Below are 288,358 nucleotides of genomic sequence, written 5' to 3'. Positions count from 1 at the left end.
AATTAAGTATAATTAATTAGTCCAAATTAGAATAAAATAATTTATAAGTCTCGAGCGAATAATTTTGGTGTCATTATTCGCGAAATAATTTGACGAAGCTACCGTCAAAGTTTCATGAAATTTGGACGTCGTAATTTTAATCAAGTGGGATTGATTTGGACCTAATAAATCTTCCGAGATTTATTGAAAATAAAATATAAGTCGGATGAGAATAAAAATTATATTTTATTTTATTTTATTGATTTTTGGGTAAATTTTCACGAAATTTGAAAGTCGTTTCCGTTTGAGCTACGGACGACTAATTAAGAAGTTGGTTTAAAGTGTATGATTGAGCTAGTATTAAACGTCACTTTAGCCATTAACTATATATATGTTTCAAATGAGCTAAATGAGTACAGATAACTCATTTGCTCATTTCCTTAGCAAATGAAGAGCTGCTTAGCTCTCTGGGAAGCAGGCGACATTAGGATTTCGGCCGCTTCGTCCGTTTCTCGATTTTAACTCCGTTTCTTCAACGATTACTCGAGTGATCGAGGTATTAATTCCGTATTAAACGTTTATTTTAATATATTTCGATATATATCGAATATATATACGTTTATAAACGGTTACCGTATCGAATCGAACGTATACCTATTATTTTTACGTTCCGAATGTGAATATGGATAGATTGGATTGTGTATATGTGTTAGGAGCGGAAAAACGAGATTTAAAAGAACGTCGGAATGGCCCGGGGATCGATTTCCCCGGGACTGGCCTGCTGTGCGCCTGCACAGCAGTACTTAGCGGGACGTGTGCGTGGGGATTTTTCCGGACTTTTCGGCGGACTTTCGAGGGGCGATTCCGAGATGTTTTCGCCTAGTAACTCGACGTGTATTCCGACCGAATCTAAAATACTTTAAATAAATATTTTTAAACCTAAAGTTAGGTGTTTTAAAATGAGATTTTAAAAGTAAAGTTAAACGTTTAAAAAGGACTTTAAAAGAGTTAAAGTCGACGTTTAACCAGTTTAAAAGATTTAGCAATCGACTTTGCTAAATAATTAGTATACGACTGGGAATTGTTTTGACAATCAAGTCTATACTATTAAATGATTTTAATTATACCTAAAATGACTTATAGAGAGAAGTATAAACGTTTTCTCGAGGTGAAAACGGTTTATATGGTTTTTAAGAAATAAAAGACCATAAGTGTTATGTGTTATATGTTTATATGATTTGTCTGGACCTAGGTTTCAGGACCTAGATGTTTATAGCAGAACAAATATTAATGTGTTGTCTTGTGTGTTTTGTATGTTTGATCCGACTAGCTATCCAGCAGTCAGACAAGGCTCCAAGGAGTCTATCACACATACGGCGGTGCTAAGTAGTAATTTAGCAGTACTGTGAGTTTACGTGTTTACTTTTGAATATCAGTATTCAATTATTTTAAATCCATAAATCGCAGTAGTATAATTTAGCCAAGAAAGGTCCATTGGAACGAGCTACCTATTGGGCAGCAATAGGGTTGTGTGATCACCAACATCAATTTTTAGATGTACTTCTGTCGAGGTATAGAGGTATGTCTGTCGTGTAAGTCATTGGGAAAGTAAATGCCCTGACTTCACGGGTAAACCCTGAGACAGCAGTAATACAGTTACGATCGCGGGATAAACCGCGATGGCAGTTTCATGATTACGGTCCAGGTACCAGAGATACAGAAGTGGACGGCAGTGACTCGGGTCACGGTCCTTATTCTGTTGTCTATAAGCTCGTAAGATAAGTGTGTCTGTTAGGACAATTTTGGACTAGGGTTTCATATGGATCGACATATTGGTAACATATTTTATATATATAACTGTTTTATATATATGATGCGATTTTGGTATTTACTTGTAAACTGTTTACTCACTCGGAAATATTTATATTTCTGACCCCGTTGTTGTTATCCCATTTTTCAGGAAACGAGCTTTGAGGTTAGTCGAGCTTCCACATCCTTTCTTCAGGAAAGCTCTTCTTGGGTAATGTACATAGGATTTTGTACTCTTAGTGTGCTGCAATAGTATAAGTGTGATATGCCAGCAGCCGTGCCACTAGTCCTCTGTTTAAATACTCTGATAGGATCTAGTGCACGTGTCTATACCTTCTGGATGGCTGCTTAGTGGCATATTGTATCTAGTTACCGAGTCGGGCTCGTGTGTTTTAACAGTATGTTTTTATACGCCGGCTATGTGTAACCGGTCCGCTGTGTATTTTAATATGTTTAATACCACCGTTGCGAGACGCAAGATGTCCGCACTATTTTATTAAACATATTAACTGTGGTGTGTGGATTGGAACGGGGCTGCCTGTGTGTTAAGGCAAGCGAAAGATAAGTCCCTGGTTTCCAGTAATCACCACGCCAGGTTTTAAGAAGGAAACAAGGGTTGAGATAACAAGGTTATCTAACCAGTACTTCTGAAACCATATCTCGCTTATAAGTATATTTCAGAAATGTGTTTGCGTTAAACAAGAAAGGTTTTAACGGTGTTCTCTGAAAATGGATCGTACGTGAGATACGATCCACTAATAATATTTGCGAAAAATTTCTAGAGGTTCTAGGCTTGCTACGGGTTTCGGAACAACCATTCCCATTCCCTAGCGCCGGTCATGACTTGGATTAGGGTGGAATTCGGGTCGTGACAAAGGTGGTATCAGAGCAACGTTTTATGTACTCGACCATCCGAAGTACTGTTGCTGATACTGTTAAGTAAGATGTGTTAATAGTTGTGAGGATTTCTAGTAGACTATTGCAGCAACATAGGATTCGAGTCATGTCTTGATCAGTTTTCAGTTGTTGAAAACCTTCAGCTATAAGTAGAAATCCGTAAACCTGTGTAGTGTATATGTGATGTTTGATCAGGAACATATGAAATGTTCTTGTGTTTGAAAGGCGACGCTAACGAGGGAACATGTGAGATGTTCCTATGTTTGAGACGCGCTATTAGAGTAGTACGCAATGGTCAGACCAATTGACCAATATTTAAAGAAGATGATTCTGTTCGAATACAGAACAAGGCGAAGATTTCAGAAGAATCGTTTGTTCGAGAAATTAGTTAGATTTTCTCTGAACTATACGTGTGATTGCTATGTGTTTTATTTTATATGTGTTTATAAGGTGTTATCTGTTATATGAAAACATGTTTTTCAATAACTGTTATATCGACTACTTGCGTTATGGCCACATGTGTTTCACCATGTCTGGGCCTAGTCGAGCTCAGCCGCATGTCGTGCCTGATTGACATGGTTTGCTTAGTCAACCAATTATGCCTGATAATCCATTAGAGGCTGAAGATTTTGCTTCAGTTGATAAGATGGATACAGACGATGATGCTATTGAATTAGAGGATCTGGAGAGATCAATGGGAGACATAGATGTTATTGACGACAGTATTGATTCACTGTCTGAATCTACTGTTATATCAGCCTATATAGAGTTTAGGCTGGGGGAAGGATTTAGAAAAGATAAACAATCTAAGGATAGTTCAACAAAGGATGAGTCATTCCCCAGGTCAAAGGTGGGAGAATGGGTATGCTAATGAGGAACAAGAGAAACAAAGTTTGAATAGATTGAGACGCTATGTGAGAATGTTCATGAGGAAGGTAAAGGGAAACTTATACGCCGATGCGAACGAGGAAAAGGTCTGATGATTCGAGAGGCACTACCGCCTCGACAATCATCATCAGGTATCGTTTAGATATGTGTCTTACATTTAAGTAAGTACGTTTATGTGTTTTAGTAGGAGATACTAAAACTAGAAAACATAAAGTACAGAGATAGAAAATATCCTTAAACAAGAACACACATACTAATGAACAATAACTGTTAATAAACAGCCTGATGATGAATAATAACAAAAAAGATAAATATTAAATAAAGAACTATAAATCCTAATGTGAGGATTAGGAAAACCTTGAAATGGCACAGAGAAGTAGTTTGAAAAGAAACTTGTTAAAGTTTTATTTTACAGTTGAACGTATAATTGTGCTCAGATGCATTAAAGGTGCATGATGCGAAAATCACTATAGAAGAAGCATACCTGAATTTTATATATATGATATATATACATAAAATGATTTTAATTAGGGCATGCATCATATATATATTGATATATCAGTATATCAATGAAAAGTGAATTAAAATAGCAACTCTTTAGGGATGAGAGATGTCATCACCCTGAAGCACAATTGTATGAAAAGGTTTTGAACCGTGAATTTGAGAATTCACAATTTGTTTTAAAAGTGAGATTTAAAGAAAGGCTTGCAAGCAAAACAAATTGATTTGTATTTGTTAAGCGTCAGTGTACGCGAGACAAAACTGTATTTTCTCAAACGAAAACTCTGTGATAGTGACAAGGTAGATGTGAAAAAGGGATAAAGAATAACGGTTTTTATTATAAAGACTAATAATAAAGACCTAAATTCTAATGTTTCATACCGAGACATTAGTTAATGAAAGTACGGGAAGAGTAGAGTGAGTGAGAATCTACATTCTTACTCAGGAATAGACTGATATAAGTCTAGTGATGAACTTTTATGGTAAATAAAAGTTCGAGGGTAGACAATAGAAGATTGTCACGATTAAGATAAGAGAGTAGGATCTAATTAAACACAACTCGGTTAGTTTGACTTCAAGTAACTATATGTGAACAAAGTCATACACACGTGTTTAATTAATCGGATTGGAGATTAGTCTTACAGACAGAGCAGATGTCAGTAATGGACATATCTCTTAAATCCACACGAGTGGTTAGATAAACTAAAATTCATAAGTCTGAGAGGAGTAAACCTCAGCACTTAAATAATAAACAACAACGAAACATCTACAAGAAAGATGGTAAAAGAAAGTATGAGTATTCTCAGAACCGAGTAGGTACGCTACTAGTTCTGAAATGAATAAAGAGGATCAATGAATATGTTAACGACTAACGGAGTTATTAAGTTGTGTTAACAGATATTCATTAATGAAAATGATTATTAAATCATAAAACGAATAAATAATATACTTAAAAGATATATCAAACCTTGAACCAACATAAAATAAAGATGTTATCAAGGTGTAACGGAGATGGAAATAGTGAATTGGACGAGTGAGTTTCAGATGTTGTATGGAAACTAGTAGGGTGTAGTAAAACCCTAATAACGTATGATCAAACCGTTAGATTGGTTTGATATTGGGATATGATAGTCCCAAGACGGTTATCTAAGTTTTAACCGTTGCGATCGTTGAACGGAGCGTTGGAAGATGCTCGATGATGGGAATGTTGTCGTGGAACTTGCGTGAACTTTTGGCAGTGAGCCAAAGGTGCAAGTGACAATGATAAGAAGTGTAAACTTTAATTAACTTGGAATTATCAACATAAGCTCCATATATGTATATAAATGAATTTGAAAACTGTAATGAGACAGTAGTTTCAAAAGATGAAATTCCGAGAACCGAGCCTTATGACTGTGAGGTCTTGGCTGGCTGGTAATGGAATATACATGTAATGTACATGTATTTTCAATGTCGGGCCAGAAATATGTATAGTATGGCCGAGTAAAAATAGAAAAATGTTAATAAACATTTTGTTTTCAAAGTGAAATGTTTGAAAACGGAGCTAAAGTTAATAGTTAGTTAATTAAATGCGATAGTAACAGCTATAGTACAGTTATAGTAACTGTTAGCTGTGAACAAGGAGAATATGTATATAGGAAATAGGTTAAGGGTTATAATTAACCTTGAAAATACCGAAAGCTAGTAACGGGAGTATAGTTTTGTGTGATTGTGGAGTAAGTGAAAAGGTGTTTCACGGTGAGATAATTAGGTTATAACCTACCCTTACACCTGTACGAACACATCATTAATGAGAGGAAACCAGTAATTCAATCTGTAACAGGAAGTTACTATAGATTGATAAGGAATTAGTAGACATTCTATACAAGATATAGAATCATGAGAAGATAAAAGACATTCTATACAAAATATAGAATCATAAGAGAGTGTAAAGGATGTTAAGGAAGAGTAGTCTGTTTATGGAACAGGAGTTCCAACAGATAAAGAGGGTAAGGTTAGAAATTAAAAATACTTAACCAACATTACCCTAAAACGAGTAACAGATATGAAAAAATTTATAATAAGACTAAAAATCTTAATGATAAAAAGGTACAATAAAATGTACAACCAATAATAAACAGCGAACTAGAAAGTTCAAGGAATAAAAAGAAAGTGAATTCAAAGGTGATATCATAAGACTTAGTAACAAGTTTATATCCCAGAAATGAGTTCAAAGTTTGTATTGTTTGTAAAGAAGTACAACAAAAAGGAAAAGTAATAAGATGTATAAATTATACAAGTATGGCTAGTAGCCAACTTTAAGGACGATTTCGGAAACCGAAAAGAGGTCGGATTAAGTTCGACTCTTCATGGAAGTTGTAGATTGGATGTCAAAATATGGGAATTTGAAATAATATTTGGAAAAAGACTGGTTTAAATGCTTGGTTCATTGGCTTCGATAACAGCCATGCCGGCAGTTTTGCAGTCTTTTAAAATTAGCTCAAAGAGCCAACTTTGAGGTCAATTTCTGATACCTTCGAGAAAGAATCTTAACTCGAAGTCTAAACGGAAGTTGTAGAACGCATTTCCGAATATAAGAATACCAAATTTATTTGGTAAACAGACGCTTCAGGATAAACGATCTGGGTAGCCGAAGTAGGCTCGAAGTGAAATAACATAAGGGAATAACACGAGGTTAATAAGTTTAAAGATTTCTGATAACAGAAGTCAAGGTTATAGGTTAGGAACCTATAAGTGAAAGTACAGTGACATGAGATGTAAAGCGATTGAGATATATGAGCTGCAGTTAGAGAAGAACTGCAAGGTTTAGATAACCAGTGTTCGTATACTAGTAAAGTAAAGTATAAGGTCTATAAGGACAAGTAAAGTAGAGATGGAAAAGTGAATAAAAGAAAGGTAGTAAGTTAACAATAGTGCACAGCTGTGCAATTGTGCCATAGACGACATCAACTGTGTCATAGATGGCAGCAATTATGCCACAGACAACAACAGTAATGTTTATGCTGTGAAAAGCATAGAACATGAAATGGAAAAGTATTGTTGGCTATATAAGTAAAAGAAAAAGTGTATGTAAATTCGAGAGCGAATTTATATAAGGGGGAGAGAATGTAATAATCCGTATTTTTATAAGCCACGTATAAAGGTTTTATTAGCCGGGAATATGTAAATTAAATTTAAACGTAAATTTAATTTATAAGTATCCCTAAAAGTATATTATAATAATAGGAGTTTAAAAATTTAAATCGAGGATTTAAATTTTAATAAAGGAATATGATGGGACTAATAGAACATAAAATACGACTGGAATCGTAAGATAAATATATATTGATAATTAATATATCAATATACCACTCTAAGTGGAGAGTTTAATATTTCGGACAAAACTCTGAAATTAAAATGTCGAAACTCGGAAGTCTCGACGTGTAATTAAAGAATATAAGTTTATATATATATATATATATATATATATATATATATATATATATATATATATATATATATATATATATATATATATATTAAAAGAAAAAAAATGATAAGAAGAGAATAAGAAGGAGAGGCGGTGTGAAGTGGTAAGCAAGTTATGGAAAAGGTATTCCTTAGTCCTTGGATTTTTTACTTTAATTAATTTTAGTTATAAACTAATTAAGTATAATTAATTAGTCCAAATTAGAATAAAATAATTTATAAGTCTCGAGCGAATAATTTTGGTGTCATTATTCGCGAAATAATTTGACGAAGCTACCGTCAAAGTTTCATGAAATTTGGACGTCGTAATTTTAATCAAGTGGGATTGATTTGGACCTAATAAATCTTCCGAGATTTATTGAAAATAAAATATAAGTCGGATGAGAATAAAAATTATATTATATTTTATTTTATTGATTTTTGGGTAAATTTTCACGAAATTTGAAAGTCGTTTCCGTTTGAGCTACGGACGACTAATTAAGAAGTTGGTTTAAAGTGTATGATTGAGCTAGTATTAAACGTCACTTTAGCCATTAACTATATATATGTTTCAAATGAGCTAAATGAGTACAGATAACTCATTTGCTCATTTCCTTAGCAAATGAAGAGCTGCTTAGCTCTCTGGGAAGCAGGCGACATTAGGATTTCGACCGCTTCGTCCGTTTCTCGATTTTAACTCCGTTTCTTCAACGATTACTCGAGTAATCGAGGTATTAATTCCGTATTAAACGTTTATTTTAATATATTTCGATATATATCGAATATATATACGTTTATAAACGGTTACCGTATCGAATCGAACGTATACCTATTATTTTAACGTTCCGAATGTGAATATGGATAGATTGGATTGTGTATATGTGTTAGGAGCGGAAAAACGAGATTTAAAAGAACGTCGGAATGGCCCGGGGATCGATTTCCCCGGGACTGGCCTGCTGTGCGCCCGCACAGCAGTACTTAGCGGGATGTGTGCGTGGGGATTTTTCCGGACTTTTCGGCGGACTTTCGAGGGGCGATTCCGAGATGTTTTCGCCTTGTAACTCGACGTGTATTCCGACCGAATCTAAAATACTTTAAATAAATATTTTTAAACCTAAAGTTAGGTGTTTTAAAATGAGATTTTAAAAGTAAAGTTAAACGTTTAAAAAGGACTTTAAAAGAGTTAAAGTCGACGTTTAACCAGTTTAAAAGATTTAGCAATCGGCTTTGCTAAATAATTAGTATACGACTGTGAATTGTTTTGACAATCAAGTCTATACTATTAAATGATTTTAATTATACCTAAGATGACTTATAGAGAGAAGTATAAACGTTTTCTCGAGGTGAAAACGGTTTATATGGTTTTTAAGAAATAAAAGACCATAAGTGTTATGTGTTATATGTTTATATGATTTGTCTGGACCTAGGTTTCAGGACCTAGATGTTTATAGCAGAACAAATATTAATGTGTTGTCTTGTGTGTTTTGTATGTTTGATCCGACTAGCTATCCAGCAGTCAGACAAGGCTCTAGGGAGTCTATCACACATACGGCGGTGCTAAGTAGTAATTTAGCAGTACTGTGAGTTTACGTGTTTACTTTTGAATATCAGTATTCAATTATTTTAAATCCATAAATCGCAGTAGTATAATTTAGCCAAGAAAGGTCCATTGGAACGAGCTACCTATTGGGAAGCAATAGGGTTGTGTGATCACCAACATCGATTTTTTGATGTACTTCTGTCGAGGTATAGAGGTATGTCTGTCGTGTAAGTCATTGGGAAAGTAAATGCCCTGACTTCACGGGTAAATCCTGAGACAGCAGTAATACAGTTACGGTCGCGGGATAAACCGCGATGACAGTTTCATGATTACGGTCCAGGTACCAGAGATACAGAAGTGGATGGCAGTGACTCGGGTCACGGTCCTTATTCTGTTGTCTATAAGCTCGTAAGATAAGTGTGTCTGTTAGGACAATTTTGGACTAGGGTTTCATATGGATCGACATATTGGTAACATATTTTATATATATAACTGTTTTATATATATGATGCGATTTTGGTATTTACTTGTAAACTGTTTACTCACTCAGAAATATTTATATTTCTGACCCCGTTGTTGTTATCCCATTTTTCAGGAAACGAGCTTTGAGGTTAGTCGAGCTTCCTCATCCTTTCTTCAGGAAAGCTCTTCTTGGGTAATGTACATAGGATTTTGTACTCTTAGTGTGCTGCAATAGTATAAGTGTGATATGCCAGCAGCCGTGCCACTAGTCCTCTGTTTAAATACTCTGATAGGATCTAGTGCACGTGTCTATACCTTCTGGATGGCTGCTTAGTGGCATATTGTATCTAGTTACCGAGTCGGTCTCGTGTGTTTTAACAGTATGTTTTTATACGCCGGCTATGTGTAACCGGTCCGCTGTGTATTTTAATATGTTTAATACCACCGTTGCGAGACGCAAGATGTCCGCACTATTTTATTAAACATATTAACTGTTGTGTGTGGATTGGAACGGGGCTGCCTGTTTGTTAAGGCAAGCGAAAGATAAGTCCCTGGTTTCCAGTAATCACCACGCCAGGTTTTAAGAAGAAAACAAGGGTTGAGATAACAAGGTTATCTAACCAGTACTTCTTAAACCATATCTCGCTTATAAGTATATTTCAGAAATGTGTTTGCGTTAAACAAGAAAGGTTTTAACGGTGTTCTCTGAAAATGGATCGTACGTGAGATACGATCCACTAATAATATTTGCGAAAAATTTCTAGAGGTTCTAGGCTTGCTACGGGTTTCAGAACAACCATTCCCATTCCCTAGCGCCGGTCATGACTTGGATTAGGGTGGAATTCGGGTCGTGACATTAAATGAATTTTGGATTTCGTTGTCTCTAGAAGTAGTGCTTATAAGTTTTATGATCATTTGTCTGTCCTTTCTCGGTACATGTGCTGGTCAATAATCATGGCATGCATGCTTGATAAAAGATCTATATTGCTAGCTCATGGAATAACTGTTACAATTGAGATACTTTCTGTTTCAAGGGACCGTACCCCTGCCGTCAATTAGACCTTTTTGGATTTTTGTAATGGACTATTTTTTATGAGCGTCTTACACGGATCTCAAGCATCTAGAGGAGGTCTTGTAGTGTGCTCCTCCTTCCACTCTTTAGATTGTCTCGCTCTCATATATAGATGGTCGCTGCTCTGGTGGTGGACTTCTTTGTTTGTGGTGTCCTATCCGGGCTAGACGTTCGTTTCTAATGTGTGCTTCTACTGCTAAACGCCTTTGAGTCGTGTAAGCCTTCCGGTTTATGGCCAAATCTTTTTGTGCCAAGAGACATGTGAGAGATCTCTTGTGGGTACTACCACGCAAGCCACTATCCCGATAAGATAGTTGTCCGAGTTTTCTCATTATTCAGAGGTATAGTCTCTTGCGACCGAATTATCTCTAGAAGTTTTTCACTTCTTTGTACTGGTTATTTAATGAGCAAAAGACATAACTCGATCTTATTAATGCATGGATATATGGCTATTGAAAATAACATGTCTATCAGGTTAAGACATCTCATAAAAGAGCAAACTTAGATTTCATCATCAACGCTGAGAAGCAAACTGACAAAACGTTCTACACCGCGACAGGTAGCGCAGCGTCAGTATTGTGCACCACGATTGGTAGCGCTCAGGATAAGGCGCTACCACCAGAGACGATTCTCGGGCTGGGGGAGAGTAAACCGGAAACAAGGGAGCACAACATTTGCATTGTGCACCGCGATAGGTAGCGCTCAGGATAGGGCGCTACCACAAGAGACTATTCTCGGGTTGGGGTAGAATAGACCGGATATGAGGGAGCACAGCGTTAGTATTGTGCACTGCAACAGGTAGTGCTCAGGTTAGGGCGCTACCATCGGAAGCCATTCTCGGGTTGTGGGAGGATATACCAAAACAAGGGCGTGTAGAGTCAGCATCACGCACCACAACCGGTAGTGCTTGGGCTCGGGCATTACCAAACCACCCACGAGTTGGTACCTCTACGGTGGGCAGTATCCTGGTCGTTGTCGAACGGTGAGCTACTTTTTAACGTGAATTGACCTACTTCGCCAATTCACGTTAAAGAGGGGGAAAACTGTAGACACCTATTTTTCGGACAGGTAAAAAATGTTATGATATTGAGGCATCCAATGATAATTTCCAGAGAAAATTGTCTAAGCTATCGATCCGTTTGTGCAACATCAAGTAGACATGTCAGTGCGCAACAACAATCTTGAGGCGTTGAATCGCAATTAACCGCGAATAGCCCATAAAATACTAAGAAAATGTAGTCTAAGTCCTAACATGATATACATCTAATTGATGTAGTACATCTTCTATCGGATGGATGAGCATAGAGATGATCCCATTGGCCTAGAAATGTATGTAGAGTCTGTGCATGGTCCTGGAAATGCATCTTTTAATGAACAGGAACAGTCTGAGGATAATGCTCCACCGCAAGATGAAAATCCCTTGCTGCAATAGTTTATTGAAATGTTGCAAAGAATAGCAGCACCTCTGCACCATCGAGCACAGGAACCAGAAATTGATAAAAAACTATGAGAGAGTTAGGAAACAAGGGGCAAAGACATTTGGAGGTACTACAGATCATGCAAAAGCTGAAGAATGGTTGAGAAATACAGAGAGAGTTTTAGACATAATTGAATGCGCTCCTCAACATAAGCTAAAATATGCAATGTCATTATTTGAGAAGGATGCTTTGGATTGGTGGGAAACAAATCCAGGAAGCGGAAATAGGCCATTGACTTTAACTAAGGATGATTTAGAGAATTTGGTGAGAAGTACATGCCACCAGTATATCGTGATAAAAAGAAAATTGAATTCATGGAACTGAAGCAGAATGAGTTATCAGTGGCTGAATATGAACTTCAATTTGTCAAATTATCAAAGTATGCACCTGAAGAGATAACTACTAAGGAAAGGAAAAGAAGTAAATTTGAAATGGATTTGAACCTTGATATTCGAGAGAAAATTACTGTTAAGACTCCTACTTATAGTGCATTGAGGGCTGAAGAAATACCAGTTGAAAGGAGTGAGATAGAGTCTAAAAAGAAGAAAATGATTGGGACTTTTAATGCTCATTCAAGACATGTTAGTTCCTTTTCTTTTTGAGGATCAAGTTCAAGTACTAGTGGGTATAGAGGAAAGGGAAGAGGTCAGTCGAGTAGGCCAGCCTCAATGTCATCTGGCAGAGGTGGATATACATCTACTGGGTTTGATAATAGACAACGACCAACAAGGCCAGTTAGTGTAGGATCGACTCCAGTGTGTGTAAATTGTGGTAGAGTACAGCCAGGATAGTGTTGGGGAAGAAACCCTATTGTGTGTTATAATTGTCGTAAACCTGGCCATATTGTTAGAGATTGTCCACTCAGGAGAGGTTTACTTGAAGATTCTCATGCCATGGGTCAGAGTAGTGTGGGTAAAAATATACACAAAAAGGGTGTTGGCCGTGGAAGAGGGAGAGGTAATAGAGGAGGAGGAGGAACATTTTCAGCTATACAGTCTGGATATACAGGCAAACCTCATACCCGAGCAAGAGTATTTGCAGTGACGAGGCAAGATGCACCTACTGCACCTGATGTGATTACTGGTATATTTTCTATCTGTAACTATGACGCACATATGTTAATTGATCCTGGATCTACATGTTCATTCATATCACATGAGTTTGTATTATGTGTGCATGGCATATTAGAACCATTGGGACATGATATGTATGTTTCTATGCATGCTGGGGGTGTTATTATTGTAAATATTATGATAAAATCTTGTCATATGATTGTGGATGGTATGACCTTACAAGCTGATTTGGTGGTTGTTCATTTGAGAGAGTTTGATGTTATATTGGGTATGGATTGGTTGTCAAAACATCATGCATTTTTGATTGTCAAACTAAAGAAGTAGTTATGGAAATTCAAGGGCAAATTAAAACAATTATTGTTGGGAAAAGGAAAACAGTGCCTAATTGTTTTTTTTTTGACGAGTAGTGCCTAATTGTTTAATCTCTGCTATTACTACATTTCATTTATATAAGAGATGGATGTCAATCATATTTGGCTAGTGTAATAGATATGACTAATGTTAGTCCGGGGGTTTCAGAAATTCTAATAGTGAGAGGCATTCCAGATGTGTTTCTTGATGGTTTGCCTAGTTTGCCACATCATAGGGAGGTTGATTTTGAAATTGAAACTATGCCTGGGTCAGCTACAATTTCTATTGCACCATATAGAATGGCTCCACTAGAATTGAAAGAATTCAAGAAACAGTTAGAAGAACTACTTGATAAGGGGTTCATCAGGCCAAGTATTTCTCCCTGGGGCGCACCTGTGTTATTTGTGAAAAAGGAAGATGGTTGTATGCGATTATGCATTGATTATAAGCAATTGAATAAAATAACTGTGAAGAATAAATATCCAATGCCAAGGATCGATAATTCACTTGATCAATTGAGAGGTGCCACGATATTTTCTAAAATTGATTTGCGGTCAGGATATTGGCAACTTCGAGTTGATGAGAAGTCCATTCCTAAAACTGCATTTAGAACTAGGTATGGTCATTATGAGTTTATTGTGATGTCATTTGGATTGACGAATGCTCCAACTGTTTTTATATCATTAATGAACAAAATGTTTCAGCAGTATTTGGATCAGTTTTTGATTGTGTTTATTGATGATATTTTTATCGGCTTAATTACTTAAAAACCCTCACCTTTAACTTTGTTTTCGTTTATACCCTAACCTAGGAAAACTCATGACCTTGTCTTTATGTTTCACCTCTACCCTCGAAGTATTAAATTTACCTCTTTTCATTTGAAAAGAGGTTTAAAATAGTCCTTCTTTTTTAGTATATATTCTAATTACACATCAAAGTTATTAATTATACAAAAACACCTTCTTCTTTAATAAAATCAATTAATCATAATTATTTAATTATTCCCGACCTACAACCGTACTCCAATTTTAGAACCCACTATCAAAATTAAGAACCATAAAAAACTCTTTCAATAAAATTAAATTAATTTTTTTTTAAAAAAAGAATTCACCCACCGCCACTTTCCTCCTTTCGTGGAAGGAGGAACCGTCGTCCTCCTTCCATGGAGGAACACGTTGTTCCTCCATGGAAAGGAGGAACATATCTGTTCCTCCTTCCCAAGGACCATGGAGGAACAGCGTGTTCCTCCTTCACGTTGTTCCTCCATAGAAGGAGAAGCAGCTCAGCTCCTCCTTTTCCGACATCTGTTTTAAAAATAGAATTCTTTATAAATAATAATATTTAGCGGTTTTTCAAATTAGAGTATAATTGTAGATTATAATTAATAAAAAATATTTTATTTATTTTATTTTATTTAAATTAAAAAAATTAATTTTAGGATTTATTTGAATGTTTTTAAAGATGAAGTACTTGTTTGTATTTTTTTAGTAGAAAAAGGTATAAAATAACCCTCAAATTTAGTTGTTTTTAATAAATCGTATTTTTTTTGAAATTTGGGGTAGAGGTGAAACATAAAGTAAGGTCATGAGTATATGTGACAATTTTTCTAGGTCAGGGTATAAACAAAAACAAAATTAAAGATGAGGGTTTTTTTAAGTAATTAAGCCTATTTTTATCTATTCTCGAAGCCATGAAGAACATGAACAACATTTGAGAATTGTCTTACAAGTTTTGAAAGATTAATAACTTTATGCCAAGTTTAGTAAATGTGAATTCTGGTTGGTAGAAATAGCCTTTTTGGGGCATATAATTTCAAAATATGGTGTACAACCAGATATCCATCAAAGATTAAAGCTAATCTTGAATGGGAGTCACCAAAGAATGTTATCGAAGTTTTCTGGGTTTAGCAGGGTATTACAGAAGATTTGTGAAAGACTTTTGTGTTATTGCAAAACCGTTGACAAATTTACTGATAAAGAATGCAACTTTCAAGTTGATTGACACATGTGAGAAAAGCTTTGAGGAATTAAACAAAAGTCGTACTTCAGCACCAATACTTTCCTTACCATCTGAAAATGGAGGTTATGTAGTTTACACCGATGCATCAAAATAAGGCTTTGGATGTGTATTAATGCAACATGGGAAGGTTATTCCTTATGCTTCTAGAAAACTGTGACCTCATGAAGTGAATTACCAAACTCATGATCTAGAACTAGGTGCCATTGTGCATGCATTAAAGACATGGAGACATAACTTATATGGTGAGACGTTTCAAGTTTTCACAGATCATAAAAGCTTGAAATATATTCCTACATAGAAAGAGTCGAATTTAAGGCAAAGAAGATGGATTGAGTTACTGAAAAATTATGACTGTACTATTGATTATCATCCTGGAAAAGCAAATGTTGTTGCTGATACTTTGAGTCGAAAGGCTGTGGATCGTATGGCATGTATGCTCTGATATGATATTGAATATTTAGTTGCACTTCGAGGAATGAACACTTTGTTAGACACACATGATGATACCTTATTAGCCACCTTGCAAGTGAAGCCTTCTATTAAAGATAAAATTATAGAAACTCAGTTTGAAGATCCTTATTTACAGAAGATGAGAAGAAAGGTTGAACAAGGAAAACATGACCAATTTGTTCTGAGAGATGATGGTCTTTTGTTAAATGGCAGTCGTGTTTGTGTTTCAAATGTGGAAAACTTGAGGGAGGATATATTAGAAGAAGCTCATAATGAACCTTATAGTATGCATCCTGGAAGTACTAAAATGTACAGAAATATGACGCCTTTTTATTTGTGTCCAACAATGAAGAAAGATATGTCAGAATTTGTGGCTAAATGCTTAACATGCCAACAAGTGAAAGTAGAACATCAGGCACCTGCAGGTAAACTTCATTCTTTAGCTATACCAGAGTGGAAATGGGAGAAAATAACTATGGATTTTGTTGTTGGGTTGCCACGTACATTCAGAAAGCATGATTCTATATGGGTTATTGTTGATAGACTCACTAAATCTGCTCATTTCTTACCTGTTCGACAAATTGATTCCCTTGATAAATTGGTTGCATTGTATATTTTTGAGATTGTTAGATTGCATGATGTTCCCATTTTAATTGTATCCTTGATGGAATTTGCCTACAATAATAGTTTTCATTCTAGTATAAGTATGGCTCCATATGAAGCACTGTATGGAAGAAAGTGTCGAAGTCCAATGTGTTGGGATATTGAAGGAATGCGACAAATTGAAGGTCCTGAAACAGTTTAAGAAACTATGGATAAGATACAAACAGTCAAACAGTGCTTAAAAGCTTCACAAGATCGGCAAAAGAGTTACACTGATAGACATCGTAGGGAAATTGAATATGAAGTGGGTGAGAAAGTATGCTTGAAAGTATCTCCACGGAAAGGAGTTTTGAGATTTGGCAAGCAGGGAAAGCTTAGTCCAAAATATATTGGACCGTATGAAATCATTGATAGAATTGGACCATTGGCTTATCGACTAGCATTACCGGGAGAGTTATCACAAATTCATGACGTGTTTCATGCTTCCATATTATGAAGATATAGATCTGATCCTAGTCATGTGATACAAGAAACGGGGGTAGAACTCACAGGAAAATTGGTATACATAGAGGAACCTATAGAAATACTAGGAGTAGAGGTAAAGAAATGAAAGAATAAAGAGATACAGATGGTTAAAGTAAGATGGAATCGTCATTCTCCAAAAGAAGCTACATGGGAGGTGGAAGAACATATGAGAAGGAAATACCTTTATCAATTTTATAATGGTGGTAAGTTCTTATATTTTGAGACGAAATTTTCTAAGGTGGGGAGAGTTGTAACACCCATATTTAAATTGCATATAGTGATGCTCATACATTTCATGCATTTCGATGGTCAAGAGTAAGCGTCGTTCATTTGCATTTACGTGAGCATTTAAAGTAATGATTAATGTTAATTAAATGAAAATTATGGGTGTTTGATTAATGCTATAACTATTCAAAATGAATAATCGGTAGTATAACAAACAACAAATATATCAGAACCAAATTGGAATGAAAGTACGTCGGAAAACTAGGTTGATTTGAGTGGTTTGAAATGAAATTAAATTTTAGGTTAGAATTGAACATATAAAACATTTCAAGGATTATATGAGATATTGGTATTGATAAATGATTCTATGAAACCAAATGTATACTATCATAATAAACCCTAACTACATGTTAAATATCACCTCTTAAGCTTTATCCTTATCAAAACTAAACCTAGAAAAAGAAGAGAGAAGAAGAGGAAATCCTTGCTAATATTCAGAGATTATTCCATCAATTAAACATAAAATCATTTAGGTTTTAAGGTTGAATCAATAATTTGAAGAATTAAGGTATGTGTAATCATTTGAATTAGTTGTTTTAGGTTTTCTGGTTTAACTCTTTTTCTGGCCGAATTTCGGTTCATGTTGTTGGTGCTATAAGTTGCGTTATTCAACTCCAAACTGAACGATTCTTGAGTCTATGTAAACTATAATTGTTATGCTTTGGGTTTTATTATTTGAAATTGTTATGATAGCCTAATAGTCCATACCATGTTGTTGCTCTGTCTGCCAATACAACCAGATAGGGTGTCACCAAAACATGAATATCTCATAGTATTGAGATCTAATTGGGTTGGTTCATTTTGATATATTTTATAGACTCATATACCTATAACTCCACCAAAGGGTTTTGCTAAATTGTGTTTATATTGATGTGTGGATCACTTTGAAGATATGATATATGTTCTGCCTACTTGTAGAACTATAGTTGCATCTTTAACTACTTTTAAAGTTGATACAATGAGTTATACATTTCCATATTATTTAATTATTGTTTCTCTGGATTCTTTAGGATGTTAACTAAAACTGTTTAGTTTCGACAAAAGACTAATTCTGTCATTTGGATGGTGAATAAGGAAGAAACATTTAGTTGTATAATCTGTCTAGACAGTTTAATTTAATGGTGTTGTAATGTGCATAATCTGATTTATGCTAATCCAATTTATGTGCTTCCAATTTGAAATGAAACTATATACTCAAATGTACAGGACTCATATCAATATGTTTCATAAATGATTTTTGAGTTAGGAGTAGTACCTATTTGAAGTCATTACACATAATCTGCCTAGAAAAAGGGGTTATAGTTACTAGTTTATTTCCTTATGAAAATTGAAGAAATAGTTACACCTTTTGAATGAATTGAGATTACATATGTGAATAGGTACTTATAGACCAGAAGGAAATATGACAGACAAGCCTGAAACTTCACGGGTTTGAGACTCGGTGAATTGAGTAAGTGAATAGATAGTGTTATACTTGGTATATACATTTGTTTGCAATTGCAAATGTGTGTTGATTTGAGACGTAAATGCGCTTGTGAATTATCGTTGAATTTTTGGTGTGAGTCATGTTTTAATTTTGAGAATCATGTCATGCTTATGTTTGGATATTCAATGAGAATTGAGATATTCGTTGGTTGCCTAAAATGTCAATTCGAGTCAACATCGTGAGAATGAGTTATTGGTTGCCTAAAGGGCAATTCGGGCCAATAACTTATGTTGGTTGCCTATACGGAGATTTAGGCCAACATGTGAATTACGCGCATGATTGACTATCCTTTTATAAGCTTGATGTTGATTGGAATTGTGAGATTATGTTTGGTTTGAACTGACCATTGGATTGTTCTGTTGGTTATAATTATTGCTTATGTTCAATGGATTATTGCTTGAGATATATATTAGTTACTTGGAATGCTTAGAAATGTGTATATTTAGTATGGAACAAAGGATCACTTTAACCCCTGAACTTGGCACAAAGTATCAAAAACGTCCAAATTAGCAAAACAGGATCACTTTTACCCTGAACTTGTTAAATTTGGTACAAAACCCCCCTCCCCACTTTCAGCTATGAGAGTGAGATACACTGTTCTGTTTTAGTGGTGTTTTGTTTTTCTAGGTTGTTTTTAATGGTAAAAGGTTTAAAATAATCCTAATTCATTTAATATTATATAAATTAGTCCATAATAAATAAAAAAAAGTTAATTTTAAAACTTTACATATCAAAATTATATTAACTGAAAATATAAAGGACCTTTTTGTTCTTTTTACAAAAACTTTTAATATTTTCCGGCAGCTGCTCATCTTCAAACGAACCCATATCTGGAAACCTAGATCTGGGTTTGTGCTTTCGTCTCTCATCTGAGAGATGAAGCTCGTCTCTAATCTGAGAGACGAGTTTGTCTCTCAACAGAGACGAACTCAGTTCGTCTCTGAGTTCATTTCTTGGCGGCGGGTGGTGTTTTGGGCGGTTTTTGATGGTTTTGGGTGGTGGTTGATGGGTTTTTGGTGGTTGTTGATGGAGGAAGAGGAATAGTGGTGGTGGAAGTAGAAGAAGATGGGTTTTAGATTAATAATGGTTAAATATTTAATTAGATGCCACATCAGCGTAGGGGTGTATTTGAATCGGTTTTGCCAAGTTCGGGGTAAAAGTTATTCGGTTTTGCTAATTTAGACGTTTTTGATACTTTGTGCCAAGTCCGGGGTAAAAGTGATACGGTTTTGCTAATTTAGACGTTTTTGATACTTTGAGCCAAGTTCGGGGGGTAACGTAATCCTTCGTTCATTTAGTATGCATATATCTATTTACATATTGAGTTGCAGGCTCACCCCTCTGCGTTATTTTTTTGTGCCAAGTTAGATAAATGAGGTTTTTTGTTATTTGCATAAATATTTATGCAAATAAGATAGATAAATGAAACGTTTGTACTAAGAGTTAGTCTTTTATGTGAGATAGTATGAGTGTATATGGATATGCTTTAAGCTAACACTTTTGTGTCGTAACATGAAATGTATTTAATTGGATTATGTGTTGTTAGTTATAACTTTATGAGTAAATAATATTTTAATTAAGAGGGTGTGACATTTAGTGGTATCAGAGCGGGGATTAGATTGCCTAGCTCTTAGAGTTGTGATGCATATTGGCATAACATGCATAACATGCGTAACATGATATACATCTAATTGATGTAGTACATCTTCTATAGGAAGGATGGGCATGGAGATGATCCCATTGGCCCAGAAATGTTTGTAGAGTCTGTGCATGGTCCTGAAAATGCATCTTTTAATAAACAGGAACAGTCTGAGGATAATGCTCCACCGCAAGATGAAAATCCCTTGATGCGACAGTTTATTGAAATGTTGCAAAGAATAGCAGCACCCTTCTCCCCCCACAAGAACACTTCCAGAATACTCCCAAATATTCCAGACGGCGATTCGGACAAGAAAACGTGTTTTTAAGCTCATTCAAACTCGGAATTTGGCCCGATTCGAAGCCCAGAATCATACTTTTCATTACCTAGCTGTTTCTAGTAGTTAATGTGGCAGACCCAATTGTAACCTGGGCCCCGAAGCTCAAATATTGTAAACTGCAAACAAACCGGGCTTAAAGACGATAGACCGCAAACCCAGCCACTTCCAAAAGCCGTACCGGGATGGTTCGAACTCCAATCAACCTCATTTCAAACCAGTAGAACCGTATCGACGTGACAAACAACTCTCATGTTCGGTGAGTGCAGCCCACTCACAAAGTCAACGAGGTTTAAAAGTATTCCTATCCTTGTATGTATAGCAACTGTAAATGGGTATGCTTGCAATGTATACTGCTTTCAAATTGGCCCAGCCCAGTCCATCATTAACAGGCTAAAGGACTAACCACCTCAAAGAAATCAAATCCATTCCAGCAAATCACCTAAACGACTTAGGTTAATCACATGAATATGTAATTAGAATGTGTATAGGCTTTAAAGATAGCCAATAAAATCAACCTGAGTTAGACATCCTAATAGACTATTATGCATGCAAATTGACCAGACCAGACCTTTACTTGCTTATCTATTAGATTATTCCTAAGTGCTATTGTCCAGTTCAGATCAAGTCATATGCGAGTCAAACTTGTTTAAGACGCATTCATCTCTGATTCCAGCTTTGATATCCTGTGAATTCCACTTGATTGTCGATATGAGATAAGGGTAAATCTGTTAAATAACGAGGAAGGGCCCTTTAAGAGAGTACATGAGAATCGGGATATGTCCACGAACCTGGTCTATGGCTCGGCGTACTGTAATCTCGCCGTAGGCAAGTGAGATTACCTAGTCGATATAACAGGTAGTCTTAGCACGGCTAGGTGGCGACACCGCAATTTTTCAAACTTAAACCAAAACCGAGTCGACCATAAGCCTGGGCGAGTGAAGGGACGATTCGTCCGGAACCCGCTTCGCGCACAAAGCCAAACGTTTACAAACGTTACGAAACAAAACCAAACGTTTCACCTTTTTAACGATTGAAGCCAAACGTTTACAAACGTTATGAAACAAAACCAAACGTTTCACCTTTTTAGCAATTTAAGCCAACGTTTAAAAACATTACGAAACAAATCCAAACGTTTCAACTTTTTAGATATTTAAGCCAAACGTTTACAAACGTTATGAAAGAAATCCAAACGTTTCATATTTATAGCGATATAAGCCAAACGTTCAATACGTTATAAAACCAATCTTAAAACGTTACGAAACAAATACAAACGTTTCACCTTTTTAGCGATTTAAGCCAAACGTTACGAAACAAATCTATATGTTTCATCTTTTTTGCGATTTAAGCCAAAAGTTGAAAACTTTACGAAACAAATCCAAACGTTTCACATTTTTAGTGATTTAAGCCAAACGTTTATAAATGTTACGAAACAAATGCAAACATTTCACCTTTTTAGCGTTTAAGCAAAACGTTTAAAAATGTTACGAAACAAAACCAAACGTTTCATCTTTTTAGCAATTTAAGCAAAACGTTTACAAACGCTATGAAACAAAACCAAATGCTTCACCGTTTTTGCATTTTGAGCCAAACGATTACAAACAAATCCAAACGTTTCACATTTTTAGCGATTTAAGCCAAACATTTACAAAGGTTACGAAACAAATCCAAACGCTTCACATTTTTAGCGATTTAAGCCAAACATTTACAAACGTTAAGAAACAAATCCAAACATTTAAAATGTTACGAAACAAATCTATGCATTTCACATTTTTAGTGTTTTATGCCAAACGTTTACAAATGTTAAGAAACAAATCCAAACGTTTAAGACGTTATGAAACCAATCCAAACGTTTAAAACGTTACGAAACCAATATAAACGTTTCACCTTTTTAGCGATTTCTGCAAAACGTTTACAAACATTACCAAACAAATCCAAATGTTTAACCTTTTTAGCGATTTATGTCAAACGTTTACAAACGTTACGAAACAAAACAAAACGTTTAAAACATTACGAAACAAATCCAAACGTTTCACATTTTTAGCGATTTAAGCCAAAAGTTTATAAACGTTACAAAACAAATCCAAACGTTTCACATTTTTTAGCGATTTAAGCCAAACATTAATAAACGTTACCGATCAAATCCAAATGTTTCACCTTTTTAGCGATTTAAGCCAAACGTTTATAAACGTTACGGAACAAAACCAAACGTTTCACCTTTTTAGCAATTTAAGCCAAACGTTTACAAACGTTACGCAACAAAACCAAACATTTAACCTTTTTAGCGATTTATGCCAAACGTGTACAAACGTTACTAAACCAATCCAAACGTTTAAAACGTTACGAAACAAATCCAAATGTTTCACCTTTTTAGCGATTTAAGCCAAACGTTTACAAACGTTACGAAACAAATCCTAGCGTTTCACCTTTTTAGCGATTTAAGCCAAACGTTTACAAACGTTATGAAACAAATCCAAACGTTTCACCTTTGTAGCAAATAAAGCCAAACATTTACAAATGTTACGAAACAAATCCAAACGTTTCACCTTTTTAGCGATTTAAGCCAAACGTTTACAAACGGTATGAAACAAAACCAAACGTTTCACCTTTTTGGCGGTTTAAGTCAAACGTTTACAAATGTTATGAAACCAATCCAAACGTTTAAAACGTTATGAAACAAATCCAAACGTTTCACCTTTTTAGCGATTTAAGTCAAACATTTACAAACGTTATGAAACAAAACCAAGTGTTTCGCCTTTTTAGAAATTTAAGTCAAACGTATACAAACGTTACAAAAAAACCAAGCGTTTCACCTTTTTAGCGATTTAAGCCAAACGTTTACAAACGTTACGAAACCAATCCAAAAGATTAAGATGTTACAAATCAAATCCAAACGTTTCATCTTTTTAACAATTTAAGCCAAACATTTACAAACTTTACGACATAAATCTAAACGTTTCATCTTTTTAGCGATTTAAGCCAAAAATTTACAAACGTTACGAAACAAATTCTAACGTTTCACATTTTTAGCAATTTAAGCCAAACGTTTACAAACGTTACGAAACAAATCAAAACGTTTAATCTTTTTAGCGATTTAAGCCAAACTTTAAAAACGTTACGAAACAAATCCTAGCGTTTCATCTTTTTAGCGATTTAAGCCAAACGTTTACAAATGTTACGAAACAAATCCAAACGTTTAATCTTTTTAGTGATTTAAGCCAAATATTTACAAACATTACGAAATAAATCCAAACGTTTCACCTTTTTAGCGATTTAAGCCAAACATTTAAAATGTTACGAAACCAATCCAAACGTTTAAAACGTTGCGAAACAAATCCAAACGTTTCACCTTTTTAGAGATTTAAGCCAAACGTTTACAAACGCTATGAAACAAAACCAAACGTTTCACCTTTTTAGCGGTTTAAGCCAAACGTTTACAAGTATTACGAAACCAATCCAAACATTTGAATTGTTATGAATCAATTCCAAATGTTTCACCTTTTTAGCGATTTAAGTCAAACATTTACAAACGTTATGAAAAGAAAACCAAATGTTTCACCTTTTTTAGCAATTTAAGCCAAAAATTTACAAAAGTTACAAAAAAACATGTATTTCACCTTTTTAGCGATTTAAGCCAAACGTTTACAAATGTAACGAAACCAATCTAAACGTTTAAAACGTTACGAAACAAATCCAAATGTTTCACCTTTTTAGCAATTTAAGCCATACGTTTACAAAAGTTACGAAAAAAATCTAAACGTTTCATGTTTTTAGCGATTTAAGCCAAACGTTTACAAACGTTACAAAACAAATTCTAATGTTTCACCTTTTTAGCGATTTAAGCCAAACGTTTACAAATGTTACGAAACAAATACAAACATTTCACCTATTTAGAGATTTAAGCCAAACGTTTACAAAGGTTACGAAACAAATCCAAACGTTTCACTTTTTTTATCGATTTAAGCCAAATATTTAAAACATTAAGTAACAAATCAAAACGTTTAAAACGTTACGAAATAAATCAAAATGTTTAAAACGTTACGAAATAAATCAAAACGTTTAAAACGTTACGAAATACATCCAAACGTTACGAAACAAATCCAAAATTTTTACCTTTTTAGCGATTTAAGCCAAACGTTTGTAAACGTTACCAAACAAATCCTAACGTTTCACCTTCTTAGCGATTAATGACAAACGTTTAAAACGTTACGAAACAAATTCTAAGGTCTCACCTTTTTAATGATTTAATCCAAACGTTTAAAACGTTACGAAACAAATCCAAACGTTTAAATCCAAATGTTTCACCTTTTTAAAATGTTATGAAATAAAACTAAACTTTTCACATTTTTAGCGATGTAAGCCAAACGTTTAAAACGATACAAAACCAATTCAAACGTTTAACCTTTTTAGTGATTTAAGCCAAACGTTTACAAACGTTACGAAACAAATCCAAAAATTTCACCTTTTTAGTGATTTAAGCCAAAAATTTAAAACGTTAGAAAACCAATCGAAACGTTTAAAACTCTACGAAATAAATTCAAACGTTTCACATTTTTAACGATTTAAGCCAAACGTTTACAAAAGTTACAAAACAAATCCAAACATTTCACCTTTTCCAGCGATTTAAGCCAAATGTTTACAAACATTACGAAACAAAATCAAACGTTTCACCTTTTTTAGCGATTTAAGCCAAACGCTGACAAATGTTACAATACAAATCCAAACGCTTCACATTTTTAGCGATTTAAGCAAAATGTTTACAAATGTTACGAAACTCATCCAAACGTTTCACAGTTTTAACGATTTAATCCAAACGTTTACAAACGTTACGAAACAAATCTAAACGTTTAAAATACGAAACAAATACAAACATTTCACCTTTTTAGCAATTTAAGCCAACCATTATAAACGTTTAGAAACAAATCCAAACGTTTAAAACGTCACGAAACCAATCCAAACGTTTAAAACGTTATGAAACAAATCCAAACGTTTCACCTTCTTTGCGATTTTAGCTAAATGTTTACAAATGTTACAAAACAAATCCAAAGGTGTCACCTTTTTAGCAATTTAAGCCAAACATTTAAAACGTTACGACAGAAATCCTTACGTTTCACCTTTTTAGCGATTTAATCTATATTTATAAAACGTTACGAAACAAATCCAAACCTTTCACCTTTTAGAAATGTTACGGAACAAAACAAAACGTTTTACATTTTTAGAGATTTAAGACAAACGTTTAAAACATTACAAAACCAATCCAAACGTTTCACCTTTTTAGAGATTTAAGCCGAACGTTTACAAACGTTTCGAATCAAATCCAAGTATTTCACCTTTTTAGCGATGTAAGCCAAATGTCTAAAACGTTACAAAACCAAGCCTAACGTTTAAAATGTTAGGAAACAAATCCAAACGTTTCACCTTTTTAGCGATTTAAGCCAAACATTTAAAACGTTGTGAGACCAATCCAAACGTTTAAAACATTACGAAACAAATCTAAACGTTTAAAACGTTACGAAAAAAATCGAAACGTTTCCCATTTTTAGGGATTTAAGCCAAACATTTATAAACGTTACAAAATAAATCCAAACGTTTCACCTTTTTAGCGATTTAAACCAAACATTTAAAACGTTATGAAACCAATCCAAACGTTTATAACGTAGCAAAACAAATCCAAATGTTTCACCTTTTTAGAGATTTCATCCAAATGTTTACAAACGCTATGAAACAGAACCAAACGTACCTTTTTAGCGGTTTAAGCCAAACATTTACAAATATTACAAAACCAATCCTAACATTTAGAACGATATAAATCAAATCCAAATGTTTCACCTTTTTAGCGATTTAAGCCAAACATTTACAAACGTTACGAAACAAAACCAAACGTTTCACCTTTTTAGCAATTTAAGCCAAACGTTTGTAAACGTTACGAAACAAATCTTAACGTTTCACACTTTTAGCAATTTAAGCCAAACGTTTAAAACGTTACGAAACAAATCCTAATGTTTCACCTTTTTAGCGATTTAATCCAAACGTTGAAAACGTTACGAAACAAATCCAAGCATTCAATCCAAACGTTTCACCTTTTTAAAATGTTACGAAACAAAACCAAACTTTTCACCATTTTAGCGATTTAAGCCAAACGTTGAAAACGTTACAAAACTAATCCAAATGTTTCACCATTTTAGCGATTTAAGCCAAACGTTTACAAACGTTACAAAAAAATCCAAATGTTTCACCTTTTTAGCAATTTAAGCCAAAAGTTTAAAACGTTACAAAACCGATCCAAATGTCTAAAATGTTACAAAACGAATCCAAATGTTCCACATTTTTAGCGATTTAAGCCAAACGTTACGAAACAAATCCAAACTTTTCATCCTTTTTACCGATTTAAGCCAAACATTTACAAACGTTGCAAAACAAAACCAAACATTTCCCTTTTTCTAGCGATTTAAGCCAAACGTTTATAAACGTTACAAAACAAATCCAAACGTTTCACATTTTTAGGAATTTTAGCCAAAAGTTTACAAACCTTTAGAAATAAATCCAAACGTTTCACATTTTTAGCGATTTAACCAAAACGTTTACAAACGTTACGAAACAAATCCAAACTTTTAAAATATTATGAAACAAATGCAAACTATTCACCTTTTTAGCGATTTAAGACAAACATTTACAAACGTTATGAAAAAAAACGAAACGTTTAAAACGTTATGAAAGAAATCCAAATGTTTCATATTTTTAGCGATTTACGCCAAACGTTTACAAAAATTACGAAACAAATCCAAAAATTTCACCTTTTTAGCGATTTAAGCCAAACGTTTACAAACGCTACTTTAGCGATTTAAGCCAAATATTTAAAACGTCATGAAACAAATCCAAACGTTTAAAACGTTACAAAACAAATCCAAAAGTTTTCAAACATTACAAAACAAATCCAAAGTTTCACCTTTTTAGCGATTTAAGCCAAACGTTTACAAATGTTACAAAACAAAACCGAACGTTTCTCCTTTTTAGCAATTTAAGCCAAACGTTTACAAATGTTACGAAACAAAACCGATCGTTTCACCTTTTTAGCAATTCAAGAAAAATGTTTACAAACATTACGAAACCAATCCAAATGTTTTAAACGTTATGAAACAAATCCAAACGTTTCACCTTTTAGCGATTTAAGCAAAACGTTTACAAACGTTATGAAACAAATCCACACGTTTCATCTTTTTAGCGATTTAAGCCAAATGTTTACAGATGTTACGAAACAAATCCTAACGTTTAAAACGTTAATAAACAAATCCAAACAATTCACCTTTTTAGCGAATTAAGCCAAACGTTTAAAAGGTTACGAAACCAATCCAAATGTTTAAAAAATTACTAAACAAATACAAACGTATCCCCTGTTTAGCGATTTAAGCCATACGTTTACAAACGTTATGAAACAAATCCAAATGTTTCACCTTTTTTGCGATTTAAGCCAAACGTTTACGAACGTTACGAAACAAATAGCGATATAAGCCAAACTCATATAAACGTTAAAAAACAAATCCAAATGTTTCATCTTTTTAGCAATTTAAGCCAAACCTTTACAAATTTTATAAAATAAATCCAAAAGTTTCCCCTTTTTAGCGATTTAAGACAAACATTTACAAAGGTTACGAAACAAAACCAAACGTTTTCCCTTTTTATCGATTTAAGCAAAAGTTTGAAACGTTACGAAACAAATCCAACTGTTTAAAACATTATGAAACAAATCCTAAGGTTTCACTTTTTTAGCAATTTAATCTAGACCTTTAAAACATTATGAAAGAAATCTGAATGTCTAAAACGTTACAAAAGAAATCCAAACGTTTAAAATGTTATGAAAAAAATCCAAACATTTCACCTTTTTAGCGATTTAGGCCAAACGTTTACAAATTTTACGAAACAAATCCAAACGTTTCAGCTTTTTAGTGATTTAAGACAAACGTTTACAAATGTTACAAAACAAATCAAAACTTTTTTACTTTATTAGCAATTAAATCCAAACGTTTACAAATCTTACCAAACAAATCCAAACGTTTCCCTTTTTTAGCGATTTAAGCCAAACGTTTAAAATATTACGAAACCAATCCAAACATTTAAAACGTTATGAAAAAATCCAAACGTTTCACCTTTTTAGCGAATTAAGCCAAATGTTTGAAACGTTACGAAACCAATCCAAATATTTAAAACATTACCAAAAAAATCGAAAGGATTCACCTGTTTAGCGATTTAAGTCAAAAATTTAAAACGTTTCGGGAGCAGTCTAAATTTTTCACGTTTTTAGCGATTTAAGCCAAACATTTATATACGTTACGAAATAAAACCAAATGTTTCGCCTTTTTAGCGATTTAATCCAAACGTTTACAGACTTAACAAAACAAAACCAAACATTTGACCTTTTTAGCGACTTAAGCCAAACATTTACAAACATTACGAAACAAATCCAAACATTTCACCTTTTTAGCGATTTAAGCCAAACGTTTACAAACGTTACGAAACAAAACCAAACGTTTCACCTTAATAGTGATTTAAACAAAACGTTTCGAAACCATTCCTAACGTTTCACCTTTTTAGCGTTTTAAGCCAAACATTTAAAACGATACAAAACCAATCCAAACGTTTCAAACGTTACGAATGAAATCCAAATGTTTCACCTTTTTAGCGATTTAAGCCAAACGTTTACAAACATTATAAAACAAATCCAAATGTTTCACCTTTTTAGCGATTTATACCAAACATTTAAAACGTTACTAAACTAATCCAAACGTTTAAAACGTTACGAAACCAATCCAAACGTTTAAAACGTTACCAAACCGATCGAAACGTTTCATATTTTTATCGATTTAGGCCATATGTTTACAAACCTTACGAAACAAAATCAAATGTTTAATCTTTTTAGTGATTTAAGCAAAACATTTACAAACGTCATGAAACAAATCCAAACGTTTCACCTTTTTAGCGATTTAAGCAAAACGTTTAAAACGTTACGAAACTAATCCTAATGTTTAAAACGTTACAAAACAAAGTCAAACATTTCACCTTTTTAGCGATTAAAGCCAAATATCTAAAACGTTACGAAACCAAGCCAAACGTTTACAAACGTTACGAACCAAATCGAATTATTTCATATTTTTAGCGATTTAAGCTAAATGTTTACAAACATTACGAAAAAAATCAAAATGTTTCACATTTTTATTGATTTAAGCCAAATCAAAACGTTACGAAACCAATTCAAACGTTTAAAATGTTACGAAACAAAACCAAACGTTTTACCGTTTTAGCGATCTAAGGCAAACGTTTACAAACGTTACGAAACAAGTCCAAACGTTTCACCTTTTTAGCGATTGAAGCCAAACGTTTACAAACGTCACGAAATAAATCCAAACGTTTCCCCTTTTTAGCGATTTAAGCCAAACATTTACAAACGTTATGAAACAAATCCAAACATTTACCCTTTTTAGCGATTTAAGGAAAATGTGTAAAACATTACAAAACCAATCCAAACGTTTAAAACGTTACAAAATAAATCCAAACGTTTCAAATTTTTAGCGATTTAAGCCAAACGTTTACAAACGTTACGGAACTAAACCAAATGTTTCACCTTTTTAGTAAAATAAGTCAAACGTTTACAAACGTTAGGAAACCAATCCAAACGTTTCACCTTTTTAGCGATTTATGCCAAACGTTTATAAAGTTACGAAACATATCCAAACGTTTCACCTTTTTAGCGATTTATGGAAAACGTTTACAAACGTTACGAAATAAAACCAAACGTTTCACCTTTTTAGCGATTTAAGCCAAACAGTTAAAAACGTTTCGAAATAAATCCAAACGTTTCACCTTTTTAGCGATTCAAGCCAAACGTTTACAAACGTTACGAAACAAAACCAAAATGTTTCCCCTTTTTAGCGATTTAAGCCAAACGTTTACAAATGTTACGAAACAAAACCAAACGTTTCATCCTTTTTGAGATTGAAGCCAAACGTTTACAAACGTTACAAAACCAATCCAAATATTTCACCTTTTTAGCGATTGAAGCCAACCATTTAAATCTTTACAAAACCAATCCAACCGTTTAAAACGTTAGAAACAAATCCAAACATTTCATATTTTTAGCAATTTAAGCCAAACGTTTACAAACGTTACAAAACAAATCCAAAAGATTCACCTTTTTAACAATTTATGTCAAATGTTTAGAACGTTACGAAACCAATCCAAACGTTTAAAACATTACGAAACAAATCTAAACATTTCATATTTTTAGCGATTTAAGGCAAACGTTTAGAAACGTTACGAAACAAAACCAAACGTTTCATCTTTTTAGTAATTTAAGCCAAACGTTTCACCTTTTAGCCATTTAAGCAAAACGTTTAAAACGTTACGAAACTGATCCAAATGATTAAAATGCTACGAAACAAATCCAAACGTTTCCCCTTTTTAGCGATTTAGGCCAAACGTTTGCAATAGTTCCGAAACAAATCCAAACGTTTCATAATTTTAGCGATTTAAGCCAAATGTTTATAAATGTTAAGAAACAAATGCAAATGTTTCACATTTTTTGTGTTTAAAGCCAAATGTTTTAAACGATGCGAAACCAATCCAAACGTTTAAAACGTTACGAAACAAATCCAAACGCATCACCTTTTTAGAAATTTAAGCCAAACGTTTACAAACGTTGCGAAACAAAACCAAATGTCTCACCTTCTTAGCGATTTAAGCCATACGTTTACAAACGTTGCAAAACAAATCCAAATGTTTCACCTTTTTAGTGATTGAAGCCAAACGTTTACAAACATCATAAAACAAATCCAAACATTTCCCCTTTTTAGCAATTTAAGCGAAATGTTTATAAACGTTACGAAACAAATCTAAACGTTTCGCGTTTTTAGCGATTTAAGCACAATGTTTAAAACATTACAAAACAAATCCAAAAAATTACAACGTTACGAAACAAATATAAACGTTTTACCTTTTTAGCGATTTGAACCAAACGTTTACAAATGTTACGAAACAACTCCAAACGTTTCACATTTTTAGCGATTTAAATCAAACGTTTACAAATGTTAAGAACAAACCCAAAAGTTTCACCTTTTTAACGGTTTGAGCCAAACATTTACAAAAGTTACGATAGAAAACCAAACAATTAGAAACAAATCCAGTCGTTTAAAACGTCACGAAACCAATCCAAACGTTTAAAACGTTACGAAACAAATCCAAACGTTTCACCTTCTTAGCGATTTAGGCCTAATGTTTACAAATATTACAAAACAAATCTAAAGGTTTCACCTTTTTAGCGATTTAAGCCAAACGTTTAAAACGTTACGACACAAATCCTTACGTTTCACTTTTTTAGCGATGTAATCTATACGTTTAAAATGTTACGAAACAAATCCAAACCTTTCACCTTTTTAAAATGTTATGAAACAAAACAAAACGTTTCACATTTTTAGAGATTTAAGCCAAACGTTTAAAACGTTACAAAACCAATCCAAACGTTTCACCTTTTTAGCGATTTAAGCCGAACGTTTACAAACGTTTTGAAACAAATCCTAGAATTTCACCTTTTTAGCGATTTAAGTCAAATGTTTAAAACGTTACAAAACCAATCCTGACATTCAATATGTTAGGAAACAAATCCAAAGGTTTCACCTTTTTAGCGATTTAAGCCAAACATTTAAAACGTTGCGAACCCAATCCAAATGTTTAAAACATTACGAAACAAATCCAAATATTTAAAATGTTACGAAACAAATCCAAACGTTTCCCCTTTTTAGGGATTTAAGCCAAAAATTTACAAACGTTACAAAATAAATCCAAACGTTTCACCTTTTTAGCGATTTAAACAAAACATTTAAAACGTTACGAAACCAATCCAAACGTTTAAAACGTTACGAATCCAATCCAAATGTTTCATTTTTAGAGATTTCAGCCAAACGTTTACAAACGCTATGAAACAAAACCAAACGGTTCACCTTTTTTGCGGCTTAGGCCAAATGTTTACAAATACTACGAAACCAATCCAAACATTTAAAACGTTATGAATGAAATCCAAATGTCTCTCCTTTTTAGCGATTTAAGCCAAATATTTTCAAACGTTACAAAACAAAACCAAACGTTTCACCTTTTTAGAAATTTAAGCATAACGTTTGTAAACGTTATGCAACAAATCCAAACGTTTCACTCTTTTAGCGATTTAAGCCAAACGTTTAAAACGTTAGGAAATAAATCCTAATGTTTCACATTTTTAGCGATTTAATCCAACCGTTCAAAACGTTACAAAACAAATTCAAGCATTCAATCCAAACGTTTCACCTTTTTAAAATGTTACAAAACAAAACCAAACTTTTCACCATTTTAGCAATTTAAGCCAAACGTTTAAAACGTTACAAAATTAATCCAAATTTTTCACCATTTTAGCAATTTAAGCCAAACGTTTACAAACATTACGAAAAAAATCCAAACGTTTCACCTTTTTAGCGATTTAAGCCAAATGTTTAAAACGTTATATAACCAATCCAAACGTCTAAAATGTTACGAAACGAATCCAAATGTTTTGCATTTTTAGCGATTTAAGCCAAACATTATGAAACAAATCCAAACATTTCATCCTTTTTAGCGATTTAAGCCAAACGTTTACAAACCTTACGAAACAAAACCAAACGTTTCACTTTTTCTAGCGATTTATGCCAAACGTTTATAAACGTTACAAAACAAATCTAAACATTTCACATTTTAACGATTTTAGCCAAAAATTTACAAACCTTCTGAAACAAATCCAAACGTTTCACTTTTTTAGCTATTTAACCTAAACTTTTACAAACGTTACGAAACAAATCAAAACTTTTCAAATATTATGAAACAAATCCAAACTTTTCACTTTTTTAGCGATTTAAGCCAAAGATTTACAAACATTATGAAAAAAATGAAACGTTTAAAACGTTATAAAAAATCCAAACGTTTCACATTTTTAGCGATTTAAGCCAAACGTTTACAAAAATTACGAAACAAATCCAAACATTTCACTTTTTTAGCGATTTAAGCCAAACGTTTTCAAACACTAATTTAGGAATTTAAGCCAAACATTTAAAACGTTATATAACAAATCCAAACGTTTAAAACGTTACAAAACAAATCCAAATATTTTCAAACATTACGAAACAAATCCAAAGTTTCACCTTTTTAGCGATTGAAGCCAAGCGTTTACAAATGTTACAAAACAAAACTAAACGTTTCTCCTTTTTAGCAATTCAAGCAAAAGTTTTACAAACGTTACGAAACCAATCCAAATGTTTACAACGTTACGAAACAAATCTAAACGTTTCACCTTTTTAGCGATTTAAGCCAAATGTTTACAAATGTTATGAAACAAATCAAAACGTTTCATCTTTTTAGCGATTTATGCCAAACGTTTACAAATGTTACGAAACAAATCCTAACGTTTAAAATGTTACAAAACAAATCCAAACAATTCACCTTTTTAGCGATTTAAGCCAAACGTTTAAAAGGTTACGAAACTAATCCAAACGTTTAAAAAATTACGAAACAAATACAAACGTTTCCCCTTTTTAGCGATTTAAGCCATATGTTTACAAACGTTACGAAACAAATCCAAACGTTTCACTTTTTTAGCGATTTAAGCCAAACGTTTACAAACGTTACGAAGCAAATCCAAACGTTCTACATTTTTATCGATATAAGCCAAACTCTTATAAACATTATAGAATAAATCGAAACGTTTCATCTTTTTAGCAATTTAGGCCAAACCTTTACAAATGTTACGAAATAAATCCAAACGTTTCCCCTTTTAGCGATTTAAGCCAAACATTTACAAAGGTTACGAAACAAAACCAAATGTTTTCCCTTTTTATCGATTTAAGCAAAAGTTTGAAACGTTACGAAACAAATCCAAATGTTTAAAATATTATGAAACGAATCCTAAGGTTTCACCTTTTTAGCGATTTAATCTAGACTTTTAAAACGTTACAAAAGAAATCCGAACGTTTAAAATGTTACGAAAGAAATCCAAATGTTTAATATGTTATGAAACCAATTCAAACGTTTAAAACACTATCAAACAAATCCAAAAGTTTCACCTTTTTAGCGATTTAGGTCAAATGTTTACAAACTCTGCGAAACAAATCCAAACGTTTCAGTTTTTTAGCGATTTAAGACAAACATTTACAAATGTTACAAAACAAATCAAAACTTTATTACTTTTTTAGCACTTAAATCGAAACATTTACAAATCTTACCAAACAAATCCAAACGTTTTCCCTTTTTAGCGATTTAAGCCAAACGTTTTAAACGTTATGAAAGCAATCCGAACCTTTAAAACGTTATGAAACTAATCCAAACGTTTCTCCTTTTTAGTAATTTAAGCCAAACGTTTTAAACATTGCGAAAGCAATCCGAATGTTTAAAACATTACGAAACAAATCCAAATGGTTCACCTGTTTAGTGATTTAAGCCAAACATTTAAAACGTTTCGAAACCAGTCTCAATTTTTCACATTTTTTGCGATTTAAGCCAAACCTTTACAAACGCAACGAAACAAAACCAAACGTTTGACCTTTTTAGGACTTAAGCCAAACATTTACAAACGTTACAAAACAAATCCAAACGTTTCACCTTTTTAGCGATTTAAGCCAAACGTTTACAAACGTTACGAAACAAAACCAAACATTTCACCTTTTTAGTGATTGAAACAAAACGTTTCGAAACCATTCCTAACGTTTCATCTTCTTAGCGATTTAAGCCAAACATTTAAAATGTTACAAAACCAATCCAAACGTTTCAAACGTTACGAATCAAATCCAAACGTTTCACCTTTTTAGTGACTTAAGCCAAACGCTTACAAACATTACAAAACAATTCCAAATTTTTCATCTTTTTAGTGATTTAAGCCAAACGTTTAAAACGTTACGAAACTAATCCAAACGTTTAAAACGTTATGAAACCAATCCAAATGTTTAAACGTTACAAAACAAATCGAAACGTTTCATATTTTTATCAATTTAAGCCATACGTTTACAAACCTTATGAAACAAAACCAAGCGTTTAACCTTTATAGTGATTTAAGCAACATGTTTAAAACGTTACGGAACTAATCCAAATGTTTAAAACGTTACAAAACAAATCCAAACGTTTCACCTTTTTAGTTATTTAAGCCAAATATTTAAAACGTTACGAAACCAAGCCAAACGTTTACAAACGTTACGAACGAAATCGAAAAGTTTCACATTTTTAGCGATTTAAGCTAAATGTTTATAAACATTACAAAAAAAATCAAAATGTTTCACATTTTTAGCGATTTAAGCCAAACATTCAAAACGTTACGAAACCAATCCAAACGTTAAAAATGTTACGAAACAAAACCAAACGTTTCACCTTTTGAACGATTTAAGCCAAACGTTTACAAACGTTACGAAACAAGAAGCCAAATGTTTACAAATGTTATGAAATAAATCCAAACGTTTCCCCTTTTTAGCGATTTAAGCCAAATGTTTACAAACGTTATGAAACAAATCCAAACGTTTCCCCTTTTTAGCGATTTAAGGAAAATGTTTAAAACATTACAAAACCAATCCAAACGTTTAAAACGTTACGAAATAAATCCAAATATTTCAACTTTTGAGCGATATAAGCCAAACGTTTGCAAACGTTACGAAATTAAACAAAACGTTTCACCTTTTTGGTGAAATAAGTCAAACGTTTACATACGTTAGGAAACAAATCCAAACGTTTCACCTTTTCAGCGATTTAAGCCGAACGTTTATAAATGTTATGAAACAAGTCCAAACGTTTCACCTTTTTAGCAATTTATGTCAAACGTTTACAAACGTTACGAAATAAAACCAAACGTTTCACCTTTATAGCGATTTAAGCCAAACAGTTACAAACGTTTCGAAACAAATCCAAACGTTACGAAATAAAACCAAACGTTTCACCTTTTTCAGCGATTTAAGCCAAACGTTACAAACGTTACGAAAAAAAACCAAAATGTTTGCCCTTTTAAGCGATTTAAGCCAAACGTTACGAAACAAAACCAAACGCTTCCCCTTTTTGAGATTGAAGCCAAACATTTACAAACGTTACAAAACCAAACCGAACGTGTCACCTTTTTAGCGATGTAAGCTAACCATTTAAATCGTTACAAGACCAATCCAAACGTTTAAAACGTTAGAAACAAATCCAAACATTTCACCTTTTTTGCAATTTAAGCCAAACGTTTACAAACGTTACAAAATAAATCCAAAAGTTTACCTTTTTAGCAATTTATGTCAAACGTTTAGAACGTTACGAAACCAATCCAAATTTTTAAAACGTTACAAAAAAATCTAAACGTTTCACATTTGTAGCGATTTAAGCCAAACGTTTACAAACGCTACGAAACAAAACAAAACGTTTCATCTTTTTAGTAATTTAAGCCAAATGTTTACAAACATCATGAAACCAATCCAAACGTTTCAGCTTTTAGCTATTTAAGCCAAACGTTTAAAACGTTACAAAACCAATCCAAACGATTAAAATGCTACGAAACAAATCCAAACGTTTCACCTTTTTAGCGATTTAAGCCAAACGTTTACAAATGTTATGAAACAAATCCAAACATATCACAATTTTAGCGATTTAAGCCAAATATTTACAAACAATAAGAAACAAATCCAAATGTTTCACATTTTTTATGTTTAAAGCCAAACGTTTAAAACGTTATGAAACCAATCCAAACGTATAAAACTTTACGAAATAAATTCAAGCGTATCACCTTTTTAGCAATTTAAACCAAACGTTTACAAACGTTGCGAAACAAAACCAAATGTTTCACCTTTTTAGCGATTTAAGCCATACGTTTACAAACGTTACGAAACAAATCCAAATGTTTCACCTTTTTAGCTATTGAAGCCAAACATTTACAAATATCACAAAACAAATCCAAACGTTTCCCCATTTTAGCGATTTAAGCGAAATGTTTACAAACGTTACGAAACAAATCTAAATGTTTCCCCTTTTTAGCGATTTAAGCAAAATGTTTAAAACATTACAAAACAAATCCAAACAATTACAACGTTACGAAACAAATCCAAACGTTTTACCTTTATAGCGATTTAAACCCAACGTTTATAAACGTTACGAAACAACTCAAAACGTTTAACATTTTTAGCGATTTTAACCAAACGTTTACAAATGTTACGAACAAATCCAAAAGTTTTACCTTTTTAACGGTTTGAGTCAAACGTTTACAAAAGTTATGAAAGAAAACCAAACAATTCACCTTTTTAGCGATTTAAGCCAAACGTTTACAAATGTTACGAAATAAATCCAAACATTTCACCTATTAAGTGATTGAAGCCTAGTGTTTACAGACGTCACGAAACAAATCCAAACGTTTCACCTTTTTAGCTTTTTAAGCCAAATGTTAACAAACGTTACAAAACAAATCCAAATGTTTTCGCTTTTTAGCTATGTTAGCAAAACGTTTAAAACCTTAGAAACCAATACAAATTTTTAAAACTTTACGAAACAAATCAAAACATTTCACCTTTTAAGCGATTTAAGCCAAACATTACGAAACCAATCCAAACGTTTCACCTTTTATGCGATTAAGCCAAAACCTTTACAAACATTACGAAACAAATCCAAAAGTTTCACTTTTTTAGCGATTTAAGCCAAACGTTTACAAACGTTACGAAAACAATCCAAACGTTTCACCTTTTTAGCGATTGAAGCTAAATTTTACAAACGTTACGAAACAAAAATAAACGTTTCACCATTTTAGCTATTTAAGCCGGACGTTTACAAATGTCACGAAACAAATCCAAACGTTTCCCTTTTTTAGTGATTTAAGCCAAACGTTTACATACGTTACGAAAGAAAACAAAATGCTTCACCTTTTTAGCGATTTAAGCCAAACCTTACGAAACAAAAACAAACATTTCACCTTTTTAGCGGTTGAAGCCAAACGTTACAAAACATATCCAAACATTTCACCTTTTTAATGATTTATGCCAAACGTTAAACAATTCCAAACGTTTAAAACGTTACGAAACAAATCTAAACATTTCACATTACTAGCGATTTAAGCCAAACGTTTACAAACGTCACGAAACAAAGCCAAACGTTTCATCTTTTTAGCGATTTAAGCCAAACGTTTACAAACATCACGAAACAAATCCAAACGTTTTTCCTTTTTAGCAATTTAAGCCAAATGTTTACAAACTTTACGAAACAAATCCAAACATTTCACATTTTTAGCGATATAAGCTAAACGTTTACAAAATTAGGAAGCAAATCCAAATATTTCACATTTTTTGCGATTTAAGTCAAACGTTTGAAATGTTGTGAAACTAATCCAAATGTTTAAAACATTACGAAACAAATCCAAATGTTTCCCCTTTTAAGCAATTTAAGCCAAACGTTTACAAACGTTGCGAAACAAAACCAAATGTTTCACCTTTTTAGCGATTGAAGCTAAACGTTTACAAACGTTACGAAAAAAAATCCAAATGTTTCACCTTTTTTGTGATTTAAGCCAAACTTTTACAAACGTTACGAAGAAAAACCAAATGTTTCACCTTTTTTAGTGATTTAAACAAAACGTTTCAAAACCATTCCTAACGTTTCAACTTTTTAGAGATTTAAGTCAAACATTTATAACGTTACAAAAACAATCCAAACGTTTAAATCGTTACGAATCAAATCCAAACAAATTTCACCTTTTTAGCGATTTAAGCCAAACGTTACAAAACAAATCGAAACGTTTCACCTTTTTAGCGATCTAAGCCAAACGTTTAAAACGTAACGAAACAAATCCAAACGTTTAAGACGTTACAAAACAAATCCAAACGTTTCATATTTTTATCGATTTAAGCCAAACGTTTACAAATGTTACAAAACAAAACCAAACGTTTCACCTTTTTTGCGATTTAAGCAAAACATTTACAAACTTCACGAAACAAATACAAACGTTTCACCTTTTTAGCGATTTAAGCCAAACGTTTAAAACGTTAAGAAACCAATAAAAATGTTTAAAATGTTACGAATCAAATCCAAACGGTTCACCTTTTTAGTGATTAAAGCTAAATATTTAAAACATTACGAAACCAAGACAAACGTTTACGAATGTTACGAAACAAATCAAAACGTTTCATATTTTTAGCGATTTAAGCCAAATGTTTACAAACATTACGAAACAAATCAAAATGTTTCACATTTTTAGCGATTTAAGCAATCGTTTAAAATGTTACGAAACCAATCCAAACGTTTAAAACGTTACGAAATAAAACCAAATGTTCCCTTTTTTTAGCTATTTAAGCCAAACGTTAAAAAATATTATGAAACAAATCCAAACATTTTGCCTTTTTAGCGATTGAAGCCAAATGTTTAAAACCGTTACGAAAAAAATTCAAACGTTTCCCCATTTTAGCGATTTAAGAAAAATGTTTAAAACGTTACAAAACCAATCCAAACGTTTAAAACATTACGAAATAAATCCAAACATTTCAACTTTTTAGCGATTTAAGCCAAACGTTTACAAACGTTGCAAAACTAAACCAAACGTGTCACCTTTTTAGCGAAATAAGCCAAACGTTAACAAACATTAGGAAACAAATCCAAATGTTCACCCTTTTTACCGATTTTTGCCAAGCGTATATAAAAGTTACGAAACAAATCCAAACGTTTCTCCTTTTTAGCCATTTAAGCGAAACGTTTAAAAACGTTACGAAATAAAACCAAATGTTTCACATTTTTAGCAATTTAAGCCAAACGTTTACAAACGTTTCGAAACAAATCCAAATATTTCACCTTTTTAGCGATTTAAGCCAAACGTTTACAAACGTTACAAAACAAAACCAAACGTGTCCCCTTTTTAGCAATTTAAGCCAAACGTTTACAAACGTTACGAAACAAAACCAAATGTTTCACCTTTTCGAGATTGAAGCCAAACGTTTACAAACGTTACAAAACAAATCCAAATGTTTCACCTTTTTAGCGATTTAAGCCAAATGTTTACAAACGTCATGAAACAAAACCAAACGTTTCCCCTTTTTAGCGATTTAAACCAAACGTTTACAAACATTACGAAACAAAACAAAATGTTTCACCTTTTCGAGATTGAAGCCAAACATTTAAAACGTTACGAAATCAATCCAAATGTTTAAAAAGTTAGAAACAAATCCAAACATTTAACCTTTTTAGCGATTTAAGCAAAACATTTACAAACGTTACAAAACAAATCCAAAAGTTTCACCTTTTTTCGCAATTTATGTCAAACGTTTAGAACGTTACGAAACCAATCCAAACGTTTAAAATGTTACGAAACAAATCTAAACGTTTCACATTTTTAGCGATTTCAGCCAAACGTTTACAAACGTTATGAAACAAAAAAAACGTTTCATGTTTTTAGTAATTTAAGCCAAACGTTTACTAACGTCACAAAACAAATCCAAACGTTTCACCTATTAGCTATTAAAGCCAAACGTTTTAAACGTTACGAAACAAATCCAAACGTTTAAAATGTTACAGAACAAATCCAAATGTTTCACTTTTTTAGCGATTTAAGCTACACGTTTACAAAAGATACGAAACAAATCCAAACGTTTCACAATTTTAGCGATTTAAGCCAAACGTTCACAAACGTTACGAAACAAATCAAAATGTTTCAAATTTTTTGTGTTTATAGCCAAACGTTTAAAACGTTACGAAACCATTCCAAACGTTTAAAACGTTACGAATCAAATCCTAACGTATCACCTATTTAGAATTTTAAGCCAAACATTTACAAACATTGCGAAACAAAACCAAATGTTTCCCCTATTTACCGATTTAGGCCATACATTTACAAACGTTACGAAACAAATACAAACGTTTCACCTTTTTAGCGATTGAAGCCAAACGTTTACAAACATCACAAAACAAATCCAAATGTTTCAACTTTTTAGCGATTTGAGCAAAATGTTTACAAACGTTACGAAACAAACCCAGACGTTTCCTCTTTTTTGCAATTTTAGCAAAATGTTTAAAACGTTACAAAACCAATCCAAATGTTTTAAACGTTACGCAACAAATTCAAACGTTTTACCTTTTTAGCGATTTAAACCAAACCTTTTTAAACGTCATGGAACAAATCCAAACGTTTCACATTTTTAGCTATTTAAGCAAAATGTTTACAAACGTGACGAAATAAATCCAAATGTTTAAACTTTTTAGCAATTTAAGCCAAACGTTTACAAACGTTACGAAAAAATCCAAACGTTTCACCTTTTTAGCGATTGTAGCCAATCGTTTACAAACGTCACGAAACAAATCCAAACGTTTTACCTTATTAGCTATTTAAGCCAAATGTTCACAAACGTTACGACACAAATCCAAACATATTCCCTTTTTAGCGATTTCAGCAAAACGTTTAAAACGTTACAAAACCAATCAAAATGTTTAAAACTTCACGAAACAAATCCAAACATTTCACCTTTTTAGCGATTTGAGACAAACGTTTACAAACGTTACGAAACAAATTCAAAAGTTTCACCTTTTTAGCGATTTAAGCCAAAACGTTTATAAACGTTACGAAACAAATCCAAAAGTTTCACCTTTTTAGCGATTTAAGCCAAACGTTTACAAACGTTACGAAAAAAATCCAAACGTTTCCCCTTCTTAGCGATTGAAGCCAAACGTTTACAAACGTTACGAAAAAAAACAAAACGTTTCACCATTTTAGCTATTTAAGCCGGACGTTTACAAAAGTTACGAAACAAAACCAAACCTTTCACCTTTTTAGCAATTTAAGCCAAACGTTTACAAAAGTTACAAAAAAAACCAAACGTTTCACCTTTTTGAGATTGAAGCCAAACGTTTACAAACGTTACAAAACCAATCCAAACGTTTCACCTCGTTAGCGATTTAAGTCAAACATTTAAAATGTTACAAAACCAATCCAAACGTTTAAAAAGTTAGATTCAAATCCAAACATTTCACCTTTTTGGCGAGTTAGGCCAAACGTTTACAAATGTTACAAAACAAATCCCAAACTTTCACCTTTTTAGCGATTTATGGTATACGTTTAAAACATTACGAAACCAATCCAAACGTTTAAAATGTTACGAAACAAAACGAAACATTTCATCTTTTTAGTAATTTAAGCCAAACGTTTACTAACGTCATGGAACAAATCCAAACGTTTCACCTATTAGCCATTTAAGCCAAACGTTTAGAAAATTACCAAACCAATCCAAACGTTCAAAACGTTACGAAACAAATCCATTCGTTTCACATTTTTAACGATTTAAGCCAAAGGTTTACAAACGTTACGAAACAAAACCAAACATTTCATCTTTTTAGTAATTTAAGCAAAACGTTTACTAACGTCACGAAATAAATCCAAACATTTCACCTATTATCCATTTAAGACAAACGTTTAAAACGTTACAAAACCAATCCAAACGTTTAAAATGTTACGAAAAAAATCAAAACGTTTCACAATTTTAGCGATTTAAGCCAAACGTTTACAAAAGATACGAAACAAATCCAAACGTTTCATAATTTTAGCGACTTAAGTCAAACGTTTACAAATGTTACGAAACAAATCCAAATGTTTCACATTTTTTGTGTTTAAAGCCAAACGTTTAAAACGTTACGAAACCAATCCAAACGTTTAAAACGTTACGAAACAAATTCTAACGTATCACCTTTTTAGCAATTCATGCCAAACATTTACAAACGTTGGGAAATAAAACCAAACGTTTCACCTTTTTAGCGATTTAGGCCATACGTTTACAAATGTTACGAAACATATCCAAACGTTTCAACTTTTTAGCGATTGAAGCCAAACATTTACAAACATCACAAAAAATCTAAACGTTTCAACTTTTTAGCGATTTAGGCGAAATGTTTACAGACGTTACGAAACAAATCCAAACGTTTTCTCTTTTTAGCAATTAAAGCAAAATGTTTAAAACGTTACAAAACCAATCCAAACGTTTAAAACGTTACGAAACAAATCCAAACATTTTACCTTTATAGCGATTTAAGCAAAACGTTCACAAACATTACGAAACAACTCCAAACGTTTAAAACGTTACGAAATAAATCTAAACATGTCATCTTTTTAGCGAATTAAGCCAAACGTTTACAAACGTTACGAAACCAATCCAAACGTTTCACTTTTTCAGCGATATAAGCCAAAACTTTTACAAACGTTATGAAAGAAATCTAAAAGTTTCACCTTTTTAGCGATTTAAGCCAAACGTTTACAAACGTTAGGAAAACAATTTAAACGTTTCACCTTTTTAGCGATTGAAGCCAAACGTTTACAAACGTTACGAAACAAAACCAAACGTTTCACCATTTTAGCTATTTAAGCCGGACGTTTACAAACGTTACAAAACAAATCCAAACGTTGCACCTTTTTAGCGGTTTAAGACAAACATTTACATACATTACGAAACAAAACCAAACGTTTCACCTTTTTAGCGATTTAAGCCAAACCTTATAAAACAAAACCAAACTTTTCACCTTTTTAGCGATTGAAGCAAAACGTTAAGAAACCAATCCAAACGTTTCACCTTTTTAGCGATTTAAGCCAAACATTTAAACCGTTACAAAAATAATCCAAACGTTTAAAACATTACTTATCAAATCGAAATGTTTCACCTTTTTAGCGATTTAAGCCAAACGTTTAAAAACGTTACAAAACAAATCCAAACGTTTAACCTTTTTAGTGATTTAAGCCAGACATTTAAAACATTACGAAACCAATCCAAACGTTTAAAATGTTACGAAACAAATCCAAATGTTTCACATTTTTATCGATTTAAGCCAAACGTTTGCAGATGTGATAAAACAAAACCAAACGTTTCACCTTTTTGTCGATTTAAGCCAAACGTTTACAAACGTCACGAAACCAATCCAAATGTTTAAAACTTTACGAAACAAATACAAACGTTGCACCTCTTTAGCAAATTAAGCCTAACATTTAAAATGTTACGAAACAACGCCACATGTTTCCCCTTTTTAGAAATTTAAGCAAAATGTTTACAAATGTTACGAAACAAAACCAAACGTTTCACCTTTTTCGCAATTGAAGCCAAACATTTACAAACGTTACGAAACCAACCCAAACATTTTACCTTTTTAGCGATTTAAGCCAAGCATTTAAAATATTACAAAACCAATCCAAATGTTTAAAACGTTTCATTCAAATCCAAACATTTAAGTTTTTTAGCGATTTAAGCCAAGCGTTTACTTTCGTTACGAAACAAATACAGACGTTTCACCTTTTTAGCGATTGAAGCCAAATGTTTACAAACGTAAAAATGTTTCACCTTTTTAGCGATTTAAGTCAAATGTTGACAAACGTTACAAAACAAATCCAAACGTTTTCCGTTTTTTGCTATTTAAACAAACCGTTACAAAACCAATCCAAATGTTTAAAACTTTACGAAACAAATCCAAACATTTCACCTTTTTAGCGATTTAAGCCGAACGTTTATAAACATTACAATACAAAACCAAACGTTTCTCATTTTTAGCGATTTAAGCCAAAATGTTTACAAACGTTATCTTACAAATCAAACAGTTTTACCTTTTTAGCGATTTAAGCCTAACATTTACAAATGTTACAAAAAAATCCACACGTTTCACCTTTTTAGCGAGAGTCAAACGTTTACAAAAGTTACGAAACAAAACCAAACGTTTCACCATTTTAGCGATTTAAGTCGAACGTTTACAAATGTTTCGAAATAAATCAAAAAGTTTCACCTTTTTAGCAATTTAAGCTAAACGTTTACATACGTTATGAAACAAAACCAAAAGTTTCAACTTTTTAGCGATTTAAGCCAAACGTTACGAAACAAAACCAAACATTTCACCTTTTTATTGATTGAAGCCAAACGTTTACAAACGTTACGAAACCAATCGAAATGTTTCGCCTTTTTAGCAATATAAGCCACATAGTTAAAACGTTAAAAAACTAATCCAAACATTTAAAACGTTACGAATCAAATCCAGACGTTTCACATTTTTAGCGATTTAAGCCAAACGTTTAAAAAACGTTACAAAATAAATGTAAATTTTTTACCTTTTTAGCGATTTAAGCCAAAAGTATGATACGTTACGAAACTAATCCAAACTTTTAAAATGTTACGAAACAAATCCAAATGTTTAATATTTTTATCGATTTAGGCCAGACATTTACAAACGTGATGAAATAAAACCACACCTTTCACCTTTTTAGCGATTTAAGCTAAACGTTTGCAATTTTCACGAAATAAATCCAAACACGTCATCTTTTTAGAGATTTCATCCAAATGTTTAAAACGTTACGAAACTAATCATAACGTTTAAAACGTTATGAAACCAATCAAAACATTTAAAATGTTATGAAACAAATCCAAACATTTCACCTTTTTAGCGATTAAGCCAAACATTTAAAACGTTACGAAATAAAACCAAACGTTTCCCCTTTTTAGCAATTTAAGCCAAATGTTAACAAACATTACGAAACAAAACCAAACATTTCACCTTTTTAGCGATTGAAGCAAAACGTTTACAAACGTTACGAAGCTAATCCAAACGTTTCATCTTTTTAGTGATTTAAGCCAAACATTTAATATGTAACAAAACCAATCCAGGCATTTAAAACGTTAAGAAACCAATCCAAACATTTTACCTTTTTTGCGATTTAAGCCAAACGTTTACAAACGTTACAAAACAAATCCAAACGATTTATGCCAAACGTTTAAAACGTTACGAAAAAATTCAAACTTTTAAAACGTTACGAACAAATATAAACGTTTCAGATTATTAGCGATATAGGCCAAACGTTTACAAAATTACGAAACAAATCCAAATGTTTCACATTTTTTGCGATTTAAGCCACACATTTGAAACGTTACGAAACTAATCCAAATGTTTAAAACGTTACGAAACAAATCCAAACGTTTCACCTTTTAAGCAATTTAAGCAAAACGTTCACAAACATAGCGAAACAAAACCAAACGTTTCACGAAACAAATCCAAACGTTTCCCCTATTTCGCGATTTATGAAAAATGTTTAAAACGTTACAAAATCAATCCAAACGTTTAAAACGTTACGATATAAATCCAAACATTTCAAATTTTTAGCGATTTAAGCCAAACGTTTACAAACATTACGAAACAAAACCAAACGTTTCCACTTTTTAGCAATTTAAGCCAAAGGTTTACAAACGTTACGAAACAAAACCAAACGTGTCACCTTTTTAAGATTGAAGCCAAACGTTTACAAACGTCACAAATAAAATCAAATGATTCACCTTTTTAGCGATTTAAGCCAAACATTTATAACTTTACAAAACCAATCCAAATGTTAAAAACGTTGGTAACAAATCCAAACATTTCACCTTTTTAGCGATTTAAGCCAAACGTTTACAGACGTTTCAAAACAAATCCAAAAGTTTCACCTTTTTAGCGATTTATGCCAAACATTTAGAACGTTACGAAACCAATCCAAACGTTTAAAACCTTACGAAACATATCTAAACGTTTCACATTCTTAGCGATTTAAGCCAAAGGTTTACAAACGATATGAAAAAAAACTAAATGTTTCATCTTTTTAGTAATATAAGCCAAACGTTTATTAACGTCACGAAACAAATCCAAACGTATCACCTTTTAGCCATTTAAGCCAAATGTTTAAAACGTTACGAAACCAATCCAAACATTTAAAATATTACGAAACAAATCAAAACGTTTCACCTTTTTAAAGATTTAAGCCAAACGTTTCTAAACGTTACGAAATAAATCCAATCGTTTCACAATTGTAACGATATAAGCCAAAGTTTACAAACATTACGAAACAAATCCAAATGTTTCACATTTTTTTGTGTTTAGAGCCAAACGTTTAAAATGTTACGAAACCAATCCAAACGTTTAAAACGTTACGAAACAAATTCAAATGTATCACCTTTTTAGTAATTTAAGACAAACATTTACAAACGTTTTGAAACAAAACCAAACGTTTCACCTTTTTAGCGATTTAGGACATACGTTTACAAACATTACGAAACAAATCCAAAAGTTTCACCTTTTTATCAATTGAAGCAAAACGTTTACAAATATCACAAAACAAATCCAAATGTTTCACCTTTTTAACGATTTAAGTGAAATGTTTACAAACGTTACGAAACAAATCCAAACTTTTCCCCATTTTAGCAAATTAAGCAAAAAATTTAAAACGTTACAAAACCAATCCAAACGTTTAAAACGTTACGAAACAAATCAAAACGTTTTACCTTTTAGCGATTTAAGCCAAACGTTTACAAACGTTACAAAACAACTAACATTTTTTGCGATTTAAACCAAATGTTTACAAATGTTATCAACAAATCCAAAAGTTTCACCTTTTTAACGGTTTGAGCCAAACGTTTACAAAAATTACGAAAGAAAACCAAAAGTTTCACCTTTTTAGCGATTTAAGGCAAACGTTTGCAAACTTTATGAAACAAATCCAAACGTTTCCCCTTTTTGGCTATTTAAGCAAAATTATTACAAACGTGACGAAACAAAACCAAATGTTTCACCTTTTTAGAGATTGAAGCCAATCGTTTACAAACGTCGCGAAACAAATCCAAACGTTTCACCTTTTTAGCTATTTAAGCCAAATATTCACAAACGTTACCAAACAAATTCAAACATTTCACCTTTTTAGCTATTTAAGCCAAATGTTCACAAACGTTACGAAACAAATCCAAAAGTTTTCCCTTTTTAGCGATTAAAACAAAACGTGTAAAACGTTACAAAACCAATCCAAATGTTTAAAACTTTACGAAACAAATCCAAAAATTTCATCTTTTTAGCGATTTAAGACAAACGTTTACCAATCCATATGTTTCACCTTTTCAGCGATTTAAGCCAAAACATTTAGAAACGTTACGAAACAAATCCAAAAGTTTCACCTTTTTAGCGATCTAAGCCAAATGATTAAAAACGTTACGAAACAACGCCACATGTTTCCCCTTTTTAGAAATTTAAGCTAAACGTTTACAAACGTTACGAAACAAAACCAAACGTTTCACCTTTTTCGCAATTGAAGCCAAACATTTACAAACGTTACGAAACCAACCCAAACATTTTACATTTTTAGCGATTTAAGCCAAACATTTAAAATATTACAAAACCAATCCAAATGTTTAAAACGTTTCATACAAATCCAAACATTTAAGTTTTTTAGCGATTTAAGCCAAGCGTTTACTTTCGTTACGAAACAAATACAGACGTTTTACCTTTTTAGCGATTGAAGCCAAACGTTTACAAACGTAAAAATGTTTCACCTTTTTAGCGATTTAAGTCAAATGTTGACAAACGTTACAAAACAAATCCAAACGTTTTCCGTTTTTAGCTATTTAAACAAACCGTTACAAAACCAATCCAAATGTTTAATACTTTACGAAACAAATCCAAACATTTCACCTTTTTAGCGATTAAAGCCGAACGTTTATAAACATTACAAAACAAAACCAAACGTTTCACATTTTTAGCGATTTAAGCCAAAACGTTTACAAACGTTATCTTACAACTCAAACAGTTTTACCTTTTTAGCGATTTAAGCCAAACATTTACAAATGTTACAAAAAAATCAACACGTTTCACCTTTTTAGCGAGAGTCAAACGTTTACAAAAGTTACGAAACAAAACCAAACGTTTCACCATTTTAGCAATTAAAGTCGAACGTTTACAAATGTTTCGAAATAAATCTAAAAGTTTCACCTTTTTAGCGATTTAAGCTAAACGTTTACATTCGTTATGAAACAAAACCAAAAGTTTCAACTTTTTAGCGATTTAAGCCAAACGTTACGAAACAAAACAAAACATTTCACCTTTTTAGCGATTGAAGCCAAACATTTACAAACGTTACGGAACCAATCGAAATGTTTCACCTTTTTAACAATATAAGCCACATAGTTAAAACGTTAAAAAACTAATCCAAACATTTAAAACGTTACGAATCAAATCCAGACGTTTCACATTTTTAGCGATTTAAGCTAAACGTTTAAAAAACGTTACAAAATAAATGTAAATTTTTCACCTTTTTAGCGATTTAAGCCAAACGTATGATACGTTACGAAACTAATCCAAACTTTAAAAATGTTACGAAACAAATCCAAATGTTTAACATTTTTATCGATTTAGGCCAGACGTTTACAAACGTGATGAAATAAAACCACACCTTTCACCTATTTAGCGATTTTTGAGCTAAACGTTTGCAATTTTCACGAAATAAATCCAAACACGTCACCTTTTTAGAGATTTCATCCAAATGTTTAAAACGTTACGAAACTAATCATAACGTTTAAAACGTTATGAAACCAATCAAAACATTTAAAATGTTATGAAACAAATCCAAACATTTCACCTTTTAAGCGATTAAGCCAAACATTTAAAACGTTACGAAATAAAACCAAACGTTCCCCCTTTTTAGCAATTTAAGCCAAATGTTAACAAACATTACGAAACAAAACCAAACATTTCACCTTTTTAGCGATTGAAGCAAAACGTTTACAAACGTTACAAAGCTAATCCAAACGTTTCACCTTTTTAGTAATTTAAGCCAAACATTTAATATGTAACAAAACCAATCCAGGCATTTAAAACGTTAAGAAACCAATCCAAACATTTTACCTTTTTTACGATTTAAGCCAAACGTTTACAAACTTTACAAAACAAATCCAAACGATTTATGCCAAACGTTTAAAACGTTACGAAAAAATTTCAAACGTTTAAAACGTTACAAAACAAATATAAACGTTTCACATTATTAGCGATTTAAGCCAAATGTTTACAAACTTTACGAAACAAAACTAAACGTTTCATCTTTTTAGCGATTTAAGCCAAATGTTTACAAACGTCACGAAACAAATCCAAACGTTTCCCCTTTTTTGGCAATTTAAGCCAAACGTTTAAAACGTTACGAAACCAATCAAAATGTTTAAAACTTTATGAAACAAATCGAAACGTTTCACCTTTTTAGCAATTTTAGCCAAACGTTTACAAACGTTACGAAAGAAATCCAAACATTTCACATTTTTAGAGATATAGGCCAAACGTTTACAAAATTACGAAACAAATCCAAATGTTTCACATTTTTTGCGATTTAAGCCACACGTTTGAAACGTTATGAAACTAATCCAAATGTTTAAAACGTTACGAAACAAATCCAAACGTTTCACCTTTTTAGCGATTTAAGTTAAACATTTACAAACGTTACGAAATAAATCTAAAAGTTTCACCTTTTTAGCGATTTAAGCCAAACGTTTACAAACTTTAGGAAATAAAATCAAATGTTTCACCTTTTTAGTGATTTAAACAAAACATTTCGAAACCATTCCTAAGTATCACCTTTTTAGAGATTTAAGACAAACATTTATAACGTTACAAAACCAATCCAAACGTTTTAAACGTCACGAATCAAATCCAAACATTGCACCTTTTTAGCGATATAAGCAAAACGTTTACAAACGTTACAAAAAAAAATCCAAACGTTTCACCTTTTTAGCGATCTAAGCCAAAGGTTTAAAATGTAACAAAACCAATCAAAACATTTAAAAAGTTACAAAACATATCCAAACGTTTCATATTTTTATCGATTTAAGCCAAACGTTTACAAATGTTGCGAAACAAAACCAAACGTTTAACCTTTTTGGCGATTTAAGCAAAACATTTACAAACGTCACGAAACAAATCCAAACGTTTCACTTTTTGAGCGATTTAAGCCAAACGTTTAAAACGTTACGAAACCAATCCAAATGTTTAAAACGTTACAAAACAAATCCAAACGGTTCACCTTTTTAGCGATTTAAGCCAAACGTTTACAAACATTACGAAACAAAACCAAACGTTTCCACTTTTTAGCAATTTAAGCCAAAGGTTTACAAACGTTACGAAACAAAACCAAACGTGTCACCTTTTTGAGATTGAAGCCAAACGTTTACAAACGTTACAAAAAAAATCAAATGTTTCACCTTTTTAGCGATTTAAGCCAAACATTTAAAACTTTACAAAACCAATCCAAATGTTAAAAACGTTGGTAACAAATCCAAACATTTCACCTTTTTAGCGATTTAAGCTAAACGTTTACAGACGTTTCAAAACAAATCCAAAAGTTTCACCTTTTTAGCGATTTATGCCAAACATTTAGAACGTTACGAAACCAATCCAAACGTTTAAAACCTTACGAAACATATCTAAACGTTTCACATTCTTAGCGATTTAAGCCAAAGGTTTACAAACGATACGAAAAAAAACTAAATATTTCATCTTTTTAGTAATATAAGCCAAACGTTTATTAACGTCACGAAACAAATCCAAACGTATCACCTTTTAGCCATTTAAGCCAAACGTTTAAAACGTTACGAAACCAATCAAAGCGTTTAAAATGTTACGAAACAAATCAAAACGTTTCACCTTTTTAAAGATTTAAGCCAAACGTTTCTAAATGTTACGAAATAAATCCAATCGTTTCACAATTGTAACGATATAAGCCAAAGTTTACAAACATTACGAAACAAATCCAAATGTTTCACATTTTTTTGTGTTTAGAGCCAAACGTTTAAAATGTTACGAAACCAATACAAACGTTTAAAACGTTACGAAACAAATTCAAATGTATCACCTTTTTAGTAATTTAAGCCAAACATTTACAAACGGTTTGAAACAAAACCAAACGTTTCACCTTTTTAGCGATTTAGGTCATACGTTTACAAACATTACGAAACAAATCCAAAAGTTTCACCTTTTTATCAATTGAAGCAAAACGTTTACAAATATCACAAAACAAATCCAAATGTTTCACCTTTTTAACGATTTAAGTGAAATGTTTACAAACGTTACGAAACAAATTCAAACTTTTCCCCATTTTAGCAATTTAAGCAAAATTTTTAAAACGTTACAAAACCAATCCAAACGTTTAAAACGTTACGAAACAAATCAAAACGTTTTACCTTTTTAGCGATTTAAGCCAAACGTTTACAAACGTTACAAAACAACTAACATTTTTTGCGATTTAAACCAAATGTTTACAAATTTTACCAACAAATCCAAAAGTTTCACCTTTTTAACGGTTTGAGCCAAACGTTTACAAAAATTACGAAAGAAAACCAAAAGTTTCACCTTTTTAGCGATTTAAGCCAAACGTTTGCAAACTTTATAAAACAAATCTAAACGTTTCCCCTTTTTGGCTATTTAAGCAAAATTATTACAAACGTGACGAAACAAAACCAAATGTTTCACCTTTTTAGCGATTGAAGCCAATCGTTTACAAACGTCGCGAAACAAATCGAAACGATTCACCTTTTTAGCTATTTAAGCCAAATTTTCACAGACGTTACGAAACAAATTCAAACATTTCACCTTTTTAGCTATTTAAGCCAAATGTTCACAAACGTTACAAAACAAATCCAAAAGTTTTCCCTTTTTAGCGATTTAAACAAAACGTGTAAAACGTTACAAAACCAATCCAAATGTTTAAAACTTTACGAAACAAATCCAAAAATTTCATCTTTTTAGCGATTTAAGACAAACGTTTACAAAAGCTACGAAACCAATCCTTATGTTTCACCTTTTTAGCGATTTAAGCCAAAACATTTAGAAACGTTACGAAACAAATCCAAAAGTTTCACCTTTTTAGCGATCTAAGCCAAATGATTAAAAACGTTATGAAACAAATCCAAAAGTTTTACCTTTTTAGCGTTTTAAGCGAAATGTTTACAAACGTTGCGAAACCAATCTAAAACATTATTTTTATTGCGAACATCTTCATTTATACAATAAAGCCATTTTGTACATAACCATAACTAACGATTTCATTATTATAGATAATTTTACAAACAACCTTTGTAAATAGAAAATCATATCCTAATCTTGTCATACAAGAAATAGACATGATATTTCTATAAGCTTTTGTTAAGTACAAAACATTGTTCAAATACAAAACATGCCTATACAACAAAATAGAAGACGATCCAATAGCTTTAGCCGCAACACTTGCGTTACTTCAAAACTTCAAGATCACTTCATCCTTGTCCAACTTCCTCTCATTTGCTAGATTCTGTAAGGATGAACAAATGTGAGAACTAGCTCTGGTATCTAATACCCAAGTTTTGGACGAGCTATCGTTATTGGAATTGAAATAACATGAAATAGACATACCCTCACCGGTATTTTCATTCTTCTTGTTCTTGCCCTTAAATTCCTTATACTTGGGGCAATTTTGTTTCCAATGTCCCTCGCCCTTGCAAAAGAAACACTTTCCTTTGTTCTCTGAGGTGCGCTTCCCTTTTGCAATGGCCTTTTAGGCCTTCAAAACATTCTTCTTAGTTTTCTTCTTTTTAGTCTTACTAGAAGAAACAACCACAAGAGAAACTTCCTTTCCCTTAACATTGTTCTTTTGAGTGGTTATCAACATGCTTGATAACTCGGCAAGTGCACATTCTATTCGATTCGTGATGAAATTACCATAAAAAATCCGTAAGGGATTGGAGGATCATATCCGTTTGGAGATTGAAGTCCATGATGAAATCTAGACCCTCTAAATGTCCGATACATCGAATCATCATGTTCACATGTTCACCAACATCCTTTCCCTCGGAGATCTTCGCTCGAAATAATTGCTTAGATATCTCATATCTAGCAGAACAACTTGATTCACCATACAACTCTTGCAAGTGAAACAATATTTTGCGGGCTCCCGGATATTTCTCGTGTTTCTTTTGCAACTCATTATTCATAGATGCCAACATGTAGCACTTGGCTTGTTCGTCATCTAACTTCCACTTTCGCAATGCCTCATGTTCCTTAGGAGGTGTCTCAATCGGAAATGGTCCCGGAGCATTTGCCTCAAGAACATATGCTATGTGTTCACTTGCAAGAACTATTTTGAGATTTATTAACCAATCAACAAAGTTAGGACCCACAAATCAATTATTGTCGAGAATGCTACTTAACGGATTCGATTTCATCTTATCTTATCAACCTACAGATAGCAAAGATCTCTAATTAGTATTATTGTCTTGTATATTTAACCATAAAAAATTGGTCTTTATCAAAATGGCCTCTCTCTATCTTTTTCGAATCCTACACTTCCAAAATAGGAAACATAAATCTTTGTTGGAAAAGATTTCAAACGGGTGATTGATTTCTTATATTCATTTATCTATTCCCCAAGTACTTAAAGCTATTCTTGGGATCAAAATGATATATAAGTGAACAACTACTTGTTCATCATCTCTCATATGAGGTTCAATCAGTTCCGGCTCCTAATGCTTTCACCCTCAAGTACTTAACGCTATTCTTTGGTTTCCACATTAGTTAATTCTAATCCATTGAATCAACTAAGATGTATCGATTTGTCACGACCCAAATTCCACCCTAATAAAAGTCACGACCGGCGCTAGGGAATGGGAATGGTTGTTCCAAAACCCGTAGCAAGCCTAGAACCTCTAGAATTTTTTTGCAAATATAATTAAAAGATCGCACCTCGCATACAATCCGTTCAAAAACTACAGTTAAAATTTTTCTCTTTTAACATAACATGATTTCTGAAAATACACAAATAAGCAAAATCTTGTTTTCAGAAGTACTGGTTGGATAACCTCGTTATCTTAACCCTCGCTTCCTTCTGAAAACCTGGCGTGGTGATCATTGGAAACCAGGGACTTAAGTCTCGCTTGCCTTAACCTATAGGCAGCCCTGTTCCGCGCCACACGCCACTGTTAATCTGTTTAAAAAATAATGCGGACACCTCTGCGTCTCGCAACGGTGATATTAAACATATTAAAATACACAGCGGACTGGCTACACGTAGCCGACATACATATATTATACTGTTTTTTCCCTCATAAAAACAAACGAGGCCGACTCGGTCACTAGATACAATATGCCACTAAGCAGCCATCCAAAGGTACACACATGCACTAGATCCTTTCAGAGTATTTAAAAAACGGATTAGTGGCACGGCTGCTGGCACATTACACTTATACTATTGCAGCATACTAACAGTACAAAATCCTATGTACAATACCAAAGAAAAGCTTTCCTGATGAAGGGATGTGGAAGCTCGACTGACCACAATGCTCGTTTCCTGAAAAATGGGAAACAACAACGGGGTCCGAAATATAAATATATCTGAGTGAGTAGACATTTTACAAATAAATACCAAAATCGCATAAAATATATAAAACAATTATATATATATATATATATATATATATATATATAAAATATTACCAATTTATCGATCCATCTGAAACCCTAGTCCACAATTGTCCTAACAGACACACTCATATCACGAGCTTATAGACAACAGAACAAAGACCGTGAACTGAATCCCTGCCGTCCAATTATGTATCTCTGGTACCTGGACCGTAATCAGAAACTGCCATCGCGGTTTTACCTGCGACCTTAACCGTATTACTGCCGTCTAAGGGTTTTCCCATTAAGTCAGGGCATTCACTTTCCCAATGACTTCACGCGACAGACATACCTCTATACCTTGACCAAAGTACTTCTAGAAATCGGTGTTGGTGATCACGCAATCCTATTTCCGCCCAATAGGTAGCTCGTTCCAATGGATCTCTCTTGGCTAGTTTATACTACTGCAATTATGGATTTAAAATAGTTGAATACTGATATTCAAAAGTAAACACGTAAACTCACAGTAATGCTAAGTTACTACTTAGCCTCGTCGTATGTGTGACAGACTCCCCTGAGTTCTAGTTTGAGTGCTGGACAGCTAGTCGGATCAAACATACAAAACACACAAGCCAAACATCCATACTACAACACTGGATTGGTTTTGTAATGTTTTAAACTTTTGGCTTACATCGCTAAAAAGGTGAAACATTTAAATTTGTTTCGTAACGTTTGTAAACGTTTGACTTAAATCGCTAAAAATGTCAAACGTTTGGATTTGTTTCGTATTTTTTGTAATCGTTTGGCTTAAATTGCTAAAAAGGGAAAACATATGGATTTGTTTCATAATTGTAAACGTTTGGCTTAATTCGCTAAGAAGGTGAAACTAAAGGTGAGCTCGGTTTGGTTCGGTTTGGTGTGCACATGGCCAGAACCAAACAAAACAACCCCTATACAATTAAAAACCACACTTTAAAATTTAGTTTGCAGTTTTTCGGTTCGGTTAACCAAAAAAATCAGTTTTTGCGGTCCGGTTCGGTCGGTTCACCGATTCAAAAATACAAAATAAAGTAATGCATCTAAATCAGAAAAAAAATTAATAAAAACATTCTTATATATATATATATATATTACATTTATAATTAATTATCAAAACAGGAATAAATTAATTAATTTTCACTTTGCTCCTTGTATAAATCTCTACCTGCAAAACATAAAAATAAATAACACTAAATCAGAAATCAAAATGAAAAACAAATAAAAAAACACAAAACATTATTATTTTGAAACAATAAATTTAGGCATAATTGCACTAAAAAACACCAACTTTCGCGTGTTTTTGGTATTTAACATAATCTTTTTTTCTTGGCATAAAAAATCATCAACTTTCATTTTTTGGCATATTCGATGTTGATAAAGAAAGAGAAAGAAGATGGTGAGGCTGTGAGAGTTAGGCGGCAGCACAGATAATCTTTTTAGGGTTTTCGCCCACTTTCAACTAAAGAGCATATATATAGTATTCGTCTAAATTACAAAAATAACCCCTGTTATGATTTCGTTTTTTCGGTTCGGTTCAGTGACCGAACCTCAAACCAAACTAAAACCGAAAACCGCAATTTTTATAAATTTTAAACCAAGCTGAACCATATCAACTATATATTTTTTCGGTTCGGTTCTTTGGGTCAAATTTGGTTCGGTTTTTTCTCACCCCTAGGTGAAACGTTTGGATTTATTTCGTATCTTTTGGAAACGTTTGGCTTAAATCTCTAAACATGTGAAATGTTTGGTTTTGTTTAGTAACGTTTGTAAACGTTTGGCTTGAATAACTAAAAGGGGAAACGTTTGATTTGTTTCGTAACGTTTGTAAACGTTTGGCTTAAATCGCTAAAAAGGTGAAACGTTTGGATTTGTTTCGTAACATTTGTAAACGTTTAGCTTAAATCGCAAAAAAAGAGAAACATTTGGGTTTGTTTCGTAACATTTTAAACGTTTCGATTGGTTTCGTAACGTTTGTAAACGTTTGGGTTTGTTTCGTAATGTTTTAAACGTTTGGATTGGTTTCGTAACGTTTGAAAACGTTTGGCTTAAATTGCTAAAAAGGGAAAACGTTTGGATTTATTTCGTAATGTTTTTAACGTTTGGATTGGTTTCGTAACGTTTTATATTTTTGGCTTAAATCGCTAGAAATGTGAAACATTTGGATTTGTTTCAAAACGTTTTAAACGTCGTTTGGCTTAAATCATTAAAAAGGGGAAACATTTGGATTTGTTTCATAACGTTTGTAAACGTTTGGCTTAAATGGCTAAAAAAGTGAAACGTTTTGATTTGTTTTGTAACTTTTAAAACGTTTGGATTGGTTTCGTAACATTTTTAACGTTTGGATTAAATCTCTAAAAAGGTGAAACTTTTGGATTTATTTCGCAACGTTTTAAATGTTTGGATTGGTTTCGTAACGTTTCAAACGTTTGGCTTAAATCGCTAAAAAGGTGAAACGTTTGGATTTGTTTTGTAACTATTTAAACGTTTGATTTTGTTTCGTAACGTTTGTAAACATTTGGCTTAAATCGCTAAAAAGGTGAAACATTTGGATTTGTTTTGTAAAATTTAAACTTTTGGCTTAAATCGCTAAAAAGGTGAAACGTTGGATTTTTTTCGTAACATTTTAAACGTTTGGCTTAAATCTCTAAAATGATGAAACTTTTGGATTTGTTTTTAAATGTGTTAAATGTTTGGATTGGTTTCATAATGTTTCAAACGTTTGGCTTAAATCGCTAAAAAGGTGAAACGTTTGGATTTGCTTTGTAACTATTTAAACGATTGAATTTGTTTCGTAACGTTTGTAAACATTTGACTAAAATCGCTAAAAAGGTGAAACGTTTGGATTGGTTTTTTAAAGTTTTATACTTTTGGCTTAAATCGCTAGAAAGATGAAACATTTCGATTTGTTTCGTAAAGTTTATAAACGTTTGGCTTAAATTGCTAAAAAGGTGAAACGTTTGGTTTTGTTTCGTAACATTTGTAAACGTTTGGCTTAAATTGCTAAAAGGGTGAAATGTTTCGTTTTGTTTCGTAATGTTTGTAAACGTATGGCTTAAATCGCTAAAAAGGTTAAATGTTTGGATTTGTTCCATAACGTTTGTAAACGTTTTGCTTAAATCGCTAAAAAGGTGAAACGGGAAACGTTTGGATTTGTTTCGTAACATTTGTAACCGTTTGGCTTAAATTGCTAAAAATATGAAACGTTTGGATTTGTTTCGTAACGTTTGTAAACGTTTTGCTTAAATCGATAAAAATGTGAAACGTTTGGATTTGTTTCGTAACGTTTGTAAAGTTTTAATTGTTTGGATTGGTTTCATAACGTTATAAATGTTTGGCTTAAATTGCTAAAAAGGTGAAACGTTTGTATTTCTTTCGTAACATTTGTAAACGTTTGGCTTAAATCGATAAAAAGGTGACACGTTTGGATTTGTTTCTTAACGTTTTTGGTTTCGTAACGGTTCTAAACGTTTGGCTTTAATCGCTAAAAAGGTGAAACATTTAGATTTGTTTCGTAACATTTTAAACGGCTGGATTGGTTTCGTTACATTTTAAGCCAAACGTTTCACCATTATTAGCAATTTATGCAAAAAGTTTGCAAACATTACAAAACAAATCCAAACGTTTCACCTTTTTAGAAATTTAAGCCAAACGTTGAAAAGCGTTACGAAACAAATCCAAACGTTTCACCTATTTAGCGATTTAAGACAAACGTAAAAAATGTTAAGAAACAAATCCGAACGTTTAAAATGTTACGAAACAAATCCAAACGTTTAAAATGTTACGAAACAAATCCGAACGCTTAAAACGTTACGACACAAATGCGAACGTTTAAAACATTACGAAACATTTTTAGCGATTTAAGCCAAATGTTGCGAAACAAAACCAAACGTTTCATCTTTTTAGCAATTTAAGCCAAACATTTACAAACGTTACAAAACAAATCCAAACGTTTCACCTTTTTAGCGATTTAAGCCAAACGTTTCCATACGTTACGAAACAAAACCAAACATTTCGCCTTTTTAGAGATTTAAGCCAAACGCTTATAAACGTTACGAAACCAATCCGAACATTTAATACGTTACGAAACAAATCCAAATGTTTCACCTTCTTAGCGATTTAAGCCAAACGTTTACAAACGTTACGAAACAAATCCATACGTATCCCCTTTTTAGCGATCTACGCCAAACATTTAAAACGTGTCAAAACCAATCCAAACGTTTGAAACGTTACGAAAAAATCCAAATGTTTCACATTTTTAGAGATTAATCTGAAAATTTAAAACATTATAAACAAATCTAAACGTTTCATCTTTTTAGTGATTTAAACCGAACGTGTACAAAAGTTACAAAACAAAACCAAACGTTTCACCTTTTTAGCAATTTAAGCCAAACGTTTACAAACGTTACGAAACAAATCCAAACGTTTCACATTATTAGCGATCTAAGACAAACGTTTATAAAAGTTAAGAAACAAATCCAAACGTTTCCCCTTTTCAGCGGTTGAAGCCAAACGTTTGCAAATGTTACGAAACAAATCCGAACTTTTCACATTTTCAGCGATTTAACCCAAGCGTTTACAAATGTTACGAAACAAATCCAAATGTGTCACCTTTTTAGCGATTTAAGCCAAAGGTTTACAAACGTTACGAAACAAATCCAACCGTTTCATTTTTTTAGCGATTTAAGCCAAACATTTACAAACGCTACGACAAAAATCCAAACGTTTAACCTTTTTACCAATTTAAGCCAACGTTTACAAACATTACTACACAAAACGAAACGTTACGAAACCAAAACAAACGTTTAAAACGTTACGAAACAAATCTAAACGTTTCACCTTTTTAGCAATTTAAGCCAAACGTTTACAAACGTTACGAAATAAATCCAAACATTTCATGTTATTAGCGCTTAAATCCAAATGTTTAAAACGTTACGAAACCAATCCAAACGTTTAAAACGTTACGAAACAAATACAAACGTTTCACCTTTTTTGCGATTTAAGCCAAACGTTTGCAAACTTTTCAAAACAAATCCAAACTTTTAAAACGTTACGAAACAAATCCAAACCCAAACATTTTACCTTTTTAGCGATTTAAGCCAAACGTTTACAAACATTACGAAACAAATCCAAAAGTTTGACCTTTTTTAGCGATTTAAGTCAAAAGTTTACCAATGTTACCAAACAAATCCTAAGGTTTCACCTTCTTAGCGATTTAAGCAAAGCGTTTAAAACGTTACAAAACTAATCAAAACGTTTAAAACGTTACAAAACAAATCGTAATGTTTCACCTTTTTAGCGATTTAAGCCAAACGTTTAAAACGTTATGAAACCAATTCAAACGTTTACAAACATTACGAAACAAAACCAAACGTTTCACCTTTTCAGCGATTTAAGACAAACGTTTAAAACCTTAAAAAACATATCCTAACGTTTACAAACGTAATGAGACCAATTCAAACGTTTAACGTTTTAAGCAATTTAAGCAAAACATTTACAAACGTTACGAAGCAAATCGAAACGTTTCTCCGTCTTTAGTGATTTAAGCCAAATGTTTACAAACGTTAGGAAACAAAACCAAACGTTTCCCCTTTTAAGCAATTTAAAACAAACGTTTACAAACGTTTCGAAACCTTTCACCTTTTTTAGCGATTTAAGCCAAACGTTACGAAACAAATCCAAACATTTCACCTTTGCGATTTAAGAATAAAGTTGAAAACGTTAAAAAACCAATCCAAACGTTTAAAGCGTTACAAAAAAAATCCAAACGTTACTCCTTTTTAGCGATTAAGTCGAACGTTTACAAATGTTAAGAAACAAATCCAAATGTTTCACCTTTTTAGCGATTGAAGCAAACATTTAAAATGTTACGAAACTAATCCAAAAGTTCAAACCGTTACGAAACAAATTCAAATTTTCATATTTTTAACGATTGAAGTCAAACGTTTACAAACGTTACAAAAATAAAACAAAACGTTTCACCTTTTTAGCGATTTAAGCCAAACGTTTACAAACGTTAAGAAATAAGAAACAAAACCAAACGTTTCACCTTTTTAGAAATTTAATCCAAATGGTTACAAACATCACGAAACAAATACAAACGTTTCAAATTATTAGCAATTTAACCCAAACATTTACGAACGTTACGAAGCAAATCCAAACATTTCACCTTTTTATTGATATAAGCCAAACCTTTACAAACTTTACATAGCAAATCCAAACGTTTCCCTTTTTTAGAGATTTAAGCCAAACGTTTATAAACATTACGAAAAAAATCAAAACGTTTCATATTTTTAGCAATTTAAGCCAAATGTTTACAAACGTTGCGAAACAAAACTAAACGTTTCACCATTTTAGCTATTTAAGACAAACATTTGCAAAAGTTACGAAACAAATCCAAACGTTTGGTATTTTTAGCGATTTAAGCCAAACGTTTACAAACGTTACGAAATAAAACAAACGTTTCACCTTTTTAGCGATTTAAGCCTAACGTTTACTAACGTTACGAAACATATCCAAACGTTTCACGTTTTTAGCGATTTAAGCAAAACCTTTACAAACGTTAAAAGATAAATACAAACGTTTCACCTTTTTAGCGATTGAAGCCAAAAGCTTACAAACGTTACAAAACAAATCCAAACGTTTCACCTTTTTAGCGAGTTAAGCCAAATGTTTAAAACATTACGAAACCAAGCCAAATGCTTAAAACATTACGAAACAAATCAAAATGTTTCGCCTTTTTAGCGATTTAAGCCAAATGTTTACAAACGTTACAAAACAAATTCAAACATTTCACCTTTTTAGCGATTTAAGCCAAACATTTACAAACGCTACAAATCAGAACCAAACGTTTAAAACGTTACGAACAAATCTAAACGTTTCACCTATTTAGCGGTTTAAGCTAAACGTTTACAAACATTACCAAACAAATCCAAACACTTCACCTTTTTAGCGATTGAAGCGAAATGTTTACAAACGTTACGAAACAAATCTAAACGATTCACCGTTTTAGCGATTTGAACCAAATGTTTACAAACGTTACAGAACAAATCCAAACGTTTCACATATTTAATGATTTAAGCCAAACATTTAAAACGTTACAAAACCATTCCAAACGTTTCAAAAATTACGAAACAAATCCAAATGTTTCACCTATTTAGTGATTTAAGCCAAACCTTTACATTCGTCATAAAACAAATCCAAACGTTTCAGATTTTTAGCGATTTAAACCAAACCTTTAAAACGTTATGAAACAAAATCAAACGTTTCACCTTTTAAGCGATTGAAACCAAACGTTTACAAACGTTACGGAACAAAACCAAACACTTAATTGTTTTAGAAATTTATGCCAAACATTTACAAACGTTACGAAACAAATCCAAACGTTTCCGCTTTTTAGCGATTTAAGCCAAACGTTTACAAACTTTACGAAACAAATCTAAATGTTTCACATTTTTAGCTATTTAAGCCAAATGTCTAAAATGTTACAAAACCAATCTTTAAAAGTTACGAAACAAATCCAAACATTTCACCTTTTTAGCGATTTAAGCCAAACGTTTACAAATATTATGAAACAAACTAAAATGTTTCACCATTTAAGCGATTTAATCAAAACGTTTAAAACGTTAAGAAACCAATCCAAACGTTGCACATTTTTAGCGATTTAAGCCAAACGTTTACAAACGTTACAAAACAAATCCAAATGTTTCACCGTTTTAGCAATTTAAGCCAAACCTTTACAAACCTCACGAAACAAAACCAAATGTTTCACCTTTTTAGCTCTTTAAGCCAAACGTTTACAAATGTTATAAAAAACTAAACGTTTAAAACGTTACGAAACAAATCCTAACGTTTTACCTTTTTAGCGATTTAAGCCAAACTTTAACAAACGTTACTAGACAAATCCAAACATTTAACCTTTTTAGAGATTGAAGCCAAATGTTTACAAAAATTACAAAACAAATCCAAACGTTTCACCGTTTCAGCGATTTAAACCAAACGTTGCGGGAAAAATCCCAACGTTTCACATTTTTAGCGACTTAAGACAAACGTTTACAAACGTTACGAAATAAATCCAAATGTTTCACCATTTGGCGATATAAGCCAAACGTTTATAACGTTACGAAAAAAATCCAAAAGTTCCACATTTTTAGCAATTGAAGCCAAACGTTTAAAACGTTACGAAACCAATCCAAACGTTTCACCTTTTTAGCTATTTAAGCCAAACGTTTACAAACGTTATAAAAAAATCCAAACGTTTCATATTTTTAGCGATTTAAGCCAAAAATTTAAAACAAAACATTTCATTTTAAAACGTTACAAAACAAAACAAAACATTTCATTTTTTTAGCTATTTAAGCCAAACGTTTACAAACACTACGAAACAAATCCAAACTTTTCACCTTTTTACCGATTTAAGCCAAACGTTTACTAACGTTACGAAACAAATCCAATCGTTTCACATTTTTAGCGGTTTAAGCCAAACGTTTAAAACGTTACAAAACCAATCTTAAAACAATACGAAACATATCCATACGTTTCACCTTTGAAGTGATTTAAGCCAAAGGTCTACAAACGTTACGAAACAAACCCAAATGTTTCACCTTTTCAGCGATTTAAGCCAAACAATTATAACGTTACGAAACAAATCCAAATGTTTCACATGTTTAGAGATTTAAGCCAAAGGTTTATTAACGTTATGAAACAAATCCAAACGTTTCACCAGTTTAGCGATATAAGCAAGACATTGTGAAACAAAACCAAACGTTTCACGTTTTTAGCATTTTGAGCGAAACGATTACAAACGTTACGAAACTAATCTAAACGTTTCACATTTTTAGCGTTTTGAGCCAAACTTTTACAAACCTTATAAAACAAATCCAAACGTTTCCCCTATTTAGCGATATAAGCCAAAGGTTTTCAAAAGTTACGAAACAAAACCAAATGTTTCCCCTATTTAGCGTTTTAAGCCAAACGTTTACAAACGATGCCAAACAAATCCAAATGTTTCACCTTTTTAGCGATTTAAGCTAAACGTTTACAAATGTTACGAAACAAATCCAAACGTTTCACCTTTTTTTAGCAATTTAGGCCAATTGTTTACAAATGTTATGAAACAATTCCAAACATTTCACCTTTTTAGCGATTTAAGCCAAATGTTTACAAACGTTACGAAACAAATCGAAATGTTTCACCTTCTTAGCGATATAAGCCAAACATTTCAAATGTTGCGAGACCAATCCAAGCGTTTAAAACATTACGAAACAAATCCAAACGTGTCACCTTTTTAGCGATTTAAGCCAAACATTTACAAACGTTACGAAACAAATCCAAACGTTTCATCATTTTAGCAATTTAAGCCAAACGTTTAAAACGTTATGAAACAAATCCAAACTTTTCATCTTTTTAGCGATTTAAGCCAAACGTTTAAAACATTACGAAACAAATCCTAATGTTTCACCATTTTGGCGATTTAAGCCAACCGTTTAAAACTTTAGAAAACAAATCCAAATGTTTAAAACGCAACGAAACAAATCCAAACATTTAAAACGTTATGAAACAAATCCTAAAGTTTCATCTTTTTTGTGATTTAAGCCAAACTTTACGAAGCCAATCCAATCCTTTCACCTTTTTAGCAATTGGCTTAAATGCACAAAAAATCACCAACCTCCGCTACCCAGAGACAGAAATCTGATAGCAGGGTGCTTCAAAGTCATCCATTAGAAAAGCAGAAGACTTCCTCAACCAAACAGAAGGAACGGAAAAATTCCTCGCCCAGAGATTCAGGGAATGCAAAGTCCCCACTTGCCCAGAAAATCGGGGACTTAGGTCCCCCATCAGCTAGAAACGACCGGCGCCAGCCTTACATCACCCAGAAACAACGGGCACTAACCTCACAAACAGTAGAGGCACCGGGGGCATCAGGTCCCCACTAGCGGAAGTACCGGGGGCATCAGGTCTCCACCAGTAAGTGAATAGGGGGCATCAGGCTCCCAACATCCAAAGAACTAGGGGGTATCAGGTCTCCACCAGCCAATGAATTAGGGGCGTCAGGTCTCCAACAGCCAAAGAACCAGGGAGCATCAGGTCCCCACTAGCCAGATAACCGGGGGCATCAAGTCTCCACCAGCTAGAGAACCGGAGGCATCAAGTCTCCACCAGCCAGTGAACCAGGGGAATCAGGTCTCCACCAGCCAGAGAACCTGAGGCATTAGGTCTTCACCAGCTAGTGAACCGGGGGCATCAGGTCTCCACCAGCCAGAGAACCGGAGGCATCAAGTCCCCAACTGCCAGAGAAATGGAGCCATCAGGTCTCCACCTGTAGTAAAACAGGGGGCACCAGGTCCCCACCAGTCAAAAACAAGAAGCATAAACAGAGAGGCCAGAAAAGGATAACACAAATATAGCACATAAAATAAAGATATGAAAACGAAGCGTCTAGAACGCTGAATGTAAAACATACACAGTCATCAATAAGAGCAAAGCGTTCAAAACATGACAAACATACAGTACAAGCCTAACTATAAGAGTCCAAAACCTGCACTAAGGTCTTTGAGTATCGGCTCCAAGAAGGCGAGTCATCAGAATAGCGCCCAGTCTGCTCGTCACCAGAAGATGAAGCGAAGTGTCCACCACCTCCCCAGATGTCAGATCATCTACCACGGGCTCCACGTCCACGATCACTAGCACGAAGTCCACCTTCATCGCCAGGGAACCAGCCTTGTCAGACGCACCTGCTCCTCCAGATCGTCAATGCGCAACTTCAGAAGAAACCAGAGAGCATGCAGAGCTATAGGATTGCATACATGCATACATATAGGATATAAATATTACATATTTGTTTTTTTCCCCTCATTTAAGAAGAAACAGTGCACAAGCGATCACGCCAGTAGTAAGCAGCATCGGCCAACTGAGCCACGTCAAATATCAGTACATGAAAACCAGAAGAAGACGCTCAGTGTAACAGGAAAAACGAGCCTTATGAACAAAAGAACAAAAAAGGGAAATACTCACATGGGTACAGTCAGCAGGTGCAAAAGAATGCGTCATGTAGCACAGAGGAATGGAGTCCTGCACAGGCCCACGCACGCCACCGTGACGCGCAGATCTCTCCAGCATCTGACTCGAAGAACCAGAAACCATGTCACCAGCACCAGCTCGCCTACCGGACGGGACTAGATTAGGAGGCCCAGGACTTTCTACCCTAACACGGACAGAGAGAGACCCACGTCTAGAACCTCTTTGAAAGAACACCAAAAAAGAACTCAAGAAGACGGAAAAAAACACAGAAAGAGGAAAAAACCAAAAGAGTGACACATACCTGTGGCCCTGCATCCGCATGCTGAAACTGAACAACGGGTACTTTGTTCAACGAAAGCCTCCTCAGAAGATGATGTCTCGCAAAGTCATCTAGATAGTTCAACTGAGGGACAGATACCAAACCAATAGCAGGATAACCCCTCAGATCCAGTCAAGGAGCAGGCGATACCATGTCCCTACCACGCAGCATCGATGAAGGAGGTCCAACCGGGACCATACGCACACGTGGGCCACCCCACCAATGGAGAACACAATCCCCCAGAAACCAGGACCTACAACTTTGGCCATGCATCAGATAACGCATGCCCGATTTTGCTACGACACCCTGTACCCACTGAGTCCAGCGAACTCCAGGACGAGTGTTCCAAGAAGTATCCACCTGCAATAAGTAGAACGGTGGTCAACAGTGCAAAAGATACCCAGAGTAGTTCAAAAATAGAGTTCGGTACTCACATTTGTCAACGCCAGCTCGTTCAACCAGCCTCTGCACTCGGCTCCCTGACTATGCGTTAAAGTACGAGAAAAGTCCCAGAATCTCAGCAGTGGGTATCCTAACCCCGGAGGAACACCAAAGCCATTAAGACGGCCCATCTACATGGCCTAGATCTGAAAACAGAATAAAACCAGCTAAGATAACAAAATCGAAAGCACGATGTAGTAAAAAGCAATAAAACAACTCGAGTGTACAGTAGGACACATCCCGGAAATACGGGATCCCCCGAGGACCACACGGTCCATACTTGTGTACATATAGCCCAAAGCAGCAGAGTCATACGAACTAACCAGGTCCAAGTCCTCTAAATCCAACAACACGCAAAGTGGCAGAGTCGCACCTGAACTGCAGAACAGAGTAGACCCCAACAGATAACAGATGAAAGCTCTCCTTGTAACGGTCATACAGCTCAGGGTGTCAAAGACTACGACCCTTCATCTCCGGAACAAAACCCAGCATCTCGAAGATGTACGCATCCTTATGAGGATAGAATCCCAAACCACCATCAAAAGGCACAGGCGAGCCTCCTAAAGAAATCCCAGTAATCAGCGAGAAATCCAGAGGAGTCACTGTCAGCTCCCCAACCAGCAAATGAAAACTGTTGGTAGTATCCATCCACCGCTCCATCAGCGCACGCAAAGAAACGCTGTCACAGATCCTCGTCGTAGTGAACTGACCGCTAGTAAGAGGGCCAAAACCCGTAGCCTCTACCCGAGAACGAACAACATTAGGCAAAGCATCGTACCAGATACGCGCATCCACAAAGTTCCCCGACGTACGGAACACATCTCGCTCCTGAAAGCACAAAAGATCAAAATACAGGGTCAGAATCATCAGAAATCGAACCGGAATTGCAAAACAACGCACCAGGAGTCACGTGCGACAGAGGCACTGGTGCTAGAATGATCAAGTCAAACAGTGTTTGACTTAACCGTGACACTAGTCGAGATCGGAATCTTACATGAAGGGAATTTTGAGTGTACGGTAATTATGAACATTGGTTCATAAAGAATGCATCGAAACATCCATATCTATTTGGGGGTCGTGATATGTTGCTAGACGTCACTCACGATCTACGAGAATTAATAATTAATGGGATTTAATTAATTAAAAAAAGGAAGGCGTTTCATATGACTCTCGTTGCCATATGGATGTGAACATAGTTAGTCACACAAAATAGGGTGTGCAACCGATTGAGTTTACGAGAGATTTATTTCATATAGATACTAGCATATCTCGGAAATTAATCTAAGATGAAAAAACAAGTATAAATAAGGGACTAATTTATAAGAGTTATAAATTAGTAGGCACCTAATTGTATTTTATCCAAGTTTATGTGATGATGTCACGATGATGTCATATGATGATGTCACGATGATGTCATGTGATGATGTCACGATGATGTCGTGTGATGATGTCACGATGATGTCGTGTGATGATGTCACGATGATGTCGTGTGATGATGTCACGATGATGTCATGTGATGATGTCACGATGATGTCATGTGATGATGTCACGATGATGTCATGTGATGATGTCACGATGATGTCATGTGATGATGTCATGATGATGTCGTGTGATTATATCACGATGATGTCACGTGATGATGTCACGTGATGATGTCACGTGATGATGTCACATGATGATGTCATGTATCTCTCTGTGTGTAACACCTAGCATCTGACGTGTCAGAAGGTGGCAACACCTATGCTTGGTGTGTGACACCTAGCATCTGATGTATCAGATGGTGGCAACACCTATGCTTGGTGTGTGACACCTAGCATGTGAGGTGTCGAATGGTGGCAACACCTTTGCTTGGTGTGTGACACCTAGAATGTGAGGTGTTGCATTCTTAAGCAAAGCTCTACCCTATAAGTAGAGGTTGCCTTTGCTCATTCTAAACACACCACATTTAAGAGAGCATATTTGAAGGAGTTCAAGTAGTCATCAATCACATAAAAGCTTGGAGAAAATTTTCATACATCCCAGCAAAGACGTAATCGAGGCGTGAGTTTGAGTTAGGGTTGCTCGGCAAGAAAAACTCTTGCAGATTACTTCAAGGCGAGGATTCAATCGGACGCATACTCGTGTGGACGAGCTTGAGGTCGTCGTACTATCGGGACTACAAGAATTGTTGGAGAATCGACATAGGTATTCTTCTTACGGTTTGTAGATGCGTGCTATAATTACTAGATGATACGACGATCAATTTGTTATTGATATGATCAATTTCTGGATCCGAATTGTTGGAATTCCAATTTTGAATTGAAATATATGATTCTGACCCACGTTCCGCTGCACCAACACCTAGCGCCGGTCTCGGCCCATGAGATTGGGTCGTGATAGGTGGGGACCTTAAATCCCTGATTCCTGGATTGATGAGGATCTTCTGCCCCCTGTTTCTGGTTGTAGAAGCTTGGTGCTTATAGTTCTGGACATGGAGGGGACCTCAATTCTCCGATTTCTAGATCGATGGAGATATCATGCCCCGGATTTCTGGCCGTAGAAGCTTGGAGCTCGTGGTTTTCTTCTGTATCTTTTGTTTCTAAAGGTCTTTCGCCTGCTACTTTCTGGGTGTGGAGGCCCGTCGCCTACGCTTCCTATTTAACCTTCTGTTTCTAGAGGTCTCTCGCCTATTTTGTTTCGGGTATGGAGGTCTGTCGTCTCTGCTTGTTGTATAGTCTTCTATTTCTGGAGGTCTTTCGCCTGATTTGTTCCATATATGGAGGTCTATCGCCTCTGCTTGCTGTCTGATGGGTCTTTTCCGCCCCCGAGATCCGATTTGATTTTGAAGATGAAGGCTTGGCACTCGTTGTATTCCGGAGATTTTGTTCTTTTTAGCTGCTCGGGGCGGGTCGATTTTGCAAAAATTGGCCTCATTTTTCATTTGCCATGTTTGTCTTTGTTTGTCAGCCCATTTTGGACTCTGTGTTTCCCCCTCATTAAAGCATTTAGTTTTCTGGTCGGATAATTGGATGATTCAATAAAGAGTCTTGGCTGTTTCATCGGGCTTTGGGCTCTGCTTATGTTGCGTTGGAGTTATGGACCATGTTTGATGCTTTAAGGACCGTATATGCATATTTAACTATTAACGCCGCTGCTGGAAGGTGCATAAGAATGTTTTTGAAAATCGATGTTTAAATAAATTTTTGATTTCGTTGTCTCAAGAAGTTGTGCTTATAAGTTTTATGATCATTTGTCTGTCCTTTCTAGATACATGTGCTGGTCAATAATCATGGCATGCATGCTTGATAAAAGATCTATATTGCTAGCTCATAGAATAAATGTTACAATTGAGATACTTTTTGTTTCAAGGGACCGTACCCCTGTAGTTAATTAGTCCTTTTTGGATTTATGCAATGGACTATTTTTTATGAGCGTCTTACACGGCTCTCGGGCATCTAGAGGAGGTCTTGTAGTGTGCTCCTCCTTCCACTCTTTAGATCGTCCCGCTCTCATAGATAGGTGGCCGCTGCTCTGGTGGTGGACTTCTTTGTTGATGGTGTCCTATCAGGGCTAGACGTCTCTTCTAACGTGTGCTTCTACTGTTAGACGCCTTTGAGTCGTGTAAGCCTTCCGGTTTATGGCCAAATCTTTTTGTGCCAAGAGACTTGTGAGAGATCTCTTGTGGGTACTACCCCGAAAGCCGCTATCCCGATAAGATAGATGTCTGGTTTTTCTCATTATTCAGAGGTATAGTCTCTTGCGACCGAATTATCTCTAGAAATTTTTCACTTCTTTGTACCGGTTATTTAATGAGCTAACGACATAGCTCGATCTTATCAATGCATGCATATATGGCTATTGAAAATAACATGTACATCAGGTTAAGACATCTCATAAAAGAGAAAACTTAGAGTTCATCATCGAAGCTGAGAATCAAACTGACAAAACGTTCCACACCGCGACAGGTAGCGCAACGTCAGTATTGTGCACCGCGACAGGTAGCGCTAAGAATAGGGCGCTACCACTAGAGACTATTCTCGGGCTGTGAGAGAGTAGACCGGAAACGAGGGAGCACAGCGTCAATATTGTGCACCAAGATAGGTAGCGCTCAGCATAGGGCGCTACCACCAGAGACTATTATCGGGTTGGGTTTGAATAGACCAGAAACGAGGGAGCACAGCGTCAGTATTGTGCACCGCAATAGGTAGCGCTTAGGTTACGGCGCTACCATCAGAAGCTATTCTCGGGCTGTGGGAGGATATACCAAAACAAGGGGGAGTCAGCATCATGCACCGCAACCGGTAGTGCTTGGGCTCGGGCAATCCCAAACCACCCATTAGTTGGTACCTCTACGGTGGGCAGTATCCCTGTCGTTGCCGAACGGTGAGCGACTTCTTTAACGTGAATTGACCTACTTCGCCAATTCGCGTTAAAGAGGGGGAAAACTGTAGACACCTATTTTTTGGACAGGTAAAAAACGATATGATATTGAGGCATCCAGTGATGATTTCCAGAGAAATTTTTCTGGGTGATGAGCTATCGATCCGTTTGTACGACATCAAGCAGACAGGTCAGTGCACAACAGCAATCTTGAGGCGTTGAATCGCAATTAGCCGTGAATAGCCCATAAAATCCTAAGAAAATGTAGTCTAAGTCCAGAAATGTGACTAATTGCAGTTTCTTAGAAGTTTATAGGCTAATTTGCAAGTTTGACAGGCTGAAATTGACCATAATCAAATCCATAGGGTCCGAGGAGTCATTTTAGACACTTTTAGGGACTAAATAGTAACTTTAGACACACTTAACTCCTAGGTAAATAATTAATCCGAATTTAATTACTAAAATATTAAAAAAGGTTAACTAATCCTATCTTCTAACAACCTCCATCTCTTAACACTTCTTCTAACTAGACTAGGACTCTAACATAGTTAATTACCTATTTAATCGACTTAAGCCATAAGCTAACCCACAGTAAATTACCAGAATAACCGACTTAACTTCCAAGCTACCCCCACCACTATAAATAGGACCTCTAGGCATCCTAGCCAAAGGGCCCGAAAATTCAAAACCCTGTACGAGCCCTGCACAATCTGACACACGAACAAATAGCCCAAAAAATACCAGTCCCAGCCGAATCAAACAAGGCACACACACATACACACTAGTCAACCAGACAGCTAAGGACGATCCGATTCTTCAAGAACGCTTTGCAGCGCACTGATCTAAGCTAGATTCGACATCCGTGTAACACCTATATTTAAATTGCATATAGTCATGCTAATACATTTCATGCATTTCGATGGTCAAGAGTAAACGTCGTTCATTTGCATTTATGTGAGAATTGAAAGTAATGATTGATGTTAATTAAATGAAAATGATGGGGTTTTGATTAATGCTATAACTATTCAAAATGAATAATAGGTAGTATAACGACCAACAAATATATCAAAACTAAATTGGAATGAAATACGTCGTTAAACAAGGTTGATTTGAGTGGTTCGAAATGAAATTAAGTTTGATGTTAGAATTGAACATATAAAACATTTTAAGGATTATATGAGATATTAGTATTGATAAATGATTCTATGAAACCAAATGTATACTATCATAATAAACCCTAACTACATATTAAATATCACCTCTTAAGCTTTCTCCTTATCAAAACTAAACCTAGAAAAAGAAGATAGAAGAAGAGGAAATCCATTGCTGATATTCAGAGATTATTCCATCAATTAAACATAAAATCATTTAGGTTTTAAGGTAGAATCAAGAATTTGAAGAATTAAGGTATGTGGAATCATTTGAATTAGTTGTTTTAGGTTTTATGTTTTAACCCTGTTTCTGGCCTAATTTTGGTTCATGTCGTTTTTGTTATAAGTCGCGTTATACAACTCCAAATTGAACGATTCTTGAGTCTATGGAAACTATAGCCAGTCTACTACAATTGTTATGCTTTGAGTTTTATCATTTGAAATCGTTATGAAAGCTTAATTTCTTTAGGATGTTAACTAAAATTGTTTAGTTTGGACAAAAGACTAATTCTGTCATTTGGATGGTGAATAAGGAAGAAACATTTAGTTGTACAATTTGTCTAGACTGTTTATCCTAATGGCGTTATAATGTGCAAAATCTCATTTATACTATTCCAATTGATGTGCTTCCAATTAGAAATGAAACTAGACTCAAATGTACAGGACTCACATCAATATTTTGTATAAATGATGTTTGAGTTAGGAGTAGTACCTATTTGAAGTCATTACACATAATCTGCCTAAAAAAAGGGGTTATGGTTACTAGTTTATTTCCTTATGTAAATTGAAGAAATAGTTATACCTTGTGAATGAATTGAGATTATATATGTGAATAGGTATTTATAGACCAGAAGGGAATACGACAAACAAGCCTGGAACATCACGGATTTGAGACTTGGTGAATTGTGTAAGTGAATAGATAGTGTTATACTGGGTATATATGTTTGTTTGCAATTGCATATGTATATTGATTTGAGACGTAAATGTGCTTGTGAATTATGGTCGAATTATTTGTGTGAGTCGTGTTTTGATTTTGGGAATCATGTCATGCTTATGTTTGGATATTCAATGAGAATTAAGATAGTCGTTGTCTGCCTAAAATGGCGATTCGCGCCAACGATGTGAGAATGAGTTATTGGTTGCCTAAAGGGCGATTTGGGCCAATAACGTATGTTTGTTGCCTATATGGCAATTTGGGCCAACATGTGAGTTATGCACATGACTAAATATCCTTTTATAAGCTCGATGTAGATTGGAATTGTGAGATTATGTTTGGTTTGAACTGACCATTGGATTATTCCGTTGGTTATAATTATTGCTAATGTTGAATAGATTATCGCTTGAGTTATATTTTAGTTACTTGGAATGCTTATAAATGTGTATATTTAGTATGCATATATCTATTTACATATTGAGTTGCACGCTCACCCCTCTGCGTTATTTTTCAGGATACAAAGAGTTGCATTGAGTCGACATTTGCATCTGATAGAGGTTTCATGTGGGCCAATTGAGAGTTCATTGCACGTGCATATTTTGAAGTGTTTATGTAAATAAGTTAGGTAAATAAAACGTTTGTACTAAGAGTTAGTCTTTTATGTGAGATAGTATGGATGTATATGGATATGCTTTTAGCTAACACTTTTTTGTCGTAACATGAAATGTATTGAATTGGATTATGTTATCTTAGTTATAACTGTATGAGTAAATAATATTTTAATTAAGAGTGTGGGACATTTAGTGGTATCAGAGCGGGGATTAGATTCCCTAGGGCATAGAGTTGTGATGGATATTGGCATAACATGCATAACATGCGTAACATGATATACATCTAATTGATGTAGTACGTCTTCTATTAGATGGATGAGCATGGAGATGATCCCATTGGCCCAGAAATGTACGTAGAGTCTGTGCATGGTCCTGGAAATGCATCTTTTAATGAATAGGAACAATCTGAGGATAATGCTCCAACGCAAGATGAAAATCCCTTGCTGCGACAGTTTATTGAAATGTTGCAAAGAATAGCAGCACCTCCGCACCATCGAGCACAGGAATCAGAAATTGATAAAATATATGAGAGAGTTAGGAAACAAGGGGCAAAGACATTTGGAGGTACTACAGATCCTGCAAAAGCTGAAGAATGGTTGAGAAATACAGAGAGAGTTTTAGGTAGAAGCTGGAATATGCAATGTCAATATTTGAGAAGGATGCTTTGGATTGGTGGGAAACAAATCCAGGAAGCAGAAATAGGCCATTGATTTTTACTAAGGATGATTTCCTTAGAGAATTTGGTGAGAAGTACATGCCACCAGTATATTGTGATAAAACAAAAATTGAATTCATGGAACTGAAGCAGAATGAGTTATCAATGGCTGAATATGAACTTTGATTTGTCAAATTATCAAAGTATGCACCTGAAGTGATAACTACTGAGGAAAGGAAAAGAAGTAAATTTGAAATGGAATTGAACCTAGATATTCGAGAGAAAATTACTGTTAAGACTCCTACTTATAGTGCATTCAGGGTTGAAGAAATACTAGTTGAAATGAGTGAGATAGAGTCTAAAAAGATGAAAATGATTGTGACTTTTAATGCTCCTTCAGTACATGTTAGTTCCTTTTCTTTTAGAGGATCAAGTTCAAGTACTAATGGCTATAGAGGAAAGGGAAGAGGTCAGTCGAGTAGGCCAGCCTCAATGTCATCTGGCAGAGGTGGATATACATCTACTGGGTTTGATAATAGACAATGAACAACAAGGTCAGTTAGTGTAGGATCCACTCCAGTGTGTGCAAATTATGGTAGAAAACATTCAGGAGAGTGTTGGGGAAGAAACCCTATTGTGTGTTATAATTATCGTCAACCTGGGCATATTATTAGAGATTTTCCACTCAGAAGAGGTTTACTTGAAGATTCTCATGCTATGAGTCAGAGTAGTGTGGGTGCAAATATACACCAAGTGGGTGTAGGCCGGGGAAGAGGGAGAGGTAATAGAGGAGGAGGAACATCTTCAGCTATACAGTCTAGATATATAGGCCAACCTTATACCCGAGCCAGAGTATTTGCAGTGACGAGGTAAGATGCACCTACTGCACCTGATGTGATTATTGGTACATTTTCTATCTGTAACTGTGATGCACATGTGTTAATTGACCCTGGATCTACATGTTCCTCAAGAACAAATTAATTGGAAACTCCATTGTAAAATTAAGACCTAGCCATTAATGGAAAAGCAATGGGAATGACAGAACCTCTTCATATCACATGAGTTTGCATTATGTGTGCATGGCATATAAGAACCATTGGGACATGATATATATGTTTCTATGCATGCCGGGGGTGTTATTATTGTAAATACTATGATAAAATCTTGTCATATGATTGTGGATGGTATGACCTTACAAGCTGTTTTGGTGGTTATTCATTTGAGAGAGTTTGATGTTATATTGGGTATGGATTGGTTGTCAAAATATCATGACATTGTTGATTGTCAAACTAAAGAAGTAGTTATGGAAATTCAAGGGCAAATGAAAACAATTATTGTTGGGAAAAGGAAAACAGTGCCTAATTGTTTTTTTTACGAGCAGTGCCTAATTGTTTAATCTCTGCTGTTACTGCATTTCATTTGATAAAAGATGGATGTCAAGAATATTTGGCTAGTGTAATAGATATGACTAAAGTTAGTCTGGGGGTTTCAGAAATTCAAATAGTGAGCGACTTTCCAGATGTATTTCTTGATGATTTTCCTGGTTTGACACCTCATATGGAGGTTGATTTTGAAATTGAAACTATTCCTGGGTCAGCTCCAATTTCTATTGCACCATATACAATGGATCCACTAGAATTGAAACAATTCAAGAAACAGTTAGAAGAACTACTTGATAAGGGGTTCATCAGGCCTAGTAGTTCTCCCTACAGCGCACCTGTGTTATTTGTGAAAAAGAATGATGGTAGTATGCGATTATGCATTGATTATAGGCAATTGTGCAGAATAAATATCCATTGCCAAGAATCGATAATTTACTTGATCAATTGAGAGGTGCCATGGTATTTTCTAAAATTGATTTGCGGTCAGGATATTGGCAACTTTGAGTTGATGAGAAGTCCATTCCTAAAACTGCATTTAGAACTAGGTATGGTCATTATGAGTTGATTGTGATGCCATTTGGATTGACGAATGCTCGAACTGCTGATATGTCATTAATGAACAAAATGTTTCAGCAGTATTTGGATCAGTTTGTTATTGTGTTTATTGATGATATTCTTATCTATTCTCGAAGCCATGAAGAACATGAACAAAATTTGAGAATTGTCTTACAAGTTTTAAATGATAAATAGCTTTATGCCAAGTTTAGTAAATGTGAATTCTGGTTGGTAGAAATAGCCTTTTGGGGCATATAATTTCAAAACATGGTGTACAACCAGATCCATCAAAGATTAAAGCTATTGTTGAATGGGAGTCACCAAAAAATGTTATAGAAGTTTGAATTTTTCTGGGTTTAGCAGGGTATTACATAAGATTTGTGAAAGACTTTTGTGTTATTGCAAAACCATTGACAAATTTACTGATAAAGAATGCAACTTTCAAGTGGATTGACACATGTGAGAAAAGCTTTGAGGAATTAAAGAAATGTCGTACTTTAGCACCAATACTTTCCTTACCATCTGAAAATGGAGGTTATGTGGTTTACACCGATGCATCAAAATAAGGCTTTGGATGTGTATTAATGCAACATGGGAAGGTTATTGATCATGTGAAATCGTTATGATATTGAATATTTAGTTGCACTTCGAGGAATGAACACTTGGTTGGACACATATGATGATACCTTATTAGCCACCTTGCAAGTGAAGCCTTCTATTGAAGATAAAATTAAAGAAACTCAGTTTGAAGATCCTTATTTACAGAAGATGAGAAGAAAGGTTGAACAAGGAAAACATGACCAATTTGTTCTGAGAGATGATGGTCTTTTGTTAAATGGCAGTCGTGTTTGTGTTTCAAATGTGGAAACTTGAGGGAGGATATATTAGAAGAAGCTCATAATGCACCATATAGTATGCATCCTGGAAGTACTAAAATGTATAGAAATATGACGCCTTTTTATTGGTGGCCAACAATGAAGAAAGATGTGTCAGAATTTGTGGCTAAATACTTAACATGCCAATAAGTGAAAGCATAACATCAGGCACCTGCAGGTAAACTTCATTCTTTAGCTATACCAGAGTGGAAATGGGAGAAAATAACTATGGATTTTGTTGTTGGGTTGCCAAGTACATTCAGATAGCATGATTCTATATGGGTTATTGTTGATAGACTCACTAAATCTGCTCATTTCTTACCTGTTCGACAAACTGATTCCCTTGATAAGTTGGCTGCATTGTATGTTTTTGAGATTGTTAGATTGCATGATGTGCACATTTCAATTGTATCTGACAGAGATCCGCGGTTTACCTCACACTTTTGGAATAGTTTACAAAATGTTATGGGTATTAAGTTACATTTTAGTATGCTTGAAAGTATCTCCATGGAAAGGAGTTTTGAGATTAGGCAAGTAGGGAAAGCTTAGTAAAAGATATATTGGACCGTATGAAATCATTGATGAAATTGGACCATTGGCTTATCGAGTAGCATTACCGGGAGAGTTATGACAAATTCATGACGTGTTTCATGTTTCCATGTTACGAAGATATAGATCTGATCCTAGTCATGTGATACAAGAACCAGAGGTAGAACTCACAGAGAAATTGGTATACACAGAGGAACCTAAAGAAATACTAGGAGTAGAGGTAAAGAAATTAAAGAATAAAGAGATACTGATGGTTAAAGTAAGATGGAGTCGTCATTCTCCAAAGGAAGCTACATGGGAGGTGGAAGAACATATGAGAAGGAAATACCCTTATCTGTTTTATAATGCTGGTAAGTTCTTAAATTTCGAGACAAAAGTTTCTAAGATGGGGAGTTGTAACACCTATATTTAAATTGCATATAGTGATGCTCATACATTTCATGCATTTCGATGGTCAAGAGTAAGCGTCGTTCATTTGCATTTACGTGAGTATTTAAAGTAAGATTGATGTTAATTAAATGAAAATGATGGGGGTTTGATTAATGCTATAACTATTCAAAATGAATAATAGGTAGTATAACGAAAAACAAATATATCAGAACTAAATTTGAATGAAAGTACGTCAATAAACTAGGTTGATTTGAGTGATTCGAAATGAAATTAAATTTTAGGTTAGAATTGAACATATAAGATATTTCAAGGATTATATGAGATATTAATATTGATAAATGATTTTATGAAGCCGAATGTACACTATCATAATAAACCCTAACTACATGTTAAATATCACCTCTTAACCTTTATCCTTATCAAAACTAAACCTAGAAAAAGAAGAGAGAAGAAGAGGAAATCCATTGCTGATATTCAGAGATTATTCCTTCAAATAAATATAAAATCATTTAGGTTTTAAGGTTGAATCAAGAATTTGAAGAATTAAGGTATGTGGAATCATTTGAATTAGTTGTTTTAGGTTTTCTATTTTAACTCCTTTTCTTGCCGAATTTCGGTTCATGTTGTTGGTGCTTTAAGTTGCGTTATTCAACTCCAAATTGAAAGATTTTTGAGTCTATGTAAACTATAATTGTTATGCTTTGAGTTTTATTATTTGAAATCGCTATGATAGCCTGATAGTCCACACCATGTTGTTGCTCTGTCTGCCAATACAGCCTGATAGGGTGTCACTAAAACATCAATATCTCATAGTATTGAGATCTAATTGGGTTTGTTCATTTTGATATGTTTTATAGATGTGTGGATCACTTTGAAAATATGGTATATGTTCTGCCTACTTGTAGAACCATAAATGCATCTTTAACTACTTGTAAAGTTGATACAATGAGTTATACATGTCCAAATTATTCCATTATTGTTCCTCTGGATTCTTTAGGATGTTAACTAAAACTGTTTAATTTTGACAAAAGACTAATTCTGTCATTTGGATGGTGAATAAGGAAGAAATATTTAGTTGTATAATCTGTCTAGACAGTTTAACCTAATGGTGTTGTAATGTACATAATCTGATTTATGCTAATCCAATTTATGTGCTTCCAATTGGAAATGAAACTAGACTCAAATGTACAGGACTCATATCAATATTTTGCATAAATGATGTTTGGTCAGGAGTAGTACCTATTTGAAGTCATTACACATAATCTGCCTAGAAAAAGGGGTTATGGTTACTAGTTTATTTCCTTATGCAAATTGAAGAAATAGTTACACCTTGTGAATGAATTGAGATTACATATGTGAATAGGTACTTATAGACCAGAAGGGAATACGACGGAAAAGCCTGGAACTTCACGGGTTTGAGACTCGGTGAATTGAGTAAGTCAATAGATAGTGTTATACTTGGTATATACATTTGTTCGCAATTGCAAATGTGTGTTGATTTGAGACGTAAATGCGCTTGTGAATTATGGTTGAATTGTTGGTGTGAGTCATGTTTTGATTTTGAGAATCATGTCATGCTTATGTTTGGATATTCAATGAGAATTGAGATAGTCGTTGGTTTCCTAAAATGGCAATTCGGGCCAACGACGTGAGAATGAGTTATTGGTTGCCTAAAGGGAAATTCGGGCCAATAACGTTTGTTGGTTGCCTATACGGAGATTTGGGCCAACATGTGAATTACGCGCATGATTGAATATTCTTTTATAAGATTGATGTTGCTTGGAATTGGGAGATTATGTTTGTTCTGAACTGACCATTGGATTGTTCTGCTGGTTATAATTATTGCTTATGTTGAATGAATTATCGCTTGAGTTATATATTAGTTACTTGGAATGCTTATAAATGTGTATATTTAGTATGCATATATCTATTTACTTATTGAGTTCCAGGCTCACCCCTCTGCGCTATTCTTTTTTCAAGAAACAAAGAGTTCCATTGAGTCGACATTTTCATCTAATAAAGGTTTCAGGTGGGCCAATGGAGAGTTCATTGCACGTGCATATTTTGATATTTATGCAAATAAGTTAGATAAATGAAACGTTTGTACTAAGAGTTAGTCTTTTATGTGAGATAGTATGAATGTATATGGATACGCTTTAAGCTAACACTTTTGTGTCATAACATGAAATGTATTGAATTGGATTATGTTGTGTTAGTTATAACTTTATGAGTAAATAATATTTTAATTAAGAGGGTGTGACATTTAGTGGTATCAGAGCGGGGATTAGATTCTTTACGGCGTAGAGTTGTGATGCATATTGGCATAACATGCATAACATGCATAACATGATATACATCTAATTGATGTAGTACATCTTCTATAGGATGGATGAGCATGGAGATGATCCCATTGGCCCAGAAATGTCTGTAGAGTATGTGCATGGTCCTGAAAATGCATCTTTTAATGAACAGGAACAGTCTGAGGATAATGCTCCACCGCAAGATGGAAAGCCCTTGCTGCGACTGTTTATTGAAATGTTGCAAAGAATAGCAGCACCCTTCTCCCCTGCAAGAACACTTCCAGAATACTCCCAGATCTTCCAGACGGCGATTCAAACCAGAAAACGTGTTTTTGAGCTCATTCAGACTCGGAATTTGGCCTGATTCGAAGCCCATAATCGTACTTTTTATTAATGGGCCAGACCCAATTGTAACCCGGGCCCCGAAGCCCAAATATTGTAAACTGCAAACAAACCGGGCTCAAACACAAATAGACCGCAAACCCAGCCACTTCCAGAAGCCGTACCGGGATGATTCAAACTCCAATCAACCTCAATTTAAACCAGCAAAACCGTAACGAGGAGACGAACAATTATCGTGTTCCGAGCAAAGACCAGTTCAAACCATAAGCACCTCTAAACGGGCCGTGAGTGCAGCTCACTCACAAAGTCAACGAGGTTTAAAAGTATTCATAACCTTGTATATATATCAACTATAAATGGGTAAACGACTAACCACCTCAAAGCTATCTAATGCAGTCCAGCAAATAACGTAAACGACTTAGGTTAATCATATGAATATGTATATAGAATGTGTATAGGCTTTAAAGATGGCCAATAAAATAAACCAGACTTAGACATCCTAATAGACTATTATGCATGCAAATTGAACAGACCAGACCTTTACTTGCTTATCTGTTAAATACCGCCAGGGTTAGATGAATGATTATGCCTAAGTGCTATTTTCTAGTTCAGATCGAGTCATATGCGAGTTAAACTTGTTTAAGATGCTTTCATCCCTGATTCCAGCTTTGATATCATGTGAATTCCACTTGATTGTCGATATGAGACAAGGGTAAATCTGTTAAATAACGAGGAAGGGCCCTTTGAGAGAATACATGACAATCGGGATATGTCCACGAACCCGGTCCTTGGCTCGGCGTACGGTAATCTCGCTGTAGGCGAGTGAGATTACCTAGTCGATATAAAAGGTAGTCCTAGCACGGCAAGGTGGCGACTCCACAATTTATCAAACTTAAACCAAAACCGAGTCGACCATAAGCCTGGGCGAGTGAGGGGACGATCCATCCAGAATCCGCTTCGCGCACAAAGCCAAACGTTTACAAACGTTACGAAACAAAATCAAACGTTTCACCTTTTTAGCGATTGAAGCCAAACGTTTACAAACATTACGAAACAAAACCAAACGTTTCCCCTTTTCAGCAATTTAAGCCAAATGTTTAAATACAATACGAAACAAATCCAAACATTTCACCCTTTTAGATATTTAAGCCAAACGTTTACAAATATTACGAAACAAATCCACACGTTTCATATTATTAGCAATTTAAGCCAAACGTTCAATATGTTATAAAACCAATCTTAAAACGTTACGAAACAAATCCAAACGTTTCACCTTTTTAGCGATTTAAGTCAAACGTTGAAAACGTTACGAAACAAATCCAAACGTTTCACATTTTTAGCGATTTAAGCCAAACGTTTATAAATGCTACGAAACAAATACAAACGTTTGACCTTTTTAGCGTTTAAGCCAAATGTTTACAAATGTTACGAAACAAAACCAAACGTTTCACATTTTTAGCAATTTAAGCAAAACGTTTACAAACCATACTAAACAAAACCAAATGTTTCACCTTTTTAGCATTTTTAGCCAAACGATTACAAACATTACAAACAAATCCAAACGTTTCCCATTTTTAGAGATTTAAGCGAAACATTTTTAGCGATTTAAGCCAAACGTTTACAAACGTTACAAAACAAATCGAAACATTTAAAAACATTACAAAGCAAATCTAAATATTTCATATTTTTAGTGTTTTAAGCCAAACATTATGAAACTAATCCAAATGTTTAAAACGTTACAAAACCAATCTAAACGTTTCACCTTTTTGGTGATTTCTACAAAACGTTTACAAACGTTACCAAACAAATCCAAATGTTTCACTTTTTTAGTGATTTATGTCAAACGTTTACAAACGTTACGAAACAAAACAAAACGTTTAAAACCTTACGAAACAAATCCAAACGTTTCACATTTTTAGCGATTTAAGCCAAACGTTTACAAACGTTACAAAACAAATTCAAACGTTTCACATTTTTAGCGATTTTAGCCAAACATTTATAAACGCTATGAAACAAATCCAAATGTTTCACCTTTTTTAGAGATTTAAGCCAAACGTTTATAAACGTTACGAAATAAAACCAAACGTTTCACCTTTTTAGCAATTTAAGCCAAATGTTTACAAACGTTACGAAACAAAACCAAACGTTTCCCCTTTTTAGCGATTTAAGCCAAACGTGTACAAACGTTACAAAATCAATCCAAACCTTTAAAACGTTACGAAACAAATCCAAATGTTTCACCTTTTTAGCGATTTATGCCAAACTTTTACAAACATTATGAAACAAATCCTAGCGTTTCACCATTTTAGCGATTTAAGCCAAACGTTTACAAATGTTACGAAACAAATCCAAATGTTTCACCTTTTTATCAAATTAAGCTAAACATTTACAAATGTTACAAAACAAATCCAAACGTTTCACCTTTTTAACGATTTAAGCCAAACATTTAGCACGTTACGAAACCAATCCAAACTTTTAAAACGTTGCGAAACAAATCCAAACCTTTCACCTTATTAGCGATTTAAGTCAAACGTTTACAGACGGTATATAACAAAACCAAACGTTTCACCTTTTTAGCGATTTAAGCCAAACATTTACAAATGTTACGAAACCAATCCAAACGTTTAAAACGTTATGAAACAAATCCAAACGTTTCACCTTTTTAGAGATTTAAGCCAAACATTTACAAACGTTACGAAACAAAACCAAATGTTTAACCTTTTTAGCAATTTAAGCCAAATGTTTACAAACGTTACAAAAAAACCAAGCGTTTAACCTTTTAGCAATTTAAGCCAAACATTTACAAATGTTATGAAATCAATCCAAACGTTTAAAACGTTACGAAACAAATCCAAACGTTTCACCTTTTTAGCAATCTAAGCCAAACATTTACAAACGTTACGAAATAAATCCTAGCGTTTCACCTTTTTAGCGATATAAGCCAAACGTTAACAAACGTTACAAAACAAATTCTAACGCTTCATCTTTTTAGCGATTAAAGCAAAACGTTTACAAACGTTACGAAAGAAATCCAAACGTTTCACCTTTTTAGCAATTTAAGCCAAACGTTTACAAACATTACAAACAAATCCAAGCGTTTTACCTTTTTAGCTATTTAAGTCAAACGTTTATAAACGTTACGAAACAAATCCAAACGTTTTGCCTTTTTAGCGATTTAAGCCAAACGTTTACAGACGGTATGAAACAAAACCAAACGTTTAACCTTTTTAGTGGTTTGAGTGAAACGTTTACAAATGTTATGAAACAAATCCAAACGTTTAAAACGTTATGAAACAAATCCAAACGATTCACCTTTTTAGCAATTTAAGCCAAACATTAACAAAAGTTACGAAACAAAACCAAACGTTTAACCTTTTAGCAACTTAAGCCAAACGTTACAAAAAAACCAAGCGTTTCACCTTTTTAGCGATTTAAGCCAAACATTTACAAACGTTACGAAACCAATCCAAACGTTTAAAACGTTACGAAACAAATCCAAACGTTTCACCTTTTTAACAATTTAAGCCAAACATTTACAAACGTTACGAAACAAATCTAAACGTTTCATCTTTTTAGCGATTTGAGTCAAACGTTTACAAACGTTACGAAACAAATTCTAACATTTCACCTTTTTAGCGATTTAAGCCAAACGTTTACAAACTTTGCGAAACATATCCAAACGTTTAAATATTTTAAGCGATTTAAGCCAAACGTTTACAAACATTACGAAACAAATCCTAGCGTTTCACCTTTTTAGCGATATAAGCCAAACGTTTACAAACGTTACGAAACAAATCCAAACGTTTCCCCTTTTAAGTGATTTAAGCCAAACATTGACAAACATTATGAAATAAATCCAAACGTTTCACCTTTTTAGCGATTTAAGCCAAACATTTAAAAGGTTATGAAACCAATCCAAACGTTTAAAACGTTGCGAAACAAATCCAAATGTTTCACCTTTTTAGAGATTTAAGCCAAACGTTTACAAACGCTATGAAACAAAACCAAACGTTTCACCTTTTTAGCGGTTTTAGCCAAACGTTTACAAGTATTACGAAACCAATCCAAACATTTAAAACGTTAGGAATCAAATCCAAATGTTTCACCTTTTTAGCAAATTAAGTCAAACATTTACAAATTTTCGAAACAAAACCAAACGTTTAAAACGTTACGAAACAAATCCAAAAAATTTACCATTTTTGCGATTTAACCAAAACATTTGTAAACTTTACGAAACAAATCCTAACGTTTCACCTTCTTAGTGATTTAAGCCAAACGTTTAAACGTTACGAAACAAATTCTAATTTTTCACCTTTTTAATGATTTAATCCAAACGTTTAAAACGTTACGACACAAATCCAAACGTTCAAATCCAAATGTTTCACCTTTTTAAAACGTTATGAAATAAAACTAAACTTTTCACATTTTTAGCGATGTAAGTCGAACGATTAAAACGTTACAAAACCAATCCAAAGGTTTCACCTTTTTAGCGATTTAAGCCAAACGTTTACAAACGTACGAAACAAATCAAAAAAATTCACCTTTATAGCGATTTATGCCAAATGTTACAAAACAAATCCAAAGGTTTCACCTTTTTAGCGATTTAAGCCAAACGTTTAAAACGTTACGGCACAAATCCTTACGTTTCACCTTTTTAGCGATTTAATCTATACGTTCAAAATGTTGCGAAACAAATCCAAACCTTTCACCTTTTTAAAATGTTACGAAACAAAACAAAACGATTCTCATTTTTAGAGATTTAAGCCAAACATTTAAAACGTTACAAAACCAATCCAAACGTTTCACCTTTTTAGTGATTTAAGTCGAACGTTTACAAATGTTTCTAAACAAATCCAAGGATTTCACCTTTTAAGCGATTTAAGCCAAAAGTTAAAACGTTACAAAACCAATCCTAACGTTAGGAAACAAATCCAAACGTTTCATCTTTTTAGCGATTTAAGCCAAACATTTAAAACGTTGCGAAAACAATCCAAACGTTTAAAACATTACGAAACAAATCCAAATGTTTAAAACGTTACGAAACCAATCCAAATGTTTAAAAAGTTGCGAAACAAATCCAGACGTTTCACCTTTTTAGAGATTTAAGCCAAACGTTTACAAACGCTATGAAACAAAACAAAACGTTTCACCTTTTTAGCGGTTTAAGCCAAACGTTTACAAATATTACAAAACCAATCCAAACATTTAAAATGTTGCGAATCAAATCCAAATGATTAACCTTTTTAGCGATTTAAGCCAAACATTTACAAACGTTACGAGACAAAAAAAACATTTCACCTTTTTAGCAATTTAAGCCAAACGTTTGTAAACTTTACGAAAAAAATCCTAACCTTTCACCTATTTAGCGATTTAAGTCAAACTTTTAAAACGTTACGAAACAAATCCTAATGTTTCACCTTTTTTGGGATTTAATCCAAACGATTAAAATATTACGAAACAAATCCAACCATTCAATCCAAACGTTTCACCTTTTTATAACGTTACGAAACAAAACCAAACTTTTCACCATTTTAGCAATTAAGCCAAACGTTTAAAACGTTACAAAACTAATCCAAATGTTTCAACATTTTAGCGATTTAAGCCAAATATTTACAAACTTTGCGAAACAAATCCAAACGTTTCACCTTTTTAGCGATTTCAACCAAAAGTTTAAAAATGGACAAAACCAATCCAAACGTCTAAAATGTTACGAAACAAATCCAAATGTTTCACATTCTTAGCGATTTAAGCCAAATGTTACAAAACAAATCCAAAAATTTCATCTTTTTTACAGATTTAAGCCAAACGTTTACAAACGTTACGAAATAAAACCAAATGTTTCCCCTTTTCTAGCGATTTAAACCAAACGTTTATAAACGTTACAAAACAAATCCAAACGTTTCACATTGTTAGCGTTTTTAGCCAAATGTTTAAAAACGTTTCGAAACAAAGCCAAACGTTTCACATTTTTAGCGATTTAACTTAAACGTTTACAAACGTTACGAAACAAATCCACACTTTTAAAATATTACAAAACAAATCCAAATTTTTCACCTTTTTAGCGATTTAGGCCAAACATTTACAAATGTTATGAAAAAAAACCAAATGTTTAAAATGTTATGAAACAAATCCAAACGTTTCATATTTTTAGTGATTTAACCTAAACGTTTACAAATGTTACGAAACAAATCCAAACATTTCACATTTTTAGCGATTTAAGCCAAACGTTTACAAACGCTAATTTAGCGATTTAAGCCAAACGTTTAAAACGTTATAAAACAAATCCAAACGTTTAAAACATTACAAAGCAAATCCAAACGTTTACAAACATTACGAAACAAATCCAAAGTTTCAACTTTTTAGCTATTTAAGCCAAACGTTTACAAACGTTACGAAACCAATCCAAACGTTTAAAACGTTACGAAACAAATCCAAACGTTTCACCTTTTTAACAATTTAAGCCAAACATTTACAAACGTTACGAAACAAATCTAAACGTTTCATCTTTTTAGCGATTTGAGCCAAACGTTTACAAACGTTACGAAACAAATTCTAACATTTCACCTTTTTAGTGATTTAAGCCAAACGTTTACAAACGTTGCGAAACATATCCAAACGTTTAAATATTTTAAGCGATTTAAGCCAAACGTTTACAAACATTACAAAACAAATCCTAGCGTTTCACCTTTTAGCGATATAAGCCAAACGTTTACAAACGTTACGAAACAAATCCAAACGTTTCCCCTTTTAAGTGATTTAAGCCAAACATTGACAAACATTATGAAATAAATCCAAACGTTTCACCTTTTTAGCGATTTAAGCCAAACATTTAAAAGGTTATGAAACCAATCCAAACGTTTAAAACGTTGCGAAACAAATCCAAACGTTTCACCTTTTTAGAGATTTAAGCCAAACGTTTACAAACGCTATGAAACAAAACCAAACGTTTCACCTTTTTAGCGGTTTTAGCCAAACGTTTACAAGTATTACGAAACCAATCCAAACATTTAAAACGTTAGGAATCAAATCCAAATGTTTCACCTTTTTAGCAAATTAAGTCAAACATTTACAAATTTTACGAAACAAAACCAAACGTTTAAAACGTTACGAAACAAATCCAAAAATTTTACCATTTTTGCGATTTAACCAAAACATTTGTAAACTTTACGAAACAAATCCTAACGTTTCACCTTCTTAGTGATTTAAGCCAAACGTTTAAACGTTACGAAACAAATTCTAATTTTTCACCTTTTTAATGATTTAATCCAAACGTTTAAAACGTTACGACACAAATCCAAATGTTCAAATCCTAATGTTTCACCTTTTTAAAACGATATGAAATAAAACTAAACTTTTCACATTTTTAGCGATGTAAGCAGAACGATTAAAACGTTACAAAACCAATCCAAAGGTTTCACCTTTTTAGCGATTTAAGCCAAACGTTTACAAACGTACGAAACAAATCAAAAAAATTCACCTTTTTAGCGATTTAAGCTAAATGTTACAAAACAAATCCAAAGGTTTCACCTTTTTAGCGATTTAAGCCAAACGTTTAAAACGTTACGGCACAAATCCTTACGTTTCACCTTTTTAGCGATTTAATCTATACGTTCAAAATGTTGCGAAACAAATCCAAACCTTTCACCTTTTTTAAAATGTTACGAAACAAAACAAAACAATTTTTAGAGATTTAAGCCAAACATTTAAAACGTTACAAAACCAATCCAAACGTTTCACCTTTTTAGTGATTTAAGTCGAACGTTTACAAATGTTTCTAAACAAATCCAAGAATTTCATCTTTTAAGCGATTTAAGCCAAAAGTTAAAACGTTACAAAACCAATCCTAACGTTTAAAACGTTTGGAAACAAATCCAAACGTTTCACCTTTTTAGCGATTTAAGCCAAACATTTAAAACGTTGCGAAAACAATCGAAACGTTTAAAACATTACGAAACAAATCCAAATGTTTAAAACATTACGAAACCAATCCAAACGTTTAAAAAGTTGCGAAACAAATCCAGACGTTTCACCTTTTTAGAGATTTAAGCCAAACGTTTACAAACGCTATGAAACAAAACAAAACGTTTCACCTTTTTAGCGGTTTAAGCCAAACGTTTACAAATATTACGAAACCAATCCAAACATTTAAAATGTTGCGAATCAAATCCAAATGATTAACCTTTTTAGCGATTTAAGCCAAACATTTACAAACGTTACGAGACAAAAAAAACATTTCACCTTTTTAGCAATTTAAGCCAAACGTTTGTAAACGTTACGAAAAAAATCCTAACCTTTCACCTATTTTGCGATTTAAGTCAAACGTTTAAAACGTTACGAAACAAATCCTGATGTTTAACCTTTTTAGGGATTTAATCCAAACGATTAAAATATTACGAAACAAATCCAACCATTCAATCCAAACGTTTCACCTTTTTATAACGTTACGAAACAAAACCAAACTTTTCACCATTTTAGCAATTAAGCCAAACGTTTAAAACGTTACAAAACTAGTCCAAATGTTTCAACATTTTAGCGATTTAAGCCAAATATTTACAAACTTTGCGAAACAAATCCAAAAGTTTCACCTTTTTAGCGATTTCAACCAAAAGTTTAAAACTGGACAAAACCAATCCAAACGTCTAAAATGTTACGAAACAAATCCAAATGTTTCACATTCTTTGCGATTTAAGCCAAACGTTACAAAACAAATCCAAAAATTTCATCTTTTTTTACAGATTTAAGCCAAACGTTTATAAACGTTACGAAATAAAACCAAATGTTTCCCCTTTTCTAGCGATTTAAACCAAACGTTTATAAACGTTACAAAACAAATCCAAACGTTTCACATTGTTAGCGTTTTTAGCCAAAAGTTTAAAAACGTTTCGAAACAAAGCCAAACGTTTCACATTTTTAGCGATTTAACTTAAACGTTTACAAACATTACGAAACAAATCCACACTTTTAAAATATTACAAAACAAATCCAAATTTTTCACCTTTTTAGCGATTTAAGCCAAACATTTACAAACGTTATGAAAAAAAACCAAATGTTTAAAATGTTATGAAACAAATCCAAACGTTTCACATTTTTAGTGATTTAACCTAAACGTTTACAAATGTTACGAAACAAATCCAAACATTTCACATTTTTAGCGATTTAAGCCAAACGTTTACAAACGCTAATTTAGCGATTTAAGCCAAACGTTTAAAACGTTATAAAACAAATCCAAACGTTTAAAACATTACAAAACAAATCCAAACGTTTACAAACATTACAAAACAAATCCAAACGTTTACAAACATTACGAAACAAATCCAAAGTTTCAACTTTTTAGCTATTTAAGCCAAACGTTTACAAACGTTACGAAACCAATCCAAACGTTTAAAACGTTACGAAACAAATCCAAACGTTTCACCTTTTTAACAATTTAAGCCAAACATTTACAAACGTTACGAAACAAATCTAAACGTTTCATCTTTTTAGCGATTTGAGCCAAACGTTTACAAACGTTACGAAACAAATTCTAACATTTCACCTTTTTAGCGATTTAAGCCAAACGTTTACAAACGTTGCGAAACATATCCAAACGTTTAAATATTTTAAGCGATTTAAGCCAAACGTTTACAAACATTACGAAACAAATCCTAGCGTTTCACCTTTTTAGCGATATAAGCCAAACGTTTACAAACGTTACGAAACAAATCCAAACGTTTCCCCTTTTAAGTGATTTAAGCCAAACATTGACAAACATTATGAAATAAATCCAAACGTTTCACCTTTTTAGCGATTTAAGCCAAACATTTAAAAGGTTATGAAACCAATCCAAACATTTAAAACGTTGCGAAACAAATCCAAACGTTTCACCTTTTTAGAGATTTAAGCCAAACGTTTACAAACGCTATGAAACAAAACCAAACGTTTCACCTTTTTAGCGGTTTTAGCCAAATGTTTACAAGTATTACGAAACCAATCCAAACATTAAAAACGTTAGGAATCAAATCCAAATGTTTCACCTTTTTAGCAGATTAAGTCAACCATTTACAAATTTTACTAAACAAAACCAAACATTTAAAACGTTACGAAACAAATCCAAAAAATTTACCATTTTTGCGATTTAACCAAAACATTTGTAAACTTTACGAAACAAATCCTAACGTTTCACCTTCTTAGTGATTTAAGCCAAACGTTTAAACGTTACGAAACAAATTCTAATTTTTCACCTTTTTAATGATTTAATCCAAACGTTTAAAACGTTACGACACAAATCCAAACGTTCAAATCCAAATGTTTCACCTTTTTAAAACGTTATGAAATAAAACTAAACTTTTCACATTTTTAGCGATGTAAGCCAAACGATTAAAACGTTACAAAACCAATCCAAAGGTTTCACCTTTTTAGCGATTTAAACCAAACGTTTAAAAACGTACGAAACAAATAAAAAAAATTCACCTTTTTAGCGATTTAAGCCAAATGTTACAAAACAAATCCAAAGGTTTCACCTTTTTAGCGATTTAAGCCAAACGTTTAAAACGTTACGGCACAAATCCTTACGTTTCACCTTTTTAGCGATTTAATCTATACGTTCAAAATGTTGCGAAACAAATCCAAACCTTTCACCTTTATAAAATGTTACGAAACAAAACAAAACGATTCTCATTTTTAGAGATTTAAGCCAAACATTTAAAACGTTACAAAACCAATCCAAACGTTTCACCTTTTTAGTGATTTAAGTCGAACGTTTACAAATGTTTCTAAACAAATCCAAGAATTTCACCTTTTAAGCGATTTAAGCCAAAAGTTAAAACGTTACAAAACCAATCCTAACGTTTAAAACGTTAGGAAACAAATCCAAACGTTTCACCTTTTTAGCGATTTAAGCCAAACATTTAAAACGTTGCGAAAACAATCCAAACGTTTAAAACATTACGAAACAAATCCAAATGTTTAAAACGTTACGAAACCAATCCAAACATTTAAAAAGTTGCGAAACAAATCCAGACGTTTCACCTTTTTAGAGATTTAAGCCAAACGTTTACAAACGCTATGAAATAGAACAAAACGTTTCATCTTTTTAGCGGTTTAAGCCAAACGTTTACAAATATTACGAAACCAATCCAAACATTTAAAATGTTGCGAATCAAATCCAAATGATTAATCTTTTTAGCGATTTAAGCCAAACATTTACAAACGTTACGAGACAAAAAACAAAATTTCACCTTTTTAGCAATTTAAGCCAAACGTTTGTAAACGTTACGAAAAAAAATCCTAACCTTTCACCTATTTAGCGATTAAAGTTAAACGTTTAAAACGTTACGAAACAAATCCTAATGTTTCACCTTTTTAGGGATTTAATCCAAACGATTAAAATATTACGAAACAAATCCAACCATTCAATCCAAACGTTTCACCTTTTTATAACGTTACGAAACAAAACCAAACTTTTCACCATTTTAGCAATTAAGCCAAACGTTTAAAACGTTACAAAACTAATCCAAATGTTTCAACATTTTAGCGATTTAAGCCAAACATTTACAAACTTTGCGAAACAAATCCAAACGTTTCACCTTTTTAGCGATTTCAACCAAAAGTTTAAAACTGGACAAAACCAATCCAAACGTCTAAAATGTTACGAAACAAATCCAAATGTTTCACATTCTTAGCGATTTAAGCCAAATGTTACAAAACAAATCCAAAAATTTCATCTTTTTTACAAATTTAAGCCAAACGTTTACAAACGTTACGAAATAAAACCAAATGTTTCCCCTTTTCTAGCGATTTAAACCAAACGTTTATAAACGTTACAAAACAAATCCAAAGGTTTCACATTGTTAGTGTTTTTAGCCAAAAGTTTAAAAACGTTTCGAAACAAAGCCAAACGTTTCACATTTTTAGCGATTTAACTTAAACGTTTACAAACGTTACGAAACAAATCCACACTTTTAAAATATTACAAAACAAATCCAAATTTTTCACCTTTTTAGCGATTTAAGCCAAACATTTACAAACTTTATGAAAAAAAACCAAATGTTTAAAACGTTATGAAACAAATCCAAACGTTTCACATTTTTAGTGATTTAACTAAACGTTTACAAATGTTACGAAACAAATCCAAACATTTCACATTTTTAGCGATTTAAGCCAAACGTTTACAAACGCTAATTTAGCGATTTAAGCCAAACGTTTAAAACGCTATAAAACAAATCCAAACGTTTAAAACATTACAAAACAAATCCAAACGTTTACAAACATTACGAAACAAATCCAAAGTTTCAACTTTTTAGCTATTTAAGCCAAACGTTTACAAATGTTACAAAACAAGACCAAACGTTTCTAATTTTTAGCAATTTAAGCCAAACGTTTACAAACGTTGCGAAACAAAACCAATCGTTTCACCTTTTTAGCAATTCATGCCAACGTTTACAAACGTTACGAAACCATCCAAAAGTTTAAAATGTTACGAAACAAATCCAAACTATTCACCTTTTTAGCGATTTAAGCCAAACGTTTAAAACGTTTCGAAACCAATCCAAACGTTTAAAAAGTTACGAAACAAATACAAACGTTTCCCCTTTTTAGCGATTTAAGCCAAACGTTTACAAATGTTATGAAAAAAAAATACAAACGTTTCCCATATAGCGATTTAAGCCAAACATTTACAAAGGTTACGAAACAAAACCAAACGTTTTCCCTTTTTAGCGAATTAAGCAAAAGTTTGAAACGTTACGAAACAAATCCAAATGTTAAAAACATTATGAAACAAACCTTAAGGTTTCACCTTTTTAGTGATTTTATCTAGACCTTTAAAACGTTACGAAAGAAATCCGAACGTTTAAAATGTTACGAAAGAAATCCAAACGTTTAAAATGTTATGCAACCAATCCAAAGGTTTAAAACGTTATGAAACAAATCCAAACGTTTCACCTTTTTAGCGATTTAGGCCAAATGTTTACAAACTTTACGAAACAAATCCACACGTTTCCCCTTTTTAGCAATTTAAGACAAACGTTTACAAACGTTACGAAACAAATCTAAACATTTTTACCTTTATAGCAATTTAATCCAAACATTTACAAATCTTACCAAACTAATCCAAACGTTTCCCCTTCTTAGTGATTTAAGCCAAACGTTTAAAACATTACGAAACCAATCCAAACGTTTAAAACGTTATGAAACAAATTTAAATATTTCACCTTTTTAGCGATTTAAGCCAAACGTTTAAAACGTTACAAAATCAATCCAAATGTTTAAAACATTACGCAACGGATCAAAACGGTTCACCTGTTTAGCGATTTAAGCGAAACATTTAAAACGTTTCGAAAACAATCTAAATGTTTCACATTTTTAGCGATTTAAGCCAAACGTTTATATACTTTACGAAACAAAACCAAATGTTTCGCCTTTTTAGCGATTTAATCCAAACGTTTACAAACGTAACGAAACATAACCAAACGTTTGACCTTTTTAGCGACTTAAGCCAAACATTTACAAACGTTACGAAACAAATTCAAACAACTTTTTTAGCGATTTAAGCCAAACGTTTACAAAAGTTACGAAACAAAATTAAACATTTCGCCTTTTTAGTGATTTAAACAAAACGTTTCGAAACAATTCCTAACATTTCAAAACAAATCCAAATGTTTCAAACGTTACGAATCAAATCCAAACGTTTCACCTTTTTAGCAATTTAAGCGAAACGTTTACAAACATTACAAAACAAATCTCAATGTTTCACCTTTTTAGCGATTTAAGCCAAACGTTTAAAACGTTACGAAACCAATGCAAACGTTTAAAACGTTACAAAACAAATCAAAAAGTTTCATATTTTTATCGATTTAAGCCACATGTTTACAAAGGTTACGAAACAAAACCAAACTTTTCACATTTTTAGTGATTTAAGCAAAACATTTACAATCGTCACGAAATAAATCCAAACGTTTCACCTTTTTAGCGATTTAAGCAAAACGTTTTGAACGTTACGAAACCAAGCCAAATGTTTCACCTTTTTAGCGATTTAAGCCAAATATTCAAAACATTACGAAACCAAGCCAAACGTTTGCAAACATTACGAAAAAAATCAAAATGCTTACATTTTTAGTGATTTAAGCCAAACGTTTAAAACGTTTCGAAACCAATCGAAACGTTTAAAATGTTAAGAAACAAAACCAAATGTTTCACCTTTTTAGCGATTTAAGCCAAACGTTTACAAACGTTACGAAACAAATCCAAACGTTTCACCTTTTTAGGATTGAAGCCAAATGTATACAAACGTCAGGAAATAAAGCCAAACGTTTCCCCGTTTTAACGATTTAAGCCAAATGTTTACAAACGTTATGAAACAAATCCAAACGTTTCTCCTTCTAGTTATTTAAGGAAAATGTTTAAAACGTTACAAAACCATTCCAAACGTTTAAAACGTTACGAAATAAATCCAAACGTTTCAACTTTTTAGCGATTTAAGCCAAACGTTTACAAACGTTACGAAACTTAACCAAATGTTTCACCTTTTTAGTGAAATAAGTCACACGTTTACTAACATTGGGAAACAAATCCAAACGTTTCACCTTTTTAGTGATTTAAGCCAAACATTTATAAATGCTACGAAACAAATCCAAACGTTTCACCTTTTTAGCGATTTAATGCCAAACGTTTACAAACATTACGAATTAAAACCAAACATTTCACCTCTTTAGCGATTTAAGCCAAACAGTTACAAACGTTGTCGTAACAAATCCAAACGTTTCCCGATTTAGCGATTTAAGCCAAAGGTTTACAAACGTTACGAAATAAAACGAAAACGTTTCTCCTTTTTAGTAATTTAAGCCCAACGTTACAAACGTTACGAAACAAAACCAAACGTTTCACCTTTTTGAGATTGAAGCCAAACGTTTACAAACGTTACAAAACAAATCCAAACGTTTCATCTTTTTAGTGATTTAAGCCAAACATTTAAAACGTTACAAAACCAATCCAAACGTTTAAAACGTTAGAAACAAATCCAAACATTTCACCTTTTTAGCAATTATATGCAAACGTTTACAAACGTTACAAAACAAATCTAAAAGTTTCACCTTTATGCCAAACGTTTAGAACGTTACGAAAACAGTCCAAACATTTAAAACGTTACGAAACAAATCTAAATGTTTCACATATTTAGCGATTTAAGCCAAACGTTTACAAATGTTACGAAATAAAACCAAACGTTTCATCTTATTAGTAATTTAAGCCAAACGTTTACAAACGTCATGCAACCAATCCAAACGTTTCACCTTTTAGCCATTTAAGCCAAACGTTTAAAACGTTACGAAACCAATCCAAACGATTAAAATTCTACGAAACAAATCCAAAACTTTCACCTTTTTAGCGATTTAAGCCAAACGTTTACAAATGTTACGAAACAAATCCAAACGTTTCACAATTTTAGCGATTTAAGCCAAATATTTACAAACGTTAAGAAACAAATCCAAATGTTTCACATTTTTGTTTTTAAAAACATTTAAAACTTTACGAAACAAATCTAAACGTTTAAAACGTTATGAAACCAATCGAAACGTTTAAAATGTTATGAAACAAATCCAAATGTATCACCCTTTTAGCAATTTAAGCCAAACATTTACAAACGTTACGAAACAAATCCAAATGTTTCACCTTTTGAGCAATTGAAGCCAAACGTTTACAAAAATCACAAAAAACATCCAAATGTTTCTCCTTTATAGCGATTTAAGCGAAACGTTTACAAACGTTAGGAAACAAATCTAAACGTTTCCCCTTTTTAGCGATTTAAGCAAAATGTTTAAAACGTTATAAAACCAATCCAAACGTTTAAAACGTTACGAAACAAATCCAAACGTTTTACCTTTTTAGCGATTTAAATGAAACGTTTACAAACGTTACGAAACAACTCCAAAGATTTAACATTTTTAGCAATTTAAACCAAACGTTTACAAATGTTACGAACAAATCTAAAAGTTTCACCTTTTTAACGGTTTGAGCCAAACGTTTACAAAAGTTATGAAAGAAAACCAAACAATTCACGTTTTTAGCGATTTAAGCCAAACGTTTACGAACAAATCCAAATGTTTCACCTTTTAAGTGATGGAAGCCTAGTGTTTACAGACGTCACGTAACAAATCGAAACGTTTCACCTTTATAGCTATTTAAGCCAAATGTTTACAAACGTTTCGAAACAAATCCAAATGTTTTCCCTCTTTAGCTATTTTAGCAAAATGTTTAAAACGTTACAAAACCAATCAAATGTTTAAAACTTTACGAAATAAATCCAAATATTTCACCTTTTTAGCGATTTAAGCCAAACGTTACAAAATCAATCCAAACGTTTCACCTTTTTAGCGATTTAAGGGAAAACGTTTACAAACCATACAAAACAAATCCAAAAGTTTCACCTTTTTAACGATTTAAGCCAAACATTTACAAACGTTACAAAAACAATCCGAACGTTTCACCTTTTTAGCGATTGAAGCCAAACGTTTACAAACGTTACGAAAAAAAACCAAACGTTTCACCATTTTAGCTATTTAAGCCGGACGTTTACAAACGTTATGAAACAAATCCGAACATTTCACATTTTTAGCGATTTAAGCCAAACGTTTACATACGTTGTGAAACAAAACCAAACGTTTCACCTTTTTAGCGACTTAAGCCAAACCTTATGAAACAAAACCAAACGTTTCACCCTTTTAGCGATTGAAGCCAAATGTTTACAAACATTAAGAAACCAATCCAAACGTTTCACCTTTTTAGCGATTTAAGACAAACATTTAGAATGTTACAAAACTAATCTAAACGTTTAAAACGTTACTAATCAAATCAAAATGTTTCACCTTTTTAGAGATTTAAGCCAAACATTTACAGACTTTATAAAATAAATCCAAACGTTTCACTTTTTTAGCGATTTAATCCAAACATTTAAAACATTACGAAACCAATCCAAATGTTTAAAACGTTACCAAACAAATCCAAATGTTTCACATTTTTATCGATTTAAGCCAAACGTTTAGAAACGTGACAAGACAAAACCAAATGTTTCAGTTTTTTAGCAATTTAAGTCAAACGTTTACAAACATCACCAAAAAAATAAAAAGGTTTCGCCTTTTTAGTGATTTCAGCCAAATGTTTAAAACTTTACGAAATCAATCCAAATGTTTAAAACGTTAGGAAACAAATCCAAACGTTTCACCTCTTTAGCGAATTAAGCCAAATATTTAAAACGTTATGAAACAAAACCAAACGTTTCTGCTTTTTAGCAATTTAAGCCAAACATTTACAAACGTTACGAAACAAAACCAAATGTTTCACCTTTTTTGCGATTGAAGCAAACATTTATAAACGTTATGAAATCAATCTAAACGTTTCACCTTTTTAGCAATTTAAGCCAAACATTTAAAATGTTACAAACAAATCCAAACATTTAAGCTTTTTAGCGATTTAAGCCAAGCTTTACAAATGTTACGAGAAAAATGCAAACGTTTCACCTTTTTAGCGATTGAAGTCAAACGTTTACAAACGTCACAAAACAAATCAAAACGTTTCATTTTTTTAGCGATATAAGCCAAATGTTGACAAACGTTACGAAACAAAACCAAACGTTTTCCCTTTTAGCTATTTAAAACGTTACAAAACCAATCGAAATATTTAAAACTTTACGAAATAAATCCAAACATTTCACCTTTTTAGCGATTTAAGCCAAACGTTTATAAACGTTACAAAACAAAACCAAACGTTTCCCATTTTTAGCGATTTAAGCCAAAACGTTTACAAACACTACGAAACAAATACAAAAGTTTCACCTTTTTAGCGATTTAAGCCAAACGTTTACAAATGTTACAAAAAAATCCAAACGTTTCACCTTTTTAGTGAGAGTCAAACGTTTACAAACGTTACGAAACAAAACCAAACGTTTCACCATTTTAGCGATTTAAGCAGAACGTTTACAAACATTTCGAAACAAATCCAAACGTTTCACCGTTTTAGCGATTTAAGCCAAACGTTTATATACATTATGGAAAAAAAAGTTTCGACTTTTTAGCTATTTAAGCCAAATGTTACGATACAAAACCAAAAATTTAACCTTTTTAGCGATTGAATCTAAACGTTTACAAACGTTACGGAACCAATCCAAATGTTTTACCTTTTTAACGATTAAATTCACACATATAAAACGTTAAAAAACTAATCCAAACATTTAAAACGTTATGAATCGAATCCAGACGTTTCACATTTTTAGCGATTTAAACCAAACGTATAAAAGGCTAGAAACTAATCCAAACATTTAAAATGTTTCGAAACAAATCCAAATGTTTCACATTTTTATCAATTTATGCTAGACGTTTACAAACGTGACGAAACAAAACCAAACGTTTCACCTTTTTAATGATTTAAGCTAAACGTTGTCAAATGTCACGAAATAAATCCAAACATTTCACCTTTTTAGAGATTTCAGCAAAATTTTAAAACGTTACGAAACCAATCATAACGTTTAAAACGTTACGAAACCAATCCAAGCGTTTAAAACGTTATGAAACAAATCCAAACGTTTCATATTATCAGCGATTGAAGCCAAACATTTACAAACGTTACGAAACAAAACCAAACGTTTCATAGTTTTAGCGATTTAAGTCAAACATTTACAAACGTCACGAAACAAATCCAAATGCTTCACCTTTTTAGCAATTTAAGCAAAACGTTTAAAACGTTACGAAATCAATCAAAACGTTTAAAACGTTACGAAACAAATCCAAACGTTTCCCCTTTTTAGCAATTTAAGCCAAACGTTTACAAACGTTACGAAAGAAATCCAAACATTTCACATTTTTAGCGTTATAAGCCAAACGTTTACAAAATTATGAAACAAATCCAAATGTTTCACATTTTTTGCGATTTAAGTCAAACGTTTGAAACGTTACGAAACTAATCCAAATGCTTAAAACGTTGCGAAACAAATCCAAACCTTTCACCTTTTAAGCAATTTAAGCTAAACGTTTACAAACATTGCGAAACAAAACCAAACGTTTCACCTTTTTAACGATTAAAGCTAAACGTTTACAAACGTTACGAAATAAATCCAAACGTTTCACCTTTTTAGCGATTTAAGCCAAACTTTTACAAAAATTATGAAACAAAACCAAACGTTTCACCTTTTTAGTGATTTAAACAAAACGTTTCGAAACCATTTCTAACGTTTCACCTTCTTAGAGATTTAAGCCAAACAATTAAAACGTTACAAAACCAATCCAAACGTTTCAAATCAAATCCAAATTTTTTATCTTTTTAGCGATTTAAGTCAAACGTTTACAAAGGTTACAAAACCAATCCAAACGTTTCACCTTTTTAGCGATCTAGGCCAAACGTTTAAAACGTAACGAAACCAATCCAAACGTTCAAAACGTTACAAAACAAATCCAAACATTTCATAGTTTTATCGATTTAAGCCGAACATTTACAAATGTTACGAATCAAAACCAAACGTTTAACCTTTTTGGCGATTTAAGAAAAACATTGACAAACTTCACGAAACAAATCCAAACATTTCACCTTTTTAGCGATTTAAGCCAAACATTTAAAACATTACGAAACCAATCCAAATGTTTAAAACGTTACGAAACAAATCCAAACGTTTCATCTTTTTAGCGATTTATGCTAAATATTTAAAACGTTGTGAAACCAAGCCAAACGTTTACAAACATTACGGAACAAATCGAAACGTTTCACATTTTTAGCGAAGGTGAAACATTTTGATTTGTTTCGTAACGTTTTAAACGTTTGGATTGGTTTTGTAACGTTTTTAACGTTTCACTTAAATCCCTAAAAAGGTGAAACGTTTGTATTTGTTCTGTAACCTTTGTATACCTTTGGCTTAAATTGCTAAAAAAGTGAAATGTTTGGATTTGTTTTGTAACTTTTGTAAATGTTTGACTTGAATCGCTAAAAGGTTGAAACGTTTGAATTTTTTCGTAACGTTTTTAACGTTTGGGTTTGTTTCGTAACGTTTTAAACATTTAGATTAAATCGCTAAAAAGGTGAAATGTATGGATTTGTTTCGTAACATTACAAAACGTTTGACTTAAATCGCCAAAAAGGTGAAACGTTTGGATTTGTTTCGTAATGTTTAGCTTATATCGCTAAACTGCAATTTATTGTTGTTTTAACACAGGGAATTGTTTTACTTCTTTGCCTAAGGGTTCCACCGTTGGTTTTGTGCTTGATTATGTAGGATTGATTTTGGCAGTATCATACTTGTGACTTAGTTTCATTTGTTTACTCATAATGATGTTGTTATTCACGTAAATCTTGGGAGTTTGTTAGTTTAGTAGTCCTTATTGATTTGGGCATTGATAATAGACAATATAGATTTGTGGGTTCGTTATATTTGAAATTGTTACTGTAATTGATTTGATTATGGCCGTTGGGTTTTTCCTTTTTATCTAATGGTGATGGGAATGATAACATGGGTTGGTTATAAGTGTGTTGGCCATTTTTTTTTCTTTTTGTTTTAATGGCTTAGGGTTTGGGGTTCTTATTACAAATTGATTGAATTATTCTTGATAATTAAAGGTTCTTTTTTGTTTGGTTTGTTAATATATCAATTTGGAACCGGACTCTCAATTAACATTTAATTTCTAAATTACTAATTGTTCTCACTATTTTAAAAATAAAAATAAGGTTAGTATCGATTATAATTTAAATTATTTTTGTTATCATATTTTGAAAACAATAACTTATATTATAATCTTTTAAACGAATAATTATTTGGGTAATTGTCAATTTTAAATTACTGGTTTGGTATAAATAATTATACTATGAAAAGGATAATTATTTTATAGCCTAAATTCATATAATTACTTGATTAATTATTCTTCATTTTAAATTTTGGCTTGTCGTATCAATTCGACTAATTTACATTTTATCTTTTAATTATTATTTTATCAAATGTACTATTTTATAATTATAAACTATGGTTTATAATTGGGTTAATTTCATAAAAAGTCACGATCTTTACACGAATTTTCATTTTAATCACGACTTTTAAAAATTGTCATATAAAACCACGACCTTTCATTTTTTGAAATCTATCACCAAATCAATTTTTGTATATTTTTTATGACGTGGCCACCATAATCCGACAAATTTGAAAAAAAAAATGTTAAATTCACTGGAAAAATAGTCGGTGATTGATTTGAAAAAAAAAATGAAAGGTCATGGTTTTATACGGCAATTTTTAAAAGTGATTAAAATGAAAATTTGTGTAAAAGTCGTGACTTTTTATAGAATTAACCCTTTATAATTTTATAACATATTTGGACCGGGTTAGACTTGGGTCGCCCGACATGTGAGGTAGCTTGGTAGTTATAGATAACTCGGTTAACCCACTATTTGGAATTTGAATTGTTTTATTATTTAATAATTATTTAAATAATATTTTCCGAAGCGGATTTTAAAGCGAGAACTCAATAGACTTGTATTATTTGGGCATTATAATTTATTAGGGTATTGTGTTTACTGTGGATTGTTTTACCGTGATTGTTGTTTGTGCTAGTCCTATGTGGTGTCTAGTATTCTCTAGAGTTAGGGTCCATTTTTAATAACTATTTATATTGTTTAGACACGTCGACCGTTCGTGCTTCGGAGACAGACCAGGATTAGTTGCTTGCCAGGTTATCACGTGGATTAGCAAGCAGTGAGTATGTACTTACTATTTACCGCTTTGTTAAGTAAATTGTTATTTTGCTATATATATATACTGAATACGTATATTTCGAACTATTTTTATCATTACAACTTCTAGTTGGAACATGCTACCTAATGGGTTTCATAAGGACTGCGTGCGCATCGGTAATGATCTGGGTAAGGTATATTTTTAAATGTGGTAACTCGGTGTGAGCATAGCTCTCGGGACCAAGTAGAGTAACTCGGTGTAGCTCAGCTCTCGGGACTCTGGATATGGATTAAGTGTGGTCGGTGGTAACTCGGTGTAGCTCAGATCTCGGGACGAGACCTTTTGAATAAAGTTTATATATTAGAATATTTGTGGATTAGAGTTCCAGCTATTATTCGTAATGCTGTTATAAAATATTTTAAACTGTTTTAAAGGCTTTCCACTTAATAAATGTAAATAGTGGTATGCACTCATCTCAGTATATCTGACGTCGTTGTTTTCCCAATTTTACCAGGGTTATGATTTGAGAGAGTCAGCTGATCTCTGTTTCTTTACTTTCCTCAGAGATTCCATTTATTTTGATAAAACTGTCAAACTGTTTTATTCTTAGACTGCAGTAGTAATTAGACGTCGTTATTATTTTTCTAGTTGTTTGTCGGATTGGTCCGACTGTATATATTTGCTTTTGCATGTTATATTGTTTAATCTGGTTTGCATTTGTGCCATTTTTTGGAGACTCGTAGTTGAACGAGTATTTATTATAATTATGTTGATTATTATGAACTGCTAGAACTAGGCTGAAGTCTCGGTTGCCCCAAAGCATTGGTTCTTGCAGGTTTTATGTGATTGTATGTTTCCATAAGGCTTGCTACAGGTTTTGGTACTACATTATCCATACCCTAGCGTCGGTCGCGATTCATTGAAAATGGGTTGTGACATACTTGGTATCAAAGCTTTGGTTATGAAAAGCAAGGCCATTTTCTTGCTATGTGTTTACTTTGTTAAGTATTGTTGAGTCCTAGGTAATACTGCACATATAGGTTTCATGTCTTGTCTTTGAAACGTCATCTTTTAATTTTAAAATCTTCTGCCTACACCAATAGGATCGTGTCGAGTCAGTCATATTATGTTTGATTTGATGCTGATTTTATTTTATAAATGTTATTTCACTTGGGTGACTTTTATTGCTTTTGATTTCTCGGGAAATCTTATGTTAGTAATTTGCTTTAATTCATAATTGGGTATGACATTGTTTGCCTTATCCTGAATTTGTTACAATTCACTTAGGTGATAAATTTTTGGCTTTTATGCCTTTAATGATTTTAATAACGCTGAATTATTTGGTGAGTAGTTTCGGCTTTGACCGAGAATATGGATTATTAAAAATAATATTTCGTTAGGATTTAACCTTGTTTCTAGTGCAAATGATTTTAGCCATTAAATCTATTATCATGTTTTGTTGTTTAACGTTGTTGGCCACGTAATGGTTTTATATTTCTTTTGAGTAAATTATTTTTGGCCTAACTCGTGCATTAACATAAAAGTCAGATGAGTAGACTGGACACGATACCCTAAAAATATAATTTTCATTACTTCGCCAGTAAAATGAATTTATTGTATTTCAAAATTGTACAATTGACTGATGATTTTAAAAGGGTTGTTCTTTTAAAATAAAATGAATTTCTCATATTTTAAAATGTAAGTTTTAAGTTTGACTTGGTGTTTTAGAACGATTGTTTTCAAAATAATTTTATTTATTTTGAAAGGTGATACTGTTTTAACGATTTAAAGTTATTTTTGAAATTTTACCGTTTGGTGGTTTGTCGACACTTTGGTGTTGTTGGTCTTATCCTAGGTTTGCTATTATTGGCCGAAGTATGTGTTTTGAAAAGGTTATTTAATTTTTTTTATTTCTCACTTGGGTGATGAATTTGACGTTGTTACTTTGGTGTTGTCGAGTTCCCTATTTTGAAAAGATTGAGATTTTGTTTTAAATTGAGTTTTTCTGGATTTTAAAATGTTTTGAGTGCGTTTTGAAAATTGTTGTTGTGGGTCTGATTTGGGTCACCAAATTTGGAGTTTGAAATAGTAATTACTCGGCTAACCCTATGGTTTATAAATTGTGACATTGTGAAATTTAACCATTGTTTTAATAAAGGAGGTTTCCAGAACATGACTTTTAAACTTTGGGACTTTTGATGCGTACCTTTTGATCGATACCGGAATACATTTTGATCTTATTTCTTTTTTCTTTTTTCTTGTTTTGAGTATATTAATTCAGGATTTAATATTTTAATCATTTTAGGCTGTTTAAGTTGTTACCTACTCTAATAATGATTTGTTTTATTACAAGATTCTTGGATGGTTTCAGTTGTGTAAAAATCATGACTTACATTACTGTGTTCTTTTTCTTGTTTTGCACTTGGTTAAGTTGTCTTATTGATTATTTTTCTCGTTTTCCTCATTGTATGGAGTATCACATGAGGACATTTCTTGCTAGTTTACTCTGATTTAAACTTGGTGTGAGTGTCGACGTGCGATTCAAACCTATGTTTAAACCATGCGATTAATTTAAATGTTGTCATTGGATTAGCCGGAACTAACGTTTGAACTTTGAAAATCAAGTTGTTTGAGTTTTGTATAAAGGAATTTGAGTAGCGACTCTTTAGAACTGTTAGTGGATTCTGTATAGGAATCTACCTATGTTTGAGGATGGTGTTGTGAGTTATTATCACTCAGCACCAGTGGAAAAATACTACTCGTGGTGTTTGTCTCGTGCATTAAGCTTCAGGCGTTATGTTTTTTTTATCGGGTTCGTTGTAATAATTTGGAGTATCAAAAAATTTCGTCTTTTGTCCTTCTAGAGAAGGATGTGGAAATGGTGACTCGAGGTTGATCACTGTAGCAATACACTGATGTGTTCATCAGGTAAATCGGTGAAATACCAAAACTGATGGTGGAGTTGTGAAAGCGGTCATGTTGTGTTGTTTTGTTTTGGGAACACTTTCAATTTGATTCGAGGCAGACTTCGTTTGTCAGGATAAATTGTTGTTAGGTTGTCGAATTCGATTCTTAGTTAATGACGATTCAAATTGGTTGACTACAGTAATAGAGGTGGATAAATATGTCAAGATGGACGAGTGCACGTCTCACAGAGTGTAATGTCTAGTAAATATTTTAAGGGGAAATTGATTTTAAATTTTAACTTGTTAATGTGATTGAAATGTTTTTATCACGTAATTGTGCCCAGACATGTCATAATCATGCATTTTGAGTGCCACGACTAGGAAACTTCATTGAGCATGGAGTATGCTCACTAATTAAAAGAGAAATAAAAAACTTGATACATGCATTTAGTACATTCATCACGGGCATTAAATGATTAGAGTTGAATGCAACTCTTTGGAAATGAGAGCTGTCATCACCCTAACGCACAATTCTATAAAATAAATTCTTATCAGTAAGACTGTTTGAGAAAAATGTTTTTTTATTAACTCGCGAGTTACATTGTGAAAATGGTGTTTTAAAAGTTGATAAATTTGAAACGGTTTTGAAATTTTTGATTGGTATCTAGACAAATACTCCGTGACGACGATGGTGATTTAAGGACGATTGCATTGTAAAAAAGTGTTTTTAATGTTGGAGTACCTGTGTTTCGTAAAGGAAAGATATGGTTATAAGGTTGCACTAAAAGTATAGTTGTGGTAAGTGCGGTAAGATATTGAGTTCGGACCATAAAATATTGTGTCAGCTTACGGTTTATAATTTGAGGATTGTTGGTTTAGGGAATTTGTCTATGCTATACGTGTGTTTTTACACTGAAAAACCTAAAAGAAATTTTGTTTTTACAGATTCGATTTTTTTGTCAAAAACGTTTTGGTACCGATATGGAAATTATTTTGTAAATAGAGGGATTCTTATTTGCAAAATTTTATTTTTCGAGAAAGTGATAAAATTTTGTCAGTTTTGATTTAAAAGCGGATTTAAAGATTTTTATAGTTGAACGATTTTATATAGTTGTGAACTTATTATGAAAGTAAGGAGTGAATTCAAATTGAGAGTGTTTAAATTGTGTTGGTACGTTTACAAACTGGAGAGTCTTCCAACAGATTATTGACTTTCGGTTTTAAAATGAAATGAAACTTGAGATGCTAATAATTTTAAATTAAAGGTGGATGTTATTATTATATGATATTTTGTGTTTGCGGAAAGCATTTTTCTAAACAAATTCCGTTTTGAGCATAACCAATGAAACAATTAAATGCGGTTTCGATTTAAATAATCTTTTGTAGGATTCGAGGTTATATTTGGCTGATGGAAAATTTTGGGTTTGTTCCTATACTTGTGTTACTTTGGTAGTTTTTGAGACTTAAGCTAATTATTTTTGGAAATTTTTCTCGTAAGGATGTTCGTGATTCTCGGTTGGAATTTTGTTTTTCTTTCACACGTGTTGTGTTTAGAGAAATTTTTTTAGGTACCGAACTGTTGAATTCATAATATTTCGCTTATGCGTGTGGGGACCATTCGAGTTTTCGATTCAGTTTTTGATTCGTTTTTCATTTTTACTTTTCCCAAACTTCGTTGCAGTAGGATTATATTTTGGTGAGATTTTTTTTTCCTTAAGAATTCCCTAAGACGAGTTTTATCAGTATGTTAAGCAGATGATAGTTTTTCTAGTGTGGTTTTTTATTGAAATGAGTGAGCAATTCTTTGAAGATGTCTTTCGCGGGAAATCTGTGATTGCAATTGTGTTTTCAAAAGGTTGAATTATGCGGCTTTTATTTTGTCTCTGTTTGGGGTTGTCACTTGGTCGTACAGTGGTATGAGAGATCGAAGTTTTAGATGCGTTGTTGCATTCTTCCGTTCTGTTGGGAATGCCTTGATCCGTATTTTGTGTGTTACGTATGGTTTTGTGCGTGCTATAATTGATTTTATATTACTTTGGTTTTATGGTAAATTCGAGGATGAATTATTAATAAATTGGAGAGAATGTAATATCCCGTAAAACTTTTAGGCTTTTTCCGTCGAGATTTTGGCAATTATTTGAGTCGTTCGTAAATTAGGTCGTGGTTCGATTCGCGTTCGTTTTGGTTGAATTGTTTTGGCCCCTGAAAGCCATGCAAGCTCATGCATGCTTTAACTTCTTTTAATTTTTTTCTTTTGACTCAAGTAATTCATTTGGCCCATATAAGTTCAATGCTCGTGTTTCTTTTGAATTGCAGCACCATGCTATACATTTTTTTTACTTATTCCTTAATTATAGGCTTGATACTTAAATCACGTTTTAAGCTCTACTTTATTCCTCATAAACTCTCAAACCTTAGCCGTCGTATTCTTCATCATTATTCTTTGAAAATCATTCATCTTCATCCTCCCTTTTTGCTGAAAATTATCGGTAAGCTTTCCTTCTTATTTTCAGTTTTTGTTTCGATAAATCGACACTCTCGTTTCTCATCGATATCTCATTCGTTTTAGCATTTATTTGAGATCCGTTTCGTCCTAATACTAGTTCACGTCGTCCTCTATATTTCTAAGCTATGTTTTCGTCAAACGGTATGTAAATCTCTCCGTTATTACTGCCGTACGGTTCACCGTTTGAGGTTTTGTCGGCTACGTGTTCTTTGTTGCTTCCATTACTCTTATTTTTCCATTGTAAATTTATGGGTTTAAGTTTTATAAAAACTGGAATTTATTGTTGTTTTAACACAGGGAATTTATTGTTGTTTTAACACAGGGAATTGTTTTACTTCTTTGCCTAAGGGTTCCACCGTTGGCTTTGTGCATGATTATGTAGGATTGATTTTGGCAGTATCATACTTGTGACTTAGTTTCATTTTTTTAATCATAATGATGTTGTTGTTCACGTAAATCTTAAGAGTTTGTTAGTTTAGTAGTCCTTATTGATTTAGGCTTTGATAATAGACAATATTGACTTGTAGTTTCGTTATATTTAAAATTGTTACTGTAACTGATTTGATTATGGTCGTTGGGTTTTTTTATTATTATCTAATGGTGATGGGAATGATAGCATGGGTTGGTTATTAATCATGTTACTATAATGGGTTTGAATTCTTGTTGTTTGTTTTAGTGGTAATTAATGGCGGCAAAAATGTAGTATTCATAAGTGTGTTTGCCATTTTTTTTCTTTTTGTTTTAAGGCTTAAATGCACAAAAAATCACCAACTTTCGCGTATTTTTGGTATTTAACACGAACTTTTAATTTTGGCGTAAAAATACATGAACTATCAAATTTTTGCATATAACACCAAACTTGCATTTTTTTTCAAAAAACGATGTCGTTTTAAGACAAAAACGGTTCCGTTTTAGGGGAGAAACCGTGTCGTTTTATATCCCAAATGATGTTCGTGTTATTATTGCAAAAATCAGATAGTTCGTGTATTTTTATGCCAAAATTAAAAGTTCGTGTTAAATACTAAAAAAACGCGAAAGTTGGTGATTTTTTATGCATTTAAACCCTGTTTTAATGGCTTAGGCTTTGGGATTCTTAATATAAATTGGTTGAATTATTCATGATAATTAAAGGACTTTTTTTTGGTTTGTTAATATATCAATTTGGAACCGGACTCTCAATTAACACTTTAATTTCTAAATTGCTAATTGTTCTCACTATTTTAAAAATAAAAACAAGGTTAGTGATGGAGTCTTCCTTCTAAACCGGTGAATGAGACCTGCAAAACAGGGTAGAAGCTAACCGGACGGTGGTTGTCCGATTAACTCTCCGATGCTAAAGTCATTTTAGAGCTTTGAGCAGCGTTTTGAGTATATGAATGTAATTGTGGTTCTAGGCATACCTCATGCTCCTTTTATAGTAGATGAATGCATACCTTGTAGAGTCATAGTAGGTAAGTGAATCCTACTTTGTAGGATCGAGCCTACTTTGTAGGCATTCACCCCGATTTGGTGTGATCTAACTTATTTAGACATGAGTCCTATTTAGGAACGTCTTCCTAAATAGTCTCGTCTTCCTAAGATAGAGCTTATCTTTCCATGTTGGAGATTATGTCCAAATGGGAAGTTACTTCGAGATATTATAGCAGATCATGGCGATCTATCCGAATCCTGGAGTAACGCTCTTTGGGCGGATTTTAAGGGATTCGGTCTTCGTCTTATTGAATGATATATCGGCGGATCTCGAGGGATTCGGCCGCTTTCCTTATACATTCAGGTCTTCCATAGGGAGTGCGGTATCACCTGAGAGTGGATCTCCTGTGACTCGGCTCCGTTGTAACTAGTGTAGGATTCGGTATCCATCATTAGCCCCCCCGCAAGTGAGCTGAAGTAATTAGTATTCATGCCTTAGTAAATTTTTGCTCTTTTGGAGCTGAGTCTTTTCGTATTCTAGGCGACTCGCTTCATATGCTGGCGAGTCGCTTTTCTTCTCTGGTAAGATTCTTTTTCCTGCCACGTGTCATTATTTAATGATTTGACATAAATGTTCCTCGTATTTAAACTCTTCATGTTTCTATTTTCTTTTTTCACTTCCACTTATCTTTGAAAGTATTCTCATTCTTCGATTATCTTCTCCTGTCTTTTGAGATTATTCTGTTCTTCATTTACTCATTGACTTTCCATCGTTTGCCTTTCCAGATTTCAGGTATGCTTCTTTTGCTTGTTTTGTGCTTTTGAAGATTTTGAAGATATTTCTTTGTTTTTCTTCGATTTCTGCAAATTTCATTCTGGGAATTGATTTGTTGTTCTTGGTGTTCTTTGATATTTTCTTTGTTTGATCTTTAATATTTATTTGTGTTTGTGATTTTCTGTTCTAGGATGCCTCTTAGTCGAGCGGAAAATGCATGCACCGCCATGTCCATCACCAGATCTGGGCTTCGTAGGAGCGAAGTCTTAGATATTTACTTTAAGTATAGTTTTCCTTTTGACTATAGAGTAATACTACCCAGTGCCGATATGGCTGCTTCGGAGTCCCCTGGTTCATCTTGCAGGGCGATTGTCTTTGAAGAGCAGCTCGCTGCTGGTCTTAGGTTCCCTTTAGATCCTTTTTTAGTAGAAGTATGTAAGGATTTAGGAGTTGCCTTAGGGCAGCTCTATCCGGGTACGATTAAGGTAGTACTCGCCTTTGTGGAAGCGTGTAGGCTTCGGGGTCATACCCTTTCTCTTAATGTCCTTTATTACTTCGTAGATTTTAAGAAGTGTGACGGTTGTTTCGTGTTTGCACTTGGTAGGAGAGGTCGGTCCCGTATTTATCTTCCTTGTTTAAATAATCATTGGCGGAGGCGTTTCTTAGTAGTTTATCATAATTTTGCTTTCCTTCATTTTCCAGATGGTTTTTCTACTCATCAAGTTCAAAACTATCCGTCTCCTTTAAGTTTATCCTAGTCCATCCTTGCTTTTGATTTGTCATTCCATAGTGTCTTCCAACGTCCTATTTTAGACGTTTTGAGTAGTAGTCATCTTCGATATTGATGGTTTCCTTTGGAGGATCCTTTTCGAAGCCTGGCAGAGCTTCATTATTCTTTTCTTCAAGGTATATTTATTATTTTAAGTTTATCGGTGGTTCTTTTCCTTTTGTAGGATGTCTTCTTCTTCTGACGATTTCCTTTCCGAGTTTAAAGTAGATTTGGATATTCCAATGTGCGGTCCTGAAGCCCACATCGCCGAGCCCATTCCGAAAGATGACGCTGAAGTTGCTATAGTTCCTGTCGGGGCAGTGTTGCTTGCTGGTGACAGAGTAATCGTCATAGCCGATGGCGATGCGGTTGAAGAACTTATAGGTGATGAAGCTGTTGTAGCTCTGCTTCCCCCTCCAGCTTCAGTGAATGTTCCGAAAGAAGCTGGGGAAGTGAATTCGGGCGAGTTGTTTTTTATTGATTTGGAGGAGGCTTCCCCGAGTCAAGATATCGTAGATTCACCGTCTAGAAAACGGCGTCGAGTTAGTAGCTAATCTCCTTCAAAGGAGAGTCTTCTTGGAGGTTCTTCCTCTGCTCCTAGTTTGGTGCAGTGGGTTGAAGGTCATGATCCGGCAAGCTTGTTGAATCCTCGAGTTGTGGCGGAATATATCAGGACTTTAGCGATTCCTGATGACATTACTTGGTTCGCCTCTAAGCCTGGGCAGGAGCTTTCGGATATTGCTTGTTTTCACGGCTTTTCTGTAAGTTGATTATTATTTAAGTAAACTGCTTTTCGGATTTTTTGTTTCCTTATATATTTTTATGATTTGTTGCCGTTGGATGGCAGGCCCTTCAGTTCGTTTTGGTGCTGAATGATCGCCGCCAATGTGCTGAGGAGGAGGTCGAGCGTCTTTCTTCTCTCTTGGCGACATCTGAGTCTGAGAGGGCGAAGCTGAAAGCTTCTTTAGAAGAGCATGATTCGCTTTTATCACAGTTTAAGACGCAGGATGCTATTAATGATCACCAGGTCAAGGTGATCGAGAAGAAAACCAATGACCTGACTTAGGAGATTGAAGAGCTTATCCGGATCAATACCCTTGTTGGCGAAGAGAGAGATAAGCCGAGATCTGAGGTAGAGGGGCTTCATATTCGTCTTCTCGACACGAAGGCTTTTTATTTTGCTTTGATTAGTGAGTATCACCTTGCTATTGGAAGAAAGCTTTTGGAGCAGAACCCAAACATTGATCTGTTTGGAGTCAACGGGTTGGATCCTCAAGCCATTGCTCGTGATCTTCTTGAGAAAATGTCGAAGGATCGCGCCAAATAGATTTTTGTTTTTTTCTTTTTGTATCTTGTTTTATACTTTTTGTAATTCTGATTTATTAATACATCTCCGTTTACTTCAATATCGGATCAAATGTTTGCTTCTATTTTATTTAGTATATTTAATATTTTTATAGTCGATGCTTGATTTAGAATCAGTTTGTCTTTTCGCCTCGGGAGTTAATCTAAACTCTTTGCTTGGGCGGTTTTTGTTTTGTTCGAGTTAATCTAAACTCTTTTATTCGAGTTAATCTAAACTCATGATTTTGTTTTGTTTGATTTAATCTAAACTCTTTTACGGCGGTTTGCCTTTTTTGAGTTAATTTAAACTCTTGTGGCGGTTCGCCTTTTTTGAGTTAATCTAAACTCAATTTTTATTATTTTCATCTTTGATTTAATGATGGATCTTGATTTTTGTTTCTTTTGTGATTTCGTCCAGCCAATCATATAGTAGGAAAATTGAACTTTTATTGATAAAAAGACTGCATACAAAACATTAAAGATGGTTGTGACACCATCGGATAAGATGTAAGATTTTTGGCTTAATACATCATTTGACCCCTAAACTATACCATTTTATTCTTTGTGACATCTAAACTAATTTCGTGTCTTATTGGACCCTTAACTTTTTTTTTGTTCTATTTAACCCCTCATTCGAAACGTGCACATAACGCGCGCTGACATGGATAAAATTGCTGACATGGCTTTGCTGACGTGGGGTTAAATAGAACCAAAAAAATAGTTAAGAGGTCTAATAGAACATTAAAATAGTTTAGAGGTCACATGGAACAAAAACGTAAAGTTTAGGGGTCAAAAAATATATTAAGTTTAAATATATTTTTTTAATTTAAAATAAAAAGTGATGTACTTTATATATTATTTGAAATATTTAAGACTTAAGAACTTTAAAAATTATGGAATTTAGCGTGTTTTTCAATTTTAACATAAAATTTAATAAAATTGAATTTATTTGAAAGGTTTGAAATTGCAAAAAATTAAAAGCTGGTATATTAAAAATTTAAAAATAAAAAATTCGTGAAACACACTAATTATTATAATTTTTTTAAAAATTAAATTTTTATTTAATATTATCACAGTATAGTAAATTTATATATTTTATAAAATCGTCAAAAATAGACAAACTCCCTTTATCATTATTGAAATGTAAACAAATATTTACATGCATAAGAAGTTATATCATGTAATTATTTTAATAATTTTTAATATTTTTTATTTTTCTATATTTTCATTTCTATTGTCGTTAACAATTTATATTAAAATTTAAAATAAATTTATTTTAAAAAAATTTATATGTGATCGTACATAAATTAATTTATATGCTTCTAATCATTCATGCTAGACATAAAATGGTTGAAAAATAAATAATTATATTTTCGAAAAGGTTAAATAGGTAAAAATTAACAGTTTGAAGGTGCACTACGAAAATAAAATAAGTTTAGGGGTCAAATAAAATAAAATAGTATAGTTCAGGGGTTAAATAGAATAATTTATGCATTTTAATTATCCTTCACATGCTTCAAAGCGTTTGAAAACACGCGATTTTTCCACGTTGGACGACAAAGGTCAGATCGGTAAAAAAAATTGCAGTTGAGGGGTTAAATAGAAAAAAAAAGAAGTTAAGAGGTCCAATAGAACAAGAAATTAGTTTAAGAGTTTTAGAGAATAAAAGTGTATAATTTAAGGATCAAATGATGTATTAAACCTAAGATCTTTACTAGCGATGGGTCGTTTTTCCTTCCTATTATTCCTTCTTCTCGGTCTTGTTTTCTTGGTGGTCCAGCACGGACTCATCGTAGCATTTCTTAGCTATATTCTGATCTCCTCTCAGCGTCACTACTCCCTTTTCGGTTGGTATTTTTATCGACAATGCTCTTATGCTAGTCACTGCAGCTGAGTCATGAAGGAAAGGTCTTCTGAGGATAGCGTTGTATGTTAGCTCCATGTCAACTATGTTAAATAGTGACATAACCTTTTTATTGATTCCTCTCTCTGGGCCGATTATTACTTACAATGTGCTTCCCCGTAACGGATTGATGGAGGGGCCACTGGGTCCTTATAGTGGGATCGGGACTCGGCGCAACCTTGACGCGGTTCCTCCAAGCATATTGTACGCCGCGTTCGTCATGAGATTCACTGCTCTTCCTTCATCGATTAGGATTCACTCCATGTTCCAATTCTCAATGATAGTAGTTACCACCGAGGCATCATTATGGGGTGCTTTCACGTGCTCATAATCTTCAACATCGAAGATTACGGGTGGCATGTGGGTTTCTCTGATGTTCATCACCTTTTTCCTTTGCTTTCTTCTAATCGTTGAGCTGCTGTGTCCTCCTTCATTGATCATGTGTATGGTTCCCAACATTTTGGATGGGCGTTCGTCTTCTTTTTCTTTTCCTTTGTCATCTCTACTTCTTTTTTCTCCCTTGTCATTGTTTTTCGCTTTGTGGGCCACAAATTTCCTCAATTCTCCTGTGTCTATCATTCTTTCGATTGCGACTTTCAAATCTCTGCAGCTGTCTGTTTCATGTCCGTAGTCTTCGTGGAATTTGCAGTACTTTCTTGTGTCCCTTATTTCGGCTTTCATCTTCGGTGGCCATACTACATTTTTTACGTTCTCTTTGATCCACATGAGGACGTTAGTTCGGTTGGTGTTCAATGGTGTGAAGTTGTTTTCATCGTCTCGGGGGTCGTACCTCGGTTCATATCTTGTTTGGGGGGCGAATCGCCTACTTTCTTCATGCCTTCCTCTTCTATCTTCGGATTTTGACTTCGTCTTCTATTTGAATTTCTCTTTCGACTCTTTTCCCTTTGCTTCTTTCCCACGAATCGCCCTCCGGCCCTCGTCTAGCTCGAAGTATTTTTGAGCTATGCCCATCAGATTCGAGAAAGTCGTGGGTTTATTAACCAGCAGCTTGTCTACTAGTTTTCTGAATCGTGTTCCTTCTCGCAATGCTTTGGTTGCCATGTCAACGTTCAGATTATCGATCTTCATAGCTTGTTTGTTGAATCGTTCGATATAGCTTCTTAGCGTTTCTCCTTCTTCCTGAATGCATGATCTTAGGATGCTTGTGGTTGTTTTGGATGGTATATTCGTGAGATATCTGTTGAGGAATTCTGTCGACAGTGAGGCGAAGCTTTTGATGGATCCTGAATTCAGTTTGTTGTACCACCTTTGGGCGGTACCAGTGAGTGTGGTTGGGAATACCCTGCATAGAATTGCGTCTGATACGCTGAGTAGCCCCATGGTGGCTATGAATCTGGAAGTATGATCTCGCGGGTCCCCTTCTCCATTGAACATTGGCAGGACTGGTAACTTCATGATATATGGAATGGTTTCCTCCATGATTTCGGGCGAAAGGGGTGATCCCTCCAGCCTGAGATCGTCTATATCCACCTCTTCTGACTTCAATTGCTTGAGTGCCTTGGCTATCTTTTCTTCTAGATCTTCTTCGACTACATATGTGGCTTTGCTCTTTTGGGGTGATTCTGAGGACTCGCCCTCCCCTTGTTGGTGTTTTTTCTTCGGTTGCTCTTTCCCTGCGTCTCTGTCTTGTCGTTTGCTTCTAGGTGGGGCATCTTCTTTCTCTCTCTCTCCCTTTGTTCTTCTCTTTTTGAGTTTAACCCGCTTCGGGCGACGTCTTGATTTTGCTCATTTCTGGGCGTTTCAGGGGTTTGCTCGTCGGATTTTTCTTTTCCATTCTCTTGATTTCCTGGGCATTCTTCGTCACTCCTATTTTTATTTTCTCGTCAATTTATGTTGTTTCTTCCCTCGTCTCTTTCTTCGTTTCCTCCATTTCGAGGTTCCCTCCTTCTGTTGTTTTCTCCCCTTGTTGGCTCTTGACGGCCTTGATTTGTGTTTTCGGTTCTTCCTCTTCTTCTCGTTGCTGTTGGGCTGAAATTATCCCTCATGATTTTTATAGTTTATTCATGCCTCTTGTTCGTTCTATTTGCTTCATTGGCCAATTTATCCAGGTTTGCCTGGATAGAATCGAGTCCTTTTTTAGCATCTCGCTGTATAAATCTTGCGCTGCCATGCCTGGCGCTGGTTGTTCATCGGTGCTCAGGTTGAAAGCAATTGGGTTGCTTCCTCTCATCGGATTAGTTTGGTATTGCGGTGTCAAAAAAGAGGGTCCTCCTGTATCACTTCTTCCCCCGGAGTTGTCGAGCCCATCTTCCGTGACGTTGATTACTTCCGGCGTGCTTTTTGGATCCATTAGTTGTTTGTCTTTCAGGTTCATTCCTTCAAAAGTCATCTTCTTCAATGAAATTTGTTTTGAGTTCAGAAAAGCTCCTTCGAATTGAAGTTGAGTTAAGCTTTTCACACAGACGGCGCCAATTGATGGAGTCTGCCTTCTGAACCGGTGAATGAGACCTGCAAAACAGGGTAGAAGCTAACCGGACGGTGGTTGTCCGATTAACTCTCCGATGCTAAAGTCAGTATAGAGCTTTGAGCAGCGCTTTGAATATATGAATGTAATTGTGGTTCTAGGCATACCTCATGCTCCTTTTATAGTAGATGAATGTATACCTTGTAGAGTCATAGTAGGTAAGTGAATCCTACTTTGTAGGATCGAGCCTACTTTGTAGGGATTCACCCCGATTTGGTGTGATCTACCTTATTTAGACATGAGTCCTATTTAGAAACGTCTTCCTAAATAGTCTCGTCTTCCTAAGATAGAGATTATCTTTCCATGTTGGAGATTATGTCCAAATGGGAAGATACTTCGAGATATTATAGTAGATCATGGCGATCGATCCGAATCCTTGATTAACGCGCTTTGGGCGGATCCTAAGGGATTCAGCCTTCGTCTTATTGAATGATATATCGGCGGATCTCGAGGGTTCGACCGCTTTCCTTATACATTCAGGTCTTCATAGGCAGTCCGATATCACCTGAGAGTGGATCTCCTGTAACTCGGCTCCATTGTAACTAGTGTAGGATTCTGTATCCATCAGTTAGTATCGATTATAATTTGAATTATTTTTGTTATTATATTTTGGAAACGATAATTTTTATTATAATCTTTTAAACGAATATCTATTTGGGTAATTGTCAATTTTAAATTATTGGCTTTTTTTAAATAATTATACTATGAAAACGATAATTATTTATAGCCTAAATTCATATAATTACTTGAGTACTTATTGTTTAATTTAAATTTTGGCTTGACGTGTCCATTCGACTAATTTGCGTTTTATCTTTTAATTATTTTTCTTAACTTATTTTAGTTAAGTAATTTGTTGGTAACTATTGGTTACATGTGTTATAAGCTATTGAGATCTGTTTTAATATTTAATTATTATTTTATCAAAAGGACTATTTTAAATTTATAAACTATGATTTATAATTTCATAACATATTTGGGTCGGGTTAGACTTGGATCGCCCGACATGTGAGGTAGCTTGGTAGTTATCGATAACTCGGCTAACCCACTATTTGGAATTTGAATTATTTTATTACTTAATAATAATTTAAATAATATTTTTCGAAGCGGATTTTAAAGCGAGAACTCAATGGACTTGTATTATTTGGGCATTATAATTTATTTGGGTATTGTGTTTACTCTGAATTGTTTTACCGTGATTGTTGTTTGTGCTAATCCTATGTGGTGTCTAGTACTCTCTGGAGTTAGAGTCCATTTTTAATAACTATTTATATTGTTTAGACTCGTCGACCGTTCGTGCTTCAGAGACGAACCAGGATTAGTTGCTTGCCAGGTTATCACGTGGATTAGCAAGCAGTGAGTTTGTACTTACTATTCACAGCTTTATTAAGTAAATTTTTATTTAGCAATATATATACTGTATACGTATATTTCGAACTATTTTTATCATTATGGCTTTGTCACGACCCATTTTCATGAATCGCGACCGGCGCTAGGGTATCGGTAATATAGTATCAAAACTCGTAGCTAGCCTTTCGATTAACATACAATTATAATAAACCTGCAAACCAATGCTCGGGGGCAACCGAGACTTCAGCTGTCACGACCCAAAATATTGAGCCGCAACCGGCGCTAGGGAACGGGAGTGGTAGCTCCGGAACCCGTAGCAAGCCTCATCACTATTAATTTTTCGCAAATAATAAACAAATTATACAACACAGCAGAAGTAAATATACAAATCATATATACACCAACATTTACATCAACTGTTCTGTTAACCTCGCGGGCTCTAGTTACCGTACCTTGTACGAACTGGCCTCGCGGTAATGTATACAAAAGTTAGAGTATCAAAACATACCACCGGCATCTGGGGCCGTAGATAAAACATAAAACACATAGACTATCAAAATGTATAAACAGAACAGCATGTAATATGTACAATCCAAAATGTACTGCTGTCTAAGCTACGACTCTGTCACACGGGACCACTACTGCAGCATTCACAGAAGTCAGAAACTATACATACACAACTGACTTCTGGACTTCAAAATTGGCCTCTAGCTAGGTCCACATACTAAGCACCTGAAAACATCAAAGGTGAGGGGTCAGTATTTGGGAAAATACAGAGTGAGTTTGCATTTACTAACGGTATTATTATAAAAACATAGCATCGCATTTCAAGGAAACAATAATATAAAATAATAGACAGGTATTTGATCCGTACGAAACTAATATCCTAGCATGCGACACATCTCTTTAATAATTTTATATCGTTCAATTTAATAATTACATTTCATGTTGTGAGTCCAACTAACTGGTGGGTCCAACCCACTAGATACGGGGACTCCAGGTTACGCCGTAACCGAGTGCTCACTCGTATCAAATCATTATCTGATTTCGAAATTCTTATCTGTATCTCGTTATACGTATCAATTTATTTCTCAAATGCATACACACTAGACTGACTCGGCACTGGTGATCACACAGCCTATTGACACCCAATAGGTAGCTAATTTCTTTGGATCGCATACTAGTTCCTCATATATAAACTTGATAGAAACATATAATATTTAATCAATCATATAACATGCGATGCATATAAACAATATATATATATCTATATAAAATAACTTTAATATATAATATACGAAAGTAAAATACAACTCACAGTGACCGCTATCCAAGTAATGATGTGGTCGATCTGATAATACGCTCTCGCTACTCGCTGACACGTCTGATAAATCGTTTAATAGTTAGACGTGAAACTAGTACTTTTACACGTATAATACTTCTAAGTTTTAGGGTTTAGTTTCTTTTTTATTCTTATTTACATATTCGATAACTTTAGTCGTATAAACGACTTAACGGATACCGCTTCTCGTATTCGAGAATCGTATTATGTTCTTAATGTTTTCCGCTATTGTTGATTATTAAAAACGTCGAGCTTAGCTCGAGACTAATGATTCCCAAAGTCCAAAATCCGTCCTTTAGAGTCAAACTACTCAAAACGTCAACTATCTAGGTCAAGGTATGTTCCAGAGGCACGTTTCACCTTTTTAGCGATTTAAGCCAAACATTTACAAACGTTTAAAACGTTATGAAACAAATCCAAACGTTTCACCTTTTTAACAATTTAAGCCAAACATTTACAAACGTTACGAAATAAATCTATACGTTTCATCTTTTTAGCGATTTGAGCCAAACGTTTACAAACGTTACGAAACAAATTCTAACATTTCACCTTTTTTAGCGATTAAGCCAAACATTTACAAATGTTGCGAAACATATCCAAACGTTTAATCTTTTTAGCGATTTAAGCCAAACGTTTACAAACGTTACGAAACAAATCCTAGCGTTTCACCTTTTTAGCGATATAAGCCAAACGTTTACAAACGTTACGAAACAAATCCAAATGTTTCACCTTTTAAGTGATTTAAACCAAATGGTAACCCTATATATATATGGTTAAAAGCTCACTTTGGTCCTTTTTCTTTTTGTTTGTTACCATTTATCTTTTAAACGTTTATTTCGTACGATTTAGTCCATAACTAAATTGATAAATTCTTAAATTATAACTTATACGTATTTTTTATATCCAATAAATAATACGAAACTCGATATTAATACTTTCCCATCAAATCCTACAAATTTCCATTTTCGACACAAAGTGGCTAAATTACCACTTTGGTCCCTGTACCTTTCTTTTAGACTTTTCTTGACATTTTTCTTTTCAATTCAAATTCTGTCTTTAGAATTGAAATATATTATTAAATTCCTCGAATATAACTCTTTCCAAAACCGACTTGGAATTTATTTACTGTACTTTTATCAGAAGTTCTTCTGATATCGCCACTCTGGCGAATCAAAACTGGACACGTGGTCCAATTAGATAATTAAATATTTTGGGGTATCACATCAGCCTTATTCGAGCAGTTATAATATTCAACATTTAATATAACATGCTTATCCAATACTGAGTCGTAAATAAGGCATAACATAAACCAAAGTAATAATTTAACATGCCAAGCGATAAAAAATTCAGTCGAACCAATCCGACAATCAACTATAATAAAATAAAGACGTCTAGTTACTACTGATGTCTAAGAATAAAATAGTTTGACAGTTTATCGAAATAAATGAAACCTCCGAGAAAAAGTAAAGAATGGAGATCAGCAGACTCTCTCAAATCATAACCCTAGAAAATTAGGAAAACAACGGGGTCAGATATACTTAGATGAGTTCATACCACTATTTACATTTATCAAGTGGAAAACCTTTAAACCGTTTAAAACATTTAATAATGATATTCCAATTAATAGTTTGAACCCTAATCCGCAATTACTAAATATAACCAAAATCCAATTGGCCTGGGCCCGAGAGCTGAGCTTCACTGAGTTACCACTGACCGCACTTATTCCATATCCAGAGTCCCGAGAGCTGAGCTACACCGAGTTACTCTACCTGGTCCCAAAAACTATGCTCACACCGAGTTACCACATTTACACAATAACTTACCCAGATCATTACCAGTGCGCACGCAGTCCTAATGATGCCCATTAGGTAGCATGTTCCAACTAAGAGCCATAATATAAAAATAGTTCGAAATATACGTACAATATATATTTATTATCAAAATAACAATTTACTAAATAAAGAGGTAAATAGTAAGTACAAACTCACTGCTTGCTAATCCGAGTGATAAACAGGCAATCAACTACTCCTGGTTCGTCTCCGAAGCACGAACAGTCGACGGGTCTAGACAATATAAATAATTATTAAAAAAAGACCCTAACTCTAGAGAGTACTATACACCACACAGGACTAGCACAAATAACACGTCGGAATAAAACAATACAGAGCAACAAAAAATAGCCAATAAGAATAACGCCCAATTAATACAAGTCTACTGAGTTCTTGTTTTAAAATCCATTTCATAAATATTATTTATTAAATATTAAATAATAAATAATTTCCAATTAGTGGGTTAGCCGAGTTACCAATAACTACGAAGCTATCTCCACTTGTCGGGTGACCCAAGTCTAACCCGACTCAAAATGTTTATCAAATATAAACCCAAGTTTATATTTATAAAAATAATTTGATAAAATAATAAACCATTAAAACAGAACTCAATAACTTCGAATTTAAGTAACCCAAGTTACAAACCAAAAACTTAATTAAATAAGTTTTAAAAACGTTCAAGGGCTAAATTGTAATTTAGCTAATTTCAATGCCAAATTGATATTCGAAATTAAATATAATTATTATAATTCAAAATGAAATATAAAATTACTAACCAACAACTTAATCAAATAAGTTTAAAAAATGTTCAAGGGATAAATTATAATTTAGCCACTTTGATATTCGAAAACAAAAGCGAGATTCAAAAGTATATTAACATAAGTTGTAATTTAGCCACTTTGTAATTATATTAACATAAGTTGTAAAATATTTATCGTTCACAATTTACGTATTTATAAAACAAAGCGAGATTCAAAAGTTACTTAAAACAAAATCGATTGGTAAATAACTAAAGGGATTCATTTACTTGAACCAAAATATTTTGATAACCATAATGGCTAATTAGCCATCCCTTTCGTTTAAAACCAAGTCATCCCCGCCATGCTATTAAACTCAAATTGCAGAACTTTAAACAACCAAATCATAATTCAAACTTAAAAGCCTAACAAGAATCATTGCCATTGTTTCCAAGATTTAACTTTCAATTTCTAATATAACCTAACCTAAGGTAACAAATGGAAAGATTAGTGAGGTACCCACAACAAACGCTCCATGAACACTGACGAGTCCGTAACAACATAACGCCAAGATTACATCTAATCCCACAAGACTCATGTTAACAATATAAGATTGGCATCAAAGATAGCCAAGAACAGCATCCATACGGATAAGAAGATGGCAACAACTTGAAGAGTAACCACAGTTAACATGCATCAAATGAAACAGTAAAACGTCGACGACTAATACGAAGGAATTAACGTACCGTTTTCGATTCTGAAACATAAGAATCGCAGAGAATTGAGTCTACAATCTCTGGGATGAAACGGTTCCGGTTTCGATCTAAAAACAAAAGAGAACGAATCGAATTACGGAAGTGTCGTTTAAAGCTTAAACTGAAATTTGAAGAACGAAACCTTACCAATTTTTTGGGAACTTCGGGAGGGATTTCAATAATGAATTCTCAGAGAAAAAGCAAGAGGATGACAGCTAGGGTTTGCTTGTAGTGTGGAGAATGAATTAGGGTTGGAATTTAGGTATTTAAATGGGTCGAATAGGTTAGAAACGAAAGACAAAACTGCCCCCCTCCCCCTTCCAAACATAAAAACTGGTCTAGAACGAGACCATCCATTTGGCTAAGGTCTCGTTCGAGACCCTGCTGGTCTCGAATGAGACCAGCAGAAAATGCTGAGATCTCGTTTGAGACCCTGCTGGTCTCGAATGAGACCAGCAGAAAATGCTGAGGTCTCGTTCGAGACCTCAGCAATCTTGAACAAGACCAGGCATGATCAGCACAGGTCTCGTTCGAGACCTGTGTTCAGCTGCCGATAATTAATTTCTTGGCCAATGGGCCAAACCCCATGCGCCAACCAAACATACATAGGGCTTTAAACCAAACAAAAACATATCATAACCATAAATCGAATCACAATACTGAAAACGACCCGAAAATTACCTGAAACTCATCGATAGATTTTAAATATATTTACGGGATATTCCCAACTAATTAAAAAGTTCATCCTCGAATTTAACAAGATAAAAAAATAGCACTAGTACGTAACACAAAAGGGAACTCATAAAACACTCAAAATCAAAATATCGTACCTCACGGAAAAAGAAAAGGATAGCGACTCCGCATATCCGACTCGGCCTCCCAAGTGCACTCATCAATATAATGATTGCGCCAGCAAACTTTGACCATCGGAATCTCCTTGTTTCACAACTTACGCACTTGCGTATCAACAACCTCAACTAGTTGTTCCCCATACGATAATTCTTGGTCAATCTCAACTCTCTGAGGCACAATCACGTGGGAAGGATCATAAATGCATTTCGTCAACATGGAAATGTGAAACACAGTGTGCACTAAAGACATGTCTGGCGGCAAGACCAGACGATAAGCCACCGCTCCAATTCTCTCTGAAATCTCGTAAGGACTAACGTACCTTGCTGCCAACTTTCCCTTGACACCAAAACGAACCACGCCTCTCATAGACGAAACCCAAAGAAACACAAAATCACCAACCTGAAACTCAATGTCTTTCCTCATCGGATCAGCATAACTCTTATGCCGACTAAAAGCAGTCTCTAACCTCTGTTTGATCAATGGTACCTTTTCCGAGGTAATCTGAATAATCTCTACTCCCGAGAGTTTACGCTCTCCAACCTCCTCCCAACAGATAGGAGATCTACACTTGCGCCCGTACAAAGCCTCATACGGCGCAATCTCAATACACGCGTGGTAACTATTGTTGTAAGAAAACTCAATCAATGGCAGATGAGCATCCCAGCTACCCTAAAAATCAAGAACACACATCCTGAGCATATCCTCCAACGTCTGAATAGTCCGCTCAGACTGGCCGTCAGTCTGAGGATGAAAAGCTTTACTGAAATCCAACTGAGAACCCAAGGATTCCTATAACGCTTTCCAAAACCTCGAAGTGAAAACAGAACCTCTGTCTGAAACAATCGAAATATGTACACCATGCAAACTGACAATCCTGTCGATGTACAACTGAGCCAACCTCGATGCAGGATATGAAACCTTGATTGGAAGGAAATGAGTTGACTTGGTCATACGGTCAACTATCACCCAGATGGAATCGTACCCCAGCCGAGTACGTGGTAGACCAACCACAAAATCCATAGCGATCCGCTCCCACTTCCAATCTGGAATAGGTAGTGGCTGCAGATAACCAAAAGGTCTCTGATGCTCCAGCTTAACCTGCTGGCAAGTCAGACACTTGAAAATATACTCAGCGACATCCTTCTTCATTCCGCTCCACCAGTACGTACCCTTAAGATCATGATACATCTTGGTAGAACCCGGATGAACACTGTAAGCAGACTTGTGCACTTCCTCAAGAATCTGGTCCCTCAACCCATCTGAATCCGGAACAGACAATCTCAAACCATGCCTCAGAACTCCATCCACAAAAGTAAACTAAGAATTACCGTCCTGCTGAACCTCCTCAATGATCTGTTTCAACTGTGGATCCTCAGCTTGTAAAGCTTTGATCCGATCAATCAAAACAGGTTGCATTTGCAACTGTGAAACCAAGCTACCGGCCTGAGAAAACTGAAAACCATAGCCTGAAGCTGTCAAATCGTGCCACTTTTTAACCATAGGTCTACGCCCAACCTCAGTGATATGAGCCAAACTGCCCGAAGACTTGCGACTCAACGCATCGCTCTACCACATTAGCCTTACGAGGATTGTATTGAATAGTACAGTCATAGTCCTTCAGTAGCTCTAACCACCTCCTCTGTCTCAGATTCAACTCTCACTGATCGAAGATGTACTTCAGACTCTTGTGATCAGTGAAAATCTCACAAGTAGCACCATACAAATAATGCATCCAAATCTTCAGCGCAAAGACCACAGCCGCTAACTCCAAATCCTGAGTACGGTAATTCACCTTATGCTTCTTCAACTGACAGGAAGCATAGGCAGTCGCATGTCCATTTTGCATCAGAGCGCAACCCAAACCAATACGAGACGTATCACAATATACTGTGAAACCGTCAATGCCAGAAGGCAATTCCAAAACCGGAGCTGTAGTCAAAATCTCCTTGAGATTCTCAAAGCTCGCCTCGCACTTGTCAGTCAAATCAAACTTAACACCCTTCTGTGTCAGTTTAGTCAACGGTGCACATATTCTGGAGAAATCTTGCAAGAACTGACGATAGTAGCCAACTAAACCTAGAAAACTCATGATCTCGGTAACTGAACTCGGCCTTTGCCAATCCATAACTTCCTCAATCTTCTTCAGATCAACCTTGAACCAATCTATCGACACCACGTGTCCTAGAAAGGTAACCCGATCCAGCCAGAACTCACATTTTGAAAACTTAGCATACAACTGATGCTCACGCAACTTCTGTAGTATAGTCCTTAAATGGTAAGCATGCTCCTCCTCACTCCGAGAATAGATCAAAATATCATCAATGAAAACGATAAAAAAATTGATCTAGAAACGGCTTGAACAATCTGTTCATCATATCCATGAACGCTGCTGGTGCGTTAGTCAGGCCAAAGGACATAACCAGAAACTCCAAATGTCCATAACACGTCCGAAAAGCAGTCTTTGGCACATCTACATCACGACCGAAGTTGATGATACCCAAACCTCGAGTCAATCTTGGAAAAACACTTTGCACCTTGCAACTGGTCAAATAAATCATCAATACGAGGAAGAGGATATTTGTTCTTTACAGTAACCTTGTTCAATTGTATGCAGTCGATGCACAGTCGAAAGGAACCGTCTTTCTTCTTCACAAACAGAACTGGAGCACCCCATGGAGAAGTACTTGGTCTGATGAACCCACTATCCAACAACTCTTGTAACTGGTCCTTCAACTCCTTCAGCTCTGCAGGAGCCATCCGATACGGCGGTATCGAAATCGGAGCTGTTCCATAAACCACATCAATGCAAAACTCAATATCACGGTCAGGTGGTAATCTAGACAGTTCCTCCGGAAACACATCTGTGAACTCACTTATAATCGATACACTATGCATATCGCAAACTTCCACTTCAACATCTCGAACCACAGCAAGAAAACCCTAGCAACCCTTGCCTAACATCCGCTTCGCCTCGATGGCGGAAATCAGTTTCTTAGGTGTCTCCGCCTTTTCTCCCTAAATGGAAAAAGGTAGATAACCTGGAATCCTAAACTCAACTGACTTCCCTCGACTGTCCATAGAAGCATAATGGCGCGACATCCAATCCATCCCCAAAATCACGTCAAAAGAAAGCACGTCAAGCAAAATCAAATCAGCACCTAACTCTCTACCATGTATAACAACAGGGCAAGATGGATATATGACATCCACCACTGTACCTTCAAACGTAGGTCTAGACACAGCTAGAGGTTCACTCAAAGAAGACGGTGCAATACCCAACTTATCAACAAAGCAAGTAGACACAAACAAATGGATTGCACCCGCATCAAATAATACCAAAGCATTAGTAAAAGAAATTGGAATGGTACCTTGCACCACGACATTTGATGCACGCGCATCCTGAGGAGTAAGTGCGAACACTCTGGCCTGACCCTGCGGCTGCTGCTGCAAACTATGCCCAGTACCATAACTGTTGGAACCTCTGCCACCATTACCACGGCCACCAAAACCTTTTCCACCAGAACCACGGCCCCGCTGGCCACCAAAAGATGTTGCAGGTTGAGAATATCCTAACGACGGAGTAAACGTAGGTCTATGCTGCTAGTAAGACGACTGTGCTACACTGGCGTTAGACATCTGCTACCCAGATATTGGACACTTCCTGGAGAAATGACCCGGCTGGCCACAAGTAAAACAACCTCCTGGAGCTAACTAGCACTGACCAAAATGCCTACGTCTGCAATTCTGGCAGAATGGAATGTTAGATCCATCAGTGTACCCGCGTCCTGAACCACGGTTACTTCCACTGCTGCTAGAACTGTAAGGAGCACTCCTAGCACTATGCCTCCTCTTGCTGTGCGTACGGCGACTCCCTCTATTAGCCCGAGAAGAACCACTGGAGTAGTTTCCACTACCATGCTGCGCTGGGGCCTGTTGCCTCCCACTAGGAAGATCACTCTTTCCCTTCTGATTCTGGAAAGAGTCAGAGATTGTTCCAAACTGAATCAATGAGCTCTCCAACTGACGAGCATTATCCACTACTCGAGAGAACTCCATGTCTGTCCCTATTAGCAAAGGAATAAAGTCCGAGCCTAAGCCCCTAACATAGCGGTCATTCACCCACCCTCGATCACCCTGAAGATATGTAGCGAATCGACGCAAGCGAACAAACTCCGTAGTACAATCTGTCACTAATCTATCCCCCTTCTTCAAATGTAACAGCTTATCTCTGAAACTCTCAATAACAGAGAAGGGTAGATAGAAGCCTCTGAACCTGACAACAAACTCAGCCCAAGTTAGTGTAGTCGTCTCTGGTTTGATGCTATCGCGAAACCAGTCCTTAGCTTGACAATTCAGCGACATCTCCACAAGCATCACTGATTGACGATCCGTAGCCTGAATCCTCTAATTTTTGTACTCAAACTCCTTCAGAAATTCAAGAGCATCCCCACTGCCATCAATTGAAGTCGGAGTTAACTTTATGTAGCTCATCACCACCTCTCTGTCTGTGGGAATATGTTCGACACCAGCAAGTCCACCAATACTAGCTACATCACCAGCCTGAGGTTGATGTTGCTGCGCTAACTGACCCAGTACCGTACACAGATTCTACAGAAGAGCATGATTGTTATGCATCTCGACAATCCTAGCCAAGAAAGTAGTGAAGTCGAACGCCTGCATGTTCGGTGCCTGCTGCACCTCTGGTGCCTGCTGCACATCCGGTACCTGCTGCACCTTTGGTGCCTGAACGCTTGCTGCAGCACGTCTACCTCTACCTCTACCAGTACCAGCTCCTCTACCTCTACCAGCACCTCTACCTCGACCACGTCATGCATAAGCCTGAACCGGTGGTACATTCTGATCGACTTCCATGGAAATCGCATCATCAGCCTCAACGTCTTGCTCTACTGCAGCACGAGTACGAATAGCGTTGTTCATATACTAAGGATTGAACAAGAACGAAATAAAGACACAACAATTTCATACCCAAGTATGAAACAAAACAAGTAACAAATACGGTTTCCCGAGAAATAAATAGCAATAAAATATTCACCCAAGTGAAATAACATTCAAAACATATAAACATCAAATCAACATAATATGACTGACTCGACGCAATCCTATTGGTGTAGGTAGAATGTTTAAAAATCAAATGATGACGTTTCAAGACAAGACATGAACATATATCCGCAGTAGTTCCTAAGACACAACAATACTTAACAGAGTAAACACATAGCATGCAAATGGCCTTGGTTTGAAACCAAAGCTTTGATACCAAGTTTGTCACAACCCTTTTTCATGAATCGCGACCGGCGCTAGGGAATGGGTAATGTAGTATCAAAACCCGTAGGTAGCCTTTCGATTAAGATACAATTATAACAAACCTGCAAGAAAAACTAATGCTCGGGGGCAATTGAGACTTCAGCCTAATTCTAGAAGTTATAATATTCAACATTTAATATAACATGCTTATCCAATACTGAGTCGTGAATAAGGCATAACATAAACCAGAGTAATAATTTAACATGACAAGCGATAAATAATCCAGTCGAACAATCCGACAAAGAACTAGAATAAAATAAAGACGTCTAGTTACTACTGCGGTCTAAGAATAAAATAATTTGATAGTTTATCAAAATAAATGAAACCTCCGAGAAAAAGTAAAGAACTGAGATCAGCGGATTCTCTCAAATCATAACCCTAGAAAAATTGGGAAAACAACGGGGTCAGATATACTGAGATGAGTTCATACCACTATTTACATTTATCAAGTGGAAAATCTTTAAAACCATTTAAAACATTTAACAAATTATCCAAATAGTGAGTTACCACTGATCGCACTTATTCCATATCCAGAGTCCCGAGAGCTGAACTACACCGAGTTACTCTACCTGGTCCCGAGAGCTATACTCACACCGAGTTACCACATTTACACAATAACTTACCCAGATCATTACCGGTGCGCACGCAGTCCTAATGATGGCCATTAGGTAGCATGTTCCAACTAAGAGCCATAACATAAAAATAGTTCGAAATATACGTACAATATATATTTAATATTAAAATAACAATTTACTTAATAAAGCGGTAAATAGTAAGTACAAACTCACTGCTTGCTAATCCACGTGATAAGCTGGCAAGCAATTACTCCTGGTTCGTCTCCGAATCACGAACAGTTGACGGGTCTAGACAATATAAATAATTATTAAAAACAGACCCTAACTCTGGAGAGTACTAAACACCACATAGTACTAACACAAATAACACGTCGGAATAAAACAATCCAGAGCAACACAAAATACCCAATAGGAATAACGCCCAATTAATACAAGTCTATTGAGTTCTTATTTTAAAATCCATTTCATAAATATTATTTAATAAACATTAAATAATAAATAAATTCCAAATAGTGGGTTAGCCGAGTTACCAATAACTACAAAACTATCCCCACTTGTCGGGTGACCCAAGTCTAACCCGACTCAAAACGTTTATCAAATATAAACCCGAGTTTATATTTATAAAAATAATTTGATAAAAATAATAAACCATTAAAACAGAACTCAATAACTTCGAATTCAAGTAACCCAAGTTACAAACCATAATTAAATAAGTTTTAAAAATGTTCAAGGCTAAATTGTAATTTCGCCAATTTCTATACCAAATTGATATTCGAAATTAAATATAATTATTATAATTCAAAATGAAATATAAAGTTACTAACCAACAACTTAATCAAATAAGTTTAAAAAATGTTCAAGGGCTAAATTGTAATTTAGCCACTTTAATATTCAAAAACAAATATAATTACCCAAGTAATTATATTAACATAAGTTGTAAAATATTTATCGTTCACAATTCACGTATTTATAAATCAAAGCGATATTCAAAAGTTATTTAAAACAAAATCGATTGGTAAATAACTAAAGAAATTCATTTACTTAAACCAAAATATTTTGATAACCATAATGGCTAATTAGCCATCCCTTTCGTTTAAAACCAGGTCATCCCCGTCATGCTATTAACCTCAAATTGCAGAACTTTAAACAACCAAATCATAATTCAAACTTAAAAGCCTAACAAGAATCATACCATTGTTGCCAAGATTTAACTTTCAATTTATAATATAACCTAACCTAAGGCAGCAAACGGAAAGCTTAGTGAGGTACCTACGGCAAACGCTCCATGAACACTGACGAGTCCGTAACAGTATTAGAAACGAATGACAAACTGCCCCCCCCCCAAACAGGAAAACTGGTCTCGAACGAGACAAGCCATTTGGCTGAGGGCTCGTTCGAGACCTTGCTGGTCTCGAACGAGTCCAGCAGAAAATGTTGAGGTCTCGTTCGAGATCTCAGCTGTCTCGAACGAGACCGAGGATGATCAGCACATGTCTCGTTCGAGACCTGTGTTGAGCTGCTGAGAATTAATATCTTGGACCATGGGCAAACCCCCATGTGCCAACTAAACCAACATAGGGCTTTAAACCAAACCGAAACATATCCCTAACCACAAATCGAATCACAATACTGAAAACAACCCGAAAATTACCGGAAACTCATCGATAAATTTTAATGATTTTTACGGGATGTTACAGGCTTCTAGTTGGAACATGCTACCTAATGATATTCATTAGGACTGCGTGCGCACCGTTAATGATTTGGGTAAGGTATATCTTAAAATGTGGTAACTCGATGTGAGCATAGCTCCCGGGACCAAGTAGAGTAACTCGGTGTAGTTCAGCTCTCGGGACTCTGGATATGGAGTAAGTGTGGTCGGTGGTAACTCAGTGTATCTCAGCTCTCGGAACTAGGCCTTTTGAATAAAGTTTATATATTAGTGGATTAGGGTTCCAACTATTATTCGTAATGCTGTTATAAAATATTTTAAACGGTTTTAAAGGTTTTCCACTTAATAAATGTAAATAGTGGTATGCACTCATCTCAATATATTTGATCCCGTTGTTTTTTCAATTTTTCCAGGGTTATGATTTGAGAGAGTCAGCTGATCTCTATTTCTTTACTTTTCTCAGAGATTCCATTTATTTTGATAAAATTGTCAAACTGTTTTATTCTTAGACCGCATCAGTAACTAGACGTCGTTATTATTTTCCTTGTTGTTTGTCGGATTGGTCCGACTTGATATATTTGCTTTGGCATGTTATACTGTTTACTAAGGTTTGCATTTATGCCATTTTTTGGAGACTCGTAGTTGGACGAGTATTTATTATAATTATGTTGATTATTATGATCTGCTAGAACTAGGCTGAAGTCTCGGTTGCCCCCGAGCATTGGTTTCTTGCAGGTTTATGTGATTGTATGTTTCCATAAGGCTTGCTACGGGTTTTGGTACTACATTACCCGTACCCTAGCGTCGGTCGCGTTTCATTGAAAATGGATTGTACAAACTTGGTATCAGAGCTTTGGTTATGAAAACTAAGGCCATTTGTCTGCTATGAGTTTACTCTGTTAAGTATTGTTTAGTCATAGGTACTACTGCGGATATAGGTTTCATGTCTTGTCTTTGAAACGTCATCTTTGATTTTAAAATCTTCTGCCTACACCAATAGGATCGTGTCGAGTCGGTCATATTATGTTTGATTTGATGCTGATTTTATTTTATAAATGTTATCTTATGTTAGTAATTTTCTTTAATTCGTACTTGGGTATGACATTGTTTTCCTTATCTTGAATTTGCTATGATACACTTGGGTGATAAAGTTTTGGCTTTTATGCCTTTAATGATTTTAATAATGCTGGATTATTTGATGAGTAGTTTCGGCTTTGACTTAGAATATGGATATTAAAAATAATATTTCGTTAGGCTTTAACCTTGTTTGTAGTGCAAATGATTTTGGCCATTAAGTCTTTTATCATGTTTGGTGGTTTAACGTTGTTGGCCACGTATAAAATGTTACGAAACAAATTTGAACATTTCACCTTTTAAACGATTTAAGTCCAACGTTTCAAACGTTACGAAACAAATCCTAATATTTCATCTATTTAGGAATTTAAGCCAAACGTTTAAAACATTACGAAACAAATTCAAATGTTTAACCTTTTAGCGATTTAAGCCAAACTTTTAAAACGTTACGAAACCAATCCAAACGTTTAAAACGTTACAAAAAAATCCTAACGTTCAACCTTTTTAGCGATTTAAGCCAAACGTTTAAAACGTTACGAAACAAAATCAAACGTTTCACTTTTTTGGAGATTTAAGCGAAACGTTTACAAACGTTATGAAACAATTCCAAACATTTCCATTTTTTAGCGATTCAAGCCAAACGTTTTTAAAAGTTACGAAACAAATCCAACGTTTCACCTTTTTAACGATTTAAGCCAAACGTTTACAAATGTTACGAAACAAATCAAAATGTTTCCCCTATTTAGCGATTTAAACCAAACGTTTACAAACGTTACGAATCAAATCCTAATGTTTCCCTTTTTTAGCGATTTAAGCCAAACGTTTAAAATCTTACGAAACCATTCCAAACATTTAAAACGATACAAAACAAATCCAAACATTTCACCTTTTTAGTGATTTAAGAAAAAACGTTTACAAATGTTACAAATCAAAACGTTTCACCTTTTTAGCGATTTCAGCCAAACATATAAAATATTACAAAACCAATCCAAAGGTTTAAAATGGTACGGAACAAATCCAAACTTTTCACCTTTTTAGCGATTTAAGCCAAACGTGTACAAACGTTACAAAACAAATCCAAACGTTTCACCTTTTTAGAGATTTAAGTCAAACGTTTAAAACATTACGAAACAAATCGAAACGTTTAAAACAGTACGAAACAAATCCAAAAGTTTCACCTTAATAGCGATTTATGCCAAACGTTTACAAAAGTTACGACAAATCCAAATATTTCTCCTTTTTAGCGATTTAAGCCACGAAACCAATTGAAACGTTTAAAATGTTACGAAACAAATCCAAATATTTAACGTTTTTAGCGATTTAAGCAACACGTTTACAAAGGTTACAAAACAAATCCAAATGTTTCACCTTTTTATCGATTTAAGCCAAACATTTAAAACGTTACGAAACAAAATCAAAACGTTTCACCTTTTTAGAAATTTAAGATAAACGTTTACAAACATTATGAATTAAATCCAAATGTTTCAACTTTTTAGCGATTTAAGCCAAACGTTTAAAACGTTACGAAACCAATTCAAATGTTTAAAACATTCCAAAAAAAACCATATTGTGAAAACATTACAAAACAAATCATAACGTTTCACCTTTTTAGCGATTTAAGCTATACATTTAAAACATTACGAAACAAATCCTAATATTTCACCTTTTTAGCGATTTGAGCAAACGTTTAAATGTTTCCAAAACAAATCCAAACGTTTCTCCTTTTTAATAATTAAGCCAAACATTTAAAACGTTTCAAAACCAATTGAAACGATTAAAACATTACGAAACAAATCCAAACGTTTCACCTTTTAAGCAATTTAAGTCAAACGTTTAAAAAATGACGAAACAAATCCAAACGTTTCACCTTTTTATCAATATAAGTCAAACGTTTAAAACGTCACAAAACAAATCCAAACGTTTCACCTTTTTAGCAATTTAAGCAAAACGTTCACAAACGTTACAAAACAAATCCCAATATTTCCTCTTTTTAGCGCTTTAAGCCAAACATTTAAAACATTAAGAAACCAATCCAAACTCTTATAACGGTACGAAACAAATCTAAGCGTTTCACCTATTTAGCGATTTAAGACAAAGGTTTACAAACGTTACGAAACAAGTCCACACGTTTCCCCTTATTAGCAATTTAAACCAAACGTTTAAAACGCTATGAGACGAATCTAATGTTGAAAATGTTACTGAAAAAATCAAAACGTTTCATCTTTTTAGCGGTTTAAGCCAAACGTTTACAAACGTTACGAAACAAATCCAAATATTTCACCTTTTTAGCGATTTCCAAACATTTAAAATTTTACAAAACCAATCTAAACGTTTCAAAAGTTCCGAAACAAATCATAACGCTTCACCTTTTTAGGGATTAAAGCCAAACGTTTAAAACATTATGAAACAAATCATAACGTTTCTTCTTTTGAGCGATTTAAGCCAAACATTTAAAACGTAACGAAATAAATCCTAACATTTCACCTTTTTACCAATTTAAGCCAAACGTTTCGAAACAAATCCAAACGTTTCATCTTTTAAGCGATTTAAGCAGAACGTTTAAAACGTTACGAAACCAATCCAAACGATTAAAACATTAAGAAACAAATCCAACCTTTCACGTTTTAAGTGATTTAAGTCAAACATTTAAAAGGGTAAGAAACCAATCCAAACGTTTAAAACAGTACCAAACAAATTCAAACAATTCCCCTTTTTAGCGATTTAAGACAAACGTTTACAAACGTTATTAAACAAATCTAAACGTTTCACCTTTTTAGCGATTTAAGCCATAGGTTTAAAACGTTAAGAAACCAATCCAAACGTTTAAAATGTTACGAAACAAATTCAAACGATTACCCTTTTTAGTTATTTATGCCAAACGTTTATAAACGTTACGAAACAAATCCAAATATTTCACCTTTATAGCGATTTAAGCCAAACGTTTAAAATGTTCTGAAACCAATCATAATGGTTCACCTTTTTAGCGATTTAATCCTAACGTTTAAAACGTTATGAAAAAAAACCAAACGATTCACCTTTGTAGCAATTTAAGCCAAACGTTTACAAACGTTACGAAACAAATCCAGACGTTTCACCTTTTTAATGATTTATGCCAAACGTTTAATACGTTACGAAACCAATCCAAACGTTTAAAACGCCACAAAACAAATCCAAACGTTTCACCTTTTTAGCGATTTAAGCAAAAAGTTTACAAACATTAGAAATCAGATCCAAATGTTTCACCTTTTTAGCGATTTAAGCCAACCGTTTAAAAAGCTACGAAGCAAATCCAAACGATTAAAATGGTACGAAACAAATCCAAATGTTTCACCTTTTTAGCGAATTAAGCAAAACGTTTACAAACATTACGAAACAAATCCAAACATTTCACCTTTTTAGGGATTTAAGCCAAACGTTAAAAACATTACGAAACCAATCCAAACGTTTCACCTTATTAGCGATTTAAGCCAAACATTTACAACTGTTACGAAACAAATCCAATTGTTTCACCTTTTTAGAAATTTAAGACAAACGTTTAAAACGTTACGAAACCAATCCAAATGTTTAAAACGTTCCGGAAAAAATCTTAACGTTTCACTTTTTTAGCGATTTAAGCTAAACTTTTAAAACATTACGAAACGAATCATAAAGTTTCACGTTTTTAGCGGTTTAAGCCAAACGTTTAAAAAATTATGAAACAAATCCTAACGTTTCAACTTTTTAACGATTTAAGCCCAACGTTTAAAACGTTTCGAAAAAAATCCAAACCTTTCATCTTTTTAGAGATTTAAGCCAAACATTTAAAACGTCATGAAACCTATCCAAACGATTAAAACTTTCTAAAACAAGTCCAAACAATTCACCATGTTAGCAATTTAAGCCAAACATTTACACACGTTACGAAACAAATCCAAACATTTTACCTTTTTTGCGATTTAAGCCAAATTTTATACGAAACCAATCCAAACGTTTAAAACGTTATGAAAAAAATCCTAACGTTTCACCATTTTTGCGATTTAAGCCAAACGTTTAAAACATTACGAAAAAAATACAAAAGTTTCACCTTTTTAGCAATTTAGCCAAACGTTTATAACGTTACGAAACCAATCCAAACGTGTCACCTTTTTAGGGAATTAAGCCAAACATTTACAAACGTTACAGAACAAATCCAAACGTTCACCTTCTTAGTGATTTAAGCCAAACATTTAAAATATTACGAAACCAATCCAAACGTTTAAAACGTTACAAAAAAAATCCTAACGTTTCACCTTTTTTTCGTTTTAAGCCAAACGTTTAAACGTTACGAAACCAATCCAAACGATTAAAACTTTACGAAATAAATCCAAATATTTCACCTTTCTAGCGATTTAAGCAAAACGTTTAAAACGTTACGAAACCAATCCAAACGTTTAAAACGGTACGAAACAAATCCAAATATTTAATATTTTTAGCCATTTAAGCCAAACTTTTAAAAACCTTACGAAATAAATCTAAACATTTTACCATTATAGCGATTTAAGCTAAACGTTTAAAACGTTACGAAACCAATCCAAACGTTTAAAACGTTCTGAAACAAATCTTCAAATTTCACCTTTTTAGCGATTTAAGCTAAACGTGCAAAATATTATGAAACAAATCATAACGTTTCACCTTTTTAGTGATTTAAGCTGAACGATTAAAATGTTACAAAACAAATCAAAACATTTCAGGTTTCTAGCGATTTAAACTAAACGATTACAAATGTTACAAAACAAATCCAGACTTTTTACTCTTTTAGCAATCTAAGCCAAACATTGAAAACGTTACGAAACCAATCCAAAAGTTTGAAATGTTTCACCTTTTTAGCGATTGAAGCCAAACGTTTGCAAACATTACGAAACCAATCCAAACGTTTCCCCTTTTTAACAATTTAAACCAAACACTTACAACATTGTGAAACTAATCCAAACGTTTCACCTTCTTAGCGATTTAAGCCAAACGTTTACAAACGTTACGAAACAAATCCAAACATTTCGCTTTTTTAGCGATTTAAGCCAAACGTTTACAAACGTTACGAAACAAGTCCAAATATTTCACCTTTTTAGCGATTTAAGCCAAACGTTTAAAATGTTACAAAATTAATCCAAACGTTTAAAAAGTTCTGAAACAAATCATAACGGTTCACTTTTTTAGCGATTTAAGCCAAACGTTTAAAATATTATGAATCAAATCATAATGTTTCTTCTTTTGAGCGATTTAAGCCAAACGTTTAAAACGTTTCAAAACAAATCCTAAAATTTCATCTTTTTACCAATTTAGGCCAAACGTTTAAAACGTTTCGAAACAAATCCAAATGTTTCACCTTTTTAGCGATTTAAGCAGAACGTTTAAAACGTTACTAAACCAATCCAAACGATTAAAACGTTAGAAAACAAATCCAACCTTTCACCTTTTAAGCAATTTAAGCCAAACGTTTAAAAACGTTAAGAAACCAATCCAAATGTTTCCCCTTTTTAGCGATTTAAGACAAACGTTTACAAACGTTATTAAAGAAATCTAAACGTTTCACCTATTTTGCGATTTAAGCCATACGTTTAAAACGTTAAGAAACCAATCCAAATGTTTACAAACGTTACGAAACAAATCCAAATGTTTCACCTTTTTAGCGATTTAAGCCAAACGTTTAAAACATTCTGAAACAAATCCTAAAGTTTCACCTTTTTAGCGATTTAAGCCAAAGAGTAAAAACATTACGAAACAAATCATAACGTTTCACCCTTTTAGCGATTTAATCACAATGTTTAAAACGTTATGAATCAAATCCAAACGATTCACCATTGTAGCGATTTAAGCCAAACGTTTACAAATATTATGAAACAAATCAAAACTTTTCACTTTTTTAGCGATATAAGCCAAACGTTTACAAATGTTACGAAACAAATCCATACGTTTTACCTTTTTAACGATTTAAGCCAAACGTTTAATACGCTACGAAACTAATCCAAACGTTTAAAACGTCACAAAACAAATCCAAACGTTTCACCTTTTTAGCGATTTAAGCAAAACGTTTACAAACATTAGAAAACAAATCCAAACATTTCACCTTTTTAGCGATTTAAGCCAAACGTTTAAAACGTTACGAAACCAATCCAAACGGTTAAAATGATACGAAATAAATCCAAATGTTTCACCTTTTTAGCGATTTAAGCAAAATGTTTACAAACATTACGAATCAAATCCAAACATTTCACCTTTTTTGCGATTTAATCCAAACGTTAAATACATTACGAAACCAATCAAAACGTTTCACGTTTTTAGCGATTTAAGCCAAACATTTACAAACGTTACGAAACAAATCCAAATGTTTCACCTTTTTAGAAATTTAAGACAAACGTTTAAAACGTTACTAAACCAATCCAAATGTTTAAAACGTTCCGAAAAATTTCTTAACGTTTCAGTTTTTTAGCGATTTAAGCCAAACTTTTAAAACATTATGAAAAAATTCATAATGTTTCACCTTTTTAGCGATCTAAGCCAAACGTATAAAAAGTTACGTAACAAATCCTAACGTTTCATCTTTTTAGCGATTTAAGCCAAACGTTTAAAACGTTTCGAAACAAATCCAAATGTTTCCCCTTTTTAGGGATTTAAGCCAAACATTTAAAACGTTATGAAACCTATCCAAACGATTAAAACATTCCGAAACAAGTCCAAACAATTCACCATGTTAGCAATTTAAGCCAAACATTTACACACGTTACGAAACAAATCCAAACATTCTACCTTTTTAGCAATTTAAGCCAAACTTTATACGAAACCAATCCAAACGTTTAAAACGTTATAAAAAAAAATCCTAATGTTTCCCCATTTTAGCGATTTAAGCCAAACGTTTAAAACGTTACGAAAGAAGTCCAAAAGTTTCACCTTTTTAGCGATTTAGCCAAACGTTTATAACGTTACGAAACAAATCCAAACGTTTTACCTTTTTAGGGAATTAAGCCAAACGTTTACAAACGTTACAGAACAAATCCAAACGTTCACCTTCTTAGCGATTTAAGCTAAACATTTAAAACATTACGAAAGCAATCCAAACGTTTAAAACGTTACAAAACAAATCCTAACGTTTCACCTTTTTACTGTTTTAAGCCAAACGTTTAAACGTTACGAAACCAATCCAAACGATTAAAACTTAACAAAATAAATCCAAACATTTCACCTTTTTAGCGGTTTATGCAAAACGTTTAAAACGTTATGAAACCAATCCAAATATTTGAAACGGTACAAAACAAATCCAAATGTTTAACCTTTTTAACCATTTAAGCCAAACGTTTTAAAAACGTTACGAAACAAATCTAAACGTTTTACCATTTTAGCGATTTAAGCCAAACGTTTAAAACGTTACAAAACCAATCCAAACGTTTAAAGCATTCATAAACAAATCTTAGAATTTCATCTTTTTAGCGATTTAAGCCGAACGTGCAAAATATTATGAAAAAAATCATAACATTTCACCTTTTTAGCGATTTAAGCTGAACGATTAAAACGTCACAAAACAAATCAGAACACTTCAGGTTTTTTGCGATTTAAATTAAACATTTACAAAAGTTATAAAAAAAATCCAAACTTTTTACAGTTTTAGCAATCTAAGCCAAACATTGAAAATGTTATAAGCCAAATCCAAACGTTTCACCTTTTTAGCAATTTAAGCGAAACATTTAAAACGTTACGAAACCAATATAAACGGTTCACCTTTTCAGCGATTTAAGCCAAACGTTACGAAACAAATCCCAACATATAGCATTTTTAGCGATTTAAGCAAAACTTTAAAAACGTTATGAAACTAATGCAAACGTTTAAAACATCATAAAACAAATCCAAATGTTTCATCTTTTTAGTGATTTAAGCAAAATGTTTACAAACGTTAGAAAACAAATCCAAAAGTTTCACCTTTTTAGCGATTTAAGCCAAACATTTACAAACGTTAAGAAACAATTCCAAACGTTTCCCCTTTTTTGGGATTTAAGCCAAACGTTTAAAGCCTTACTAAAACAATCAAAACGTTTAAAATTTTACGAATCAAATCCAAACGTTTCACCTTTTTAGCGATTTAAGCCAATTGTTTACAAACATTAAGAAATAAATCCAAACATTTCGCGTTTTTAGCTATTTAAGCCAAACGTTTACAAACGTTATGAAATAAATCCGAACGTGTCACCTTTTTAGCGATTTAAGCCAAACGTTTATAATGTTACGAAACAAATCCAAACGTTTAAAACGTTACGAAACGCATCCAAACGTTTCACCTTTTTAGCAATTTAAGTCAAACGTTTAGAAATGTTATGAAACAAATTTAAATGTTTCACCTTTTTAGCGATTTAAGCCAAACATTTACAAACGTTAAAAAACAAATCCAAAGGTTTCATCTCTTTAGCGATTTAAGCCAAACGTTTAAAATGTTGCGAAACCAATCCAAACGTTTAAAACGTTACGAAACCAATCCAAACGTTTAAAACGTCACGAAACTAATCCAAAAGTTTCAGCTTTTTAGCGATTTGAGCAGAACATTACGAAACAAATCCAAACGATTCACCTTTTTAGCGATAGAAGACAAACGTTTAACCGTTGCGAAACCGATCCAAACATTTAAAACTTACGAATCAAATCCAAACGTTTCTACTTTTTAGCAATTTAAGCCAAACATTTATAAATGTTACGAAACAAATCCAAACGTTTAATCTTTTAAGCAAGTTAAGCCAAACGTTCAAAATATTATGAAGCCGATCCAAATGTTTAAAACGTTAGGAAACACGTCCAAATGTTTCACCTTTTTAGCGATTAAAGCAAAACGTTTACAAATGTTACGAAATAAATCCAAATGTTTCACCTTTTTAGCCATTTAAGCCAAACGTTTGCAACTGTACGAAACAAATCCAAACATTTCTCCTTTTTTATGATTAAAGCCAAACATTTAAAATGTTATGAAATCAATCCAAATGTTACAAACGTTACGAAATAAATCCAAACGTTTCACCTTTTTAGCAATTTAAGCCAAACGTTTAATATATTATGAAACCAATCCAAACGTTTAAAACGTCACAAAACAAATCTAAACGTTTCACGTTTTTAGCAATTTACGCCAAACGTTTAAAACATTACGAAACAAATCATAAAGTTTCACCTTTTTGGCGATTTAAGCTGAACGATTATAACGTTACAAAACAAATCAAAACATTTTAGGTTTTTAGCGATTTAAACCAAATGTTTACGAACATTACAAAAAAAATCCAAACTTTTTACCCTTTTAGCAATCTAAGCTAAACGTTGAAAACGTTACGAAACCAATCCAAATGTTTAAAAGGTTTCACCTTTTTAGCGGTTTAAGCGAAACTTTAACAAACGTTATGAAACAAATCCAAACGTTTCACCTTTTTAAGCAATTCAAGCCAATCATTTAAATCGTTAAGAAACCAATCCAAACATTTCATCTTTTTAGCGATTTAAGCGAAACGTTTACAAACATTACGAAACAAATCTAAACATTTCGCATTTTTAGCAATTTAAACCAAACTTTTAAAATGTTGCGAAACCAATCCAAACGTTTAAAACATCTGTCACGACCCAATTTCATGGATCGCAACCGGCGCTAGGGTATGGGTATGGTTATACCTGAACCCGTAGCAAGCCTTGCGTAAAACAACCAATCATATAAACCTGCAGAAAATCCAATGTTCGGGGGCAACCGAGACTCCAACTTAAACAAATAGTCTATATAATAATATTTCCATTAAATAATAAATAACTAGAGTTAAACAATTTAATATGCCAAAGCATAAAATAAGCAAGTCAGACCCAATCCGACAACAACTATAATAATATAGACTTCTAGTTTACTACTGCAGTCTAAGAATAAAAATTGGTTTGACAATTTGTTAAAATAAAATAAATCTCCAAGGAATAAAGAATCGGAGATCAGCAGACTCGCTCAAAATAATAAACCTGGAAAATGGGAAAACAACGGGGGTCAGATATACTGAGATGAGTTCGCAATACTATTTACATTTATTAAGTTTAAAACCCTTAAATCAAAAACCTTTTATACTAATATAATATATGATTATGGAATAATAGTATTGAAATGATCCCAGCGTAAGTATGACATATCATACTGAAAAACCCAAAGTGGACGGAACAAATCCTCGTCATATACCAGCATAAGTAAGACCTTAGTCTACCGATCCCAGAGTACTTACCGATGCACACAGTCTCGATACAAGCCTATCGAGTAGCTCGTTCCAATCCAGATCCATAATCGCATAAAACAGTTCAAAAACATTTATAAACAAAAATATAATGCGGTACTTAATAAAGCGGTAAATAGCACTACAAACTCACTGCTTGCTAATGTACGTGAAAAACCTGGCAAGCGACAAAACCTGAATCGACTCCGAAGGACGCACAGTCGACGAGTCTAAGAACAGAGTAAAACCATTATTAAAATCAACCCCTAACTCTAGAGAGTACTAGACACCACATAGGAATAGCACAATACCAAGCCAATCACAAACATAGCCAGAACAGATTGAACAATTGATTACATAATGACCCAAGTCAAAATACAACAACATCGAGTAACACAATACTCAAATAAATAAGCCAAGTCTATTGGGTTCCCGCTTTAAAATCCGATCCGGAAAATATTACTTAAATAATATTTAAATAATAACTTAAATCAATTCCTTAAATAGTGGGTTAACCGAGTTACTAATAACTACCAAGCTACCTCACATGTCGGGTGACCCAAGTCTAACCTGACCTAAAATATCTTATCAAAATATAAATCAGAGTTTATAATTCCCAAAAATAACTTTGATAAAATAAATATAATTATATACAATTACAAACCATAGTTTATAATTATAGAATAACTTTGATAAAATAATAAATTAATATTTAAAACGAAATCCAATATCTTTAACTTCAAGTTTACAACCAATTTACTTAATTAAAATAAATTAAGAAAGACATTCAAAATCCTAAACGTCAAATTGACACACCCAGTCAATATTTAAAATAAAACTTAATTACCCAAGTAATTAATAAATTCCAACAAAACCCATCACTAAAATAATTAAACGAATAATTAAAAGCTAAATTATAAATTCTGTCACATTGCCACTTTAAGCCAAAATCCCAAATTATCAATTAAATAATAATTATTAATAATAATTAATTTAATTTTAAATAACTCAAATATTATGTTCAAGTTTTAAAAATAATATTACTAATTTGACAAATTTTCAAATTAAAATAAAATCCCCAATTCTCATTTAATATAGTCAAAATAAATAATTAAATATAAAATCATTTAATTATAATAAGATTAATATTAAATTTAAATTTAAAATATTAATGCCCAAAGTAATTTCAAATTATAAATAATAATATTATTTAAATCACTACTTTATAAGTCAAAATCAATAGTTAAAATAAATTTATTTTCTTAAAATAAATTAAGAAAATAAATTAAAAATAAATTTATAAATAATCAATTTGGTACATTAAGCCAAAATTATCAAAATGATAATTACCCGAGTAATTATCCGATTAAAAGATTAAAATATAAATATCGTTTCAAAATATAATAAAAAAAATCATAACTAAAATCACTATAACCAAAACAATTAGAGATATAATTCCTACCCATCACCATGAAAATAAACATGAGAAATAGTCCAAAAATAACCTTAAGCAAATTTAAAACCAAAAAAATAAAAAAGATAAGCCAACATGAACATGCAGTGCCAAAATCATCATTTGAAATCCAAACATTAGAAAATAAGAAAATTACAATTATCAAACTCATAATATTCAATGAGGAAGTTGACGCCATTACCAAGCCAGGAAGCAACAATGCAGAACCAAAGAAAACAAGCCAAATAATGAAATCAAAACCAACAGAAGAGCCCAAGCCAACAGTAACAAATTCAGTTTCCCGATCCCTAACTGATAACCTATTCTCAGCTCAATATTATCTTGAACAAACAAAAACAAACAACCAAAATATCATCAATGGCAGCCAAAGCATACTAATATCGACGAAGGATCGAATCCAGCGTGGATCGAATCCCTTTGAAGTAAAACACAGCAACTATAATGAATCAACTCCATGGTCTCGGATAAACACCAAAATCATAGAAGGACAACATGAACAATCAACATGTATAATTTGAACAAAACGGCAAAAACGGTTCAAGAACAACACATTAAGTACAAATAAAAACGATGAAACGGCGGCGTGAATAATAGAAAGATTAACGTACCAAATAATGAATTTCAAGCGTAGAATCATAGAGGGTACTACGAGCTTCAGTTGAGACGAGAAAGATCGCAAAACGATGCTAAAACGAACGAGATATCGATTAAAAACGAAAGAGTCGATCTTGAACAAAACTGGAAAAATAAGCAGAGGAACTCACCGATGCAACCAAGAAGATGAAAAAATTGGACGTGAGAATTTCAGTGTTTTACATTAGGGAATGACGGCTAGGGTTTTTATAATTGTAAGAATAAATTTAGGTTTAGAAACGAATATAAATAGGAGGAACAAATAGGAAGGGAACGTGACAAAATAAGGAAAGAAAGAAAGATATAATTGCTTCCATAATTCATGTCTCAGGCCCTAAGAAGCCAAGTCTCGTTATAATTTGAGAAAAATATATGGGCCTTGCATGGGCCATGCTAAGGAAGCAGAAAATGCTTTTGGGCTAACCAAAATAGGCCCAACCTATTTGAACCAAACCAATAATAAACTGAACAATTTACTCAACCCACAATTTACAATAATTTTAAAAAAAAAATACGGGATATTACAACATTATAAAACAAATCCAAATGTTTCACCTTTTTAGCAATTTAAGTAAAACGTTTACAATCGTAAGAAAACAAATCCAAACGTTTCATGACTTTTTTAGCGATTTAAGCCAAACGTTTACAAACGTTACGAGACAATTCCAAACATTTCACCTTTTTAGGGATTTAACCCAAAGGTTTAAAGCCTTATTAAAACAATCCAAACGTTTTAAACTTTATGAAACAAATCCAAATGTTTAACCTTTTTAGCGATTTAAGCTAATTGTTTACAAACGTTAAGAAATAAATCCAAACATTTCGCCTTTTTGGCGATTTAAGCCAAACGTTTACGAACATTACGAAACAAATCCAAACGTGTCACCTTTTTTACGATTTAAGCCAAACGTTTATAACGTTACGAAACAAATATAAACGTTCAAAATGTTACGAAACGCAAAAAAAACATTTCACCTTTTTAGGGATTTAAGTCAAACGTTTAGAAATGTTATGAAACAAATTTAAGCCAAACATTTACAAACGTTACGAAACAAATCCAAATGTTTCACCTTTTTAGTTTAAAATGTTGCGAAACCAATCCAAACGTTTAAAACGTTTTGAAACCTATCCAAACGTTTAAAATGTTACGAAAAAATCCAAATGTTTCACCTTTTTAGCGATTTTAGCGAAACATTATGAAACAAATCCAAACGCTTAAAACATTACGAAACAAATCCAAACGCTTAAAACGTTACAAAACAAATCCAAACGTTTAAAACGTTACGAAACAAATCCAAATGTTTCACCTTTTTAGCGATTCAAGCCAAACGTCTGTAAGACTTACAAATAAATCCAAACGTTTCACCTTTTTAGCGAATTAAGTCAAATGTATAAAACGTTACGCAACAAATCAAAACGTTTAGAACGTTATGAAACAAATCCTTACGTTTCACCTTTTTAGCGATTTAAGCCAAACGTATAAAACATTACGAAACTAATCCTAACGTTTCAACATTTTAGCGATTTAAGCCAAACGTTCAAAATGTTCTTAAACAAATCCAAACGTTTCACCTTTTTAGCAATTTAAGTTTAACGTTTAAAACGTTAGGAAACCAATCCCAATGTTTAAAATGTTACGAAACAAAATCTAAACCTTTCACCTTTATAGCGATTTAAGCCAAACATTTAGAAACATTACGAAACAAATCCAAAAGTTTCATCTTTTTAGAGATTGAAGACAAACGTTCAAACGTTACGAAACCAATCCAAACGTTTAAAACTTACGAAACAAATCCAAATTTTTTCTAATTTTAGCGATTTAAGCCAAACGTTTATTAATGTTATGAAACAAATCCAAACGTTTAATCTTTTAAGCAAGTTAAGCCAAACATTCAAAACGTTATGAAACCAATCTAAACGTTTAAACGTTAGGAAACACATCCAAATGTTTGACCCTTTTAGCGATTTAAGGTAAACGTTTACAAACGTTATGAAACAAATCCAAACGTTTCACCTTTTTAGCCATTTAAGCCAAACGTTTACAAACCTTACGAAACAAATCTAAACGTTTCACCTTTTTAGCGATTTAAGCCAAACTTTTAAAATGTTACCAAACTAATCCAAACGTTACAAACTGTCACGACCCATTTTCATGAATCGGGACCGGCGCTAGGGTATGGGTATGGTTGTACCAAAACCCGTAGCTAGCCTTGCGGATAACCAACAAATACATAAGCCTGCAAGAAAACCAATGCTCGCGGGCAACCGAGACTTCAGCCTAGTTCTAGCAGTTCATAATATACAACATTTATTATAAAGTGCTCAGCCAACCCTGAGTCTTAAACATGGCAGAAGTATATATTAACACAAGTTAATAAAAGAATGCCAAAATAGCAATAATTCATTGAATAAATTTATAACAAGTATTCGACATAAGACTTCTATTTACTACTGCGGTCTAAGAATAAAATAAGTCTAATAACCTTATTAAATATAGCAAAACCTCCGAGGAAAAAAAGAATTGGAGAGCAGCTGACTCGCTCATATCATAACCCTGGAAAACTTGGGAAAAACAACAGGGTCAGATATACTGGGATGAGTTCATACCACTATTTACATTTATCAAGTGGAAAACCTTTAAAACCCTTTTAAAACATTTAATATGAGCATTACGTATAATAGTTGGAACCCTAATCCACAATACTAATATAACCATAATCCATTAGGCCTGGTCCCGAGAGCTTAGCTACACCGAGTTACCACCGACCACTCTTAATTCATAACCAGAGTCCCGAGAGCTGGGCTACACCGAGTTACTCTACTGGGTCCCGAGAGCTAGGCTACCACCGAGTTACCCCCACATATCACATACCTTATCTAAATCAATACCGGTGCGCACGCAGTCCTAATGATGCCCATTAGGTAGCATGTTCCAACTAAAAGGCATAGTGGAAAAACAACTTGAAATATACATACAATATATATTTATATATTAAAATAACAATTTACTTAATAAAGCGGTAAATAGTAAGTACAAACTCACTGCTTGCTAATCCACGTGATAACCTGGCAAGCAACTAATCCTGGTTCGTCTCCGAAGCACGAATAGTCGACAAGTCTAACAATGTGTAAATAATAAATTAAAAACGGACCCTAAACTCTAAAGAGTACTAAACACCACATAGTACTAGCACAATACAACAAAGCCAAAGCACAAACTAAAACAGATTGATTACACAAACACCAACCATATGCCAAAACCGCAAAACAGGTTAAGCCCTATTGAGTTCCATTTGAAAACATAATCCATAAACCTTTTCAAACTATTTGGTAAAACATTTCAAAGGCCAAAATTGTACTTAGCCGAGTCAACCAATACTTCCAAGCTTAACTCACATGTCGGGCGACCCAAGTCTAACCAGATCCAACATAACCAAGTTGTAAACCAATGTTTAAAAATCCAGAATCAATTAATAATCCAAAACCCGAGTTTGAAAAGCAAGGAACTCAATATCGCTTAACTAACCAATTAATCAACATGTAACAAAGTGTTTGATAAAATCCATAATGAACCAACACGCTTTAATAGACAACACAAGTCAAAACATGCCTTAGCAAACAAATTAACAATAAGCGTATTCCTCATGCCCAAGCAATGTCAATAACCAAACTAACCACCACAATCCAAGTATAACATTATCCTGAAAACATTATACAAAACAGCCCTAAACATTTAAATTAAGCCAAAACAGTTTACAGGCATTCATCAACATCCCAACTCATTTAATAATCACCAAACTTGGATTCGAAACAACAATAGATAGCCCAACAATTATGAATCGCAAAGACATGCAATTCAGCCCTATAATCATGCTTGGACAAATATAGGCAACCAAACAATTTATAATATCCAAATGAATCCATAATTCTAAACCACACATGAACTAACAATTGGATAACTCAATTCCGATTCAAATTAACCAACCAAGAACATACGAGTCAATTACTACAATGAATGAAAAATTGATGCATCAATCGGCGTTATACATAATCCTCCTAATATGAATCAATAATAATAAAATCCAATTATTTATAACATGATAATTTAATTATGGGTAGCCCTAATCAATTCAATACAGTTTATACATAAAGCAATATGAAATTATTAATCTAAGGTAACCGATTCTTGATTTGATTCAATAAACATGCAATGGATGATAACAATAATATCAACATAACAAATCAACCCTAGAACATGTAAGAACAGCCACTATTCATCCAAATCATAGTCACAACAAACAACATCACAAAATATGAACAACAACACCACAACACAACAATCAAATTGAGTAAAAGGATTAGATACCTTGTCAATCCAAAGAGTAAGAAAATCTCAGACACAAGGTAGATCCAACGCTACCGGAACGAAATCAAAAGACAAGATGAACCACTAATCGAATCAAATGATGATTCAAAATTTTGGAATGAAAAGAGATAGATTAATCACTTACCAATTGATTGAGGCACCAAAGATCGAGTGAGAAACGTTTAGAAAGAGTTTAGAATGAGTTTAGGGTTTCTAAAATCGAAAGGGGGCTGATTAGGTCGCAGAAACAAAATTGAAATATGCAAAAACGAAGCTGACCGGACCTACGGCCGGTTCTACCCAGCAGGTCCGGTTATAGTTCCGGTTGACCCACTGTTCTAACCAAAAACGAAGTGGATCGGACCTACGGCTTGATCTACACAGGTCCGGTTGACCCGAAAACGGGTCGAAACGACGATCCGAACGGTCGAATGAAAGATAATTCTCTTATGTACAACATTCCCAAAGGGCAGCCCGATCCGACGGTTCAATTGGGAGATATGTACGTTTTACTACAGCATGGCAGATTTGAAGAACATGCAAACATTGTTTCGATAACAACCCGGAAATAAATCAATTTAACATCAAATACTTAGAGGCTCAAGGGGTACACATAAGTCACTCAACATAACACAACCAAGGCACCACATATGCTAATCCGAACATATATCAATCCGAAAATAAGTTGGAATCACAACGAGAACATGTCGAAGCGAAAACACAACCAAAGTCCATCACAAACCAAATTTAAACGAACAACCAAACCATCAAAACAAGTTTGAAAACACGGGATATTACATAAACGTTACGAAACAAATCCAAACGTTTGACCTTTTTAGCGATTTAAGCCAAACGTTTAATACGCTACAAAACCAATCCAAATGTTTAAAAAAACACAAAACAAATCCAAAAGTTTCACCTAAAATGTTACGAAACGGATCCAAACGGTTAAAATGGTACGAAACAAATCCAAACGTGTCACCTTTTTAGCGATTTAAGCAAAACGTCTACAAACGTTATGAAACAAATCCAAACATTTCACCTTTTTAGCAATTTAAGCCAAACGTTTAAAACATTACGAAACCAATCCAAACGTTTCACCTTTTTAGCGATTTAAGCCAAATGTTTACATACATTACGAAACAAATAAATATGTTTCACCTATTTAGAAATTTAAGACAAACGTTTAAAACGTTACAATACCAATCCAAATGATTAAAACATTCCAAAAAAAATCTTAACGTTTTGCCTTTTTAGCGATTTAAGCCAAACATTTAAAACATTACGAAACAAATCATAATGTTTCCCCTCTTAACCTATTTAAGCCAAACATTTAAAACGTTACGAAACAAATCCTAACGTTTCCCCTTTTTAGCGATTTAAGCCAAACATTTAAAACGTTTTGAAACAAATCCAAACGTTTCACCTTTTTAGCGATTTAAGACAAACATTTAAAACGTTATGAAACCAATCCAAACGATTAAACGTTACCAAATAAATCCAAACGTTTCACATTTTTAGCAATTTAAGCTAAACATTTACAAGCGTTACAAAACAAATCCAAATATTTTACCTTTTTAGCTATTTAAGCCAAACATTAAAATATTGCGAAACCAATCCAAACGTTTAAATGAAACAAATTCTAACGTTTCATCATTTTTGCGATTTGAGCCAAACATTTTAAACGTTTCGAAACAAATCCAAACGTTACACCTTTTTAGCGATTTAAGACAAATGTTCAAAGCCTTACAAAATCAATCTAAACGTTTAAAATGTTACGAAATAAATCCAAACGATTAACCTTTTTAGAAATTTAAGCCAAACATTTACAAACGTTACAAAACAAATCCAAAAGTTTCACCTTTTTAGTGATTTAAGCCAAATGGTTAAAACATTATGACACAAATCGAAACGTTTCACCTTTATAGGGAGTTAAGCAAAATGTTTACTTATGTTACAGAACAAATCCAAACGTTTCGCCTTCTTAGCGATTTAAGCCTAACATTTAAAATATTACGAAACCAATCCAAACGTTTAAAACGTGACAAAACAAATCCAAACGTTTCACCTTTTTACCTATTTAAGCCAAACGTTTGAAACGTTTCAAACAAATCCAAGCATTTCACCTTTTGAACGATTTAAGCCAAACGTTTAAAATGTTACGAAACCAATCAAAACGATTCAAACTTTACGAAACAAATCCAAACGTTTCACCTTTTTAGCGATTTAAACCAAACGTTTAAAACGTTATAAAACCAATCCAAACGTTTAAAACGGTACAAAAGAAATCCAAATGTTTTAGCTTTTTAGCGATTTAAGCCAAACGTTTACAAACGTTACGAAACAAATCTAAACGTTTTACCTTTTTTGCGATTTAAGCCAAACTTTTAAAATGTTACGAAACCAATCGAAACGTTGAAAACGTTCCGAAACAAATCTTAGCGTTTCACCTTTTTACCAATTTAAGCTAAACTTGTAAAACATTACGAAACAAATCATAACGTTTCACCTTTTTAGCGTTTTAAGCCGAATGATTAAAATGTTACAAAATAAATAAAAACATTTCACGTGTTTAGTGATTTAAGCCAAACGTTATGAAACAAATCCAAACTTTTTACCCTTTTAGCAGTTTAAGCCAAACATTGAAAACGTTACGAAACCAATCCAAACATTTTAAACATTTCCCCTTTTTAGCGATTTAACCCAAACATATACAAACGTTATGAAACAAATCCAAACGTTTCACCTTTTAAGTGATTTAACCCAAACGTTTACAAACGTTATGAAACAAATCCAAACGTTTCACATTTTTAGCGATTTAAGCCAAACTTTTAAAACGTTACGAAACCAATCCAAACTTTTAAAACATCACAAAACAAATCTAAATGTTTCACCTTTTAGCGATTTAAGCAAACATTTACAAACGTTAGAAAACAAATCCAAACGTTTAACCTTTTTAGAGATTTAAGCCAAATGCTTACAAACGTTATGAGACAAATCGAAACGTTTCACCTTTTTAGTGATTTAATCCAAACGTTTAAAGCCAAACGTTTCACTTTTTTAGTGATTTAAGCCGAACGTTTAAAACTTTACAAAACAAATCCAAACGTTTCACCTTTTAATAGATTTAAGCCAATTGTATACAAATGTTAAGAAAACAAATCCAAACGTGTCACCTTTTTAGCGATTTAAGCCAATCGTTTACAAACATTAAGAAAACAAATCCAAACGTGTCACCTTTTTAGCGATTTAAGCAAAACTTTTATAACGTTACGAAACAAATCCAAAGGTTTAAAACGTTATGAAACATATCCAAATGTTTTATCTTTTTAGCTATTTAAGTAAAACATTTAAAAATGTCATGAAAGAAATCCAAATGTTTCACCTTTTTAGCGATTTAAGCCAAAGGTTATGAAACAAATCCAAATTTTTCACCTTTTTAGTGATTTAAGCCAAACGTTTAAAATGTTACGAAAACAATCCAAACGTTTAAACCGTAACGAAACCAATCCAAACGTTTAAAACGTTACAAAAAAAATCCAAACATTTCACCTTTTTAGCGATTTTAGCTAAACATTACGAAACAAATCCAAATGCTTGATATTTTTAGTGATTTAAAACAAACGTTTAAACGTCACGAAACCAATCCAAACGTTTAAAACTTACGAAACAAATCCAAACATTTCCCTTTTTTAGCGATTTAAGCTAAACGTTTACAAATGTTACGAAACAATTCCAAATTTTTCATCTTTTTAGAAAGTTAATCCAAACGTTTAAAACGTACGAAACTAATCCAAACATTTTAAAGGTTACGAAACACATCCAAACGTTTCACCTTTTAAGCAATTTAACCCAAACATTAACAAACGTAACGAAACAAATCCAAATGTTTTACCTTTTTAGCCATTTAAGCCAAACATTTACTGTAATATCCCGTATTTTTAAATATATTTTTTGCATTCCGTCAAGTTTTATGTAAATTATTATTATTATTATTATTAAATATTTTTATTTAATTTATTAGAGTCGTTCGTGGATTTTGTCGTGGTTCAATTCGTGTTTGGTTAGTATTATTAATTTTTAAAAGAAAAAAATAAATGGGTAAGTCATGCATGCAAACATGCATTTCTATTAAGTCATTTTCACGTTTTTGTTTAGTGACCAAATTAATGCAGCCCACACATTCATCTTGGCCGATTCATTCCTCCATTAATTTGAGCAGGTCTCGCCCTTCTTATGTTTGGAAACAACAGTACTATTTTTGCTGTGATGTTTTTTTTTCTTTCTTTCTATCTTATATCTTTAGTATTTAAAATCATCTTAAAACCCTAAAAATTTACTTTCATCATTCACAAACCCTAGCCGACTCCCTCTCATTCCAACTTTTTGAGATCATAACCTTTCAATCCTTCCTATCGCTCTTAATTCCGGTAAGACTTTAACATCCTGTTCTTGGTTATTATTCGATATCGTCTCGCCGTTCGTAACTGGGTTCGTTCATTGTTTAGCTTGTGAAGGACCCTTTTTCACGTTCCATCTGATTCATATTGCCTCCAGAATCAGTGAGCATCGTTGTCTCCAAACGGTACGTATCAATCTCGCGTTTCATCGTTGTTTCGATTTATCGTTTTGAACACGGTGGCTGCGTTTTACATTTATAATTCATTGATTATGATTCTGTTGTCATTCACTTTGAATGATATACAATCTATTATGAAGGAAATAGTAAACACTTTTGCTTTTATGATGATTGCTTTTCTCTGTGTTGTTGTTGTTGACGTCGGTATCGCCGTTATTGAATTTCTTGCCTCCGTGTATCAGGCATAGGGCTGATTGGTATTAAAATGATTGCTAATTGCTCATGTTGTTTCTGTAATGATCAAAGTCGTGAATTCCTTATTGTATAAATTAGCTGAATTCATTGCTTAAGTTTTGATTAAATCAAAGGTTTGGTTTGGCCATTGTCTTGGTTGCTTTCTCTTTAAATAATTGGTTTTGTGTTTGAAAGTTTGGTGGCGGGATGCTGTTCATGGCACGAACAGAGAAAGTGTTTCTTGATTTCAAAGTGGTGGTCAATTGTTTATTTAGGTAATTAAAATTGCTTGTTTTAAATCAATTGATTTCTTAAGTTAATTGTTAACTATTTAATATTTTATTATTAATTGTCTTTAATTTTAACTTGGGAATTTCATTTCAATTGAAATATAACAACTTGATAATTTTATTTTAAAATCTAAAAATAATATTTAAATTCATTTATAATTAAATTGTTATTATTATTATAAATCGAAAGTGAATAATTATATTTAATCTATAATTTTTTAATTCTCGGGTGACAATTATTATTTTTGAGATTTTGGTTTAGCGTGCCAATTTGGCTAAATTTCAATTTAGCTTTAAAATTATTTTCTTAACTATTTTAGTTAAGTAAATTCTATCGGTAACTATTGGTTACTTGTGTTTTAAGCAATTGAGTTCCGTTTTATATTTAATTATTATTTTATCAATAAATAATATTTTGGAATTATAAACTATGGTTTATAATTTTGATAAAATATTTAGGTCGGGTTAGACTTGGGTCGCCCGACAAGTGAGGTTAGCTTGGTAGTTATTGGTAACTCGGCTAACCCACTATTTGAAAAATTAATTATTATTTAAACATTTCTAATAATATTTGTAAATTGGATTTTAAAGCGAGAACTCAATAGACTTGTATTAATTGAACGTTTCTACCTATTGGGTATTTTTGTGTTGTTCTGAATTGTTTTATTCCAACGTGCTAATTGTGCTAATCCTATGTGGTGTCTAGTACTCTCTAGAGTTAGGGTCTGTTGTTAATAATTATTTTATTTGTCTAGACCCGTATGTTCGTGCTTCAGAGGCGAACCAGGATTAGTTGCTTGCCGGTTATCACGTGGATTAGCAAGCAGTGAGTTTGTACTTACTATATACGGCTTTATTAAGTAAATTGTTATTTTAATATTAAATATATATACTGTACGTATATTTCGAACTTTTTTTATACTATGGCTCTTAGTTAGAACATGCTACCTAATGGGTATCATTAGGACTGCGTGCGCACCGGTATTGATCTGGGTAAGGTATATATGGAAATGTGGTAACTCGGTGTGAGCATTGCTCTCGGGACCAAATAGAGTAACTCGGTGTAGCACAGCTCTCGGGACTCTGTATATGGTAAAAGTGTGGTCAGTGGTAACTCGGTGTAGCTCAGCTCTCGGGACCAGGCCTGTTGGGTAATGTTTATTATTTAGAATTGTGGATTAGGGTTCCAACTATTATTCGTAATATCGTTATTAAATGTTTAAATGGTTTTAAAGGTTTTCCACTTGATAAATGTAAATAGTGGTATAAACTCATCTCAGTATATCTGACCCCGTTATTTTCCCAATTTTTTCCAGGGTTATGATCTGAGAGAGTCTGGTGATCTCCGTATTTACTTTTCCTCGGAGGTTTCATTTATTTTAGTAGAACTATCAAACCGTTTTATTCTTAGACTGCAGTAGTTGACTAGACGTCCTTATTTTTATTATAGTTGTTTGTCGGATTGGCCCGACTGGATATATTGCTTTGGCATGTTTATACTGCTTACTCTGTTACTTTTTATGCCATATTGGAAACTCGTAGTTGAACGAGTATTTATAATATTAAATGCTGAATATTATCACTGCTAGAATTAGGCTGAAGTCTCGGTTGCCCCGAACTTGGTTTTCTTGCAGGTTTATTATAATTGTATGTTAACCGAAAGGCTAGCTACGGGTTTTGGTACTACATTACCCATACCCTAGCGCCGGTAACGATTCATGAAATTGGGTCGTGACAAACTTGGTATCAGAGCTTTTGTCACGACCCAAAATATTGAGCCGCAACCGGCGCTAGGGAACGGGAGTGGTAGCTCCGGAACCCGTAGCAAGCCTTAAATCACTATTAATTTTTCGCAAATAGTAAACAAATAACATAAAGCAACAGAAGCAAGTATACATAACATGTATACACAAACATTTACACTAACTGTTCTGTTATCCTCGCGGGCTCTAGTTACCGTACCCCGTACGAACTGGCCTCGCGGTACTATATACATCAGTTAGTGTATCCAACATATCACTGGCACCTAGTGCCGTGCACAATATATAAAACACGTAGCCTACAAAAACATATAAACTGGACAGCAAGTAATATGTACACTCAATGTGTACTGCTGTCTAGGCTACGACTCTGTCAACGCGGGACCACTACTGCAGCATTCACAGAAGCCAGATACTAAACATACACAGCTGACTTCTGGACTTCAAAATTGGCCTCTAGCTAAGTCCACATACTAAGTACCTGAAGACATCAAAGGTGAGGGGTCAGTATTTGGGAAAATACTGAGTGAGTTCGCATTTACTAACGGTATTATTATAAAACATAGCATCGCATCTCAAGAAAACACTAATATAAAACATATAAACATGTATTTGATCCGTACGAAACTAATATCCTAGCATGCGACACATCTCTCGAATAATCATATATCATTCAACCCAATCGTAAATATCAATTGCGAGTCCAACTCGCTGGTGGCCCAGCCACTAGATACGGGGACTTCCAGGCTACACCGTAGCCGAGTTCACTCTGCGTATCGAATTCATATCATATCATACATATCCAATCATTTATCAAATGCAAACACACTAGACTGACTCAATACTGGTGATCACACAGCCTATTGACACCCAATAGGTAGCTAGTTTCTTCGGATCGCATACTAGTTCTCGTATATACATTTGATAGAAACATATAATATTTAATCAAATCACCTAACATGCGATGCGTAAAAACAGTATACATATCTATATAAAATGACTTTATATATATAATACACGAAAGTAAAGTGCAACTCACAGTGACCGGTATCCAATCAATGAAGTGATTTATGTAATGATGTGCTCGCACTAGACCTCGTCTGGTGCCCTCACTGCTTGCTGACGCGTCTGACACATTAATAAGTCAAATACGCGTTTAGTACCTAAAAGTGAACCTTATAAACTTAAACCCTAAGTTATCATTCTTTTGTTTTGTAAAACGATTCGTATCTTGTTAAGCGTTAATCAATATCCCATATACGTTTAATACCCTTCGAGGTATATTACTAATCGTTAAGTTTGTTGCTCGTTTCTTATGTTTTCGGAGTCCATATAACGTTTATGGGTCGAGCTAGGTCGTGTCGGACCTCAACATGACCAACGGGGGTCGGCGACGGCTAGGCACATCGTGCCTAGCTTCTCTCACGTCGTGAGAGAAGGTCTCACGACGTGAGAGTCAGTCTCACGTCGCGAGACTTCATCTCGCGTCGCGAGATGTGTCTCACGTCGTGAGACAATTTCTCACGACGTGAGGCACCCGTTTTCAGACCTCAAACGTCGACTTTTACACCGTAATCCGTCCAAAACCATCCCGGCATGCTTATATACGCATAAACCATAAAACCCAACTCCAAAACGTTCAAAAACATCAATTTTAACATGTTTTACGTGAATTCGATTCGAACCGAAACGGCACAACATAACACAGCCAACTATTATCCATTTATCACCATGAAAACGTTCAACTTACTTTGTTTTAATGCTCGGGAAAGATAGAGGCTTGAATTCCGAAGAGATCGACGCGAAAATCGTCCGAAACGGACGTCGAACGGCGAAACCGTGTTGATCGCAAGGAAACCGTCGAAAACCCTCTCCTGAAGCTTCTTCTCTTCTCTGTTCTTATCATTCATATCATTTCTTATATATATGTTGGCTAAAGGCTTGTTTTTATCCCTCACTTCTTAAACTTAAACAATTTCTCTTTTAAACTTTTCTTTCGTACGATTTAGTCCATAACTAAATCGATAAACTCTTAAATTATTACTGTTACGTATTATTTATATCCGATAAACAATACGACTCCCAATATTAATATTTTCCCGTCAAAACTTATAAATATCCATTTTTGAGACGTAGTGGCTAAATTACCACTTTAGTCCCTGAACTTTATTTTGGACTTTTCTTGACATTTTTCCTTTTAATTCCAATTCTAATTTTAGAATTGAAATATAACCTAAATTTCGCATAATTAGTTTCTCAAAACCGACATACTTGAAATTTCTTTACTTTATCTCTTTCAGAAATTCTTCTGATATCGCCACTCTGGCGAATCAAAACTGGACACGTGGTCCAATTAGCTAATTAAATATTTTGGGGTATTACATTCTTCCCCCCTTATAAAAATTCGTCCTCGAATTTTCATAAATCTTCTTGGGATCTTAACTTATCCTTATAGTTTCATTGACGTCCATTAATAGGTTCTAATTGTAGCTTTTCCATGCACAGCTATAATTTCATACTTATTGCTAATCGATTATTTATCTTGTTCATAGCAGCTTTTCGTTGTTGCATAGTTGATAATCTTCTCCTTGTTACCTTTGTCCTATTCGTCATCTTTCTAAAATAGTGTGGCTCAAGGCGTATTGTTGATATCGCAATCCCGACGTCTTGTACGATTAATTGTAATCTTTCTTCTGATTATCACTAGCGTCGATTAACCTTCACTTAATACTCTATTGATTTATTATCCTTGATAATCCTTATTCTTAGTTGTCATCGGGTCGCGACTCATCTTTTCTGTACGCGACTAGTCACAACATATCGGTTACATCCTTAATGAAGTACTTACCTCATTCATATTTCTGTAAGTATCTTCTTTTGTAATCATAATCTACGACTTTTAATCTTTATTATTATCTATCGTATCACCTTTCTCCCTTAACTGGTTATCGTCGTTTCTTACTTCTTTTTACCATTGCCTAATACTTTGTTCCTTATTAACCAATCTTTTTCAACTTGCACTATGTCTAATACATTCACTTTCTCTTAACGTAACTAAACTTGATACATTTTTCATTATCTTCCATTTCTCTTTCCTTTGCTCCTTTAAGCTATCGTGATTTTCACGTCGTTCTGTTGGTCGTGATCCTTCATCCTTTACTATTGTCTTCAACGTTTCATTTCACGTTACTTTTAGTCGTATGGCTTGTACAGTTGCCTTTATTTGCTAGTACTACTCATATTCTTATTCTTTTCTCTTCTCTCTAGCTGCTCCTTTGAGGTTCATCTCGCATCTCTTATTGACTTATCAGTCAAAACTGTCTCTTCTTTACGTCATAATTCCTTATTCTCGTTGACCTCATATGTTTCTTTATTATTTAACTGTTTCGAGAATCTTTCTCGTTAATTAACTTTCACTTAACATCTTTCTTATCTTTTACCTTTAATTATCTTCATCTTTAACTTTCATCCTTAACGGATTCAGTAGATCCTTAATAATTTATTTACTTCCTTTATCGTCATTCCTTCTTACTGTATAAACAACTTTCTCTTTCGTCTCACATTTCTGTTTCTTACTTTCAAATAATTTTATGACTTTATTCTCACTTAACAAGGTGTCGTCTTAGTACTAGTCATGATGATTTCTTAGCTTATCCTTATTCTGTCTCACATCTTCTTCTTGGAGTGTTCTCGATCACTCTTAGCATTTAAATCATACTTGACTTTGCAATTTCCAAAATTAGGGAATAGTTTCCATTTTTGTTGTCCTACACTCCTTATGCTTCTTTAGCACTTATAACATGGTTCTAATTGTCTTTAAATACCTTGATCTCTTTATACTAATATCAACTCTCGTTCTTATGACATCATGGCCTCTTGAATACAGTTTACTCCTATCTGTCCAATAGCAATGAAATATCATCTTATCCTTTACTTACTGTATTCGCTACGTCTTTCCTTCGTTTATAATAGCTCCATTATTGCTGTTCTATTCTGATAATTCTTCTGACGTATCTCTAGAAATTTTCACTTCTCTAATCATCTTACCAAATTCAAGGGTGTATAGGTTTTTCCCCATTATACGTTCTTTTATATTATCCACCATTTCTACATTTATTGACACGTATACCTATACGTGTACCTTTCTCCTTGTACTAGAGTTTCATAACTTAACTTTTTTCCTTTCAGTTAATGCAATCTATAGCTCTTAATATTGATATTAGTGACTTCACTTAATATCAGTCATATAGCATCATTATCTCTCTTGATCTATCAAATTTCTAACTTTCATATCTTGCAAAATCACATTCACATTTTGCAAAATCGTCTGCTTCATCATTTCGTATCCCTTCTCTTTCTACTTATGTATCTTTGAACACTGATATTGATAAAGTTATATCCTTTAAATATCACTTCATGTTCATCACTCATATTATCGTCTTTTCGTCCCTTTTACTTTCAATTTCCTTTCTCTAGTATATTTCTCGTTCGCTACGTTACTTATTTCACCATAGGAATAATCCTTATACTCTTCATCCTTGCGTATTTGTTACGTTTCTTTCGTCTAACATGACTCTCCGTCATTTCATCCTTTATTTTATCATAAGGATAATTACTATATCCTTAAATATTGCCAGCGCATTGCATCTTGACTGCGTTCACTCTCCGGCAACAACTCCTCGTTCACATTTCACTATAGCTCCCTTAACATTATTACAATTATCATTAACAGGGCTTTATTCTGTTATTGGGATTTGCTTTTAAATTTTATTCTTATTTACTAAGAATATTTTATTATCCGTCGCAGAGTTTCACATCTGAGCTCACTTACTAACAAAAGATTTCAAAACATTCTTTGGCTGGCCAGCTCTTTTAAATCACTTTTCATAAATCGTTTGAAATCATTAGTACAATTGTAGCTCAGAGTGATGACACCTCTCATCACCAAAGAGTTGCTCAAAATCGCATTTTTCTTTATTATTATAAAGATATGATGCATGATCTACATTTCGAAAATCATTTTCTTATGCATTCTTATCGTGATTATGCAATATCATATGCGATGTCTGAGCACAATTGTATTTTGAAAAATCTTAAAATTTTTCATAAAATCGTAAGTTACTCTAGATTGTACACTCTGCGACTATTAACAGCTTTCTTTATACTTATTGGGTATATTTTAAATTTTTGTACTGCTGTCACTTTCTGTCACTTTTCTGACTATTCGTCTGTCATATCAGTTCTTTCTTCATATCTCCGATATCTTAATTTAATTCAACATTTTTTTTACTGCTGTAATCACCACAACCACTTCTTTAACACTCTGTACAGTGTCCTATACAAACGCAGGTACCGATGTTTCACATCGATTCCCTGTTGGTAACCCATCTCTTTCTTCACAACTTCTAGAACGTAATAGAGGAATTACGTTCGCGATAAATGTATTATTTATCGTTTATTAAATTATTGTTTTTGTAAATTATGTTTATATATTCATTTTTTAAGCACGTGTTTGTTAATATCGCTTCCTATAGGCCCTACATATCTGAGGTATTATCCTATAGGTACATTCTATTCGTTATGCTCTATCATGCATGCAGTAAACATATACACAACAATGCAACATATAAACACAAATACTCAAAGCATATTAATCATTTATACCTAAGGGTGCCTGATGTGGAACGCTAGGTTTCCTAATAGCTATTCCAATGTGTCGACCCTTAACTCTTCTACTGGAGTTGCCTCCACCTCTATGCACGGAGTAGGGTTTAGTCCTAATACCAGAGGATCAACTAGTATAATCTGGATAGAACGCACGTCTGAAAAAGTAGGGTCGAACAGGATTGCCATCCCACTCGCGGTCAGCCTCGATCTTACGGGCCATCATAGTGAGCGTCCCAAAGTGCTCATGAACATACTCATATAGCTCATCAAACTCGAGTCCCAAACCCCTAACGTATCTACAGTTAATCGTCATATTATCTTCATTAAGGTCTGGAACTCTTTTGTCCATGCGCAGAAAGTCAGAGGAATACAGTCCCACTGGTAGTATTCCTCTAGAAAAGGAGCGCATTTGCTTCCTAACCTGATTTAAAACCACTTGTGCCTGGCTATATACTAGCCCTCCATCTTCTCTCAAATTGCGGTACCTCCACACATTAGACCAGAAATGTTCACTTCGGTACTCCTCGACGTCTGACTCATATGATAACTCTTCTTCTTTAAAGTCCTCCTCTGGATCCTCCTCAGGATTCTCCTCACTTTCTTCACTGTACTCTATCTCTGGTAAGTGGGTTCTACCTCTAACTCTAGAAGAACTATCAATTTCTGATACTGACATGAAACCATTCTAATATATCTCAGGTGATCTCCTAGCATCTGAGTGTAATCCATTCTGGTGGACTTCAGATGGTCCGCTTATTTCGTTGTGAAATCCATTTTGACAGATAGGAGGTGCTTCCTCCCATTCCTCTGCAGCATGTGACTGAGCTCCGTTCTGCCCAAACATGCTAAAAAGAAACAATTCCAATGCCAGCGACCATCTGAGCCCTCTTTTTCCTTGCTTAACTTCAGTATCATCTCGTAAGGCATCACAAACATTAAATTCCAGTCAATCTATACGTAATTCGCAAATACGTAATCACTGAATACCCCTTACACAAGTAATAAACACTTAGTTGCCTTATCCGCTCATATACACAGATATTCATCACTTCTTCATTTAACCATCTCGGTTTGCGCGCTTTATGGAACTTACTAATAATGCACATATCAATCAAATGCAAACAACTAAGGTTTGACTCTCTTGCTGCAGTAGTTCCTAGGTTTACTTATTGACAGAGTATTCAAAGTCAAACAGACATTCAGACACAATTGGCAGTGGTAACTAGACCAACTGCTCTCAAACAAACACTGAGACAAACTTGCAGTGGTAACTGGACCAACTGCTCTGATACCAACATTGTCACGACCCAAAATATTGAGCCGCAACCGGCGCTAGGGAACGGGAGTGGTAGCTCCGGAACCCGTAGCAAGCCTTAAATCACTATTAATTTTTCGCAAATAGTAAACAAATAACATAAAGCAACAGAAGCAAGTATACATAACATGTATACACAAACATTTACACTAACTGTTCTGTTATCCTCGCGGGCTCTAGTTACCGTACCCCGTACGAACTGGCCTCGCGGTACTATATACATCAGTTAGTGTATCCAACATATCACTGGCACCTAGTGCCGTGCACAATATATAAAACACGTAGCCTACAAAAACATATAAACTGGACAGCAAGTAATATGTACACTCAATGTGTACTGCTGTCTAGGCTACGACTCTGTCAACGCGGGACCACTACTGCAGCATTCACAGAAGCCAGATACTAAACATACACAGCTGACTTCTGGACTTCAAAATTGGCCTCTAGCTAAGTCCACATACTAAGTACCTGAAGACATCAAAGGTGAGGGGTCAGTATTTGGGAAAATACTGAGTGAGTTCGCATTTACTAACGGTATTATTATAAAACATAGCATCGCATCTCAAGAAAACACTAATATAAAACATATAAACATGTATTTGATCCGTACGAAACTAATATCCTAGCATGCGACACATCTCTCGAATAATCATATATCATTCAACCCAATCGTAAATATCAATTGCGAGTCCAACTCGCTGGTGGCCCAGCCACTAGATACGTGGACTTCCAGGCTACACCGTAGCCGAGTTCACTCTGCGTATCGAATTCATATCATATCATACATATCCAATCATTTCTCAAATGCAAACACACTAGACTGACTCAATACTGGTGATCACACAGCCTATTGACACCCAATAGGTAGCTAGTTTCTTCGGATCGCATACTAGTTCTCGTATATACATTTGATAGAAACATATAATATTTAATCAAATCACCTAACATGCGATGCGTAAAAACAGTATACATATCTATATAAAATGACTTTATATATATAATACACGAAAGTAAAGTGCAACTCACAGTGACCGCTATCCAATCAATGAAGTGATTTATGTAATGATGTGCTCGCACTAGACCTCGTCTGGTGCCCTCACTGCTTGCTGACGCGTCTGACACATTAATAAGTCAAATACGCGTTTAGTACCTAAAAGTGAACCTTATAAACTTAAACCCTAAGTTATCATTCTTTTGTTTTGTAAAACGATTCGTATCTTGTTAAGCGTTAATCAATATCCCATATACGTTTAATACCCTTCGAGGTATATTACTAATCGTTAAGTTTGTTGCTCGTTTCTTATGTTTTCGGAGTCCATATAACGTTTATGGGTCGAGCTAGGTCGTGTCGGACCTCAACATGACCAACGGGGGTCGGCGACGGCTAGGCACATCGTGCCTAGCTTCTCTCACGTCGTGAGAGAAGGTCTCACGACGTGAGAGTCAGTCTCACGTCGCGAGACTTCATCTCGCGTCGCGAGATGTGTCTCACGTCGTGAGACAATTTCTCACGACGTGAGGCACCCGTTTTCAGACCTCAAACGTCGACTTTTACACCGTAATCCGTCCAAAACCATCCCGGCATGCTTATATACGCATAAACCATAAAACCCAACTCCAAAACGTTCAAAAACATCAATTTTAACATGTTTTACGTGAATTCGATTCAAACCGAAACGGCACAACATAACACAGCCAACTATTATCCATTTATCACCATGAAAACGTTCAACTTACTTTGTTTTAATGCTCGGGAAAGATAGAGGCTTGAATTCCGAAGAGATCGACGCGAAAATCGTCCGAAACGGACGTCGAACGGCGAAACCGTGTTGATCGCAAGGAAACCGTCGAAAACCCTCTCCTGAAGCTTCTTCTCTTCTCTGTTCTTATCATTCATATCATTTCTTATATATATGTTGGCTAAAGGCTTGTTTTTATCCCTCACTTCTTAAACTTAAACAATTTCTCTTTTAAACTTTTCTTTCGTACGATTTAGTCCATAACTAAATCGATAAACTCTTAAATTATTACTGTTACGTATTATTTATATCCGATAAACAATACGACTCCCAATATTAATATTTTCCCGTCAAAACTTATAAATATCCATTTTTGAGACGTAGTGGCTAAATTACCACTTTAGTCCCTAAACTTTATTTTGGACTTTTCTTGACATTTTTCCTTTTAATTCCAATTCTAATTTTAGAATTGAAATATAACCTAAATTTCGCATAATTAGTTTCTCAAAACCGACATACTTGAAATTTCTTTACTTTATCTCTTTCAGAAATTCTTCTGATATCGCCACTCTGGCGAATCAAAACTGGACACGTGGTCCAATTAGCTAATTAAATATTTTGGGGTATTACAGCTTTGGTTTCAAACCAAGGCCATTTGCTTGCTATGTGTTTACTCTGTTAAGTGTTGTCGTGTCTTAGGAACTACTGCGGATATAGGTTTCTCCCATGTCTTTAAAACGTCATCTTTTGATTTTTAAAACGTTCTGCCTACACCAATAGGATTGCGTCGAGTCAGTCATTATATTTTGATTTGATGTTGTTAATTGTTAATGTTATTTCACTTGGGTGAATATTTTATTGCTGTTGATTTCTTGGGAAATCCTATATGTTGCTTGTTTTTACTTGGGTATGAAATATCTGTTATTTAAATTGTTTTTGTTCAATCCTTAGGATATGAACAACGCTATTCGTACTCGTGCTCGTGCTGCGGCAGAGCAAGACGCAGAGGCTGATGATGCAATTTCCATGGAAGTCGATCAGAATGTGCCACAGGTTTAGGACAATGCTGGACATGGTCGAGGTGGAGGTGATGGTAGAGGTAGAGGAGCTGGTGCTGGTAGAGGTGGAGCTAGAGGACGTGGTGCAGCAGGTGTTCAGGCACTGAATGTGCAGCAGGCACCGGAGATGCAGCAGGCACCGAACATGCAGGCGTTCGACTTCACTACTTTCTTGGCTGGGATTGTCGAAATGCAGAACAACTAGGCTCTTCTGCAGAATCAGTGTACTGTACTGGGTCAGTTAGCGCAGCAACAGCAACCTCAGGCTGGTGCTGTAGCTGGTATTGGTTGACTTGCCGGTGTCGATCATATTCCGACAGACAGAGAGTTGGTGATGACCTACATGAAGTTGACTCCGACTTCATTTGATGGCACTGGAGATGCTCTTGACTTCTTGGAAGAGTTTGAATACAACAGTCAGAGGATTAAGGCTACTGAGCGTCAATCAGTGATGCTTGTGGAGATGTCGCTGAAGGGTCCAGCTAAGGACTGGTTTCGCGATAACATCAGACCAGATATGGCTACAGTGACTTGGGCAGAGTTTGTGAACAGGTTCAGAGGCTACTATCTACCCTTCTATGTTACTGAGAATTTCAGAGAGAAGCTACTACAGTTGAAGAAGGGGGATAGATCAGTGACAGATTACACTACAGAGTTTGTCCGTTTGGGGCGGTTTGCTACAGATCTACAGGGTGATCGAGTGCGGGTGAATGACCGCTATGTTAGGGTTTTAGGCTCGACATTTCTTCCTTTGCTGATAGGGACAGACATGGAGTTCTCTCGAGTAGTGGATAGTGCTCGTCGGATGGAGAGCTCATTGTCACGACACATTTTCATGAATCGCGACCGGCGCTAGGGTATGGGTATGGTTGTACCAAAACCCGTAGCTAGCCTTGCGGATAAACAACAATTAGATAAACCTACAAGAAAACCAATGCTCGGGGGCAACCGAGACTTCAGCCTATTTCTAGCAGTTCATAAAATACAACATTTATATAAGAAATGCTCGACCAATTTCGAATCTCCAACATAACATAAATATTTAATAACCCAAGTTATTATATTACAGCCAAAATAATTAAATCAGTAGAATAATCCTGATAACAAGTATTAGACAAATACGACTTCTAATTACTACTGCGGTCTAAGAATAAAATCAGTTTGATAGTTCTACTAAAATAAATGGAACCTCCGAGGAAAAGTAAATGCGGAGATCACCAGACTCTCTCAGATCATAACCCTGGGAAAAATTGGGAAAACAACGGGGTCAGATATACTGAGATGAGCTTATACCACTATCTACATTTATTAAGTGGAAAATCTTTAAAACTGTATAAAACATTTAATAACGATATTACGAATAATAGTTGGAAACCCTAATCCACAATTCTAAATAAACAATATAATCCAATAGGTCTGGTCCTGAGAGCTGAGCTACACCGAGTTACTCTACCTTGTCCCGAGAGCTATGCTCACACCGAGTTACCACATTACCATAATTACCTTACCCAGATCATTACCGGTGCGCACGCAGTCCTAATGATGCCCATTAGGTAGCATGTTCCAACTAGAAGCCATAATATAAAAACAGTTCGAAATATACGTACAGTATATATATTTAATATTAAAATAACAATTTACTTAACAAAGCGGTAAATAGTAAGTACAAACTCACTACTTGCTAATCCACGTGAATACCGACAAGCAACTAATCCTGGTTCGCCTCTGGAGCACGAACAATAGACGGGTCTAGACAAATAAAATAATTATTAAAAACAGACCCTAACTCTAGAGAGTACTAGACACCACATAGGACTAGCACAAATAACACGTCGGAATAACACAAGCCAGAACACACAAAAATACCCATTAGGTAATAAAGCCCAATTAATATAAGTCTATTGAGTTCTCGCTTTAAAATCCAATTTATAAATATTATTTAATAATCTTTAAATAATAATTAAATTTTCAAATAGTGGGTTAGCCGAGTTATCATTAACTACCAAGCTAACCTCACTTGTCGGGTGACCCAAGTCTAACCCGACTCAAAACGTTTATTAAATATAACCCTGAGTTTATATTTATAAAATAATCCCATAAAATAATAAACCATTTTAAAACAGAACTCAATAACTCCGAATTCAAGTAACCCAAGTTACTAATCGAAAACTTAATTAAATAAGTCTTATAAAGGTTTAGGGACTAATTTGTACTTTTGCCATCTAGGGACTAAACTGTACTTTAGCCAATTAGGGACTAAACTGTACTTTAGCCAATTTGATTTTCAAAATCAATTTAATCTTCTTTGTTTATAATTTAAACAAATATAAAGTTACCAACCAAAAATCCACCTAATTAAGTTAAAAACATATTCAAGGGCTAATTTGTAATTTAGCCAATTTTATGTCAATTTGATATTCTTATTTAAATAAAATTACCCGAGTAATTATATTAGCCAAATTTATAAATAGCTATAGTTTTCAAATTAATAATCATAACTCAAATCTAATTTCAAGTTATTATCAAACAAAAGTAAAATCTAACTTAAAGGATCTAATTGATTCAAACATAACAATTCAATAATCAAAGTGGCTAATAAGCCATCTTCATCATTTTAAAACTCACACTCCCCGCCCAACATGAACAATACATAAACCTCCATTCTTTTAGCTACTAAAGCTAATTCATGACCTTAAGCCATTGATTTCAAACTATAATATCATCATTTTTGAATTAACCAACACCTTAATCATAACTAAAACCCATTCACAGTAGCTTTTTAAATCAAAGAAACGGTAAGGCATGAGACAATGACGAACGGTACGGCGAACAACGCATCAGATATCATCGCTCAAACAAAACCGTAACCCAACAAATAAAGGATGCTAATTATCACCTAGGTTATCAAATCATGGCTTAAAGCAAAGAAGAGCTTCGGCAGTAACCATGCCAATTCAATAACAGTTAACTCATTTCAAAGACGAAAACCGTACGGCGAATGAAAACGAGGTCGATCACGTACCGTTCAACAAAAACGAGGTGGGGAATCGAAGATGCTCGAGTCTAGAATCCACGGGATCAAACGAAACCAATTTCGATCTAGAAACGAGAGAGAACGATCAAAAATACGGAATTTCCGTTTAATACCAAAACTGAAATTAAGGAGTTATGGAAGCTTACCGGGATGACCACTTTGAATGAAGATTGCAGCTTCGTTTTTCAGAGAAAATGGATGTTAAAGGTGGCTAGGGTTTGCTTGTAGTGTGGATAATAGATTAGGTTAAAAAAAATCGTATTTAACTAGGTCGGAATAGGTTAGAACAAAGGACGAACATGCCCCCTCGCAAGGATAGGAAAGTCTCGAACGGGAATGGCCTTTCAGGCCTCATTCCCGTTCGAGAATGGTTCGAGACCAGGCCCCCAACATGATTCTCGTTCGAGAATCATACAATTCTCGAACGAGAATTGTGTTCTAATATTTTTTTTTTATTTTTAAAATAGAAATTTTAATGGTTGAACCTAAATCAACCCCAATCCCGAACCAACTCGAATCAAACCGCTATCATCGATGTTACTTCAAAATGACCGGAAAATTGTCGGAAATTATCGAAAAATAAATGTAAAATTTTACGGGATATTACATTTGGTTCAGTTTGGGACGATCTCTGACCCTTTCCAAAATCAGAAGGGAAAGAGTGATCTTCCTAGTGGGGGGCAGCAGGCCCCAGTGCAGCATAGTAGTGGAAACTACTACAGCGGCTCTTCTCAGGCCAATAGGGGGAGTCTTCAGACGCACAACAAGGGGAGGCATAGTGCTAGGAGTGCTCCGTACAGTTCTAGCAGCAGTGGGAGTAACCGTGGTTCAGGACGCGGGTACAGTGGTGGATCGAACATTCCGTTCTGCCAGAATTGCAGACGCAGGCATTATGGTCAGTGGCAGTTAGCTCTTGGAGGTTGTTTTACTTGTGGCCAGCCGGGTCATTTCTCCAGATAGTGTCTGACATCTGGGCAGCAGATGTCTAACTCCAGTGTGGCGCAGTCGTCTTACCAGCAGTAGAGATCTGCGTTTACACAGTCTGTAGGGTATTCTCAGCCTGCAACATCTTTTGGTGGCCAGCGGGGCCGTGGTTCTGGTGGCAGAGGTTTTGGTGGACGTGGTAACGGTGGCAGAGGTTCCAACAGTTATGCTACTGGGCAGAGTTCTCATCAGCAGCCGCAGGGTCAGGCCAGAGTGTTCGCTCTTACTCTTCAGGATGCACGTGCATCAAATGCCGTGGTGCAAGGTACCATTCCGATTTCTTTTATAGATGTTTTGGTGTTATTTGATGCGGGTTCAACCCATTCGTTTGTGTCTACTTGCTTTGCGGGAAAATTGGGTATTGCACCATCTGTTTTGAGTGAACCTCTAGTTGTGTCTACACCTATGTCTGAAGGTGTAGTAGTGGATGTCGTTTATCCTTCTTGTCCAGTGGTTATTCAGGGTAGGGAATTGTGTGCTGATTTGATTGTGCTTGACGTTCTTTCATTAGGATTCCAGGTGATCTACCTTTTTCCTTTCAGGGAGAAAAAGCGGAGACACCTAAGAATCTGATTTCCGCCATCAAGGCGAAGCGGATGTTAGGCAAGGGTTGCCAGGGTTTTCTTGCTGTGGTTCGAGATATGGAAGCGGAAGTTAGTGATATGCATAGTGTGCCGATTGTGAGTGAGTTCACAGATGTATTTCCAGAGGAATTGCCTGGATTACCATCTGATCGTGATATTGAGTTTTGCATTGATGTGGTTTTTGGTACAGCTCCGATTTTGATACCGCCGTATCGGATGGCTCCTGCAGAGCTGAAGGAGTTGAAGGACCAATTACAAGAGTTGTTGGATAGTGGGTTCATCAGACCGAGTACTTCTCCGTGGGGTGCTCCAGTTCTGTTTTTGAAGAAGAAAGACGGTTCCTTTCAACTGTGTATTGACTACAGACAGTTGAACAAGGCTACTGTCAAGAACAGATATGCTCTTCCTCGCATCAATGATTTGTTTGACCAGTTGCAAGGTGCAAAGTGTTCTTCCAAGATTGATTTGAGGTCTGGGTGTCATCAACTTCGGATCCGTGATGTAGATGTGCCTAAGACTGCTTTTCGGACGCGTTATGGACATTTTGAGTTTCTGGTTATGTCCTTTGGTCTGACGAACGCACCAGCAGCATTTATGGATTTGATGAACAGAGTGTTCAAGCCGTTTTGGAACAATTCGTTATCGTTTTCATTGATGACATTTTGATCTATTCTCGGAGTGAGGAGGAGCATGCTTACCATTTGAGAACTATACTACAGACGTTGCGTGAGCATCAGTTGTATGCTAAATTCTCAAAATGTGAGTTCTGGTTGAATCAAGTTACCTTTCTAGGACACGTGGTGTCGAAAGATGGGATAAAGGTTGATCCGAAGAAGATTGAGGCGGTTATGGATTGGCAGAGGCCAAGGTCAGTTACCGAGATCAGGAGTTTTCTGGGTTTAGCTGGCTACTATCGTCGATTCGTGCAAGATTTCTCCAGAATATCTGTACCGTTGAATAAACTGACACAGAAGGGTGTTAAGTTTGAGTGGAATGACAAGTTCGAGTCGAGCTTTGAGAAGCTCAAGGAGATTTTGACTACCGCTCCGGTTTTGGCATTGCCTTCTGGCATTGACGGTTTCACAGTGTATTGTGATGCATCTCGTATTTGTTTGGGTTGCGTTCTGATGCAAAATGGACAGGTGATCGCCTATGCTTCCAGACAGTTGAAGAAGCATGAGGTGAATTACCCTACTCATGATTTAGAGTTGGCAGATGTGGTTCTTGCGCTGAAAATCTGGAGGCATTATTTGTATGGTGCTACTTGTGAAATTTTCACTGATCATAAGAGTCTAAAGTATATCTTTGATCATAGGGAGTTGAACTTGAGACAGAGGAGGTGGCAGGAATTGCTGAAAGACTACGACTGTACTATTCAGTACCATCCTGGTAAGGCTAATATGGTAGCCGAGCGTTGAGTCGCAAGTCTTCGGGCAGTTTGGCTCATATTTCTGAGGTTGGGCGTAGACCCATGGTTAGAGAGTGGCATAGTTTGATAGCTTCAGGCTATGGTTTTCAGGTTTCTCAGGCCGGTAGTTTATTGGCACAGTTGCAAGTGCAACCTGTTTTGATTGATCGGATCAAAGCTTTACAAACTGAGGATCCATAGTTGAAGCGGATTATTGGGGAGATTCAGCAGGATGGTAACTCTGAGTTTAATTTTGTGGATGGTGTTCTGAGACATGGTTCGAGATTATGTGTTCCAGATTCAGATGGTTTGAGGGACCAGATTCTGGAAGAAGCGCACAAGTCTGCTTATAGTGTTCATCCGGATTCTACTAAGATGTACCATGATCTTAAGGGTACCTATTGGTGGAGCGGGATGAAGAAGGATATCGCTGAGTATGTTTTTAAGTGTCTGACTTGCCAGCAGGTGAAGCTGGAGCATCAGAGACCTTTTGGCTATCTGTAGCCACTACCTATTCCAGAGTGGAAGTGGGAACGGATTGCCATGGATTTTGTGGTTGGTCTACCATGTACTTGACAGGGGTACGATTCCATCTAGGTGATAGTTGACCGTATGACCAAGTCAGCTCATTTCCTTCCAATTAAGGTTTCGTATACTTCTTCAAGGTTGGCTCAGTTGTACATCGACAAGATTGTCTGTTTTCATGGGGTACCGGTTTCTATTGTTTCAGACAGAGGTTTTGTGTTCACTTCGAGGTTCTGGAAAGCGTTGCAGGAATCTTTGGGTTCACGACTGGATTTCAGTACAGCTTTTCATCCTCAAACTGATGGTCAGTCTGAGAGGACTATTCAGACGTTAGAGGATATGCTTCAGATGTGTATTTTTGATTTTCAGGATAGCTGGTGTTGGTGCAGCGGGACGTGAGGGTCTGAATCGTATATTTCAATTTAAAATTGCAATTCCAACAATTCGGATCCAGAAATTGATCATATCAATAACAAATGGATCGTCGTATCATCTAGTAATTAAAGCACGCATCTAGAAACCGTAAGAAGAATACCTATGTCGATTCTCCAACGATTCTTGTAGTCCCGATAGTACGGCGACCTCAAGCTCGTCTACACGAGTATGCGTCCGATTGAATCCTCGCCTTGAAGTAATCTGCAAGAGTTTCTCTTGCCGAGCAACCCTAAGCTCAAACTCTCGCCTCGATTACGTCTTTGCTAGGATGTATGAAAAACTTTCTCCAAGCTTTTCTTTGATTGATGACTACTTGAACTCCTTCAAATATGCTCTCTTAAGTGTGGTGTGTATAGAATGAGCAAAGGCAACCTCTATTTATAGGATAGAGCTTTGCATATGAATGCAACACCTCACATGCTAGGTGTCACACACCAAGCAAAGGTGTTGCCACCATTCGACACCTCACATGCTAGGTGTCAACACCAAGCATAGGTGTTGCCACCATCTGACACACATCACATGCTAGGTGTCACACATCAAGCATAGGTGTTTCCACCTTCTGACACGTCGGATGCTAGGTGTCACACACAGAGACATACATGACATCATCACATGACATCATCACGTGACATCATCGTATGACATCATCGCATGACATCATCGTGACATCATCGCATGACATCATCGTGACATCATCCCATGACATCATCGTGACATCATCACATGACATTATCGTGACATCATCACATGACATCATCATGACATCATCACATGAACTTGGATAAAATACATTAGGTGCCTACTAATTTATAACTCTTACAAATTAGTCCCTATTTGTATTTGGTTTTTCATCTTAGATTAATTTTCGAGATATGCTAGTATCTATATGAAATCGATCTCTCGTAAACTCAATCGGTTGCACACCCTATTGTGTGTGACTAACTAGGTTGACATCTATATGGCAACGAGAGTCATAAGAAACGCCTTTCTTATATTAAATAATTAAATCCCAATAATTATTAATTCTCGTAGATCGTGAGTGACGTCTAGCAACATATCACGACCCCAAATAGATATGAATGTTTCGATGCATTCTTTATGAACCAATGTTCATAATTACCGTACACTCAAAATTCCCTTCATCTAAGATTCTGATCTCGACTAGTGTCACGGTTAAGTCAAACACTGTTTGTCTTGATCATATGACCTCATCTCAGTTCTTATTCTTGATAAATATGACTTTCACTAGAAACAACTTTCTAAGTAAGTCATATACACCTGCGCAGGTTTTATCATCCATCAAGAACAATTTGAGATAGCATAGAATCTTTTCTCCGTTTATCCGGAGTAATAAATCCTCTCTTGGTTAAACCCTTATCTCCATATACAACTAACTAGAGCCAACAAATCCCGCGACCCTAGCTCATGAAAGATCTAGGGATAAGGAGTATCAAACTCTAATCACCTATATACAAGATAGTGTCACCGCAAGTCAAAGGACATATGTACAATTATGAACTAGATGACATTAAATTGACTTTGATGAAATACCATAGTCATCTAGCGTCACTTGTTCGACCCACTCAACATCTTGAGTGTCCACATGTTTATCCTGATCCCCATCGAGTAGTATGAGACTCACTACTTCCTATAATTAGTAACTTCTTTCTAATCAGGAGAATAAACAGAGGTGACAATCTTTTCGGGATAATACGATGCCCTTATTCGTAGGACCCCATCGATCGTGAACTGTTATTTAGATGACGTGTATAATAAAATCTGTAACTCATATTCTTAACACCTTAAGAATAGATTCTATTACAATGTGATAAGGACAATACGTAATAAATGAACACTTAGTTGATGAGACACTTAGTTCAATTAGAACATATATATCTTTGCCATTGGGATTAGTTCTACAAATATACATGATCAAATGGCCCTAGGGCACATACTACTAACAGCTGGGATTCTCATTTGACGTTGATTGAGTTTTCTTACAACAACAGTTACCACGCGAGTATCGAGATGGCGCCGTATGAGGCTTTGTACGGGCGCAAGTGTAGATCTCCTATCTGTTGGAAGGAGGTTGGAGAGCGTAAACTCTCGGGAGCAGAGATTATTCAGATTACCTCAGAGAAGGTACCGTTGATCAAACGGAGGATAGAGACTGCTTTTAGTCGGCATAAGAGTTATACTGATCCGAAGAGGAAGGACATAAAGTTTCATGTTGGTGATTTCATGTTTCTTCGGGTTTCGCCTATGAAAGGCGTGGTTTGTTTTGGTGTCAAGGGAAAGTTGGCACCGAGATATATTGGTCCTTACGAGATTTCAGAGAGGATTGGGGTTGTGGCTTATCGTCTGGTTCTGCCACCAGACATGTCTTTAGTGCATCCTGTGTTTCATGTTTCTATGTTGAGAAAGTGCATTTATGATCCTTCGCACGTGATTGTGCCTCATAGTGTTGAGATTGACCAAGAGTTATCGTATGAGGAACAACTAGTTGAGGTTGTTGATACGCAAGTGCGTAAATTGCGGAACAAGGAGTTTCCGATGGTCAAAGTTCTCTGGCGCAATCATTCTATAGAGGAGTGCACTTGGCACTCATCGATAAATTTTAAAGATTTTAACGGGATATTACATTCTCCCCAACTAATTAAAAATCCGTCCTCGAATTTAACACGATAAACAAATGACACTAGTAAAACACGTAACAGAAATAATAATCATAAAATCACATAACAATCAATTAAAAATAAACAAGTAACAATTCACATACCTCAAGGAAAGAGAAAAGGATAGCGATTCCGCATATCCGACTCGGTCTCCCAAGTGCAATCTCCAACAAAATGATTGACCCAGAGAACTTTGACCATCGGAATCTCCTTGTTCCGTAACTTACGCAGTTGCGTATCAACAACCTCAACTGGCTGTTCCTCATACGATAAATCTTTGTCAATCTCAACGCTTTGAGGCACAATCACGTGCAAAGGATCAGAAATGCACTTCCTCAATATAGAAACATGAAACACAGGATGCATAAAGACATGTCTGGCGACAGAACCAGACAATAAGCCACAGCTCCAATCCTCTATGAAATCTCGTAAGGACCAATGTACCTCAGTGCCAACTTTCCCTTGACACCAAACCGAACAACGCCCTTCATAGGCGAAACACGAAGAAACACAAAATGTCTTTTCTCTTCGGATCAGCATAACTCTTATGCCGATTAAAAGCAGTCTCTAATCTCTGCTTTATCAACGGTACTTTCTATGAGGTAACCTGAATAATATGTGCTCCTGAGAGCTTACGCTCTCTAACTTCCTCCCAGCGGATAGGAGATCTACACTTGCGCCCGTAAAAAGCTTCATATGGTGCCATCTCAATACTCGCATGGTAACTGTTGCTGTAAAAAAACTCAATCAATGGCAGATGAGCATCCCAGCTACCCTGAAAATCGAGAACACACATTCTGAGCATATGCTCCAATGTCTGAATAGTCCTTTCAGACTGACCGTCAGTTTGAGGATGAAAAGCTGTACTGAAATCCACTCGAGAACCCAAAGATTCCTGTAACGCTTTCCAGAACCTCGAAGTGAACACAAAACCTTTGTCTGAAACAATAGAAACCAGTACACCATGCAAACTGACAATCATGTCGATGTACAACTGAGCCAACCTCGAAGCAGGATACGAAACCTTGATCGGAAGGAAATGAGCTGACTTGGTCATACGGTCAACTATTACCTAGATAGAATCGTACCCCTTCCGAGTAAGTGGTAAACAAACCACAAAATAAATGGAAATCCGTTCCCACTTCCACTATGGAATAGGTAGTGATTGCATATAACCAAATGGCCTCTAATGTTCTAGCTTCACCTGCTGGCAAGTCAGACACTTGGAAACATACTCAGCGACATCCTTCGTCATCCCACTCCACCAGTAGGTACCCTTAAGATCATGGTACATCTTAGTAGAACCCGGATGAACACCATAAGAAGACTTGTTCGCTTCCTCCAGAATCTAGTCCCTCAATCCATCTGAATCCGGAACACACAATCTCGAACCATGCCTCATAACTCCATCCACAAAAGTAAATTCAGAATATCCATCCTGTTGAACCTCCTCTATAATCCGTTTCAACAATAGATCCTCAGCTTGTAAAGCTTTGATCCGATCAATCAAAACGGGCTGCACTAGCAATTGTGCCAAAAAACTACCGGCATGGGTAACCTAAAAACCATAGCCTAAAGCTATCAAACCGTGCCACTCTCTCACAATGGGTCTACGCCCAACCTCAATAATATGAGCCAAACTGCCCGAAGACTTGCGACTCAACGCATCAGCTACCACATTAGCCATACCAGGATGGTACTGAATAGTATAGTCATAGTCTTTCATCAACTCTAGCCACCTCCTCTGTCTCAAGTTCAACTCTCTCTAATCAAAGATATACTTCAGACTCATATGATCAGTGAAAATCTCACAAGTAGCACCATAAAAATAATGCCTCCAAATCTTCAGCGCAAATACCATAGCCGCTAACTCCAAATCATGAGTAGGGTAATTCACCTCATGCTTCTTTAACTAACGGGAAGCATAGGCAATCACTTGTCCAAGTTGCATCAGAATGCAACCCAAACCAATACGAGACGCATCACAATTCACAGCGAAACTGTCAATTCCAGAAGGCAATTCCAAAACAGGAGCTGTAGTCAAGATCTCCTTGAGCTTCTCAAAGCTTGCCTCGCACTTGTAAGTCCATTCAAACTTAACACCCTTTTGTGTCAGTTTAGTCAACGGTGCAGATATTTTGAAGAAATCTTGCACGAACCGACGCTAGTAGCCAGCTAAACCCAGAAAACTCCTGATCTCCGTAACTGACCTCGACCTCTGCCAGTCCATAACTGCCTCTATCTTCTTTGGATCAACCTTGATCCCATCTTTCGACACCATGTTTCCTAGAAAGGTAATCTGATGCAGCTAGAACTCACTGTCACGACCCATTTTCATGAATCCTGACCGGCGCTAGGGTATGGGTAATGTAGTACAAAAACCCGTAGCAAGCCTTTCGGTTAACATACAATTATAATAAACCTGCAAGAAAACCAATACTCGGGGGCAACCGAGACTTTAGCCTAATTCTAGCAGTTATAATATTCAACATTTAATATTATAAATACTCGTTCAACTACGAGTCCCCAATATGGCATAAAAGTAAACAGAGTAAACAATATATACATGCCAAAGCAATATATCCAGTCGGACCAAACCGACAAACAACTGTAATAAAAATAAAGACGTCTACTCAACTACTGCGGTCTAAGAATAATACAGTTTGATAGTTTTACTAAAATAAATGAAACCTCCGAGAAACGTAAATACGGAGATCACCAGACTCTCTGAGATCATAACCCTGGGAAAAATTGGTAAAACAACGAGGTCAGATATACTGAGATGAGTGTATACCACTATTTACATTTATTAAGTGAAAAACCTTTAAAACCGTTTAAAACATTTAATAACGATATTACGAATAATACTTGGAACCCTAATCCACAATTCTAAATAATATACATAATCCAATAGGCCTGGTCCCGAGAGCTGAGCTACACCGAGTTACCACTGACCACACTTTTACCATATCCAGAGTCCCGAGAGCTGAGCTACACCGAGTTACTCTTTTCGGTCTCGAGAGCTATGCTCACACCGAATTACCACATTTCCATATATACCTACCCAGATCATTACCGGTGCGCACGCAGTCCTAATGATGCCCATTTGGTAGCATGCTCCAACTAAGAGCCATAATATAAAAACAGTTCGAAATATACGTACAGTGTATATATTTAATATTAAAATAACATTTTACTTAATAAAGCGGTAAATAGTAAGTACAAACTCACTGCTTGCTAAACCACGTGATAACCGGCAAGCAACTAATCCTTGTTCGCCTCTGAAGCACGAACAGTAGTCGGGTCTAGACAATATAAAATAATTATTAAAAACGAACCCTAACTCTATATAGTACTAGACACCACATAGGACTAGCACAAATAACACGTCAGAATAAAACAATCCAGATCAACACAAAAGTACCCAATAGGTAGGAACGCCCGATTAATACAAGTCTATTGAGTTCTCGCTTTAAAATCCAATTTACAAATATTTATTTAATAATCTTTAAATAATAATTAATTTCCAAATAGTGGGTTTGCCGAGTTACCAATAACTACCAAGCTAACCTCACTTGTCGGGTGACTCAAGTCTAACCCGACTCAAAACGTTTATTAAATATAAACCTGAGTTTATATTTATAAAATAATTCGATAAAATAATATTCCATTTTAAAAGCAGAACTCAATAACTTCAATTTCAAGTAACCCAAGTTATAACCAAAACGTAACCATTTGAAGTTTATAAAAGTTTAGGGACTAAACTGTACTTTAACCAATTTAGAGACTAAACTGTACTTTAACCAATTTAATATTTGAAATCAAATTATTTACTTTTGTTTATAATTAAAACAAAATATAAAATTACTAGCCAAAAACTTACTTAAATAAGTTTTAAAAACGTTCAGGGACAAAATTGTAATCTAGCCAATTTATACGTCAAAATGATATTCGAAAGTCAAATATAATTACCCGAGTAATTATATTAATTAAATTTCTAAATTGCTATCGTTTATAACATTTAATTATAAATCAAAACGAAATCCAAGTTATTAGGTGATGTTTAACATTAAGGATTTACTTGATTTAGCCAAAACAATTAAATGATCAAAATGCATATTTGACCATCTCCTTCAATTTTGGAAACCAAAATCCCTCTAACCTACGAATTGCAGTAACCACCCATTCTTAAACATTACTCATACAATAACTTATACAGCTTAACAACATAAATCATGAACAAACAACCAACACCATAATCATCTAATCAAAATCTCATAGAAACCGTAGCATAGTAAAAGGGACCCAAACAAAAAACAATTGCAGAAACTCAAACAATGTAAACTCAAGAGAATCAAACATACCGGTTGAAAATAATACGTTCAATGACTTCACGAATGAATCGGCTAGATTTGGACGATAGAACAAAGCCTAACATAACAAGAAATCATGCCCAGACATAGGTTAGGATTCGGCAGAACCAAGTTTAACCAAGAACAATAATAATAAACTCAAAACGGTAAACCGTATGGCGATTGAAGAGATGTCGATTGCGTACCGTTTTGCGAAATCAAGGTGGGAAATCGTGGATAATTGAGTTTACAATCTCCGGGATCAAACGGTTCAGATTTCGATCAAAAAACGAGGGAGAACGATCAAAAATACGGAATGCCGTTCAAAGCCAAAACTGAAATTAAAATACAAACTTACCGATGAGTGTTCTCGAACTTTGAAAGGGATTTTGATCATCGAATTCTCAGCGAAAACGGAAGGGAATGACGGCTATGGTTTCTTTGTAGAATAAAGAATGAATTAGGGTTGAAGTTCGGGTTTTATAAGGCTTCGAAAGCAAGTAAAAATAAGTCTGAAAAGCCCTTCCCGGTAAGTATCGCTGGTCTCGAACGAGACCAGCTGATTATAGCTAGGGTCTCGTTCGAGAATTGCTATTCTCGAACGAGATCAGCTTATTTTCGCTAGGGTCTCGTTCGAGAATAGCAATTCTCAAACGAGACCGGCCTCAATCATCACAGGTCTCGTTCGAGACCTGTGTTGGGGCAGGAAAAATAACCATTTGCCCCATGGGCCAAACTCCCATGGGCCAACCAAACCTACAAGGCTTAAAACCAAACCCAACATAACCCTACACACAAAAACGAACCACGATACCGAAAACGACTCAATTTATTTCCGAAAACTCAATAGAAAAATTTAAAAAATTTCTGGGATATTACATTCTCCCCAAATAATTATAAATTCGTCCTCGAATTTAACACAATAAACCATTAACACTAGAATAACACGTAACACAAGTAAAAATCATAAAAGTCACAGAAAATCAAAATAATTAATCAAATGACAATCCACATACCTCAAGGAAAGACAAAAGGATAGCGATTCCGCATATCCGACTCGGTCTCCCAAGTGCACTCCTCTACAGAATGATTGTGCCAGAGAACTTTGACCATCGGAATCTCCTTGTTCCGCAATTTACGCACTTGCGTATCAACAAACTCAACTGGCTGTTCCTCATACGATAAATCTTGGTCAATCTCAACGCTCTGGGGCACAATCACGTGCAAAGGATCAGAAATGCACTTCCTCAACATAGAAACATGAAACACATGATGCACTAGAGACATGTCTGGGGGCAGAACCAGACGATAAGCCACAACTCCAATTCTCTCTAAAATCTCGTAAGGACCAATATACCTCGGTGCCAACTTTCCCTTGACACCAAAACAAACCACGCGCGTTTCATAGGCGAAACCCGAAGAAACACGAAATCACCAACATGAAACTTAATGTCTTTTCTCTTCGGATCAGCATAACTCTTATGTCGACTAATAACAGTCTCTAACCTCTGTTTGATCAACAGTACCTTCTCTAAGGTAATCTGAATTATCTCTGCTCCCGAGAGTTTATGCTCTCCAACCTCCTCCCAACAGATAGGAGATGTACCCTTGCGCCCGTACAAAGCGTCATACGGCGCCATCTCGATACTCGCGTGGTAACTGTTGTTGTAAGAAAACTCAATTAACGGCAAATGAGTATCCCAGCTATCCTAAAAATCAAGAACACACATCCTGAGCATATCCTCCGATGTCTGAATATTCCTCTCAGACTGACCGTTAGTCTGAGGATGAAAAGCTATACTGAAATCCAACCGAGAACCCAATGATTCCTGCAACGCTTTCCAGAACCTCGAAGTGAACACAGAACCCCTGTCTGAAACAATAGAAAACGGTACACCATGCAAACTGACAATCCTGTCGATGTACAACTGAGCCAACTTCAAAGTAGGATACGAAACCTTGATCGGAAGGAAATGAGCTGACTTGGTCATACGGTCAACTATCACCCAGATGGAATCGTACCCCTGTCGAGTACGTGGTAAACCAACCACAAAATCCATGGCAATCCGCTCCCACTTCCACTCTGGAATAGGTAGTGGCTGCAGATAGCCAAAAGGTCTCTGATGCTCCAGCTTCACCTAATGGCAAGTCAGACACTTAGAAACATACTCAGCGACATCCTTTTTCATCCCGCTCCACCAGTAGGTACCCTTAAGATCATGGAACATCTTAGTAGAACCCGGATGAACACTATTAGCAGACTTGTGCGCTTCTTCCAGAATCTGGTCCCTCAAACCATCTGATTCCGGAACACACAATCTCGAACAATGTCTCAGAACTCCATCCAGAAATGTAAACTCAGAATTTCCATCCTGCTGAACCTCCTCTAAAATCTGTTTCAACTGTGGATCCTCAGCTTTTAAAGCTTTGATCTGATCAATAAAAAAGGTTGCACCTGCAACTGTGCCAACAAACTGCCGACCTGAGAAACTTGAAAACCATAACCTGAAGCTATCAAACTGTGCCACTCTCTAACCATGGGTCTACGCCCAACCTGAGAAATATGAGCCAAACTGCCCGAAGACTTGCGAATCAACGCATCGGCTACCACATTAGCCTTACCAGGATGGTACTAATTAGTACAGTCGTAGTCTTTCAGCAACTCTAGCTACCTCCTCTGTCTCAAGTTCAACTCTCTTTGATCAAAGATATACTCCAGACACTTGTGATTAGTGAAAATCTCACAAGTAGCACCATACAAGTAATGCCTCCAAATCTTCAGCGTATAAACCACAGCTGCCAACTCTAAATCATGAGTAGGGTAATTCACCTCATGCTTCTTCAACTGACGGGAAGCATAGGCGATCACCTTTCCATGTTGCATCAGCACGCAACCCAAACTAATCCGAGACGCATCACAATACACTGTAAAACCGTCTATGCCAGAAGGCAATGCCAAAACCGGAGCTGTAGTCAAAATCTCCTTGAGCTTCTCAAAGCTCGCCTCGCAATTGTCATACCACCCAAACTTAACACCCTTCTGTGTCAGTTTAGTCAACGCTGCAGATATTCTGGAGAAATCTTGCACGAACCGACGATAGTAGCCAGCTAAACCCAGAAAACTCCTGATCTCGGTAACTGACCTCGGCCTCTGCCAATCCATAACTGCCTCAATCATCTTCGGATCAACCTTGATCCCATCTTTCGACACTACGTGTCCTAGAAATATAACTTGATCCAACCATAACTCGCATTTTGAGAACTTAGCATACAACTGATGCTCACGCAACGTCTGTAGTATAGTCCTCAAATGATAAGCATGCTCCTCCTCACTCCAAGAATAGATCAAAATGTCATCAATGAAAATGTTAACGAATTGATTTAAAAATGGCTTGAACACTTTGTTCATCATATCCATGAACGTTGTTGGTGCGTTAGTCAGACCAAAGGACATAACCAGAAATTCAAAATGTCCAAACCGCGTCCGAAAAGCAGTCTTAGGCACATCTACATCACGGATCCGAAGTTGATGATACCCAGACCTCAAATCAATCTTGGAAAAACACTTTGCACCCTGCAACTGGTCAAACAAATCATCGATGCAAGGAAGAGGATATCTATTCTTGACAGTAGCCTTGTTAAACTGTTTGTAGTCGATACATAGTCGAAAGGAACCGTCTTTCTTCTTCACAAACAGAACTGGAGCACCCCATGGAGAAGTACTCGGTCTGATGAATCCACTATCCAACAACTCTTGTAACTGGTCCTTCAACTCCTTCAGCTCTGCAGGAGCCATCCGATACGGCGGTATCGAAATCGAAGCACTTCTAGAAACCACATCAATGCAGAACTTAATATTACGATCAGGTGGCAATCCAGGCTATTCCTCTGGAAATACATCTGTGAACTCACTCACAATCGTCACACTATGCATATCACTAACTTCTGCTCCCACATCTCGAACCACAGCAAGAAAACCCTGGCAACCCTTGCCTAATATCCGCTTCGCCTTGATGGCGGAAATCAGATTCTTAGGTGTCTATGCCTTTTCTCCCTGAAAGGAAAAAGGTAGATCACCTGGAATCCTAAACTCGACTGACTTCCCTCGACAGTCAACAGAAGCAAAGTGGCGTGACAACCAATCCATCCCCAAGATGACATTAAAAGAAAGAACATCAAGCACAATCAAATCAGCACATAATTCTCTACCCTGAATAACCACTGGACAAGAAGGATAAACGACATCCACTACTACACCTTCAGACATAGGTGTAGACACAGCTAGAGGTTCACTCAATATACATGGTGCAATACCCAATTTTCCAGCAAAGCGTGTAGACACAAACGAATGGGTTGCACCTGCATCAAATAATACCAGAGCATCAGTATAAGAAATCGGAATGGTACCTTGCACCACGGCATTTGATGCACGCGCATCCTGAGAAGTAAGAGCGAACACTCTGGCCTGACCCTGCGGCTGCTGCTGAGAACTCTGCCAGTAGCATAACTGTTGGAACCTCTGCCACCGTTACCACGGCCACCAAAACCTCTTCCACCAGAACCACGGACCCGCTGGCCACCAAAAGATGCTGCAGGCTGAGAATACCCTACAAACTGTGTAAACGCAGGTCTCTGCTGCTAGTAAGATGACTGCGCCACACTGGAGTTAGACATTTGCTGCCCAGATGTCAGACCCTCCCTAGAGAAATGACCCGACTGGCCACAAGTAAAACAACCTCCAGGAGCTAACTGGCACTGACCATAATGCATGCGTCTGCAATTCTAGCAGAACAGAATGTTTGATCCACCACTGTACCCGCGTCCTGAACCACGGTTACTCCCACTGCTGCTAGAACTGTACGGATAACTCCTAGCACTATGCCTCCCCTTGTTGTGCGTCTGAAGACTCCCCCTATTGGCCTGAGAAGAGCCGTTGTAGTAGTTCCCACTACCATGTTGCGTTGGGGCCTGCTGCCCCCCACTAGGAAGATCACTCTTTCCCTTCTGAATCTGGAAAGGGTCAGAGATCGTCCCAAACTGAACCAATGAGCTCTCCACGCGACGAGCACTATCGACTACACGAGAGAACTCCATGTCTGTCCCTATAACCAAAGGAAGAAATTCCGAGCCTAACCCCCTAACATAGCGGTCATTCACCCGCACTCGATCACACTGTAAATCTGTAGCAAACCGCCCCAAACGGACAAACTCCGTAGTGTAATCTGTCACTGATCTATCCCCCTTCTTCAAATTTAGCAGCTTTTCTCTGAAATTCTCAGTAACAGAGAAGGGTAGATAGAAGCCTCTGAACCTGACCAGAAACTCAGCCTAAGTCACTGTAGCCATCTCTGGTATGATGTTATCGCGAAACCAGTCCTTAGCTGTACCCTTAAGCGACATCTCCACAAGCATCACTGATTGATGATCAGTAGCCTGAATCCTCTGACTATTGTACTCAAACTCCTCCAAAAAGTCAAGGGCATCTCCAGTGCCATCAAATGTAGTTGGAGTCAACTTCGTGTAGCTCATCACCGCCTCTCTATTTGTCGGAACATGGTCGTCACCAGCAAGTCCACCAATACCAGCTACAGCACTAGCCTGAGGTTGCTGTTCCTGCGCTATCTGACCCTGTATAGTACACTGATTCTGCAGAAAAGACTGATTGTTCTACATCTCGACAATCCCAGCCAAGAAAGTAGTGAAGTCGAACGCCTGCATGTTCGGTGCCTGTTGCACCTCCGGTGCCTGCTGCACATCCGGTACCTGATGCACTCTTGGTGCCTGAACGCCTGCTGCAGCACGTCCTCTACCTCTACCAACTCCTCTACCTCTACCAGCTCCTCTACCTCTACCACGTCCAGTATTTGCTTGAACCGGTGGTACATTCTGATCGACTTCCATGGAAATCGCATCATCAACCTCAGCTTCTTGCTCTGCCGCAGCACGAGCACGAGTACGAACAACGTTGTTCATATCCTAAGGATTGAACAAAAACAATTTAAATAACACATAAATTCATATCCAAGTGTGAAACAAAACAAGTAACAATTAGGATTTCCCGAGAAATCAACAACATTAAAATGTTTACCCAAGTGAAATAACATCAACTATTAAAAGCATCAAATAAACATATAATGACCGACTCGACGCAATCCTATTGGTGTAGGCAGAATGTTTTAAAATTAAAAGATGACATTTTTAAACACATGACAGAAACCTATATTCGGAGTAGTTCCTAAGACACAACCATACTTAACAGAGTAAACACATAGCAAGCAAATGGCCTTAGTTTGAAACCAAAGCTCTGATACCAAGTTTGACACGACCCATTTTCATGAATCCTGACCGGCGCTAGGGTATGGGTGATGTAGTACAAAAACCCGTAGCTAGCCTTTCGGTTAACATACAATTATAATAAACTTGCAAGAAAACCAATGCTCGGGGGCAACCGAGACTTCAGCCTAATTCTAGCAGTTATAATATTCAACATTTAATATTATAAATACTCGTTCAACTAAGAGTCTCCAATATGGCATAAAAGTAAACAGAGTAAACAGTATACACATGCCAAAACAATATATCTAGTCGAACCAAACCGACAAACAACTGTAATAAAAATAAAGACGTCTACTCAACTACTGCGGTCTAAGAATAAAACAGTTTGATAGTTTTATTAAAATAAATGAAACCTCCGAGAAACGTAAATACGGAGATCACCAGACTCTCTCAGATCATAACCCTGGGAAAAATTGGGAAAACAACGGGGTCAGATATACTGAGATGAGTTTATACCACTATTTACATTTATTAAGTGGAAAACCTTTAAAACCGTTTAAAACATTTAATAACGATATTACGAATAATAGTTGGAACCCTAATCCACAATTCTAAATAATATACATAATCCAATAGGCCTGGTCCCGAGAGCTGAGCTACACCGAGTTACCACTGACCATACTTTTACCATATCCAGAGTCCCGACAGCTGAGCTACACCGAGTTACTCTTTTTCGTCCCGAGAACTATGCTCACACCGAGTTACCACATTTCCATATATACCTTACCCAGATCATTATCGATGCGCACGCAGTCCTAATGATATCCATTAGGTAGCATGTTTCAACTAAGATCCATAATACAAAAACAGTTCGAAATATACATACAATGTATATATTTAATATTAAAATGGCTTAATTACTTAAAAAACCCTCACCTTTAATTTTGTTTTCGTTTATACCCTGACCTAGGAAAATTGTCACATATACTCATGACCTTGTCTTTATATTTCACATCTACCCCAAATTTAAAAAAAAAATATGATTTATTAAAAACAACTAAATATAAGGGTTGTTTTATACCTTTTTCTACTAAAAAAATACAAACAAATACTTCATCTTTTAAAACGTTCAAATAAGTCCTAAAATTATTTAATTTTTTTAATTTAAATAAAATAAATAAAATATTTTTTATTAATTACAACCTACAATTATAATCCAATTTAAAAAAACCGCTAATATTGTTATTAAAAAAAATCGATTTTCAGAACCACCGACGCCGGAAAAGGAGGAGGAGCTGCTCCTCCTTCCATGGAGGACAGCGTGTTCCTCCATGGAAAGGAGGCACACTGTTCCTCCTTCCATGGAAGGAGGACGACGGTGGCGGCGGGTGAAATTTTTTTTTAAAGAAAAATTAATTTAATTTTATTTAAAGAGTTTTTTTACGATTTTTAATTTTGATAGCGGGTTCTAAATTTGGAGTGCAGTTGTAGGCCGGGAATAATTAAATAATTATGATCAATTGATTTTATTAAAGAAGAAGATGTTTTGTATAATTAAGGCCTAATTACTCAAAAACCCCCCACCTTTCACTTTGTTTTCGTTTATACCCTGACCTAGGAAAAATGTCATAAATACTACTGACCTTGTCATTATGTTTCGCCCGTACCCTCGAGGTATTAAATTGATCTCTTTTCATTTGAAAAAGAGTTTAAAATAATCCTTCATTTTTAGCATATATTCTAATTACACGTCAATGTTATTAATTATACAAAAACACCTTCTTCTTTAAAAAATTCAACTAATAATAATAATTTAATTTATATTAATTATCAATAATTTGTTAAAAATAAAAAACCGTAAATTTTTTTACATCAGACTAATTAATTTCAACATAATACCGTACTTTAATTTTAAAATCTATTTTCAATTTTTTTTTTAAAAAAAATTAAAAAAAATAGCTCCTCCTCCATGGGAGGAGGAGCTTCTCCTTCCTTCCATGGAGGAAGGAGCTCGCAGCTCCTTCCTCCATGAGGAAGGAGGACGCTGCTCCTTCCTCATGGAGGAAGGAGCTCGCAGCTCCTTCCTCCATGAGGAAGGAGGACGCTGCTCCTTCCTCCATGAGGAAGGAGCACGCTGCTCCTTCCTCCATGTGAGGAAGGAGCAGATCTGCTCCTTCCTCACATGGAGGAAGAAGCAGATCTGCTCCTTCCTCCATGTGAGGAAGGAGCAGTGCGAGCTCCTTCCTCACATGGAGGAAGGAGCAGTGCGAGCTCCTTCCTCACATGGAGGAAGGAGCAGCTCCTTCCTCCATGGAGGAAGGAGCTTATTTTCGTAAAAATTAAAAAAAAATGAAAAAAATAATATTAGCGGTTTTTTTAAATAGGAGTACGGTAATAAATAGGACTTAATAAAACTATGTTATTTTATTTATTTATTTTATTTAAATTAAAAAATTAATTAATTTTGGGATTTATTTGAACGTTTTTAAAGATGAAGTATTAGTTTGTACATTTTTTAATAGAAAAAGGTATAAAATAACCCTTAAATTTAGTTGTTTTTAAGAAATCATCTTTTTTTTGAAATTTGGGGTACGGGCGAAACATAATGACAAGGTCAGTAGTATTTATGACATTTTTCCTAGGTCAGGGTATAAACGAAATCAAAGTGAAAGGTGGGGGGTTTTTGAGTAATTAAGCCGTATAATTAATAACATTGACGTGTAATTAGAATATATGCTAAAAATGAAGGACTATTTTAAACTTTTTTTCGAATGAAAAGAGGTAAATTTAATACCTCAAGGGTAGAGGTGAAACATAAAGACAAGGTCATGAGTATATGTGACAATTTTTCCTAGGTCAGGGTATAAATGAAAAAAAATTAAAGGTGAGGGTTTTTTAAGTAATTAAGCCTATTAAAATAACAATTTACTTAATAAAGCGGTAAATAGTAAGTACATACTCACTGCTTGATAATCCACGTGATAACAGGCAAGCAACTAATCCTGGTTCGCTTCTGAAGCACGAACAGTAGTCGGGTCTAGACAATATAAAATAGTTATTAAAAACAGACCCTAACTCTATATGGTACTAGACACCACATAGGACTAGCACAAATAACACGTAGGAATAAAACAATCCAGATCAACACAAAAATACCCAATAGGTAGGAACGCCCAATTAATACAAGTCTATTGAGTTCTCGCTTAAAAATTCAATTTACAAATATTATTTAAATTTTTTTAAATAATAATTAATTTCCAAATAGTGGGTTAGCCGAGTTACCAATAACTACCAAGCTAACCTCACTTGTCGGGTGACCCAAGTCTAACCTGACTCAAAACGTTTATTAAATATAAACCGGAGTTTATATTTATAAAATAATTCGATAAAATAATAATCCATTTTAAAAGTAGAACTCAATAACTTCAATTTCAAGTAACCCAAGTTATAACCAAAACTTAACCATTTGAAGCTTATAAAAGTTTAGGGACTAAACTGTACTTTAACCAATTTAGGGACTAAACTGTACTTTAGCCAATTTAATATTTGAAATCAAATTAATTACTTTTGTTTATAATTAAAACAAAATATAAAGTTACTAAACATAAACTTACTTAAATAAGTTTTAAAAACGTTCAGGGACCAAATTGAAATTTAGCCAATTTATACGTCAAAATGATATTCGAAAGTCAAATATAATTACTCACTATATTAATTAAATTTCTAAATTAATGTCGTTTATAACATTTAATTATAAATCAAAACGAAATCCAAGTTATTTGGTAATGTTTAACTTTAAGGATTTACTTGATTTAGCCAAAACAATTAAATGATCAAAATGCATATTTGACCATCTCCTTCAATTTTGAAAACCAAATTCCCTCTAACCTACGAATTGCAGTAACCACCCATTCTTAAACCTTACTCATACAATAACTTATACAACTTAACAACATAAATGATAAACAAACAACCAACACCATAATCATCTAATCAAAATCTCATAGAACCGTAGCATGGTAAAAGGGACCCAAACCAAAAACAATTGCAGAAACTCAAACAACATAAACTCAAGAGAATCAAACATACCGTTTGAAAATAATACGTTCAATGACTTAACAAATGAATCGGCTAGATTTAGACGGTAGAACAAAGCCTAACATAACAAGAAATCATGCCCAGACATAGGTTAGGATTCGGCAGAACCAAGTTTAACCAAGAACAGTAATAATGAACTCAAAATGGTAAACCGTACGGCGATTGAAATGAGGTCGATTACGTACCGTCTTGCGAAATCAAGATGGGGAATCGTAGATAATTAAGTTTACAATGTCCGGGATCAAACGGTTCAGATTTCGATCTAAAAACGAGGGAGAACGATCAAAAATACGGAATGTCGTTCAAAGCCAAAACTGAAATTAAAATACAAACTTACTGATGAGTTTTCTCGAACATTGAGAGGGATTTTATAAGGCTTCGAAAGCAAGTAAAAATAAGTCCAAAAAGCCCTCCCCGGTAAGTATCGCTTGTCTCAAACGAGACCAGCTGATTATAGCTAGGGTCTCGTTCGAGATTTGCTATTCTCAAATGAGACCAGCTGGTTTTTGCTAGGGTCTCGTTCGAGAATAGCAATTCTCGAACGAGACCGGCCTCAATCAGCACAGGTCTCGTTCGAGACCTGTGTTGGGCCTGGAAAAATAACCATTTGGCCCATGGGCCAAACCCCCATGGGCCAACCAAACCTACAAGGCTCAAAACCAAACCCAACATAACCCTACGCATAAAAACGAACCACGATACCGAAAACGACTCAATTTATTTCCGAAAACTCAATAGAAAAATTTAAAAAATTTCCGGGATATTATACTCACATTTTGAGAACTTAGCATACAACTGATGCTCGAACGAAGGATCATTTTACCCCCTCAACTTGGCACAAAGTATCAAAAACGTCCAAATTAGCAAAACCGGATCACTTTTACCCCTAACTTGTCAAAACCGTATCAAAAACCTCCCTATGCTGACGTGGCACCTTAATTGGAGAGTGAGTTTTATAAATATCATAATTTACTCTAATTAAACTCTAATTAATCATAATTAAACACTAATTAATCATAATTAAACACTAATTAATACAGGGGCTTTTTTAAACTTTTTCAAAAAAAAGATTTTTTTTTGATTTCCGTCGAGGAGGAGCTCCCTCCACCTCGCCGGACCAGCCTGTTCTTGAATCAAGAACAGACCTACGGATCTGTTCTTGATTCAAGAACAGACCCATCTGTTCTTGATTCAAGAACAGATCTGCGTGTCTGTTCTTAAATCAAGAACAGACCCGGATCTGTTCTTGAATCAAGAACAGACCCGGATCTGTTCTTGAAACAAGAACAGATCCACTGTTCTTGGAGGAGCTGCTGCTCTGTTCTTGTCAAGAACTGGTCGACTGTTCTTGACAAGAACAGATTGCGATCTTGGAGGAGCTGCTGCTCCTCCACCGGAGCAGTAGCTCCTCGTTCTCAGGCAAGGAGCTCCTCACCTGAGAACGGAAATTTTAGAAGAAAAAACATTTTTTTTTTAAAATAGATAATTTAAAATCAAGTGGATTAAATTGTATTTTTAAATTATTTGGTATTAAATTAAAATATTAAACGAAAATTCGGACCATTTTACACTCTTTAACATCAAAAAACCACCTTGGAATACAAAACCACTACTAAAAACCGAAGAGTGTATCTCACTCTCTTAAGTGAGAGTGGGGAGGGGTGTTTTTGTAACAAATTTGACAAGTTCAGGGTAAAAGTGACCCTGATTTGCTAATTTGGACGTTTTTGATACTTTGTGCCAAGTTCAGGGGGTAAAATGATCCTTTGTTCACTGATGCTCACACAACGTCTGTAGTATAGTCCTCAAATGGTATACATGCTCCTCCTCACTTCGAGAATAGATCAAAATGTCATTAATGAAAACGATAACGAATTGATCCAAAAACGGCTTGAACACTCTGTTCATTATATCCATGAACGCTGCTGGTGTGTTAGTTAGACCAAAGGACATAACCAAAAACTCAAAATGTCCATAGCGCGTCCGAAAAGTAGTCTTAGGCACATCTACATCACAGATCCGAAGTTGATGATACCCATACCTTAAGTCAATCTTGGAAAAACACTTCGCACCCTGCAACTGGTCAAACAAATCATCGATGCGAGGAAGAGGATATTTGTTCTTGACAGTAGCCTTGTTCAACTGTCTGTAGTCGATGCATAGTCGAAAGGAACCGTCTTTCTTCTTCAAAAACAGAACTGGAGCACCCCATGGAGAAGTACTCGGTCTAATGAATCCACTATCCAACAACTCTTGTAACTGGTCCTTCAACTTCTTCAGCTCTACAGAAGCCATCCGATACGGCGGTATCGAAATCGGAGCTGTTGCAGAAACCATGTCAATGCAAAACTTAATCTCACGGTCAGGTAGTAATCCAGGCAATTCCTATAGTAACACGTCTGTGAACTCATTCATAATCGGTACACTATGCATATCACCAACTTCCGCTTCCACATCTCAAACCACAGCAAGAAAACCCTGGTAACCCTTGCCTAACATCCGCTTCGCCTTGATGGCGGAAATCAGATTCTTAGGTGTCTCCGCCTTTTCTCCTTGAAAGGAAAAAGATAGATCACCTGGAATCCGAAACACAACTGACTTCCCTCGGCAGTCAATAGAAGCAAAGTGGCGTGACAACCAATCCATCCCTAATATGACATCAAAAGAAAAAGCGTCAAGCAAAATCAAATCAGCACACAATTCTCTACCATAAATAACCACAGTACAAGAAGGATAAATGACATCCACTACTACACCTTCAAATATAGGTGTAGACACAGCTAAAGGTTCACTCAAAGTAGACGGTCAATACCGAATTTTTCAGCAAAGCATGTAAACACAAACGAATGAGTTGCACCCGCATCAAATAGAACTAAAGCATCAATAAAAGAAATCAAAATGGTACCTTGCACCATGACATTTGATGCACGCGCATCCTGAGGAGTAAGTGCGAAAACTCTTGTCTGACCCTACGGCTGCTGCTGCGAACTCTGTCCAGTACCATAACTGTTGGAACCTCTATCACTGTTACCATGGCCACCCAAAACTCTTCCGCCAGAGTCACGGACCCGCTGGCCACCAAAAGATGCTGCATGCTGAGAATACCCTACAGACGAAGTAAACGCATGTCTCTGTTGCTGGTAAGACGACTGCGCTACATTGGCGTTAGGCATCTGATGCCCAGATGTCAAATACTCTCTGGAGAAATGACCCGTCTAGCCACAAGTAAAACAATCTCCTGGGGCTAACTAGTATTGACCAAAATGCCTACGTCTGTAATTCTGGCAGAACGAAATGTTAGATCCACCACTGTACCCGCGTCCTGAACCACGGTTACTTCCACTGCTTCTAGAATTGTACTTAGCACTCCTAGCACTATGCCTCCCCTTCCGTGCGTATGGCGACTACCCCTATTAACCTGAGAAGAGCTGCTGTAGTAGTTTCCACTACCATGCTGTGCTGGGGCCTGCTGCCCCCCATAGGAAGATCACTCTTTCCCTTCTGTGTCTGGAAAGGGTCAAAGATCGTTCCAAACTGATTCAATGAGCTCTCCAGCCGACGAACACTATCCACTACTCCAGAGAACTCCATGTTTATCCCTATCAGCAAAGGAATAAAGTCTGAGCCTAAGCCCCAAACATAGCGGTCATAAACCCGTACTCGATCACCCTGTAAATTTGTAGAGAGTCGACCCAAACGAACAAACACCGTAGTATAGTCCGTCACTTATCTATCCTCCTTCTTCAAATGTAATAGCTAATCTCTGAAACTCTCAATAACAGAGAAGGGTAGATAAAAACCTCTAAACCTGACCACAAACTCGGCCCAAGTTACTGTAGCCATCTCTGGTCTGATGTTATCGCGAAACCAGTCCTTAGTTGGACGCTTCAGCGACATCTCCACAAGGATAATTGATTGACGATCGGTAGCCTGAATCCTCTGACTGTTGTACTCAAACTCCTCAAAAAAGTCAAGAGCATCCCCACTGCCATCAAATGTAGTTGGAGTCAACTTCATGTCTCATCACCACCTCTCGGTCTATCGGAACATGGTCGACACCAGCAAGTCCACCAACACCAGCTACAACACCAGCTTGAGGTTGCTGTTGCTGCGCTATCTGACCCAATACAGTACACCGATTCTGTAGAAGAGCCTGATTATTCTGCATCTCGACAATCCAAGACAAGAAAGTAGAGACGTCGAACGCCTGTATGTTTGGCGCCTGCTGCACATCTGGTACCTGCTGCACATCTGGTACCTGCTGCACATCTGGTACCTGCTGCACTCTTGGTGCCTGAACGCCTGCTGCAACACGTCCTCTACCTCTACCTCTACCAGCTCTTCTACATCTACCAGCACCTCTACCTCGACCACGTCCAGCATTAGCCTAAACCGGTGGTACATTATGATCGACTTCCATGGAAATCGCATCATCAGCCTCATCTTCTTGTTGTGCCGCAGCACGAGCACGAGTACGAACGACGTTGTTCATATCCTAAGTATAACCAAAACAAGAAACAAATAGGATTTTCCGAGAAATCAACAATAATAAAATATTCACCCAAGTGAAATAACATTAACAATTAAAAGCATCAAAATAACATAATATGACTGACCCGACGGAGTCCTATTGGTGTAGGCAGAATGTTTTAAAAATCAAAAGATGATGTTTCAAGACAATACATGAACCTATATCCGCAGGAGTTCCTAAGACACGACAATACTTAACAGAGTAAACACATAGCATGTAAATGGCCTTGGTTTGAAACCAAAGCTCTGATACCAAGTTTGTCACGACCCATTTCCATGAATCGTGACCGACGCTAGGCATGATTAATGTAGTACCAACACCCGTAGCTAGTCTTCCTTATATCATACAATTACAATAAACCTGCAGAAAACTAATGCTCGGGGGCAACCGAGACATCAGCCTAATTTTAGAAGTTATAATATTCAATATTTAATATAACATGCTTATCCAATACTGAGTCGTAAATGAGGCATAACATAAACCAGAGTAATAATGTAACATGCCAAACGATAATTAATTCAGTCGAACCAATCCGACAAACAACTAGAATAAAATAAAGGCTTAAATACTTAAAAAACCCTCACCTTTAATTGTGTTTTCGTTTATACCCTGACCTAGGAAAATTGTCACAAATACTCATGACCTTATCTTTATGTTTCACCTCTACCCTAAATTTCAAAAAAAAGATGATTTATTGAAAATAACTAAATATAAGGGTTATTTTATACCTTTTTCTAATAAAAAAATTGCAAACAAATACTTCATCTATAAAAATGCTCAAATAAGACCTAAAATTAAAAACCGCTAATATTATTATTTTCAAAAAAAAATTCAATTTTTGTATAATTAATAACATTGACGTGTAATTAGAATATATACTAAAAATGAAGGACTATTTTAAACTTTTTTTCAAATGAAAAGAGGTAAATTTAATACCTCGAGGGTAGAGGTGAAACATAAAGACAAGGTCATGAGTATATGTGACAATTTTCCTAGGTCAGGGTATAAACGAAAAAAAAGTTAAAGGTGAGGGTTTTTTAAGTAATTAAGCCTAAAATAAATACATCTAGTTACTACTGCGGTTTAAGAATAAAATAGTTTTACAGTTTATCAAAATAAATGAAACCTCCGAGAAAAGTAAAGAACGGAGATCAGCTGACTCTTTCAAATCATAACCCTGGAAAATTGGGAAAACAACGGGTCAGATATACTGAGATGAGTTTATACCACCTATTTACATTTATTAAGTGGAAAACCTTTAAAACCGTTTAAAACATTTAATAGCGATATTATGATTAATAGTTGGAACCCTAATCCACAATTACTAAGTATAACCATAATCCAATAGGCCTGGTCCCGAGAGCTGAGCTACACCGAGTTACCACCGACTGCACTTAATCCATAACCAGATTCCTGAGAGCTGAGCTACACCGAGTTACTCTACTGGTCCCGAGAGCTATGCTCACACCGAGTTACCACATTTACACAATACCTTACCCAGATCATTACCGGTGCGCACGCAGTCCTAATGATGACCATTAAGTAGTATGTTCCAACTAAGAGCCATAATATAAAAACCGTTCGAAATATACGTACAATATATATTTAATATTAAAATAACAATTTACTTAATAAAGCGGTAAATAGTAAATATAAACTCGCTGATTGTCAATCCACGTGATAACCGGCAAGCAACTAATCATGGTTCGCCTCTAAAGCACGAACAATAGTCGGGTCTAAACAAATAAAATAATTATTAAAACAGACCCTAACTCTAGAGAGTACTAGACACAACATTGGACTAGCACAAATAACACGTCGGAATAAAACAATCCAGAACTATACTTAATACCCAATAGGTAGTAACGCCCAATTAATACGAGTCTATTGAGTTCTTGTTTTAAAATCCAATTTATAAATATTATTTAATAAACTTTAAATAATAAATAATTTCCCTAATAGTGGGTTAGCCGAGTTACCAATAACTACCAAGTTAACCTCACTTGTCGGGCGACCCAAGTCTAACCCGACTCAAAACATTTATCAAATATAAACCCGAGTTTATATTTATAAAATAATTTGATAAAAGAATAAACTATTAAAACATAACTCAATAATTTCGAATTCAAGTAACCCAAGTTACAAACCAAAAACTTACTTAAATAAGTTTTAATAACGTTCAAGGGCTAAATTGTAATTTAGTCAATTTCATGCCAAATTGATTTTCGAAATTAAATATAGTTATTATAATTCAAAATGAAATATAAAGTTATAACCAACAACTTAATCAAATAAGTTTAAAATGTTCAAGGGAATTTAGCCACTTTGATATTCGAAAACAAATATAATTACCCGAGTAATTATATTAACATAAGTTGTAAAATATTTATCGTTCACAATTCACGTATTTATAAATCAAAGCGAAATTCAAAAGTTATTTAAAAAAATCGATTGGTAAATAACTAAAGGGATTCATTTACTTAAGCCAAAATATTTTGATAACCATAATGGCTAATTAGCCATCCCTTTCGTTTAAAACCAAAACATCCCCGCCTTGCTATTATCATCAAATTGCGGAACTTCAAATAACCAAATCATGTAATCAAAACCAATTTAACCTAGAACATGAAAACTAGGTAATCAACCATAATCTACACATTACTCAATCTAGCTACAACACAACCCTATAGCAAACTCATGATAAAAACAAACAGTAGCTACATGAACCATAAAGCAGAATCTATAACGTGTATTCGACAATTCAAAACGGCAGCATCAGATAGATTTATCACGACACTATCAATTAGTTTATGAACCATAATCATGAAATATAACCAAACTGAAAGCCAAGTAAAAGGAATGGAATCGGCATCAACTAATTCCACAAGAAAAAGATTTCACAAACTTAAAACGGTAAACCGTACAGCGATTGAAACGACATCGATTGCGTACCGTTATGCAAAATCAAGGAGGGAATCATAGAGAACAGATTCTACAATCTCCGGGATCAAACGATTCTGATTTTGATCTAACAACGAGAGAGAACGCTCAAAATTACGGAGGTATTGCATATAAGCCAAAACTGAAATTTAAGAGATGAAAACTTATGATGAACACCAAGGTTTTGAGGGCGATGGCAGCGTTATTTTCCAGGGATTCTTAAGAGAATTGTGACGGCTAGGCTTTCAATAGGTGAATAGTGAATTAGAGTTGAGAAAATGGAATTTAAATAGGAAGGAATCAACGAGCCAAAACGACTCGTTGTGTTGCTGCTCAGCTGTCACGAACGAGACCGTGCATGCTCAGCATAGGTCTCGTTCGAGACCTGTGTTGAGCTGGCGAGAATTAATTACTTGGCCCATGGGCCAAACCCCCATGGGCCATCCAATCCTACATAGGGCTTTAAACCAACCCGAAACATATCTCTAATCACAAATCGAATCACGATACTAAAAACGACCCGAAAATTACCAGAAACTCATCGATTAATTTTAAAGATTTTTACGGGATATTACATTCTCCCAAAACGTTTCACCTTTTTAGCGATTTAAGCCAAACGTTTACAAACGTTACGAAACAAATCCAAACGTTTCCCCTTTTTAGAGATTTAAGCCAAACGTTTAAAACGTTACGAAACAAAATTTAAACGTTTAAAATGTTACGAAACAAATTCCAACGCTTCCCCTTTTTAGCTATTTAAGCCAAACGTTTACAAACGTTACGATACAAATCCAAACGTTTCCCGTTATTAGCGATTTAAGTCAAACATTTACAAACGTTACGAAACAAATCCAAATGTTTCGCCTTTTTAGCGATTTATGCCAAACATTTAAAATGTTATGAAACCAACCCAAACGTTTAAAACGTTACGAAACAAATCCAAACATTTCTACTTTATAGCGATGTAAGCCAAACGTTTACAAACGTAATGAGACAAATCCAAACGTTTCACCTTTTTAGTGATTTAAGCCAAAAATTTCACAAACGTTACGAAACAAATCCAAACGTTTCACCATTTTAACGATCTAAACTAAACGTTTATAACTTAATGAAACCAATCCAAACGTTTAAAATGTAATGAAACAAATCCAAACGTTTCTCCTTTTCAACGATTTAAGCCAAACTTTACAAACGCAACGAAACAAATCCAAACGTTTAAAACGTTACGAAACCAATCGAAACATTTAAAATGTTACGAAACAAATCCAAATGTTTCCCTTTTTAGCGATTTAAGCCAAACGTTTACAAACGTTACGAAGCAAATCCAAATATTTCACCATTTTAGTGAGTTAAGCCAAATGTTTACAAACGTTACGATGCAAATCAAAATGTTTCACCCTTTTAGCGATTTAAGCCAAATGTTTAAAACATTACGAAACCGATCCAAACGTTTACAACGTTACGAAAGAAATCCAAACGTTTAAAACGTTACGAAACAAATCCAAACGTTTCCCTTTTTTAGCGATTTAGGCAAAACGTTTACAAACGTTACAAAATAAATCTAAATGTTTCACCTTTTTAGCGATTTAAGCTAAACGTTAACAAGCTTTACAAACAAATCCAAACATTTCGCCTTTTTAGCGATTTAGGCCAAACGTTTACAAAAACATTACGATACAAATCAAAATGTTTCACCTTTTTTGCAATTTAAGCTAAACGTTTAAAACATTATGAAACCAATCCAAACGTTTTAAACATTGCGAAACAAATCTAAACATTTCCCGTTTTTAGCGATTCAAGCTAAAAGTTTACAAATATTACGAAACAAATCCAAATGTTTCACGTGTTTAGCGATTTATTCCAAACAATTAAACGTTACGAAACAAATCAAAACGTTTAACCTTTTTAGCGATTTAGGCCAAACATGTACTAACGTTACGTAAAAAATTTAAACGTTTCACCTTTTTAACAATTTAAGCCGAACGTTTAAAACGTTACGAAACCAATCCAAACGCTTAAAACGTTACGAAACAAATATAAACATTTTACCTTTTTAGCGATTTAAGCCAAACTTTTATAAACGTTATGGAATAAATCCAAACCTGTCACCTTTTTAGCGATTTAAGCCAAACGTTTAAAACGTTGTGAAACCAATCAGAACGTTTAAAATAGTACGAACCAAATCCAAACGTTTCCCTTTTTAGAGATTTAAGCCAAACGTTTACAAATTTTACGAAAAAAATCCTAACGTTTTCCTTTTTTAAAGATTTAAGCGAAATGTTTAAAATGTTACGAAACCAATCTAAACGTCTGCAATGTTTCGAAACAAATTCAAAAGTTTCCCCTTTTTAGCGATTTAAGCCAAACGTTTACAAAAGTTACACACGAATCCAAACATTTCGCCTTTTTAGCGAGTTAAGCCAAACGTTTACAAACATTACGGTACAAATACAAATGTTTCCCGTTTTTAGCGATTTAAGCCAAACGTTTACAAACGTTACGAAACAAATCCAAACATTTCACCTTTTTAGCCATTTAAGCGAAACGTTTAAAATGTTACGAAACCCATCCAAACGTTTAAAACATTACAAAACAAATCCAAACATTTCTCCTTTTTAGCGATTTAAGCCAAACATTTACAAACGTTACGAAACAAATCCAAACGTTTCACTATTTTAGCAATTTAAGCCAAGCATTTAAAACATTACGAAACCAATCCAAACTTTTAAAACGTTACGAAACAAATCCAAACGTTTCTCCTTTTTAGCGATTTAAGCCGAACGTTTACATACGTTGCGAAATAAATCCAAACGTTTCACCTTTTTAGCGATTTAAGCCAAACGTTTACAAACGTTACTAAACAAATCAAACATTTCACCTTTTTAGCGATTTAAGCCAAACGTTTAAAACTTTACGAAACCAATCCAAACGTTTAAAACGCTACAAAAGTTATCCAAACGTTTATCCTTTTTAGCGATTTAAGCCAACGTTTAAAAACGTTATGAGACAAATCTAAACGTTTCCCCTTTTTAGCGATTTAAGCCAAATGTTTAAAACGTTACGAAACCAATCCAAACGTTTAAAACATTACGAAAGAAATCCAAACGTTTAAAACAGAATTAAACAAAGCCAAACGTTTCCTCCTTTTAGTGATTTAGACCAAACGTTTACAAACGTTACGAAATAAATCCAAACGTTTCCTCCTTTTAGTGATTTAGACCAAACGTTTACAAACGTTACGAAATAAATCCAAACGTTTCGCCTTTTTATCAATTAGGCCAAACGTTTACAAACATTATGAAACAAATCCAAACGTTTCCCCTTTTTAGCGATTTAAGACAAACGTTTATAAAATTATGAAACCAAACCAAACGTTTTCCCTTTTTAGCGATGTAAGCCAAATGTTAGGATACAAATCCAAATGTTTCACCTTTTTAACGATTTTAGCCAAACGTTTAATACATTACCAAACCAATCCAAATGCTTAAACCATTACCAAACAAATCCAAACGTTTCCTTTTTTAGCGATTTAAGCGAACGTTTACAAATATTATGAAACAAATCCAAACGTTTCACCTTTTTAGCGATTTATGCGAAACAATTAAACGTTACAAAACCAATCCAAACGATAAAATGTTACGAAACAAATCGAAACGTTTCACTTATATAGAAATTTAAACCAAACGTTTACTAACATTACGAAACAAATCCAAGATTTTCACCTTTTTAGCGATTTAAGCCAAACGTTTAGAACGTTACGAAACCAATCCAAACGTTTAAGACGTTACGAAACAAATCCAAATGTTTAAAATGTTGTGAAACCAATCCAAACGTTTAAAGCGGTACGAAACAAATCAAAAATTTTCACCTTTTAGCGATTTAAGCCAAAAGTTTACAAACGCTACATAACAAATCCAAATGTTTCACCTTATTAGCGATTTAAGCCAAACGTTGACAAACGTTGCAAAACAAATCAAAAATTTACCTTTTTAGCGATTTAAGCTAAACTTTTAAAACGTTACGAAACCAATCCAAACATTTAAAACGTTACGAAACAAATCCAAACGTTTCTCATTTTTAGCGATTTAAGCCAAATGTTTACAAACGTTACGAAATAAATCTAAACGTTTCACGTTTTTAGGGATTTAAGCCAAACGTTTAAAATGTTACGAAACCAATCCAAACGTTTAAAACGTTACAAAAGAAATACAAACGTTTTAAACCGTTACGAAAGAAATCCAAATGTTTCCCCTTTTTAGCGATTTAAGCCAAACGTTTGCAAACGTTATGAAATAAATCCAAACGTTTTACCTTTTTAGCGATATAAACAAAACCTTTACAAACGTTACGAAACACATCCAAACGTTTCACCTTTTTAGCGATTTAAGCTAAACGTTTAAAATGTTACAAAACAATCCAAACGTTTAAAATGTTACGAAACAGATCCAAACATTTCGCCTTTTTAGCGATTTAAGCCAAACGTTTAAAAATGATACGAAACAAATCCAAACATTTCCCCTTTTCAGCAATTTAAGCCAAACTTTTAAAACGTTACATAACTAATCCAAAGATTTAAAACGTTACGAAACAAATTCAAACGTTTCCCTTTTTAGCGATTTAAGCAAAACGTTTAAAAAACAAATCCAAACGTGTCACCTTTTTAGCGATTCAACCCAAACGTTTAAAACGTTATGAAACCAATCCAAAGGTTTAAAACGTTACGAAACATATCCAAAGGTTTCACCTTTTTAGCAATTTAAGCCAAATGTTTCACATTATTAGCTATTTAAGCCAAACATTTAAAACGTTACGAAACAAATATAAATGTTTGAAACGTTACGAAATACAACAAAAATTTTCAAATGTTACAAACCAGATCCAAACATTTCACCTTTTTAGCGATTTAAGCCAAAAGTTTAAACGTTACGAAACCAATCCAAACGTATAAAACATTACGAAACAAATCTAAATGTTTCCCCTTTTCAGCGATTTAAGCCAAACGTTTACAAATGTTATGAACAAATCCGAACGTTTCACCTTTTTAACTATTTAAGCCAAACGTTTACAAACGTTACGAAACAAATCTGAACATGTCCTCTTTTTAACTATTTAAGACAAACGTTACGACACAAATCTGAACATGTCCTCTTTTTAGCTATTTAAGACAAACGTTTACAAGCATTACGACACAAATCCAAACGTGTCACCTTTTTAGCGATTTAAGCCAAATGTTTAAAACGTTACAAAACCAATCCAAACGTTTAAAATGCTACGAAAAACATCTAAACGTTTCGCCTTTATAGCAATTTAAGCCAAACATTAAGAAATATTATGAAACAAATCTAAATGTTTCACCTTTTTAGCGATTTAAGGCAAACATTTACAAACGTTACGAAGCAAATCCAAACGTTTCACCTTTTTAGTGATTTAAGCCAAACTTTTTAAGCGTTGCAAAATCAATCCAAACGTTTTAAAAGTTTCAAAACAAATCTAACGTTTCACGTTTTTAGCAATTTAAGCAAAATGATAATAAACGTTACATAACAAATCCAAACATTTCTCCTTTTTAGCGATTTAAGCCAAATGTTTTCAAACGTTACGAAACAAATCCTAACGTTTAAAAATGTTACAAAACAAATCCTAAAGTTTCAATATTTTAGCGATTTAAGCCAAACGCCTTAAACATTACGAAACCAATCCAAACGTTTAAAACATTACGAAACAAATCCAAACGTTTCTCCTTTTTAGGGATTTAAGCCAAACGTTTACAAACGTTATGAAACAAATCCAAACGTTTCCCCTTTTTAGCGATATAAGCCAAACGTTTACAAACGCTACAAAACAAATCCAAACGTTTCACCTTTTTAGCGATTTAAGCCAAACGTTTAAAACATTATGAAACCAATCCAAATGTTTAAAACATTACGAAACCAATCCAAACGTTTAAAACGTTATGAAACAAATCCAAACTTTTACAAACATTATGAAACAAATCCAAACGTTTAAAACGTTATGAAAAAAATTATAACGTTTCTCAATTTAGCGATTTAAGCCAAACGTTTACAGACGTTACGAAATAAATCCAAACGTTTCACCTATAGCGATTTAAGACAAACGTTTAAAACGTTACAAAACACATCCAAACGTTTAAAATGTTACGAAAGGAATCCAAACATTTAAAATGTTACGAAACAAATCCAAACGTTTCGCCTTTTTTGCGATTTAAGCCAAACGTTTACAAACGTTATGAAATAAATCCAAACATTTCACCTTTTTAGCGATATAAACCAAACCTTTACAAACGTTACGAAGCAAATCTAGAGGTTTCACCTTTGTAGCGGTTTAAACCAAACGTTTTAAAACGTTACGAAACCAATCAAAACGTTTAAAACGTTACGAAAGAGATCCAAACGTTTCACTTTTTTAGCGATTTAAGTCAAACGTTTACAAACGTTACGAAACAAATCCAAACGTTTCACCTTTATAGCAATTTAAGCCAAACATTTAAAATGTTACGATACCAATCAAAATATTTAAAACGCTACGAAACAAATCCAAATGTTCCCTTTTTTTAGCGATTTAAGCCAAACGTTACGAAACAAATCCAAACGTGTCACCTTTTTAGCGATTAAACCCAAACGTTTAAAACGTTACGAAACCAACCCAAACGTTTAAAACGTTAAGAAAGACATCCAAAGGTTTCGCCTTTTTAGCAATTTAAGCCAATCGTCTAGAAACGTTATGAAACAAATCCAAACATTTCACCTTATTAGCGATTTAAGCCAAATTTTTAAAAATGTTAAGAAACAAATCTAAACGTTTCACATTTTTAGTGATTTAAGCCAAACGTTTAAAACGTTACAAAACAAATATAAACGTTTATAACGTTACGAAATAAATCAAAACGTTTCCCCTTTTCAGCGATATAAGCCAAAAGTTTAAACGTTGCGAAACCAATCCAAACGTTTAAAACGTTACGAAACATATCCAAACGTTTCCTCTTTTTGACGATTTAAGCAAAACGTTATAAACGTTGCGAAACAATTCTGAACGTTTCACCTTTTTAGCGATTTAAGCCAAACGTTACGAAACAAATCTTAACATTTCTGCTTTTTAGCGATCTAAGCCAAACGTTTAAAACATTACGAAACCAATCCAAACATTTAAAACGCTAAGAAACACCTCTAAATATTTCAGCTTTTTAGCAATTTAAGCCAAACATTTAGAAATGTTATGAAACAAACCCAAATGTTTCACCCTTTTAACAATTTAAGCTAAACGTTTAAAACGTTATAAAACCAATCCAAACATTTACAACCTTACGGAAAAAATCCAAACGTTTCACCTTTTTAGCGATTCAAGTCAAATATTTAAAACGTTACGAAACCAATCCAAGTGTTTAAAATGTTTTGGAAACATTCCAAACGTTTCACCTTTTTATTGATTGAAGCAAAACGTTTACAAACGTTACGAAACAAATCCAAAGGTTTCACCTTTTTAGCTATTTAAGCCAAACATTTACACACGTTACAAAATAAATCCAAACGTTTCACTTTCTTAGCAATTTAAGCCAAACGCGTAAAACGTTACAAAACCAATCCAAACGTTTAAAATGTTACGAATGAAATCCTAATGTTTCACATTTTAGCGATTTAAGTCAACCGTTTACAAATGTTACGAAACAAATCTAAATGTTTCAACTCTTTTGCGATTTAAGCCAAACGTTTAAAACGTTACAAAACCAATCTGAACGTTTAAAACAGTACGAAATATATCCAAACATATCACATTTTTAGCGATTTAGCCGAAACGTTTAAAACGTTACAAAACAAATCGAAACGTTTCACCTCTTTAGCGATTTAAGCCAAATGCTTAAAACATTACGAAACCAATCCAAACGTTTCACCTTTTTAGCGATTTATGCCAAATGTTCACAAACGTAACGAAACTAATCCAAACGTGTCATCTTTTTAGGGATTTAAGCCAAAATTTAGAACGTTGCGAAACCAATCCAAACGCTACAAACATTACGAAACAAATCCAAACGTTTGGCCTTTTTAACAATTTAAGCCAAAAGTTTAAAACGTTACAAAGCCAATCCAAACGTTTAAAACGTTAAGAAACAAATCCAAACGTTTCTCCTTTTTAGCAATTTAAGCGAAACGTTTACAAACGATACGAAATAAATCCAAATGTTTCACCTTTTTAGCAATTTAAGCCAAACGTTTTAAACGTTACGAAAGAAATCCAAATGTTTTAATTGTTATGAAATAAATCCAAACGTTTCACCTTTTTAGAGATATAAACCAAACGTTTACAAATGTTACGAAACAAATCGAAACGTTTCACCTTTTTAGCTATTTAAACCAAACGTTTAAAATTTTACGAAACCAATCCAAACGTTTCAAACGTTACGAAACAGATCCAAACGTTTCACCTTTTTAGCGATTTAAGCCAAAATGTTTACAAACGTTTCGAAACAAATTCAAACATTTCACCTTTTTAGCACTTTATGCCACACGTTTAAAATGTTACGAAACCAACCTATATATTTAAAACGTTTCAAAACAAATCCAAACGTTTCCCTTTTTTAACGATTTAAGCCAAACGTTACGAAACAAATCCAAATGTGTTACCTTTTTAGCGATTTACGCCAAAAGTTTAAACGTTACGAAACATATCCAAACGTTTCCCCTTTAAAACTTTTGGCTTAAATCGCTAGAAATACATCCAAAGTTTTCACGTTTTTTAGAAATTTAAGCCACACATCTAGAAATGTTACGAAATAAATCCAAACGTTTCATCTTTTTAGCAATTTAAATCAAACAATTCCCCTTTTTGGTGATTTAAGCCAAACGTTTACAAACGTTATGAAACAAATACGAACGTTTCACCTTTTTACCGATTTAAATCAAATGTTTACAAACGTCACGAAACAAATCTGAACATTTCCCCTTTTTAGCGATTTAAGCCAAACTTTACAAATGTTTTGACACAAATCCAAACATGTCACCTTTTTTGCAATTTAAGTCGAACGTTTAAAACATTACGAAACCAATCCAAACGTTTAAAACGTTACGAAACACATTTAAGCGTTTTTCCTTTTTAGCGATTTAAGGCAAACGTTTACAAAACGTTACGAAACAAATCCAAACGTTTCACCTTTTTAGCGATATAAGCCAAATGTTTCACCTTTTTAGCGATTTAAGAAAAACGTTTACAAACATTACGAAACAATTCCAAACATTTCCCCTTTATAGCGATTTAAGCCAAACGTTTAAACGTTTCAAAACCAATCCAAACTTTTCCCCTATTTAGCGATTTAAGCCAAATGTTTAGAAATGTTACGAAACAAATCCAAACGTTTCACCTTTTAGCAATTTAAACCAAACGTTTCAAACGTTACGAAACCAATCCAAACGTCTAAAATATTACGAAACACATCCAAACGTTTCACCTTTTTAGTGATTTAAGTCAAATGTTTCGAAACGTTATGAAAGAAATCCAAACGTTTGACCTTTTTAACGATATAAGCCAAAAGTTTACAAACGTTACAAAACAAATCTAAATGTTTCACCTTTTTAACGATTTGAGCTAAAAGTTTAGAAATGTTACGAAACAAATCCAAATGTGTAATCTTTTTAGCGATTTAAGCCAAACGTTTAAAACGTTAAGAAACCAATCCAAACGTTACAAACTTTACGAAACAAATCCAAACCTTTCACCTTTTTATCAATTTAAGCCAAACGTTTGAAACGTTACGAAACCAATCTAAATATTTAAAATGTTACGAAGCAAATCTAAACGTTTCTCCTTTTTAGCGATTTATGCCAAACATTTACAAACGTTACGAAACAAATCCAAATGTTTCACCTTTTAAGCGATTTATGTCAAATATTTAAAACGTTATGAAACCAATCCAAACGTTTAAAACGTTTCGAAACAAATCCAAACGTTTCACCTTTTTAGCGATTTAAGCCCAACATTTGCAAATGTTACGAAATAAATCCAAACATTTCACCTTTTAAGCTATTTAAGCAAACCGTTTACAAACGTAACGAAACAAATCCAAACATGTCACCTTTTTAGTGATTGAAGCAAAAATGTTTTAAACAATACGAACCCAATCAAAACCTTTACAATGTTACAAACGAAATCCTAACGTTTCACAATTTTAGCGATTTAAGTCAAACGTTTAAAACGTTCTGAAACAAATCCAAACATTTCACTTTTAAACGATTTAATCCAAACGATTAAAAAGTGACGAAACCGATCCAAGCATTTAAAACTCTAGAAAAAAATCCAAACGTTTCACCTTTATAGCGATTTAAGCCAAATGTTTACAGATGTTACGAAACAAATCCAAACGTTTCGCCTATTTAGCGATTTAAGCCAAATGTTTACAAACGTCAGGAAACAAATCCACACGTTTTCCCCTTTTTAGCGATTTAAGCCAAACGTTTCCCCTTTTTAGCAATTTAAGCCAAACATTTACAAATGATACGAAACAAATCCAAACGTTTAATCTTTTTTCCGATTCAAGTCAAACATTTAAAACGTTACGAAACCAATCCAAACGTTTTAAATGTTATGAAACAAATCCAAACGTTTCACCTTTTAAGCGATTGAAGCCAAACGATTACAAACGTTACGAAACAATTCCAAACGTTTCATCATTTTAGCTAATTAAGCCAAACGTTTACACACGTTAAACAAATCCAAACGTTTCACCTTTTTAGCAATTTAAGCCAAATGTAAGAAACGTTAGAAAACCAATCCAAACGGTTAAAATGTAACGAAAGAAATCCTAATGTTTCACCTTTTTACCGATTTAAGCCAAACGTTTACAAATGTTACGAAACAAATCCAAATATTTCAACTCTTTAGCGATTTAAGCCAAACGTTTAAACCGTTACAAAACTAATCCAAAAGTTTAAAACGGTACTAAACAAATCCAAAAATTTCACCTTTTTAGCGATTTAACTCAAACGATACGAAAAAATCCAAACATTTCCTCTTTTTAGCAATTTAAGACAAACATTTAAAATGTTACGAAATCAATCCAAACATTTAAAAAATTACGAAACAAATCCAAACGTTTCACCATCTAAGCGATTTAAGCCCAACGTTTAAAACGTTACGACAATAATCCAAACGGTTAAAACGTTACGAAACAAATCCAAATGTTTAACTTTTTTTATCAATTTAAGCAAAAAATTTAAAACGTTACGATACAAATCCAAACTTTTCACCTTTTTAGCGATTTTAGCCAAACATTTATAAATGTTACGAAACATATCGATTGTTACACCTTTTTAGCAATTTAATCAAAAACGTTTAAAACGTTACGAAAACAATCGAAACGTTTAAAAAGTTAAGAAACAAATCCAAACATTTCTCCTTTTTAGCGATTTAAAACAAACGTTTACAAACATTACGAAACAAATCCAAAAGTTTCACCATTTTAGCAATTTAATTCAAACGTTACGAATCCAATCCAAACATCTAAAATATAACGAAACAAATCCAAACGTTTCTCCTTTTTAGCAATTTAAGCTAAACATTTACAAACGTTACGAAACAAATCTAAATATTTTATCTTTTCAGCGATTTAATCCAAACGTTTAAACATTTCGAAACCAATCCAAACGTTTAATACGTTATAATACAAATCCAAATGTTTCACCTTTTTATCGATTTAAGCCAAACGATGAAAAAGTTTAGAAACCAATTCAACGTTTAAAACGTTACGACACAAATCCAAACATTTTTTCCTTTTTAGCGATTTAAGCCAAACGTGTACAAACGATACGAGACAAATCCAAACGTTTCACATTTTTACCGATTTAAGCCAAATGTTTACAAACGTTACGAAACAAATCCAAAAGTTTCACCATTTTAACGATTTAAGCCAAACGTTTAAAACGTTACGAAACCAAATCAAACGTTTAAAACATTACGAAACAAATCCAAACGTTTCTCCTTTTTAGCAATTTAAGCCAAGCGTTTACAAACGTTACGAAAAAAATCCAAACGTTTCACCTTCTTTAGCGACTTAAATCAATCTTTTACAAACGTTACGAAAATAATCCATACGTTTCACCTTTTTGGCGATTTAAGCCAAACTTTTTAAACGTTACGAAACCAATCCAAACGTTTAAAAAGTTACGAAACAAATCAAAATGTTTCTCCATTTTAGCGATTTAAGCCAAACGTTTACAAACGTTACGAAATAAATCCAAGTGTTTGACCTTTTTAGCCATTTAAGCCAAACGTTTAAAACGTTAAAAAACCAATCCAAACGTTTAAAACGCTACGAAAGAAATCAAAACGTTTAAAACATTATAAAAAAAATCCAAACATTTCCCCTTTTTAGCGATTTAAGCCAAACTTTTACAAATGTTACGAAACAAATCTAAACGTTTCACCTTTTTGTGATTCAAGTCTAACATTTAAAACTTTACGAAACCAATCAAAACGTCTTAAATGTTATGAAACAAATCCAAACGTTTCATCTTTTTAGCGATTAAAGCCAAACATTTACAAACGTTACGAAACAAATCCAAACGTTTCACCTTTTTAGCTATTTAAGCCAAACATTTACACATGTTACGAAACAAATCCAAACGTTTCACCTTTTTAGCAATTTAAGCCAAATGTTTAAAAAGTTACAAAACCAATCCAAACGTTTAAAATGTTACGCAAGAAATCCTAACATTTCAACTCTTTAGCGATTTAAGCCAAACGTTTAAAATGTTACAAAACCAATCCAAAAGTTTAAAACAGTACGAAGCAAATCCAAACATTTCACCTTTTTAGTGATTTAACTTAAACGTTTACAAACGTTATGAAAAAATCCAAACATTACACCTCATTAACGATTTAAGCCAAACGTTTAAAACGTTATGAAACCAATCCAAATGTTTCACTTTTTTTTTATCAATTTAAGCAAAAAAATGAAAAAGTTACGAAAACAATCCAAACATTTAAAACGTTACGATACAAATCCAAACTTTTCACCTTTTTAGCGATTTCAGCCAAACTTTTATGAATGTTACGAAACTAATCGATTGATACACCTTTTTAGTAATTTAAACAAAAATGTTTAAAACGTTACAACACAAATCCTAAAGTTTCACCTTTTTAGCGATTTAAGCCAAACTTCTAAAATGTTACGAAACAAATCGAAACATTTTGCCTTTTTAGCAATTTAAGCCAAACCTTTAAAACGTTACGAAAACAATCCAAACGTTTAAAAAATTAAGAAACAAATCGAAACATTTCTCCTTTTTAGCGATTCAAGCCAAACGTTTACAAACGTTACGAAACAAATCCAAAAGTTTCACCATTTTAATAATTTAATTCAAATGTTTCAAACGTTACGAAATCAAGCCAAACATCTAAAATATAACGAAATAAATCCAAACATTTCTCCTTTTTAGCGATTTAAGCCAAACGTGTACAAACGTTACGAAATAAATTCAAGTGTTTGAGCTTGTTAACCATTTAAGCCAAACGTTTAAAACGTTAAAAAACCAATCCAAACGTTTAAAACGTTAAAAAACCAATCCAAACGTTTAAAACGCTACAAAAGAAATCCAAACGTTTAAAACATTACAAAAAAAATCCAAACGTTTCCCCTTTTTAACGATTTAAGCCAAACTTTTACAAACGTTACGAAACAAATCCAAACGTTTCACCTTTTTGTGATTCAAGTCAAACGTTTAAAACTTTATGAAACCAATCAAAACGTCTTAAATGTTATGAAACAAATCCAAACGTTTCACCTTTTTAGCGATTAAAGCCAAACATTTACACACATTACGAAACAAATCCAAACGTTTCACCTTTTTAGCAATTTAAGTCAAATGTTTAAAATGTTACAAAACCAATCCAAACGTTTAAAATATTACGCAAGAAATCCTAGCATTTCAACTCTTTAGCGATTTAAGCCAAACGTTTAAAACGTTACAAAACCAATCCAAAAGTTTAAAACGGTACGAAGCAAATCCAAACATTTCACCTTTTTAGTGATTTAACTTAAACGTTTACAAACGTCACGAAAAAATCCAAACGTTTCCCCTCTTTAACGATTTAAGCCAAACGTTTAAAACGTTATGAAACCAATCCAAATGTTTCACTTTTTTTTTTATCAATTTAAGCAAAAAAATTAAAACGTTACGAAAACAATCCAAACATTTAAAACGTTACGATACAAATCCAAATTTTTCACCTTTTTAGCGATTTCAGCCAAACTTTTATGAATGTTACGAAACTAATCGATTGATATACCTTTTTAGTAATTTAAACAAAAACGTTTAAAACGTTACAATACAAATCCTAAAGTTTCATCTTTTTAGCGATTTAAGCCAAACTTCTAATATGTTACGAAACAAATCGAAACATTTTGCCTTTTTAGCAATTTAAGCCAAACCTTTAAAACGTTACAAAAACAATCCAAACGTTTAAAAAGTTAAGAAACAAATCGAAACATTTCTCCTTTTTAGCGATTTAAGCCAAACGTTTACAAACGTTACGAAATAAATCCAAAAGTTTCACCATTTTAATGATTTAATTCAAACGTTTCAAACGTTACGAAACTAAGCCAAACATCTAAAATATAACGAAATAAATCCAAACGTTTCTCCTTTTTAGCGATTTAAGCCAAACGTGTACAAACGTTACGAAAAAAATATCGAAATGTTTTATCTTTTTAGCGATTTAGGCCTAACATTTAAACGTTACGAAACCAATCCAAACGTTTAAAACGTTACGATACAAATACAAACATTTCACCTTTTTATCGATTTAAACCAAACGTTTAAAAAGTTTAGAAACCAATTCAACATTTAAAACGTTATGAAATAAATCCAAACAATTTTTCCTTTTTAACGATTTAAGCCAAACGTTTACAAACGTTACGAGAAAAATTCAAACGTTTACGATCGTACGAAACAAATCCAAAAGTTTCATCATTTTAGCGATTTAAGCCAAACGTTCAAAATGTTACGAAACCAATCCAAACGTTTAAAACATTATGAAACAAATCCAAACGTTTCTCCTTTTAGCAATTTAAGCCAAGCGTTTACAAACGTTATCAAAAAAATCCAAACGTTTAACCTTTTTAGCGATATAACCCAAACTTTTACAAACATTACGAAACAAATCAATGCATTTCACCTTTTTAGCGATTTAAGCCAAACGTTTTTAACGTCACGAAACCAATCCAAACGTTAACAAAGTTACGAAAACGTTTCTCCTTTTTAGCGATTTAAACCAAACGTTTACAAACGTTACGAAATAAATTCAAATGTTTCACCTTTTTAGCGATTTAAGCCAAACGTTTAAAACGTTAAGAAACGAATCAAAACGTTTAAAACGCTATGAAAGAAATCCAAACGTTTAAAACAATACAAAAAAAATCCAAATGTTTCCCCTTTTTAGCAATTTAAGCAAAACATTTACAAATGTTTCACCTTTTTAGCGATATAAACCAAACCTTTACAAACGTTACGAAACGAATCCAAAAGTTTCACCTTTTTAGCGATTTCATCCAAACGTTTAAAACGTTAGGAAACCTATTCAAACGTTTAAAACATTACGAAACAGATCCAAACGTTTCGCTTTTATAGCAATTTAAGCCAAACGTTTACAAACGTTACCAAACAAATCCAAACGTTTCACCTTTTTAGCAATTTAAGCCAAACGTTTAAAACTTTATGAAACCAATCCAAAGATTTAAAACGTTACGAAAAAATCCAAACGTTTCCCATTTTTAGCGATTTAAGCCAATATTACGAAACAAATCCAAACGTGTCATTTTTTTAGCGATTTAATACGTTACGAAACCAATCCAAACGTTTAAAACGTTACGAAACACATCCAAAGGTTTCACCTTTGTAGCAATTTAAGCCAAACGTCTAGAAATGTTCTGAAACAAATCCAAATATTTCACCTTTTTAGCGATTTAAGCCACTCGTATAAAAACGTTAAGAAACAAATCCAAACGTTTCACTTTTTTAGCGATTTAACCTAAACGTTTAAAACGTTAAGAAAGAAATATAAAAGTTTAAAATGTTACGAAATAAATCCAAATGTTTCCCCTTTTTAGCCATTTAAACTAAAGGTTTATAAACGTTACAAAACAAATCCAAACGTTTCACCTTTTTAGCAATATAAGCCAAAAGTTTGAATTTTACGAAACCAATCCCATCCTTTAAAACGTTACGAAACAATTACAAAAGTTTTCCCTTTTGGGCGATTTAAGCCAAACGTTTACAAACATTACGAAACAAATCCAAAAGTTTCATCATTTTAGCGATTTAATTCAAACGTTTCAAACGTTATGAATCCAATCCAAACATCTAAAATATAACGAAACAAATCCAAACGTTTCTCCTTTTACCGTTGATTCGAATATTAATAATATAAAGTAAGATAATAATAATAAAATTAATGTTAATAAAATAAAGTAAATTAATAATAATAATAATAATAATATGAATAAAATAATATAAAATAATAATATTAATAATTAAATAAAGTAAGGATAATAAAGATAAGGGTTAAAGTTGGAATTTTATTTATTTTAAATAAAACCCTAATATAGCTAATTGTATGTAAGGGCTTTTAACAATTTTTATCTGGTACAACAACACCAAACAAAAAGAGAAAAGAGAGAGATGTCAAATTTCACTTGTCTTGTTCATATTGATTCTCCTTCAACAGGTATTTATTCATACCAATCTTTAATATTTATATTTCATTTGGGCAAAGTTTAATTTTAGATTTATAATTAGGTTTTTTTGGTTTTGGATTCACGTGTGTGTTATTGTGGTGGTTTGAAATCAATTGCACGACACATTTTCCTAAGATCCTTATTTGCTTTATGATTTTGATTATTGCACATTTAATAACTTTTAATTGATTTGATTATATACACAATCTAGCATAAATTGAAAAGTGTATACATCAATTTTCTACGGCAGAGCAGTTCATTATTTCTATTCTCATAACGTTATAATATTATACTTTAGTTTCTAAAGTTTAAAATTTAGTTCTTTAATTCAAATGAATTTTAACTATAATAATTTTATTTTATTTGGATATTGGTTTGGTATTAATAAATATACTCTGGAAAAAAAAACGATAATTATTTTATAGTCTAAATTTATATAATTACTTGGATAATTATTGTTTAATTTAAATATTGGCTTGACGTGCCAATTTGGCTAATCTATGTTTTAACTTTTAATTACTTTTCTTAAACTTCTTTTAGTTAAGTAATTTGTCAGTAACTTTTGGCTACTTGTATTTAAAGCTATTGAGTTCCATTTTAAGTAGTGCTTATTATTTTATCAAAATTATTATTTTTGAATTTATAAACCATAGTTTATAATTTTGCTAAAATGTTTAGGTCGGGTTAGACTTGGGTCGCCAAACGTGTGAAGTTAGCTTGCTAGTTATCAGTAACTCGGCTGACCCGCTATTTGAGATTGAATTGATTTATTATTTAATATTTATTTAAATAATATTTTCCGAAACGGATGTTAAAGCGAAAACTCAATAGACTTGACTTGTTTATGATTTGTTAATTACTTGGGTTTTGTGTTTACTCTTATTTGGATTTACCTTAACTTGTTGTTTGTGCTAGTCCTATATGGTGTCTAGTACTCTCTAGAGTTAGCGTCCGTTTTAATAAATACTTATATTGTTTAGACTCGTCGACTATTCGTGCTTCGGAGACGAACCAGGATTAGTTGCTTGCCAGGTTATCACGTGGATTAGCAAGCAGTGAGTTTGTACTTACTATTTACCGCTTTATTAAGTAAACTGTTATTTTAATATATAAATATATATTGTACGTATATTTCGAACTGTTTTATCGTTATGGCTTCTAATTCGAACATGCTACCTAATGGGCATCATTAGGACTGCGTGCGCACCGGTATTGATCTAGATAAGGTATGTGATATGTGTTGGTAACTCGGTGTGAGCATAGCTCTCGGGACTAGTAGAGTAACTCGGTGTAGCACAGCTCTCGGGACTCTGGTTATGGATAAATAGTGGTCGGTGGTAACTCGGTGTCGCTCAGCTCTCGGGACCAGGCCTATTGGATTATGGTTATATTTAGTATTGTGGATTAGGGTTCCAACTATTATACGTAATGTTGTTATTAAATATTTTAAACGGTTTTAAAGGTTTTCCACTTGATAAATGTAAATAGTGGTATGAACTCATCTCAGTATATCTGACCCCGTTATTTTCCCAATTTTTCCCAGGGTTATGATCTGAGAGAGTTTGGTGATCTCCGTATTTACCTTTCTCAGAGGTTTCATTTATTTTAGTAGAACTATCAAACTGTTTTATTCTTAGACCGCAGTAGTTGACTAGACGTCTTTATTTTTATTACAGTTGTTTGTCGGATTGGTCCAACTGGATATATTACTTTGGCATGTTTATACTGTTTACTCTGTTTACTTTTATGCCATATTGGAGACTCGTAGTTGAACGAGTATTTATAATATAAAATGTTGAATATTATAACTGCTAGAATCAGGCTGAAGTCTCGGTTGCCCCTGAGCATTGGTTTTCTTGCAGGTTCATTATAATTGTATGTTAACCGAAAGGCTAGCTACTGGTTTTGGTACTACATTACCCATACCCTAGCGCCGATCACGATTCATGAAAATGGGTCGTGACAAACTTGGTATCAGAGCTTTGGTTTCAAACCAAGGCCTTATGCATGTTATGTATTTTGGCATTATAAGTTGATGTCGTGTCATAGGAACTACTGCGGAATTAGGATTCGTGTCTTGTCTTTTAAAACGTCATCTTTTGTTTTCAAACTTTTAGCTTACATCTTATAGGTGATGCCTGTCAGTCTTTATTTGGTGTTGATGTTATGATTGACAATTAATTTCACTTGGATGTTACTTGCTGAGTTTTATCATGTTGAGGTTATATCACTTGGGTGATTATATTGCTTTCGATTTCTCAGGAAATCTTAGGTTGGTAAATGTTTCTAAAACTCATACTTGGGTATGATGTTGTTTGATAAACTTTAGCGTTTATGCCTGATACAATTTTGAGTATATGGTATGGTTATGACTATTTTACATGATGCGTTGAATTTCTTTTGCCTTATTAATAAAGTACATCTTGACTTTAGCCTCGATTGTTTATTTTAAATGTGATCGAATTTTGGGCGTTAGCCTTATTTTTCTATTAAAGAGATTTTGAGTTAAACTCTAAAAATATGTTTCGGTGGTCATATATTGTTTGACCACATGTTGTTTTAAAGATTTTCATTAAGAATATTGGTTTATCTTGTGTTTCGACACAGAATCATAAGAGAAGTTTAACTTTTAATTTTTTAAAGGTTTGATTTTGGTTAAGTGGCCAGTAAAAAGAAATTTCTTGTGTTTTGAAATATAATGCTTGGTTTAGTGTTAACAAACGATGATTTCAAAAAGATATTTTTTTAAGAGATGAATCATTGATTTGAGAATTAACGTTGAAGTTATTTGACCATGTTGTAGTATGCCAACTTTTTGATTGTTGGGATTTACGAAATGATTGTTTGAGATCAAAGATTTCTCACTTGAGTTTTTAAATTACTGTTGAGCAGTTTGGTTAAGTTGAGCTGCCAGATTTGAAAGGATGGAAATTTTATTAAAATATTTTTTCGGATTTACAAATATTTTAAATACGTTTTATAAACTGTTGTTTTGGGTTCGACTTGGGTCACCCAAATTTAAGAGTTTAGCTTGGTAGTGATAATGACTCAGCTAGCTCGATGATTTTATGGTTTGAGATACTTGGGTATCCGTTTTAAAGGATTTGATAAATAAGAAGAGACATTTATAGATAGTGATTTTATTTTAACCGTGGGACTCAAAAACAAAATTTGGAAGTTTTGGTAATTGACTTAAAATTTCAAAATAAATTTTGAAGCGTATTCTTAAAGGATGATATAATTACAAGTTGTTTGATACGAAAATTCAAAACTTGTTGTGGCACGTCTGGATTTTTTCTTTTAAGTATGCTTGGGTCTTCTGTGTTTAATGGCATGCTTAAGTGGTTTATGGTTTGTAGAATCATAATGTTCTTGGTTTTAATTTGCATTGTGTATCTCGCAAGTTTGGTTGGAATACGTTGAATGTTTTGTTGTGTCTCTTCGTGCGGAGTAGCACATAGGAAGATTTATTCACGTGGTCAAGGTCGGCTTACCTTGATGTATGGGTAGTGGATCGAAATCTTTGGGTTTCGATATCAAGGAAGATGAGGGAATTATTCCCTTGGAATGGTGGATGATTTCTTATTGTCCTACAAAGGATGTTGGAAATGTTGACCCGATAAGATAGATTGGTGTATTAATACAAGGGTGTTTTTCATCAAGTTTGATGATGCGATGCAGGAACTGGCGGTAAATTCTATAGGAACGTATGTGATGTATTACTTTTTTTGGTATAAGTTTCATTTGGTTTGGAGTTAGTTGGATACTTTTATATGAAAAAGTTTTAGCAAAGTTATTAGGATAAGTTGTTATATAGCATTGAAGGTTGATAGATTGCAAGTATGGGGTTTGAGAAGTATTTTGAAGTTATTGAGTTCACATCTCACAGAGTGTAAAGTCTAGCAAATGTTTTATTGAGAAATGGATTTCAAAGGTTGATTTGTTAAAATATATTTGAAATATTTTTAACACGTAATTGTGCCCAGACATATCATGAACATGCATTTTGAATGTCACGTATAGGACTGCATTGAGCATTAAGTATGTTCACGAAATAAAAGATAAATCAAAAATTGATACATGCATAATAGTACATGCATCACGTGCATAGAAATGATTAGGGTGTGATGCAACTCCTTGGGGATGAGAGATGTCATCACCCTGGCGCACAATTATGTAAAATGGATTTTATCGATAAAGTGTTTTGAGAAAGATGATTTAAAACGAGCTCGGGAGTCACGTTGTGGTAAATTTATTTATGAAGTTGTCGGATTTCAAATGATTTTGAAAATGTTACCGGAAGGTAGCTAGACAAATACTATGTGATGATGGTGATGGATTTTGGACGATTATGTTGTAGTGGATCAGTCTGTATTGTCAGAATCGTATGTTTCATAGAAAATGAAATTGAATTTGAGGTTGCACTCGATATATATAGTTGTGCCAAGTGCAATGTATGGTTAGATTCAGATTAGGAAGTGCTTGTGATAATTTCCGAATTATGATTTAAGGATGTTGGTTATGCTCCATGTTTGTGTATACACTATATTTTTTGTTTTAAACAAGACTTCATCTTTTCAAATTTGAAATTGTTTAAGTATTCTGGTATACTGACGTAAAGGTATTTTTTTATAAACAAGAGGTTTGCATTGCAAAATTTTACCCTCCTAAGGAAAGGAAGAAATTTTATCAAATTGGATTCAAAAGGAATGATAATTTTGTGGGTTTAACGATTTCTTCAAATTGTGATTTTATTTACAAATTAAGATTTGTAAGTGACAATAAAATTTTATTGTTTAAAAAAAAATAAAAATAAAAAGTGTATTTTCAATACGAAGGATGTTTCCACGGTTTGTGTATTTTCGAAAAGGGGATAATAGATTTTTGCAAGTTGGTTTAAAGAGAACATAAATTTTGCCAGTTGAACTTTTTCATAAATTTGCAAGCGTATTGAAAAGTAAGGGAAAATTTCGAATTCAAAATGTGAATATTTTGAATATTTTCAAGGGTTTACAAAACCGATAGTTTTCAACGGTAAAGCATTTTTATTTTTGAATATATAAGGAGGTGTAAGATTCAAAGTCTTTTAAAGAGAAGTGAAATTTTGAATATAAAATGTTTTGCATATTGAAGGATTTTATACTCCCATAGGTTTAGTTTTGAGCATAACTAACAATCCGGTCAGAGTGAATTGGTCGTAGTGATATCTTGTTGTATGCGAGGTTATAGTTGACTGATTGAATAAATTTGAGAATCTGAATTTGATTTGGATATACGAGTTAGCTGATTCAAAAATCGATGATCGCTTTGGTGATTTTCGACAACAATGTTGGTTGGTCGACATTATTGATTGAGGGTTGAGTCGATTGAGAGTCTGGATACCGTTGATTCGAATATTGAATCTCTTATGTGGAATAAAAAAATTAATTTTGTGAGACATAATTAGGATGTGAGTTAATGGTTAGTTATCTCAGATTTATATCGAGCCGTTTATTTTTGAATGATTGGAGGAATCATTATGATGAGATTGTTTAAAACTAACATGGAGATTATGTTATCATGAGTTAAGTGCACATTTTCCTTTGAATAACGATATGAGTTTTGTGTTCTATGATTCGTGAAGTTGATTGTGTTATCGATTATTTTTATATCGAGATGTTATAAGTGAAAGTAATTAAGTCTTGTAGAACGATAGATTTAGTCAACTGTGTTTTCAGTATTCCTGTTTGAGACGATATAGTTTGGAATTGTAGACCTAGAGGTGAGCTTTGGGCTTAATCTTGCACTTTGATATTGAGGAGTTTATAATAGATAAGATTTGAGTTGGTTTAGAAGTCACTCCGGTACAGAGTAATTATGACTCTCAGTTAGAAATTTATCGTTATTCACATTGCGTTGATCGATTAATTGTTAGAGCACCGAGTTATCGGAATCAGAAATTTTACGCATATGTATGTTGTGACTGTTATAGTGCGAATCAATTCAGATTTAAAATTCGAGGTCGAATTTTTCATAGGTTGGGGAGAATTTAATACGCCATATATATTTCCCATATGTATTTTCGGCATGTTTGGTCTTGTGCTGACCTTCTCTAAGTAGAAATTTTTATTAGAGTTATCATTGAAAAGATTCGAGGTTCGTTTTTTATTATCCTTAGTATTTTCAATCGAGTTTTATGTAAGAGAGTTTGTATTCCCTAGTTTGATTTCACCTAAAAATCGCATTATCATTTTATGTCAAATGGAAATTAGTGTGGATACCTTTTGTGATCATTTAAGATTCTTCAGTAAATGATTATGGTAGTATTCAGTTATCGTTAAGGAACAACCTATGAGTTTTACATACGCAAGTGCGTAGTTCGTTAAACACAGATTTCTTATGGTTACAGTATGGTTTAGTTATGTTCTTAAGATACAGAGTTCGTTATGCAGTGTCATTAGAATTTCTTTACGTGATTACTTTAGCTGACATGTTTATGCATTTTTATGTTGGCTATATGCGTTTTTGTTCAGACGACAGATAGTTTTATGATATGTTTTTCGTGAATTGTGTTATGTTAAATTCGAGGACGAATTTTAAATAAGTTGGGGAGAATGTAATACCCCGTATTTTTTCTTACCTTTTTTGTTGTAAATTCTGTCGTTGGGTTGATTGTTTTTGTGCTTTGGTTGTCTCGTTTGACTTGTTGAATGAACTCTGGATTTAGTCCGTCGTCATTCGCGGGACTCATAAAAATTCAACATTTATTGTCTAATATCCGGGAAATAATAATATTAATGATATTAATATTGATAAAATAAAGTAAGATAATAATAATAAAATGGGAAAAGGGTCATTTATACCCTTATGGTTTGTCTACAGGATCAAATCAGCCCTTAACGTTCGAAAAGGTTCAAATATGCCCCTAACGTCTTAGAAAGTGAACAATCAGCCCCTATTTTAACTTATAAATGAGACGTTGGGGGTCTAGTTGTCAACATCGGATGGCCTGAATGTTCACTTTTTTAGACGTTAGGGACATATTTGAACCTTTCTAGACATTAAGGGGTCACTTGATCCTTGAGTCGAACCATAGGGGCATAAATGACCCTTTTCTCTAATAAAATTAATGTTAATAAAATAAAGTAAAGTAATAATAATAAAAAGGAAAAAGGGTCATCTATGCCCTTAAGGTTTGCCTCGAGGATCAAATAAGCCCTCAACGTCCGAAAAGGTTGAAATATGCCCCGAACGTCTTAAAACGTGAATAACCAGGCCCTCCGATTTTGACAAACAATCCCCTACCGTCTCATTTATGAGTTAAAATTAGGGCCTGTTTGTACACTTTTTAAAACGTTAAGGGCATATTTGAACCTTTTTGGACGTTAGGGGCTCACTTGATCCTATAGACAAACGTTAGGGGCATAAATGACCCTTTTCCCTAATAATAATAATATGAATAAAATAATATAAAATAATAATATTAATAATTAAATAAAGTAAGGATAATAAAGATAAGGGTTAAAGTTGGAATTTTATTTATTTTAAATAAAACCCTAATCTAGCTAATTGTATGTCAGGGCTTTTAACAATTTTTATCTGGTACAACAACACCAAACAAACAGAGAAAAGAGAGAGATGTCAAATTTCACTTGTCTTGTTCATATTGATTCTCCTTCAACAGGTATTTATTCATACCAATCTTTATTATTTATATTTCATTTGGGCAAAGTTTAATTTTAGATTTATAATTAGATTTTTTTGGTTTTGGATTCACGTGTGTGTTATTGTGGTGGTTTGAAATCAATTGCAGGACACATTTTCCTAAGATTCTTATTTGCTTTATGATTTGGATTATTGCACATTTATAACTTTTAATTGATTTGATTATATACACAATCTAGCATAAATTGAAAAGTGTATACATCAATTTTCTACAGCAGAGCAGTTCATTATTTCTATTCTCATAACGTTATAATATTATACTTTAGTTTGTAAAGTTTAAAATTTAACTCTTTAATTCAAATGAATTTTAACTATAATAATTTTATTTTATTTGGATATTGGTTTGGTATTAATAAATATACTCTGAAAAAAAAACGATAATTATTTTATAGTCTAAATTTATATAATTACTTGGGTAATTATTGTTTAATTTAAATATTGGCTTACTATTTACCGCTTTATTAAGTAAATTGTTATTTTAATATATAAATATATATTGTACGTATATTTCGAACTGTTTTATCGTTATGGCTTCTAGTTCGAACATGCTACCTAATGGGCATCATTAGGACTGCGTGCGCACCGGTATTGATCTAGATAAGGTATGTGATATGTGTTGGTAACTCGGTGTGAGCATAGCTCTCGGGACTAGTAGAGTAACTCGGTGTAGCACAGCTCTCGGGACTCTGGTTATGGATAAATAGTGGTCGGTGGTAACTCGGTGTAGCTCAGCTCTCGCAACCAGGCCTATTGGATTATGGTTATATTTAGTATTGTGGATTAGAGTTCCAACTATTATACTTAATGTTGTTATTAAATATTTTAAACGGTTTTAAAGGTTTTCCACTTGATAAATGTAAATAGTGGTATGAACTCATCTCCGTATATCTGACCCCGTTCTTTTCCCAATTTTTCCCAGGGTTATGATCTGAGAGAGTTTGGTGATCTCCGTATTTACCTTTCTCGGAGGTTTCATTTATTTTAGTAGAACTATCAAACTGTTTTATTCTTAGACCGCAGTAGTTGACTAGACGTCTTTATTTTTATTACAATTGTTTGTCGGATTGGTCCAACTGGATATATTGCTTTGGCATGTTTATAATGTTTACTCTGTTTACTTTTATGCCATATTGGAGACTCGTAGTTGAACGAGTATTTATAATATAAAATGTTGAATATTATAACTGCTAGAATTAGGCTGAAGTCTCGGTTGCCCCCGAGCATTGGTTTTCTTGCAGGTTCATTATAATTGTATGTTAACCGAAAGGCTAGCTACTGGTTTTGGTACTACATTACCCATACCCTAGCGCCGGTCCCGATTAATGAAAATGGGTCGTGACAGTGTTTGATCTTTTTTAGCCATTTAAGCCAAACGTTTAAAACGTCAAAAAACCAATCCAAACGTTTAAAACGCTACGAAAGAAATCCAAACATTTAAAACATTACAAAAAAATCCAAACATTTCCCCTTTTTAGCGATTTAAGCCAAACTTTTACAAATGTTACGAAACAAATCCAAGCGTTTCACCTTTTTCGTGATTCAAGTCAAACGTTTAAAACGTTACCAAACTAATCAAAACAATTTAAATGTTATGAAACAAATCCAAACGTTTCACCTTTTTAGCGATTGAAGCCAAACATTTACAAACGTTACGAAACAAATCCAAATGTTTCACCTTTTTAGCTATTTAAGCCAAACGTTTACACACGTTCCGAAACAAATCCAAACGTTTCACCTTTTTAGCAATTTATGCCAAATGTTTAAAATGTAACAAAACCAATCCACACGTTTAAAATGCTACGAAAGAAATCCAAATGTTTCACCTTTTCACCGATTTAAGCCAAACGTTTACAAATGATACGAAACAAATCCAAACATTTCAACTTTTTAGTGATTTAAGCCAAACGTTTAAAACGTTACAAAACCAATCCAAAAGTTTAAAAGGGTACGAAGCAAATCCAAACATTTCACCTTTTTAGTGATTTAACTTAAACGTTTACAAACATTACGAAAAAATCCAAACGTTTCACCTCTTTAATGATTTAAGCCAAACGTTTAAAACGTTAAGAAACCAATCCAAATGTATCCCCTTTTTAGCAATTTAAGCCAAACATTTAAAATGTTACGAAATCAATCAAAACATTTAAAAGGCTACGAAACAAATCCAAACGTTTCACCTTTTTAGCGATTTAAGCCCAACATTTAAAACGTTACGCAACAAATCCAAATGTTTCACTTTTTTATCAATTTAAGCAAAAAATTGAAAACACTATGAAAACAATCCAAACATTTAAAACGTTACGATACAAATCAAAACGTTTTACCTTTTTAGCGATTTCAGCCAAACTTTTATAAATGTTACGAAACAAATTGATCGTTACACCTTTTTAGCAATTTAAACAAAAAAGTTTAAAACGTGACAAAACAAATCCGAAAGTTTCACCTTTTTAGCGATTTAATCCAAACTATTAAAATGTTACGAAACAAATCGAAATGTTTCACCTTTTTAGCAATTTAAGACAAACGTTTAAAACGTTACGAAAACAATCCAAACGTTTAAAAAGTTAAGAAACAAATCCAAGCATTTCTCCTTTTTAGCGATTTAAGTCAAACGTTTACAAACGTTGCGAAACAAATCCAAAAATTTCACCATTTTAGCGATTTAATTCAAACGTTTCAAACGTTACAAAACCAATCAAAACATCTAATATAAAACAAAATAAATCCAGAACTTTCTCCTTTTTAGCGATTTAAGCCAACCGTTTACAAACATTACGAAAAAAATCGAAATGTTTTATCTTTTTAGCGATTTAAGCCAAGCATTTAAACGTTATGAAACCAATCCCAACGTTTAAAACGTTACGATTCAAATACAAACATTTCACCTTTTTATCAATTTAAGCCAAACATTTAAAAAGTTTAGAAACCAATCCAACGTTTAAAACGTTACGAAACAAATCCAAACAATTCTCCTTTTTAGCAATTTTAGCCAAATGTTTACAAACGTTACGAGACAAATCGAAACGTTTACAAACGTTACGAAACAAATCAAAAAGTTTCACCATTTTAGCGATTTAAGCCAAACGTTCAAAACGTTACGAAACCAATCCAAACGTTTAAAATATTACGAAATAAATCCAAATGTTTCTCCTTTTTAGCAATTTAAGCCAAGCGTTTACAAACGTTATCAAAAAAATCAAAACGTTTAACCTTTTTAGCGATTTAACCAAAACTTTTACAAACATTACGAAACAAATCCATACGTTTCACCTTTTTAGCGATTTAAGCCAAACATTTTAAACGTTACGAAACCAAACCTTTAAACAAATGTTTCACCTTTTTAGCGATATAAATCAAACCTTTAAACGTTACGAAACAAATCCAAACGTTTCCCCTTTTTAGCGATTTAAGCCAAACGTTTAATATGTTAGGAAACCAATTCAAACGTTTAAAACGTTACGAAACAAATCCAAACATTTCCCTTTTATAGCGATTTAAGCCAAACGTTTACAAACGTTACGAAACAATCCAAATGTTTCACCATTTTAGCAATTTAAGCCAAACATTTAATACGTTACGAAACTAATCCAAAGATTTACAAATGTTTCACCTTTCTAGCGATATAAATCAAACCTTTAAACGTTACGAAACAAATCCAAACGTTTCCCCTTTTTAGCGATTTAAGCCAAACGTTTAAAATGTTAGGAAACCAATTCAAACGTTTAAAACGTTACGAAACAAATCCAAACATTTCCCTTTTATAGCGGTTTAAGCCAAACGTTTACAAACGTTACGAAACAATCCAAACGTTTCACCATTTTAGCAATTTAAGCCAAACATTTAAAACATTACGAAACTAATCCAAAGATTTAAAACTTTACGAAAAAATCCAAATGTTTCCCTTTTTAGTGATTTAGGCCAATCATTACGAAACAAATCCAAACGTGTCATTTTTTTAGCGATTTAACCCAAACGTTTAATACGTTACGAAACCAATCCAAACGTTTAAAACGTTACGAAACACATCCAAAGGTTTCACCTTTTTAGTAATTTAAGCCAAACGTCTTGAAAAGTTCTGAAACAAATCCAAACATTTCACCCTTTTAGCGATTTATGCCAAACGTATAAAAACGTTAAGGAACAAATCCAAACGTTTCACATTTTTAGCCATTTAACCCAAACGTTTAAATGTTACGAAACAAATATAAAACTTTAAAATGTTAAGAAATAAATCCAAACATTTCCCCTTTTTAGCCATTCAAACCAAACGTTTATAAACGTTACGAAACAAATCCAAATGTTTCACCTTTTTAGCAATTTAAGCCAAAAGTTTAAACGTTACGAAACCAATCCCAATGTTTAAAACGTTACAAAACAATTCCAAACGTTTTCCCTTTTGGGCGATTTAAGCCAAACGTTTACAAACATTACGAAACAAATCCAAAAGTTTTACCATTTTAGCGATTTAATTCAAACGTTTCAAACGTTACGAATCCAATCCAAACATCTAAAATATAACGAAACAAATCCAAACGTTTCTTTTTTTTAGGGATGTAAGCCAAACGTTTACAAACGTTACGAAACAAATCCAAATGTTTTATCTTTTTAGCGATTTAATCCAAACTTTTAAACGTTACGAAACCAATCCAAACGTTTAATACGTTACGATACAAATCCAAACGGTTCACCTTTTTATCGATTTAAGCCAAACGATTAAAAAGTTTAGAAACCAATTCAATGTTTAAAACGTTACGAAACAAATCCAAACATTTTTTCCTTTTTAGCTATTTAAGCCAAACGTGTACAAACGTTACGAGACAAATCCAAACGTTTCACCTTTTTACCGATTTAAGCAAAAGATTATAAACGTTACGAAAAAAATCTAAAAGTTTCACCATTTTAGCGATTTAAACCAAACGTTTAAAACTTTACGAAACCAATCCAAACGTTTAAAACATTACGAAACAAATCCAAATGTTTCTCCTTTTTAGCAATTTAGGCCAAGCATTTACAAACGTTATGAAAAAAATCCAAACGTTTCACCTTTTTTAGCGATTTAAACCAAACTTTTACAAACGTTACGAAACAAATCCATACGTTTCACCTTATTAGCGATTTAAGCGAAACGTTTTAAACGTTACTAAACAAATCCGAACGTTTAAAAAGTTAGGAAACAAATCCAAATGTTTCTCCTTTTTAGTGATTTAAGCCAAACGTTTACAAACGTTACGAAATAAATCCAAGTGTTTGACCTTTTTAGCCATTTCAGCCAAAAGTTTAAAATGTTAAAAAACCAATCCAAACTTATAAAATGCTACGAAAGAAATCCAAACGATAAAAAAATTATAAAAAAATCCAAATATTTCCCCTTTTTAGTGGTTTAAGCCAAACTTTTACAAATGTTACGAAACAAATCCAAACATTTCACCTTTTTTGTGATTCAAGTCAAACGGTTGAAACGTTACGAAACCAATCAAAACGTTTTAAATATCATGAAACAAATCCAAACGTTTCACCTTTTTAGCAATTGAAACCAAACATTTACAAACGTTACGAAACAAATCCAAACGTTTCCCTTTTTTAGCTATTTAAGCCAAACGTTTACACACGTTACGAAACAAATCCAAACGTTTCACCTTTTTAGCAATTTAAGCCAAATGTTTAAAACGTTACAAAACCAATCCAAACATTTAAAATGTTACGAAAGAAATCCAAACGTTTCACCTTTTTACCCATGTAAGCAAAACGTTTACAAATGTTACAAAACAAATCCAATAATTTCAACTCTTTAGCGATTTAAGCCAAACATTTAAAACGTAAAAAAAAATAATCCAAAAGTTTAAAACAGTACGAAACAAATACAAACATTTCAACTTTTTAGTGATTTAACTTACACGTTTACAAACGTTACGAAAAAAAACCAAACGTTTCACCTCTTTAACGATTTAAGCCAAACGTTTAAAACGTTACGAAACCAATCCAAATGTTACCCCTTTTTAGCGATTTAAGCCAAACATTTAAAATGATACGAAATCAATCCAAACATTTAAAAGATTACGAAACAAATCCAAACGTTTCACCTTTCTAGCGATATAAACCCAACATTTAAAACGTTATGACAACAATCCAAACGTTTAAAACGTTACGAAAAAAATCCAAATGTTTCACTTTTTTTTTATCAATTTAAGCAAAAAATTTAAAATGTTACGAAAATAATCCAAACATTAAAAACTTTATGATACAAATCCAAATTTTTCACCTTTTTAGCAATTTCAGCCAAACTTTTATAAATGTTACGAAACAAATTGATTGTTACACATTTTTAGCAATTTAAAAAAAAACGTTTAAAACGTTACAATACGAATCTAAAGTTTCAGCTTTTTAGCGATTTAAGCCAAACTTCTAAAATGTAACAAAACAAATCGAAAGGTTTCACCTTTTTAGCAATTTAAGCCAAACGTTTTAAACGTTACGAAAACAATCCAAACGTTTAAAAAGTTAAGAAACAAATCCAAACATTTCTCCTTTTTAGCGATTTAAGGCAAACGTTTACAATCATTACGAAACAAATCCAAAAGTTTCACCATTTTAGCGATTTAATTCAAACGTTTCAAACGTTACGAATCCAATCCAAATATCTAAAATATAGCGAAACAAATCCAAATGTTTCTCCTTTTTAGCGATTTAAGCTAAACGTTTACAAACGTTACGGAACAAATCCAAATGTTTTATCTTTTTAGTGATTTAATCCAAACGTTTAAACGTTACGAAACCAATCCAAACGTTTAATACTTTAAAATGCAAATCCAAACGTTTCACCTTTTTATCGATTTAACCCAAACAATTAAAAAGTTTAGAAACCAATTCAACGTTTAAAACGTTACCAAACAAATCCAAACATTTTTTTTTCTTTTTTAGCGATTTAAGCTAAACGTGTACAAACTTTACAAGAAAAATCCAAACATTTCCCCTTTTTACCAATTTAAGCCAAACTTTTACAAACGTTACAAAACAAATCCAAAAGTTTCACCATTTTAGCTATTTAAGCCAAACGTTTAAAACGTTACGAAACAAATCCAAACGTTTAAATCATTACAAAAACAAATCCAAATGTTTCTCCTTTTTAGTAATTTAAGCCAAGCGTTTACAAACGTTACAAAAAAATCCAAATGTCTCACCTTTTTTAGTGATTTAAACCAAACTTTTACAAATGTTACGAAACAAATCCATACCTTTCACCTTTTTATCGATTTAAGCCAAACGTTTAAAAAGTTTAGAAACCAATTCAACGTTTAAAATGTTATGAAATAAATCCAAACAATTTTTCCTTTTTAACGATTTAAGCCAAACGTTTACAAACGTTACGAGAAAAATTCAAACGTTTACAATCGTACGAAACAAATCCAAAAGTTTCACCATTTTAGCGATTTAAGCCAAACGTTCAAAACTTTACGAAACCAATCCAAACGTTTAAAACGTTATGAAACAAATCCAAACGTTTCTCTTTTTAACAATTTAAGCCAAGCGTTTACAAACGTTATCAAACAAATCCAAACGTTTAAAACGTTAGGAAACCTATTCAAACGTTTAAAACATTACGAAACAGATCCAAACGTTTTGCTTTTATAGCGATTTAAGCCAAACGTTACCAAATGTTACCAAACATATCCAAACGTTTCACCTTTTTAGCAATTTAAGCCAAACGTTTAAAACTTTATGAAACCAATCCCAAGATTTAAAACGTTACGAAAAAATCCAAACATTTCCCTTTTTTAGCGATTTAAGACAATATTACGAAACAAATCCAAACGTGTCATTTTTTTAGCGATTTAACCCAAACGTTTAATACGTTACGAAACCAATCCAAACGTTTAAAACGTTACGAAACACATCCAAAGGTTTCACCTTTGTAGCAATTTAAGCCAAACGTCTAGTAATGTTCTGAAACAAATCCAAATATTTCACCTTTTTAGCGATTTAAGCCACTCGTATAAAAACGTTAAGAAACAAATCCAAACGTTTCACTTTTTTAGCGATTTAACCTAAACGTTTAAAACGTTAAGAAAGAAATATAAAAGTTTAAAATGTTACAGAATAAATCCAAATGTTTCCCCTTTTTAGCCATTTAAACTAAACGTTTATAAACGTTACAAAACAAATCCAAACGTTTCACCTTTTTAGCAATATAAGCCAAAAGTTTGAATTTTACGAAACCAATCCCATCCTTTAAAACGTTACGAAACAATTACAAAAGTTTTCCCTTTTGGGCGATTTAAACCAAACGTTTACAAACATTACGAAACAAATCCAAAAGTTTCATCATTTTAGCGATTTAATTCAAACGTTTCAAACGTTACGAATCCAATCCAAACATCTAATATATAACGAAACAAATCCAAACGTTTCTCCTTTTAAGCGATGTAAGCCGAACGTTTACAAACGTTACGAAACAAATCCAAATGTTTTATCTTTTTAGCGATTTAATCCACTTTTAAACGTTATGAAACAAATCCAAACGATTAATACGTTACGATACAAATCCAAACGTTTCACCTTTTTATCGATTTAAGCCAAACGATTAAAAAGTTTAGAAACCAATTCAACGTTTAAAACGTTATGAAACAAATCCAAACATTTTTTCCTTTTTAGCAATTTAAGCCAAACGTGTACAAACGTTACGTGACAAATACAAACGTTTCACCTTTTTACCAATTTAAGCCAAACGTTACAAAACAAATCCTAAAGTTTTACCATCTTAGCAATTTAAGCCAAACGTTTAAAACGTTATGAAACCAATCCAAACGTATAAAACATTATGAAACAAATCCAAACGTTTCTCCTATTTAGCAATTTAAACCAAGCGTTTACAAACGTTACGAAAAAAATCCAAACGTTTAACCTTTTTTAGCGATTTAAACGAAACTTTTACAAACGCTACGAAACAAATCCAAACGTTTCTCCCTTTTTAGCGATTTAAGCCAAACGTTTTAAACGTTACGAAACCAATCCAAACGTTTAAAAAGTTACGAAACAAATCCAAATGTTTCTCCTTTTTAGCGATTTAAGCCAAACATTTACAAACGTTACGAAATAAATATAAGTGTTTGTAATACCCCGTATTTTTTCTTTCCTTTTTTGTTGTAAATTATGTCGTTGGGTTGATTGTTTTTGTGCTTTGGTTGTCTCGTTTGACTTGTTGAATGAAAACATTTATTGTCTAATACCCGGGATATAATAATAATAATGATATTAATATTGATAAAATAAAGTAAGATAATAATAATAAAATTAATGTTAATAAAATAAAGTAAAGTAATAATAATAATAATAATAATATGAATAAAATAATATAAAATAATAATATTAATAATTAAATAAAGTAAGGATAATAAAGATAAGGGTTAAAGTTGGAATTTTATTTATTTTAAATAAAACCCTAATCTAGCTAATTGTATGTAAGGGCTTTTAACAATTTTTATCTGGTACAACAACACCAAACAAAAAGAGAAAAGAGAGAGACGTCAAATTTCACTTGTCTTGTTCATATTGATTCTCCTTCAACAGGTATTTATTCATACCAATCTTTAATATTTATATTTCATTTGGGCAAAGTTTAATTTTAGATTTATAATTAGGTTTTTTTGGTTTTGGATTCACGTGTGTGTTATTGTGGTGGTTTGAAATCAATTGCACGACACATTTTCCTAAGATGCTTATTTGCTTTATGATTTGGATTATTGCACATTTAATAACTTTTAATTGATTTGATTATATACACAATCTAGCATAAATTGAAAAGTGTATACATCAATTTTCTACGGCAGAGCAGTTCATTATTTCTATTCTCATAACGTTATAATATTATACTTTAGTTTCTAAAGTTTAAAATTTAATTCTTTAATTCAAATGAATTTTAACTATAATAATTTTATTTTATTTGGATATTGGTTTGGTATTAATAAATATACTCTGAAAAAAAAACGATAATTATTTTATAGTCTAAATTTATATAATTACTTGGGTAATTATTGTTTAATTTAAATATTGGCTTGACGTGCCAATTTGGCTAAACTATGTTTTAACTTTTAATTACTTTTTTTAAACTTCTTTTAGTTAAGTAATTTGTCAGTAACTTTTGGCTACTTGTATTTAAAGCTATTGAGTTCCATTTTAAGTAGTCTTATTATTTTATCATAATTGTTATTTTTGAATTTATAAACTATGGTTTATAATTTTGCTAAAATGTTTAGGTCGGGTTAGACTTAGGTCGCCTAACGTGTGAAGTTAGCTTGCTAGTTATCAGTAACTCGGCTGACCCGCTATTTGAGATTGAATTGATTTATTATTTAATATTTATTTAAATAATATTTTTCGAAACGGATGTTAAAGCGAAAACTCAATAGACTTGACTTGTTTATGATTTGTTAATTACTTGGGTTTTGTGTTTACTCTTATTTGGATTTACCTTGACTTGTTGTTTGTGCTAATCCTATATGGTGTCTAGTACTCTCTAGAGTTAGCGTCCGTTTTAATAAATACTTATATTGTTTAGACTCGTCGACTATTCGTGCTTCGGAGACGAACCAGGATTAGTTGCTTGCCAGGTTATCACGTGGATTAGCAAGCAGTGAGTTTGTACTTACTATTTACCGCTTTATTAAGTAAACTGTTATTTTAATATATAAATATATATTTTACGTATATTTCGAACTGTTTTATCGTTATGGCTTCTAGTTCGAACATGTTACCTAATGGGCATCATTAGGACTGCGTGCGCACCGGTATTGATCTAGATAAGGTATGTGATATGTGTTGGTAACTCGGTGTGAGCATAGCTCTCGGGACTAGTAGAGTAACTCGGTGTAGCACAGCTCTCGGGACTCTGGTTATGGATAAATAATGGTCGGTGGTAACTCGGTGTCGCTCAGCTATCGGGACCAGGCCTATTGGATTATGGTTATATTTAGTATTGTGGATTAGGGTTCCAACTATTATACGTAATGTTGTTATTAAATATTTTAAACGGTTTTAAAGGTTTTCCACTTGATAAATGTAAATAGTGGTATGAACTCATCTCAGTATATCTGACCCCGTTGTTTTCCCAATTTTTCCCAGGGTTATGATCTGAGAGAGTTTGGTGATCTCCGTATTTACCTTTCTCGGAGGTTTCATTAATTTTAGTAGAACTATCAAACTGTTTTATTCTTAGACCGCAGTAGTTGACTAGACGTCTTTACTTTTATTACAGTTGTTTGTCGGATTGGTCCAACTGGATATATTACTTTGGCATGTTTATACTGTTTACTCTGTTTACTTTTATGCCATATTGGAGACTCGTAGTTGAACGAGTATTTATAATATAAAATGTTGAATATTATAACTGCTAGAATCAGGCTGAAGTCTCGGTTGCCCCTGAGCATTGGTTTTCTTGCAGGTTCATCATAATTGTATGTTAACCGAAAGGCTAGCTACTGGTTTTGGTACTACATTACCCATACCCTAGCGCCGATCACGATTCATGAAAATGGGTCGTGACAAACTTGGTATCAGAGCTTTGGTTTCAAACCAAGGCCTTATGCATATTATGTGTTTTGGCATGATAAGTTGATGTCGTGTCATAGGAACTACTGCGGAATTAGGATTCGTGTCTTGTCTTTTAAAACGTCATCTTTTGTTTTCAAACTTTCAGCTTACATCTTATAGGTGATGTCTGTCAGTCTTTATTTGGTGTTGATGTTATGATTGACAATTAATTTCACTTGGATGTTACTTGCTGAGTTTTATCATGTTGAGGTTATTTCACTTGGGTGATTATATTGCTTTCGATTTCTCAGGAAATCTTAGGTTGGTAAATGTTTCTAAAACTCATACTTGGGTATGATGTTGTTTGATAAACTTTAGCGTTTATGCCTGATACAATTTTGAGTATATGGTATGGTTATGGATATTTTACATGATGTGTTGAATTTCTTTTGCCTTAATAATAAAGTACATCTTGGCTTTAGCCTCGAATGTTTATTTTAAATGTGATCGAATGTTGGGCGTTAGCCTTATTTTTCTATTAAAGAGATTTTGAGTTAAACTCTAAAAATATGTTTTGGTGGTCATATATTGTTTGACCACATGTTGTTTTAAAGATTTTCATTAAGAATATTGGTTTATCTTGTGTTTCGACACAGAATTATAAGAGAAGTTTGACTTTTAATTTTTTAAAGGTTTGATTTTGGTTAAGTGGCCAGTAAAAAGAAATTTCTTGTGTTTTGAAATATAATGCTTGGTTTAGTGTTAACAAACGATGATTTCAAAAAGATATTTTTTTAAGAGATGAATCATTGATTTGAGAATTAACGTTGAAGTTATTTGACCATGTTGTAGTATGCCAACTTTTTGATTGTTGGGATTTACGGAATGATTGTTTGAGATCAAAGATTTCTCACTTGAGTTTTTAAATTACTGTTGAGCAGTTTGGTTAAGTTGAGCTGCCAGATTTGAAAGGATGGAAGTTTTATTAAAATATTTTTTCGGATTTACAAATATTTAAAATACGTTTTATAAACTGTTGTTTTGGGTTCGACTTGGGTCACCAAAATTTAAGAGTTTAGCTTGGTAGTGATAATGACTCAGCTAGCTCGATGATTTTATGGTTTGAGATACTTGGGTATCCGTTTTAAAGGATTTGATAAATAAGAAGAGACATTTATAGATAGTGATTTTATTTTAACCGTGGGACTCAAAAACAAAATTTGGAAGTTTTGGTAATTGACTTAAAATTTCAAAATGAATTTTGAAGCGTATTCTTAAAGGATGGTATAATTACAAGTTGTTTGATACGAAAATTCAAAACTTGTTGTGGCACGTCTGGATTTTTTTCTTTTAAGTATGCTTGGGTCTTCTGTGTTTAATGGCATGCTTAAGTGGTTTATGGTTTGTAGAATCATAATGTTCTTGGTTTTAATTTGCATTGTGTATCTCGCAAGTTTGGTTGGAATACGTTTAATGTTTTGTTGCGTCTCTTCGTGCGGAGTAGCACATAGGAAGATTTATTCACGTGGTCAAGGTCGGCTTACCTTGATGTATGGGTAGTGGATCGAAATCTTTGGGTTTCGATATCAAGGAAGATGGGGGAATTATTCCCTTGGAATGGTGGATGATTTCTTATTGTCCTACAAAGGATGTTGGAAATGTTGACCCGATAAGATAGATTGGTGTATTAATACAAGGGTGTTTTTCATCAAGTTTGATGATGCGATGCAGGAACTGGCGGTAAATTCTATAGGAACGTATGTGATGTATTACTTTTTTTGGGTATAAGTTTCATTTGGTTTGGAGTTAGTTGGATACTTTTATATGAAAACGTTTTAGCAAAGTTATTAGGATAAGTTGTTATATAGCATTGAAGGTTGATAGATTGCAAGTATGGGGTTTGAGAAGTATTTTGAGGTTATTGAGTTCACATCTCACAGAGTGTAAAGTCTAGCAAATGTTTTATTGAGAAAAGGATTTCAAAGGTTGATTTGTTAAAATATATTTGAAATATTTTTAACACGTAATTGTGCCCAGACATATCATGAACATGCATTTTGAATGTCACGTATAGGACTGCATTGAGCATTAAGTATGTTCACGAAATAAAAGATAAATCAAAAATTGATACATGCATAATAGTACATGCATCACGTGCATAGAAATGATTAGGGTGTGATGCAACTCCTTGGGGATGAGAGATGTCATCACCCTGGCGCACAATTATGTAAAATGGATTTTATCGATAAAGTGTTTTGAGAAAGATGATTTAAAACGAGCTCGCGAGTCACGTTGTGGTAAATTTATTTATGAAGTTGTCGGATTTCAAATGATTTTGAAAATGTTACCGGAAGGTAGCTAGACAAATACTATGTGATGATGGTGATGGATTTTGGACGATTATGTTGTAGTGGATCAGTCTGTATTGTCAGAATCGTATGTTTCATAGAAAATGAAATTGAATTTGAGGTTGCACTCGATATATATAGTTGTGCCAAGTGCAATGTATGGTTAGATTCAGATTAGGAAGTGCTTGTGATAATTTCCAAATTATGATTTAAGGATTTGTGGATTAAGGATGTTGGTTATGCTCCATGTGTGTGTATACACTATATTTTTTGTTTTAAACAAGACTTCATCTTTTCAAATTTGAAATTGTTTAAGTATTCTGGTATACTGACGTAAAGGTATTTTTTTATAAACAAGAGGTTTGCATTGCAAAATTTTACCCTCCTAAGGAAAGGAAGAAATTTTATCAAATTGGATTCAAAAGGAATGATAATTTTGTGGGTTTAACGATTTCTTCAAATTGTGATTTTATTTACAAATTAAGATTTGTAAGTGACAATAAAATTTTATTGTTTAAAAAAAATAAAAATAAAAAGTGTCTTTTCAATACGAAGGATGTTTCCACGGTTTGTGTATTTTCGAAAAGGGGATAATAGATTTTTGCAAGTTGGTTTAAAGAGAACATAAATTTTGTCAGTTGAACTGTTTCATAAATTTGCAAGCGTATTGAAAAATAAGGGAAAATTTCGAATTCAAAATGTGAATATTTTGAATATTTTCAAGGGTTTACAAAACTGATAGTTTTCAACGGTAAAGCATTTTTATTTTTGAATATATAAGGAGGTGTAAGATGCAAAGTCTTTTAAAGAGAAGTGAAATTTTGAATATAAAATGTTTTGCATATTGAAGGATTTTATACTCCCATAGGTTTAGTTTTGAGCATAACTAACAATCCGGTCAGAGTGAATTGGTCGTAGTGATATCTTGTTGTATGCGAGGTTATAGTTGACTGATTGAATAAATTTGAGAATCTGAATTTGATTTGGATATACGAGTTAGCTGATTCAAGAATCGATGATCGCTTTGGTGAGTTTCGACAACAATGTTGGTTGGTCGACATTATTGATTATGGGTTGAGTCGATTGAGAGTCTGGATACTGTTGATTCGAATATTGAATCTCTTATGTGGAATAAAAAAATTAATTTTGTGAGACATAATTAGGATGTGAGTTAATGGTTAGTTATCTCAGATTTATATCGAGCCGTTTATTTTTGAATGATTGGAGGAATCATTATGATGAGATTGTTTAAAACTAACATGGAGATTATGTTATCATGAGTTAAGTGCACATTTTCCTTTGAATAACGATATGAGTTTTGTTGGTGCAGCGGGACGTGAGGGTCCGAATCGTATATTTCAATTCAAAATTGGAATTCCAACAATTCGGATCCAGAAATTGATCATATTAATAACAAATGGATCGTCGTATCATCTAGTAATTAAAGCACGCATCTAGAAACCGTAAGAAGAATACCTATGTTGATTCTCCAACGATTCTTGTAGTCCCGATAGTACGGCGACCTCAAGCTCGTCCACACGAGTATGCGTCCGATTGAATCCTCGCCTTGAAGTAATCTGCAAGAGTTCCTCTTGCCGAGCAACCCTAAGCTCAAACTCTTGCCTCGATTACGTCTTTGCTGGGATGTATAAAAAACTTTCTCCAAGCTTTTCTGTGATTGATGACTACTTGAACTCCTTCAAATATGGTCTCTTAAGTGTGGTGCGTTTAGAATGAGCAAAGGCAACCTCTATTTATAGGGTAGAGCTTTGCTTAAGAATGCAACACCTCACATGCTAGGTGTCACACGCCAAGCAAAGGTGTTGCCACCATTCGACACCTCACATGCTAGGTGTCACACACCAAGCATAGGTGTTGCCACCATCTGACACATCATATGCTAGGTGTCACACATCAAGCATAGGTGTTGCCACCTTCTGACACGTCGGATGCTAGGTGTCACACACAGAGACATACATGACATCATCACATGACATCATCACGTGACATCATCGTATGACATCATCGTGACATCATCACATGACATCATCATGACATAATCACATGACATCATCGTGACATCATCGTGACATCATCACATGACATCATCACATTAACTTGGATAAAATACAATTAGGTGCCTACTAATTTATAACTCTTACAAATTAGTCCCTAATTTATACTTGTTTTTCATCTTAGATTAATTTCCGAGATATGCTAGTATCTATATGAAATTGATCTCTCGTAAACTCAATCGGTTGCACACCCTATTGTGTGTGACTAACTAGGTTCACATCTATATGGCAACGAGAGTTATAAGAAACGCCTTTCTTATATTAAATAATTAAATCCCATTAATTATTAATTCTCGTAGATCGTGAGTGACGTCTAGCAACATATCACGACCCCCAAATAGATATGAATGTTTCGATGCATTCTTTATGAACCAATGTTCATAATTACCGTACACTCAAAATTCCCTTCATCTAAGATTCCAATCTCGACTAGTGTCACGGTTAAGTCAAACACTGTATGTCTTGATTATATGACCTCATCTCTCAGTTCTAATTCTTGATAAATATGACTTCCACTAGAAACAACTTTCTATGTAAGTCATATACACCTGCGCAGGTTTTATCATCCATCAAGAACAATTTGAGATAGCATAGAATCTTGTCTCCGTTCATCCAGAGTGATGAATCCTTTCTAGGTTAAACCCCTATCTCCATATACTACTAACTAGAGCCAACACATCCCGTGGCCCTAGCTCATGAAAGATCTAGGGTTAAGGAGTATCAAACTCTAATCACCTATATACAAGATAGTGTCACCGCAAGTCAAAGGACATATGTACAATTATGAACTAGATGACATTAAATTGACTTTAATGAATTACCATGTATAAGTCATCTAGCGTCACTTGTTTGACTCACTCAACACCTTGAGTGTCCACATGTTTATTCTGATCCCCATCAAGTAGTATGAGACTCACTACTTCCTATAATTAGCAACTCTTTACTAATCAGGAGAATAAATAGAGGTGACAATCTTTCCGGGATAATGCGATGCCCTTATTCGCAGGACCCCATTGATCATGAACGGTTATTTAGATCACTTGTATAATAGAATCTGTCACTCATATTCTCAACACCTTAAGAATAGATTCTATCACAATGTGATAAGGACAATATGCAATAAATAAACACTTAGTTGATGAGGCACTTAGTTCAAATAAAACATATATATCATTGCCAATGAGATTTGTTTATACAAGTATAAATAAAAAATGGCCCTAGGGCACATACTACTAACAATCTCCCACTTGCACTAGTGCCATTGGCTACTATATCTAAGCCCCATCTTCTCAAGATGTAAATCTAATTGACTCTGGGTCATGGGCTTTGTCAGTGGGTCAGCCGTGTTATCGGCTGATGCTATCTTTTGGAGAGACACATCTCCCTTTCCAACAATCTCTCGGATGATATGATAGCGCCTTTCTATGTGTTTGGATTTCTGGTGAGACCGGGGTTCCTTTGCCTGGGCTATAGCACCATTGTTGTCGCAGAAAAGAGGAACCGCCGACTCAATGGTAGGAACCACACCAAGTTCAGAAACGAACTTCCTAATCCAAACAGCTTCCTTTGCAGCATCTGATGCCGCAATATACTCAGCCTCTGTGGTGGAATCTGCAGTGGTTTCTTGTTTGGAACTCTTCCAACTCACTGCTCCTCCATTACATGTGAATACGAATCCGGATATAGACTTACGATCGTCTATATCTGATTGAAAATCAGAATCTATAAAGCCGTCTATTTGTAGATCACCTCCTCCATATGTTAAGATCATATCTTTAGTCCTTCTCAAGTACTTAAAGATATTCTTAACAGTCATCCAGTGTTCCGAACCTGGATTGGATTGATATCGGCTAGTTAAACTAACCGCATAGGCAATATCCGGCCTGGTACACAACATAGCGTACATAAGACTACCAATTGCCGAAGCATATGGTATCTTTGCCATTTCATCTCTTTCCTCAGATGTCTTTGGAGACATATCCTTTGAAAGGTGAATTCCATGCCTAACGGGAATCAGTCCTCTCTTAGAATTTTCCATATTGAACTTCTTCAATATCTTTTCTAAGTAAAGCCTTTGGGAGAGACCTATTATTCTCTTAGATCTATCTCTATAGAGTCTAATACCGAGAATATAAGTTGCTTCTCCGAGGTCTTTCATGGAGAAAGTTTTGGATAACCAAAGCTTTACAGAGGTTAACATACCGACATCATTTCCTATTAGTAAAATGTCATCTACGTACAAGACTAGGAACGTGATTGCGCTCCCACTAACCTTCTTGTAAACACATGGTTCATCTTCGTTTTTGATAAACTCGTAACTCTTTATAGCTTCATCAAAACGACGATTCCAACTTCTCGAAGCTTGCTTCAATCCATATATGGATCGTTTAAGCTTACACATCTTGGAACCTTCTTCGGATTCAAAACCCTTAGGTTGTTCCATATAGATTTCTTCCTCAATATATCCATTAAGGAATGCGGTTTTGACATCCATTTGCCAAACCTCATAATCTAAATGTGCAGCTATGGCAAGAAGAATCCGGATGGACTTAAGCATGGCAACAGGCGAGAAAGTCTCTTCATAATCGACTCCTTGCCTTTGGCGAAACCCTTTCGCAACAAGCCTAGCTTTAAAAGTCTCCACTTTTCCATCAGCACCAATTTTACGCTTGAAGATCCATTTGTTCCCTATTGGTATAATACCATTGGGTGGATCGACTAGCTCCCAAACTTGGTTACTGTACATGGAATCCATTTCGGATTTCATAGCTTCAAGCCATCTTGAAGAATCTATATCACATATAGCTTCTTCATAAGTAGAAGGATCAACAATTTGATCATTTTCTCCATGAATAAACAACTCCTGAATATCATGAAGAAAACCATATCTCTCCGGTGGATAAGATACTCTACTTGATCTTCGAGGTGTTTCTGTAGATTTTACTAATTTTGGTTCACTATGGGTTTGATCAATCTCCATTGTATCATTTTCTTGGTTTTTAGATGACTCCTCATCTAATTCAATATCCCTTCCTTTTCCACCATCTTGAATAAACTCTTTTTCAAGAAAATGGGCATCCCGACTAACAACGATTGTTTGCTCTGACGGAATATAGAAATAATATCCTAAACTGTTTTTAGGATAACCAACGAACCTTCCCATGATTGATCTTGATTCCAACTTGTCGGTTATCAACTTTTTGATATATGCCGAACATCCCCAAATCTTAATATGCTTAAGACTTGGTTCCTTACCATACCATATCGTATAAGGTATTCTCGGAGCGGATTTAGTTGGTACTCGATTTAGAATATAATTTGCGCTAAGAAGTGCATGACCCCATAATGAAATGGGTAAATCAGTATAGCTCATCATTGATCGTACCATGTCTAACAATGTACGATTCCTCCGTTCCGATACACCATTCAACTGTGGTGTTCCCGGAGGAGTCAGTTGGGAAATAATACCGCATTCTCTTAAGAATGTACCAAACTCCGTACTCAAGTATTCACCTCCTCGATCAGATCGTAGGATTTTAATACCTTTTCCAATTTGGTTTTCTACTTCATTTTTGAAATCTTTGAATTTTTCAAAAGCTTCACTCTTGTTCTTCATAAGAACAACATACCCATACCGTGATAAATCATCGGTGAAGGTAATGAAGTATAAATAACCACCTCGTGCCATTTCTTTAAATGGACCACATACATCACTATGTATGATTTCCAAAATATCTTTGGCTCTACCACTTTGTCCCACAAAGGGTGATCGGGTCATTTTGCCTTTAAGACATGACTCACAAGTTGAAATTGATGCTGAATCAAGATTGCCCAAGATTCCCATCTTATCCAACTTGTTAAGTCTATCTTCCGCAATATGTCCTAATCGTAAGTGCCATAATTGTTTCGAGGTTTGATCACTTATGGTATTTATTTCTAAAACATTATTTGTATTGCTAACATCTTCATTTATACAATAAAGACCGTTTTGTACATAACCATAACCAACGATTTTATTATCATAGCTAATTTTACAAACATCCTTTGTAAATAGGAAATCATACCCTAATCTTGTCATACAAGATATGGACATGATATTTGTATAAGCGTTTGGTAAGTACAAAACATTATTCAAATACAAAACATGTTTATACAACAAAATAGAAGATGATCCTATAGCTTTAGCCGCAACGCTTGCGTTATTTCCAAGCTTCAAGATCACTTCGTCCTTGTCCAACTTCCTCTCATTTGCTAGATCCTGTAAGGATGAACAAATGTGAGAACTAGCTCCGGTATCTAATACCCAAGCTTTGGACGAGCTATCGTTATTGGAATTGAAATAACAAGAAATTGACATACCCTCACCGGGATTCTCATTCTTCTTGTTCTTGCCCTTGGATTCCAAATACTTGGGGCAATTTCGTTTCCAATGTCCCTCGCCTTCACAAAAGAAACATTTTCCTTTGTTCTCTGAGGTGCCCTTCTTTTTCGCAATGGCTTTTTGGGCCTTCAAAACATTCTTCTTAGTTTTCTTCTTCTTAGTCTTACTAGAAGAAGCAACCACAAGAGAAACTTCCTTTCCCTTAACATTATTCTTTTCAGCAGTTATCAACATGTTTGATAACTCGGCAAGTGTACATTCTATCCGATTCATATAGTAATTCGTGATGAAATTACCATATGATTCCGGAAGGGATTGAAGGATCATATCCGTTTGGAGATTGAAGTCCATGATGAAGTCTAGACCCTCTAGCCGTTCGATACATCGAATCATCATGTTCACATGTTCTCCAATACCCTTTCCTTCGGAGTGCTTTGCCCGAAATAATTGCTTAGATATCTCATATCTAGCAAAACGACTTGATTCACCATACAACTCTTGTAAGTGAAACAATATTTCGCGAGCTCCCGGATATTTCTCGTGTTGCTTTTGCAACTCGTTATTCTTAGATGCCAACATATAGCACTTGGCTTGTTCGTCATCTAACTTCCACTTGCGCAATGCCTCATGTTCCTCGGGAGGTGCCTCAATCGGCAATGGTCCCGGAACATTTGTCTCAAGAACATATGCTATGTGTTCACTTGCAAGAACTATTTTGAGATTTCTTAACCAATCAACAAAGTTAGGACCCACTAAGCGATTATTGTCGAGAATGCTACTTAACGGATTCGATTTCATTTTATCTTATCAACCTATAGAAAGCAAAGATTTCTAATTAGTATTATTGTCTTGTATATTTAAACCATAATGATTTGGTCTTTATCAAAATGGCCTCCCACTATCTTTTTCGAATCCTACACTTCCAAAATAGGAAACGTGAATCTTTGTTGGAAAAAGATTCAAGCGGGTGATTGAATTCTTATACTCATTTATCTTTCCCTCAAGTACTTAATGCTATTCTTGGGATCAAAATGATATATAAGTGAACAACTACTTGTTCATCATATCTCATATGAGGTTCAATCATTTCCGGCTCCTAATGCTTTCACCCTCAAGTACTTAATGCTATTCTTGGGTTTCCACATTAGTTAAGTTTAACCCATTGAATCAACTAAGATGTATCGATTTGAATAATATACGACTCAGGTACGCCTAATTGCCTTTCTCGCCGTATATTATATCGACTACACCCGCAACATCGCATGCTTAACAATAAACTCGTCAACATCTCTTGACGATATCATCTCACCCCTATGTATCCATAGCCGACAAGATGATAACTCAAAGCGTGTTAGTTTATTGCTCCAATGGAGAGCCATTGATAAATCAATTTAATGATTAATCAATATAAACTTAATCTTTTTACTTTTAGGAAGATTTCTTAGGGTTTTAAGTTATTCCGGTCTCACTAAGCCCACAACACATTTTAGCATGCATCTCATACATATTAAAACTAAAATGAATCATGCAATCACACATGTATCATCATGGACTTCCTAGGTCTCATTCTTTGGCCACAAAAGAATGAGCAAATTATTACTTGTTCCGCATGTTTTGTTGATGACAATATAATGCACAAGCGAGTCACGTATTGTGTTAAATAATCACACTAGAAAAATTCCCAGGATAGATTGGAGGGTCACGAGCGGACCACTTAAGTACCAATCTCCTAGACAGAATTTAATCAAATGTAATTAATGTCACAATACCGTTTGCTCGTTTTTGCAAACAAGACCTAAGCCCTCGGAATTATAAATTACATGCCAATTAATAATTCCTAAGTCCATGATTATTAATACATGCATTCAATCGTAAAGCTTTAATACTTGCTGATACGGTGGCTCCGATACCACTGTTGGTGCAGCGGGACGTGAGGGTCCGAATCGTATATTTCAATTCAAAATTGGAATTCCAACAATTCGGATCCAGAAATTGATCATATTAATAACAAATGGATCGTCGTATCATCTAGTAATTAAAACACGCATCTAGAAACCGTAAGAAGAATACCTATGTTGATTCTCCAACGATTCTTGTAGTCCCGATAGTACGGCGACCTCAAGCTCGTCCACACGAGTATGCGTCCGATTGAATCCTCGCCTTGAAGTAATCTGCAAGAGTTCCTCTTGCCGAGCAACCCTAAGCTCAAACTCTTGCCTCGATTACGTCTTTGCTGGGATGTATAAAAAACTTTCTCCAAGCTTTTCTGTGATTGATGACTACTTGAACTCCTTCAAATATGGTCTCTTAAGTGTGGTGCGTTTAGAATGAGCAAAGGCAACCTCTATTTATAGGGTAGAGCTTTGCTTAAGAATGCAACACCTCACATGCTAGGTGTCACACGCCAAGCAAAGGTGTTGCCACCATTCGACACCTCACATGCTAGGTGTCACACACCAAGCATAGGTGTTGCCACCATCTGACACATCATATGCTAGGTGTCACACATCAAGCATAGGTGTTGCCACCTTCTGACACGTCGGATGCTAGGTGTCACACACAGAGACATACATGACATCATCACATGACATCATCACGTGACATCATCGTATGACATCATCGTGACATCATCACATGACATCATCATGACATAATCACATGACATCATCGTGACATCATCGTGACATCATCACATGACATCATCACATTAACTTGGATAAAATACAATTAGGTGCCTACTAATTTATAACTCTTACAAATTAGTCCCTAATTTATACTTGTTTTTCATCTTAGATTAATTTCCGAGATATGCTAGTATCTATATGAAATTGATCTCTCGTAAACTCAATCGGTTGCACACCCTATTGTGTGTGACTAACTAGGTTCACATCTATATGGCAACGAGAGTTATAAGAAACGCCTTTCTTATATTAAATAATTAAATCCCATTAATTATTAATTCTCGTAGATCGTGAGTGACGTCTAGCAACATATCACGACCCCCAAATAGATATGAATGTTTCGATGCATTCTTTATGAACCAATGTTCATAATTACCGTACACTCAAAATTCCCTTCATCTAAGATTCCAATCTCGACTAGTGTCACGGTTAAGTCAAACACTGTATGTCTTGATTATATGACCTCATCTCTCAGTTCTAATTCTTGATAAATATGACTTCCACTAGAAACAACTTTCTATGTAAGTCATATACACCTGCGCAGGTTTTATCATCCATCAAGAACAATTTGAGATAGCATAGAATCTTGTCTCCGTTCATCCAGAGTGATGAATCCTTTCTAGGTTAAACCCCTATCTCCATATACTACTAACTAGAGCCAACACATCCCGCGGCCCTAGCTCATGAAAGATCTAGGGTTAAGGAGTATCAAACTCTAATCACCTATATACAAGATAGTGTCACCGCAAGTCAAAGGACATATGTACAATTATGAACTAGATGACATTAAATTGACTTTAATGAATTACCATGTATAAGTCATCTAGCGTCACTTGTTTGACTCACTCAACACCTTGAGTGTCCACATGTTTATTCTGATCCCCATCAAGTAGTATGAGACTCACTACTTCCTATAATTAGCAACTCTTTACTAATCAGGAGAATAAATAGAGGTGACAATCTTTCCGGGATAATGCGATGCCCTTATTCGCAGGACCCCATTGATCATGAACGGTTATTTAGATCACTTGTATAATAGAATCTGTCACTCATATTCTCAACACCTTAAGAATAGATTCTATCACAATGTGATAAGGACAATATGCAATAAATAAACACTTAGTTGATGAGGCACTTAGTTCAAATAAAACATATATATCATTGCCAATGAGATTTGTTTATACAAGTATAAATAAAAAATGGCCCTAGGGCACATACTACTAACAAGTTTTGTGTTCAATGATTCGTGAAGTTGATTGTGTTATCGATTATTTTTATATCGAGATGTTATAAGTGAAAGTAATTAAGTCTTGTAGAACGATAGATTTAGTCAACTGTGTTTTCAGTATTCCTGTTTGAGACGATATAGTTTGGAATTGTAGACCTAGAGGTGAGCTTTGGGCTTAATCTTGCACTTTGATATTGAGGAGTTTATAATAGATAAGATTTGAGTTGGTTTAGAAGCCACTCCGGTACAGAGTAATTGTGACTCTCAGTTAGAAATTTATCGTTATTCACATTGCGTTGATCGATTAATTGTTAGAGCACCGAGTTATCGGAATCAGAAATTTTACGCATATGTATGTTGTGACTGTTATAGTGCGAATCAATTCAGATTTGAAATTCGAGGTCGAATTTTTCATAGGTTGGGGAGAATTTAATACGCCATATATATTTCCCATATGTATTTTCGGCATGTTTGGTCTTGTGCTGACCTTCTCTAAGTAAAATTTTTTATTAGAGTTATCATTGAAAAGATTCGAGGTTCGTTTTTGATTATCCTTAGTATTTTCAATCGAGTTTTATGTAAGAGAGTTTGTATTCCCTAGTTTGATTTCACCTAAAAATCGCATTATCATTTTATGTCAAATGGAAGTTAGTGTGGATACCTTTTGTGATCATTTAAGATTCTTCAGTAAATGATTATGGTAGTATTCAGTTATCGTTAAGGAACAACCTATGAGTTTTACATACGCAAGTGCGTAGTTCGTTAAACACAGATTTCTTATGGTTACAGTTTGGTTTAGTTATGTTCTTAAGAGACAGAGTTCGTTATGCAGTGTCATTAGAATTTCTTTACGTGATTACTTTAGCTGACATGTTTATGCATTTTTATGTTGGCTATATGCGTTTTTGTTCAGACGGCAGATAGTTTTATGATATGTTTTTCGTGAATTGTGTTATGTTAAATTCGAGGACGAATTTTAAATAAGTTGGGGAGAATGTAATACCCCGTATTTTTTCTATCCTTTTTTTTTTGTAAATTCTGTCGTTGGGTTGATTGTTTTTGTGCTTTGGTTGTCTCGTTTGACTTGTTGAATGAACTCTGGATTTAGTCCGTCGTCATTCGCGGGACTCATAAATGAGACGTTGGGGGTCTAGTTGTCAACATCGGATGGCCTAAATGTTCACTTTTTTAGACGTTAGGGACATATTTGAACCTTTCTAGACATTAAGGGTTCACTTGATCCTTGAGTCGAACCATAGGGGCATAAATGACCCTTTTTCCTAATAAAATTAATGTTAATAAAATAAAGTAAAGTAATAATAATAATAATAATAATATGAATAAAATAATATAAAATAATAATATTAATAATTAAATAAAGTAAGGATAATAAAGATAAGGGTTAAAGTTGGAATTTTATTTATTTTAAATAAAACCCTAATCTAGCTAATTGTATGTAAGGGCTTTTAACAATTTTTATCTGGTACAACAACACCAAACAAAAATAGAAAAGAGAGAGATGTCAAATTTCACTTGTCTTGTTCATATTGATTCTCCTTCAACAGGTATTTATTCATACCAATCTTTATTATTTATATTTCATTTGGGCAAAGTTTAATTTTAGATTTATAATTAGGTTTTTTTGGTTTTGGATTCACGTGTGTATTATTGTGGTGGTTTGAAATCAATTGCAGGACACATTTTCCTAAGATTCTTATTTGCTTTATGATTTGGATTATTGCACATTTATAACTTTTAATTGATTTGATTATATACACAATCTAGCATAAATTGAAAAGTGTATACATCAATTTTCTACAGCAGAGCAGTTCATTATTTCTATTCTCATAACGTTATAATATTATATTTTAGTTTGTAAAGTTTAAAATTTAACTCTTTAATTCAAATGAATTTTAACTATAATAATTTTATTTTATTTGGATATTGGTTTGGTATTAATAAATATACTCTGAAAAAAAAACGATAATTATTTTATAGTCTAAATTTATATAATTACTTGGGTAATTATTGTTTAATTTAAATATTGGCTTACTATTTACCGCTTTATTAAGTAAATTGTTATTTTAATATATAAATATATATTGTACGTATATTTCGAACTGTTTTATCGTTATGGCTTCTAGTTCGAACATGCTACCTAATGGGCATCATTAGGACTGCGTGCGCACCGGTATTGATCTAGATAAGGTATGTGATATGTGTTGGTAACTCGGTGTGAGCATAGCTCTCGGGACTAGTAGAGTAACTCGGTGTAGCACAGCTCTCGGGACTCTGGTTATGGATAAATAATGGTCGGTGGTAACTCGGTGTCGCTCAGCTCTCGGGACCAGGCCTATTGGATTATGGTTATATTTAGTATTGTGGATTAGGGTTCCAACTATTATACGTAATGTTGTTATTAAATATTTTAAACGGTTTTAAAGGTTTTCCACTTGATAAATGTAAATAGTGGTATGAACTCATCTCAGTATATCTGACCCCGTTCTTTTCCCAATTTTTCCCAGGGTTATGATCTGAGAGAGTTTGGTGATCTCCGTATTTACCTTTCTCGGAGGTTTCATTTATTTTAATAGAACTATCAAACTGTTTTATTCTTAGACCGCAGTAGTTGACTAGACGTCTTTATTTTTATTACAATTGTTTGTCGGATTGGTCCAACTGGATATATTGCTTTGACATGTTTATAATGTTTACTCTGTTTACTTTTATGCCATATTGGAGACTCGTAGTTGAACGAGTATTTATAATATAAAATGTTGAATATTATAACTGCTAGAATTAGGCTGAAGTCTCGGTTGCCCCCGAGCATTGGTTTTCTTGCAGGTTCATTATAATTGTATGTTAACCGAAAGGCTAGCTACTGGTTTTGGTACTACATTACGCATACCCTAGCGCCGGTCACGATTAATGAAAATGGGTCGTGACAGTGTTTGACCTTTTTTAGCCATTTAACCAAACGTTTAAAACGTCAAAAAAACAATCCAAACGTTTAAAACGCTACGAAAGAAATCCAAACATTTAAAACATTATAAAAAAATCCAAACATTTCCCCTTTTTAGCGATTTAAGCCAAACTCTTACAAATGTTACGAAACAAATCCAAGTGTTTCACCTTTTTCGTGATTCAAGTCAAACGTTTAAAACGTTACCAAACTAATCAAAACAATTTAAATGTTATGAAACAAATCCAAACGTTTCACCTTTTTAGCGATTGAAGCCAAACATTTACAAACGTTACGAAACAAATCTAAATGTTTCACCTTTTTAGCTATTTAAGCCAAACGTTTACACACGTTCCGAAACAAATTCAAACGTTTCACCTTTTTAGGAATTTATGCCAAATGTTTAAAACGTTACAAAACCAATCCACACGTTTAAAATGTTACGAAAAAAATCCAAATATTTCACCTTTTCACCGATTTAAGCCAAACGTTTACAAATGATACGAAACAAATCCAAACATTTCAACTCTTTAGTGATTTAAGCCAAACGTTTAAAACGTTACAAAACCAATCCAAAAGTTTAAAAGGGTACGAAGCAAATCCAAACATTTCACCTTTTTAGTGATTTAACTTAAACGTTTACAAACATTACGAAAAAATCCAAACGTTTCACCTCTTTAACGATTTAAGCCAAACGTTTAAAACGTTAAGAAACCAATCCAAATGTATCCCCTTTTTAGCAATTTAAGCCAAACATTTAAAATGTTACGAAATCAATCAAAACATTTAAAAGGCTACGAAACAAATCCAAAAGTTTCACCTTTTTAGCGATTTAAGCCCAACATTTAAAACGTTACGACAACAATCCAAACGTTTAAAACGTTACGCAACAAATCCAAATGTTTCACTTTTTTATCAATTTAAGCAAAAAATTTAAAACACTATGAAAACAATCCAAACATTTAAAACGTTACGATACAAATCAAAACGTTTCACCTTTTTAGCGATTTCAGCCAAACTTTTATAAATGTTACGAAACAAATTGATCGTTACACCTTTTTAGCAATTTAAACAAAAACGTTTAAAACGTGACAAAACAAATCCGAAAGTTTCACCTTTTTAGCGTTTTAAGGAAAACTATTAAAATGTTACGAAACAAATCGAAATGTTTCACCTTTTTAGCAATTTAAGACAAACGTTTAAAACGTTACGAAAACAATACAAACGTTTAAAAAGTTAAGAAACAAATCCAAGCATTTCTCCTTTTTAGCGATTTAAGTCAAACGTTTACAAACGTTGCGAAACAAATCCAAAAGTTTCACCATTTTAGCGATTTAATTCAAACGTTACAAAACCAATCAAAACATCTAATATAAAACGAAATAAATCCAAAACTTTCTCCTTTTTAGCGATTTAAGCCAACCGTTTACAAACATTACGAAAAAAATCGAAATGTTTTATCTTTTTAGCGATTTAAGCCAAGCATTTAAACGTTACGAAACCAATCCAAACGTTTAAAACGTTACGATACAAATACAAATATTTCACCTTTTTATCAATTTAAGCCAAACATTTAAAAAGTTTAGAAACCAATCCAACGTTTAAAACGTTACGAAACAAATCCAAATAATTCTCCTTTTTAGCAATTTTAGCCAAATGTTTACAAACGTTACGAGACAAATTCAAACATTTACAAACGTTACGAAACAAATCAAAAAGTTTCACCATTTTAGCGATTTAAGCCAAACGTTCAAAACGTTACGAAACCAATCCAAACGTTTAAAACATTACGAAATAAATCCAAACGTTTCTCCTTTTTAGCAATTTAAGCCAAGCGTTTACAAACGTTATCAAAAAAATCAAAACGTTTAACCTTTTTAGCGATTTAACCAAAACTTTTACAAATATTAAGAAACAAATCCATACCTTTCACCTTTTTAGCGATTTAAGCCAAACATTTTAAACGTTACGAAACCAATCCAAACGTTTAAAAAGTTACGAAACAAATCCAAACGTTTCTCCTTCTTAGCGATTTAAGCCAAACGTTTACAAACATGACGAAATAAATTCAAATGTTTGACCTTTCTAGCGATTTAAGCCAAACGTTTAAAACGTTAAGAAACCAATCAAAACGTTTAAAACGCTATGAAAGAAATCCAAACGTTTAAAACATTACGAAAAAAATCCAAAGGTTTACTCTTTTTAGCAATTTAAGCAAAACATTTACAAATGTTTCACCTTTTTAGCGATATAAATCAAACCTTTAAACGTTACGAAACAAATCCAAACGTTCCCCCTTTTTAGCGGATTAAGCCAAACGTTTAAAATGTTAGGAAACCAATTCAAACGTTTAAAACGTTACGAAACAAATCCAAACATTTCCCTTTTATAGCGATTTAAGCCAAACGTTACGAAACAATCCAAACGTTTCACCATTTTAGCAATTTAAGCCAAACATTTAAAACGTTACGAAACTAATCCAAAGATTTAAAACGTTACGAAAAAATCCAAATGTTTCCCTTTTTAGTGATTTAGGCCAATCATTACGAAACAAATCCAAACGTGTCATTTTTTTAGCGATTTAACCCAAACGTTTAATACGTTACGAAACCAATCCAAACGTTTAAAACGTTACGAAACACATCCAAAGGTTTCACCTTTTTAGCAATTTAAGCCAAACGTCTAGAAAAGTTCTGAAACAAATCCAAACATTTCACCCTTTTAGCGATTTATGCCAAACGTATAAAAACGTTAAGGAACAAATCCAAACGTTTCACATTTTTAGCCATTAAACCCAAACGTTTAAATGTTACGAAACAAATATAAAACTTTAAAATGTTAAGAAATAAATCCAAACATTTCCCCTTTTAGCCATTCAAACCAAAAGTTTATAAACGTTACGAAACAAATCCAAACGTTTCACCTTTTTAGCAATTTAAGCCAAAAGTTTAAACGTTACGAAACCAATCCCAACGTTTAAAACGTTACAAAACAATTCCAAACGTTTTCCCTTTTGGGCGATTTAAGCCAAACGTTTACAAACATTACGAAACAAATCCAAAAGTTTTACCATTTTAGCGATTTAATTCAAACGTTTCAAACGTAACGAATCCAATCCAAACATTTTTAATATAACGAAACAAATCCAAACGTTTCTTTTTTTAGGGATGTAAGCCAAACGTTTACAAACGTTACGAAAAAAATCCAAATGTTTTATCTTTTAAGCGATTTAATCCAAACTTTTAAACGTTACGAAACCAATCCAAACGTTTAATACGTTACGATACAAATCCAAACGGTTCACCTTTTTATCGATTTAAGCCAAACGATTAAAAAGTTTAGAAACCAATTCAATGTTTAAAACGTTACGAAACAAATCCAAACATTTTTTTCTTTTTAGCTATTTAAGCCAAACGTGTACAAACGTTACGAGACAAATCCAAACGTTTCACCTTTTTACCGATTTAAGCAAAAGATTACAAACGTTACGAAAAAAATCTAAAAGTTTCACCATTTTAGCGATTTAAACCAAACGTTTAAAACTTTACGAAACCAATCCAAACGTTTAAAACATTACGAAACAAATCCAAATGTTTCTCCTTTTTAGCAATTTAGGCCAAGCATTTACAAACGTTATGAAAAAAATCCAAACGTTTCACCTTTTTTAGCGATTTAAACCAAACTTTTACAAACGTTACGAAACAAATCCATACGTTTCACCTTATTAGCGATTTAAGCGAAACGTTTTAAACGTTACGAAACAAATCCGAACGTTTAAAAAGTTAGGAAACAAATCCAAACGTTTCTCCTTTTTAGTGATTTAAGCCAAACGTTTACAAACGTTACGAAATAAATCCAAGTGTTTGACCTTTTTGCCATTTCAGCCAAAAGTTTAAAATGTTAAAAAACCAATCCAAACGTATAAAATGCTACGAAAGAAATCCAAACGATAAAAAAATTACAAAACATCCAAATATTTCCCCTTTTTAGCGATTTAAGCCAAACTTTTACAAATGTTACGAAACAAATCCAAACATTTCACCTTTTTTGTGATTCAAGTCAAACGGTTGAAACGTTACGAAACCAATCAAAACGTTTTAAATGTTATGAAACAAATCCAAACGTTTCACCTTTTTAGCAATTGAAACCAAACATTTACAAACGTTACGAAACAAATGCAAACGTTTCCCCTTTTTAGCTATTTAAGCCAAACGTTTACACACGTTACGAAACAAATCCAAACGTTTCACTTTTTTAGCAATTTAAGCCAAATGTTTAAAACGTTACAAAACCAATCCAAACATTTAAAATGTTACGAAAGAAATCCTAATGTTTCACCTTTTTACCCATTTAAGCAAAACGTTTACAAATGTTACAAAACAAATCCAATAATTTCAACTCTTTAGCGATTTAAGCCAAACATTTAAAACGTAAAAAAAATAATCCAAAAGTTTAAAACAGTACGAAACAAATACAAACATTTCAACTTTTTAATGATTTAACTTACACGTTTACAAACGTTACGAAAAAAAACCAAACGTTTCACCTCTTTAACGATTTAAGCCAAACGTTTAAAACGTTACGAAACCAATCCAAATGTTACCCCTTTTTAGCGATTTAAGCCAAACATTTAAAATGATACGAAATCAATCCAAACATTTAAAAGATTACGAAACAAATCCAAACGTTTCACCTTTCTAGCGATATAAACCCAACATTTAAAACGTTATGACAATAATCCAAACGTTTAAAACGTTACGAAAAAAATCCAAATGTTTCACTTTTTTTTATCAATTTAAGCAAAAAATTTAAAATGTTACGAAAATAATCCAAACATTTAAAACGTTATGATACAAATCCAAATTTTTCACCTTTTTAGCAATTTCAGCCAAACTTTTATAAATGTGACGAAACAAATCGATTGTTACACATTTTTAGCAATTTAAAAAAAAAGTTTAAAACGTTACAATACAAATCTAAAGTTTCACCTTTTTAGCGATTTAAGCCAAACTTCTAAAATGTAACAAAACAAATCGAAAGGTTTCACCTTTTTAGCAATTTAAGCCAAACGTTTTAAACGTTACGAAAACAATCCAAACGTTTAAAAAGTTAAGAAACAAATCCAAACATTTCTCCCTTTTAGCGATTTAAGGCAAACGTTTACAATCATTACGAAACAAATCCAAAAGTTTCACCATTTTAGCGATTTAATTCAAACGTTTCAAACGTTACGAATCCAATCCAAATATCTAAAATATAGCGAAACAAATCCAAATGTTTCTCCTTTTTAGCGATTTAAGCTAAACGTTTACAAACGTTACGGAACAAATCCAAATGTTTTATCTTTTTAGCGATTTAATCCAAACGTTTAAACGTTACGAAACTAATCCAAACGTTTAATACGTTACAATACAAATCCAAATGTTTCACCTTTTTATCGATTTAACCCAAACGATTAAAAAGTTTAGAAACCAATTCAACGTTTAAAACGTTACCAAACAAATCCAAACATTTTTTTTTCTTTTTAGCGATTTAAGCTAAACGTGTACAAACTTTACAAGAAAAATCCAAACATTTCCCCTTTTTACCAATTTAAGCCAAACTTTTACAAACGTTACAAAACAAATCCAAAAGTTTCACCATTTTAGCTATTTAAGCCAAACATTTAAAACGTTACGAAACTAATCCAAACGTTTAAATCATTACAAAAACAAATCCAAATGTTTCTCCTTTATAGTAATTTAAGCCAAGCGTTTACAAACGTTACGAAACTAATCCAAACGTTTAAATCATTACAAAAACAAATCCAAATGTTTCTCCTTTATAGTAATTTAAGCCTAGAGTTTACAAACGTTACGAAAAAATCCAAATGTCTCACCTTTTTTAATGATTTAAACCAAACTTTTACAAATGTTACGAAACAAATCCATACCTTTCACCTTTTTAGCGATATAAGCCAAACATTTTAAACATTACGAAACCAATCCAAACGTTTAAAAAGTTAAGAAACCAATTCAAACGTTTCTCCTTTTTAGCGATTTAAGCCAAACGTTTACAAACGTTACGAAATAAATCCAAGTGCTTGACCTTTTTAGCCATTTAAGCCAAACGTTTAAAACTTTAAAAAACCAATCCAAACGTTTAAAACGCTACGAAAGAAATCCAAACGTTTAAAACATTACTAAAAAATCCAAACATTTCCCCTTTTTAGCGATTTAAGCCAAACATTTACAAATGTTACGAAACAAATCCAAACGTTTCACCTTTTTTGTGATTCAAGTCAAACGTTTAAAACATTACGAAACCAATCAAAACGTTTTAAATGTTATGAAACAAATCAAAACGTTTCACCTTTTTAGCGATTGAAGCCAAACATTTACAAACGTTACGAAACTGTCACGACCCATTTTCATGAATCGCGACCGGCGTTAGGGTATGGGTAATGTAGTACCGAAACCCGTAGCTAGCCTTTCATTTAACACATAAACACACAAACCTGCAGAAAACCAATGCTCGGGGGCAACCGAGACTTCAGCCTAAATCTAGCAGATATAATATACAACAATTAATATAACATGCTTATTCAATTCTGAGTCTAAAATAGTCATAACGTAAATAATCCGAAATAAATACATAACATGCCAGAGCAATATAACCAGTCAGACCAATCCGACAAACAACTGTAACAATAATAAAGACGTCTAGTCAACTACTGCGGTCTAAGAATAAAATAGTTTGACAGTTTATCAAAATAAATGGAACCTCCGAGGAAAAGTAAATGCGGAGATCACCAGACTCTCTCAGATCATAACCCTGGGAAAAATTGGGAAAACAACGGGGTCAGATATACTGAGATGAGTTCATACCACTATTTACATTTATTAAGTGGAAAACCTTTAAAACGTTTAAAACATTTAATAACGATATTACAGATAATAGTTGGAACCCTAATCCACAATTCTAAATAATAATCATAATCCAATAGGTCTGGTCCCGAGAGCTGAGCTACACCGAGTTACCACTGACCACACTTATACCAGAGTCCCGAGAGCTGAGCTACACCGAGTTACTCTACCTGGTCCCGAGAGCTATGCTCACACCGAGTTACCACATTTCCATATATACCTTACCCAGATCAATACCGGTGCGCACGCAGTCCTAATGATGCCCATTAGGTAGCATGTTCCAACTAAGAGCCATAATATAAAAACAGTTCGAAATATACGTACAGTATATATATTTAATATTAAAATAACAATTTACTTAATAAAGCGGTAAATAGTAAATATAAACTCACTGCTTGCTAATCCGCGTGAAATACCGGCAAGCAACTAACTCTGGTTCGCCTCTGAAGCACGAACAGTAGACGAGTCTAGACAAAATAAAATAATTATTAAAAACATACCCTAACTCTAGAGAGTACTAGACACCACATAAGACTAGCACAATTAACACGTAGTAAATAAACAATCCAAAGTAACACAAATATATCCAAAAGGTAAATAAGCCCAATTAATATAAGTCTATTGAGTTCCCGCTTAAAATCCAATATATAAATATTATTTAGTAACTTTAAATAATAAATAATTTCCAAATAGTGGGTTAGCCGAGTTATCACTAACTGCCAAGCTAACTTCACTTGTCGGATGACCCAAGTCTAATCCGACTCAAAACGTTTATCAAATATAAACCCGAGTTTATATACATAAAACAATTTAACAAAATAAAATCCATTTAAAAAGCGGAACTCAATAACTTCAATTCTAAGTAACCCAAGTTACAAATCAAAACTTAGTCATTTTAAGTGAATAAAAGTTTTAGGGACTAAATTGTACTTTAGCCAATCAGGCACTAAACTGTACTTTTGCCAAAAAGATATTTAAAATCAATTTAATCCCTTTTGTTTATAATCAAAACCAAATACTAAGCTATTAATCAAAATCCACTTAAACAAGTTATAAATTAAGTTTAAGGGCTAAATTGTAATTTAGCCAATTTTTTACCAACTCGAAACATAACAAAATTACCCGAGTAATTATGTTAATTTAGATTATAAAAATATCGTTTACAAGTATCACTTATAAATTATAACGAAATCCAAGGTATTATCAAATCAATAGGTAAAGTTTAACTTAAGGAATTTATTTGATTTAGGCAAAACAATTGAGTGATCAAAGGAGTCTTTTCACCATCTTCCTCCTTTCAAAACAAAAGAAACCCGCCAACCTTAAACAACCAATTCACCATTTTTATGTTTCTGAAACTAAGTTCATTCATCAATCTTATCAAAACCAAAGCAACCTAATAGCCATAAATCAATCCAAATCAACATAACACAATTGCTACACACCCATAATCATCAAACACGAAGAACAAAACAAACGTTTACTGCCGACCCCAAACTCTCAATACGAAAATGGAAAATGGATTGATAACTCCACGAAATCATAAACTAACAAATAACTCAAGAGATATATAAGCCAACAATCAAATCCATGGCCAAAGGAAAGCAAAATGGTTCGGCAGAAACCAGAAAACTAAAACAGAAAATATAAAGCTTTAAAACGGAAACCGTACGGCGATTGAAACGAGATCGATTACGTACCGTTTAGCAAAACCGAGATAGAGAAACGTAGGGAATTGAGTCTAGAACGTCTGAGATCAAACGGTTTTGATTTCGACCTAGAAACGAATGAGAACGACTCAATTAACTGAAAGTCGTTCAAGAGCAAAATCTGGAAATCAAAAGAACCAGAAAACTTACCGAACAGCGATCTTTGGAAGATGATAACAGCTTCGATATACAGCGAAATAACAAGAGGAAAACGGCTAGGGTTTCAGTGATGAGTGGTGAAGATTTTCTGTTTAGAAGTCGAGCTGATATAACGAGAGGAAGTAGGTCGAAAACAGGTTGGAAGTGGGCCTGATGGGAGGGTTCACGAGAATGGCCTGGTCTCGAACGAGACCAGGCCTGCAGATGGATTCTCGTTCGAGAATCCTTGGATTCTCGAACGAGAATCAACGTTTTTCTCAGGTCTCAATTGAGACCTGAGTCAAACGAAAGTGGTTCAACCACTTCGGTTGAACCACAACCCAAAGAAGGAATATATTTTTTTTTTTAAAACCGAACCAAAGATGAATCGAACCACAATAATTTACGAAACTACAAATACCCCTCAAAACACATCCGGAACCACGTCGGAAATTAACAAAATAAATTCAAAATTTTACGGGATATTACATTCTCCCCAACTAATTAAAAATTCGTCCTCGAATTTAACACGGTAAGTCAAAACACATCAGAATAACACGTAACACAAGTATAAACTATAAAAGTCACATAAATCAAGATATCGTACCTCACGGAAAAAGAAAAGGATAGCGACTCCGCATATCCAACTCGGTCTCCCAAGTACGCTCCTCTACAGAATGATTGCGCCAGAGAACTTTGACCATCGGAATCTCCTTGTTCCGCAATTTACGCACTTGCGTATCAACAATCTCAACTGGCTGCTCCTCATAGGACAGCTCCTGGTCAATCTCAACACTCTGGGGTACAATCACGTGCGAAGGATCAGAAACGCACTTTCTCAACATAGAAACGTGAAACACCGGATGTACTAACGACATGTCTGGCGGTAGAACCAGACGATAAGCCACAGCTCCAATCCTCTCCGAAATCTCATAAGGACCAACATACCTCGGTGCCAACTTTCCCTTGACACCAAAACGAACCACGCCTTTCATAGGCGAAACCCGAAGAAATACGAAATCACCAACCTGGAACTCAATGTCTTTCCTCTTCGGATCAGCATAACTCTTATGCCGACTAAAAGCAGTCTCTAACCTCCGCTTAATCAACGGTACCTTCTCTGAGGTAATCTGAATAATCTCCGCTCCCGAGAGTTTACGCTCTCCGACCTCCTCCCAACAGATAGGAGATCTACACTTGCGCCCGTACAAAGCCTCATACGGCGCCATCTCGATACTCGCGTGGTAAATGTTGTTATAAGAAAACTCAATCAACGGAAAATGAGTATCCCAGCTACCCTGAAAATCGAGAACACACATCCTGAGCATATCCTCCAACGTCTGAATAGTCCTCTCAGACTGACCGTCAGTCTGAGGGTGAAAAGCTGTACTGAAATCCAACCGAGAACCCAAGGATTCCTGTAACGCTTTCCAGAACCTCGAAGTAAACACAGAACCTCTGTCTGAAACAATAGAAACCGGTACACCATGCAGACTGACAATCCTGTCGATGTACAACTGATCCAACCTCGAAGCGGTATACGAAACCTTAATCGGAAGGAAATGAGCTGACTTGGTCATACGGTCAACTATTACCCAAATGGAATCGTACCCCTGTCGAGTACGTGGCAAACCAACCACAAAATCTATAGCAATCCGCTCCCACTTCCACTCTGGAATAGGTAGTGGCTGCAGATAGCCAAAAGGTCTCTGATGCTCCAGCTTCACCTGCTGGCAAGTCAGGCACTTAGAAACATACTCAGCGACATCCTTCTTCATCCCGCTCCACCAGTAGGTACCTTTAAGATCATGGTACATCTTAGTAGAACCCGGATGAACACTATAAGCAGACTTGTGCGCTTCTTCCAGAATCTGGTCTCTCAAACCATCTGAATCCGGAACACACAATCTCGAACCATGTCTCAGAACTCCATCCACAAAAGTAAACTCAGAATTCCCATCCTGCTGAACCTCCTCAATAATCCGTTTCAACTGTGGATCCTCAGCTTGTAATGCTTTGATCCGATCAATCAAAACAGGTTGCACTTGTAACTGTGCTAACAAATAACCAGCCTGAGAAATCTGTAAACCATAGCCCGAAGCTATCAAACTGTGCCACTCTCTAACCATGGGTCTACGCCCAATCTCAGAAATATGAGCCAAGCTGCCCGAAGACTTGCGACTCAACGCATCGGCTACCACATTAGCCTTACCAGGATGGTATTGAATGGTACAGTCGTAGTCTTTCAGCAACTCTAGCCACCTCCTCTGCCTCAAGTTCAATTCTCTCTGATCAAAGATATATTTCAGACTCTTATGATCAGTGAAAATCTCACAAGTAGCACCATACAAATAATGCCTCCAGATTTTCAGCGCAAAAACCACAGCTGCCAACTCTAAATCATGAGTAGGGTAATTCACCTCATGCTTCTTCAACTGTCTGGAAGCATAGGCAATCACCTGTCCATGTTGCATCAGAACGCAACCCAAACCAATCCGAGACGCATCACAATACACTGTGAACCCATCAATGCCAGAAGGCAATGCCAAAACCGGAGCTGTAGTCAAAATCTCTTTGAGCTTCTCAAAGCTCGCCTCGCACTTGTCAGTCCACTCAAACTTGACACCCTTCTGTGTCAGTTTAGTCAAAGGTGCAGATATTCTGGAGAAATCTTGCACGAACCGACGATAGTAGCCAGCTAAACCCAGAAAACTTCTAATCTCGGTAACTGACCTTGGCCTTTGCCAATCCATGACCGCCTCAATCTTCTTCGGATCAACCTTGATCCCATCTTTCGACACCACGTGTCCTAGAAAGGTAACCTGATCCAACCAGAACTCACATTTTGAGAACTTAGCATACAACTGATGCTCACGCAACGTCTGTAGTATAGTCCTCAAATGGTAAGCATGCTCCTCCTCACTCCGAGAATAGATCAAAATGTCATCAATGAAGACGATAACAAATTGATCCAAAAACGGCTTGAACACTCTGTTCATCATATCCATAAACGCTGCTGGTGCGTTCGTCAGACCAAAGGACATAACCAGAAACTCAAAATGTCCATAACGAGTCCGAAAAGCAGTCTTAGGCACATCTGCATCACGGATCCGTAGCTGATGATACCCAGACCTCAAATCAATCTTGGAAAAACACTTCGCACCCTGCAACTGGTCAAACAGATCATCGATGCGAGGAAGAGGATATCTGTTCTTGACAGTAGCCTTATTCAACTGTCTGTAGTCGATACACAGCCGAAAGGAACCGTCTTTCTTCTTTACAAACAGAACTGGAGCACCCCACGGAGAAGTACTCGGTCTGATGAACCCGCTATCCAACAACTCTTGTAACTGGTCCTTCAACTCCTTCAGCTCTGCAGGAGCCATCCGATACGGCGGTATCGAAATCGGAGCTGTACCAGAAACCACATCAATGCAAAACTCAATATCACGATCAGGTGGTAATCCAGGCAATTCCTCTGGAAACACATCAGTGAACTCATTCACTATCGGAACACTATGCATATCACCACTACTAGTCTCCAAATCACGAACCACAGCAAGAAAACCCTGGCAACCCTTGCCTAACATCCGCTTCGCCTTGATGGCGGAAATCAGATTCTTAGGTGTCTCTGCCTTTTCTCCCTGAAAGGAAAAAGGTAGATCACCCGGAATCCTGAACTCGACTGACTTCCCTCGACAGTCAATAGAGCATAATGGCGTGACAACCAGTCCATCCCCAAGATAACATCAAAAGAAAGAACGTCAAGTACAATCAAATCAGCACATAATTCTCTACCCTGAATAACCACTGGACACGAAGGATAAACAACGTCCACTACTACACCTTCAGACATAGGTGTAGACACAGCTAGAGGTTCACTCAAAACAGATGGTGCCATACCCAATTTCCCAGCAAAACATGTAGATACAAACGAATGGGTTGCACCCGCATCAAATAACACTAAAGCATCTATAAAAGAAATCGGAATGGTACCTTGCACCACCGCATTTGATGCACGCGCATCCTGAGGAGTAAGTGCGAACACTCTGGCCTGACCCTGCGGCTGCTGCTACGAACTCTGTCCGGTACCATAACCGTTGGAACCTCTACCGCCGTTACCACGGCCACCAAAACCTCTGCCACCAGAACCATGGCCCCGCTGGCCACCAAAAGATGCTGCAGGTTGAGAGTACCCTACAGACTGTGTAAACGCAGGTCTCTGCTGCTGATAAGATGACTGCGCCACACTGGAGTTAGACATCTGCTGCCCAGATGTCGGACACTCCCTAGAAAAATGACCCGGCTGGCCACAAGTGAAACAACCTTCAGGAGCTAACTGGCACTGACCATAATTCCTACGTCTGCAATTCTGGCAGAACGGAATGTTCGATCCACCACTGTACCCGCGTCCTGAACCACGGTTACTCCCACCGCTGCTAGAGCTGTACGGAGTACTCCTAGCACTATGCCTCCCTTTGTTGTGAGTCCGTCGACTCCCCCTGTTGGCCTGAGAAGAGCCACTGTAGAAATTCCCACTACTATGCTGCACTGGGGCCTGTTGCCCCCCACTAGGAAGATCACTCTTTCCCTTTTGATTCTGGAAAGGGTCAGAGATCGTTCCAAACTGAACCATCGAATTCTCCATCCGTCGCGCACTATCCACTAACCGGGCAAACTCCATGTTTGTCCCTATCAGCAAAGGGAGAAACTCCGAGCCTAAACCCCTAACATAACGGTCGTTCACTCGCTCTTGATCACCCTGTAGATCTGTAGCAAACCGCCCCAAACGTACAAACTCAGTAGTGTAGTCTGTCACTGATCGATCCCCCTTCTTCAAATTTAGCAGCTTTTCTCTGAAACTCTCAGTAACAGAGAAGGGTAGATAGTAACCTCTGAACCTGATCACAAAATCAGCCCAAGACAAGGTATCCATAACTGGTCTGATGTTATCGCGATACCAGTCCTTAGCTGGACCCTTCAGCGACATCTCCACAAGCATCACTGATTGACGATCAGAAGCTTGAATCCTCTGACTGTTGTACTCAAATTCCTCCAAAAAGTCAAGAGCATCCCCAGTACTATCAAAAGAAGTCGGATTCAACTTCAAGTAGGTCATCACCAACTCTCTGTCTGTTGGAATATGACCGACACCAGCAAGTCCACCAATACCAGCTACAGCACCAACCTGAGGTTGCTGTTTCTGCGCTAACTGACCCAGTATATTACACTGATTCTGCAGTAGAGCCTGATTGTTCTGCATCTCGACGACGCCAGCCAAGAAGGTAGTGAAGTCGAACGCTTGCATATTTGGTGCTTGTTGCACCTCTGGTGCCTGCTGCACATTCGGTGCCTGAACACCTGCTGCACCGCGTCCTCTAGCTCCACCTCTACCAGCACAAGCTCCTCTGCCTCTACCAGCACCAGCTCCTCTGCCTCTACCAGCACCTCTACCTCTGCCAGCACCTCCACCTCGACCACGTCCAGCATTAGCCTGAACTGGTGGTACGTTCTGATCGACTTCCATGGAAATCGCATCATCAGCCACAGCTTCTTGCTCTGCCGCAGCACGAGCACGAGTACGAATAGCGTTGTTCATATCCTAAGGATTGAACAAGAACAATTTAAATACACAGATATTTCATACCCAAGTATGAACAAAACAAGCAACATATAGGATTCCCCAAGAAATCAACAGCAAAAACTATTCACCCAAGTGAAATAAAATTAACATTTAACGGCATCAAATCAACATACAATGACTGACTCGACGCAATCCTATTGGTGTAGGCAGAATGTTTTTAAAATCAAAAGATGACGTTTTTAAAGACATGACAGAATCCTATATCCGCAGTAGTTCCTAAGACACAACCATACTTAACAGAGTAAACACATAGCAAGCAATGGCCTTGGTTTGAAACCAAAGCTCTGATACCAAGTTTGTCACGACCCATTTTCATGAATCGCGACCGGCGCTAGGGTATGGGTAATGTAGTACCGAAACCCGTAGCTAGCCTTTCATTTAACACATAAACACACAAACCTGCAGAAAACCAATGCTCGGGGGCAACCGAGACTTCAGCCTAAATCTAGCAGATATAATATACAACAATTAATATAACATGCTTATTCAATTCTGAGTCTAAAATAGTCATAACGTAAATAATCCGAAATAAATACATAACATGCCAGAGCAATATAACCAGTCAGACCAATCCGACAAACAACTGTAACAATAATAAAGACGTCTAGTCAACTACTGCGGTCTAAGAATAAAATAGTTTGACAGTTTATCAAAATAAATGGAACCTCCGAGGAAAAGTAAATGCGGAGATCACCAGACTCTCTCAGATCATAACCCTGGGAAAAATTGGGAAACCAACGGGGTCAGATATACTGAGATGAGTTCATACCACTATTTACATTTATTAAGTGGAAAACCTTTAAAACGTTTAAAACATTTAATAACGATATTACAGATAATAGTTGGAACCCTAATCCACAATTCTAAATAATAATCATAATCCAATAGGTCTGGTCCCGAGAGCTGAGCTACACCGAGTTACCACTGACCACACTTATACCAGAGTCCCGAGAGCTGAGCTACACCGAGTTACTCTACCTGGTCCCGAGAGCTATGCTCACACCGAGTTACCACATTTCCATATATACCTTACCCAGATCAATACCGGTGCGCACGCAGTCCTAATGATGCCCATTAGGTAGCATGTTCCAACTAAGAGCCATAATATAAAAACAGTTCGAAATATACGTACAGTATATATATTTAATATTAAAATAACAATTTACTTAATAAAGCGGTAAATAGTAAATATAAACTCACTGCTTGCTAATCCGCGTGAAATACCGGCAAGCAACTAACTCTGGTTCGCCTCTGAAGCACGAACAGTAGACGAGTCTAGACAAAATAAAATAATTATTAAAAACAGACCCTAACTCTAGAGAGTACTAGACACCACATAAGACTAGCACAATTAACACGTAGTAAATAAACAATCCAAAGTAACACAAATATATCCAAAAGGTAAATAAGCCCAATTAATATAAGTCTATTGAGTTCCCGCTTAAAATCCAATATATAAATATTATTTAATAACTTTAAATAATAAATAATTTCCAAATAGTGGGTTAGCCGAGTTATCACTAACTGCCAAGCTAACTTCACTTGTCGGATGACCCAAGTCTAATCCGACTCAAAACGTTTATCAAATATAAACCCGAGTTTATATACATAAAACAATTTAACAAAATAAAATCCATTTAAAAAGCGGAACTCAATAACTTCAATTCTAAGTAACCCAAGTTACAAATAAAAACTTAGTCATTTTAAGTGAATAAAAGTTTTAGGGACTAAATTGTACTTTAGCCAATCATGCACTAAACTTTACTTTTGCCAAAAAGATATTTAAAATCAATTTAATCCCTTTTGTTTATAATCAAAACCAAATACTAAGCTATTAATCAAAATCCACTTAAACAAGTTATAAATTAAGTTTAAGGGCTAAATTGTAATTTAGCCAATTTTTTTACCAACTCGAAACATAACAAAATTACCCGAGTAATTATGTTAATTTAGATTATAAAAATATCGTTTACAAGTATCACTTATAAATTATAACGAAATCCAAGGTATTATCAAATTAATAGGTAAAGTTTAACTTAAGGAATTTATTTGATTTAGGCAAAACAATTGAGTGATCAAAGGAGTCTTTTCACCATCTTCCTCCTTTCAAAACAAAAGAAACCCGCCAACCTTAAACAACCAATTCACCATTTTTATGTTTCTGAAACTAAGTTCATTCATCAATCTTATCAAAACCAAAGCAACCTAATAGCCATAAATCAATCCAAATCAACATAACACAATTGCTACACACCCATAATCATCAAACACGAAGAACAAAACAAATGTTTACTGCCGACCCCAAACTCTCAATACGAAAATGGAAAATGGATTGATAACTCCACGAAATCATAAACTAACAAATAACTCAAGAGATATATAATCCAACAATCAAATCCATGGCCAAAGGAAAGCAAAATGGTTCGGCAGAAACCAGAAAACTAAAACAGAAAATATAAAGCTTTAAAACGGAAACCGTACGGCGATTGAAACGAGATCGATTACGTACCGTTTAGCAAAACCGAGATAGAGAAACGTAGGGAATTGAGTCTAGAACGTCTGAGATCAAACGGTTTTGATTTCGACCTAGAAACGAATGAGAACGACTCAATTAACTGAAAGTCGTTCAAGAGCAAAATCTGGAAATCAAAAGAACCAGAAAACTTACCGAACAGCGATCTTTGGAAGATGATAACAGCTTCGATATACAGCGAAATAACAAGAGGAAAACGGCTAGGGTTTCAGTGATGAGTGGTGAAGATTTTCTGCTTAGAAGTCGAGCTGATATAACGAGAGGAAGTAGGTCGAAAACAGGTTGGAAGTGGGCCTGATGGGAGGGTTCACGAGAATGGCCTGGTCTCGAACGAGACCAGGCCTGCAGATGGATTCTCGTTCGAGAATCCTTGGATTCTCGAACGAGAATCAACGTTTTTCTCAGGTCTCAATTGAGACCTGAGTCAAACGAAAGTGGTTCAACCACTTCGGTTGAACCACAACCCAAAGAAGGAATATATTTTTTTTTAAAACCAAACCAAAGATGAATCGAACCACAATAATTTACGAAACTACAAATACCCCTCAAAACACATCCGGAACCACGTCGGAAATTAACAAAATAAATTCAAAATTTTACGGGATATTACAGAAACAAATCCAAATGTTTCACCTTTTTAGCTATTTAAGCCAAACGTATAAACACGTTACGAAACAAATCCAAACGTTTCACCTTTTTAGCAATTTAAGCCAAATGTTTAAAACGTTACAAAACAAATCCAAACGTTTAAAATGTTACGAATGAAATCCTAACGTTTCACCTTTTTTACAGATTTAAGCCAAACATTTACAAATGTTACGAAACAAATCCAAACATTTCAACTCTTTAGTGATTTAAGCCAAACGTTTAAAACGTTATAAAACCAATCCAAAAGTTTAAAACGGTACGAAACAAATCCAAACATTTCACCTTTTTATCGATTTCACTTAGACGTTTACAAACATTACGAAAAAATCCAAACGTTTCGCCTCTATAACGATATAAGCCAAACGTTTAAAACGTTACGAAACCAATCCAAACGTTTCCCCTTTTTAGCGATTTAAGCCAAACATTTAAATGTTACGAAATCAATCCAAACATTTAAAGGATATGAAACAAATCCAAACGTTTAACCTTTTTAGCGATTTACGCCCAACATTTAAAACGTTACGACAACAATCAAAACGTTTAAAACGTTACGAAACAAATCCAAATGTTTCACTTTTTTTTTATCAATTTAAGCAAAAATTTTAAAACGTTATTAAAACAATCCAAACATTTAAAACGTTACGATACAAATCAAAATGTTTCACCTTTTTAGCAATTTATACAAAAACGTTTAAAACGTTACAAAACAAATCCGAAAGTTTCACCTTTTTAGCGATTGAAGCCAAACTTTTAAAACGTTATGAAAACAATTCAAACGTTTAAAAAGTTAAGAAACAAATCCAAACATTTCTCCTTTTTAGCGATTTAAGCCAAACGTTTACAAACGTTACGAAACAAATCCTAAAGTTTCACCATTTTAGCGATTTAATTCAAACGTTACGAAACCAATCCAAACATCTAAAATATAACGAAATAAATCCAAACGTTTCTCCTTTTTAGCGATTTAAGCCAAACGTTTATAAACGTTACAAAAAAAATTGAAATGTTTTATCTTTTTAGCGATTTAAGCCAAACATTTAAACATTACGAAACCAATCCAAACATTTAAAACATTACGATACAAATACAAACATTTCACCTTTTTATCGCTTTAAGCCAAACGTTTAAAAAGTTTAGAAACCAATTCAACGTTTAAAACGTCACGAAACAAATCCAAACATTTCTCCTTTTTAGCGATTTAAGCCAAACGTTTACAAACGTTATGAGACAAATCCAAACGTTTACAAATGTTACGAAACAAATCCAAAGTTTCTCCATTTTAGCGATTAAAGCCAAACATTCAAAACGTTACGAAACCAATCCAAACATTTAAAACATTACGAAACAAATCCAAACGTTTCTCCTTTTTAGCAATTTAAGCCAAACATTTACAAACGTAATCAAAAAAATCTAAACGTTTAACCTTTTTAGCGATTTAACTCAAACTTTTACAAACATTACGAAACAAATCCATATGTTTCACCTTTTTAGCGATTTAAGCCAAACGTTTTAAATGTTACTAAACCAATCCATACGTTTTAAAAGTTACGAAATAAATCCAACGTTTCTCCTTTTTAGCGATTTAAGCCAAACGTTTACAAACGTTAAGAAATAAATTCAATTGTTTGACCTTTTTAGCGATTTAAGCCAAACGTTTTAAACGTTAAGAAACCAATCAATATGTTTAAAACGCTATGAAAGAAATCCAAACGTTTAAAACATTACGAAAAAAATCCAAATGTTTCCCCTTTTTAGCGATTTAAGCAAAACATTTACAAATGTTTCACCTTTTTAGCGATATAAACCAAACCTTTACAAACGTTACGAAACAAATCCGAACATTTCACCTTTTTAGCGATTTAAGCCAAAAGTTTAAAATGTTATTAAATCAATTCAAACATTTAAAACGTTACGAAACAGATCTAAATGTTTCCCTTTTATAGCGATTTAAGCCAAACGTTTACAAACGTTACGAAACAAATACAAACGTTTCCCATTTTTAGCAATTTAAGCCAAACGTTTAAAACGTTACGAAACCAACCCAAAGATTTAAAAAGTTACGAAAAAATTCAAATGTTTCCCTTTTTTAACGATTTAACCCAATCATTACGAAACAAATCCAAACGTGCCATTTTTTTAGCGATTTAACCCAAACATTTAATACGTTACGAAACCAATCCAAACGTTTAAAACGTTGCGAAACACATCCAAAGGTTTCACCTTTTTAGCAATTTAAGCCAAATGTCTAGAAATGTTCTGAAACAAATCCAAACATTTCACTTTTTTAGCGATTTAAGCCAAACGTATAAAAACGTTAGAAAAAAAATTCAAACGTTTCACATTTTTAGCGATTTAACCCAAATAAAACGTTACGAAACAAATATAAAAGTTTAAAATGTTACGAAATAAATCCAAACGTTTCACCTTTTTAGCAATTTAAGCCAAAAGTTTAAACGTTACAAAACCAATCCCAACGTTTAAAACGTTACGAAACAATTCCAAACGTTTCCCCTTTTGGGCGATATAAGCCAAACGTTGCGAAACAAATCAGAACGTTCCAACTTTTTAGCAATTTAAGTTAAACGTTTACAAACGTTACGAAACAAATCTGAACATTTCCTCTTTTTAGCAATTTAAACCAAACGTTTATTAACGATACGACACAAATCCAAACGTGTCACCTTTTTAGCAATTTAAGACAAACGTTTAAAACATTACGAAACCAATCTAAACATTTAAAATATTACGGAACACATCGAAACGTTTTTCCTTTTTAGTAATTTAAGCCAAACAAATAGAAATGCTATGAAAAAAATCCAAATGTTTCACCATTTTAGCGATTTAAGCCAAACGTTTAAAACGTTACAAAACCAATCCAAACGATTAAAATGAAACAAATCCAAACGTTTCCCCTTTTTAGCAATTTAAGTTAAACGTTTACAGATGTTACAAAACAAATCCAAACGTTTCACCTTTTTTAGCGATTGAAGCCAAATGTTTACAACCGTTACGAAACAAATCCAAATGTTTCACCTTTTTAGATATTTAAACCAAATGTTTACACACGTTATGAAACAAATCTAAACGTTTCACCTTTTTAGCAATTTAAGCCAAACGTTTAAAACGTTTCAAAACCAATCCAAACGTTTAAAATGATACCAAAGGAATCCTAACGTTTCACCTCTTTAGCGATTTAAGCCACACGTTTACAAATGTACGAAACAAATACAAACGTTTCGACACTTTTGCGATTTAAGCCTAACGTTTAAAACATTACGAAACCAATACAAACGTTTAAGACAGTACAAAACAAACCCAAACATTTCACCTTTTTAGAGATTTAACCGAAACGTCACGAAAAAATCCAAACGTTTCACCTCTTTAGAGATTTAAGCCAAACGTTTAAAATGTTACGAAACCAATCCAAATGTTTCACCTTTTGAGCAATTTAAGCCAAATGTTTAAAACGTTACAAAACCAATCCAAACGTTTAAAATGTTGCGAAAGAAATCCTAACGTTTCACCTTTTTACCGATTTAAGCCAAACATTTACGAATGTTACGAAACAAATCCAAACATTTTAACTCTTTAGCGATTTAAGCCAAACGTTTAAAACGTTACAAAACCAATCCAAAAGTTTAAAACGGTATGAAACAAATCCAAACATTCACCTTTTTAATGATTTAACTTAGACGTTTACAAACGTTACGAAAAAATCCAAACGTTTCACCTCTTTAACGAATTAAGCCGAACGTTTAAAACGTTATGAAACCGATCCAAACGTTTCCCCTTTTTAGCGATTTAAGCCAAACATTTAAAATGTTACGAAATCAATCCAAACATTTAAAAGGTTACGAAAGAAATCCAAACGTTTCACCTTTTTTGCGATTTAAGCCCAACATTTAAGACGTTACGACAATAATCCAAACGTTTAAAACGTTACAAAATAAATCCAAATATTTCACTTTTTTTTTATCAATTTAAGCAAAAAATTTTAATACGTTTGAATACAATCCAAACATTTAAAACATTACGATACAAATCAAAACGTTTCACCTTTTTAGCGATTTCAGCCAAACTTTTATAAATGTTACGAAACAAATCGGTTATTACACATATTTAGCAATTTAAACAAAAACGTTTAAAACGTTACAAAAACAATCCAAACGTTTAAAAAGTTAAGAAACAAATCTAAACATTTCTCCTTTTTAGAGATTTAAGCCAAACGTTTACAAACGTTACGAAACAAATCCAAAAGTTTCACCATTTTAGCGATTTAATTCAAACATTTCAAACGTTACTAAACAAATCCATACATATAAAATATAAAGAAATAAATCCAAACGTTTCTCCTTTTTAGCGATTTAAGCCAAACGTTTACAAACGTTACGAAAAAAATCGAAATGTTTTATCTTTTTAGCGATTTAAGCCAAACGTTACAAAAAAATCAAAATATTTTTTCTTTTTCGCGATTTAAGCCAAACGTTTAAACGTTAAGAAACCAATCCAAACGTTTAAAACGTTACGATACAAATCCAAACGTTTCACCTTTTTATCGATTTAAGCCAAACGTTTAAAAAGTTCAGAAAACAATTCAAAGTTTAAAACGTTACGAAACAAATCCAAACATTTCTCGTTTTTAGCGATTTAAGCAAAACGTTTACAAACGTTACGAGACAAATCCAAACGTTTACAAATCTTACGAAACAAATCCAAAAGTTTCACCATTTTAGCGATTTAAGCCAAACGTTCAAAATGTTACGAAACCAATCCAAACGTTTAAAACATTACGAAACAAATCCAAACGTTTCTCCTTTTTAGCAATTTAAGCCAAGCGTTTACAAACGTTATCAAAAAATCCAAACGTTTCACCTATTTAGCTATTTAACCCAAACTTTTATAAACATTACGAAACAAATCCATACGTTTCACCTTTTTAGCGATTTATGCCAAACGTTTTAAACGTTACGAAACCAATCCAAACGTTTAAAAAGTTACGAAACAAATCCAAACGTTTCTCATTTTTTGCGATTTAAGATAAATGTTTACAAACGTTACGAAATAAATTCAAATGTTTCACCTTTTTAGCGATTTAAGCCAAACGTTTAAAAGGTTAAGAAACCAATCAAAACGTTTAAAACGGTATGAAAGAAATCCAAACGTTTAAAACATTACGAAAAAAATCCAACGTTTCCCCTTTTTAACGATTTAAGCAAAACATTTACAAATGTTTCACCTCTTTAGCGATATAAACCAAACCTTTACAAACATTACGAAACAAATCCAAACGTTGTACCTTTTTAGCGATTTAAATCAAACGTTTAAAATGTTACGAAATCAATCCAAATGCTTAAAAAGTTATGAAACAAATCCTAACGTTTCACCTTTTTAGCGATTTAAGCTAAACGTTTATAACGTTACGAAACCAATCCAAACGTGTAAAATGTAGGAAACCAATCCAAACGTTTCACCGAGATTTAAGCCAAACGTTTACAAACGATACAAAACAAATCCAAACGTTCACCATTTTAGCGATTTAAGCCAAACGTTTAAAACGTTAGGAAACCAATTCAGAAGTTTAAAATGTTACGAAACAGATCCAAACGTTTCCCTTTTATAGCAATTTAAGCTAAACGTTTACAAACGTTAAGAAACAAATCCAAACGTTTCACCTTTTTAGCAAATTAAGTCAAACGTTTAAAACGTTACGAAACAAATCCAAAGATATAAAACGTTACGAAAAAATCCGAACGTTTCCCTTTTTTTTAGCGATTTAAGCCAATCATTACGAAAAAAATCCAAACGTGTCACCTTTTTAGCGATTTAACCCAAACGTTTAATACGTTACGAAACCAATTCAAACGTTTAAAACGTTACGAAACACATCCAATGGTTTCAACTTTTTAGCAATTTAAGCCAAACGTCTAGAAATGTTCTGAAACAAATCCAAACATTTCACCTTTTTAGCGATTTAAGCAAAACGTATAAAAACGTTAAGAAACAAATTCAAACGTTTCACATTTTTAGCGATTTAACCCAAACGTTTAAAACGTTACGAAACAAATATAAAAGTTTAAAATGTTACGAAATAAATCCAAACGTTTCCCCTTTTTAGCCATTTAAACCAAACGTTTATAAACGTTATGAAACAAATCCAAACGTTTCACATTTTTAGCAATTTAAGCCAAAAGTTTAAACGTTACGAAACCAATCCTAACGTTTAAAACGTTACGAAACAATTCCAAACTTTTCCCCTTTTGGGCGATTTAAGCCAAACGTTACGAAACAAATCAGAACGTTCCACCTTTTTAGCGATTTAAGCCAAACGTTTATAAACGTTACGAAACAAATCCAAATGTTTTTCCTTTTTAGCGATTTAAGCCAAACGTTACGAAACAAATCCAAACGTTTCCTCTTTATAGCGATTTAAGCCAAACGTTTAAAATGTTACGAAATCAATCCAAACGTATGAAAAGTTATGAAACAAATCCTAACGTTTCACCTTTTTAGCGATTTAAGCTAAACGTTTATAACGTTACGAAACCAATCCAAACGTGTAAAATGTAGGAAACCAATCCAAACGTGTCTCAGAGATTTAAGCCAAACGTTTACAAATAATACAAAACAAATCCAAACGTTTCCCCAGTTTAGCGATTTGAGCCAAATGTTTAAAATGCTACCAACCAATCCAAACGTTTAAAACATTACGAAACAAATCCAAACGTTTCTCCTTTTTAGCGATTTAAGCCAAACGTTTACACCATTTTAGCGATTTAAGCCAAACTTTCAAACGTTGCGAAACCAATCCAAACGTTTAAAACGATACGAAACAAATCCAATCGTTTCCCCTTTTTAGCGATTTAAGCCAAACATTAACAAACGTTACGATACAAAACCAAACGTTTCACCTTTTTAGCGATTTAAGCCAAACATTTACAAACGTTGCGAAACAAATCCAAACGTTTCCTCTTTTTAGTTATATAAGCCAAACATTTAAAACGTTACGAAACCAATCCAAACGTTACGAAAGTTATGAAACAAATCCAAACGTTACACCTTTTTGCCAATTTATGCCAAACGTTTACAACGTTACCGAAACCAATCCAAACGTTTTTAACGTTATGAAACAAATCTAAACGTTTCTCCTTTTTAGCGATTTAAGCCAAACATTTACAAATGTTACGACATAAATCCAAACGTTTCACCTTTTTAGCAATATAAGCCAAACCTTTAAAACGTTACGAAGTCAATCTAAACGTTTAATACGTTACGAAAGAAATCCAAACGTTTAAAACGTTGTGAAACAAATGTAAACGTTTCCCCTTTTTAGCGATTTAAGCCAAACGTTTTCAAACGTAATGAAATAAATCCAAACGTTTCACCTTTTTAGCGATATAAACCAAACGTTTACAAACATTAAGAAACAAATCCAAACGCTTAAAACGTTACGAAACCAATCAAAACGTTACGAAACAGATCCAAACGTTTCACCTTTTTAGCGATTTAAGCCAAACGTTTAAAAACATTACGAAGCAGATCCAAACATTTCATCTTTTTAACAATTTAAGCCAAAAGTTTAAAACGTTATGAAACCAAGCCAAAGATTTCAAACGTTACTAAACAAATCCAAACGTTTCCCTTTTTTAGGGATTTAAGCCAAACGTTACGAAACAAATCCAAACGTTTCCCCTTTTTAGCGATTTAACCCAAACATTACGAAACAAATCCAAACGTTACCCCCTTTATTGCGATATAAGCCAAACGTTTAAAATGTTACGAAATCAATCCAAACGTTTAAAAATTTATGAAACAAATCCTAACGTTTCACCTTTTTAGCGATTTAAGCTAACATTTATAACGTTACGAAACCAATCCAAACATGTAAAATGTACGAAACCAATCTAGACGTTTCGCCGAGATTTAAGCCAAACGTTTACAAATGATACAAAACAAATCCAAACGTTTCACCATTTTAGTGATTTAAGCCAAATGTTTAAAACGTTACGAAACCAATCCAAACGTTATGCACGTTATGAAACAAATCCAAACGTTTCTCCTTTTTAGCGATTTAAACAAACGTTTACAAACATTACAAAACAAATCGAAACGTTTCACCATTTTAGCGATTGAAGCAAAACGTTTCCAACGTTACAAAACAAATCCAAACGTTTCTCCTTTTTAGCGATTTAAGCCAAACATTTACAAACATTACGAAACAAATCGAAACGTTTCACCTTTTTAGCGATTTAAGCCAAACGTGTACAAAAGTTACGAAACAAACCCAAAAGTTTCACCATTTCTGCGATTTAAGCCAAATGTTTAAAACGTCACAAAACCAATCCAAACGTTTAAAACATTATGAAACAAATCCAAACGTTTCTCCTATTTAGCAATTTAGGCCAAATATTTAAAAACGTTACGAAACAATTCCAAGCATTTCACCTTTTTAGCGTTTTAAGCCAAACTTTTACAAACGTTACGAAACAAATCCATACGTTTAAAACATTACGAAACAAATCAAAACGTTTCCCCTTTATAGAAATTTAAGCCAAATGTTTACAAATGTTACAAAACAAATCCAAACGTTTCACCTTTTTAGCGATTGAAGCCAAATGTTTACAAACGATACGAAACAAATCCAAATGTTTCACCTTTTTAGCTATCTAAGCGAAACGTTTACACACGTTAAGAAACAAATCCAAATGTTTCACCTTTTTTGCGATTTAAGCTAAACGTTTAAAACGTTACAAAACCAATCCAAACGTTTAAAACATTATGAAACCAATCAAAACGTTTCCCCTTTATAGCAATTTAAGCCAAATGTTTACAAATGTTACAAAACAAATCCAAACGTTTCACCTTTTTAGCGATTGAAGCCAAATGTTTACAAACGATACGAAACAAATCCAAATGTTTCACTTTTTTAGCTATTTAAGCGAAATGTTTACACATGTTACGAAACAAATCCAAATGTTTCACCTTTTTAGCGATTTAAGTCAAATGTTTACAAACGTTACGAAACAAATCCAAAAGTTTCACCATTTCTGCGATTTAAGCCAAATGTTTAAAACGTCACAAAACCAATCCAAACGTTTAAAACATTACGAATCAAATCCAAACGTTTCTCTTTTTTAGTAATTTAGGTCAAATAATTAAACACGTTATGAAACAATTCCAAAACCTTTTTAGCGTTTTAAGCCAAACTTTTACAAACGTTACGAAACAAATCCATGGGTTTCACCTTTTTAGCGATTTATGCCAAACGTTTCAAACGTTATAAAACCAATCCAAACGTTTAAAAAGTCACAAAATAAATCCAAACGTGTCTCCTTTTTAGCGATTTAAGCCAAACGTTTACAAATGTTACAAAATAAATCCAAATGTTTCACCTTTTTAGCGATTTAAGTCAAACGTTGAAAACGTTAAGAAACCAATCCAAATGTTTAAAACGCTACCAAAGAAATCCAAACGTTTAAAACATTACGAAAAAATCCAAACGTTCCCCCTTTTTAGCGATTTAAGCTAAACATTTACAAACATTTCACCTTTTTAGCGATATAAACAAAACCTTTACAAACGTTATGAAACAAATCCAAACGTTTCACCTTTTTAGCGATTTAAACCAAACGTTTAAAACGTTAGGAAACCAATTCAAACGTTTAAAACGTTACGAAACAGATCCAAATGTTTCCCTTTTATAGCGATTTAAGCCAAACATTTACAAACGTAACGAAACAAATCCAAACGTTTCACATTTATAGAAATTTAAGCCAAAGATTTAAAACGTTACGAAAATGTCACGACCCATTTTCATGAATCGTGACCGGCGCTAGGGTATGGGTAATGTAGTACCAAAACCCGTAGCTAGCCTTTCATATAACATACAATTGTATTAAACCTGCAAGAAAACCAATGCTCGGGGGCAACCGAGACTTCAACCTAATTCTAACAGTTATAATATTCAACATTTAAATATAACATGCTTTCCAATACTGAGTTGTAAATAGGCATAACATAAATAATCCTGAATAATCATATAACGTGCCAAAGCAATAATAATCCAGTCGAACCAATTCAACAAACTACTAAAATAAATAAAGACGTCTAGTTACTACTTCGGTCTAAGAATAAAATGGTTTGACAATTTATCAAAATAAATGAAACCTCCGAGAAAAGTAAAGACGGAGATCAGTGGACTCTCTCAGATCATAACCCTGGGAAAAATTGGAAAAACAACGGGGTCAGATATACTGAGATGAGTTTATACCACTATTTACATTTATCAAGTGGAAAACCTTTAAAACCGTTTAAAACATTTAATAATAGCAATATGAGTAATAGTTGGAACCCTAATCCACAATACTAAATGTAAACATAATCCAATAGGCATGATCCCGAGAGGTGAGCTACACCGAGTTACCACTGACCGCACTTATTCCATATCCAGAATCCCGAGAGCTGAGCTACACCGAGTTACCCTACTGGTCCCGAGAGCTATGCTCACACCGAGTTACCACATTTACACAAATACCTTACTGTAACATCCCGTATTTTTCCGACTAGTTTCGTTAGGCCTAAACGGTACTTTGGGTTCGTTTGAGTGGTTCGACCACTTCGGTTCGCGGTTCGAATGTTCCAAACCTTTTAAAATGTGTTTTAAGGTGTATTAGAAGTAACCTTGGAGTTTGGAACGTTTTCGATTTCATTTTCAAAATCTCAATTTTTCATCGGAGGCAGTAGCTTTTCACGGGCGCGATGATTCATTCATCACGGGCGCGATTCATGTTTCACGGGCGCGATGGAAGTGTAGCGGGCGCGACTCGTGCACTGTTCAGTTCGCTGATTTTTTTATAAATAGACCCCTTAAGCGACCTAAATTCATTTCTCTCGTTTTCTAAAACCCTAGAACGGCCTATACTCTCTGAAATTCATATCCTAGCTATTCCTAATCCATTGGTGATCATTAGTAAGTATTCTAATCAATTCCTTAAGGTTTAATTAGTGTTTTATCATATAATTGAGTTGTGTGATCTTTAGCTATCGTATGGTTTGTTTGTAGGCTGATTTTGGAATTATATTCTCTGGGTTTTCCTTTGATTGTTGTCCTTAATCTATCTCAAGAGGTTAGTGGATTAATTCCTTATATTTGTGTGTTGTGATTGTTGTGGCTCGATTTGAAATCGATACTTTGGGTGGTTTGTGATTATATTCTGTTTTGTGATGGTTTATAATCTGAGATTTCATTCTATGGTGTTGTGATTGTTATACCTTGGATGATTATTCTAGATGGCTTTGAGATTGGTGGTTTCGATTAATGGCATGAAAGAATTGGTTTATAAATGGATTTAAATTCTGTTTTTCTTATGATATAAAATCTGGAAATTTTGTAAATATGAATCATAGGTTGTTAGATGTCTAATGTTACTTTAAATGGTTTGGGTAAATTGCCTAATTGATTTAGTATAACAAATGGATTAAGTATTTGAGTTAAAAACTGTTTTGAGTAATTAATTAAAAGCTGGAAATTTATTTGTGATGTTAAAGAAGGTTGATTTCAACAACTATACTTTGGGTGTACTTGTCAAGTGTTGGCAAGGTAATTGATTTGTTACTTTGGTGTTCGTGGTAGTATTAAGTTAGGTATGAGTTCTTATTTAAAAATACTTTGGTTTCATTTAAGGATTTATTTAAGACTTTGGTTTTAAACTTTGGTTTATGGATGGGTCGGGTTAGACGTGGTCTTCCGACATGTGTTGTTGAGCTATACTGCAGTTGAGGCTAACACACTACTTTGGGAAATCTCTTTATTTTAAATAAAGTATTTAAGCTATGAAAGGACTTTGGTTTTGTTTTAAAGATAAGAACTCACCTAAGCTTAATTTGCCTAACTTATTATATGGTATACTTTGGTTATGATAATACGTTGGTTATGTTTGATTACTTTGGTTGTGTTTGGTTGTGTTTGAGATACTAGTCCTATGTGGTGTCTAGTAATCTTAGAGTTAGGGGTTGAATGGATTTTAACTTATACCTTGTTTTAGACCCGTCGTCTGTTCGTGCTTCGGAGTCCGCTCAGGGTTAGCTGTTTGCCAAGTTATTCACGTGGATACGCAAGCAGTGAGTTGATAGTGTTATTTACCGCTTTATTAAGTACCGCAAATTATTTTAGTATATCAAATGTTGTGAACTGTTTTAAGGATTATGGATCTGGATTGAAACGAGCTACTCGATAGGCTTGTATCGAGACTGTGTGCACCGGTAAGTACTTTGGGATCGGCAGACTAATGTCTAGCCTACTTTGGGATCGACGAGGATTTGTTCCCGTCTACTTTGGGATTTGGTGATGATACGTCACACCTACTTTGGGATTTCATTTCAATACTGTCTTCCATAATCAAATATATACATTAGTATAAAAGGATTTGTTTTGAGGTTTTAATCTTAATAAATGTAAATAACATTATGAACTCATCTCAGTATATCTGACCCCGTTGCTTTCCAAACTTTTCCAGGTTTATGATTTTGAGAGCGTTGGTCATCTCCGATCTTTTGGTTCCTCGGAGGTCTTTTTATATTATCAGACTAGTCAACTGTTTCACTTCTTAGACCGCAGTAGAGCTAGTTGTCTTTATTATTATACTTTGGTTTGTCGTAGTGGTACGACTGTTATATTATTTATACGTTGAAATGTTACATTGGATTATTGATTTATGAGGCATGTTTCTAGTTTCGGAATATTATCAATTGGTTGTAATAGGATTGTTATATAAGTTGTTAGACTTAGGTTGGAGTCTCGGTTGCCCCCGAGCATTGGTTTTCTTGCAGGTTTATTTTGATTAAATGGTTTTCCGCGAGGCTTGCTACGGGTTTTGGTACGACCATACCCATACCCTAGCGCCGGTCGCGATCCACGAAATTGGGTCGTGACAAAGTTGGTATCAGAGCTTTAGTTTCGAACTAAGGCCAAATTTTGCATGTTATGTGTTTACTGCTTTAAGGCATGTTAAGTGTTACTGTTATGTCTTAGGGTCTACTGCGGAAATTAGGATTCAAGTTTTGTCTTTTGAAACGTCATCATTTGTTTTCAAAACTTTCTACCTTCACCTTTAGGGATGTTGAGTCGGTCTTACGTGTTACTAATGTTACTTTTGAAGTTTATGCTTACTTTGGAATATTATTGTTATTACTTTGGTTGCAATTTTGATGTTTGAACTATTTAAATTTACTTTGGGTGTTGCCTTGAGGACTTTGTTTTGAGAATTGTTTGTTTCATTCTTAGGAATGAATACTCGTAGGCGTGCTGCAGCTCAGGCTGAGGCTGAGGCTGATGACGCTATGTCGATTGAGATTGACCAGCATGAACCAGAGGTTCAAGTTGGTGGGGGTCGTGCAGGCGGAGTTCCGGCCGGCCGAGGCCTAGCCGGCAGAGGTCAGGCTGGCAGAGGTCGGGGAGGCAGAGGTAGGGGACGAGGTGGTGCAGGCATTCATCTCGATCCATTCGATTTCACGACGTTTTTGGCTGGGATCACTGCACTTCAGAATAATCAGGTGCAACTGCAGGCAGGACAGATTGCCATGCAGAACCAGTATGCTATGCTGGGTCAGATTGTTCAGCAACAGGCACCTCAGGCTGGTGGTAATGCAGTTGGTGGTGGCGGGACCACTGACAAGGATTTGGTGTTGGCTTATGCGAGGCTTAAGTCGACAGAGTTTTCGGGCGATGGCGATGCCCTAGATTTTCTGGAGGAAGTTGAGCGAAATGCTCAGAGGTTGCAGGCTTCGGAGAGGCAGACTGTTATGTTGGTGGAGATGTCCTTGAAGGGCTCTGCAAGTGATTGGTTTCGTAGTGCCATTCGTGCTGAGATGGCTACTATTTCTTGGGAGGATTTTGTGACTCGGTTCAAGAACTTTTACTTACCTTTTTCAGTGACCGAAGGTCATAGAGACAGATTGCTGGTTTTGAAAAGGGGAGATAGGTCGGTGAACGAGTACACTACTGAATTTGTGAGGCTGTGTCGTTTTGCCCCAGAGCTGCTGACTGAACAGCAAAGGGTGAATGACAGGTACGTGAAGGGTTTAGGCGCTGATTTTATTAGCCTTCTGACTGAGTCGAACAAGGAGTTTTCGGATGTAGTAGACAGTGCTCGTCGAATGGAGACTAGTTTACTGCACTTTGGAAAAATGTCTGAGACCAAAAAGGCGAGCGGTGTTGCGCAGGGTAGTGTGCAGCAAAGTTGTAGCAGCAGCTATCATTCCAAGTCTTCTCAGTTCAAGAGTAAGAAAGGGGGTGAGCGGAGGGGATACCAACCGTATTCCCATGGTGCTAGTTACAGCAGTGGTAACCGTAGTTCTGGGCAGGATAGCAGTGGAGCATCCAGTGTCCCTTTCTGTCAGAACTGTAGGCGCATGCACTTTGGAGCTTGTGCAGTAGCACCGGGTAGCTGCTATGCTTGTGGCCAACCGGGCCATTTCGCGAGAGAGTGTCAGGCATCTGGGCAGCGAGTGTCGTCGGCTAGTGTTGCTCAGCCGTCTTTTCAGCAGCAGAGAACTGCTTTTACTCCTTCGGCAGGGTATTCCCAACCTGCCGCTTCGTTTGGTGGCCAGCGGGGCCGTGGTTCAGGAGGACGTGGTTTTGGTGGCCGTGGAAACGGTGGTAGAGGCTCGGGTAGTTACAGTTCTTCTCAGGCACCGCAGCAAGGGCAGGGTCAGGCTAGAGTGTTTGCTCTGACTCCTCAGGATGCTCGTGCATCAAACGCAGTGGTGCAAGGTACTATTCCCATTTCATTTGTAGATGCATTGGTTTTATTTGATGCGGGTGCAACCCATTCTTTTGTTTCGTCGAGTTTTGCTGCTAAGTTGGGTGTGACACCATCTAGGTTGTTAGAGCCCTTATCTGTATCTACGCCTTTGTCTGACTGTGTTGTGGTGGATGTGGTGTATCCTTCTTATTCTGTGATTATTCATGGTAGGGACCTTAGGGCTGATTTGATTGTTCTCGATGTGTTATCTTTTGATGTCATCTTGGGGATGGATTGGCTTTCACGCCATTTTGCTTCTATCGACTGTCGAGGGAAGTCGGTATTGTTCGGGATTCCTGGTGAGACGCCTTTTTCCTTCCAAGGGGAGAAGACGGAAACACCTAAGAATCTAATTTCAGCGATCAAGGCCAAGCGTATGATGGGCAAGGGTTGCCAGGCTTTCTTAGCGGTGGTTCGTGATTTAGAAGGAGGCTGTGGTGATGTGCATAGTGTTCCGATAGTGAATGAGTTCACTGATGTGTTTCCAGAGGAGTTACCTGGATTACCACCTGATCGAGACATTGAGTTCTGTATCGATGTTGCTCCTGGAACAGCTCCTATTTCGATACCTCCGTATCGAATGGCTCCTGCTGAGCTGAAAGAGTTGAAAGAGCAGTTACAGGAATTACTGGATTGTGGTTTTATCAGACCAAGTACTTCCCCGTGGGGTGCTCCGGTGTTGTTTGTCAAGAAGAAGGATGGGTCTTTTCGGTTGTGTATTGATTACAGACAGCTGAACAAAGTTACTATCAAGAATAGATACCCTCTTCCTCGCATTGATGATTTGTTCGATCAATTGCAAGGGGCGAAATGTTTTTCCAAGATTGACTTGAGATCCGGATATCATCAACTTCGGATTCGAGACGTCGATGTGCCTAAGACTGCTTTCAGAACGCGTTATGGGCATTTCGAATTCCTGGTCATGTCTTTTGGGTTGACTAACGCACCAGCAGCGTTTATGGATATGATGAACCGGGTATTCAAGCCGTTTCTGGATCAGTTCGTTATTGTGTTTATTGATGACATATTGATTTACTCTCGGAGTGAGGAGGAGCATGCTTTTCACTTGAGAACCATACTGCAGACTTTGCGTGAGCATCAACTGTATGCTAAGTTCTCGAAGTGTGAATTCTGGCTGGATCATGTTACTTTCTTAGGACACGTGGTGTCTAAGGATGGAATCAAGGTTGATCCGAAGAAAATTGAGGCAGTCATGGATTGGCAGAGGCCGAGATCAGTTACCGAGATCAGAAGTTTTCTTGGGTTAGCTGGCTACTATCGTCGGTTCGTGCAAGATTTCTCCAGAATATCTGCACCGATGACTAAACTGACACAGAAAAGTGTTAAGTTTGAGTGGACTGATAAGTGTGAGGCGAGTTTCGAGAAGCTCAAAGAGATTTTAACTACAGCTCCTGTGTTGGCTTTGCCATCTGGCATCGAGGGATTCACCGTGTATTGTGATGCTTCTCGTATCGGTTTGGGTTGTGTTCTGATGCAACATGGTAAGGTAATTGCCTATGCTTCTCGCCAGCTGAAGAAGCATGAGGTGAATTATCCTACCCATGATCTGGAGTTGGCAGCTGTGGTTTTTGCTCTCAAAATTTGGAGGCATTATTTGTACGGTGCGACTTGCGAGATCTTTACTGATCATAAGAGTCTGAAGTACATCTTTGATCAGCGGGAATTGAATCTAAGGCAGCGGAGATGGTTGGAGTTACTGAAAGACTACGATTGTTCTATTCAGTACCATCCGGGTAAGGCTAATGTGGTAGCCGATGCGTTGAGTCGCAAATCTTCGGGCAGTTTGGCCCATATTTCTGAGGTTGGGCGGAGACCCATGGTTCGTGAGTGGCATAGTCTGTTAACTTCGGGATACCGATTTCAGGTTTCGCAGAAAGGTTGTTTGTTGGCACAGTTGCAAGTGCAACCAGTTTTGATTGATAGGATCAAAGCTTCACAAGCTGAGGATCCACAATTGAAACGGATTATGGATGAGATCCATCTGAATGGAAATTCCGAGTTTGTTCTGGCGGATGGAATTCTCAGGTACGGTTCTCGACTGTGTGTTCCAGATTCGGATGGTTTGAGAGACCAGATTCTGGAGGAAGCGCACAAGTCAGCTTACAGTGTTCATCCGGGTTCTACCAAGATGTATCATGATCTCAAAGGTACGTACTGGTGGAGCGGTATGAAAAAGGATGTTGCAGAGTTTGTGTCTAAGTGTTTGACTTGCCAGCAAGTAAAGTTAGAACATCAGAGACCGTTTGGATATCTGCAACCGCTACCTATTCCAGAGTGGAAATGGGAGCGGATCGCTATGGATTTTGTGGTTGGTTTACCACGTACCCGGCAGGGGTATGATTCGATTTGGGTGATAGTTGACCGTTTGACCAAGTCAGCTCACTTCTTACCGATCAAGGTTTCATATCAGGCTTCGAAGTTGGCACAATTGTACATCGATCGGATTGTTAGTCTCCATGGTGTACCAGTGTCGATAGTTTCGGACAGAGGTTCAGTTTTCACCTCTCGATTTTGGAAGGCGATGCAGGAATCTTTGGGCACGAGGTTGGATTTCAGTACTGCATTTCATCCTCAGACCGACGGTCAGTCTGAGAGGACGATTCAGACTTTGGAGGATATGCTCAGAATGTGTGTTCTGGATTTTCAGGGTAGCTGGGATACTCATTTGCCTTTGATTGAGTTTTCCTATAATAACAGTTACCACGCTAGTATCGAGATGGCACCATATGAGGCATTGTATGGGCGCAAGTGTCGATCTCCTATTTGTTGGGAAGAGGTCGGCGAGCGTAAACTTTCTGGAGCTGAGATCATCCAGATTACCTCTGAGAAGGTACCTTTGATCAAGCGTAGGCTTGAGACTGCTTTCAGTCGGCACAAAAGTTATGCTGATCTTAAGCGGAAGGATTTCGAGTTTCAAGTTGGCGATTTTGTGTTTCTTCGAGTTTCGCCTATGAAGGGCGTTGTGCGTTTTGGTGTTAAGGGAAAGTTGGCACCGAGGTTCGTTGGTCCTTATGAGATCATAGAGAGAGTTGGAGCAGTTGCTTATCGTTTGGATTTGCCGCCAGATATGTCGTTGGTGCATCCGGTATTCCATATCTCAATGTTGCGGAAGTGCGTTTCGGATCCTTCGCAAGTGATAGTACCACAGAGTGTCGAGATTGACCAAGAGCTGTCTTATGAGGAACAGCCTGTCGAAATTGTTGATACGCAAGTGCGTAAGTTGCGGAACAAGGAGATTCCGATGGTCAAGGTTCTGTGGCGAAATCACTCGGTCGAAGAATGCACTTGGGAGACGGAGTCCGATATGCGTAATCGTTATCCTTTCCTTTTTCTTTGAGGTACGTTGGGTTTGTGGTTGTTTTGTGTTTTGAGTTGTGCTACTACTTTGGGAAATTGATTGTGTTTTACCTTGGGCATGTTTTATATGAGTTACTTTGGTGTGTTTACTTGAGTTTGGGGCTTAGTTTCGTTGTTTTAAAATCGAGGACGATTTTGTTTTTAAGTTGGGGAGAATGTAACATCCCGTATTTTTCCGACTAGTTTCGTTAGGCCTAAACGGTACTTTGGGTTCGTTTGAGTGGTTCGACCACTTCGGTTCGCGGTTCGAATGTTCCAAACCTTTTAAAATGTGTTTTAAGGTGTATTAGAAGTAACCTTGGAGTTTGGAACGTTTTCGATTTCATTTTCAAAATCTCAATTTTTCATCGGAGGCAGTAGCTTTTCACGGGCGCGATGATTCATTCATCACGGGCGCGATTCATGTTTCACGGGCGCGATGGAAGTGTAGCGGGCGCGACTCGTGCACTGTTCAGTTCGCTGATTTTTTTATAAATAGACCCCTTAAGCGACCTAAATTCATTTCTCTCGTTTTCTAAAACCCTAGAACGGCCTATACTCTCTGAAATTCATATCCTAGCTATTCCTAATCCATTGGTGATCATTAGTAAGTATTCTAATCAATTCCTTAAGGTTTAATTAGTGTTTTATCATATAATTGAGTTGTGTGATCTTTAGCTATCGTATGGTTTGTTTGTAGGCTGATTTTGGAATTATATTCTCTGGGTTTTCCTTTGATTGTTGTCCTTAATCTATCTCAAGAGGTTAGTGGATTAATCCCTTATATTTGTGTGTTGTGATTGTTGTGGCTCGATTTGAAATCGATACTTTGGGTGGTTTGTGATTATATTCTGTTTTGTGATGGTTTATAATCTGAGATTTCATTCTATGGTGTTGTGATTGTTATACCTTGGATGATTATTCTAGATGGCTTTGAGATTGGTGGTTTCGATTAATGGCATGAAAGAATTGGTTTATAAATGGATTTAAATTCTGTTTTTCTTATGATATAAAATCTGGAAATTTTGTAAATATGAATCATAGGTTGTTAGATGTCTAATGTTACTTTAAATGGTTTGGGTAAATTGCCTAATTGATTTAGTATAACAAATGGATTAAGTATTTGAGTTAAAAACTGTTTTGAGTAATTAATTAAAAGCTGGAAATTTATTTGTGATGTTAAAGAAGGTTGATTTCAACAACTATACTTTGGGTGTACTTGTCAAGTGTTGGCAAGGTAATTGATTTGTTACTTTGGTGTTCGTGGTAGTATTAAGTTAGGTATGAGTTCTTATTTAAAAATACTTTGGTTTCATTTAAGGATTTATTTAAGACTTTGGTTTTAAACTTTGGTTTATGGATGGGTCGGGTTAGACGTGGTCTTCCGACATGTGTTGTTGAGCTATACTGCAGTTGAGGCTAACACACTACTTTGGGAAATCTCTTTATTTTAAATAAAGTATTTAAGCTATGAAAGGACTTTGGTTTTGTTTTAAAGATAAGAACTCACCTAAGCTTAATTTGCCTAACTTATTATATGGTATACTTTGGTTATGATAATACGTTGGTTATGTTTGATTACTTTGGTTGTGTTTGGTTGTGTTTGAGATACTAGTCCTATGTGGTGTCTAGTAATCTTAGAGTTAGGGGTTGAATGGATTTTAACTTATACCTTGTTTTAGACCCGTCGTCTGTTCGTGCTTCGGAGTCCGCTCAGGGTTAGCTGTTTGCCAAGTTATTCACGTGGATACGCAAGCAGTGAGTTGATAGTGTTATTTACCGCTTTATTAAGTACCGCAAATTATTTTAGTATATCAAATGTTGTGAACTGTTTTAAGGATTATGGATCTGGATTGAAACGAGCTACTCGATAGGCTTGTATCGAGACTGTGTGCACCGGTAAGTACTTTGGGATCGGCAGACTAATGTCTAGCCTACTTTGGGATCGACGAGGATTTGTTCCCGTCTACTTTGGGATTTGGTGATGATACGTCACACCTACTTTGGGATTTCATTTCAATACTGTCTTCCATAATCAAATATATACATTAGTATAAAAGGATTTGTTTTGAGGTTTTAATCTTAATAAATGTAAATAACATTATGAACTCATCTCAGTATATCTGACCCCGTTGCTTTCCAAACTTTTCCAGGTTTATGATTTTGAGAGCGTTGGTCATCTCCGATCTTTTGGTTCCTCGGAGGTCTTTTTATATTATCAGACTAGTCAACTGTTTCACTTCTTAGACCGCAGTAGAGCTAGTTGTCTTTATTATTATACTTTGGTTTGTCGTAGTGGTACGACTGTTATATTATTTATACGTTGACATGTTACATTGGATTATTGATTTATGAGGCATGTTTCTAGTTTCGGAATATTATCAATTGGTTGTAATAGGATTGTTATATAAGTTGTTAGACTTAGGTTGGAGTCTCGGTTGCCCCCGAGCATTGGTTTTCTTGCAGGTTTATTTTGATTAAATGGTTTTCCGCGAGGCTTGCTACGGGTTTTGGTACGACCATACCCATACCCTAGCGCCGGTCGCGATCCACGAAATTGGGTCGTGACACTTACCCAGATCAATACCGGTGCGCACGCAGTCCTAAT

At 34.5% G+C, this 288,358-nt stretch overlaps 2 protein-coding genes across 2 annotated transcripts; one reads left to right on the top strand and one right to left on the bottom strand.

The window, feature by feature from the left end:
* Positions 1 to 16,777: 16,777 nt before the first annotated feature.
* On the top strand, positions 16,778 to 18,123 carry LOC126667550 (uncharacterized). The gene is made up of 4 exons (XM_050360539.1): positions 16,778 to 16,965; positions 17,068 to 17,167; positions 17,920 to 17,982; positions 18,073 to 18,123. The coding sequence occupies exons 1-4, from the start codon at positions 16,778 to 16,780 to the stop codon at positions 18,121 to 18,123; spliced, it is 402 nt and encodes a 133-aa protein (XP_050216496.1).
* A 97,964-nt stretch (positions 18,124 to 116,087) lies between these two features.
* On the bottom strand, positions 116,088 to 116,654 carry LOC126667540 (uncharacterized). Its single transcript, XM_050360533.1, has one exon. It carries the CDS (start codon positions 116,652 to 116,654, stop codon positions 116,088 to 116,090), a length of 567 nt encoding a protein of 188 aa, XP_050216490.1.
* Positions 116,655 to 288,358: the final 171,704 nt, after the last annotated feature.

The sequence above is a fragment of the Mercurialis annua genome, linkage group LG1-X (assembly GCF_937616625.2).
Source record: "Mercurialis annua linkage group LG1-X, ddMerAnnu1.2, whole genome shotgun sequence".
Taxonomy (NCBI): Eukaryota; Viridiplantae; Streptophyta; class Magnoliopsida; order Malpighiales; family Euphorbiaceae; genus Mercurialis; species Mercurialis annua.
The sequence above is the reverse complement of the archived record's forward strand: the minus strand, read 5'-3'. Positions and strand labels throughout refer to the sequence as shown.

Bases quoted from the DNA above. Each gene is read 5' to 3' on its own strand.
- LOC126667550 (XM_050360539.1), top strand. From the start codon at position 16,778: ATGGATAAGATACAAACAGTCAAACAGTGCTTAAAAGCTTCACAAGAT. The intron at 16,966-17,067 runs GTATGAAATCAT...CATATTATGAAG, and splicing joins AGTCCAAAATATATTGGACC to ATATAGATCTGATCCTAGTC. The intron at 17,983-18,072 runs GTTATTCAACTC...TTGTTATGATAG, and splicing joins TTGTTGGTGCTATAAGTTGC to CCTAATAGTCCATACCATGT.
- LOC126667540 (XM_050360533.1), bottom strand. From the start codon at position 116,654: ATGGAGGAAACCATTCCATATATCATGAAGTTACCAGTCCTGCCAATG.